We start from the raw sequence: 288,358 nt of genomic DNA on the forward strand, positions 1-288,358 counted from the left end.
CCCATATCACTGGGGAATATCACATGAGATCTGGTTTATATATGACTATGACATAATGTATCATAGATAATGGCTAGTGTCACTGTGCGATAGGATATTAACCTGTTAAGATACACATGTATAAACACACAGAAATCTATTTAATTGCTACTACGTGCTGACATAATTGTTGCTGCTGTAAAGAGTAAATGATGTGATGTTGGGTGTTACGGCAAAACAGGCAATGATATATAGTGTAGTTGTATGTGACAAAGATATCATCATTACATAAATGCCTAATTATCAGTTATTCTTCAGCTGCAACACATTATGACCAGAAGGATCTAGTTAATATTTTATATCAATATACAATACATATTATCTTAACCTCTGAAACTAGGAGATAAGCAACATGTGTCATTTCCTGTTATAAAAAAATAAAAATTAAAATCCAGTTCCTACTTTTAGACAAACTTGATATTGTTGGGTCTAGCAGATAAATTGCCAGCTCAGTATATAGGAATCATTATACCCATACTGGATATTGAGGTGTCCATTGTGTCTGATGCTAAAACCTCAAGTTTTGTTTCATGGCTATAGCCCTGCAAGATTTTCTCTGACGATTCATGAGTCAACCAATCCCACCAGACAACAAGCAAAAGTTGGTCTTTATTATACCCACAACAAACTTCCCAACTAGTTTGGCTTAATTTAGTCATTTGTGGCCAATGACATTGACCATAAGGTCGTATTAGGTCAATGATGTCACCATAATCTGCAACCCTTTGTTATGTGTTGGGTGGGCATAACCCCAGCCGCAGCTGATTGGGATGGCAGTTCACTATCATTTGACAGTTTCCAACAGGTTTGGGCCAAAACTGGGTTCAGCTTGAGCGTCAGCCCATCATTACTTCCAACTTTTTCTGTCATGTTAATGTTATCTTCATATTATCTATGATCTCTTTATTGTTACAAAACCTAGTATTGCACCAGGCTAAATTACTTTGTGACATCATTGTTGGCCATTTTACTTCCTTATCTTCTTGGGCTAAGTGGGTGGGTAATTGCTGCATAGCACATAGTCTCTTCCCACCTTTTCGAACCAAACATCTCAAGATGCTTTGGGATGTTAGTATCAGATGTGGGCAGTCTGTGAGCATGCAATAGGTGGTCCTGTGGAAGGTGCTATCTCTAAGTAACATGTTGGTCAGATGGATGTGTGGTGACGGAACATAATTTAAAAGAAATCAACACATGAGCAACACCAGGACCTGGGGCACCCTACAAGATTTGCAATCCCCAGACTATATAGGGGTGTTAACGGGACCAGTCACCCTGCTGAGCATACAACAGCAAACAGTGCCTGGTCCCCTGAACAGGAAATTGCAAAGATAAAGCCTTTGAAGGTTGACCTCTAGGGTAGATAAGAGGTAAATAGAGCTAACATTATGAAGATGATTGTATAGATTTTGGTCAGAGTGGGGCTTTAAATCTTAGCTTTTATGAATATCCCACTAGTAATCATGGTCTGGAAATTGGCCATTTTATTGCATCCCTTAAGGGGTGGTCTGGGGGCATTTGGGTTTCTATGAGAACCTAGAGCTACAGGCCAAGGGAAACATTTTACTGATTGGTTGGAGCAGAGTTCTTCTAAATATCTGCAGGTTTACCCCAATGCCTTTTCCCTGAGCCTGTGCAGGGAAATTGTTGAATGAGTAGGATGGATTTTCTCAGTCAATCCCTACTGTATTTTGCAGAGACAGACAATAGCTGTAAAGCTCTCCTTTAACAAACATGCAAGTTCCCTCAGAGTGAACCTCTACATTTGTAGAATGATCATTTGTAACCATGATAGTGCTGTGTCCTGATTGTGAATGTGCAACTGACCATCATCTAATGTCTGTAGGCAACTTTTTCTAAATCAGCAACCCTCATTGCTGTCCATTTACGTTTCCATTTTTGCTGCAAGCGATGCTAGATTGGAAGGAGTCTAACACAAGCACATTATTGTTCTACCAATCTTGGCAGAGTTAGGTAACAAACACTGTATGTGCCAAGACTGCATCTCACTCCCAGCTCAGCCGTGCACACACGTGTATTATTTTCTGACATACAAACTCTTGTATGTCAGGTAGCGATGAATCATACGGAAACACTACAAGAAATACATGGTGACACATGTGCTATCACCTTGAGATGATGACAGACACTCTAAATGCATGGCCTTTAATTACAGCGTTGGTGGCAGTCAAGGTGTTCACATTACATGGGGTAGTGGCAGGTTAATATGACCAACATTTGCATGCAGTTGTAATACAGCACACAGCTCATGCTATATTTATATCTCAACTAGATGAATCAGTCAGCTTTTTCTGCATGCAGAACAGATAAAAATAATCACTTCTGCCTCACTACGGTTTTGCACAATATATTAGATTTCAATAAGTAATTTAATTTCTGTTGAAGTAGATATACATTACATTCTTGGTATTTTCCACTTTGTTGGCCAGGTTTTCTAAGTATGGAAAAGTAAAGTAATGACCTATTATGACAGACATTTCATAGATTGTAGGCAATTTACACAGCACTTTACATGTTGTACATTCACATCAGGTCCTGCCATCAAGGAGCTTACAATCTAAGGTCCCTAACTCACTTGCATACATGCACGTACACCACACATAATAGCGCCAGTTTAGACAGGAGCCAATTAACGTGCCAGCATGTCCTTGGGGTGTGAGAGGAAATCCATGCAAGCACAGGAAAATCATACAAACTCCATGCAGTAAGTGTTCTTGCCAGGACTTAATTTGAGGACCCCAGTGCTGCAAGGCAGAAGGGCTAACTATCATTTGACAGTTTCCAACAGGTTTGGGCCAAAACTGGGTTCAGCTTGAGCGTCAGCCCATCATTACTTCCAACTTTTTCTGTCATGTTAATGTTATCTTCATATTATCTATGATCTCTTTATTGTTACAAAACCTAGTATTGCGCCAAGCTAAATTACTTTGTGACATCATTGTTGGCCATTTTACTTCCTTATCTTCTTGGGCTAAGTGGGTGGGTAATTGCTGCATAGCACATAGTCTCTTTTAAGGAAATCCATGCAAGCACAGGAAAATCGTACAAACTCCATGCAGTAAGTGTTCTTGCCAGGACTTAATTTGAGGACACCAGTGCTGCAAGGCAGAAGGGCTAACTACTAAGCCACAGTGCTATCCCTATCAGAGGAGTCTATTTATATTGTAGGTAGCCCCTCATACTATACAATTATTGGTAGAATTTGTTGATCTGACATATAAAAATCCCAACTGAACTTTCAGGTTAAATGAGCTCAATGCATTCCAGGTGAATCTAAAAACAAAGTGCTCAGTGTATTACAGGTCATTTTCTTTAAGATGCTTTCACAGTGTAGAAAAGAATGTCCCCTACCAGCAGCTGTAGAAAGGGACCGTTGTCCTTTGTGTGAAAGCAATGATTTCTGTCTCTCTGTGGAGGTCCCTTGCACCCTGTTGCACCAATAGCTCTGCAATCAACAAAGCTCATGCCCCCTGCTGATTGGAGAACTCTGGCTCCAAATCAACAAGGGGTGTGTCAGACCTCTGCAGAGAGACCACTGATTCCCTATAGAAAACAAGGATCCCTCTCTACAGCATGCTGGCACAAGACAGACCTTTTTACTCAGGTTGTGGCTACTTTCTAAAGTAAAAAAAAGATAACAAACTAATAACTAGAAATAAGATAAAACACTAAACAAACTTTGTTTAAATGCACCTGTAATTTTTTAGCTGATTTAAACTGAAGGTTCAATTGGGCTTTAAAGTAGACATAAATCATATCTAAATGATTTTGTGTTTGCTGAAGCTCTGTGTATAGGTAAATGTTGTTTTTACCTTGTGAGCTATAGCCCCTCCGATTCATGAACAATCACTGGAGTAGTTGTAAGCTGTAGTTTTAGGGGTTAATAAATATTGCAGTTATCTTTTGAAGTTTTTTTATCACCACCAACTAAATTCCACTTGTGTCAGCCTACAAAAAAAAAAAATCAACCAAGCTAGCATTTCACCACCATAAACCTTCTTAGAATCATTTGAGGGTATTCATTTAGCTGTCAAAGGACATTTCAAATGAAAGAAATTTCTACAATGTGCAGATTCACATTGGATGGATTTACATATATGTGCCTATAGAAGAAGGAAGGGGAATTGGTCTTTCTCAGGGAAACAGTGATTGGCCAGGAAAATCCTTGCCAGCCAATCAACCTTCACATAGGCAAAGAGAGCATTGGTTGGTTTCATTGAGGTGCCTATATACAATGGAAACATACTCTAAACCAACTATAAATTGGCCAATCAGGCAAAAATTCCCTTATGTTTGCAGGCACCATATGTGTATAAAGATTCATTAAATACTTGTTTAAAGGGTAATGTTAATCATATACAGCTTGGATGGATGAATCCCACTGCTGGGCTGTTGTATTCTTACAGCTGCTGATTGCTCTTCTTGTTGGAAGCTTGAGAAATAAAAGAATCGGTTGGTTTATTCGACCTACTGGTCTCCACTAAGGACTTCGACGGGCCATGCACTGTTACATTTTTTGCTGGTTCCTGAGAGAAAGGGCTAGCAGGCCACCCCCTATGTGAACTTCAGCAAACAGTATATAGCCAGTTTAAGTCCTGGTTGAACACTACTAGCTTGAAAAGACCAGCAAATTCTTTCTATCTCTCAAGGTCCCAACAAGAAGAGTAAGACTCCCTCGCTCGCTTGGCAGCATAAAGGTTATGGTAGTGTGAAATAAAACTCTGAACTACAGTAAGGAATCTTGTTTATCAAGTCTCTGAAACTTCAAATACAGCATTAGGTTCTTCAATCCATCAACTACCAACCAAAACTGGAATATCCAATAAGTTACTAGCAGAAGAAAAACATTTCTTGTTTCCCAGTAACCAGACGAATTAATGGTGCAGAGCCCTGCTGATTGATTCGTGTGAAATTCTTCAAGCGCTTTGACTCTATTGATCAGTTTAATGCTCACATTAAATTATGACAATGTTTTTCAACAGTGCCAAAGATATGAAGCATCGACTTGGCTTTCTGCTGCAGAAAACTGATGGTTGTGATAACACTACCTGCATGAAGAAAGACAAATCTGGTTGTCAGAGGTAAGCCTATTCTGCCCTTGTGTCTGTTTATGCTGCACACTAATTACCAATTATTGTTGAAGAATTTCTAATGGTGATCTCAGAGCTGGGAAAGATCTATCTTAGTAAAATACAATAAGATGTGATGTTTGCTAATCATAGCTCCCAGGTGACTAGTGAGATAATCCCTAAGTAGAAGATTATATAGTCAAACTTGCCAAAAGGCAAACAGTCATGGTAATACTGGCATTGGCTTGCTGGTATACTAATGCTGCAGTGTGAGTTAAATCCTAATAGCATGCTTAAATCTAAAAATATTTACAAAAAAAGAAACAATCAAAAGAGCTCTAATGAATCTTCAAATTGCGTGCTGTAAGAAAGATTTAATTAGGCATAATAAAACTTCATTTAATTGGCTGAGGTTTAATTATTATTGTTGCGCTGCCTGTTGAACATGCTCTGTTCTACTCACTACAAAATTCTCTATTATTCATCTTCCCACGTACATTCTTATAAGGAATAGTTTGATTTAACTTACTTATGGTAAAAAATACATAAATAAATTCAGCCTTATTTTCTTTCTTTCTCTCGTTATTTTTAACATTTTATATTTATTTTTTAAATTTGATAGTTTATTTAAAAAAAGAACTATCAAATTTAAAGCTGAACTCCAGGCTGATCTAAAAGGCACAAATTAATGCTGCTCTGTAACCACTGATCAGGGGCGGACTGACCATTTGGAAACTCGGGCATTGCCCGAGGGCCCGGGGTCAGTAGGGGGCCCCATGAGATGCCCCTTGTACCTTTTTCAGAGGCTTTTTTGAGTTTGGGCAAGGACACAGGGGCCCCATGATCCCCTATTGCCCGGGGGCCCCATGAGGTGTCAGTCCACCCCTGCCACTGATACATCATTAAATTATTATTTTTGTAATACTAGTAGTGCAAGCACCTGAATTTGACTAAGGCTGGCCATACATTATACAGTTTTCTTTTACAATTTTCCTCCTAATGTGAGGTCATACCTAAACACTTCAATTTGCATGCAATCAGGCAGGCCCTTGCACTACATAGCTGAAGGTAAATCTAAAGGAAATTGAACAAGAAAATTGTATAATGTATGACCAGATTTGGAGGTTGATTTACGATATCTAGAGAGAGCAAAATCTGGTGCAGAGAAACCAATCAGCTTCCAAGTTTTGTTGTCAAAGCTTAATTAAATACGCTGAAGTTAGAAGCTGATTGGCTACCATGCCAAGCTGCACCAGATTTACACTTTCAAGTTTTAGTAAATCTACCCCTTATTGTCAGGCTGTTGTAGTCAATGTACTGCAGAACTCAAACTGTACTGCAGAACTCAAACTGGGATAATAAGAAGTAGCACAAGGAGCCAGTGAGTTGTGATGTAGTGCAAAAAAACATGCTAATAGGAGGAGAGATCAGAGTGACAGACATGAGCTCATTTGTGTTCTGCTTCTCTTTTATCTGTCCAGACTTAGCATGGGGGGAGGGGGAGTGGAGGAGACCTGTATGTGTTACTTGGCAGTAGCAGCAAAAGAATAGACCTGCTGTCTTGCCAGAACTTCACTTTGTGGCAGAGCTGTGTAAATGTCAGAACTAGATGGACAGAAATACAAATTATTTGGTCGGTAAATGGCTCTAATATGCATTTTATTTGTGTATTTTGTTGTTCGGAGTTCAGCATTACCTACTGAATTTATATATTTTTAACTGATGTTAGAAGTTTAATAGAGCAGACACTGGTCTGTAGTTTTTTTTTTTGTTTGTTTTTTACTGTGAGCAATATCCACAAACCATTTTTTTGAATGAAGTCTCTGACTTTGTCCCTTTACCCATTGCAACTAATGTCTAAATAGCATTGACCAACCCTCTAAATGTTCAATGAAATAATCATTTATTTCTCTTTTATTTGCCAGGCTGACTTATGAAGAAGTTAAGAAATGGGCAGAATCTTTGGAAAATCTCTTAAACAGTGAATGTAAGTAAGATATCCATGTTGATGTGCATTTGAAAGGATTGCACAGGGCTACACATTTGTCAAATGTCTCATCAAAGCCACGCCAAACTAATTCTGAAATAAAATATTATCCTATATTCCCTCCTAGATTGTAAGCTCAAAAGACCAGGGCCCTCGAAAAGAAAATGTAAACCTACCCTTGACAAAATGAAACATGAACCTTTGGTTCAGATTGCTTTAGAGCAAACTGACAAATGATAAAGTATGCAAAGGGTAGGGTTGAGGAGCCCATCTCTAGCAATGTTAAGGGCAATGAAAGGACATGTCATTGGGTTAGAGATCTTCCTTCAGGCTACTATCTGGAGAACAGGGGCTGACATTTTGCTCATATCTTAGAAAGACTGGAAGTATAGAAAGGAAAGCACCAAAATCAGTGCGTTAAATTTTGAACAGTCTCATATTTCGAAGTTATAAAAAATAGAATGTCAAGGTGTTCGGGGGGTCCGAGGGACACCTTTTAACATGGCTAAAAATAAAATCATATACTATAGTAAATGTATTTATTTAATTTGCTCTTTTAGCCCTGAAAAAGGAGGTTCCTTTAAGCTCCAAAATGTGTTAATGCACTTTCAGCCTTCCTGAAATTATAAATGATATCAATGATAACTGGTCAAATACTATTTCATAACATGACAATGACTATGATAACCATAGTTTGGACATTTTTGACATTAGTATGAATGGAAGCAAATATTCACACCAAAATAAATGACAATGCATATGTAGGTGTGGACTTAACTTCCCTGTGTTTGGTTCATGCAAACTAAAATAAGTGTTACACTGATGAATATTTCAATAAAATATTTATGGAACACAATGGGGGAGATTTACTAAAACTGGTGCACCTGGAATCTGGTGCAGCTGTGCACGGTAGCCAGTCAGCTTCTAACATGTTCAATTAAGCTTTGACCAAAAAACATGGAAGCTGATTGGTTTCTATGCAGAACTGAGCTAGATTTTGCACCCTCCAGTTTTATTAAATAACCCACAATGTGCCCTGCTTTATCAATATGAACGATTTCTGTAATTTTGAACCATAATGTCCTACATGCTCTGGTTGTCATCAAGATACCCTGCCAGTTGTAGCGGAATCACAGCCATAGATGCAATTTTTATTGAAACCCCTATGAAATGGTTACAGTTTTTCATCTCCAGTTTTCCATAATCTAGTCCACAACTGTGTATACGTGACTTAAATCAGCTAGAGACATCCAAAACCCTGAGATATGAGAAATAAATCTGTCCTGGAGGCACTGCCCTAGAATGTCATGCGTTTTTGAGGTTTACAAAAGGATCCAGTGATGTCAACCCAAGGTCACTGGTTTAAAATGATCTTGCTTTGGATGTGATACAAGACACAGAGCCCTGCTACTGGTCCCCAGACATAAAAATGACTTTAATTTACTTCTTAGCTGCACTTTACCATCATTCCCATACTCAAGTGTCTCTGCCCTCTGCTGACCTCCCTTACTTGAGACAGATGCTCAGAAATTAGACATATGGTGAGCATGGCTGTAAGGTTCTTTTTGTTAAATCAGATCTCCTTTCTTTATTTTAAAATGTATGCTGTAGGGCAATATTATTATTATGCAGGATTTATATAGCGCCAACAGTTTGCTCAGCGCTTTACAATATAATGGGAGACAATACAGTTCAATACAAGAGGGATAAGAGGGCCCTGCTCTTTGGAGCTTACAATCAAGGATCTTCAGTAATACTACCAACTTTTAAAATCCATCTTTACTTTGGATCATTTGTGTATGGTCCCTTACAATTTTACCATTTCTGTTGTATTTTTTTTATTTTAGATTAGTAAGTAATTTTGAGACTTACCATTATTGTGAACATTTAGGTTATATCCCCATAATTTATGGAATCTTCCTTTTTTGTAGGTGGAGTGGTGGCTTTCAGATCATTTCTTCAGTCTGAATACAGTGAGGAGAACCTTGACTTTTGGCTGGCATGTGAGAATTACAAGAAAATCAAATCCGCAGCAAAATTGACAAGCAAAGCCCAAAAGATCTATGAGGACTTCATTTCTGTGGAGGCTTCCAGAGAAGTAAGAATCCCTTGTTATATTTTATACTGACCGTGACAGCTGAGAGATATTTTGCCAAATGTTATAACAAAACCACTGGGGATTCAGAATAGCCTTTGTTTCTTTGCTTAGCAATCTTTTACAGCCTGTTGCTGTGGCTCACTCAGAAATGTTTAATTTATATTAATGTCACTACTTCTGAGAACTCTATTCTTACTTGATAATTGGTTTAGTAATGTCGATTGCTGGGATTAAAAATAATTGTTTGTAATCTACAAGCCTATAGGGACCTCAGATGCATAAACTAAATATGAGTTGCTAATTGGCTACTCAGTTTCAAAGCAACCAGCTGGGTTTCCAAGAACTTCATTAGAGAGTGTCCCTTATCAATAATAGCACTTGAATGGAATTGCCACATCACATAATAAGCCTTGCATAATCTTTTTGTTTATTAGGTGAATCTGGATTCAACTACTCGAGAGGATACAACTAAGAGCATACTTCAGCCAACACACTTGTGTTTTGACCAGGCCCAGCACAAAATCTTCATCCTCATGGAGAAGGATTCCTATCGGCGCTTTCTAAAGTCACATTTCTACCTGGACCTTGTCAGCTTGAACAGTGGTGGAAGCACTAAGAAGATGAAAGGCCTGAACACTGACAGCAACCCATTCATTCCTCAGTGTGCCTAATAAAGACATAGACTGTGCATGGCCGCAGCTAAGAACTAAATGTCGGTGTGCTCTTATCTATACTGTACGATGGCTCAGATCCGGTCCTGGGCCAGCTCCTCTTATTTATTAGACGTGTGTGTGTCTTGCATGCATTTCTGTTTTTTGGGGTGAGCTGGAATTTTCACTCAGACCCGTGCAATGTTATCCAGATTAGGGACTCACTGGCATATGGGTGAAACAGGTCAAACTGAATATTCTCAGGTGATATTTACGAAAGGTTTCAGGTTCCTTCTATGTGAAGGATTCATTGACTGATCTTATACCCAACATGATGCTACTGAAGTCCTTATGACTATAGCAAAGCATGAAATTAGCTTGCTTTTGACATACATATAGTACATACAATGCAAAGAGGCTTCCCTGTGTTGGTGAAGCTTTCAACTACATACATTTTATTAGAAATGAGGTGTAGTACAGGGTGAAGTTGGGTAGCAATGCCTTTGCCAACGCATCTCCAATTGTCATATTGTTGAAGGACAGGGAGGTACAGTTGTGTCCAAAATTATTCAACCCCCAATGCTGTAAAGGGGTTTAGGGACTATAGTGTACATTTGGAATTGTATTCAGAATCAAATCCTACAAGGACGTTGTAACTACCCAAATGCAACTAAAATGACATCAATTGTTTATGTAATACAGTAGTAAATGGTTCTTATGTGGTTTCTTCATTGCCACAATTATTCAACCCCTTAAAGACTACCACTCTGAAGAACAGAGGTTCATACAGGTGCTTTCCATCAGGTATTGAAAACACCTGTGGATGTCACCGAGCAGCAATCAAGCATAATAAGCACCAATTAGGCAGCTTTAAAATGACTGTGATACTCAGCTCCTTCTAGACATTTACTGGTGTGGTTACAAACATGGTGAAGGCAAGAGAATGGTCCAGGAAGACAAGAGAAGAGGTGATTTCTCTTCACAGGAAGGGCAATGGCTATAAGAAGATTGCAAAGATGTTAAACATACCAAGAGACACCTTAGGAAGCATCATTCGCAAATTCAAGGCAAAGGGCACTGTTGAAACGCTACCTGGTCGTGGCAGAAAGAAGATGCTGACTTCGACTGCTGTGCGCTACCTGAAGCGTAGAGTGGAGAGAAGTCCCCGTGTGACTGCTGAGGAACTGAGAAAAGATTTGTCAGATGTGGGTACAGAAGTTTCAGCCCAGACAATAAGACGCACACTGCGTAATGAAGGCCTCCGTGCCAGAACTCCCAGGCGTACCCCCTTGCTGTCTCCAAAGAATAAGAAGAGTCGACTGCAGTATGCCAAAAGCCATGTGGACAAACCACAAAAGTTGTGGGATAGTGTTCTGTGGACTGATGAAACAAAATTAGAACTGTTTGGGCCCATGGATCAACGCTATGTTTGGAGGAGGAAGAACAAGGCCTATGATGAAAAGAACACCTTGCCTACTGTGAAGCATGGTGGAGGGTCAATCATGCTTTGGGGCTGTTTTGCTTCTGCAGGTACAGGGAAGCTTCAGCGTGTGCAAGGTACCATGAATTCTCTTCAGTACCAGGAGATATTGGATGGAAACGTGATGCAGTCCGTCACACACCTGAGGCTTGGGAGACGTTGGACCTTTCAACAGGACAATGATCCCAAGCATACCTCCAAGTCCACTAGAGCATGGTTGCAGAGGAAAGGCTGGAACATTTTGGAGTGGCCATCGCAGTCACCAGACTTAAATCCGATTGAGAACCTCTGGTGGGACTTAAAGAAAGCAGTTGCAGTGCGCAAGCCTAAGAATGTGACTGAACTGGAGGCCTTTGCCCATGAAGAATGGGCGAAGATACCCGTAGATCGCTGCAAGACACTTGTGTCAAGCTATGCTTCACGTTTAAAAGCTGTTATAACTGTAAAAGGATGCTGTACTAAGTACTAAGATTGAATGTCACTTGGGGGTTGAATAAAACTGATAATGCTGTGAGCACAGAAAAGACATTTGTGGTTATTTCATTATAACTGTTATGTTATATTTGTCTGACCTACAAGTGCCTCTTTAATGTAAATGTAAGCAAGATGACTGAATGATCAAAAGCAATGTCAAACTGGCCAAAACACTCAATTTCAGTGGGGGTTGAATAATTTTGGACACAACTGTAGATACTACTGACTGGAGCAGGCAACACTGCTTTTATTTTATTACAGATATTTATTTTGACAAAGCTGTCTTTATTTAATTACAGTGATTCAATTTGTTTTCTATACATATTTTGGATTTTTTTGCATTATTTTTATATTTTATGTTGGGATAAGAGGTATGGATTGATCATTGATCAAACTGCAATTTTATGAACAATTGAAAGGACTAAAAGCAAACCAAGAGCAACTAGCGAAACCTGCAACTGCTGTGGGCAATAGCAGGGAACAAGCTTTTCGTTCATTAGTGTTACAAGCATGTAGCTGCTTGGGTACTTTGAAACTTGTGCATGTTTGTGATGTCAAAAAAGTCTGTGAAGCCAAATAAAGTATGTCATGTAAAGGGCAAACTATTGTAGCAACAGTATCCTTGGATATGTTGACCCAGTAAAGATAATGTGGTGGTATGCTCTCATGCATTATTAACATACATAGGTGTATTTATTTAAAAAATTAAAGCATTAGCTGATTGCAAAAGATATATTTTCCAAAGAGAAGGAAACAGTGGCTTATGGTGAAGTGGGGTTTACTACTTTGACGCCACATTCAGTGTTCCAACAGTATAATCTGTGGACACACTCCTAATGTCCATGCATGGAACAGTTTCCATAAACTAAAGAGGTATGCCTAATGGGGGACTCCTCTTTGTACTATCAACCAATAATTGCCCCCCCCCCCCTCCATGATTAACAGGGCAGGACCTGCTGACCCATGGAGATAAACTGTTACAAATCTGCAATCACCCATGGGAGCCAATTTAGCGGAAATAAAAGTTAGCAAGGTGTAGCAAATCGCTTATTAGGTCTAACCATTTATAAACACATTTATAGAGGCTAGATGAAAACGAGTGTTGTCCACAAAAGCAAAGTATAAATCTGCTTTTGTGTACCACCAGTGGCTTGCTAATCAGGAAAATACATAGTAAGATTGATAATGATTAAAATTAACACAAACGTTGGTTGATTTTATTTCACCTAAAAATGTTTTACGAAAATCTGAAAGAATCATCCAGTCATATTTCATAAATTGTTTGATTCCCCACAGACTGGAAAAATCTGCATGCGTTCATTCAACTGAATTTCAAATCAAATGACCTATAACTAGAAATAGTGTATAGAAGTTGTGGCTAACTCAAGGGGATGTATTTATAAAAAAAACATTTTGCAGAGCTATTTGTCCTGTGAAACTGCGTGTACATCCATTTGTGTGAATAGGAGCAAAATCGAATGTTATTAGGCTATTTACTCTCCAGGCCAAATAATATTCATTCATATATATAGCGTGAATCAAGAAAATCCCACATTATGGCCACTAGAAGGAGTTGATGATCATAGATCATAGATAATAAATACTTATGTACTATGATGGTCCGCTCCATCTAGTGGCCTTAATACAGTGTTTCCATGGTTCAGTTTACCCTGCATAAATGAATATCATTCAACCTGGAGACAAAATGGCCTATTAGCATTCACTAAGGTGAAACTAATGTACATGCAGTTTCACAGGAGGAATAGCTGTACAAATTTCTTATACATGCACCCCAAAGTGTCAGATGCAAAAATTTTAGATCATGTAAACCATAGCGACTGCAAAATGCAGATTATAAAAAATGTACTGTATTGTGAGCAAAATATATCTTGTCAACTGTTTAATTTGTTAAAATGCAATTGGAAAAAAAAATAAAAGCAATGTGATTTTCTGCTGTGGATAAAGTGTTAATTTTCTCTTGTGGTGTTGTGCTAGCTTTAGTATAACAAAGAGCATGTGTTTCCATGTTTTCTCACACACTGCTTAAGTCGATTATAAATTTCTTGTCCCTAACAATAAGCATTGATTAATGCAGAGTTTGGGGGCAATGACACTGAAACTATTAAAAGAAACATTGCTTAATCCGTAGCTTGTAGAAAAGGGTACACTATACCAGCGTTTTTCAACCACTGTGCCGCGGCACACTAGTGTGCCGTGAGATATTGTCTGGTGTGCCGTGGGAAAAATTGCAATTTCATCCGTAACATGTGGCCTCGGCTCACAAATAGACCAATCATTAGAACAGCAATGGGCAAACTACGGCCCGGCGGACCTTTTAATCCGGCCCGCGGAGCGTGATACTGTCAGGATGATCTGTCCCCCTCGACGTATCTGCGCATGTGCCGGAGATCGCCGATCGGCTGCTAATGCCTGAAACTGGCACATGCGCAGATACGTCAAGGGGGACAGATCCTCATAGGAGACAGATTTTCATGCTACACCGGAACGGCGAGAGGAACGCGCGGAGCAAAGGTAAGTGAATTGACACAGGGGGGGCTTGGGGACTTAATATGGGGGATGAATTACTATGGGGGATGAATTACTATGGGGGATGAATTACTATGGGGGATGAATTACTATATGGGGGATGAATTACTATATGGGGGATGAATTACTATATGGGGATGAATTACTATGGGGGATGAATTACTATATGGGGGATGAATTACTATATGGGGGATGAATTACTATGGGGGATGAATTACTATGGGGGATGAATTACTATATGGGGGATGAATTACTATATGGGGGATGAATTACTATATGGGGATGAATTACTATGGGGGATGAATTACTATATGGGGGATGAATTACTATATGGGGGATGAATTACTATGGGGGATGAATTACTATAGGGGGGATGAATTACTATATGGGGGATGAATTACTATGGGGGACGAATTACTATGGGGGATGAATTACTATAGGGGGGATGAATTACTATAGGGGGGATGAATTACTATAGGGGGGTGAATTACTATATGGGGGGTGAATTACTATGGGGGATGAATTACTATGGGGGTGAATTACTATATGGGGGATGAATTACTATGGGGGATGAATTACTATATGGGGGATGAATTACTATGGGGGATGAATTACTATATGGGGGATGAATTACTATAGGGGGGATGAATTACTATATGGGGGATGAATTACTATGGGGGACGAATTACTATGGGGGACGAATTACTATATGGGGGACGAATTACTATAGGGGGGACGAATTACTATATGGGGGGTGAATTACTATGGGGGATGAATTACTATATGGGGGATGAATTACTATATGGGGGATGAATTACTATGGGGGATGAATTACTATGGGGGATGAATTACTATATGGGGGATGAATTACTATGGGGGATGAATTACTATATGGGGGATGAATTACTATATGGGGGATGAATTACTATATGGGGGATTAATTATTCGATTCCTGCCAGAATATCAGCTTTGTGTTCAGCCAAACAGGCCCAGGTTTCGCAATGAGTAAGTAAACAGAAATATGAACAATTATAAAATACTTTATTATTTCATAATAAAGTAATTATAAAATAATTTCTTTGTATTTGATTCCTATTCAAGAGAATTACTTTATATATAGTCAATATAGGCACAGAGGTAAATTTTTTTAACATTTTCTAATGGTGGTGTGCCTCGTGATTTTTTTCATGAAAAAAGTGTGCCTTTGCACAAAAAAGGTTGAAAAACCCTGCACTATACAATGCGTGACGCCCTACCTTTGAACTTTGCTGTACAATGTTAGCATTTGAAAATATATATTTATATACAATTAATTGATGAATATGTTTCCCTGTGCTAATCCATTACACAAATTGTTTGTAAAAGAATTTTTAATGGAATGGGGTGCCATTAAAAAAAAAGCATATCATGATGCATCTTGAGGTGAACTATAGCCAAGCAGTTATACACATAGCAGATATACATATATGATATTTTTAAAATGTTTTACACTAAGTTTATGTAACTATCTTCATCTAGTGTTGTTAATCACGCCACACTGCATAGCTGGAGAAGTGACCTCAAAGCTTTGCTACCTCTTCACTCATTGTCTGCTGCATGGACAATAAGGCTACATTCAGGCGGCCAAATATCTGAGGCTTGTTTTCTGCATTCAGAGGTGGCCAAACCCCATTTCTGGATTCAGCATTATTCTCTGCTTTGGCCACACACAAACTGACTGATTAGTTGCTGCTGAAAATACAGCTAAAAAGCCAATTTAGGATGCACACAGCCAGCACTATGCAAAGAAATACTGACCTTCCGAATCTTGGTTTTCAAGAGTATAGGGAATTATGGCTAATCTAATGAAGACTTGTTTTAAAGTGGAACTCCAAAATCTATCCCCATTGCAGTGAAGCCCCTACGGTATCTGTTATTAAAAAAAATATTCCTTTTTCCTGCAATCTCCTAGCCAGTCTAGTGACAACGTGGAAGTTTCCTCTTCTTCCTCTTGTAGGCATTCTTCCAGGACTGAGCGACTGTCATGTACTGACACTCAGTCCTGGAGTACTGTAAAATTGGCAAAATATCATGGCTGTTGTTCTGCCTAAAGAAGACTGAAGCAAGGAGAGGATGAGTAGAAATTGGGCATTTTTTATATGGGGGAATCAATAGGAAAAAATAAATTTGGTTGGAGTTCTACTTTAATTATTTATAATAACAGTATTAAAAAAACACTGTAGCCCTACCGCTAGGAGCTGCTTTGTAATTTGGGTTCTGTGCCTCAACTAAATGTTTTGAGGATTTCAACATGGGAAAATTTCTGAGAGTGGTGAAGAATGGGAACTTATGATACACTATATTGCCAAAAGTATTGGGACACCCCTCCAAATGATTGGATTTAGGTGTTCCAATCACCTCCATTGGCACAGCCGTATAAAATCAATCACCTAGGCATGCAGACTGCTTCTACAAACATTTGCGAAAGAATGAGTCACTCTCAGGAGCTCAGTGAATTCAAGGTGCTACCTTGATAGGTTGCCTTGTTACAAAATATTCTACGGTCAACTGTTAGTGGTATTATAACAAAGTGGAAGCAACTGGGAACAACAGCAACTCAGCCATGAAATGGTAGGCCACGTAAAATGACAGAGCGGGGTCAGCGCATGCTGAAGTGCACAATGTGCAGAAGTTGTCAACTGTCTGCAGAGTCAATAGCTAAAGACCTCCAAACTTTGTGTGGCCTTCAGATTAGTACAACAGTGCTTAGAAAGCTTAAAGGAATGGGTTTCCATGGTCGAGCAGCTGCATCCAACTCTGGTAGAACTTAGATAAGGGAGGGGGTGGCATGGCATTTCAGGGGACAGGCAACACCCAGGTTCCCTGTGGGTTCAGTCACCAGTTTTTTCCATTGTAGTTTAATTGTGAGCACTTCGTCAGCTAGCGCAGCAGCCTTCTCTAGGGTTGCTGGATTTCGCTCCTTCACCCACTCCCTGACCTCAAAGGGACACTTGTCATAAAATTGCTCCTTCAAGAAAGTCTGGAAAATACACTCAACCGAGAGGGCCTGTTCGCCCTCTAGCCAGCGACAACAGGCCTGTGACATTTTGTGAGCATACATCTTGAAGGAGGGCTCTGAGTTGCAGGACAAGTCTTGAAACTGAATCCTGTAGGTTTCTAGGGTCACAGCATAGTACTGAAGCACAGTCTGTGTGACCCTGTCATAGTCTTGATTCCATTGTGAGTCCATTGTTTGGTATGCAACAGCAACACCCCCTTCCAGCAGGACTACCAGAATGCGCACCCAGTCCACACGGGGCACTTCCAGCAATTGGCACAAATGTTCAAAATCTTTGAAAAATCCATCCACATCCCCTGCAACTTCACAAAATGGCTTGAAGTCCTTACAGGTCACCCTTGGTAGGTCAGGCATAAGAGCTCGTGGGCTGGGGAGTGCACCTCGCCCCCTGAGATCCCTCAGGGTTTCCCTCTCATGAGCTCTCTGGATAGCCGCCCGTTTGTCATCCAAGGTGGCTTTGAGACCGAGGATGGCCATCTCCTCCTCATACCAAGTGACCCAAGGGCTCCTGGGGCTTTGGTCATTGTATGTGGGGGAGGCCGTCTCTGGTTGATGGGCCTCCCCATTTTCAGCCCCATGGGGGGCGGCCTCCTCAATGGCGGTGACCAGCTCCTCCTTAGATAGGCCCCTTCTGGAGAGGCCCAGTTCCCGGGTCTTCTCCTGCAAACTTGCCACAGTCCAGTTCTTGTACTTGCTGGTCCGGACTGGGTCCAGCGTCAGTTGGCTATCGTTCTCCATCCTCTTCTTCAGCGTTCTGAGCCCACCGCTGCCAACCAGTATGTGACGGAAGCGTAGGCAGGACAGAACACACACACGGAGGATGATAAACACACAAAGCTTTATTGAACTATGGAAGGCACTCAATCAGGGTAGGAAGGTAGCGTCCGGGTACCCAAAAAAGGGGAAGAGAGGGGAGGAGCCCAAACTAATTGTAATCTGGCCCACAATAGGGTAATTTTGGTGGTGATGGCCCGAGCCAGTATTAATCCATGCAGACAAGGTGTGGGTGTTCGATGGGGCCACCCGGACAGGGAAATGGGGGCATTCAATGGGACCAGTCCAGGCAGGGTAATGGGGAGATTCACGGACAGTCCAGGCAGGGGAAATAGGGAGATTCATGGACAGTCCAGGCAGGGGAAATAGGGAGATTCACGGACAGTCCAGGCAGAAGGAATAGGGAGATTCACAGACAGTCCAGGCAGGGGGAATAGGGAGATTCACTGACAGTCCAGGCGGAAGGAATAGGGAGATTCACGGACAGTCCAGGCAGCAGGAGGGGGGTATAGGCACTCACAGTTTAGGCAGGAGTCAGCTCTGGCACAGACAGCAGGCAGAAGGTAACGATACTCCTTGGCAGACAGCGGGTAACAGGCAGAGTACTCCTGGGCACACGCAGCAGGCAGCAGGTAATGATACTCCTTGGCACACAGTGGGTAACAGGCAGAGTACTCCTGGGCACACGCAGCAGGCAGCAGGTAATGATACTCCTTGGCACACAGCAGGTAACTGGCAGAGTACTTCTGGGCACACACAGCAGGCAGCAGGTAGCGGTACTCCTTGGCACACAGCAGGTAACTGGCAGAGTACTTCTGGGCACACACAGCAGGCAGCAGGTAGCGGTACTCCTTGGCTCCTTTTTTCGGGTAGGGGTGGCGGTGGGCATCGTGATTGACATTGGATCTACTTTGGGGGACATTCTTTTATTTTTGTTCTTTTAATAAAGGACTTGTCAAAGCCTGTCTCCTGTCTTTTTTCACACTACACTTTTTTTTTGTGAATGGGTAGCGATACTATCTACCCCATACTCATTCACATGGGGGGGAGAGATCAGCGTTTGGTATGGATGGAGGGGGGACCCCACACCATTTTTTTTATTATTTTTTTGAATTGCCAACAATTCCTTCTTTTACATTCAGCTGTCAGTGGGGAACCCCACTGACAGCTGAAACATTAGCGCATGGTTTTCACTAGTAAAATACCACATGACTTGATAAAATAACTCATGCGGTATTTTAGTAGCATTTTTTGGTAAATTCAAACTTTTTTAAAAAAAATTCTATGCGGTATCCTACCGCATACTCGGATGCAGTAAGATACCGCTGAGTGAATTTTGCCCAGTAAGAGGTAAAAGCATTGCACAGAGCAGGTAAGTATAACATGGTTTTTATTTAAAAAAAACAAAAACAAAACATTACAACATTTAGAATCACTTTAGTTGATTTAGTTTATTTCTCTCATGCTAAATACTTTTATTGTGCTATGCATCATTTTTCTCTTTTAATGTTCTTTTTCCTTTTGAGTTTTTAAAATGGATTTTGCAGTGACACAATTCATCAATAGGTGGGCTGTATGGCGCACACAGGTGAAAGTCTGGACATTTAAAGAGGTTGAAATCACAGTGATTTCTAGCAGTCTCATATCATGTGCCTCCAGTCTCTGAAGGTCTCCTGAAGCATGTCCCCTATGCAACAACCCTATACCCTTTACCTTACCTGCAGAACGTTTGCCTTTGTTGCAGTTCATTACTCCCTTTCTGCATTGTAGACAATGCTAAATTGGAAGGTATCTGCAGTATAGGGGGAGCAGTGGCCAGGGGCGGACTGTCAACTCATGGGGCCCCCGGGCAATAGGGGATCATAGGGCCCCTGTGTCCTTGCCCGCACTCATAGCACACCCAAAAAAGCCTATAAAAAGGTACCAGGGGCATTTCATAGGGCCCCCTACTGACCCCGACCCCGGGCAGTGCCCGAGTGCTCGAATGGTCAGTCCGCCCCTGGCAGTGGCCATTTTGGGGGAGAGCAAGTGCTGAAGGTGACTCCTATTGGCAAAAAGCTTGAGATTTGGCCTGCCCACTGGACTGAGGAGAGTGGGGAGAGAAAGGGACTACGCTATTATGTGGATGGTAAAGCTGCCTAAGCAGTGCAAAGGTATATAGTGTGCAATGAGACAGTGAGAGTTGCTGCTGTACCAGGGGCGGACTGACAACTCATGGGGCCCCCGGGCAATAGGGGATCATGGGGCCCCTGTGTCCTTGCCCAAACTCAAAAAAGCCTATGAAAAAGGTACCAGGGGCATCTCATGGGGCCCCCTACTGACCCCGGGCCCTCGGGAAGTGCCCGAGTTTCCAAATGGTCAGTCCGCCCCTGTGCTGTACAGTGCTGGCTGCAAGGATTGTGCTGCTCTTCCAGGGATCTGCTGTTCTGAAAAACTGCTGTTCAAGGGATCTGCTGTTCCAGTGACCTGCTATTCCAGGGATCTGCTGTTCCAGTGACCTGCTATTCCAAGGATCTGCTGTTCCAGTGACCTGCTGTTCCAGGGATCTGCTGTTCCAGTGACCTGCTGTTCCAGGGATCTGCTGTTCCAGGAGTGTTGCTGCAAGGCTGTGCTGTTGGCAACTGTGATTTAAAGAGCTATTGTGGATATAGTGTTGCTGTTAAAGAGGCTAAAAGCTTTATCACTGCAAGAGAAGTGTTTCCCCTGCCAAGGACTGGGGTACAGAAGACGCATTGGGGTGTGACCAATGCCAGGACAAGGTGATCTAGCGCCCAGGGCATAGATGTCAAATGTTATCCCCCCAACATATATGAGCATTATATGTCAGCAAAAATCCCTCCCCCTCCAAAAAAAAAATAAATTGAGCACTAATATTCACACTTACCCCCTAAGCATAAATTTCCTTTGCAAGCCACAATTCTCCCCAAACAAAAATTTCCCCTCTCCCAGTACAAATCCCCCCTCTCCCAGCTCAAATCCTCTCCTTGCCCGAAATTCCCACTCCTAGCACAAATATTCTACCCCTCAGATTTCCCTTCTGAGTAAATCACCCTCTCCCTGCACAAATCACCCCCCCCCCCCCCCAAATTTCTTTTTCTAGCACTAATCCTCCTCTTCAAATTCCCCTCATAGCAAAAATCCTTCCAATCATCACTAGTATCACAAGTCATCCTCCTCAAATGTCCCTTCCTAACAGAAATCCACCCTCCTAGTACGAATTCCCCCTACAAATCACCCATTCTAGAAGCATAAGCCTGCAAATCCCCACCGTGCCCCAGACAGCCGCCCCTCCTGTCCACCCCTTGTTCTGTCTATCGGTGTGACTTCAGAGAAAACATTTATAGGATTTGATGCCTTCATGATCCAGATTCACATTACCATTTTCATGGTGGATGACTGACACTTCCAGATTTCCTACATGCTGTTGGCCAAAAAATCTTAAAAGTGAATAGGAACTGATTTTTAAAGAAGTACCATTGATGCCCCCTTGCTATTGTCTAGCTGACGCTGGCTTCAATAAGTTTTGCAATAAGTGACCCAGAGCATAAATGCAGAAGTATCCAGTTGTAACCGTTCGAAATCAGTTTATCAGAATGTTTATTTTACATGGAATTAAACCTGAAAAAAGAAAAAAAATGCTGACAGATAGAATTTTTATGACAGAAGAGGCCCTGTTGGCCCCCCTCTCTCTGCATGTCAGTGTTTATGTACACTGAGATGCACATGCACAGCTCAGTGTGCATTTACAGATCCGCTTTGTGCCATGATGATGTTATCTCTATGCATGGGAATGACATCATTGTGGCCCAGCCAACCAAACGGCTGAAGGTTAAGTACCCAGAAGGAAGACCGGCAGAAGATGACAGCGCTCGTGCCTAACAGGAGCACTGAGGGCATTGAGGGAGTTAATTCTTTACATGGTAGGTCTGCCATACTGTGCTAATATGTGCTAATGTGCTGTGCAGCTCCCGGGGTCCCATTTAAAAAAAAAAATTCAATTTCAGTTTAAAGTGATTGTAAAGGCAACATTTTTTTTTTAGTTAAAACAAAAAAGAGGCTATACCGTTTGCTCTTGCTTTCTTGTGGTTGATCGCTCAGCAAACTGCATGCTATTGGGGCGCCCATCCAGACATGCTCCTCAGCTAGGCTGTGTGTGTCCAAAGACACACACAGCACAGCTTGGCCCCTCCCCTGTTTTCTCCTTGTCGCAAACGTGCGCAACAGAGACTGCCGCAGTCCACCATTTTGTTAAGAATCTCAATTTTCTCCCCTCACTCTCCTTCCCCCCTCCCTCCTCACTCTGAGAGTCACAGTGACAGTGTGTGTGTGTGTGTGTGTGTGTGTGTGCTGGTTGTGGGTCACTGGCAGGCCAAGGCATCTCTGAGCTAGGTGCCTAGCTGTCTGGGCGAGCTGTCCCATTTCACACCTCGGGAAGAGATAAGGCAAGCTTTCTCCAGAGTTGAGAGAGATTCCAACCTAATAAAACCTAACTCAGCTTAGGTGACAGAATCAGATAACCTCTGTTAAAACCATTTTTCCCCTATGTCTTATATCTTGGAATATGAGAGACTTACATAAAAACCGAGCATATCGCCAGATGGGCTAAGAGGAGCCGAACATTTTGGTGAGTCACTCGCCTTGTCTCGGACACAAAGGAAAGCAGAAAAATAGATCTTGCGAGCCGTTCAGTGTACACTTTCATAATTCATATCTAATCAATCCTCAGACTTGTCAGCATAATAATCTACCCGCGGGTGGAATGTCACTTGTGCAGATGAAAAGTTATAGGCCAAATATGAGTTATGGGAGATTTTTGTTCTAGTTGAGGCATCCACCCATCTCTTCACACCCTAAGCGGAGATTGGTCCTTCTGCTGGGGACTACAAAACAGGCTGTCAGGCCTAAGAGTAGGAAGTTGAAGAATTCTCCCTTTGACCATCGTAACATAGGAAGATCAAAGCACTCTTCTGCTCTGAAACTTGGATCTGCTAACCCAGGACTTTGGCAAGTACTTTAACCTTTTCACCTCTCTCTCTGATATCTCTTTGCTGTGCTATGGTTCTTTGTATATTTATATATATATCTTAGTTACATCCTTGTTCTGTAAATATTTGTATTGCACCCATTTGACCTTTTAGTAATAAATCTTTCTTTCTGAAAGTGTTTAACTGTTTCTATAGCTCTGTATTGCAATTTATGAATCCCTGCCTCTAAAGAGAACGCTACTGTTTGCTTAACCCTCTATATAACAGGCCTGTGTTATGACTGTTTTATCCAGATAATTATAGCAATCATTATAGTATTATAGCTGATAACGCCGGGTTTCCTCTTTCTCTGTACAAAAAGGAGGTGGTGGCAGTGTGAAGGGTTAATTGCATAATTAACCTGACCCAGTAACAATCGCCCAGGCTGCCGGTACATCGATTGTGGCCCATTAGCTGGAAAATCGTTGTGCAGGGTGCAGCTGGGTGTGGCATTGTTATGCACGTCACATCACGGTTTTAGACTGGCTAGTCCTTCGGTCACAAGTTTTGGTGAGAAGGCCTGGGGTCTGACGCCGCGATCGTGACATATTGGACGTCGCGATCGTGGGATTGTCGCATGTTGGTGGTGGCAATCTTGCGATCGTGACACTCCTCACAGGATTTGATTGACAGCAGCAGCTCCTGCTGCTCTCAAAGTCTCCCGTGGGACCAGGAAGAGAGAGCAGTGGCTCTGCCAGCTGGACAGCTCTGGATTGATATAGTATATACTTATTTTGTTTAAAAGGTATATACATTTATTTGAAGGTAATACACTATTTTAGTTTTATTTTTTCGAGGTATCACTGGGTATGGAATGCTGGAAATATTGAAGGACACACAGGATTGAGATATTTTGGTGGACTGAAAAAGAAATTTTGTGGGACTTTAATTTAGTTTAATTTATTTTAATTTTTGGTTTGATTGTTAATTGAGTTGAGGTGAAGGAAAATGTTTTATTAACAACAAAGGCACTTGTTTTTCTCAGTACAGGTTTAAAGTGATATTAAAGGCAATTTGATTTATAACAAATATTTTTTATTTACTTGCTGTGTGCAGTGCAATGATTTTGCACAGAGCAGCCCTGATCCTCCTCTTCTCAATTCCCCCGCCGGTGCTCCTGGCCCCTCCCACCTGTTGAGTGTCCCAGAGCAAGCAGTTTGCTATGGGGACATGCCCTTTCACACACAGAGCCACGGCATGGCCTACCCATGCCGTGGGTCATGCCGTGGGGGGGGGGGGGTGGCTACTGCACACAAAATATAAAACAATTTGAGCCTTTACAACCACTTTAAGTACATCTGTCATTAGAAAACATATGAGTGCAATCATTGCTGGAAATGTTTTTTAAAAGTGCTTCTTGCCTAGCTGTGTCTTACTTACATACTTCTGGGTCACCTGGACAAGTAAGCAGAAAATAAAAGTCAGAATTCCTTTTCTCTGTACTTATTCAGAAGCAGTAACTCAGATTGTATTGAACCCAAAGCATAAGCATGAGAGCCGAGCAAAAAGAAAAAAAATTGGAAGAGAGGTTAGTAGAGGCAGTATAAATATTTCTGTCTAGACAAGTTTCCTTTCAGCATCTGTACAGATTGATTCAAGATAGTGAATCAATTTAGTTTGCTGATAGTTCAGTCTTGATTGATATGTCTTTTAATTTCCTAATCACGATTTATGCTATGAAAAAATAACAATTTATAGACAATGGCAATGTAAACAAACGGAAATGCATTATTGAGAAGTGATCTATGGCCTGAGACGTTAACCCCCACACTCATTTTGGGCTTCTGCCAGATCAGTGTAACACTATCCAACTATATAAATATAAAGCATCACATACTAGTACATGACATCAGCACTGAAATCAACTATGTTCAAACCTTCTGAATAGCACTAGCATTTTCCAAAACATCTCCTGTGTACAAAGCAGGGTAGGGGATAGAATTGGGTCCAAATACAAATCTTAGATCCCTTGACCCCTTTCTTTCACTGAGGTTATCATTTCCACACTACAAATTCAACACTAATCTTTTTGTTTTTTGCCTGTGTGGTGTGTAACCCAATATCCTGGGCCACAAAAATTTAGAAGGTATTGGAGGAGCCTGGGAGTTATAGGGTGGGGTACTGATATGCAAATCTTTTTCTCATTAAAAAAAAATCTTGCAGTGTTATGTAATTCTACATTAATGATCATGCTGACAATCTTCACCTTCAAGAAGCCCTTTCCACTGATTAGACAACTGTCAATGGCTATCTATGGACCTCTCTTCATGATGAATGGATGTTTCTGCATGGCAGATTTTCAGGTTTACACAATGACACATCAACAATGCTTACTTTGTTTTTTTGGTCCAGCAATGTGGACCTGCACTGTTACCATCAGAAGAGTTGGGGTACAGAGGTCCCATGATTCTAACTGTGCAGAGGTAGACTTGAAGTGCACATAGGAACAAGTTATCTGCCTGTTCCTGCCTATGCCATAGGCTTCTTAGAATCTTCTTCTCCCAGTCTGCATGCTTGAGACTCTCTCTGATCTTCCAGTGTAGGCAAGGTGACTTGAGGAATAGACAGCAAATGATTTCTATGCCAGGCATTCATCTTGCCTTTTGGTCCCTTTATATTTATAAACTGGGATCCCAGGCAATTTGTTCACCATTGTAAAAATATCCATCTGCCATCTACCAGCCAGCTTATGCTTTCCAGATGCTCCCAAGTTCTGCAGCAAGACTTGGTCACCTGGTTTCAGATCCCTGTTACTCACATGGAGATCAAATCCTTTTTTGTTCCCTTTGTTTATTCAAGCTGTGTTTTCTTCATCTAAATTGTAAGTAGAGTTGAGGGTATCTTTCAGACAAGCCACATATTTCTAATGACTTTGATGAATAATGCCAACAATGTAGATGCCCTGCAGGAGCTCAGTTGGAAGTCTAAGTTCCCTCCTGAACATTAGGAAATAGCAACTCTTTAGTTCAGAAGGCAGGCTCCATGGCTTGTGTGACACAACAGTGTCTACTCACAGGCCATAGTGCATACAAGTCACAGAATTCAAGGACGTAGGTGTGTGGAGATCTAGCCAAATAAAGTTTACAAACTTCAAGATCAATCAGAATAATATTAATTGAAATACAATGTGGAAATGAATATACGATCTTACATATTGACCATAGATACATTTTAGGCTGGCTATACACTGATAGAAATTCAGCCAGCAGGTACCGGACAAATTTCAGCCAGTGTGTGGCAGTCTCTGCTCAACAGAAGTCAATTGTTTGATTGGCTGCTGTCATAGGGATGTGTTGGAAAGTGGAAAAGCTGGGGGAAATCTGGGAGGTTTTTTTTTTTTTTGTTTTTTTTTTTTAGCCCACTGGCTGAACCAAAACAAAAACATTACATGGCCAGCCTAACTCTATTTTGTTTTTTTATTTCTATCTGTGACTCCATTGTTTCCAAAAATGTATTTTCTCCCTTTGACACTGGTAACAGAAATGGATGAATTGGTCATCACCAGAATAAAAAGGCACAGACACACAAAAAAAAAAAAAGTAAAAATATTGCCCCTTTCCCACTTTAGTACGAAAAAATATTGTCCCTTAATAGGGACACAAATGTCTATGAAATGGCATAAACTCGAATTTTTCTCTCGTTCCAAAGCAAAATAAAATTTTTAGCTGAATTTAGGATTTTAGAGGTGGCCAAAAACTATAAAACAAAATGGCAGACTGTTCACATTTTTCCCTCCATACTAAAACAAATACATAAACAATACTGAAAGATTATGGAAATAAAATGCTAACTAATTAACTGAGAGAATGAGCTAAACGTTATCCCTGGTCAAATCCTTTGGCACTTTTCTATTTACTCAGCACGGAGAAGAATCTGAAATATGCTAATGCTTTTTCAGAACCTAATGCTTGCAACTATGACAAATCAAAAGAAGGAATGAAGTAAAGGAATGTTTGGAATATTATTCTGTGCTATAAACTTGATAATTCTTAAAAATCTAAACCATTTTTAATAAAATGTCTGTAAAGAAAAAGAAGTGTGCAACTTACTGTGTAGAGACCAAGGGGTTTATGGCTGTGAAGTTATGTAATGGCTAAAATACAGCTTCCCAGCTGAACTCAAGGCACATGGCTAAATACGCAGATGAAATACATACATATAAGAGAGCTGTTATACATGCCAAAGAAAGTTTTATATTTTTGTTCATCCATTCCTGATATTTACAGATCTGAAACACAGTACAGCCCAATTCGTTTTTTTCCTATGCAGTTAAGTAACATACACAGGTCTTGTCCTTCCCCCAGCCTGTGACTCGACAGTGAAGGAAGAATTGGCAGACTGATGAGCCCATCTGTCACCCTGCTCTCTCCTCCCATCAGCATGTCCTTTGTTAGCATGTGCGCACTGCAGCACAACCGATTGGCTCTTTGTGCTGCTTTTTGTTCCCCCAGTCTGGCCTCTGTTCTACAAGGACTGTAAGAGGATGATATCAAGTAAAATGCAGGTACTTACATTGCTTGCATTTGAAAAAAGTACAATTAATTATGCATTACTGAACACAGAGTGGCATGAATTTGTAACTTTATATTTGCTCGATATTCTACTTTAAGGCTGCACAGAAAAAAAATGATTTTCCAAAATTGTAGCTATGGCACCAAAACCTTGCTGTGGCACCTAAATCATAGTATGTAACATATTATGGTTTGCTCTAGTTGGTACCATAACACCATGCAGGATTGGTGCAATCCTAAAGTTCTTTATTAGTGGTAGAGCCAGAGCCAAATTATTATTTTGGATGTCAAAAAAGCAATAATATCACATTTAGAAAAGTTTTTTCAAGTGTGCATCCATCACAAATTATGGATTACAATTATACCAGGGTTAACGTAATGTAAACTGTCAACTAACATTTCAGATTTTCTAAACTGGATAGGAAATATTTTTAAACTGACTGTACTGGTGGAGTAAAACATATTGTAGAAAGCTCCCCCCTTTTCAGCAAGTGAACATTTAAAACTGAAATAGGTTTTCACCAGACTAGACAAGGCTTGATAGAACAATAGGTGTAGACTATAGTGACATTTTGATGTCTGCCAAACTCTGTGTTCAGACGTAAGTACAACATGAATATGTAAAAATGCCCATAAAAATGGTATATTATAATATATATATATATATATATATATATATAAAACACACTTCAAAAGGGGGTAGATGTTGGCATAAGGCTCTATTAGATTTCTGTAGGGGACAATAAAGCCCACAGTGCAAGAGATAAAAGAGCAGCTGAACAGTCATCTTCTTAGTTGGGTTCCAGCAGATTTCTGGGCTCCACTGACCCTCTACATCAGTGAAGCTCAGAAAGCAGCCTGAGACCTCTTCTTGCTGTTTCACACTGCTGAAAACTGAACATACATATTATGCTTTGAGAATCCAGAGTCCTGGGCTTGTACCTTTGTAGTACTTCAGGTGATTTATTCTATTTCTTTTGTGAATGGGACACTGGGTTGAGAAGCTGATCAGAAAGGCCTATTCTGTAGTGTAGTTAAGGAGAAAAAGAAAAAAACATCTGTGGTTCAAACGGCAGAAGTGCTCGTACAGATATGTAATATCATGTGTCTAGAGATGAATTAAAGTCATTGCAATTGACGAACATCAAGTTACTTTATTTCATCAAAGATGTGTTTTGTGGCTCATGCCATGTCCTCTGTTTAAATGTGATACACAGTTGTTCTGCCCTTCCTGGTTTCTTGCTACACTGGAGGGTGTCTGTGTACACTTGTTAAATGTTTGGTGAAATAAAGTATCATCAGTGGATTTTTCTCTTTCTCTCTAACTACAAATGCAACACCTACTGATGTCCCTTCTGAGGACCTAGTACTGGGATCCCTGAGGCATTGACAGGACCAACCCTATTTTGCATGGAGACAGGGGTATTCTTCACTTGCACCCATGGAAGGTTACATGTTCTACTAAATTGAGTTATGGCAACCTCACTAAGTTACTATATGCGTTCTTCTCCTCAGTTTTTACTAAGGAAAAGGAGGGGTATAGTAATCAAGACTGTATCATTAGTAACGCATCACAGAGTGTACACTTGTGGCTACCAGAAGCTAGTGTCAAAAAAGACTTGAAAAGCTTAACGCAAATAAATTACATCCGAGTGTCCTCAAAGAACTCAATCAGGTTATAGCCAGACCACTATTCCTAATTTTTATGGAAAGCACACTGATAGGAATGGTACCAGTGGATTGGAGAAGTGCCAATGTGGTACTAATATTTAAAAAAGGGATTTATTCCTGGAAACTATAGGCCAGTCAGTCTAACATCGATTGTATGTAAAATATTGGAAGGGATAATAAAGGACTATATCCAAGATTTTGCTGATGAAAACAGTATTATTAGTAGTAATCAGCATTGCTTTATGTTCTGTCGACCCAATCTGTTAACATTCTATGAGGAAGTGAGCTGCCATCTAGATAAGGAAAGGCCTGTGGATGTGGGTTACCTGGATTTTGCAAAAGCATTTGATACAGTTAAGCATAAATGCTTAATTTACAAACTGAGGTCAGCAGGCATAGACCATAGGGTTTGTACAAGGATAGAAAATTGGTTACAGGGGTGCATTCATAGGGTGGCGATAAATAGCGTGTACTCAAGCTGGTCTGGAGTGGTAAGTGGAGTGCTCCAAGGCTCTGTCCTGGGACCAATTCTGTTTAATTCATTCATAAATGATATAACGGTTGGTATAAATATCTCAGTCTTGATGTTTGCCGACAATACAAAACTAAGCAGGGCAACGACTTCACAGAGGGATATAGAAACTTTACAAGAAAACCTCAATAAAATAAAGAGGTGGACAAATACATGGTAAATGAGGTTTAATGTTGAAAAATGTAAAGTAATGCACTTGAAGCTAAAAATATTAATGCAAGTTATTCACTTGGGGAAGAACCTCTGGAGGAATCCAGGATGGAAAAGGACCTGGGGCTCCTAGTGGATGACAGACTCAGCAAGGGCATGCAATACCACGCTTCAGCAAGCAAAGCTAGCAGAATATTATCATGCATAAAAAAGGGTATTTACTCAAGATAAAACTATAATCCTGCTACTTTATAAAACTCTGGTTCGGCCACATCTGGAGTATGCCATCCAGTTCTAGTCACCAATCCTCAGGAAGGATGTGCTGGAGGTGGAGAGAGTCCAGAGAAGGGCAACAAAGTTAATTAGGGGACTGGAGGACCTCACTTGAGAGGAATGACTAATAACATTAAACTTATTCTCCCTGGAAAAGAGATGCTTGAGATGAGATATGATAGTGATATACATATAACTCAATGGTGATTCTAGCATAGGAAATAAACTATTCACTCTCAGGGAATAAGAAGACATGGGGCCACTCAATGAAATTGGAGAAGCACTTTAACCTTAAACTGCGTAGTGGGTTTTCACTGTCAGGACAGCAAGGATGTGGAACTCCCTTCCACAATCGATGGTGAAGGCAGGAACTATTGAAAGTTTAAAATACACTTAAATGGGCATCTTAGTGAGCACAATATACAGGAATATGGGATATGACTTTTGACAAGAGCACACACACACCCACACAAGTTGAAATGGATGGACTGGTGTCTTTATTCAACCCTACCAACTACAGTATGTAACTATAATCATTATTTCTATTTAAACCAACATTGCATGGACTAATAATCGTAAGATACATACTACACTATAAGGGCTCTCCCGCCTCTCCTATTTTTCTAGTGGACACCCCGGATTGTTCATTGGGACCTTACTCCTTTTTTTATCCTGTGAACCAATGAAGACCATGGACTAATGAATATTACTATTCTGGGGTGAACTTTGTTACTTGTATTCTCTTTTATTTATCCTGAAGAAGCAAAGTTTGCAAAGGGCATCAATAGTGCATCCCCCATTCACCACCACAACTCTGTATTACTATGAGCATGCAATTTTGTCTAAAATAACAATTATGTGTATGAGGACAAGTGGTGTATGTGGGATGAGAAGGGGAATGTAATTATGTTAATTACCCCATTACTACAAATGATCTTAAATGTACAGTATATACATGTACTAAATATATGAAATGTTTAAATATTTGTATAAAACAAACATATACAGTTGCAAGAAAAAGTATGTGAACCCCTTGGGATTACGTGGAGTTTTGCATGAATTGGGCATAAAATGTGCTCTGAACGTCATCTAAGTCACAACAATAGAAGAACACAGTCTGCTGAACATAATACTACACAAACATTAGATGTTGCCATGGTTTATTGCACATAACATGTAAACATTCACAGTGCAGGGAGGAAAAAGTATGTGAGGCCCTAGCTTAATGACTTCTCCCAGAGCTAATTGGAGCCAGGAGTGAGCCAACCTTGACTCCAATCAGTGTGATGATATTGGATGTGTTGCTGACAGCTGTCCTGCCCTTAAAAAACACACACCTGTTTTGGGTTTACTGGTTTCAAGAAGCACTGTCTGATGTGAACCATGCCTCGCAGAAAAGAGCTCTCAGAAGACCTACGATCAAGAATTGTTGACTTGCATGAAGCTGGAAAGGGTTACAAAAGTATCTCCAAAAGTCTTGATGTTCATGTGTCCACGGTAAGACAGACTGTCTACAAATGCAGAAAGTTTAGCACTGTTGCTACTCTCCCTAGGCGTGGTCGTCCTGTAAAAATGACTGCAAGAGCACAGCGCAGAATGCTGCATGAGGTAAAGAAGAATCCCAGAGTGTCAGCTAAAGAGCTACAGAAATCTCTGGCACATGCTAACATTTTTGTTGACACATCTACAATAAGGAAAACATTAAACAAGAATGGAGTACATGGGAGGACACCACGGAGGAAGCCATTGCTGTCCAAAAAGAATATTGCAGCACGTTTGAAGTTTGCAAAAGAGCACCTGGATGTTCCACAGTACTACTGGCAAAATATACTGTGGACAGATGAAACCAAGATTGAGTTGTTTGGGAAGAACACACAACACTATGTGTGGAGAAAAAAAGGCACAGCACACCAACATCAAAACCTCATCCCCACTGTAAAACATGGCGGAGGGAGCATCTTGGTTTGGGGCTGCTTTGCTGCCTCAGGGCCTGGACGGATTGTTGTCATTGATGGGAAAATGAATTCCAGAGTTTATCAAGACATTTTGCAGGAAAACGTACGACCATCTTTCCGCCAACTGAAGCTCCACAGAGGATGGGTGATGTAACAGGACAATGACCCAAAGCATACAAGTAATTCAACAAAACAATGGCTGCAACAGCACAGAATACGCCTTCTGGAGTGGCCCAGTCAGAGTCCTGACCTCAACCCAATTGAAATGCTGTGGCATGACCTTAAGAGAGCGATTCACACCAGACATCCCAAGAATATTGCTACACTGAAACAGTTTTGTGAAGAAGAGTGGTCCAAAATGACTCCAGATCGTTGTGCAGGTCTGATCTGCAACTACAGGAAACGTTTGGTTGAGGTTATTGCTACCAAAGGAGGGTCAACCAGTTATTAAGTCCAAAGGTTCACATACTTTTTCCTCCCTGCACTGTGAATGTTTACATGTTATGTGCAATTAAATCATGGCAACATCTAATGTTTGTGTAGTATTATGTTCAGCAGCCTGTGTTCTTCTATTGTTGTGACTTAGATGACGTTCAGAGCACATTTTATGCCCAATTCATGCAAACCTCCACGTAATCCCAAGGGGTTCACATACTTTTTCTTGCAACTGTATATTTTCTAAGCTTTGTTTTCAATCATGTGTGCAATAAAAATACCAGTATTCACTTTTTGTTTGTTGTATAGAAACTTTCTCTAGTTGTATTTATTCTTTAATGAATACTTAACAGGGTTTATTGTATTATTATATCTGCCTGAAGTTTAGCTTTACAGTTTTTAATGCTTATTCAACAAATTAAATATAAAGTGCATTAAACCAACTAATCCAAATTTACTCAGTATTTTACTTTAGTAATCTGAAATCTGATTGGTGGCTGTGGCTTATTGCATGATCATTAGGAAAAGCAGAGCTGCAATTTCACCTACATCTTAAAATTGCTTAAGTAAGCTGCTTAAAGCAGAACCACATTGGGAATAGTCCCCAGAGCTATCACCATAATGTGCAAGGAAGCACAGCATATTTGCTCATTATGGGAGACTTACAATACCTCCCAAAGCTCCATCCTCTATTGGTCCAATGTTGGGTTTCCTCTCATTGATCTGCCATCATTGCTCTCATGTGCTCTTTCTCTTCTTCTGGGTCTGGAGCAGGGGTGGACTGACAACTCATGGGGCCCCCGGGCAATAGGGGATCATGGGGCCCCTGTGTCCTTGCCCACACTCAAAGCACACCCACAAAAGCCTATAAAAGGTACCAGGGGCATTTTATAGGGCCCCCTACTGACCCCGGGCCCTCGGGCAGTGCCCGAGTGCTCGACTGGTCAGTCCGCCCCTGGTCTGGAGTCTTAGGCCATCTTTATTGGCTAGCCAGGGATGATGTAACTACTTTGCAATTTGCACTCATGTCATGCCAAAATTGAGCACTGAGATGTGCGGCTTAATGTACAATTAGAAAAATTTTTTTAGCTGGAAGGAAAAATGACAAAAAAGTCAAGCAAATCTTGCTTGAAAAGAATTTGTGGCTTTGCTTTCCCCATAAAGGTGTCCTTTTATCAAGCAGTCGTAAATGACCGCTGCTCAGTTCTCCGGCATTCTCAGAGGAGACAGTTCTCCCCTGAATGCCTTTATATGAAGCAGTGTAGATCACTTCTCCGAATGAAGAGAGAAGCAATCTACAAACGCTTTGAACGCTGGAAAACGGCTGCTTTTACTATAATCTTGCGAGATTAAAGAAGGAGATCAGTCAAACACCGTTTACTAAGCAGAGGTAAATTACCGCTGCTTCGTTTGCGGTTCCTGTGATTCTCCAGCTCTGAGCTGGAGAATCTGGAGGGAGAACACAGATCGCCAGTGAAGGGCTGACATTGCTCCTTCATATACTGGCCATCTGTGTGCTGAGATGCTCAGCGGAGAACATGTTCTCCACTGATCATCTCTGTTTCCTAAACCACTAATGATCGGAGATCAGCAACGATCCTCAGGATCGCCGCTGATCTCTGTTTCATAAAAGGATACCAAAATACTTAAATAGATTCCTTGGTAGAGCTCATCCTGCACCCCTATGTTTTATATGGCCATGGAACAGTCTATCAATATTGAGTATACAGATGGGTGAGGTCCTAAGTGGTATAACAACTCACACCAACAGTTCCATAAATCCATTTATTGTCTCATTCATCTCAGACATGAACAGCTACACACAAACCAATTTAGATCATCTTATCACTACTGTGAAAAACTAGGTAGACTTTGATCTCTGTAAGCACTGATCACGCAAACACAGGACTAGTAGTTACTATTTATTTCAGGTGCAACATTACAGAGGTTATATATGTTTAGGCAAGTAAGTATAAAGATGTATATCCAAATAAACATATCCATGCATCAAAGCACCATCACATCCTGCCCTAGGACAGCAGAGATGGGAAATTCAGAGGGACTCTTACTGTACACCTCTTTGCCATGTTAAGTACATTTTGTTAATGAACTACTGAACACAGATTTACATAAAGGCTGGACCTACACCAATGATTTCCTTCCTAATTTGCTAACATTTAATTGCTAAGAGTAGTGAATGAATGAACAAAAGGCTCACTATTGTGTAAACTGTACAAGTAGAATGACTGTACAATTGTTCAATGGTGGGCAACTGATCACTGAATACATGTCACTAGTATGGTCATAATTACCATGTGTTTAGTGGCTGTTTAAAGTCTGTAACTACTAATCTATCCACTATCATTCTTACAGATTAAGAGTTTTTAGGTTTATACACACACAGGTTTCAGCTTGTGAAGGGCCAGTGTGTAAAGAAAGGCATTGCAAAGCATTTAGCAAGCTTTGAGCAGCTTTCTTAAAGCCTTTAAATAACTCTTTGGCAACAGTTTGGGGGGTGGTAAACATACCATAACAGTAGCACTGAGCACCAGCTGAAGCCTGCTAGCAGCTTGATGACAGTCAATACTCCCATTATGAGTTTAAAAGTGGAACTTCTGTCTTACCTCCAGCTTTGCACAGTTGTACAGATTCCTCTCTTATACTGAAATTGCTTAAACTGATTTCACTGAACACTGTCATCCAACATCATTTAGTGCTTTTCCTCCCCAGCCCACTGGTTTTCAAGCATGGAGGATCAGCATCACATGCGGGCATTGCCTAGGGCAGTCTGCATATAAATGAAGCTTGCTTAGGTACATCCACTCCTCAAGACTGACATCCAAACATCAAGGCAGTTTATTAATTGTATAACACCCCCCAATTGCCAGCCCGCTGCTTACATCTGAGCTGAAGGGTCTTTAGAGGAGCCCTGCTAGGACCTACCACCAGCCATGATCTTTGTTTTTCCAGTCTGCCTGCTTTGCACAGATAAGTATAGAGATCCAGTAATAACATCTTTGGGTCTAAAATAATATGTGCTATGTAAAAAGGTTTTATTTAAAATACTTCATTTGCATGTTGTTGAGGGGGGAGGGAGGAACCAGGGTAGGAAAAATATAAACAGAATAAACTTCAGCTTTAAACCCCCAAAATGAAACTGAATGCATGGTGCTTTCACTGTTTCCTAACACTGGCTTAAAACTTTGCAAATGCAAAATCTTAGGTATTTCTATAAATATATGAAATGCGATCTCTAAAATTTTCATTAGCAATCAGAAATCATCTGATTGATTGCTGTCAGTTGTTTTAATCATTGCTTCTTATACTTATTTATTAAATAAGACTGTTTGTGCAATAATCAAGAATATTTGATTTGACTATGGGTTCACGGAGAATAATCTATGATCAAATCAACTCAGGAAAGAGATACACAGGTAGGACAATTTTCTGTGTTCCAATATTTTGCCTAAACCAAGACTATATGGATTCTACAATGGTGCACCAGCTAGCTGTTCTCTTTTAGACGCTTAGTGGTTGCATAGCAACAGAAAAAAACATAACATAGAAACTTTCTGTGACCTTTTTAGGTATTCTTATGGACAGATATTTCAAGGGGAACATTTTGTTATCCAAGAAATAATCTGGCAGTTCCTACTGATATATGAAGCAATGGAATACACGTGATCTGCTCTGATTCTTACAACTGACTTTTACATCGATGCTGAACATCATAGCTATGTTAAATCTTCTCCTAATTGTAGCCAAATCTCTCAAAGGGACACATGCAAACACTATGATAATATTCATTTATACATCAAAATGATAAATAAAACCTGAAAAAATGGATTTCACTGAACCTCTGTGGGAAGATTTAAACAAGATCCCTGGAGCCTGGACATTTTACAGCTGGCGCCTTGTTTTAATTTATGTTCTTAGAGTTGTGGATGTTGTTCTTTCCTGGTTACCGTCAAACAGGCTTGCTCTTGGACATTAAATTATCCCACTTGCTTCTAAATTTTGAATAGGATTGTCTGCCTTTGACCTGAAGATGAGCAGCATCAAAATCTCAATCCTGACCTGCCAATCCAGTTCTAGTCTACATCAATATAATTGTTTTGTGAATTTTGTTTCCAGTGCACAGTTGTATTTTTAATGGAAATGTTATACTTAAAGAAAAAAGGGGTTTGCCATTGGTGACCCACCTCTGAAAATGCTTGTTGCATAGCGGTTGTACTGTCCCACTAGCTTTGATGTTTATAGTTACTAATCCAGAACAAGTATGCAGATTATGAAAGTCACAGGACAGTCAAAAGTCCCTGGCTTGTATACTTGCCAGGGTCACCATGACATCAAGAAAACTCTGGCATGGTACAGCTTTTGAATACGGTATACCTGCCAACGTCTGAATATCTAAATTCAGGACATTTAATTTGTTCTTCTTTTTTGCCTAACCATATTTCCATATTAAGCCCCCACCCTCGTCAGGATGTGAAGACTAGATTTATCCTTCCAAAAGTATAAGCAAAAGGGATGTGCTCATAATTATGAAACATGATATTGGTTTCCCTATATTGTATCTACTTATTAGATCGTTTTGGCTAAGGAGTAAAACAAAATGTTCCAAGATAGGAAATACATTTTGTGTAATGCATCTTACCCAAATTTAATAAAGCAATACCAAGGTATAATTTGAAAGCAATCTCTTTTTTTCCAAAGAAAATATCCATCACATCACCATGACATGTAGGTGTACAGTAATTAGTTTCTCAAGATGAATCCACATAAAAAAAAAATACTTGCTTTTGGCTGTCCTGGAGACAGTAATTAATGAAACTGTTGCAAGGAAGTCTACAAGCACATAATTATCCTCACCTAAGTGCAGATAATGTATATACTGAAGAAGTCTTAATGAATATTTTGTATAAATCAAAGGTTATGCAAGGTGATAGCGCTGCTAATATATATTATGTAGGAGATGCTGTAACAACTGAAAATCCTTTTCTAGGACAGGAGTGTGCAAAAAATTCCATCAAATACATCTTTCACTGTTTTGGATTTTTATGGGAACCCAATATTTCTGGGGACCAAAATATTGCACTAACAATTTAAACCCCATTTTACCTTAGTCTAAGAAAAATGAAACCAGTGTCCTTCAATGATTCCCTCTGGCTGAAAGGCTCCATTTGAGATATCACATTCAGCACAAGCAGTGGAACTGTATAAAATATTTAGTATATTTCCAGAGGGATTAAATTACAAAAGTGTTTCATTAGCTGCTAGTCATAACTCTGATACCTCACTTTCACTTGTTTCTCTTGCATGAGGCCAAGTTTGCCATAAACCTGGTCTTATTGGTTTATCTCTGCTAGGAAAGGTACACATTTTTTAGGCAAATTGGACAGTTTTCAGATCACAATTCTGACTTTTGACTATAGATACAACACCAAGATAATTTTTTGATGTTTAAAAAAAACAAAAACCAATTGGGGTACAGGAAAAGTATAAGCGTTGCCTTCAGCAACCAATCAGACTATTTATGTTGTTTTTCTAGTGAAGGTTATTAAATTATATTTTCTGATTTATTTTCTCTTCTTTCACTTCATGTACATTAGACCAGTACGAGTTGCTGCAAAAAAAATAAGCAAGAACTCTATAATTTATATTACACAATACGAGCTCAAGAAAATGAACCTAATGTAACCCTTTTATACAATGATCTGTTCTAAAGACATACTTCTGACTTAGGTCTCATGCAGATGGCCGTAATGAATTTATTGATATCTACACAGGATCTTTCTGGCAGGGGATGACAGCAAGATCCTGCATAAAAAAGGCATCTAATGATCAGTAAAGTGCTTTAATAAACACACCTTTAGATGCGCTATGTATAGATCCGCAGATTTATTCTTACACTCCTTTAACTCCAATTTACATGTCTATCTAAGTACATGCATTTACACTTTTCTAATGTGCTCACACATAAATGACTGACCACAGACACAGATTTTTCTATTTTAATTCTTGTACAGTGCAATTTTACTGATGTAAAGATGCCTGTGTACATGGGCTCATACCATAAAATACTGCTGCATTCAGATCCTTTAAAAAAAAGACTATACAATTTACAGAATTGAAAGTTTGGGGGGGGGGGGGGTTCATGTCTATGTGAGTGAGCCCTTATGTGACAGTAAAAAGTAATATATAAGGGCACATGTATTTTAAATGGAAATATTATTACAGTTGATGGTTTACCTTTCTTAGGTCCCTTTATTAATTGCACTCTGAAGTCATTTACTTTACCCTTTGTGACAGATGTCTCATGCTGGCTGGCAGGAGAATTATTCTGTCTATTTCCAGTTCACCCAAAACATATCTTGTTAACAAAACCACAGAATAAGCCCTGTAAATAGGCTGAATGAAAGGAAACGAAGGTGTTGTGTATGAGAGCCAATTATATTCCAGTAGTATATAAATACAAAAAAATAAACCTTGTGATTGGTTACTGTAAACAACATCTCTACTTTTTTTTCTGGATATGCTGACATACATCTTACGGCTGCGAACCCATTCAACTATTTCACTAATAGTTCATGTTTTATTATAACATCATTTAAAGTGAAATAATCTTATCCAACACAGGTGAATGCAGCAATTTTGTGGATTCGACAATTGCCTCATGTTACAAGAAAGTTCCAGCATCTCTACCTATTGATTATTAATAAGAATACATCTAAGACTTTTCCTGATTTAAAAAAATGTGCCCGTCAGGGAGGAACAGGCTTTCAAACAATTGCCCACTTTTTAGGCTACAAATTCACTATGAGCAACAATTCACTGAAAACCACTTTATAAAAACCCAGATCATAGCTGCTTCTACTAGGCTTAGAGAAGACCACATTTAATTTAGGCATAATCAGAAATAAATGACAGACCAGCTAATTAAATGGAAACCATATACTTCCAAAGTGTTTTACTATTTTTCAGTAAGACTCTTGTTCTGCAATACAGGAGAGGTTCATCCTCATACATACATCTCAAAGGTTTATGGTGGAACTTGCAAAAGATATTAACAACATTCTCCTACAAAGCAAGAATACAGCTTATACCATGCAGCAAAAATAAACAATATCAAGACACACTGACTCATTTCATGGGTTACTGGGCTGTGCAGAAATCCCATAACACAAGTTTAAGCAAAAGCATTAGCATAATGGCACTGTACTATGTTATTGCCAATGTGTCCTGTATTAAAGAGAGCAAGTACATACTTTTTGCTGGCTTTCTTGTGTCATAAATTTCATTGGCCAGTGATGCAAATCACATAGATGCCCTGCTATGATTTGCTTCTCTAATAAATATTGACACAGAAAAAGTTTAGTGGGGGTAGAAGACCTGGCAGCCACCACAGGGCCAATAGTTATGCAAGTCCAGAATTAACTATGTATTTCTAAAACTATACCATGGCAAACTGTATTTATTGTTTGTGAAGGTCATTTCATGGCTAAATTAAGTCTACAGAATGAAGCTTTTGTGTATTATAGGTGGTAATAAGGTGATCCAAAGTAGTCCTTGTTAACATGCGAGGCTGCGCTTTTTACTGTAAATTACTAGTTAATTATATATATAATAAATATATTGTCATATAATGAAGACTAAGATTCTTCATCATGGTCTTACACCATTGATTTATAGTAGGTAGATGAGATTTTCTGCCCAATTACGAAATTTAGCATAAAAGATATAAAGTGCTTTGGTCAGCTATGTGCAATGTATGCAGTGGTTTTATGTAATATATATATATATATATATATATATATATATATATATATATGTGTGTGTGTAAAAACACAGTTTTACAGGATTGTCCTTTTTGGTAGTATAGCTTCTACAATGGATGCTAAAAAAGATGAAGGTTGTTCACCTTCCAAAGAATTCAGGCTGGTATTTTGCTTAGTGTCAATGTTTTTGGAAAGCATAACTGAACAAAGAGATTATCCTTGATCTCACCAACCAATCCCAAGCCTGAGCAGTGACTTCTAAAGGAATTTTATGTATTTGTCTGCTTTTAAAGGATGACAACCTGAGCTGTTTATCTATAGCTTCCCAGATGATGTCCGAAGTTGCATATGCAAAAATATGACTAAGCCCTTTGCCTGCCTTACAGAAAGGATCCCTCATGTAACTGAAATATAGAGCCTGTACTTTGTATAAAACTATTTAGATTGAATAGATGACATTGTACATTTAGCTTAAGTTCCTATCATAACTCAGAAGACAGGATAAGGTATGTGGTTTATGATACTGACCAACCAGAACATTCTCTGCATTACAGAGATGGATGGTATTAATTTGTTGACTCAGGTATTTGGAATGCACTCTGATCTTATCTATTAATAGGGAAGATGCTTATTATTGGTTATTGGACATTGTTATGTTTCTATAGGGCCTTCTTCACTTTTACACATCAAAACTAGGGAGTACATTCTGCTAATTATTTGGTCCTGGAGACTGAGGGTTGCATTTACTAAAATGTCAAAAATCGGTTGCATTGCCCATAAAAACCAATCATCATCAGATGTTTCCTTTCACTCTGCAAACAGATCTAGAACAAGATTGGTTGATGTGGGCAATACCTCTATTACTCATTTAATTTATTTTTTAGGTCACCTGCCACTGTTACCACTGACCTATGAGAGAGAAGGTTATGTTGTGCATACAGAACAAAAAGGTCAGGGACAGGTATACTTTGGGAATTTTATTTTAAATATATATAAAAGTATAGATGTATACAAAAGTATATTTTTCCTATTTGCAATATCTTGCCTTCGTTTTTTACAGCCTCAAATGTCAAATTAACAGCCAGCCTCCTGGAATAGACATCCCTATAACCCCCTTCAAGTAATTTCACTTCCATTAAGGAACACTTACACTGCTGAGTGTGACCTATACAGCCCTTTATCCCAAAGTCCAAAAACCATTCCACATAAGTTGTCATCTCTTCCTGAAAAAAGTTTGTTTACCCTGTACATCTGACACAATTAATTGTCCATCAAACCTTTCTGTAAGCTTTTCAACCCATTCCCAAAACCTTACCATATGCCAATGTTGCTTATACTTATCGTGGGGCTGAGTGTCTTCCTTACTGCCCTGTTTAGGTAAGTATTGCCTTCAGAAAAATAACTTACTGTTACATTCTGTGCAGGTCCTGAGGGCTTATTAATAAAGAGGAGACTAATGTTTTACAACAAGAATATAATTGTGGCACTACTGTGACAAAGTGAAAAGGCCTCAGTAGAATTTAATAAATGTTCTTTATGGTCAGTGGTCTCAAATTATAATGGAATACTCCTTGCAATGTAAAGTGTTAAGAGAAACCATGGGCTTCTGAATTTTCTACTGTATAAGATGTCTTCGCATGAGAATCCACTTTTAAAAATAAAAGGAAAAGAAAAGTTTTCATGTTCCAGCTGTCATTATTGTACTTTACAATGATACAACAAATAATCTGATTAGATGCAAAGATTATACCCCCACTTTAATTGCAATGAAAAAGGATCACTAGGAATAGTGAACCAAATTGTAAAATTATACTCTGTATTACTTCACTAATACTGTAATCTATCAAAGTTGGTCATGGTTCTCATCTAAGAGATATTTAGCAACATATTTTGCATTCTTCAATTTACTAATCATTCATATACTATTTAAAGTATGCTACCTTATTATGTAATTAATGTTACTTTATAGTTCCTTAGTTTTTGACTCCTTGAATTAAAAAATATAGATTTCATGGGAACCTATTTACCACTTTAATAAAAGACATTTAGAACAGGGGAAGGGAATGAAATAAACCTTATGTGTATATGGTGAACAGTTACCATACAAGGCAATCATTGTATAATTATAGGAACTTGAAAGGGTATATCCTATTTAACAAATATTCTTTTATAATTGATCTCATTTATTGAGTATTATTTATTTGCTGTATAATCTGTATATCACAGGACAGTTTGGCAATAACATTGTCACTAAAAGAGGCCATTAGAAAAAGCAGCTGCAGAAATTACCGACCAGCACATCGGTATATGGAAACTATTGAGTGCTGGGGATCTCTGCACAGCTCTACCATGCTGCTACTTCACTAGTTCTTGATAGATTTCTGAGCGGATGAATCTGGGCAGTGAATCTTTCTCCATAAGAGCAAAAATTTTCTTCTGGGCCAAATCAAAGCTGGAGGATGATGGCTCCACCAAATTCTTCATTGTCACTGCTTTGGTGAAGTGGTCAATGTTGACCTGCAAAAAAAAAAAGAAGAAAGGTAATGGTAAGTAACTATAACAAAAAAAAAACCAAAGGTCATTGACAATTATCTTTGCATGCCCTTTAAATAAAGCTAGACATAGCTAATTTAAGGAAATATAAATTGCAAACTAACTCAGATATAAATTCACTATAAATTGTACTAATAAATACAAATTTTGTAAGCAGATGTATATTTCTTTGTATAAGCATCTTGGTATGTCCTGTACAATACAACTCAAACTAGGGGAGAGGGAAGGGCAGCACTGAGGACCAATCGGGTGTGCATCAGTGCATATATGTAAATAGAATAAGCAAGCAGAGGGATGTGAATGTTCCTTTAGGGACGGTTCCAACCAAAATCACAAAGCAACAGGGAACTGGGTTCATGTGCAGTTTTGCATTCCTCTACAGTGTTATTTGGCTGCCCATTTGAATGAGCTGAAATCACACCAGAATGCACCAAACGTAGTGCATGCACTACTTTTGGAAATTGTGCCACACCAAATCACATGGTACTGCAGTATCATGTGATCTGGCACCTGCATTTGGGGTTTCCTTAACAATGCATTGTCACCAGTTGATCACAAAGGCAATGAATTTTGATCATGGTTCGGGAAACATGCACTGAACACACCTTTCCTGCACCGTGTTTCAGTGTGATCCGGGCAGTGAAGGGAGTTGACCTAGCTGTATTGTTTAAAGCCCAAAACCAGGCATAATGTTCACTGACACAAAATTAAAATCCTAAATGAAATCAAAACAGCATCAACTCTCAGTTTGATTACCATATGTATTTAAACCGCGTATTTAACTATTTGTCTGGTGATCAGCCTAAAATTACTAAATGTATGTTTTGGGGCAGGTAAAGTGGCAAAGCTGTTGCTGGATGTCCAAAGGCATATAGACCAATTAATTACAAATGCAGAGTTAGGTTTCAAGCCTGTAAACTGTAGGTATCTAAGTATCACATACTGTTTCAACCATAGACCATGTATTTTAGTTCTGGTATGTAAGCAGTATTGGAACAGCAACTGTAGAATTCCATACAATTGGTAAGCGTGCAATGTTCCCAGAGCTGATAGGGCACTTAGTAATACAATTAAAGCCTAACCACACTCACGTGATTTCTGTTGTTTTTTTTGGGGAACTTTTTCTAAAGGATTGGTGGCCACATATCCCACCTCCTACAGTCATATATTTTTATTAAACTATCTAAAAATCCCTTAACCTATCTAAATTTCTTTTATACAAAGTTGTTTAATATTTTTAAAAAATCCAAGATGTACAACAGACATTTAATAATTTTCTACAAATCCCAATGATTGATACAGTATAGATAATGAATTATGTTTGCAAAGTTTAGTATTTTACTGGCTGCCTTAGAATACCAAGTTTACCAGTACTTGGTACATTTTAACTTACCTGCAATCAGCTGATAGCACATTTTAATTTAGTATACCAAATTATTATATACAGTATATTATTGAAGTGATATTCTCCATCAAACCTGATACAAACCACCAGTAGATACAGAAACATAGACCATAGCATAGCCACCCAAATAACAATAAATTATAACTGAGAGGAGGTTTCCTGAATTGTTACAGTAATACTTATAAGTGCTGTATTTTAGCTTTAAGGTTGTAAAACATTTCTGACATTTATTACAGAAAAAAAGATTACATCTATGAACTCTGTATATTCACAGACAGATTTATATATCCATTAAGAGATATACAAAATGCTTCGTGTGTTCTACTATTTAGAATTAAGTCAAGCATAAAGGATGACAACTGAGCAGAAAGTATGTTTTCTGGAAAGTTGCAATAACACCCAGAAATTATTTTTATTCACAAGGCAGAAAAACAGTAGAATAAAAATGATAACATTCTCAGCTGTACAGAATACATAGAAAAAGTGTGTAAACTGTTTATACTGTTCCAGTTCAAGACAACCCAATCACGGAACCTCAGACAATTATAAATGATCGCTGAGTGGGAATTTCAATTACTGGAATTTGTTAATAATACTTAAAAAAAAAGACATAAAAAAGTTGCAGTTTTAAGGGGCAAGCATAACCAGCAGCAGCCTATAATACCATATGGTTGCTGTTAAATACTGGACCATTCCAATAGGAAAAAATCTGAAACCTCTAGGGTAGTGTCAGGGTTTTCTGCCTACCCCCAACATTCATATTGTCCTATCACTGTGATGGGTAGCCTTACTGACCAATAGGAATGTATAGGAGGCAAGTGGAGAGGGCAAGGTTTAGCCCCCTCAGGCAGTGCTTGTCAGAAATATCTGGCATTCAGTTGTAATGACAGGGTTTGCAGGCTGATGTAGAACATCTAGATGCCTGCACTCTCTATATATTGAATATAGACACACACACACATATATATATATATATATATATATATATATATATATATATATATATAGTATATACATTATAAGGTGTCTTCAAAACGTTTCCACACTTTATATACAGTATATAATAGAGTTAAAAGTGCAAAACTGTTTGAAGAACCCTCATATATTTAGCTATTTGGATCTGAGCACAGACCTATATTCAGTTCTATTGCAGAGTGTACTGTCCAGACCTGAATCTGTAGCTCTCCTCCATCTTTGTCAGTTTACCCTCCATTGGTACTATATCTCTATGTCAATTAAGCTTTCAGCTGCCATGCCCCGCTCTCCATATTTCACCTTTGCTAATTTTTCACTTTTTAATTATTTTTCACTTACAGGTTGTAAAGTTTGTAAAAAAAACATAAATTTTCTGACATCAAGAGACCAAAAGAATATTCTAGGTCCTGTGATAGTTGCACAAATGTTTATCAAAATATTGATAAAAATACACTAAAATCATTATTAGCCCACATAAAAGCAACATAGTTTATAAAGTTCCCACTAAATCTAGAACAGTTTTTCTGAAAATTTATAACATGGAGAAGCCCTTAAAAGAACTTTTCACGTTCAGGGAACCCTGCTAATAATTCGATAACTACAGCTCACGGTACATTAGTGTGTAGTCACTGGGAAGAATGCTCCTTGCATTGGTGGTCATTGAGAAGAATCCCCCCTTACAGATAGCTAGAAAGATCATTGGTGTCAGTGGTTACTTATCTAAGAGGCAGAAATCGCTCATTGCTTAAGGAACCCCTAGAAACCTCTGCAGGAACGTTAGGGTTTCACGGAACCCTGGTTGAGAAAGGTAGTCAATATTTCTATATTTTAAACCATACCTTTTTGTAAAGCAGTGAGAATTGCAAAACTGTACAATATGTGTGCTATGCTAATGCTATGTTTTATTTTTTTTTTTCAACTTAGATAATGTAATCAGGGCATGACAAAGCACTTTGGTGACAATGTATATATTAATTCTGAAACTGTGACAGGTTCTCTTTGGAGAAATATCAGGGGTCTAAACAAACCCTTCAAGTTTCCCCTTTGTGATAGAGAAAAAGACTGGGGACACAGAGTCTTCCTATTACCCTTTTGCATGGCACTTATTACTACATATAGAGGTGCTAAGTACTTAGTTCTTCCATGTTAAATCACCAACAGAAAGAGATTGTAAACAAGAGAGGCATGTTTACTGACCTCCCCACTCATCAACCTGAACCGAAAAGCCAGCAATGAGGACACCAATCTGATCAGTAGTATGGACTGGGAGGGGAAGTGGCACTGTAGGAGGAAATCAGATAGCAGGGACCAATGGCAGAGACAGCAGGCAGCATAAAGTACATGCAGGGAGAAATGGACACTGCAGGGCAGCACTGGAGAGGGGGGGGGGGGGGGGAGTGGTCAGCCATATGTTTTAAAAATTACTGTGATTGGAAACTTTTCAGCTACAGATTACCGCTATTCAACTGGTCTGGGTGACCTTTCTGTTATAGGTACGAACGTACTGTATAGCATTAGGGAATGCAAGGACTGAGCCGGTCTGTTACAAGCAGTTTTGTTCCATCGTAATCCTTATGCTCATGGCAGTAAAAGGGTTAAAGTGTGCCATAAATAAGCATTTTTCACAGTTGAATATGTAGCAGCCAGTGGGGAATCATTTCCACGCAGCTTGCCAGGTTTACCATGTATTGTGATATATGCAAACCAAGAAACCATGTTTTCATGCAATAGTTTTCTATAAGTATGTAAGGTTAACCGCCTCCTGCCTGCCATATAGTACAATGACGGACGCAAGGTGGTTCTCTCGTTTTGGGAGGACGTCATATGACGTCCTCCTATTCTAACCGCGCAGCGCGGTGATCTGCGGTGCGCTGTGTTCCTCGATCACAGCAGATCACCGATCAACAGAAAGAGTCAAAGATGCCGGCTCAGTCATGTGATCAGCTGTGTCCAATCACAGCTGATCACATGTAAATAGGGAAATGCCGGTTATCGGCATTTCTCTCCTCTGGAGCTGTCATGCTGACAGCTCGTGAGGAGAGCCGGTAATCAGCATTCCTCTGAGGGCACATGTACACTGATCATCAGAGCACTGATGATCAGTGTACCCTGATGATCTGTGTAGCCCCAGCTGTGCCATCAGTGCCAGCTCTCAGTGCTTATCAGTGCCTTGTGCCAGTGCCCATCAGTGCCACATTTCAGTGCTCATCAGTGCCACATCAATGCCACATATCAGTGCCCATCTGAAATGCCTTTCAGTGTCACCCATCAGTGCCAGTCAGTGCCACCTATCAATGCCAGTCAGTGCCACCTATCAGTGCTGCCAATCAGTGCTACCTATCAGTGCCAGTCAGTGCCACCTATCAGTGTGTTTCAGTGCCGCCTATCAGTGCCCGTCAGTGCTTCCTATCAGTGCAGCCTAACAGTGCCAGTCAGTGCCACCTGTCAGTGCTGCCTATCAGTGCCAGTCAGTGCCGCATATCAGTGCCGCCCATCAGTGCCATATATGAGTGCTGCCTTTCAGTGCCCATCAGTGATGCCTGTCAATGCCCATCAGTGCCACCTACCAGTGCTTCCTCATCAGTGTCCATCTATCAGTGCCCATCAGTGCAGCCTATCAGTGCCCATCACTGCAGCCTCATTAGCACACATCAGAGAAGGAGAAAAAACACTTATTTACAAAATTTTATAACAAAACTAAAAAAACACTTTTTCTTTCAAAATTTTCTGTGGTTTTTGGTTTGTTTAAGAAAAAATAAAAAACCTAGAGGTGATTACATGCCACCAAAATAAATCTCTATCTGTCACAAAAATTTAAAAAAAATTTCATATGGGTACAGTGTTGCATGACCGCGCAATTGTCATTTAAAGTGTGACAGCACTGAAAGCTGGGAATTGGCCTGGGCAGGAAGGGGGTATAAGAGCCCTGTAGGCTAGTGGTTAAATAACAGAGGGTTCATTGATAATATTGTATGAATGTTGTATGAACACTGTATACACAGGCAGTCAAATATCGGGACTCCAGTGAAGAGAACGCATCTAAGAAGCACTGGAACTTTGATGTGCGTTCAGGGGTGGACTGACAACTCATGGGGCCCCCGGGCAATAGGGGATCATGGGGCCCCTGTGTCCTTGCCCAATCTCAAAAAAGCCTATGAAAAAGGTACCAGGGGCATCTCATGGGGCCCCCTACTGACCCCGGGCCTTCGGGCAGTGCCCGAGTTTCCAAATGGTCAGGCCTGTGTGCGTTCATACATATTGATGGTTGTCCTCAAAGGGGCGGTTGTATCTGTAAGACTATGTATGCAGAGTTCAGGAGTGCACCATGTACAAAGTGCAGAGTTTAGGAGTATGCGGCATACAGAGTGCAGTGTTCAGGAGTGCATTACGAACAGAGTTCAGGGGTACACTATGTACAGTGCAGGGTTTAGGGGTGCACAGTGTACAGAGTCCAGAGTTCAGGTGTATGTGGTGTACACAGTTCAGAGTTCAGGAGTGTGCTATGTATAGACTGCAGAGTTCAGGTGTACATGGTGTACAGAGTGCAGAGTTCAGGTGTACATGGTGTACAGAGTGCAGAGTTCAGGTGTACATGGTGTACAGAGTGCAGAGTTCAGGTGTACATGGTGTACAGAGTGCAGAGTTCAGGTGTACATGGTGTACAGACTGCAGAGTTCAGGTGTACATGGTGTACAGAGTGCATAGTTCAGGTGTACATGGTGTACAGAGTGCAGAGTTCAGGTGTACATGGTGTACAGAGTGCAGAGTTCAGGTGTACATGGTGTACAGAGTGCAGAGTTCAGGTGTACATGGTGTACAGAGTGCAGAGTTCAGGTGTACATGGTGTATAGACTGCAGAGTTCAGGTGTACATGGTGTACAGACTGCAGAGTTCAGGTGTACATGGTGTATAGACTGCAGAGTTCAGGTGTACATGGTGTACAGAGTGCAGAGTTCAGGTGTACATGGTGTACAGAGTGCAGAGTTCAGGTGTACATGGTGTACAGAGTGCAGAGTTCAGGTGTACATGGTGTACAGAGTGCAGAGTTCAGGTGTACATGGTGTACAGAGTGCAGAGTTCAGGTGTACATGGTGTACAGAGTGCAGAGTTCAGGTGTACATGGTGTACAGAGTGCAGAGTTCAGGTGTACATGGTGTACAGAGTGCAGAGTTCAGGTGTACATGGTGTACAGACTGCAGAGTTCAGGTGTACATGGTGTACAGAGTGCAGAGTTCAGGTGTACATGGTGTACAGAGTGCAGAGTTCAGGTGTACATGGTGTACAGAGTGCAGAGTTCAGGTGTACATGGTGTACAGAGTGCAGAGTTCAGGTGTACATGGTGTACAGAGTGCAGAGTTCAGGTGTACATGGTGTACAGAGTGCAGAGTTCAAGTGTACATGGTGTACAGAGTGCAGAGTTCAGGTGTACATGGTGTACAGAGTGCAGAGTTCAGGTGTACATGGTGTACAGAGTGCAGAGTTCAGGTGTACATGGTGTACAGAGTGCAGAGTTCAGGTGTACATGGTGTACAGAGTGCAGAGTTCAGGTGTACATGGTGTACAGAGTGCAGAGTTCAGGTGTACATGGTGTACAGAGTGCAGAGTTCAAGTGTACATGGTGTACAGAGTGCAGAGTTCAGGTGTACATGGTGTACAGAGTGCAGAGTTCAGGTGTACATGGTGTACAGAGTGCAGAGTTCAGGTGTACATGGTGTACAGAGTGCAGAGTTCAGGTGTACATGGTGTACAGAGTGCAGAGTTCAGGTGTACATGGTGTACAGAGTGCAGAGTTCAGGTGTACATGGTGTACAGAGTGCAGAGTTCAGGTGTACATGGTGTACAGAGTGCAGAGGTCAGGTGTACATGGTGTACAGAGTGCAGAGGTCAGGTGTACATGGTGTACAGAGTGCAGAGGTCAGAAGTGCACAATGTACAGAGAGTAGAGTTCAGGGGTGCGCGGTGTACAGGGCTGAGGAGTGCGCTTCATACACAGTGCAGGGTTTAGGGGTGTGCTGTGCACAGAGTGAAGAGTTCATCTCTCTTTCACAGCCTGTCCACATTTTGCTTCCACCCCTCCTCCTCAGCCCTGACCTCTTCACCCCTCTCCCCCATCTCTCACCTCAGCATGCATCTTCCTCCACAGTCCTCATCTCCCACTCCCAAAAAAAAACTTCCTCGCAACTCACCTACCAGGCTTGGCTCTAGTACCTCCCAGCAGTTTAGGCGGCTCCGCCTCTCTCTCTCTCAATTGCAGGGAGATCATTGGCTGGCATCTGTCCCTGCTGTGCCCCGTCATAAGTGCATGTAGGACAGGCAGGGATCTGTAAGATCAGTGGGCCTAGTTCACACTGGCATTGAAAGCAGGCATTTGAGGGGTGTTTTTAATGCTCCTCAAATGTCTATGCAAATAATACTATGGACAGCACACAGTGCTGTTCACATGATCAAAACATGAAGTGCTAGCATCTTGTCACTTCAAAATTGAAGCCTCATGTTGATTCAGGAGGAGTTTGATGCCTTTCAAGTCTATGGTGGCGCTCCACAAACATGCTGGCAGCCGTTTGCGGGGCATTCTTGTTGCGGTTGCGGCACGTTGATAACATTACAGTTTATTATAGGTGTTTGTGGTGTGGTTCTAACACTTGTAAAATGCTTATAAAACTTCAAAACTGCACATAGGGCATTTGGTGAGCGTTTTTAACGCTTGTAAAAAGCCAGTCTAATGCCCATACTAAAGCTCATTAACGCCTGTTTAACACCTATACTAAAGCTATAGGATTGTTTGGAAAGAGTTAGAAATGTAGTCAAGTGTGAACAAGTGGTGACAGTGGTGAGGGGAGAGCGGAGGACGAGAGCCAGAGGTGGAAAAATAGAGTTCCGTCACATTCTGGCTGAAAAATCCCTGGGTGCGAGGGACACATGAAATGACCTGCAGGCCAGATTTGGCCCACAGGCCTTGTGCTTGACATATGCGCTCCAGTAGGTACCCAGCACATTGCCAGAAAAAAAATGCAAGTTTTTTTCTGGTAATCATATATCAGGAGTAGATACAGTGTGTGGTGATCTTTTCTTTTTTCCTTTATATTACTCATAACCACAGCAGCCCTTATTGAGGAAGTATGTGTCTTCATGGAGCTACATTATTTATTGCAGAAAGGAAAATCTGCCTCGTGTTTTTCTGCACATATGCTGAACTTCTGGATGAGGACTTGATGATGCCATAGTGAGCTGGGAAGTCTTCTGCTGAATGATTTGTGCAATCTGCACAGTATAGAAGAGGGGAACTAGAATGATCTGCTGCTAAAAGCCACGACTGCTAGTCAATAGACATAAATGAAAATTGTATAGCAGTACTAAAGCAGCTGATAATAAACAAGCTGCTTGTATGAAAGAGGAACAATATATTGCAAAATTGCTTGTGCTCTTTACAAGTGTACTCTTTCCGATGTTTTGTCTTCCACATGTCAACAAGTGAAAAAACAAATAGGCAAATTATATAGACATTTAGCCACTTGAGCTCCTGAGGATTTACCCCCCTTAATGACCAGGCCTCTTTTTGCTACTTGGCGCTACACTAATTCAACTGATAATTGCGCGGTCATGCAATGCTGCACCCAAACAAAATTTACGTCCTTTTTGTCACACAAATAGAGCTTTCTTTCGGCGTAATTTGATCACCTGTGCGCTTTTTATTTTTCACGCTATAAACAAAAAAACGCCAAAATTTTGAAGAAAAACTTTATTTTTTACTTTCAGCTATAAAAAATATATAGTAAACTCAAAGTTGGTTATAAATTTAGGCCAAAATGTATTCTGCTACATGTTTTTGGTAAAAAAAATCCCAATAAGTGTATATTGATTGCTTTGTGTGGAAGTTATAGCGTCTACAAACTATGGTATAGATACTGCAATTTACGCCATTTTTCTGCTATACAGCACTGCGCTAGTTTAACGGACAATTGCGCGGTTATGCAATATGGTACATAAATGAAATTTACATCCTTTTTTTCCCCACAAATTGAGCTTTCTTTCGGTGGTATTTGATTGCCTGTGCGGTTTTTATTTTTTGCGCTATAAAAAAAAAAGTCTGACAATTTTGAGGAAAAAAAAACAATATTTTGGACTTTTTGCTATAAAACATGTCCAGTAAAAAAAATGCAAAAATCAAATTTAGTCATAAATTTCTGCCAAAATGCATTCTGCGACATGTCTTTGCTAAAAAAAAAACCAATACGTGTAAATTAATTGGTTTACGTGAAAGTTATAGCGTTTACAAATGGCGGGAAAGATACTGGGATTTTTAGGGTTTTTTATACTAATAATGGCGGTGATCAGCGAATTATGGCAGCCATCAGGGACTTATGGCAGCGACCAGCGACTTATGGCAGGACTGCGGGACTGCGGCGGACATTCTGACATTGGGGGGTACTGACTTGGGGTCACTGACATCCCCAAAAACACTAATACAGTGATCAGTGCAAAAATAAAAAAACTGACACTGTACTAATGGCAATGGGGAGGAAGGGGTTAACTTTATTTAGCAGGGAAGGGTTATAGGAGTGAGGGGAGTGTTTTACTAAGGGGCGGGGGTGTGTACTGGGCAGGACAAGGCTGATCGAGAAAGTGAAACTATTCTTTCTCGATCAGCTCATCCTCGAGCTGACAGAGAGGTGACAGACAGCACAGCTACTGCAGCTGTGCTCTCTGTCACCGTTTACCACCGATCGCCGGGACATAGCCGCTAATGAGCGGCTGTGACCCGGCAACTGACATCTGCGGCGGTGATCCACAGGACAAATAGGGCGGCAGCGCGCCTCGCACGCGGGAAATTTGAAAATGTCAAAAAGTGACATCCACTAAATACACTAAAATTACATAGAAAAACATTAATATATCAAACCATTTCACATACATTTTGTCCCGAGTGCTTTGTCCTGTGCCCTGCCTGCATTTTTACCGTTCTTTCTGCCTGGAAACTGAGAAACGTCCATGGCGTCCAAAAAGCTTCCCTTTAGGTCAAAAGCGGTTTTAGATCAGCTAGAGAATAGCGATAGTAAATCAGAACCACTTGCAGAATTGAGTGATAATGATTCGTGGGGAAATTCATCATCAGACACTGAAAACGATTTTGCAACTTTGCTCAGTGATGTGCAAACTTGGCGCTATATTTCAAATTTCAGTGTTTTTGGTTTGATTATATTATTGAATTAACCACACGCCTACAGGTCACTTATACCCCCTTCCTGCCCAGGCCAATTTCCAGCTTTCAGCGCTGTTGCACTTTGAATGACAATTGCTCGGTCATGCTACACTGTACCCATATGAAATTTTTATCATTTTTTTGTGACAGATAGAGCTTTCTTTTGGTGGTATTTAATCACCTCTGGGTTTTTTATTTTTTCTTAAACAAACCAAAAACCACTGAAAATTTTGAAAAAAAAAATTTTCTTAGTTTTTGTTATAATATTTTGTAAATAAGTGATCTTTCTCCTTCACTGGTGCACTAATGAGGCTGAAGTGATGGGCACTGCTAGGCTGCACTGATGGACACTGATAGGTGACACTGATGGGCACTGATGAGGAGGCACTGGTAGGTGGCACTGATGGGCATTGACATGCATCACTGATGGGCACTGAAAGGCAGCACTGATACATGGCACTGATATATGGCACTGATAGGCAGCACTTACTGGCACTGATAGGCAGCACTGACTAGCACTGTTAGGCGGCACTGACTGGCATTGATATGCGGCACTGACTGGCACTGATAGGCAGTACTGTCAGGCACTGATATGCGGCACTGATCCGCACTGCTAGGCGGCACTGACTGGCACTTCTAGGTGGCACTGATTGGCACTGATAGGTGGCACTGATTGGCAGCACTGATAGGTGGCACTGATTGGCATTGATAGGTGACACTGACTGGCACTGATAGGTGACACTGAAAGGCAGCTCAGATGGGCACTGATATGTGGCATTGATGTGCACTGGTAGGCACTGATATGTGGCATTGATGTGGCACTGATGGGCACTGGCACGAGGCATTGATGAGCACTGACACAAGGCACTGATGGACACTGACAGGTGGCACTGCTGGGGCTACACTGATCATCACAGCACACTGATCATCAGTGCCCTGATGATCAGTGTACATATCCCCTCAGTGGAAAGCCGATTACCGGCTCTCCTCTCCTCACGAGCTGTCAGCGTGACAGCTCGAGAGGAGAGAAATGCCGTTAACCTGCATTTCCCTGTTTACATGTGATCAGCTGTGATTGGACACAGCTGATCACATGACCAAGCTGACATCTTTGGCCCTTTCCGTTTTTGGTGATCCGCTGTGTCCGAGGGACACAGCGCACCGCCGATCACCACGCTACACGCTCCCTGAGCCGCGCATGCGAGGTGAGACAATTCCTCCAACTAATACCAATGATGGGGCACTCTTCCTCTCTCTGATACCAATGATGGAGCACGATTCATTACTGTGGCCAATGATGGAGTGCTATTCATCCCACTGACACTAATGATGGGGCATTATTCCTCCAATCAATGCCAATGATGGGGTACTATTCCTACCACTGATTTAAACAATTAGGCGCATTTCCTCCAACTAATACCAATGATGGGGCATTATTTCTCTCTCTGATACCAATGATGGGACATGATTTATCCCACTATCACCAATGATGGGCCACTATTCATCCCACTGACATCAATGATGGGGCACTATTCCTACCACTGATATAAACAATCAGGTGCTATTCCTCCAACTAATACCAATGATGGGGCACTATTCCTCTCTCTATCACCAATGATGGGGCACTATTCATCCCACTGACACCAATGATGGGGCACTAATCCTCCAATCAATACCAATGATGGGGCACTATTCCTCCCATTGACACCAGTGATGGGGCATTATTCATCCCACTGATACCAATGATGGGGTACTATTCCTCCAACTAATTCCAGTGATTGGACACTATTACTCCTTCCACTGAATACAAGCACTATGTAATTTTTTTTTACTCTCACTTTCTCTGGGACCTGTTCTACTCCCACTGACCACTCCGGCCCCCCTAAAGTCTGAAGGGCAGCAAGCTGGCCCTTTGTGTAGAATGTTTGGAGACACCTGGTATAGACAAAAGGATGACATATAGTTAAAAACAGTATTTTATAAAAGAAAAAAATCATGGCAGTTGTTTATGATATGCCGTGTTCTACCAAACTAAATGTCATCCTGTTTGGGTTTAGAGCAACTTTACATGTATAAACCTAAAGACTATATAGTTCCCTCACAGATGAGGTACCTGACAACTTGAACAAACATTATTAACAGCAATGGGGTTGCGTTACAAAAACTAGAGAATGCAAAATCTGGTGCAGCTCTGTATAGAAACTTATCAGCTTCCAGGTTTTTTTTGTGAAAACTTAACTGGATAAGCTGAGCTTAGAAGCTGATTGGCTACCATACACGGCTGCACCAGATTTTGCACTCAAGAGTCAACCCCAGTATATCTACAGCTGATGTTGTTTACTCTCAGTCTATTTATACCTGAAGCATAAAAAGACTCCACATTTACTATTTGAGTTTTGTTGCATTTGTAAATAAATTCACTTAAGTTTAGTTTAGTTTTGTTTATTTATTTTTTACCAGATTCAAATTTTTCCAATTGATTTGAAGCATTTGAATCGAATATGAATCAAAAATATCAAAGTGATCCAAATTAATGATGAAGAATAGCTGGTTCTATTCTCTTTGAAATTTGTAATTCAAATTTCAGAAGGCTGCTATATTTTTCTATTTTATTCTATTTTAATTCTATAAAATTCCAGTTTCAGAAGACAGCTATATTCTAACACTACTACACTACACTAATACACTAATTTACCAAAGCTGAAGAGTGCAAAATCAGGCTCACTTCTGCATAGAAACCAATCAGCTTCTAACTTCAGCTTGTTCAAGCTTTGTCAATAAAACCTGAAAGCTGTTTGGTTTCTATGCAGAAGTGAGCCTAATTTAGCATTTTTCTCCAGCTTTAGTATATTATTATAATACAGGTTTTATATAGAGCTAACAGTTCGCTCAGCGCTTTACAATATAAAGGGAGACAGTACACGAGACAGTACAGTAACAATACAATACAATACACGAGGGGTTTGAGGGCCCTGCTCCTTGGGGCTTACAATCTAGGAGGGAGGGGATAGTGGTACAGGAGAAAATAGCAGTGGGGGATGGAGTGGTAGGAGGAGTGGAGGAGTTCAGTAATTAGCTGGGGGCGGGGTAGGCTTCCCTGAAGAGATAGGTTTTCAGAGTGCGCCTAAAGATGAGGAGAGTAGGTGACAGTCTGATGGATTGGGGTAGGGAGTTCCAGAGAATGGGGGAAGCCCTGGAGAAGTCCTGGAGATGGGCATGGGAGGAGGAGACCAGGGAACTAGAGAGTAGGAGGTCTTGTGAGGAGCGGAGAGTCAGTTTTGGGTGGTATTTGGATACCAGATCCCTGATGTAGTTTGGGGCAGTTATGAACAGCTTTATAAGTTAATGTTAGCATTTTGAATTTTAACCATTGGGCAATCTGAAGCCGGAGGAGGGATTGGCAGAGAGGGGTGGCGGATACGGAGTGGTTAGTATGGTGGATAAGTCTGGACGCAGCATTCAAGATAAAACCTATAGAAGGAAATCAGCAATAGTCAGCATAATGCTTATGTTTAAAAATTTGTTTTCAAATTTGATTCGTTTTCAAATTGCATTTGAATTTTGTTTTGTTATTTTTGATTGATTCAAATTCATTACTATTGTTATTTGGAAATTTGGACATGGTTGAATCTCCGAATAATGAACATTTTCGAGGGCTGTGACTCTTTGTGCCTTCACAGCCCTTCCCATTGAGCATGTGCAAGCTGTGGTTCACTTTGTGAACGGTCGCACAGCCTTCTAGGACCTGTGTTATGTCTCAGAAGGCTGCAGGCAAAGGAAGGGGGCCAGATTATCACTCAAATTGCCAAATCACCCCTTTAGGATTAAGTTCCGCTTTAAGGATATCATATAAGGAAATTGTGCCATAAAAGCTCCTTGAAATATTATTTGACATCTGATTGTTTATATTAAAGGACTCATTTAATGCAGATACACAAATGGTTATAATAGTAATACAGCATAATTAACAAACTTTCTTCTGGTATATTTGGCAATGAACAATGTCAAAGCTTGGCATTTCATTCAGTATGTTTTGAGAATTTTCATAGAGCCCCATGGTATTTTTTAACTTGACATATGTTTGACTTTTAGATGGATTTGTTTAAATAAAGCAATATATGCAATATATGCAGTATATATTAATATAATTGAATCCTACATCTCAATGTTTTGAGACTTTATACACTGTAGGGTTCAGGTGGGATCCATGGTAAATTACTTACATTTACTGTATTTTTTGGCATTTGCATCTTATTTGAGCTGTAATACTGCAGAAAAGTACATTCTGTTGACCAGGGGTGGACTGACCATTCGGGCACTCGGGCACTGCCCGAGGGCCCGGGGTCAGTAGGGGGTACCATTAGATGCCCCTGGTACCTTTCATAGGCTTTTTTGGGTGTGGTTTGAATGTGGGCGAGGACACAGGGGCTCCATGATCCCCTATTGCCTGGGGGCCCCATGAGTTGTCAGTCCGCCCTTGCTGTTGACTACTACACAACATCATTATTTATTGGATGTTAACAAGGCCAACTATAGCAATGCCCTGTATTGTTTATTATTTTTTTACTTGTTGATTTGTGATATTGAGATGTTTTTTTTTGTTTTTCAAATACATCTCTTTTGACTATAATGGCTCTTTAGCAGAAAGAGTGCCTCTTGTTTAGCATCTAGCATCTAAGTTTGTATATAATAAATTTAAAGTAGTAGTCCCTCTGTCTATATACATACTGTGTATAATAGGCTTTCCACTCTGATCATTGAAAGCAGTGCTCATTCTCAAGAAGTAGATATTCTTGTTAGAAAACCCTCTTCTGCCAGCCGTCCATCTGGCCAGACTCCAGCTAAGTCCATAGTGCCGGTTTTCATAGTACCGCCTGTCGCAGGCTGCAGCATTAAATATTTACACAAGTGTCTGAACATAGTCAGGGTCACTATGGCTCCCTTGGGACATGCAACATCCGCAGTATGTGGCAGGACCTGCTCCTTTGGGATAAAACATCTGTGTTCTGCTTTGGGAGATCATCATGGGAAGGAAAGTCCTAAATTTTAATACGTGCAACATCCAGGCTCTAAAAGGACTTGGCTGTTCTGCTTAGGATAGAATATTCAGGCAAGAGACAGCTTTAATTTTTAGCTTCACAAATGATTAGAATATAATTTTGAGAAAGTGTCATGGGTGCACCCTATAGTAAATGTTAAACTTAACAGTTATATAAATAGTAAAAAAAACCTTTACAACTTTTTTTCTTATTGTAGAGCTATAAGTCTGACTCAGCAGGGGTGGTGTCCCAATCATAACCCCCTGATGAAGCCATGTGTCCTATGGCGTAACGCGTAGGGGTGGGGCTACGAAGTCACTCGGTTTCAGAGAGAACAAGCGGCAAGTACATATGCCAACGGCTGATACAGGCATTTATCACGGAAAGCGTTTTTTTGATTTTAACAATGTGAGTGCATTGATTAAGATTTGTGGAATAAAATAAGGTCTGTTTTAAGGATAAAGCACTATGTTCCTATTGTCTCCTTTCACACTGAGGAACGTATAAGGAGGATTGTGCTAGTGATTCAAAGCAGATGAAGGAGGGAGAAATCCTTGCAGAGATATACAGCGTTTAAAGGGGAAAGGTGTTTGCAAGAAGTACCCAACATCCATCATATACTGCAGCAATCCTAGTAGGTTCCAGGATATGTGAACCAAAAGCTTATTAAGCCTGTAAAATAGGCTTAGAAGGAGGTGAGCGCACATCTATTTTCACTAAAGGATTCACGGAAAGTCACTGTATTATGTTTTAATCACTTTATCACAAATTTGGACTTTTTTTGGATAATGGATTTATTTTTTTGTTTTTTATTATGATCACTTTAATGATATATTGAAAATTTTTTGTCAGTTTGTATATATAAAAGTATATTTCACACACTTTATATAGTTGGATAATAGGAGCGCAACATTTATAGATATATGGTTTAAATTGCACAGTTGGAGTATGTGTCAATTGTTAGTGATCTCTAAGGTTTTTTTGTTTGGCTTGCAAGTTACACACACCTGTATTTTGTAATTGCTCCCAAACTCATCAACTTGCTGAAGGAGGGAGAAATCCCTGCAGGGATATACAGAGTTTAAAGGGGAAAGGTGTTTGCAAGAAGTTCCCAACATCCATCATATACTGCAGCAATTCTAGTAGGTTCCAGGATATGTGAACCAAAAGTTTATTAAGCCTGTATAATAGGCTTAGAAGGAGGTGAGCGCACATTTAATTTCACTGAAGGTTTCACAGAAAGTCACTGTATTATGTTTTAATCACTTTATCACAAATTTGGACTTTTTTTGGATAAACGGATTTATTTTTGTTTTTTATTATGATCACTTTATTGATATATTGAAAATTTTTTGTCAGTTTGCATATATAATAGTATATTTCACACACTTTATATAGTTGGATAATAGGAGCGCAACATTTATAGATATAGGGGTGGTGTCAGGCCTCGGCAGAGAGACCACTGTTTCTACACAGATAGCAAGTGTCCTTCTCTACAGCATGCTGACAGGGGACATGCTTTTCTACTTTGGCTGTAGCAGTTTTCTAAAGGACACAAACTGTAAGATGCTGCATGCCATTTTGTTGATGCACCTAGAATATATTTATCCTATTTGAATAGAAAATTTAGTGGAACTAAAACCATCATTTCCCAAAACAGTTACATTCAAGGCATGCTGTGAATGATTACTGTCACAGTTGCTTATGCGCTCAGCTGAACTGTCCAGCTATCAGACGGCTGTGTCATGACTGATCACATGTGTAGCACCATGGCAACTACAGATCAAACAGAAGCATATATGGCAGCTTCCTTGGCTTTAAAAGATAGGAGTGTTTAGTTCTCATTTAATATTACTGGTTAAAAAAATTAACTGTTATCAACTTATCCTAAATATGTTGTCAGGAAGGACCTTAAAGCGTAATTAAACTCTCCAATCCTTTAAAGGCAAGGAAGCTGTCATCGTAGCTTCTGTTCGATCTGCCATGGTACTGCACGTGTAAGCAGTCTTGACAGCCATTTGATGGTTGGACAGTTCAGTTGAGAGCTTCCATTAGAAACAGATCAGTGGGCAGGGCAGGACCTAGGGGGGTGCTGGGGTAGGCTATGCCCTTCAGAGTTTAGTTGTGCCCCTCCAGGTCTCTGATAGTGTATCCACTGATCCATGAGCCAGTCTGATGTAGACAGTTTATGTAAGGTGGCACACTTATGGGGACAATCCATGTAAGGGAGCACTCTGAATAGGACACCCGTTGTAAGGGGGCACGCTGATGGGGACACCTGATGTAAGTGGGTACTCTGATGGGGATAACTGATCATATGTAAGGGACGCCTTGATGGGGACACTGATGTAAGGGGGTGCTCTGATGGGGACACCTGATGTAAAGGGGCACTCTGATAGGGATCCTGATATAAAGGAGCACTCTGATGGGGACCCTGGTGTAAGAGGGCACTCTGATGGGGACCCTGATGTAAGGGGCATGCTAATATAGACCCTGATGTAAGGGGGAACTCTGATGGGGACACCTGATGTAAGAGTGCACTCTTATAGGGACATTGATGTAAGTGGGCACTTTGATGGGGATGTTGATGTAAGGGGTCACTCTGATGTAATGGGGGACTCTGATGGGAACCCTGACATAAAGAAGCACTCTGCTGGAGACCCTGATGTAAGAGGCACTCCGATATATACTTTGATGTAAAGGGGCACTTTGATGGGAATCTGATGTAAAGGGAGATGAGTACTCATGATGTAAAAAGGAACTCTGATGAGGACTCCTAATGGAAAAGAGGCCTCTGATGACATCTGATATAAGGGGGTACAGGTTCTGTGTAATAGCCCCAATCTAATGATAGTCTAATACATACTAGTGTTTCCTCCTGACTTTTTTTTCTGCACCCCCAGATCAGATAGGCTAGATCCGGCCCTGTTGGTGGGCTTAGTTCTGCTTCAAAGATGACTTTCACTAAGTGCTGAATTGGACCATTGCTGCAGTACCTCTCAGAACTAAAAGAGCTTTCAACATAATAAACCATACAGGATTACTAATAGAATTTGTCCATAAATGGAGTGAACAAACATAGGCAGCATTGATTTTTGGCAAACAGCACAGACTTCAACAAATATCAAATATGCATGAACAACTATTTCAGGCTTACTTATAAAAATCACAAAAGTTTAATTGAAGTTTGTATTAGATATTTACTATCCAAGGTTTATTCTGAAATTCTGGAACATTTACTTTAATATGAAATCTGAATTTGATTTGTGTGTTTTACACTATCTGTCTCGGTTCTCTAAACATGTTCCTTAGTGATTTTAACAAATTGACCTTTTTTAGTAGGACAGTGCATGCCAGGTGCCATAATCTATAACAGAAATGACATTTCTTGGGCATGACTAAAACTGAGATGTTCTAACTCAACAAGTCCTTTGCTTCCCAGCCAATGATCCAATAAAACAAGAAATAGCAGATATATTGACATTTTAAAGTTTATGCCAAGTTCTTTTCTCTTTTAAGTTTTGGATAGAGTTGGGATGTATTAGAACCTTTGTATGGTCTTTACAGCTATTTGGGACTCCATTACAGAGATTTTATCTAAGATTTTCTAGAAAGTAAAATCTGAAATGGGGACAGACAGCAATAAAAACTGTCAGGCTTTCTAGCCTGACTCTTCTGTACTAAAGAAAAGGATTTTTATATCAGTCTGCGCAGCTGTTGGAGATTTCTCCTTCCTTCATCTATAGTTAAACATTGTCAGCAGAAGAGGAAGTGAGGGGGAATTTCTAGTAGAGTGCTGGATAGCAGTAAAACCCAAATCCTCAAATCATTCCCCGTTCCATTTAAAAAAAAATTGGCTTTACAAACACTGTAAGTGAAAGAATGCGCAATACAAAGCAATTAGGTATCATCTCATATTAGTCATTGAAAATGTAACTAATGAGCATTAGAATTATTCTTCACATAATTGGTATTTGTTTTTTGTAAAGAAGTCCAATAAATAAGTCCATTTATATTATTTTTAGGAGTTTGCTTATATTGAACTTTCATTATGATTACATTCGAAATATGACAACGTATATTCAAATATTACTGTATAAAAGTTTAAACAAATCTAATCTTTTTACTACAACCAGCTAATGAAAACTGTTTAACACATGGGAAAACTAGTGCTTTAGTTCAAAGCGCAGTTACATATGTTATTTTGGGTGGTGCATTGCAGTGCCATTCATTTTTAATAGCATCCCAATGCATATGTATAGTAGTAGCTAACAAGCCTGTGCTGCAGTACAGCACAACACACATAGCATTACACAATTTGTATTTGGTCTGTTTTTTTGTGGTGCAATGGAAGCCCAGTAAATAGCACATTAACAGACAACATGACATGTGTCTGTTAATGTTCACACTATGGTGTGAAGGTAGCCTCAAGCTCCATTCAGTCTGTTCTCATCTCAACTTAAATTTTAAGCCCTGATGGAGTACTCTGTACTCCCCAAAAGACATTGGCTTGTTATTTTGTTTTTTTAAATTATAAATTAAAAACCTCAGAGCTCCAAAACTGTTGGTGTGTCATTCTTGTTACCTTCTTGATTTCCTCCAAGGCACCTTTTAAGGTACCTTTAAGACCTCTTGCAGACAGGAGTAAAAAATTCTGGGTTTTTTACTGATCAAAATTTAGATGCATTGTTGTCTATGGAACCATACACACAGTTGAGTAAAGATCAGTAATACAGCATTGAGTACAAAGCCATAAAATAAAAATATAGAATGTTTAATTTAAGGGCAGCATTTTATATGCTTACGCATGTTTACTTGTCTATAAGCATGTTTACACAGATATAAATGAGTATATTACAAAACTGGCAATAAGGAAGAATTACTTGTCTATTCACTTACACACCTTTACTCGCCTATACTCAACATTACTCAGGTCTTGACAAACAGTTTTTTACTCAAGGATTCTCTGTCAGCAAGTTCCTGAGAAAAAATCTGTAAATTCTGATGTCTGTACAAGTGGCCTTAATGTTTGAGAACTGCTTAACAGAGTCATTATGGTTTACTACACAGACTCATAACATGAGGACTGGATGAGATGCAATGCCAAAATAAAATATAGTCCAGAGTCCAATACCTCACACTTAGAAGGTGGAGCTTGGCGATCCAGAATAAATTTTTTGTATATATAGTTTCCTCTTCCAGCATCTGACCACAAATCCTCACAAAAGAATATATACTAAAAACAGAACAAAAGCAGAGCGCATCTAAGAGTATTGGTAGATGAACAGAAGAATTGAAATCAATCTATGCAGCTCACCTTGCTGAGTGGCTAAGAAAACATTAATTTATTGTCTTGGCAAACAAGCTTACATAGCAGGAATTCATAACTGACTTCCAAGACGTCTTCAACAACATTTCCCAAGGTGGTGTACATGCTCATCAAAAATGCTGTTCAGTGTTGGGAGTCTACACAGTGCAGAGTAAAATATATTAAAAGCACCCCCCTTCCTTCTCGAAGGGGGGCAATGCGTTTTATTGATTTTAGAACATTTTTGGAAATTGATCTTGATTCCTGCTATGTAAGCGTGTTAGCCAGGACAAAAACAAACGTTTTCTCATCTACTTTCCAAGGTGAGCTGCAAACATTGCTTTCAATTTTTTCTGTTCTTCTGAAGAACCGTTCCTTAATGGTTACAATTTGAGGGTGACCTCAATTCTGTTCTAATCGAAAACCTAATCTGACAGGTCTGGAGCATGAAGGGTGAACCTAGGAAGGGATAACGCACCAGAAAAGTTCATTATTGCAAATAGTGATTGTGCTGGAAAATGTGTGTTTAATAATTCTGAATGTTCTCTCGTCTCAGTAAGAAGAGGGATGATTTAGCTTCATTGTGGAGAAAAAGACATACTTTGTACTTTATGTGTAATGCTTAAGTCACCTAGCCAAGTAGAAGTTTTAGTGTGTCACGTTTTAGCACATCAGTCAGATTACTCTCTGCCTGCTGTTCTAAGATCACGTATTTATATGAAAACAAAGATATGGAAAGAAAGTGTGAAATGTCTTCCCTGACTCCATTATATAACTTGATGTTAAAATTGATATTTCAAAGTAAGTATTATTACTATGATGGATTAATCAAATCATCATAAATAGCAATGATATTATTAGGCTTATCAGCTGAAACTCTGATCCCCGCCATTCCTGGTTCTGATGTGATAAATCGATTTACTCTGTACATTTATCCATATCTTATGTCCATGCATGGACATATTATGCGGGTTGCTTACTTGGAAAGTTTATTTCTTAGTGGGGAGGGATGGAGGGACATGGACCATCATTTGTTTATCTAGAGGTTACACCTCACCAGTCTTAGTATTTGTTCTCCTCCTGGTGGACTTTAGCTGTGCATGTTAGCAGAGGCAATGTCTGTTTGTTGGTTGTTAAGGGTTCTTGCCCTAATGTATGGTACATTTTTCCGCCATGTGGCGGTTTATTGTTACTGTCTTGATAGATATACTAATTGTAAAACTCAATAAAAATAATTTTAAAAAACATCCTCAAAAAAAAAAACAATCTATTCTATCTATTATCCATCACAGTGAATCAGGTTTACTTTCTATCAGCCAAACAATTGAAGACAATTGCTGACTAGTAGTTTGCTCTTTTAACTGCTATTTCTTCATATAAAAAAAGAAGGATGGGTTATCCTAAACAAAATACAAGTAGCACACATATAATCAATCATTTCATCCAATAATCATAAGTGTAACAATGACCCTGAAGAAGCTGCTGGAAACATTGGGTTCTCCTGTTGTTTCCATTGATGACCCACCCTGTTTCTATACCTGTTAATACACAGACCAATCATTAGTAATTTAACTGGGCTGGCAATAAGTCCTGCAGCAAGGTATGGGTTAGACAGTTGAGATGGTAGTCATTTTCCTTACCACCAGTGTCAGGCCTTGCCTCAAACACGCCTTGCCTCAAACACAGAGAGTGGAGAACAACACTGAAGGAAGAAATGAATAACACACAAGGCAACAAATATCCCCAATATTAAATCAGAATCATAAGGTGAAAATTAAGACCCTAAATACACTCTTCAAACCCTGATTAACCACTGGCCAGAAGGTAAATGTACTGCAGTGTCTGTCAGTGGTGGGGCCTTTAACAATTAAATAATGGAGTGCTCTACTTTCAAGGGAAGGTATTTTTAATCCACAGAGATAGCAGGGTATCTTTATAAAGTGTTCCAAGCAATGAAAAGGTGCAGAGGTGCCATTTTAGAAAATTTGGTAACAGGCAGTAGTGTCCCCAAACAGATTCAAGCAATGTTCAACACATGAAAGGGAGTTTAAAAGAATACTCACCATTCCCATGCCTGATGGATGTGTTTCTGGAGACAGTCTGTCCTCTAATGGCTGTTCCCACAGGCTGGATGAAGATGGAAGAGAGGTCTGAATGGTGGTGAATGAGGGCTAGATTTACATTTAGGTGACATAACCCATTTGTCTCTGCTCCGAAGCTGGACCTTCCTGCTGCCACCTGAATGCTGGGTGCTGGGGAACTATTAGAGCTGGCCACGCTTCTAACACACTACAGGAATTAGAGACCATCGCACACTGATATTTATTCCATGAGGAACAGCAATCCACACAATAGCTGTCCCCACCCTAGGAATGCCCCTCTAGTGAATTGTACCCAATAGGGCATAATCGATTAAGACCTGGTGGGTTAAACGCTTTAGATGGGGCAGCCAAGGTGTGGGGACTGCTATTGTGTGGATGGTGGTTGTTCTATGGCAGCCTTTCCTAACTAGGGTTCGTTCAGAGGCTGCCAGGGATACCTTGAATATTGGGACATTTCTGCCTCTCGGTTAGGCTACCACTGACAGCAATGATCTTTTTAGCTATCTCTAAGGGTGGGATTTTTCCCATTGACCACAAATGTAGGGAGCATTCTTCCTTCTAACCATCAAGCTAATGTCCCATGAGCTGTAAATATAGTGATTATTAGCAGGCGTTCTCTGAGACATTCAAGGATTCCTCCTAGGGTTGTCATTTCATATCTTTAAAACTGAACACATATTGATTACACAGGTTCTATGGCTGATTAAGATGGTAATTAAACTCACTTGGTGCCTTGTCTGCAATAAATTTGCCTCAAAAACTGTGTAATTAATATGTGTTTGGTTTTAAATGGAATGAGGTGGTATCCCTAATTCCTCCATATTTTAAATGTTGAGAAAGGATGTGCTATAGAATACACTTTGACTATAGTGAGGGCATCAGTGTGCGGTCTTTCATTCCTGCAGTATGTCAGATTTACATTTCACGTGTTTTCTTCAATCCTTCTATAAGTTTAATACATAGTCTAACTTTCTCCTCATATATGACTGCCCTCTGATTTCACTGTTTTTACAACAAAACTTCACCTCCGCAACATCTCCAAGATACGGCCGTTTTTAACCTCAGAAACGACTAAGCAGCTTAATCACTCCCTTGTTATCTCTCGCCTTGATTATTGTAACTCCCTCCTCATTGGCCTACCTCATCACAGGCTATCCCCTCTTCAGTGTAGCATAAATGCTGCTGTCAGATTCATACACCTTACTAACCGTTCCGTATCTGCCACCCCTCTCTGCCAATCCCTCCACTGGCTTCCCATTGTCCAACGGATAAAATTCAAGACATTAACAATAACATTTATAACTCTGCCCCAAATTACATCACCAACCTTGTCTCCAAATATCACCCAAACCGTATTCTCCGCTCCTCGCATGAACTCCTGCTCTCTAGCTCCCTTGTCCCCTCCTCCCATGCTCATCTCCATGACTTCTCCAGAGCTTCCCCTGTCCTCTGGAACTCTCTACCCCAATTTATCAGACTATCACCTACTTTGCTCACTTTTAGGCAATCTCTGAAAACGTATCTTTTCAGGAGAGCCTATCCTGCCCTCAGCTAATAATGGAATCTTCTACTTCTCCTACCAGTCCATCCCCCACAGTTGCTACCTTGTGTACCACTAGCCCCTCCCTCTTAGATTGTAAGCTCCAAGGAGCAGGGCCCTCCTATCCCTCTTGTATTGAACTGTATTGTTGCTTATCGTCTCCCGTTATACTGTAAAGCGCTGAGCAAACTGTTGGCGCTGTATAAATCCTGAATAATAATAATAATAATAATCCCTTAAGAAATGTGTGTTTATCGATATTCAAATAAAATGGTGTATTAAAAGTAATTTGACTATTGATATCCATTCACTGAGTCTGCAATTAACTTTGCTCTAGCTGTGAATCAATCACAAGTCAGTTTTCATATTCTTAATTATGTTCCTTTAAAACAATACTTCATTTTAAACCTGACCTTTGTAACAGCTCCATAGAAACAAAGTACTGAATTCACTCGTGTCCACGCAAAATTCACATGTTTCCTTACTTCCAGCTGTGCGATGCACCTGCCTTGTGTAGGTGTGCAGTAATTAGATTTAACCTTTTCAGTGCATGCCTTATACAATTTTATTACATTATGGATTCCCTAGAATCATGTAAAAAATGGATTTGTAAATTTTTTTACACTAGTGTATTGTACTTTATTGTGAAAATGCTATCTAGACAGAGGGGATGATTCACACACCAATGAATGACATGATTTGTTAGGAATGGAAATGGCACTATGTATATACCTTAGCATTGCAGTCACTTCCTGAGACATTTTGTTGCTGGGCAGGGTTGTCTTAATGGTGCCAGCCACAGACAGACAAGAATATTACTCAACAAGATAAGATGTCATACTGGGATTATAACAACATCTTGTATAAAAAAACATCAGAAACCACCCTTTGTATTTGGGAAATAATAATTTATTATTTATTTAATTAAAGTAACAAGCTTAATTATAATCAGCTGTTTTTTTATTAAAAATATACAAAACTGGCCCCCATCCATTATCCATGCTACCCAATATTTAAAAAGAATAACATCCTAACATGTAAGCCCCATCCTGATCTCCAACCCAGAACAGGCCATATCACATAACATTAGTATGATTCTATATTTAAGACCGAAAATAATCCGTGGTTCCAACATATTATAAGCATTGGCAAAAGACAATTTATTTATGTATTGTGCACTTCTTGGTTGAAAATTGGACATGATATTTCCATGGATACAACTTCTTAGAGTTCTGTATTATCAGCGGATTTATTTACTCTCAGAGAGGAATTAAAGTCTACTTTTAAAAAAAATTGTAAGACTGTTTTTTCAGAAGAGACATGCAGTCCACAGTATACATTCTGGCACTGTGCCTTTTGTGCCATGATGACTAAACTCCTGCACGAGAGTTATGTCATCTCACACCGGTCAATCGAGATGGCCGAGGATCCGCAAAGGGTTGCCACCTCATCCCTTTAAAACTGAACACATATTAACTACGCAGATTCTGAGGCTAATTTAATGCAGATAAGGTTTTAAGTATATTTAATTAATACTTTAATCAGCCACAGAACCTGTGTAATTAATACGTTCGGTTTTAAAGGGATGAGGTGGCAACCGTAGATCTGCATCTGAAAGAAACTGAGAAGACGATGTCAGCACTGGCAAGGCCTGTGTGCCAGAATGAGTGAACTTCTGCATATGCACGAGAGTTACGTCATCCCTCGCCAGCTAATCAAGGTGGCCGAGGATTGGCACCCAAAAGAAGATTCTGACACTGGCAACGCCTGTGTGCCAGGATGGCTGACTCCTGTGTGTGCACAAGAGTTACATCATCCCCATTCAATTAAGATGGCTGAAGATTGGCAACCAAAAGAAGCTGAGAAGAAGATGGCAGCACTGGCAAGGGACTTCCTAGGTGTCTGACCATTGGAGCTAAGGTAGGCATCTTTGACTTTAGTTCCACTTTAAAGTGTATTTAAACCCCCCAAAAAAATGTTAATGTTTTGCCGTTTACCAATCTTCAAATGTGGTAGCTATATACATTTTTTAGGCTTTTTTTTTCCTTTAGTGTCCCTGATCACCGCAATGCCAGTTATATGATGACGCTGTACTGCACTGGTGACAGTATGTAAAAAAAAAATAGTGAAAATAATGTTTTTTATTTTTTAATTTTCCGAAAAATTATGACAAAAAAAATACAACTTCAAAAAACTCGCCATGCCTCTTATGAAGTACGTCGAACTGTCTACTTTGCAAAAAGTGGTAATTTGGGGATATCTGTACTATTCTGACATTCTTGGACCTCAAGAAATTAGATTGGCTGCCAGTACTTCAGGATTGATCAATATTCAGATCTATACCATAGTTTGTGAACTCTATAACTTTCCTACAAACTAAAAAATACATCCTAATTTGGGTTATTTTCACCAAAGACATGTAGTAGAATACATCTTGGCCTAAATTTATGAAGAACAATTATTTATTTGCAAACTTTTATAACAGAAACAAAGAAAAACGTGGGTTTTTTTCAACATTTTCAGACTTTTTTTGTTAATTTAGCAAAAAATAAAAACCCCAGCAATGATTAAATACCACCAAAAGAAAGCTCTAGTTGTGTGAAGAAAATGATAAAATTTTAGTTTGGGTACAATGTTGTATGACTGCGCAATTGTCATTCAAAGTGTGAGAGCGCTGAAACCTGAAAAATGGCCTGGGCAGGAAGGTGTAAAATTGCACGGTATTGAATTGGTTAATAGCCATCAAAAGGAATGTGCTTATTTACTTATAATAATAATAATAATATTATCATTTATTTACTCATTTTCATTTAGAATGATTTGTGATGCCTTTATACTCCTGAGGAAGAGGTAACAGCCACAAAACATGTGGAGAAAATTATGAACAGCAGGATCTCCTCACAGCTACATGATACCCCAAATTATTGGGAAATTTCTGTATGAATAGTTATACTTTGGGAGTTCTCCTGGCTATCTTAAGTCACATGCCTGACAAAGGTGTCCTACGTGGCTCTGAAACATTGCACCTTCTTATGTGAAGTGCTCTTTTTGCAATAAATACCTTTTTTGGACCACATTGGAGATCCATGGTGTGCTGGCGAATATGTACGTTTCTTGGCTGTCCTAAAGGCACAATACAAAAGCTGTGTATTTTAACCATATGATATTGCGGTTTTATATTTTTTGTTATGTATGAATTGTGGAAATAAACTATTATGTTTATATCTTTGGCTGAGAACGTTGGAATATTGCAATTTGAAATTTCTTTATGGAAAGTCTTTATAAAAAGTGCACACATCTCTCTTGTGCTCCCTCTAGTGACCATTAGGCTAAACTAAAGAAAGTGTTCGAGGCACTGAGGCTCATTTACTAAAGGAGTTGGTATTATACCCAACAAGAAAAAATTAATACAGTATATTGCAGCTTGATGTGGTGGCTGCATTAGTTTTCCTTTAGGCTCTTTCCCTTCAGTTTTCACCTGGTGATCTGGCCAGTAATACACCGCCTGTTTTAGAATGCCCCCACTCTGGATATAGGAGCATAGGGGGCACCTTTGGTCATCAGCATTGATAATATGGGAGAGGGGAGTGTTAAATGTACCAGCAAATTTAGATACCCTAACAAACTGAAGTCAAATTCCATCTCACACTGCAGTTACACAACAGTTCCAGCTAAATTTTTTCATTAGGGATAAAGGTTTTACATGAATAAATAAAAGCTGATCATTGTAAGCACCCCTGTCATTGTTTATTTCAACTCTCTAACTGCTACATTTGCAGGAGAGCTTTCTCTGTTGAAAAACAACAGACCTACTGACTGGACCACTGAATGTTTGCTTTTGGGTTTAATACTGCTTAACGAAGGACTTCAGCCTTACCATAAAATTTTCAACAAAGGCACTTCTAGAAATGTTTAATAATGGCAATCTCCAAACCGATGCTTATAGATAACTGCAGGCTATTTATTTTTGGCATATCTTATTTTTCTTGAATTAAGCTCCCTTTACTTCCTTACACTCTGCTTAGAACTCTGGGTCTGCCTCCTGGAACAAGTGGCAGAACTTCCCGGGATCCATGTGCATGTCTATAATGGACATTCATGAACAGCTGTAAAAATTACTGATTTTTACAAACTAAAACAGACGTTTTGAACTCCGACACCAGCCTACACATTGTCGTTTCCAGGAATGTGTATGATTGGAATATTATATATGGCCAATAAAGAGGTCAGTATAGATCCCCCACTGGTCTAGACCCCCCCAGTACAAATCCCCCCCAGGGACGGAACTCCCCCGTAGAGGTTACCCCTAGTAAAGATCACTCCCTATCCAGTACAGATCTCTCCTCCCCATGAAATCCTCTCACTAAACGACGAATTTCCAAGCAAAGGAAAGTCCCCACTTAGCTGTATCATGTGACTGGAGCCAAGAAGGAGATAAAGAGAACCTCCTTCACAGGGGAACTGCCCCTGCCTGTGTCTGAGTTCTGACAGGCAGAAAGGGCAGCAGCTGCAGTGTTTCTGGTGCACAGTTACTATGAGAGCTAGGTACGGCTCTGCAGATGCTCTGGGGGTTGGACCCCTGTATCTCTGCTATCTACAACCCTGGAAGAAAAAGCAGAGTCAAAAAGAGATTAACATATGACTATGCTACTAAAGCCGGCCATAGATGGAGCGATTTTCATTGTTGCAGGAAAGAAAATCACTTGATTCCCCCATCAACACAGTCATTGTTGATGGGGGAATCCCTCCCGCTGAACCATTGTGTTTTTTCGCTGGGAGAACATCTTGATTACTGCTACCGGCTATAATAGCTGCTAGCAATCATCGCATGTAAAACCCAACATGCTAGCTGTACCCAAGTCTATCGATCGACCACCTTACAGTAGATACATTCAGCCTTCTTATACATGGTTCAAATTTGCTGAACCTGCTGGGATTCAAACCGTTTATCTTCTCCAGGATAACATGGAAGCAGGTGAAGTGGCTTGGATGTTGTTGGCTATCAGATCATGAACATTTAGCAACAGAAAAAATACTGCAGGGAAATCTTTGGATTGAAGGTGAATATTTCAGCTCAAGTTGTTGTTTATCTTTTATTTGGCTACTTATTTGGCTGCTTTAACAAAAAACTCTTAAACATAGGCTTGGCCAATACACTTTATTACATAATGTCTGAAAAATGTTGATTTTCAAATCTACAGACACTGGAGGCAGAGAATCCATCTCCCTAGAACCTTTGCTTTCTCTCCTGGCCTGAAAAGGACCATCTTTGTCATCTCTGGAGTTTCATTGTATTTCTGTCTTGTTTTACTCTTTAAATAAAGAGAAAGAAAATTGTGCTTGTTGAGCTTAATAGGTTTGTAAAGTTTTGCTTTGTTATAGATTGAAAAGTTCAAGAAATGAACACAGATGGACTCTTTTCTCTTGACACAAGTATTTTCCTTGGTCACAGCTCTTTTTCCTTGTACAAAAATCAATAAAAGCTATTGATGAAAACCACAAAGGGAGTTTATTATTATAGCATACATCATCATGTGTGGAATTACCAGGCCACAGTATAACAGTGACAAAGGTGCTGAAGCTGCAACAGTTTTTATTTTTAAGAAGATTTAAAGCCAACAAGATACATTCCAGGTGTATTGAAACAAAATGTGTTCAGTCTTACAGTTCATTTTATTTAGAAAGCAGGCACAACTGAGCAGAAAAGCCTCTCCCTTGCCAGCATACTGTATCATGCAAGCAGTGGTCTCTCTGCAGATGTCTGACATGCCCCTTGTGAGTCAGACTTGAGCAAAGCTTACAGTCCCTGCTGATAAAAGAGCTCTAGCTCCGATTCACCAGTTCATATAGAACCCCTTCAGTGAAATCATTGCTTCCACACAGAGAACAAATATCCTTCTCTACACCATTCTGGCTGAGGATAGGCTTTTCTACTCAGACAGTGGCTGCTTATTAAACAAAATGAACTGCAAGGCTTTAACACCTTTTGTTTTGATTCAATTTAGCTGAGTTAGCTGATCTAAAGCCTAAGTTTAGTCAAAAAAGTGTTTTAAAAATCAGCATAAGGGGCACTACTTACAGTCAATGCAATGCATCCTTTGTACTGCTGACTGCAGAATTAGTCAAAAACTTCCATCCTCTGATCCCCCTACCCCCACCACCATCATCTAGTAGAGGGGGTAATAGAGCAATGGGACCTGTCCTATGCATTCATCAGGAGTGCTATGCCCTTCTTTTTCCCTTCTCCATTCATAGAAGCTGTACTATTGCTTCTATAAAAGAAAAACAAACTATGAGTGGAGGAAGGGCTGCCTAATCCATTCATAGATCATTTTTTCTTCATGTGGGATGCCACAGTAATATGAATATGTAATTATGAATATTTATGTTTCCCCTGCTCATCCAGTAGAAGGTGTATTGTTACTGATGCATGTTGGAGGAGAGCATAAATATTTGGGGAAGACTATATGAGTTGTTAGAGGCGCTGCAGTTAGAGATGAGCGAAGTATTCAAAAATTCGATTCGACTGATTCGGCGAATTCGTGGAAAAATTTCGATTCGAGTCGAATATATTCGCTGCGAATTTAACTTATAAAAGGGTGTTTCTAGGCTTCAGAGAGCCTTTATATTAGTGCAGAACACTGTACCTTTAATTTAAATGTCCTTGGAGTCTGCTGGGGAAGAGAAATAATACTGACAGTCAGTATGACATGCAGATGAGTGCCGTCGATCTTAGAATCACCGCACACTTCACTCATTTGGGCAGTCACGGGGCCAAAACCAGAGTGTGGAGCCACAGTGTGGCGGTGGAGGCAGCAGCAATGGGAGGCCATACAGCACCCTATGACAAAAATGGAAACCACCAGCAGTGTGAGGAGACCTGAAAGTGGCACATGGCAGAGTGTGGCGATGGAGACAGCAGCAATGGGAGGCCGTACAGGGACCCATGACACACTCTGGACCTGGCAGCAGCATGAGGAGGCGGTACAGGGGCCCATGACAGATTACGGGCCTGGCAGCAGCATGAGGAGTTGGTACGGGGGCCCATGGCAGATTAGGGGCCTGGCAGCAGCTATGGGAGGCCCGTAATCTGCCAGCACCCTATGACAAAAAATGGAACACACCAGCAGTGTGAGGAAACCTGAAAGTGGCACATGGCAGAGTGTGGCGATGGAGACAGCAGCAATGGGAGGCCGTACAGGGACCCATGAGAGACTCTGGACCTGGCAGCAGCATGAGGAGGCAGTATAGGGGCCCATGGCAGATTAGGGGCCTGGCAGCAGCTATGGGAGGCCCGTAATCTGCCAGCACCCTATGACAAAAAATGGAACACACCAGCAGTGTGAGGAGACCTGAAAGTGGCACATGGCAGAGTGTGGCGATGGAGACAGCAGCAATGGGAGGCCGTACAGGGACCCATGACAGACTCTGGACTTGGCAGCAGCATGAGGAGGCAGTATAGGGGCCCATGGCAGATTAGGGGCCTGGCAGCAGCTATGGGAGGCCCGTAATCTGCCAGCACCCTATGACAAAAAATGGAACACACCAGCAGTGTGAGGAGACCTGAAAGTGGCACATGTTTGGGGCATGATTCATGGCGGATTTAGTTGTGTCAGGAACTGGTGGTTTGAAATCCAGACTAATCCACGCCTGATTCATTTTCACAAACGTGAGTCTCTCCACACTTTGGGTGGACAGTCGTGTCCTCCGCGGAGTTGCAATACCTCCTGCCGCACTAAACACGCGCTCCGATGCCACGCTACTGGCCGGGCATGACAGCCTTTCAAGGGCAAATTCAGCTAGTTGGGGCCAAAGGTCAAGTTTCGTTGCCCAGTAGTCAAGGGGATTGTCTACCTCGGTTGGCAGGGTGCTGTCCAAGTAGGCCTAAGCCTGTTGTTTGAGGTCCTGCTCCAGGTCCACCTGATGCTGCTGCTGCTGCTGCTGCTGCTGCTGCGGCTGATTAGTAGTTTCCTCACTGCGCTGGTGAAGAAAGCTACTCATCATCGACTGCAGACTGAGGCAGCTGCTGCTGGTGGAGCTGCCACTGCTCCTACCACGGCAGTGGAACGCGAGCGCACAGGGCCCACAGTGTCTGAGGATGGACGTTGGCGCAGACAGGCAGAGACCAGCTGACTACATAGGTGGTTTTTATAGTACGTTATTTTGGCCTCCCTCTCAGCAGGTGTGAAAAAGGCCACCATTTTTGAACGGTAGCGAGGGTCCAACAAGGTGGACAGCCAAAAGTCATCCCTCTGTCTAATGGTTATTATTCGACTGTCGCTACGCAAGCAAGCGAGCATGCTATGGGCCATTTGTGCCAAGGAATGCGAGGGACTCCCTGCCTCCATCTCCACAGCATACTGCCACGGTGCGTCTGGGTCCTCTGTCTCCTCTTCCTCCTCCTCTACCAGATGCTCCTGCTCCTCCACTCCTGTCCGCTGAGTGGAAAAACCACCCATTTCACTCAATAATTCCTGAGCACCAATGTCCTCCTCTACCTCCTCCTCTTCTTCCTGTCCTGCCCCCACAGGGGTCATGTGGCGTTGAGATCTGTGCGCCACGTCTACCGCACCCTGACCAGCCATTGTTAACAGCATTTGTTCCAGGACGTGCAACAGAGGAATGACGTCGTTCATCCCATAGTCCTGCCGACTCACGAATAGCGTGGCCTCCTCAAAGGGCCTGAGCAAGCGCAGGTGTCACGCATGAGCTGCCAATGGCTGACATCTAAGTTACACAGGGAGTACCTTTATCCGCTTTTAACATCAGGAAATCTGTGATGGCCTTTTGCTGTTCGTAAAGGCGGTCTAACATATATAGGGTTGAATTCCACCTTGTTGCAACGTCACAGCATGAGGAGTCGGTACGGGGGCCCATGGCAGATTACGGGCCTGGCAGCAGCAATGGGAGGCCCGTAATCTGCCAGCACCCTATGACAAAAAATGTAACACACCAGCAGTGTGAGGAGATCTGAAAGTGGCACATGGCAGAGTGTGGCGATGGAGACAGCAGCAATGGGAGGCCTTACAGGGACCCATGACACACTCTGGACCTGGCAGCAGCATGAAGAGGCGGTACAGGGGCCCATGGCAGATTACGGGCCTGGCAGCAGCAATGGGAGGCCCGTAATCTGCCAGCACCCTATGACAAAAAATGGAACACACCAGCAGTGTGTGAGGAGACCTGAAAGTGGCACATGGCAGAGTGTGGCGATGGAGACAGCAGCAATGGGAGGCCGTACAGGGACCCATGACAGACTCTGGACTTGGCAGCAGCATGAGGAGGCAGTATAGGGGCCCATGGCAGATTAGGGGCCTGGCAGCAGCTATGGGAGGCCCGTAATCTGCCAGCACCCTATGTCAAAAAATTGAACACACCAGCAGTGTGTGAGGAGACCTGAAAGTGGCACATGGCAGAGTGTGGCGATGGAGACAGCAGCAATGGGAGGCCGTACAGGGACCCATGAGAGACTCTGGACTTGGCAGCAGCATGAGGAGGCGGTATAGGGGCCCATGGCAGATTAGGGGCCTGGCAGCAGCTATGGGAGGCCCGTAATCTGCCAGCACCCTATGTCAAAAAATTGAACACACCAGCAGTGTGAGGAGACCTGAAAGTGGCACATGGCATGAGACACTGTGGACCTGGCAGCAGCATGAGGAGGCGGTACAGGGGCCCATGGCAGATTAGGGGCCTGGCAGCAGCTATGGGAGGCCCGTAATCTGCCAGCACCCTATGTTAAAAAATTGAACACACCAGCAGTGTGTGAGGAGACCTGAAAGTGGCACATGGCAGAGTGTGGCGATGGAGACAGCAGCAATGGGAGGCCGTACAGGGACCCATGACAGACTCTGGACTTGGCAGCAGCATGAGGAGGCGGTATAGGGGCCCATGGCAGATTAGGGGCCTGGCAGCAGCTATGGGAGGCCCGTAATCTGCCAGCACCCTATGTCAAAAAATTGAACACACCAGCAGTGTGTGAGGAGACCTGAAAGTGGCACATGGCAGAGTGTGGCGATGGAGACAGCAGCAATGGGAGGCCGTACAGGGACCCATGAGAGACTCTGGACTTGGCAGCAGCATGAGGAGGCGGTATAGGGGCCCATGGCAGATTAAGGGCCTGGCAGCAGCTATGGGAGGCCCGTAATCTGCCAGCACCCTATGACAAAAAATGGAACACACCAGCAGTGTGAGGAGACCTGAAAGTGGCACATGTTTGGGGCATGATTCATGGCGGATTTAGTTGTGTCAGGAACTGGTGGTTTGAAATCCAGACTAATCCACGCCTGATTCATTTTCACAAACGTGAGTCTCTCCACACTTTGGGTGGACAGTCGTGTCCTCCGCAGAGTTGCAATACCTCCTGCCGCACTAAACACGCGCTCCGATGCCACGCTACTGGCCGGGCATGACAGCCTTTCAAGGGCAAATTCAGCTAGTTGGGGCCAAAGGTCAAGTTTCGTTGCCCAGTAGTCAAGGGGATTGTCTACCTCGGTTGGCAGGGTGCTGTCCAAGTAGGCCTAAGCCTGTTGTTTGAGGCCCTGCTCCAGGTCCACCTGATGCTGCTGCTGCTGCTGCTGCTGCTGCTGCTGCTGCGGCTGGTTAGTAGTTTCCTCACTGCGCTGGTGAAGAAAGCTACTCATCATCGACTGCAGACTGAGGCAGCTGCTGCTGGTGGAGCTGCCACTGCTCCTACCACCCCACCCCTCCCCTGCTGCCATGGCAGTGGAACGCGAGCGCACAGGGCCCACAGTGTCTGAGGATGGACGTTGGCGCAGACAGGCAGAGACCAGCTGACTACATAGGTGGTTTTTATAGTACGTTATTTTGGCCTCCCTCTCAGCAGGTGTGAAAAAGGCCACCATTTTTGAACGGTAGCGAGGGTCCAACAAGGTGGACAGCCAAAAGTCATCCCTCTGTCTGATGGTTATTATTCGGCTGTCGCTACGCAAGCAAGCGAGCATGCTATGGGCCATTTGTGCCAAGGAATGCGAGGGACTCCCTGCCTCCATCTCCACAGCATACTGCCACGGTGCGTCTGGGTCCTCTGTCTCCTCTTCCTCCTCCTCTACCAGATGCTCCTGCTCCTCCACTCCTGACTGCTGAGTGGAAAAACCACCCATTTCACTCAATAATTCCTGAGCACCAATGTCCTCCTCTACCTCCTCCTCTTCTTCCTGTCCTGCCCCCACAGGGGTCATGTGGCGTTGAGATCTGTGCGCCACATCTACCGCACCCTGACCAGCCATTGTTAACAGCATTTGTTCCAGGACGTGCAACAGAGGAATGACGTCGTTCATCCCATAGTCCTGCCGACTCACGAATAGCGTGGCCTCCTCAAAGGGCCTGAGCAAGCGCAGGTGTCACGCATGAGCTGCCAATGGCTGACGTCTAAGTTACACAGGGAGTACCTTTATCCGCTTGTAACATCAGGAAATCTGTGATGGCCTTTCGCTGTTCGTAAAGGCGCTCTAACATATGTAGGGTTGAATTCCACCTTGTTGCAACGTCACAGCATGAGGAGTCGGTACGGGGGCCCATGGCAGATTACGGGCCTGGCAGCAGCAATGGGAGGCCCGTAATCTGCCAGCACCCTATGACAAAAAATGTAACACACCAGCAGTGTGAGGAGATCTGAAAGTGGCACATGGCAGAGTGTGGCGATGGAGACAGCAGCAATGGGAGGCCTTACAGGGACCCATGACACACTCTGGACCTGGCAGCAGCATGAAGAGGCGGTACAGGGGCCCATGGCAGATTACGGGCCTGGCAGCAGCAATGGTAGGCCCGTAATCTGCCAGCACCCTATGACAAAAAATGGAACACACCAGCAGTGTGTGAGGAGACCTGAAAGTGGCACATGGCAGAGTGTGGCGATGGAGACAGCAGCAATGGGAGGCCGTACAGGGACCCATGACAGACTCTGGACTTGGCAGCAGCATGAGGAGGCAGTATAGGGGCCCATGGCAGATTAGGGGCCTGGCAGCAGCTATGGGAGGCCCGTAATCTGCCAGCACCCTATGTCAAAAAATTGAACACACCAGCAGTGTGTGAGGAGACCTGAAAGTGGCACATGGCAGAGTGTGGCGATGGAGACAGCAGCAATGGGAGGCCGTACAGGGACCCATGAGAGACTCTGGACTTGGCAGCAGCATGAGGAGGTGGTATAGGGGCCCATGGCAGATTAGGGGCCTGGCAGCAGCTATGGGAGGCCCGTAATCTGCCAGCACCCTATGTCAAAAAATTGAACACACCAGCAGTGTGAGGAGACCTGAAAGTGGCACATGGCATGAGACACTGTGGACCTGGCAGCAGCATGAGGAGGCGGTACAGGGGCCCATGGCAGATTAGGGGCCTGGCAGCAGCTATGGGAGGCCCGTAATCTGCCAGCACCCTATGTTAAAAAATTGAACACACCAGCAGTGTGTGAGGAGACCTGAAAGTGGCACATGGCAGAGTGTGGCGATGGAGACAGCAGCAATGGGAGGCCGTACAGGGACCCATGACAGACTCTGGACTTGGCAGCAGCATGAGGAGGCGGTATAGGGGCCCATGGCAGATTAGGGGCCTGGCAGCAACTATGGGAGGCCCGTAATCTGCCAGCACCCTATGTCAAAAAATTGAACACACCAGCAGTGTGTGAGGAGACCTGAAAGTGGCACATGGCAGAGTGTGGCGATGGAGACAGCAGCAATGGGAGGCCGTACAGGGACCCATGAGAGACTCTGGACTTGGCAGCCGCATGAGGAGGCGGTATAGGGGCCCATGGCAGATTAGGGGCCTGGCAGCAGCTATGGGAGGCCCGTAATCTGCCAGCACCCTATGTCAAAAAATTGAACACACCAGCAGTGTGAGGAGACCTGAAAGTGGCACATGGCATGAGACACTGTGGACCTGGCAGCAGCATGAGGAGGCGGTACAGGGGCCCATGGCAGATTAGGGGCCTGGCAGCAGCTATGGGAGGCCCGTAATCTTCCAGCACCCTATGACAAAAAATGGAACACACCAGCAGTGTGAGGAGACCTGAAAGTGGCACATGGCAGAGTGTGGCGATGGAGACAGCAGCAATGGGAGGCCGTACAGGGACCCATGAGAGACTCTGGACTTGGCAGCAGCATGAGGAGGCGGTATAGGGGCCCATGGCAGATTAGGGGCCTGGCAGCAGCTATGGGAGGCCCGTAATCTGCCAGCACCCTATGTCAAAAAATTGAACACACCAGCAGTGTGTGAGGAGACCTGAAAGTGGCACATGGCACAGTGTGGCGATGGAGACAGCAGCAATGGGAGGCCGTACAGGGACCCATGAGAGACTCTGGACTTGGCAGCAGCATGAGGAGGCGGTATAGGGGCCCATGGTAGATTAGGGGCCTGGCAGCAGCTATGGGAGGTCCGTAATCTGCCAGCACCCTATGTCAAAAAATTGAACACACCAGCAGTGTGAGGAGACCTGAAAGTGGCACATGGCATGAGACACTGTGGACCTGGCAGCAGCATGAGGAGGCGGTACAGGGGCCCATGGCAGATTAGGGGCCTGGCAGCAGCTATGGGAGGCCCGTAATCTGCCAGCACCCTATGTCAAAAAATTGAACACACCAGCAGTGTGTGAGGAGACCTGAAAGTGGCACATGGCAGAGTGTGGCGATGGAGACAGCAGCAATGGGAGGCCGTACAGGGACCCATGAGAGACTCTGGACTTGGCAGCAGCATGAGGAGGCGGTATAGGGGCCCATGGCAGATTAGGGGCCTGGCAGCAGCTATGGGAGGCCAGTAATCTGCCAGCACCCTATGACAAAAAATGGAACACACCAGCAGTGTGAGGAGACCTGAAAGTGGCACATGGCAGAGTGTGGCGATGGAGACAGCAGCAATGGGAGGCCGTACAGGGACCCATGAGAGACTCTGGACTTGGCAGCAGCATGAGGAGGCGGTATAGGGGCCCATGGCAGATTAGGGGCCTGGCAGCAGCTATAGGAGGCCCGTAATCTGCCAGCACCCTATGACAAAAAATGGAACACACCAGCAGTGTGAGGAGACCTGAAAGTGGCACATGGCATGAGACACTGTGGACCTGGCAGCAGCATGAGGAGGCGATACAGGGGCCCATGGCAGATTAGGGGCCTGGCAGCAGCTATGGGAGGCCCGTAATCTGCCAGCACCCTATGACAAAAAATGGAACACACCAGCAGTGTGAGTAGACCTGAAAGTGGCACATGGCAGGGGCATGATTCATGGCGGATTTAGTCAGTTGTGTCAGGAACTGGTGGTTTGAAATCCAGACTAATCCACGCCTGATTCATTTTCACAAACGTGAGTCTCTCCACACTTTGGGTGGACAGTCGTGTCCTCCGCGGAGTTACAATACCTCCTGCCGCACTAAACACGCGCTCCGATGCCACGCTACTGGCCGGGCATGACAGCCTTTCAAGGGCAAATTCAGCTAGTTGGGGCCAAAGGTCAAGCTTCGTTGCCCAGTAGTCAAGGGGATTGTCTACCTCGGTTGGCAGGGTGCTGTCCAAGTAGGCCCAAGCCTGTTGTTTGAGGTCCTGCTCCAGGTCCACCTGATGCTGCTGCTGCTGGTTAGTAGTTTCCTCACTGCGCTGGTGAAGAAAGCTACTCATCATCGACTGCAGACTGAGGCAGCCGCTGCTGGTGGAGCTACCACTGCTCCTACCACCCCACCCCTCCCCTGCTGCCATGGCAGCGGAACGCGAGCGCACAGGGCCCACAGTGTCTGAGGATGGACGTTGGCGCACAAAGGCAGAGACCAACTGACTACATAGGTGGTTTTTATAGTACGTTATTTTGGCCTCCCTCTCAGCAGGTGTGAAAAAGGCCACCATTTTTGAACGGTAGCGAGGGTCCAACAAGGTGGACAGCCAAAAGTCATCCCTCTGTCTGATGGTTATTATTCGGCTGTCGCTACGCAAGCAACCGAGCATGCTATGGGCCATTTGTGCCAAGGAATGCGAGGGACTCCCTGCCTCCATCTCCACAGCATACTGCCACGGTGCGTCTGGGTCCTCTGTCTCCTCCTCCTCCTCCTCTACCAGATGCTCCTGCTCCTCCACTCCTGTCCGCTGAGTGGAAAAACCACCCATTTCACTCAATAATTCCTGAGCACAAATGTCCTCCTCTACCTCCTCCTCTTCTTCCTGTCCTGCCCCCACAGGGGTCATGTGGCGTTGAGATCTGTGCGCCACGTCTACCGCACCCTGACCAGCCATTGTTGACAGCATTTGTTCCAGGACGTGCAACAGAGGAATGACGTCGTTCATCCCATAGTCCTGCCGACTCACGAATAGCGTGGCCTCCTCAAAGGGCCTGAGCAAGCGGCAGGTGTCACGCATGAGCTGCCAATGGCTGACATCGAAGTTACACAGGGGAGTACCTTTATCCGCTTGTAACATCAGGAAATCGGTGATGGCCTTTCGCTGTTCGTAAAGGCGGTCTAACATGTGTAGGGTTGAATTCCACCTTGTTGCAACGTCGCAGATCAGGCGATGCTGTGGAATTCCGTTCTGCCGCTGCAGCTCAAGGAGGGTGTGCTTTGCGGTGTAGGAATGGCTGAAATGCATGCAAAGTTTACGTGACATTTTAAGGATGTCTTGCAGTGGGATGGTGGATTTTAGGAACCGCTTGACAACCAGATTGAACACGTGAGCCATGCATGGCGCATGGCACAACCTTCCTTGACGCAGAGCAGACACCATGTTCTTTCCGTTGTCGGTCAACATGGTTCCGATTTTGAGTTTGCGCGGAGACAGCCATCTGTCGATTTCTCTGTTCATTACACTGAGAAGTTCCTCCCCTGTGTGACTACGTTCGCCAAGGCATACCAGGTGCAGCACAGCGTGACACCGTTGCGCCCTGCACATGTGATATGCCGGTCGGGTAATGGGACTTGGCACGGGGGTGGCGGCTGAGGACACGAAGGAAGAAGAGGTGGTAGAGGTGGACATCTTTTGTGGACCAAGGACGTGCAAACGTGGAGGCAAAAGCGGCGTGACCTGTCCAAGTTGCTGGTGCGGCTGTGACAGCACCACGTTCACCCAGTGGGCCGTAAATGACATGTACTGTCCCTGACCGTAGTTACAGCTCCACACGTCGGCGCTGCCGTGCACTTTGGCAGAGACCGACATGCTCAAAGACTGGCCCACCATCTCTTCTACATGTGAATGCAGGGCTGGCACTGCCTTTTTGGCAAAGAAATGACGGCTTGGCACTCTCCACCGCGGCGCGGCACAAGCCATAATTTCTCGGAAAGGTGCTGAGTCCACCACTTGGAAAGGGAGGGACTGCAGCACCAGCAACTTGGACAGGAGGACGTTCAGCTTTTGCACCGTCGGGTGCGTGCTCACAAACTGTTGTCTCTTGGAAACGGATTCCAATGAAGACTGCTGACGGAATCCGTGAAGAGGAGTAGCAGGAGAAGGAGCATCTGAACGAGCGGAAGATGGCAACGAGCGACAACTCCCCTCAGCAGAGGTGTTGGAGCCTTGACTGGCTGATAGAGGGCGATTGACGTCGGGTGATGGAGCAAGTAACGGAGCGGGTGATGGAGCGGGGGCTGGGGCGGGCAGAACCGCCGTATCTTTATCACGGTTTTCCCAGGCCACCAAATGGCGACGCTGCATATGCTGCCGCAACGCTGTAGTCCCAACATGGGCCCCCTGGCCACGCTTGACTTTCTGGCCACATAGTCGACATACGGCTACGTTTACTTCCTCGGGCGGCTTGACAAAAAATTGCCACACCGCCGAGTAGGAAACATTGCCCCCGATACTCCTCACTGGCTGACTGCTGCTTCCTCCGTGCACACCGGCACCACTACTGGCCGTGGTGGTAGGCTGCAGTGGAGCTGGTGCTCTACTCCGTGGCCGTTTGCCTCCACTGACACTGCTGCGACCCTGCTGCCTCCTGGGCAACCCACCGACTGTTTTGCTCGCTGCCAAGCTGCCACCCTCTTCTCCTGATGATGCGGAAGCAATAGCCTGATGACGACGAGGCTGCCAAGTGCGATCAGCCTCATCATCATCAATTAGGGTCTCCGCCTCACTACTAGCCCCCTCGGCTGCGTGTGGGTCAGGAGACAGACCTGTCTCTAGACCGGCTACCGAGCCACCTCTCCTCGCCACTACTTCTTCGCCTGGCTGCTGAAGAGGCGGATGTCTCCCCCCGTTCCTGACCGCCCTCTGTTAGCTCTTCCTCACTGTACAGTGGGGCTGAGCCCACAGCATGCGATACTTCGCTTGGTGAGGGAACACCAAAGGACAGGGGCAGGTAGAGGACACGTGATTTCAGTGGGCTTGCTCCCGGGCCATGCCAACTAACGGTTGTGTCTGACGTACCCACCGACCGTTGGCTGTAGGTGTCAGAGGTGACCTGGGAAGAGGAAGACGACCGAGCCAACCAATCGATCACGGCAGGGTTGTCGGTGGAGACACGACCGCTGGATGACACTGGGAGCACTGGCCTCTGGCTGCGAATAGTGCTGCCTCGACCCCTTCCTCTGCTGCCACGTCTGCTCGCTCCTAAAACATTGCCTCCTCTGCCACTCCTCTGCATGTTGTCTGACATACTCTTTAATTAAACGATTCTGTGTCCCTGAGTAACAATTCTGTGTCTGTCCCTGAGTAACAATTCTGTGTCCCTGAGTAACGTTTCTGTGGCCCTAAGTAACAGTTCTGTGGCCCTCAGTAACAATTCTGTGTCCCTCAGTAACAATTCTGTGTCCCTCAGTAACAATTCTGTGTCCCTCAGTAACAATTCTGTGTCCCTCAGTAACAATTCTGTGTCTGTCCCCTGAGTAACAATTCTGTGTCTGTAGCTGAGTAACAATTCTGTGTCCCTGAGTAACGTTTCTCTGGCCCTAAGTAACAGTTCTGTGGCCCTCAGTAACAATTCTGTGTCCCTCAGTAACAATTCTGTGTCTGTCCCTGAGTAACAATTCTGTGTCTGTCCCTGAGTAACAATTCTGTGTCTGTCCCTGAGTAACAATTCTGTGTCTGTCCCTGAGTAACAATTCTGTGTCCCTGAGTAACAATTCTGTGTCCCTGAGTAACAATTCTGTGTCCCTGAGTAACAATTCTGTGTCCCTGAGTAACAATTCTGTGTCCCTCAGTTACAATTCTGTGTCCCTCAATAACAATTCTGTGTCCCTCAGTAACAATTCTGTGTCCCTGAGTAACAATTCTGTGTCCCTCAGTAACAATTCTGTGTCCCTGAGTAACAATTCTGTGTCTGTCCCTGAGTAACAATTCTGTGTCCCTAAGTAACAATTCTGTGTCCCTAAGTAACAATTCTGTGTCTGTCCCTGAGTAACAATTCTGTGTCCCTAAGTAACGTTTCTGTGGCCCTAAGTAACAGTTCTGTGGCCCTCAGTAACAAATCTGTGTCCCTCAGTAACAATTCTGTGTCTGTCCCTGAGTAACAATTCTGTGTCCCTAAGTAACGTTTCTGTGGCCCTAAGTAACGATTCTGTGGCCCTAGGTAACGATTCTGTGGCCCTAAGTAACGTTTCTGTAGCCCTAAGTAACGTTTCTGTGGCCCTAAGTAACGTTTCTGTGGCCCTAAGTAACAGTTCTGTGGCCCTAAGTAACAGTTCTGTGGCCCTCAGTAACAATTCTGTGTCCCTCAGTAACAATTCTGTGTCCCTCAGTAACAATTCTGTGTCCCTCAGTAACAATTCTGTGTCCCTCAGTAACAATTCTGTGTCTGTCCCTGAGTAACAATTCTGTGTCCCTAAGTAACGGTTCTGTGGCCCTAAGTAACGGTTCTGTGGCCCTAAGTAACGGTTCTGTGGCCCTAAGTAACGGTTCTGTGGCCCTAAGTAACAATTCTGTGTCCCTCAGTAACAATTCTGTGTCCCTCAGTAACAATTCTGTGTCCCTCAGTAACAATTCTGTGTCCCTCAGTAACAATTCTGTGTCTGTCCCTGAGTAACAATTCTGTGTCTGTCCCTGAGTAACAATTCTGTGTCCCTGAGTAACGTTTCTCTGGCCCTAACAGTTCTGTGGCCCTCAGTAACAATTCTGTGTCCCTCAGTAACAATTCTGTGTCTGTCCCTGAGTAACAATTCTGTGTCTGTCCCTGAGTAACAATTCTGTGTCTGTCCCTGAGTAACAATTCTGTGTCCCTGAGTAACAATTCTGTGTCCCTCAGTAACAATTCTGTGTCCCTCAGTAACAATTCTGTGTCCCTCAGTAACAATTCTGTGTCCCTCAGTAACAATTCTGTGTCCCTGAGTAACAATTCTGTGTCCCTGAGTAACAATTCTGTGTCCCTCAGTAACAATTCTGTGTCCCTCAGTAACAATTCTGTGTCCCTAAGTAACGTTTCTGTGGCCCTAAGTAACGGTTCTGTGGCCCTAAGTAACGGTTCTGTGGCCCTCAGTAACAAATCTGTGTCCCTCAGTAACAATTCTGTGTCTGTCCCTGAGTAACAATTCTGTGTCCCTAAGTAACGTTTCTGTGGCCCTAAGTAACGTTTCTGTGGCCCTAAGTAACGATTCTGTGGCCCTAAGTAACGATTCTGTGGCCCTAAGTAACGATTCTGTGGCCCTAAGTAACGTTTCTGTGGCCCTAAGTAACGTTTCTGTGGCCCTCAGTAACAGTTCTGTGGCCCTCAGTAACAATTCTGTGTCCCTCAGTAACAATTCTGTGTCTGTCCCTGAGTAACAATTCTGTGTCCCTAAGTAACGTTTCTGTGGCCCTAAGTAACGGTTCTGTGGCCCTCAGTAACAATTCTGTGTCCCTCAGTAACAATTCTGTGTCCCTCAGTAACAATTCTGTGTCCCTCAGTAACAATTCTGTGTCCCTCAGTAACAATTCTGTGTCCCTCAGTAACAATTCTGTGTCTGTCCCTGAGTAACAATTCTGTGTCTGTCCCTGAGTAACTATTCTGTGTCCCTGAGTAACGTTTCTCTGGCCCTAAGTAACAGTTCTGTGGCCCTCAATAACAATTCTGTGTCCCTCAGTAACAATTCTGTGTCTGTCCCTGAGTAACAATTCTGTGTCTGTCCCTGAGTAACAATTCTGTGTCCCTGAGTAACAATTCTGTGTCCCTGAGTAACAATTCTGTGTCCCTGAGTAACAATTCTGTGTCCCTGAGTAACAATTCTGTGTCCCTCAGTAACAATTCTGTGTCCCTCAGTAACAATTCTGTGTCCCTCAGTAACAATTCTGTGTCCCTCAGTAACAATTCTGTGTCCCTGAGTAACAATTCTGTGTCTGTCCCCAAGTAACAATTCTGTGTCCCTAAGTAACGTTTCTGTGGCCCTAAGTAACAGTTCTGTGGCCCTCAATAACAATTCTGTGTCCCTCAGTAACAATTCTGTGTCTGTCCCTGAGTAACAATTCTGTGTCTGTCCCTGAGTAACAATTCTGTGTCCCTGAGTAACAATTCTGTGTCCCTGAGTAACAATTCTGTGTCCCTGAGTAACAATTCTGTGTCCCTGAGTAACAATTCTGTGTCCCTCAGTAACAATTCTGTGTCCCTCAGTAACAATTCTGTGTCCCTCAGTAACAATTCTGTGTCCCTGAGTAACAATTCTGTGTCTGTCCCCAAGTAACAATTCTGTGTCCCTAAGTAACGTTTCTGTGGCCCTAAGTAACGGTTCTGTGGCCCTCAGTAACAAATCTGTGTCCCTCAGTAACAATTCTGTGTCTGTCCCTGAGTAACAATTCTGTGTCCCTAAGTAACGTTTCTGTGTCCCTAAGTAACGTTTCTGTGGCCCTAAGTAACGATTCTGTGGCCCTAAGTAACGATTCTGTGGCCCTAAATAACGTTTCTGTAGCCCTAAGTAACGTTTCTGTGGCCCTAAGTAACATTTCTGTGGCCCTCAGTAACAGTTCTGTGGCCCTCAGTAACAGTTCTGTGGCCCTCAGTAACAGTTCTGTGGCCCTCAGTAACAATTCTGTGTCCCTCAGTAACAATTCTGTGTCTGTCCCCGAGTAACAATTCTGTGTCCCTAAGTAACGTTTCTGTGGCCCTAAGTAATGGTTCTGTGGCCCTCAGTAACAATTCTGTGTCCCTCAGTAACAATTCTGTGTCTGTCCCTGAGTAACAATTCTGTGGCCCTAAGTAACGGTTCTGTGGCCCTCAGTAACAATTCTGTGTCCCTCAGTAACAATTCTGTGTCTGTCCCTGAGTAACAATTCTGTGTCCCTAAGTAACGTTTCTGTGGCGCTAACTAATGATTCTGTGGCCCTAAGTAACGTTTCTGTGGCCCTCAGTAACAAATCTGTGTCCCTCAGTAACAATTCTGTGTCCCTCAGTAACAATTCTGTGTCTGTCCCTAAGTAACAATTCTGTGGCCCTAAGTAACGTTTCTGTGGCCCTAAGTAACGTTTCTGTGGCCCTAAGTAACGATTCTGTGGCCCTAGGTAACGATTCTGTGGCCCTAGGTAACGATTCTGTGGCCCTAAGTAACGTTTCTGTAGCCCTAAGTAACGTTTCTGTGGCCCTAAGTAACGTTTCTGTGGCCCTAAGTAACAGTTCTGTGGCCCTAAGTAACAGTTCTGTGGCCCTCAGTAACAATTCTGTGTCCCTCAGTAACAATTCTGTGTCCCTCAGTAACAATTCTGTGTCCCTCAGTAACAATTCTGTGTCTGTCCCTGAGTAACAATTCTGTGTCCCTAAGTAACGGTTCTGTGGCCCTAAGTAACGGTTCTGTGGCCCTAAGTAACGGTTCTGTGGCCCTCAGTAACAATTCTGTGTCCCTCAGTAACAATTCTGTGTCCCTCAGTAACAATTCTGTGTCCCTCAGTAACAATTCTGTGTCCCTCAGTAACAATTCTGTGTCCCTCAGTAACAATTCTGTGTCTGTCCCTGAGTAACAATTCTGTGTCTGTCCCTGAGTAACAATTCTGTGTCCCTGAGTAACGTTTCTCTGGCCCTAACAGTTCTGTGGCCCTCAGTAACAATTCTGTGTCCCTCAGTAACAATTCTGTGTCTGTCCCTGAGTAACAATTCTGTGTCTGTCCCTGAGTAACAATTCTGTGTCTGTCCCTGAGTAACAATTCTGTGTCCCTGAGTAACAATTCTGTGTCCCTCAGTAACAATTCTGTGTCCCTCAGTAACAATTCTGTGTCCCTCAGTAACAATTCTGTGTCCCTCAGTAACAATTCTGTGTCCCTCAGTAACAATTCTGTGTCCCTGAGTAACAATTCTGTGTCCCTCAGTAACAATTCTGTGTCCCTCAGTAACAATTCTGTGTCCCTGAGTAACAATTCTGTGTCCCTAAGTAACGTTTCTGTGGCCCTAAGTAACGGTTCTGTGGCCCTAAGTAACAAATCTGTGTCCCTCAGTAACAATTCTGTGTCCCTCAGTAACAATTCTGTGTCTGTCCCTGAGTAACAATTCTGTGTCCCTAAGTAACGTTTCTGTGGCCCTAAGTAACGATTCTGTGGCCCTAAGTAACGTTTCTGTGGCCCTAAGTAACGTTTCTGTGGCCCTCAGTAACAGTTCTGTGGCCCTCAGTAACAATTCTGTGTCCCTCAGTAACAATTCTGTGTCTGTCCCTGAGTAACAATTCTGTGTCCCTAAGTAACGTTTCTGTGGCCCTAAGTAACGGTTCTGTGGCCCTCAGTAACAATTCTGTGTCCCTCAGTAACAATTCTGTGTCCCTCAGTAACAATTCTGTGTCCCTCAGTAACAATTCTGTGTCTGTCCCTGAGTAACAATTCTGTGTCTGTCCCTGAGTAACTATTCTGTGTCCCTGAGTAACTATTCTGTGTCCCTGAGTAACGTTTCTCTGGCCCTAAGTAACAGTTCTGTGGCCCTCAATAACAATTCTGTGTCCCTCAGTAACAATTCTGTGTCTGTCCCTGAGTAACAATTCTGTGTCTGTCCCTGAGTAACAATTCTGTGTCTGTCCCTGAGTAACAATTCTGTGTCCCTGAGTAACAATTCTGTGTCCCTGAGTAACAATTCTGTGTCCCTGAGTAACAATTCTGTGTCCCTGAGTAACAATTCTGTGTCCCTGAGTAACAATTCTGTGTCCCTCAGTAACAATTCTGTGTCCCTGAGTAACAATTCTGTGTCCCTCAGTAACAATTCTGTGTCCCTCAGTAACAATTCTGTGTCCCTCAGTAACAATTCTGTGTCTGTCCCCAAGTAACAATTCTGTGTCCCTAAGTAACGTTTCTGTGGCCCTAAGTAACGGTTCTGTGGCCCTCAGTAACAAATCTGTGTCCCTCAGTAACAATTCTGTGTCTGTCCCTGAGTAACAATTCTGTGTCCCTAAGTAACGTTTCTGTGTCCCTAAGTAACGTTTCTGTGGCCCTAAGTAACGATTCTGTGGCCCTAAGTAACGATTCTGTGGCCCTAAATAACGTTTCTGTAGCCCTAAGTAACGTTTCTGTGGCCCTAAGTAACATTTCTGTGGCCCTAAGTAACAGTTCTGTGGCCCTCAGTAACAGTTCTGTGGCCCTCAGTAACAATTCTGTGTCCCTCAGTAACAATTCTGTGTCTGTCCCCGAGTAACAATTCTGTGTCCCTAAGTAACGTTTCTGTGGCCCTAAGTAATGGTTCTGTGGCCCTCAGTAACAATTCTGTGTCCCTCAGTAACAATTCTGTGTCTGTCCCTGAGTAACAATTCTGTGGCCCTAAGTAACGGTTCTGTGGCCCTCAGTAACAATTCTGTGTCCCTCAGTAACAATTCTGTGTCTGTCCCTGAGTAACAATTCTGTGTCCCTAAGTAACGTTTCTGTGGCGCTAACTAATGATTCTGTGGCCCTAAGTAACGTTTCTGTGGCCCTCAGTAACAAATCTGTGTCCCTCAGTAACAATTCTGTGTCCCTCAGTAACAATTCTGTGTCCCTCAGTAACAATTCTGTGTCTGTCCCTAAGTAACAATTCTGTGGCCCTAAGTAACGTTTCTGTGGCCCTAAGTAACGTTTCTGTGGCCCTAAGTAACGATTCTGTGGCCCTAAGTAACGATTCTGTGGCCCTCAGTAACAAATCTGTGTCCCTCAGTAACAATTCTGTGTCTGTCCCTAAGTAACAATTCTGTGGCCCTAAGTAACGTTTCTGTGGCCCTAAGTAACGGTTCTGTGGCCCTCAGTAACAATTCTGTGTCCCTCAATAACAATTCTGTGTCTGTCCCTAAGTAACAATTCTGTGGCCCTAAGTAACGTTTCTGTGGCCCTAAGTAACGTTTCTGTGGCCCTAAGTAACGATTCTGTGTCTCTCAGTAACAATTCTGTATCCCTCAGTAACAATTCTGTGTCTGTCCCTGAGTAACAATTCTGTGTCCCTAAGTAACGTTTCTGTGGCCCTAACTAACGATTCTGTGGCCCTCAGTAACAAATCTGTGTCCCTAAGTAACAATTCTGTGTCTGTCCCTAAGTAACATTTCTGTGGCCCTAATTAACATTTCTGTGGCCCTAAGTAACGATTCTGTGGCCCTCAGTAACAAATCTGTGTCTCTCAGTAACAATTCTGTGTATGTCCCTAAGTAACAATTCTGTGGCCCTAAGTAACGTTTCTGTGGCCCTAAGTAACGATTCTGTGGCCCTCAGTAACAATTCTGTATCCCTCAGTAACAATTCTGTCTGTCCCTGAGTAACAATTCTGTGTCCCTAAGTAACGTTTCTGTGGCCCTAAGTAACGTTTCTGTGGCCCTAAGTAACGATTCTGTGGCCCTAAGTAACGATTCGGTGGCCCTAAGTAACGTTTCTGTGGCCCTACGTAACAATTCTGTGTCCCTCAATAACAATTCTGTGTCCCTCAATAACAATTCTGTGTCTGTCCCTAAGTAACAATTCTGTGGCCCTAAGTAACGTTTCTGTGGCCCTAAGTAACGATTCTGTGGCCCTCAGTAACAAATCTGTGTCCCTCACTAACAATTCTGTGTCTGTCCCTAAGTAACAATTCTGTGGCCCTAAGTAACGATTCTGTGGCCCTCAGTAACAAATCTGTGTCCCTCAGTAACAATTCTGTGTCTGTCCCTAAGTAACAATTCTGTGGCCCTAAGTAACGTTTCTGTGGCCCTAAGTAACGATTCTGTGGCCCTCAGTAACAATTCTGTATCCCTCAGTTCAATTCTGTCTGTCCCTGAGTAACAATTCTGTGTCCCTAAGTAACGTTTCTGTGGCCCTAACTAACGATTCTGTGGCCCTAAGTAACGTTTCTGTGGCCCTATGTAACGTTTCTATGGCCCTAAGTAACGATTCTGTGGCCCTAACTAACGTTTCTGTGTCCCTAAGTAACGTTTCTCTGTCCCTAACTCTCTCCCTGCATACAGCCAGGTCTGCCTCTGTTGAATGACTGGAGGCAAATGGAGAATTCTAAAATGGCCGCCATTTATAGCTCGACCATTACACTGTGCTGGCTGGCTGGCTGCTGATTGGCTAATGCGATCACATGTCATGAATGAATGCATTATGGGTCAGCGCGCCTTGTCTGCGCGCCTTCCCAGACATCCCCGCTCCGTCGCCGCACATGTCGCCGCCATTTTAGGAAAAATTTCGATTCGCGCATCCGAAGTCTGCTTATTTTCGGATTCGACGCGAATCGAAATTTTTCTAATATTCGAAACGAATTCCCCTTCGCCTACTTCGATTCGCTCATCTCTATCTGCAGTCAGAGAGCTTCCTAAAGAAAAGGCGTCTGGAAGAAGGAGAGGTGATGCTTGGGAAGGAGTATCAGAGGAGACTCTGCTGCTGGAGAATCTGAGGACAAAGAACTCACAGAGAGGCTGAGAAAGCATTCAAAGTAATTTAGGCTGCTGCTAATAGACATACAGTTGTGGCCAAAATTATTCAACCCCCACTGAAATTGAGTGTTTTGGCCAGTTTGACATTGCTTTTGATCATTCAGTCATCTTGCTTACATTTACATTAAAGAGGCACTTGTAGGTCAGACAAATATAACATAACAGTTATAATGAAATAACCACAAATGTCTTTTCTGTGCTCACAGCATTATCAGTTTTATTCAACCCCCAAGTGACATTCAATCTTAGTACTTAGTACAGCATCCTTTTACAGTTATAACAGCTTTTAAACGTGAAGCATAGCTTGACACAAGTGTCTTGCAGCGATCTACGGGTATCTTCGCCCATTCTTCATGGGCAAAGGCCTCCAGTTCAGTCACATTCTTAGGCTTGCGCACTGCAACTGCTTTCTTTAAGTCCCACCAGAGGTTCTCAATCGGATTTAAGTCTGGTGACTGCGATGGCCACTCCAAAATGTTCCAGCCTTTCCTCTGCAACCATGCTCTAGTGGACTTGGAGGTATGCTTGGGATCATTGTCCTGTTGAAAGGTCCAACGTCTCCCAAGCCTCAGGTGTGTGACGGACTGCATCACGTTTCCATCCAATATCTCCTGGTACTGAAGAGAATTCATGGTACCTTGCACACGCTGAAGCTTCCCTGTACCTGCAGAAGCAAAACAGCCCCAAAGCATGATTGACCCTCCACCATGCTTCACAGTAGGCAAGGTGTTCTTTTCATCATAGGCCTTGTTCTTCCTCCTCCAAACATAGCGTTGATCCATGGGCCCAAACAGTTCTAATTTTGTTTCATCAGTCCACAGAACACTATCCCACAACTTTTGTGGTTTGTCCACATGGCTTTTGGCATACTGCAGTCGACTCTTCTTATTCTTTGGAGACAGCAAGGGGGTACGCCTGGGAGTTCTGGCACGGAGGCCTTCATTACGCAGTGTGCGTCTTATTGTCTGGGCTGAAACTTCTGTACCCACATCTGACAAATCTTTTCTCAGTTCCTCAGCAGTCACACGGGGACTTCTCTCCACTCTACGCTTCAGGTAGCGCACAGCAGTCGAAGTCAGCATCTTCTTTCTGCCACGACCAGGTAGCGTTTCAACAGTGCCCTTTGCCTTGAATTTGCGAATGATGCTTCCTAAGGTGTCTCTTGGTATGTTTAACATCTTTGCAATCTTCTTATAGCCATTGCCCTTCCTGTGAAGAGAAATCACCTCTTCTCTTGTCTTCCTGGACCATTCTCTTGCCTTCACCATGTTTGTAACCACACCAGTAAATGTCTAGAAGGAGCTGAGTATCACAGTCATTTTAAAGCTGCCTAATTGGTGCTTATTATGCTTGATTGCTGCTCGGTGACATCCACAGGTGTTTTCAATACCTGATGGAAAGCACCTGTATGAACCTCTGTTCTTCAGAGTGGTAGTCTTTAAGGGGTTGAATAATTGTGGCAATGAAGAAACCACATAAGAACCATTTACTACTGTATTACATAAACAATTGATGTCATTTTAGTTGCATTTGGGTAGTTACAACGTCCTTGTAGGATTTGATTCTGAATACAATTCCAAATGTACACTATAGTCCCTAAACCCCTTTACAGCATTGGGGGTTGAATAATTTTGGCCACAACTGTACTATTGTTTCTGGAAAAAAGAAAGTTTTCTGAATTCAGCTTAAAGGCCCTTTTTGCCTGTACTGAGGTCTATGGATGGAATCTGTGAGTCTGCAAGTCAGTATGTATGTTCTGAATTTCCTACACCTCACTCCCATGTGTTGTTATAAGGAATAAAAATCTAGAAAAATTCCTTAAAGTGATTGTAAACCCTTACCTTGTAAAACAACACATTAAAAAAATAAAAATTAAAAAAATAGAAATGAAAGGCAAAACATTTGTGTATAGATATTAAAAAAACATTATAAATACCTTTTCCCCCTTTTTTATTAGTGATCACCTACCCTCTGTTCTCAGCTGCATAAGGAGCAGGGGAGGAGAAATAGCAGCATGCTGGTCACCCAGTGACAGTGCAGGAAGGGAGTGGAGGCATGTCAGGACAAGTCTGATCATTGGAAGAGAGCAGGCTGAGTGTTCTCCTGCTTAATGTGGTCAGCTTTTAATAGGAAAGCACAGGGACTGGCAGGAACACCAGGGATTTCACACAAAGGAATTCGTACAAGAGAACAGGCTACTTTTTCATCTAAGTACATGGTACAGAAGACACATAGGAATATGAAATGTTGGGTTTATATATTTTTCATAGTGACTAGGGTCCAATGGTTACACATTAAAAATACCATTTCAGTCTTTGCAGATGACATCAAGCTGTGCAGTGGAATAACGTCCTTACAGGATGTCTCCAACTTACAAGCCGACCTCAATGCACTGTTTAGATGGGCTACTATGTGGCAAATGAGGTTTAATGTTGATAAATGTAAAATTATGCACTTGGGGGCTAAAAATATGCATGCATCATACATATTAGGGGGGGGTACAACTGGGGGAATCAATGGTGGAGAAGGAGCTGGGAGTTCTGGTAGATCATAAGCTTAATAATACCAAGCAATACCAAGCTGCGGTTTCTAAAGCGAGCAAAATCCTCTCTTGTATTAAAAGAGGTATAGACTCCAGAGAGAGAGATATCATATTACCCCTGTACAAATCATTAGTAATACCTCATCTGGAATATGCAGTTCAGTTTTGGGCACCAATTCACAAAAAGAACATTGGGGAACTGGAGAAAGTACCATGAAGGGCAACCAAAGTGATAAGAGGCATGGAGGAGCTCACCTATGAGGAAAGATTAGAAAGACTGAATGTCCCTCTTGAGAAGAGGAGATTAAGGGGGGGATATTATCAACATGTATAAATACATCAGTGATTCATATAGCGAACTCAGTGTAGAGCTATTCACCCTGAGGTCATCACAGAGGACAAGGGGGCACTCTTCACGTCTGATAGAAAAGAAATTTAATCTCCAAATATGGAAAGGTTTCTTCACAGTAAGAGATATGAAAATGTGGAATAGACTCCCTCAAGAGTTGGTTCTGGCCAGCTTTAAATAAAGTCCTGGATTGTTTCTTAGATACACAGAATATAACTGGATACTAACATTTACAGGTAAAGTTGATCCAGGGAATATCCGATTGCCTCTTAGGGGATCAGGAAGGAATTTTTTCAGCTGCAGGAGCAAATTGTATCATGCTTTGCTGGGTTGTTTGCCTTCCTCTGGATCAACTGTGGGTATAGGCTAACTTTTTTTTTTTTGGTTGAACTAGATGGACTTTTGTCTTTTTTCAGCCAGACTAACTATGTAACATCCTCCATCTTTCAGCCCTGGGAAAATGCTAGCCCACCCTGTCTCTGGGGGTATCCCACATGCCTCTGGGGGGTCAGGGGTGTACTACAGACACATCACATTCACTGTAAGTAACGTCTCTTGTGCTGGTCTTTTTGACCAAACGTTGACTTCAAATTGAAAGTTAATTTGGGCTTTAAATTATTAAAGTAAAAGGCATCTGATTTATTGACTTCCGACAGTGTTGTAGTTTGCCCCAACTTCTGTCACTGTTGCTTCTTCTGGACACTTTGGCATGCAGGACAATTTTAAGATAAATATTAGATATGAAAATAAAAAGGAATCCATATGCTGAGTAGTATAATTGCATTACCCATACAGTTTACAGTAAGGCAATTATTTTCCCAGTAGTGGTCCTTTAATATGGGATAAAAATAATCAAACAATCTCATAAATAAGCAATTGTGGAGTGATTAATCTTAATTTCTTATCTTAATTGAAGATGAAAATGACATTTTCCACAATGAGTTTAAATTGCAGAATTGCTCCATTGTGGGAGATTGATTCCGCAAGTGCTAATAAATTATGTAGTAGCTCTCAAGAAGCCTAAAATATCACATGAAAGTGAATAATTGCACAAGGTTTCAGTAGTAAAACCGAATGATTAAACATCACCCTCCTAGCCTGAGTCTAGCAATAAGTTCATAGAATCACAATTGTCATAATTAGTGAATGCACCAGTGTTCCTAATTAAAGTGGTTGTAAACCTCAGATATGAAACATGAAGAAAGAATATCCTTCTATAGTGTGTAGTTGTCTCAATGCAGAACATTAAAGTGGAGCTCCACCTAAATAGGGGAAGTTCCCCCCCCCCCCTGTTAAGGATTGGCACCTTTGGGGAGCGGGTATCCTTTTGGACAGGTACCCAAAAATGACTCTTCCACTGTGATCGCCTAGGCAATTAAAAGTTCTCCTCCCCCTGAGGGCCCCCGACACATCTGCTAGGGCATGTGACAGGTCCCCGAGAACAATATGCAGCACCGCTCATGCATTTGAAGTGGGAATTCGGCTGGGAAGCCACAAGCTGTCACAGAGGGGTACCAACAAATTTGACCCCTGTGTGGGGAAATACATTAAATTCTTGTGAAGTATGCTTGAATGCATCCGTGTGCATGACCCTTACAACTGAAAGCTGCTATTCAACAAAATTACTGCAGTTCTGGCCAGAGCAAAGCATTTCCCTTTTCAAAACTGAAATAAGCAACTTATCAGCTCAGTAACAACTTGCACAATGACTTTGGAAAAAACACCTTGCCTGTTGGAAAATCCAGTAATGCATTTCATGCACTTGAAGCTGACAATCAGACAGCCAGATATACAGTAGATACCAGACATGTGCACATGAGACACTTCAATTTCGGATGCATTCATTCATTGAAGAATTTCATTTCCTAATATTCGTTATGTTGAATCAAATTGTTTTCTGAATTTTTTTTTGTATCTTTGGAGTTTGTTTAGAATATATTCGTTGGTCCAGGTGGATTAAAAAATGTTGCAGTTTTTCTGAAAGATTGCTACATAGTCAATATATTATCGAATTGGATGGATTCGAATTGAAAGGATTCCATATTTTTGGATGCTAGTCCAACCCACCAAAAGAAATGACATGAGCTGATTGGACAATATCTTTTAGCCTTGTGTATCTGAATTAACAAATGGAACGAAATCCAGATCCATTTGTTATCTGAATTATTGAACACATTTGAAAATTAAATAAATTTTACTGCTATCGCAGTAAAATGGATATCATCCAAATGGACAAATGAAGTTAATGCATTTGTTAATTTCATTATAACTTTTTTTTTACCTACATGTAGGCTTATAATAAAGCTTACCTGTAGGTAAAATATACTGTTTAGGAGACGTTCCCATTGAGTATCAGCTAGTGATGTCACCGGCGCATGTACTCTGAAGGAGCAGCATAGTCGCGCCGTTCCTTCAGAGCTTTGTGCCATGCCTGGGGATCCCACGCGCATGCGAAGCAGTGATGTCATTGCAGCTTGGCCAGACAGATGGCCAGAGCCTGCGAACCTTGAAGGAAGACCGGATGAAGATGTAAGCCCTGTCAGTGGTGACAGGCCACTGCTGGAGGGCTTCATTTTAAGGTAAGGTTTTCATAATATGCTATTGTACAATGCATAATAGCCGATTATGATATTGCCTTGCAAGGGGAAAACTTTTTTTTTCAAGATTTACTACCACTTTAAGCCTTCACACAGTAGCACTAACCCTGGGTGTGGGAGGGAACACACCCTTAAAGTGTTACTAAACCCAGCACAGTAAAATCAGTCTATATATGCAGTAAAGCATGCTTGTTGTACTCACTGTGGAACCTAAGGGGTTATTCCTCTGCATTGTGTAAAAAGGATGTTTGATTCTGATTTATCTGATCCTCCCCTTCTTCCAGTGTCACCCTGCACATGCTCAGTTTGGTGTGTATTGCTAGAGAGGGTTTTTTTTTTCTTGGGAGAGTGCATGTGATCAGCACAGGGCCAATCAGCACTGTCCAGACAGAGGGCAGGGGTCCTGCATTCCTCCTACAGCAGAATAAAAGCTCCTTCTACAAGCTTTAACATATGTTCTGCTGGACACCGATAGAAGACTGCTCTAACTGCTGATGAAAAAAGGTACTTAGCAGTTTATATTTACTAAAATAATTGCACTTCCATGTTCTGTGTACTGTGGGAGACCAGACATAGTGAATTCAGGGTCTTGGGTTTAGTAACATTTTAAGTAGCCAGGGATCCACTGCTTTGCACATTGCTATGTGCTTTGTATATCATTATTGTGTTGAGTAGGGAGCCATCTATTGGGTGTTCACTGAAACTGCACCTGTTTTTATTATTCCTTTCAATAAAGAACAGGGAGTGTCTCATGTATGTTAAAAATAAAGATTTTCCATCCATCACTACTGCCATTTTAGCTTCCTGAAGAACACTAGTGAAGGTCTCCTCCATTCTCCCTTTTATACAATATGCCTGTAAGTTCTTTAATTGTGTTTATCAAAGTCATATATATACAGTATATCTAGATTGCATTTCAATATATTTAATGTGATTTGTAGGCAGCTGTAAGAAATGTGTTCATTGTAAGCATTTGTGAGAGACATAAACTATATTGCCAAAAGCATTGGGACACCCTTCCAAATCATTGGATTATTGGATTCAGGTGTTCCAATCACCTCAATGGTCACAGGTGTATAAAATCAAGCACCTAGGCATGCAGACTGCTTCTACAAACATTTTCGAAAGAATGGGTCACTCTCAGGAGCTCAGTGAATTCAAGCGTGGTACCGTGATAGGTTGCCACTTGTACATCCATGAAATTTCCTTGTTATTAAATATTCCACGGTCAACTGTTAGTGGTATTATAAAAGTGGAAGTAACTGGGAGCAACAGCAACTCAACCACAAAGTGGTAGGTCATGTAAAATGACAGAGCGGGGACACCACATGCTGAAGCGCACAGTGCACAGAAGACGCCAACTGTCTGCAGAGGCAATAGCTAAAGAACTCCAAACTTCGTGTGGCCTTCAGATTAGCACAGCAACAGTGCGTAGAGAGTTTCATGGAATGGTTTTCCATGGCCAAGCAGCTGCATCCAAGCCTTACATCACCAAGTGCAATGCAAAGGATCGGATGCAGTGGTGTAAAGCACGCCACCACTGCACTCTAGAGCACTATGAGTTGACAGTTTAAAAATGCTTACAAAAAGCAAGCAAACGTAATGACTTTATCAGCATGTGGCTTCTCTTTCATTGTCCAGTCACAGGCTCAGGTTGGTGACCAGATTGTATTGCCTAACTGCACTAGAAGTGAGGTCAGTGAACTCTGTATGTTGTCAGAGCGCAACTGCATTTCCTTTAGCAGGAAAAATGATTTATCTAAAATGTTTTTCACTGTGTTCTTAGAGCTTTGCCTATACTTCAACTTTAATTATATTTATAACATATCTCTAGGAAGCAAAACAATGGCATTATTGTTCAGGGATAAGAATTAGGAAAACATGGAATAATTTATGTTGTCCTTGTCCTTTACCGATTTGATTTGTGGCACACATAATGGCATTACTGCTCTGTTGATAATCTCAAATGACGCAGTCTGGTAATTGCTAAATGTTGGTTTGAAGCCATGCCCTACTTTATACTTTGTTATGTAGCTCAATTAGAGGTTTGACAACTAACAATGTTTTGTATTCAGCAATGTGACCACATTTATTTTGCTGTGGATTACATTGGCTCAAGTACAATGTTGTGGTAGAAAACCATCCAGCTTTTTGGCACTTCAAGGTCATTTTTGTTTCCCCCATAGCTACATGAATAATAGGCACCAACAAGCTACTGAGACTTCATTTCTAATTTGTTTAGATGTCTTTCAGTGATGGTTTCTAAGCCTGATGCAGGGATTTAGATGATCATTATAGTTTAAAACACCAGTTGCTTTGATATAAATAGATGCATTATAGATATAAGATGTCAGTCTCTTAAAAGGTAATTAGATGTTTCTAAGCTTACTAGTTATACTGAATACTGTAATCCACCTCCTCATACATGCACAGCTGGAAGGCTGACACTGTGAACAATACAATCTTGTACCAGCATTCAGGACTCCTTGGAACCATAGAGACTACTGTAGTAGCAATTCTTCAAGGGTTGGTTCACACCAGTGTTAGAACTCAGCCACTGTTGTGTTGTGTGCGGAAGATTGACAACATTTCTGATGCGCTTATTGCGGTGCATCATACTGTTTACTTTTTACATTTTAACAAACCTTGCTGAAATGTCACACAATGACATTTCATTAAATTCTATTGGCCACAGCGCACACCTCTGCAACTTGCTGGTGTGAACCAGCTAGGTAGGACTGGTGGTGCTGGTGGGACTGTGCTGCCCAATATACCGGTAATCCTCCCACACCTGATGTGAACTGGCCCTAACGGAGCCATATACTGTATAATACTAATGAGTAAGTATGGTAATTTGATTAAATACTTATGTATATTCGTTTATTACTGTTTCATTTTGTACAAGGAAAGAAGAGTTGGAAATATACATTAGATAGTACACAAATGTCATGACACATAGACGTAGATGAAATAGATATCAGACAATTGTCATTAGATTAGACAACAGGCAATAGAAATAAACAACCGCACAGAAAGTAATTGTTTCATACAAATGTACTGCGTGATATAAATATCATTGTATTGCTATTTTTTGGATGATATCCCCCATTGATTAGATACTTATTTCTGACCTTTGGACAAGTATAAAAGACACAAATTAATGCAGCTCTGTAATCAAGAGAAAACAGAGTGACAGACACCTTCATGTTGATGGGGGTAAATATGGGGGTCTGTGGATGGGAATTATTGGAATCTGGAAGCTCCCTTTAAAAAAAGGTGGACTCCCAGATATCTTGCCCCACCCTCACATGAAGAAGTATGGTGTACATAGTACCGCTTGTTACTCATTCAGTAAAAAATGAAATTAGAAAGTAACAACACTATCACCATAGAAAAAATCTTTTAGGAGAAAAGTCTCAGTAAACCAGCGCCAATCACATTGTTCTGCTAAATAGATCCATCCTCAATAACTATGAGCAATGTCTTGGCGACCTGCCGGCACAAACATAATGACCTGCTCCATGATGATCCTCTTTTGTCACTACTAACATCGCAAATGACAGTCGCTCGCTGCAGAAAGACAAAAAACAGCATGGGATTCTGGCTGAGATCATTGATCAAATACAGTCAGGACCATATTTGGTTAAGGACATCACCCTGTATTCCCAAGCAGGCAGGTGGCTGGAAACTGTCATTTAGTAGTACCCCAAATACCACCATTAAAAAAAAGACTTTTAGCTGTGTCATCTAGAGCTTTGGGTAGGCATGCGAACTGGGCAAATCTGGGCATCTCATTCATCAGTGTGTCGAACTGCAAGCATCTTGGGTTTGTGTTGAACTCATGATTGATTTTGAGCTTACCCAAGGCTCCCAGCTCTTCTTGTCCCCAACAATTGAATGTGGGGAAGCAGAGAAAAGCACAGGTTCACGTAAATTACCTTTGACTTACCCCTAAAATATGTTTTAGTTTTGTGTAAAAGCTTAAAAGGGAAACTTAAAAACTGGAAGTACTAACGAGTCTAGTGATTTATATATACACTATAGTGCCAAAAGCGTCCTTTACACGAACATGAATTTTAATAGCATCCCAGTCTTAGTCTGTAGGGTTCAATATTGAGTTGGCCCACCCTTTGCAGCTATAACAGCTTCAACTCTTCTGGGAAGGCTGGCCACAAGGTTTAGGAGTGTGTCTATGGGAATGTTTGACCATTCTTCAGAAGCGCATTTGTGAGGTCAGGCACTGATGTAGGACGAGAAGGCCTGGCTCGCAGTCTCCACTCTAATTCATCCCAAAGGTGTTCTATAGGGTTGAGGTCAGGACTCTGTGCAGGCCAGTCAAGTTCATCCATCCCAAACTCGCTCATCCATGGCTTTATGGACCTTGCTTTGTGCACTGGTGCGCAGTCATGTTGGAACAGGAAGGGGCCATCCCCAAACTGTTCCCACAAAAGTTGGGAGCATGAAATTGTCCAAACTGTCTTGGTATGTTAACGCCCTAAGATTTCCCTTCACTGGAACTAAGGGCCAAGCCCAACCCCTGAAAAACAACCCCACACCATAATTCACCCTCCACCAAACTTTGCACTTGGCACAATGCAGTCAGGCAAATACCGTACTCCTGGCAACTGCCAAACGCAGACACGTCTCCACTGCTCTAGAGTCCAGTGGTGACGTGCTTTACACCACTGCATCCGACGCTTTGCATTGCACTTGGTGATGTAAAGCTTGGATGCAGCTGCTCAGGCATGGAAACCCATTCCATGAAGCTCTCTATGCACTGTTGGCCACAACAAGTTTGGAGGTCTTTAGCTATTGACTCTGCAGACAGTTGGGAGTTCTGCGCACTGTGCGCTCCAGCATGCGCTGACCCAGCTCTGTCATTTTACATGGCCTACCACTTGGTGGCTGAGTTGCTGTTGTTCCCAGTTGCTTCCACTTTTCTATAATCCCACTAACAGTTGAGCAAGGAATATTTATTAGCAAGGAAATGTCACGGATGGACTTATTGCACAGGTGGCAACCTATCACAGTACCACGCTTGAATTCACTGAGCTTCTGAGAGCGACCCATTCTTTCACAAATGTTTGTAGAAGCAGTCTGCATGCCTAGGTGCTTGATTTTACATACCTGTGGCCATGGAGGGGATTGGAACACCTGAATCCAATGAATTGGAGGGCGGGTCCAATACTTTTGGCAATATAGTGTATATTACACCTTTTATACACTGCAAGTTAATTTTGAATGTTTTATAAATACTGTGTACCCTGCTATGATCTAGATCCCAACCAGCCCATTAGCAGGCTTACAAGCTACTGAGCCCAATGATTAGATTTTTGTATTAGTGCTGCTTGCAATGGGATATCTGCATACTGATTACAATATAGCTGCTCCTACGTATACATTATTATCATCAACATATTTATGTACTGACAAAGATACTGAACCTGTAATTTTATTTTCCTATTTTATAAGTTATATGTTATTTTATTTATGGATTTTGTGACCAATATATATATGTATTCATGTAATAAATGCCTGCAAGTTTCTATGTGTATCAAGGCATTGTCCCTGAAGTTTCAGTTACCTCTCTTGGAGCCTCTGTCTGGATGAATTCATCAAAGATTTTCTTGGCTTTTAGACCCATTTTAGTTAGAGATTTGGTCTTCTTAAAATCCTCGCAAGCCATCCAGAATTCAATATTTTCCTCACTGAATTCCATCTTCAGAAAGTTTTGGAATGCAGAAAGTCCATCTATAGAATGAAAAGCATAACACATTTAGATGACTCTGTGCTGCTTTAAACAGAATCAAAAGTGGATCAAAGAAATCCACTACCAACAACAATATCAACACCAGAAATCACTCTACAGATGCCACCAGATTAAACCATACTGTCAGCCTAGAGGGTCACTACAGATACAGGGGATAAAAATATCCAATTGTCCCTATGAGTTTATGGGACTGAAGCCTAGTTACTTACCAATTCTATTGTACTAGCTGTTCATTTAGGATAACGGTCTGGAGTAGATGGGAGTGCATTCCCCGGCCATGTAAGTAAAGGAGCTGGGAGTAGTTTAAAAAAAATCAGTACCAGGGTTACCCTATAATTCATACCAGGCCCTTCAGGTCTGATATTGTTTTTAAGGAGGACCCCCATGCAAAAATCAGGAAAAAAGCATATGGTCCCCCATAAATTCACAGCAGACTCTTACCTGCGTATGCAGCCAAGCAGGCAAGAAAGGAGGGGGTTGCACCTCCTTCCCTTCTAAGCCATACTTGTCCTCAACATACTGGGAGTACTTTGTCTGAGTGGACTTCCCTGGCAGAGCATTTTGTCCCTATATTGATGAAGACAGGGGCCTCTTTCTCACAATCCTGGCCCACTGGCTGTGGAAGTCTGTGTGCTTTTACCAACAAACGGCTAAAGTTTGATACTTGTTCTCCAAGGTGACAAGGAGATGAATTTTAGGCCAAATGCACCCATCAATGAACTCTGAATAATCTCTGAAGCATTTCAAATTGATCTCCTGTGCCAGCTCAATGCAACTGAAAGCAAGCTGCACTTGCCATCTCTTAGGATCCATTCACTCTTCGCAATTTTGGAATTGCGGACAGAATCACTGCAATTCTGCCCAGAATTCAAATTGTGTGGCAATTGCTGCACCACACACTATGTACGTTCGGGTGCCATTATCTTTAATGACACCCCATATGTGATGAGTTTCTGCCATGTTTTTTACACGACAGGATCATGCACAATCACTGCAAACCTTGCCTTTAAACATTGCATGAAGCTTGTTGCTCGAAGAAGGAGGATTTGATCATTTCCCTCATGGTAGATGGTTTGTGGTGCAGCTGAGCATGCAGGTTGTGAAGTTGCAGTGGATCAAAGATATTAAACAGAACTCCAGACAAACAACCAAATACATAATTGAAATCTATATGCTGTATGTTTACTATTTTATAAATCAAAGGATGTAATTATATGAAGTTGCTCAGTCATACGTGTGGTTTACCAAGGTGACCTCTCATGGTGCTGATCTGTTGTTCAAAAGTTGTGATTGCAGCGTGATAAATATGCCAAGTAGTTTACAGGGCTGAGATTATCTTCCAAGTACACTGGGCAGTTTATCATTTTGTTATTAGTTAGATACACATTCCCCACAGTGGGAGGCCTGTTGAGTTAGTGGTAAGCTGCCCATAGACACTAGAGGGCAGTCAGCCCACATGCAGTGATCTTGAATCCCTAAACATGAAGCTCATAAGAAGTGACCATTGGTGTTTAGGTATTTGGATGGATGGAAGCATGCAACCGCTACCTTTGGCATTGGCTTATCAGGGGAAAACAATAGACATGGAACAAGGTTTATTATCCTGTCCATTCATTATCACCTCTAATAAATCATGATGGTTGTCTTTAGGTGCCCCATTGACATTAAGTTTTTAAAGCATTTAGCTTTGCCCTCTCTCAGCACCCAAGCATTTCTATTGTCCCTTTAATGTTATGTGCAGACTCGCTGACCAATAAGGTGGCTCAGGAGGCAAAACGTGAGAGGGACAACCTCAAATGGTACAGATAAAGTCAAGATTTATGTATTGTATCAGCTGTCTATATATTTGGATCTACATTTTATTTTCACTTCCAGTGTTCACTGAAGGTAATCTTGCTTTTTGCATTTTTTTTCATCATATGCTCTAATCAAATTGCCCAGGCCAATTTATGTTAACTGAGCCAAAAACAAATCTAAGTATCAATTTCCGATGGTTAAAGTCTATGCACTATTGTATAGGATGTGCCCTTTCAGAATGACACCTGGTTTTCATTTAAATGGTTTAAACATCTGACATGTGACCTCCACTGAACTGATTATACTGATTAGATGAGGTTCACATACATATTTCCATTGTACAGTTATTTTGGGAATTAGCGATTGGTTCAACATTAATATATTAAATATAATTTATGGTATAATGAATGCTATTCCCCCATGCAGATCATATTACATGGCTAGTCAAAATAGAAAATAATACTTTGTCCCGGACCATTGCAGCAAATACAGCCTAAGGGTGGAGGATGCCTCTGAATATGTGCGGAGGAAAAGAGACAGACAGCAAGAAGATTTGTTATATTAAACCCAGGAAGTATTAGGAGTATTGGCAATCACAGGTCTACACTGTGTTTTCTCAGATTACAAAAAAAAAAAAAAAATTCTTACCAGAAAAAAAAAAATTGTGCCTGTGAGCAGGTGAATATTTATAAATTAAATGGCTCTATAGCAGAATTTTAATAGGGCTCTCTGATGACCCCTCTTTGCAGTATCTGTAACTTTACACCCTAATTGTACCACCGCTAACCAGTTGCCTATAATACATACCTTTACCATGGTGTTCATATTAGAATAGTGATCAGTGCAAAAATACCCCCTTCTGCAGAGCAAATACTGTATGACACTGCTATCAACTACTGAACAGTGCATAGATACCCCTCTTATACATCAGTGATTAGTCCAGGTATACCCCTCTTATACATTGCTGGTTAGTCCAAAGATATCCCTCTTATACATTGGTAGTTAGTCCAAGTATACCCCTCTTATACATTGCTGGTTAGTCCAAAGATATCCCTCTTATACATTGGTAGTTAGTCCAAGTATACCCCTCTTATACATTGCTGGTTAGTCCAAAGATACCCCTCTTATACATTGATGAACTGTCCAGGTATACCCCTCTTATACATTGCTGGTTAGTCCAAAGATACCCCTCTTATACATTGATGAACTGTCCAGGTATACCCCTCTTATACATTGCTGGTTAGTCCAAAGATATCCCTCTTATACATTGCTGGTTAGTCCAAAGATATCCCTCTTATACATTGGTAGTTAGTCAAAGTATACCGCTCTTATACATTGGTGATTAGTCCAAGTATACCCCTCTTATACATTGGTGAATAGTCCAGGTATATAGCTCTTATACATTGCTGGTCAGTCCAAAGATACCCCTCTTATACATTGGTGGTTAGTCCAACTATACACCTCTTATACATTGGTGATTAGTCCAAGTATACCCCTCTTATACATTGCTGGTTAGTCCAAAGGTACCCCTCTTATACATTGGTGATTAGTCCAAGTATACCCCTCTTATACATTGCTGGTTAGTCCAAGTATAGCCCTCTTATACATTGCTGGTTAGTCCAAAGATACCCCTCTTATACATTGGTGGTTAGTCCAAGTACACCCCTCTTATACATTGCTGGTTAGTCCAAAGATACCCCTCTTATACATTGCTGGTTAGTCCAAGTATACCCCTCTTATACATTGCTGGTTAGTCCAAAGATATCCCTCTTATACATTGGTGGTTAGTATTAGCCACAGCTACCATGCTCATCTTTCCATACCCTCACCTCCCTATTCATGAATAGGGTGCAAAGTGATAGGTAACAGTGGAAGCACAATAACTATGGTCACTATTTGCATAGACATAGTAACCTGGCTTTTTAGTAGCTAAGTAAGTGAGAAGTAAAAAAATTAAGAATGTGCGCCTACATCAGGAGCTGTTTGAATTTATGTGACTAATACAGAAATATGAACCTTTACCTTTATTTAAGGCCTTTATCTTAATGGAAAAGTGCAAATACTTGCCTATCCCACCACCTGATCTCTCTGCACAATGTTGCTGATTGGAGTACTGTGCAGGGGGAATGTTGAACCACAGGACACCTGGACCACTGCCCTCTGTGTGATGCTTGGTAGCCAATTCAGCTTGAGTTGAGCCTAATTTTGTTTCATTGACCGTAAATTGAAATTTAGCTCAGGTTCCCTTATGATAAGAAAATCGTACGAAAATTTTCGTATGAGGACCGATCGTTTGATAATCAGATCATTAGTATACAGCTTTCGAGAGCCGATCCTGACAATTCGGGCGACAATATCCAAAGGGACAAGCGCGAAAATATTTCTCGTATGATACCAGATCGTACAATTTTCGTTTAACCAGTACAGTAGTCATCCGAACATACAATACAAATACAATACAAATATATGACATTACTTTCGAAATTCTTTTCTTTAGTACGAGAATTTTCGTATCTTTAGTAGCCTTTTCACTTTCCATGTGAGACTAGCAGGCGAGAAAAACAGACAATTGTCCGTCCGATATTCTCATCGTGTGTACGGGGCTTTAGTTGTACATGTCTCTAATTGTTTATAGTACAAAGTTGATAGTTATTACTATAGATGTTTGCTCACTTTGTCAAAAATTAGAAAGGTAATGACAAGAAACACACTGTTTGGAATTCTTCTACTATAACTTATAAGAATTACACATATAAGAAAAATGGGAACCAGCTAGTTGTTTGGGTCTCCCTGTCTTCCTGTGCTTTTTAACATGCTTCTAGAAATTCTCAGAATTGTTGTTTATGCTTCACAGACATCTGTGTATTTTGAAAAACAAATGTCCCTTGTAAATTATTTTTTCCTCGAAGGCAAAAGTATATCATTGCATGATACATTGGCACAGAATGTCAAGAATTATCTCTAGGGCTCTAATTCCTATGTAGGACAGGAAGTTACATCATCACTGCGAGTTTTCTCCCACTTGCGCACTCTTTTACTTAATTAATAACTCACAATGTGTTTACACTACAGATAAAACAAACTTTGTTCTGAAAATATGTACAAATATTATATTTCACAAGCTATTCAATCATTAGCAAGTAAATTAGTCAGCTAACAGACATAAATATGTTTATGGTAAAGAATTTAGAATTTTAATTGGGAAAAAGCAAATTAGCATCTGGATGTACACCAAGAAAATGTGGTAAATGCTAGAAACTCCTTGTGATAGAGATGACTGGCCCAGCACTTTCACTTAGGTGAATCAAATGCTCTACTAATTTTTTATAAAGTACTCTGCTGCCCAAACTACACCACGCATAAGCAGATCTTCCATGGTGGACCTTTCTAGATATCGCTTCTGAAACTTACTTTTTTACATTCTGCTTTAAAATCAAGTCTCATGGGTGCAACACTTAGGCTAGGTTCGCATATGTGTGCGTGGTGCCACTGCGGATCCGCACAAAAATCTGTGCAGCCGCACCACCCACACAGAGAATGCAGACCCGCGGGCGAGTGCCATTAGTTCTAATGGCACGCCACCCACACTGGAAACTGAAACCGTACTGGGAACTGAGGTTCCCGTGCAGGCTGCGTTTTCAGAAGAAGTGCAGGGACTTCTTCCCTGCGTGTCACGGGGCACGGGAGTCTATTCAAATGAATGGGCTCTCATGCCCGCGCAAAACGCGTCCCTCACGGCTGCATATATGTGAACCAGGGCTTAAATACTCCCAGAAAACTCAGATTGTCCAAAAAAATGAAAGTCTCAGCCAAAAGTTCCAGCAGTATCTGTGTGCTAAGAAACAATTATAAAGTCCTTTACAGATATTATCTTGCCCCTGTTCAACGAATGCACTGCATAACAACGTGTCCACATGAATAATTTTGGTTGTGACTATTAGACGATATGTTATTACATATATGGCAGACCTACACGAATGTGAAGTTATTATGGATGACTCTCTATAGCCTTATCACTTTGATTCTGCATTAGTGTCTGCAGAAGAACCCATGGGAGCCTCTCCCTAATAGGAAAATAAGTATCATTTTCAACAAAGACAGCACATTAATAACTCACATTTATACTGCAAAAAATAGGCTATTGCAAAAGCATGGAAATTGTCTGCCCTATGCTTTGATAAGGTCAAAAATAGATTAATGACAAAATGATGGTCATATTAAATGATACCCATGAGAAATTTCAGAGGCCCTGGACACGGTGAATTATTTCTGTTCATTCACAAGGGACTTTGGAGAAATTTAAGGTCCTTTCCTGAGCCACCCATTCCCTTATACTTCTCTTCACATTTTACTCCTCTTCGTATTGACCTCATGTTTGCTAGAGCTTCTTTCTTTCAATACTTTCCTAGATCCTTGTTTAGCCATATTGTGCTTTGTGGTCCCACAAGACACATTTTTGTGATAATATAATTAAATGGCTTTCTTCTCTTATTAATAGAATATGCTTTTGCCTTACGGAAGTAAGTAACTCCACATTGCACCTTGTTATACCAATCTGTGGACAAAATGTACTGTGTGCCTTATTTCTACTAAATGTTTTTTCACTTACATTGGTATAATGAACCATTTTTTAAAATCTGAAACACTGGTTAATTTGACTGTTTTTATTAAGAGTTGTTACATATATTTTAATATGATATGCTAAACCCTATTGTATTTTTATCTCAATTCTTTCAAAAAAAGGGTAGCCTATTCAGAACTAACTTACAAGAATTTTGCTACTCTCATCATTTATTCTCAACTGCCTTATACTATTATTGTCATACAATGTAACTGTAATTCCAGAAGGTCATGGACCTGGACTGCCTAAGATGAAGCCTGCTAAGACGTAAGCCCAGTGCATATGGGCCGAATATCGACCAAAATGAGCCAGTACAGTAGAAACCAGCCGCCAGCATTTGGTCCGTGTTTACAGACCAAATTTCCCATCCGGCTTCTGTTGAACGAGCATGCTGTAAACAACCAGCAGCTGATTGGCATCCGATCAGCACTCTCAGTCAATGGCTTCAAGCACTGACCGGTGTGTTCTGGCAGGGGAGGGGGTGTGGGGGTTCTCCCCTGTCAGATCACAGTAGAAGAATGGGTAGATTGTTGTACTAACATCACGTAGTTAGTACAGAGAATTGCTCAGTTTTTTTTTTCATTGAGCAGGAGTACCATGTGTACCAGGCAGAAGAATAACAATGTTCTGACCAAGACTATTATCTGCTTTCCCTATAATATGGTCCAAGAAGGAGCTCCAATAAAAATTCTAGATGCAAAGTGATATTCTTTCCCCTATCTCTTCTTTAAAGTGTTACTAAACCCTGGATCCTGCATTCACTATATCTGGTCTCCCACAGTACACACAACATGGAAATGCAAATATTTTAGTAAATATAAACTGCTAAATACCTTTTCTCATCAGCAGTTAGAGCAGTCTTGTGACTTCAGCAGAGCACTGGTTAGAGCTTGTAGGAGGAGTTTTCTTTCTGCTCTAGGAGGATGCAGAACCCCTGACCTCTGTCTGGACAGTGCTTATTGGCCCTTTGCTGTTCTACACCCTCCCAAGAAAAAATAAACCTCTCTAGAAATACACAACAAACTGAGCATGTGTATGTGACTACAATTCAGTCTGTATCAGGTGGTCATTTCAACAAAAGGAGGGTGCAGAGAAGAAAGGATCAAACATCTTTTTTACACAATGCAGAGGATTAATTCCTTAGATTCCACAGTGAGTATAACAAGCATTCTTTACTGCATATACAGACTGATTTTACTTTGGTAGGTTTAGTAACACTTTAAGTAGTTTTCCTTCTCTTGTTTTTCTTTTTTCCCTCTCTCTCTCTTCCTGTGTTCTTCCCTGCACATGATGGACTCATCTTTCTCGATACTTCTCGAGGCCTTCCAAACTGTTCAGTAAGTCTCTTTAATTAAAGTGTATGTCTGGGTAAACTAAATAAAAAATCAGGACATCTCTGCACTAAATGCACATTTGACATGTTTTTTTTGCCTTTTGAATCTAAAAAAAGTTAGATTGAGAAGTTATGGATTTCTTCTTTTTGCGCTTAGCTAAATGCCAACATACATTATACAGTAAGTACAGGTCACATAAAAGCACATACCTCTTACAGGCATTCAAAATAATGAATATAGATAGCCTTGCAAAGTCATCATTAGCAAGCCTTCTACATTTCCACATGGCACCATCATTGTTGACAGTATGGACAAGGTATATCATCATCAATACCACCTAGTACTCCCAAGGCTGTTGAGTGGTGTTAGGTAACAAGATCTGCTCATTAGATTGTTGTTGTGTGGATATTTTCACCAGTACTGAATAGTAAAAACTGCCTTGTGTTTATTTGTTGGACTAAGCTTCTTGTGAAACACATCTGAAGCTGCTAATGTTCCCGTAAACAAAAGAATAATTGTATGCTCTTTTCCTGCAGGGGGTTGATGAGATATTACAAATAATCTGCCTTTCACAGCCTTTAGGCTAAATAAATGGTAATTATAAGGCTGCCAACCTGCTTCATAATTAATCAGGACAAAATATGACATTGTGTATTGAAAGGTCCTCTAATCCATTTTTGTTCTGCCTTGGGTATATGTTTTGATCATGCCTGTTGTTTTTTTGAGCAATTAAACCCAGTAAATATGATGAATCCTTTTGAATGAATAGCCCAAAGCAAATTAACAATGGAGGGAAAATGAAATTGAATGTGTGCAGATGAAAGAGTTACTGGCACCTAGCCAGGGACAGGTACTCTCATACAGACCGTGCACTGTGGCTGCCTAGAACTGTACTCCCATGTGACTTCAGTATAACTGCCTACTGAGCAGATCAGAGCTAATTACTATGTATAGAAAATAAATATGTACTGTATTTAAATTTTAAAGGGATACTATGATTAAGGTCATGCCTTTTCCTTAAATCAGACCTCTAAAACAGCATTACCTGTTTTTAATCCTTATGCAGCTAGCTATAGTAAATAGATAGAAACGTATATTATATTTATTTGTAACAAACTTTTTTTTTTTTTACATTTCTTCAATTTCTTCCTGGTTTCTGGCCTAGGCCAAAGTGATGTTATACATCCCAGGAGTCTTCAGTTTTTTTCTTTCATCTGGAGGAGGGCAAGGGAGGGGGGCGTTCCCAGCTAAGCACTCCCTACTGCCTCCATGCCTGTCCTAGCAAAAGTGTACCGAAAGACTATGTATTTTGTACTGTGCATGCACCAGATTTTCCAAGGTATCATCAGAGTAAGGGCAGATGGATTCCAGAAAGTAGATGCTACATGAATCATCTGCCTTTACTCAAAATGGTTGCAACTAAAAATGCTATGGGGTTTTTTCAAAATGATCTCTCAACAAAATAAAGCATGGAGACATGAATGGGTGATTTGCTTTGAATAATAAAAATAAATTAAACAGCACTTTTGGTTTGTGTTGCTCAGATACAGTTAAAGTGATACTAAAGGCTCAGTTTTTTTTTTAAATAACAAACATGTCATACCTGTTCTATGCAATGGATTTGCACACAGCAGACCCGATCCTTCTCTTATGGGGTTCCCCACTGGTGCGGCTGGTCCCTCCCCCCTGTTGGGTGTCCCAGAGCAAAGCACTAGCTATGGGGGCACCTGAGTAGGCGTGCTCCAGAGCTGCTACTCTGTGTGTCCATTCACACACAGGGCTGTGTCTCAGCCCTGCCCACTCACCTCATTGGCTCACTGGATATGATTGACAGCAGCAGGAGCCAATGACTCCAGCTGCTGTCTCAGCCAATGAGGAGGGAGAGTCCCCAGCTCTTGTGCACATTGCTGGATTGCATTGAGTAGTAGGGAGGCTGCTGCTCAGAATGCACGAAGGCAAAAAAAACCCTTGAGACTTTACAACCACTTTAAGTTACAATTTAAATAATTTCTGGATGGATCTAATGTTTTTCTCTGGAAATGTTTGAAGCAATTTTTAAGGTACCTTACTAACTGGCCATTGATAAAATTCAAAATAAGATTTGCATTTCCCTGAGTACAGACAAGCTGAAGATGGTCCAAACCACTTAAAGTGACCTTGTCAGCTAAAAGCAGAGGAAATAAACTTGTCTTAAAGTGTTACTAACCCCAGGACCCTGCATTCACTATATCTGGTCTCCCACAGTACACACATCATGGAAATGCAATTATTTTAGTAAATATAAACTGCTAAATACCTTTTTTCATCAGCAGTTAGAGCAGTCTTGTGACTTCAATCAGTCTCCATCAGAGCACTGGTTAAAGCTTGTACGAGGATATCTAATTCTCCCTGATTGTCCTATGAGGCTTCAGGACCCCTGACCCTCTGTGTGGACAGCGTTGATTGGTCCTGTGCTGATCACATGCACTCTCCCAAGAAAAAAAAAACTCTCTAGCAATACACACCAAACTGTACAGCTTGTCCCCAAGGCTCTGTTCTATCAGCAGATGAACTGGGGACTGGAAGAAGAGGAGGATCAGAGAAGTCAGGATTAAACACCCTTTTTACACAATGCAGAGTATTAACCCCTTAGATTCCACAGTGAGTATAACAAGCAATCTTTACTGCATATACAGACTGATTTTACTGTTGTGGATTTAGTAACACTTTAACCACCGCTGCTTTGCTTCTCCTTGATTGCTTCACGAGATACTTCAAGCTATTTTATTGTATAAAAGAAGTGGGATAATGCAGTGAATATTATTTACAAAGCTGATTGACTGATTATTTTAAACATGACTGGTGACTGATTAGAGTAAAAATTACTATTACAATCAGTCGGCCTCTAAGCTTGAAAAAGGTATTGCTACCGGCCATTTAATAATAATATATTTTCCTATCCATTTGGTTGTAACTACTCCTGTACAGTTCTCTAGGTTAGGAAGATAAACATGTCTTTTTACTGTCTATTGTTCTAAATTTAAATGGACATATGTTTAAAAAACGCTGTAGGGAAGCAAAATGTTCAAAATGTCTTTTATATTTCCAATCTAGAACAACTCTCTTTGTAATTTATATACTTCTCCTCGAGTTTTATGCAAAATACTGTTGAAGATGCCCCTCTACCTTTTGTACGTAACTTTATTGCACTGTAGTATATAGTTACTTGTTAGCCTGAAAAGTTGGAATGAAACATTACATACAGTATACCTAAACATACTGTATCTCATAAAAACATAATTTCAACATTTTCAGTCATTTTAGTTCTACAGCTTTCATTAAAACAATACATAGTGAGTCTGCTATAAAGATCTTTGTTTAACCACTTCCAGACTGGACACTTTTACCCCCTTCCTGACCAGGGCAATTTTCAGCTTTCAGCGCTATCACACTTTGAATGACAATTGCGCGGTCATGCAACACTGTACCCAAATGAATTTTTACCATTTTTTTGACACAGATAAAGCTTTATTTTGGTGGTATTTATTCACCGCTGGGATTTTTATTTTTTTTGCTATGTAAATGAAAAAGTCCAAAAATTTTGAAAAAAGGTGTTTTTTTATAAAATTAATTTTTCATCATAAATCTTTGCCAAAATTTATTCCGTTATCTTTTTAGTATAAAAAAAATCCAAATTAATTTATAACCAAAAATTATAATTTTTAAACATTTTTTTTTAATTTTTATTTTATTTTTTTATATTATTATTATTATTTTTTTTATTACATACTGTCACCCTAGCAGTACAGTGTCACCATGTCACCATGGTGACACTGTACTACTTGTGGGGGGTGATGAAGATTTTTTTTTTTTGCACTGATTGCTTTTACACCCATATAGGATGTAAAAGCAATCATTTCTCTTTCTCTCTGTCTGCATTCTTGCACTCATTGAGAAGTACTGAGTGAGCTGTGATTGGTCACAGCTTGTCACATGGTACAAGGCTGTTGTGAATAGCCTTGTACCATGTGACCTCTGTGATCATTCACAGATTTCACACGTAGTAAGCAATAATGTCAGAAGTGACATCTTGCTAACTACTTTGCATGTGATCACTGATTGGCCAATCAGTGATCACATGATCGGGACCTCATACAGAGGTCCTGTCCGACGATCGGTGTTTCACTGTGTCCGGAGGACACAGCAGGCACCGGATCGCGGTGCTGCGTGCTCCCAGGGAGCGCGCACAAGCAGGGTGCGGAGAGGCCGTTTATAAACGGCCACCCAACCCTGCACTGCCACCGTCCGGCCGATTATATGCAACGGCCGGTCGGGAAGTGGTTAAAGTATATGTAAACCCTCACCTTGTAAAACAACCCATTCAGTTTAAAGCAGAAATGAAAGGCAAAACATTTGTATTTACATATTTAAAAAATATTCTAAAGACCTTTTTTCTGCTTTTTTTACAAGTGATCACATTCCCTCTGATATCAGCTGCATAAGACCTGGTGGAGGAGAAACAGCAGCACACTGATCTTCCCAGTGAATGGCTATGGGGGGAGTGTCAGAACAAGTCTGATCATTGAATTAGCTCTCAGCACAGCCAGAAAACCGACCACACTACTCTCATGCCTAGTGTGGTCAGTTTTAATAGGCCAGCAGGGGGAACGGCAAGAACACCAGGGATTCCACAAAAAGGAAGCAATACAAAGAAAACCAGATACTTTTTCATACAAGTACATGGTACACCAGGCACATATCAAGAATATGAAATGTTGGGTTTACATATTCTTTAACGACTTCATATTAAGGCATTACACCTGTCCCCCAGTTGTTCTTCTGTGTTGATACCCTGTCATTTGTACCCTTGGTGGAGACAATGAGGTTTATTTACTAAAGTTGGAGAGTGCCAAATCAGGCTCACTTCTGCATAGGAACCAATCAGCTTCCAGGTTTTAGTGCCGAAGCTTAGTTGAATAAGCTGAGGTTAGAAGCTGATTGGAGTCTATGCAGAAATGAGCCTGTTTTTGCATTCTCCAGTTTTAGTAACTAAACTCCTACGAGTCATGCTGACATCATTGCACAGGCATGGTCAACCAATGTCACTATCAGGAAGCCAGGCCACAGCAATTATGCAAAGCCAACACTGGAGCAAGTGCACGTAGACAGCAACTGGCTGACTGAGGCTGAAAGAGATCAGTAGTACTGAGATGGGATAAAGGATGATAACATTTAAAAAAAGAATATTGTTTATGCTACACATTGCTTTATTAAATATCATCCAGTTAGGATTTAGATCTACTTTAACCTCCCTAGCAGTCTGATTATGTCCAGATTTCTGAAGTCAAAGCAGTACATTTTTTTGCATGGAAATATGTATTTTTTTATTGTAGGCCTGTAATTTTTAGGAATAACTCACAGAAATCTGTCCAAACAAGAGTCTAATAAACATCCTGAGTATGTTAAAATTTGAAACACGAAATCATAAATTATAATTTAATAAATAATCATAAAAAATAATAATATAATAATAAATTTAATTCAATAATATAATCAAACCAAAAACACTGAAATTTGAAATAGAGAGCCAAGTTCGCACATCACTGAGAAAAGTCGCAAAATCGTTTTCAGTGTCTGATGACGAATTTCCCCACAAATCATTATCACTCAATTCTGCAAGTAGTTCTAATTTACTATCACTGTTCTCTAGCTGGTCTAAAACCGCTTTTGACCTAAAGGGACGCTTTTTGGATGCCATGGACGTTTCTCAGTTTCCAGGCAGAAAGAACAGTAAAAATGCAGGCAGGTCACAGGACAAAGCACTCGGGACAAAATGTATGTGAAATGGTTTGATACAGTAATGTTTTCTATGGTATTTTAGTGAATTTAGTGAATGTCACTTTTTGTCATTTTCAAATTTCCCGCCGTTCCGTCCCCGTACGTCCTGAAGTCGCAGGGGATGGAACCCAGAAGACAGATGTCGGCATCCGCTGGAGGACATTGCAGGGGACACTGCAGGAGGGACATCGTGGGAGCGCAGGACAAGATAAGAGAAGAACAGATCCCGGAGCAGCGCCGCATGGTAAGCCCGAGTGTAGCTCGGGGTTACCGCTTGTGGTACTGAAACTTTACCCCGAGCTACACTCGGGAATACCTCCAGGGAGGCTACATAACAAAATAGATAAATTGTGTAAAATTATGTATTAGGAGAAATACTGCTTGGCTTAAGGTTCACATATGTGCGGGTGGTGCCGCTGCGGATCCGCAGAAAAATCTGTGCAGCCTCACCACCCACACAGAAGAATACGGACCCGAGGGCGGGTGCCATTAATTCTAATAGTACGCCGCCCGCTATGGAAATCGCAACCGCACTGGGATCTGAGGTTCCTGTGCAGGCTGCGGTTGCCAAAGAAGTGCAGGGACTTCTTCCCTGCGTGTCCAGGGGCACGGGAGTCATTCAAATGACTGGGTTCTCGTGCCCACGCAAAATGCGGCCCACAGGAACGCACATATGTGAACCAGGGCATAATCCTCTTAGAATGTAAATTGAGCATGCCATTGGTAAACAATAAGCATAACATACTAAATATACTAGAGTTCCTGGAACTCACAGGCCATGGAATACCCTTTGTAGTTGTGGTCTGGTTATATAAAGAAGTAAAATTAGACAATTCAGGGTTGATATAGTAAAAGGAACAGAAATATATTTTTTTATTTCCGAAATGAACGTTCACTCAGCTCAGTGAATGTCACTTAATGGTGAATGAGTTGAACCTGTGCTACCTTCAATCATCCAACCATGCGCAAAAAATGCATGTTTTTTTAAAGCTACCTCTACCTTTAGCTCCCCATTTTCCCCAACAGTATGTGAGGGTTATTGTCTGTGGCAGATGTACTTGTAGTTCTCAATGGAATATGAGTGTGGTAGTCAGCATACTCATAGTCCATTGCCACTTCCTTCAGGTCTTTAACTGAAGGTTTGTACAGAGGTACAGGCAGAATGCTAGAGGAAGAGTTTACAGTAGCCTGACATTGCACCCCCGGTCCACTGATGACTGGAGCAATGCTTTGCAGGCTCCTCTAGAAAAAAAATACTCTTGCATTTTTTCTGCAAATATGCAGTATGTGTATTTATTTATTTTTTTTAGGTGAATTTAGCCTTTAATCCCCTTTGCAAATGAATGTGGTTTGATCACTAAGGGCATCCTGTTTCTCCAGAACAACGCACAAGCTCATACTGCTCATCTTATCTACTTACAGCAACTTGGCTTGGAGGTATTACCACATCCCCCTTACAGCCTGGACCTCGCCTTGAGTGATTTCCATCTCTTTGGACCCCTAAAAGAGTTCCTTGGAGGTCAGCCTTTCAGCACTGATCACTAAGTGAAGTAGGCTGTCCTAGGATGGTTCAGGTGTACTGACCAATCTTTCTATGCCAAAGCTTTCCATGCTTTAGTTAAACGCTGGGGTGAGTGTATAAATGTAGCAAGGGAGTATGTCGAAAAATTAAAGCAGTTTCCACTCATTGAAATGTGTTCTTTTAGTATATTAATAATAAAAGTCCCGGTTTGACTTGAACGCCCCCCGATACAATATAATAAATGTTTGCTTTTGGGTTTAACACCGCTTTAAGTAAATATAGACTTTGTTAATAGTCTATACTAGGGTTTTACAATAACTATAACAACAAATATCAATAGCAAATGAAAAAGATTTATTTTTCATATTATGGATATGTGGTAATCCATATCCAACTACACCTTTGACATCATGTAATAATATAGGTGTTGTAACCAAGAACAATATTTAACAAACCTCAGGGCTTTGTATTGACCCTCCTGAACCTTTCAAGGAATACAAACCAGGACAGGGTCATCTCAGACTATAGAACAGGAAGGTCTGGATTCTCCAGCCAGGAAAAAAACAGCCTTCTTGTGGGAAAACACTCAGCTATATGGGGTCAATGGCATGGATCATAATGATATAAAGCCTTTGGTGATGAGATATAGACAGGAAGTGGGAAAAGAGAAGCAGGGGAGATGGTGACTCACAGCTGTTCTGAAGGAGCTTCTCCAGAGAATCTTTCCATTGCACGGCGTCATCAGCTGATGGTCTGATTAAAGAAAAAGAGGGAAGTATCGTCATCAAACAGACTCAGGAATGAAATAGTACTTATTTTCTTTTATCTATCTATCTTAATCAAAGAAAGAAATGTCCATTCACCATATTAGGCTGGTATTTTTCAAAATGTTTCAGAAGATAAAATGTATTTTCATTGGTCTTTAAAGGCATATGTGGCTAAGTGGTTAGTACTTTTGCCTAGCAGCACTGCAGCTGTTGGTTTGAATCCCAACCATGGCACGACCTGCCTGCAGTTTGTATGCTCTCCATGTGTCTGCGTGGGTTTCCTCCCACACTCCAAAGACATGCTGGTAGGTTAATCAGCTCCTGACTAAATTGGCCCTAGTATGTGTATGTATGAATGTGAATTAGGGACCTCAGATTGTAAGCTCCTTGAGAGCAGGGACTGATGTAAATACATTATATATATATATGTGTAAAGCACTGTGTAAATTGGCAGCGCTATATAAGTACCTGTAATAAAAATTGATAGTATTCACTATTTTATGATACAAAGTGGCCAGATATAGGCCCCTTTTATAAAGACATTCTGATGGGGTTTGCCTGCTCATTTTTCAGGTGGACCCAGTCGGAACCCTTTATTCTCCTCTAAGTAGTGGCATGTGTCTGTGTACACCCGCCAACATCCAATATAATCTGCCAAAAAGAAACAGATTGGGGATCCATTCCCCTTCCATCTATCAGATCGTATCGGATGACAGCCAGATGGAGATAGACAGGTGGTCCATTTCCATCCAACCACTCATAAAGGACAAGTTGTGTCTGGGTCCACTCTGCATAAGCATATCAGCAGACAGATCCCCCTTTGAGCACGCATGTGAAAGGGGCCTTTTCCAGAAAGTATTTAGATTTACATGACAATATACACCATCTAGCATCCTATATCAGCCATACTGCACTGAAAACTAAATTTAATAGAAAGCTGTGCTATGGAAGCTCCAGTTGACCTCTGATTTCTATAAATTATGTGCCAATGATCTGGAACAAGGACACAGCATAGTCAAAGTGAAGTATACATTCCTGATTGGCATATTTGTGTCAGCGACTCAAAACATTGTTGGGTTTAGATCAGCATGACAGCCAAGCAACCAGCATGTTAATAAGAAGAGGTCAGCAATGGTTTACCCAAGGTTTCTCTATACACATGTCTCCTATATAATAAAACCAGTTCTTGTGAACACTGTCTATGCCATGATGCTTTCGGTGATGCAATAGATGTACTGCATGGTGTAGTTTTGAAAGGCTACTTATTCTGAATAATAAATGGCACTCTAAATCACAGGTGTCAAACTGGTGGCCCTCCAGCTGTTGACAAACTACAAGTCCCATGAGGCATTGCAAGATTGACAGTTACAAGCATGACTCCCAGAGGTAGAGGCATAATGGGACTTGTAGTTTCATAACAGCTGGACGGCCGCCAGTTTGACACCCCTGCAAATGATACTTTTCATTATGTTGAGAATTCAATGGAAAAACTACAGATCGTATTTCACCATTGTTTTTCCAAGAAAGCAGTGTTAACCAAGCATGCACAGCCATATTTTTAAGCCTAAATTGATGAATTTACCTTTTGCTAAGCTGATGTCTGATAGGTGCTTTGGCTGGTTTATTTGCTTTGGCTAGTTTATTCATGAATGCTCCCTAGCACTCTCCCAATGAAAAGTATGGATATGTCTCTCAATGAACAAAGAAGATTTTACCAATGAATTGTATGCCAATGTTTCTATACTCCATTACTCAAAGCTGCCAGCAGTATGTTTTCTGCAATTCTTATTACAGAATCACAGTGTTATAGTGCGCTTCTTTTAAGCATCTGGGTGTGCTTCTACAGCTAAGCCTGAAAAAATAATGCAAGGCCTTTTATGTATCAGCTTTCTCCTACTAAGGAAGTAGTACTTCCACAAAACCATCATTGAGATTAAAGACCTACAAACTTGTCAATAGGAACAATTTGAGGCAATTGTGATTTAATTGACAGGTATTTTTGACTTGCAATTGACTTGCTACAAGTGGGTTTTTCATTCCTAAATACTTGTATGGTAATGCAAAACCTGTTCTAAGAGAACAAAAGCAGTTGAGATAGGCCTTAACATTTTCAAGGCAGATTTTAACCTGTTTGCTGGCACAAAGGAAGTTACGTCTGTTCTTGTTAAAGCCTTGTTAAAGCCTAAAATGAGCACAAGGGACAGTATTTAAATTTAATCTGAAGTGTTCCTTGTGCAGATGCTGGCTGTTATAGTTGAATCCTCTGTCTTCTGCCCCCCTTCTTATGGGAGGGGAACAGAGGATTTGAACTTTGACAGCTGGCACCAGCACAAGGGACACTTTGCATTAAATGTAAGTACTGTCCCTTGTGCTGATTTTTAAACAAGATTTTACCTAAATCTAGGCTTTAGGTTCTCCTTGATGCATTTGGCCTGCATTGTTGGTAGCTCATTTGACAAATAGGCCTTTATGTCAGTATGTTGCGCACTGGTGTATGTGCTGGTGTAAATGGCTATTAATGCCTATATTGCTACTTTGACATGTGTTATTAAGACCTTAGATATCACCACAACTACTTAGTGTATCCAGGTGTACTATACCTTGTTTTTTTTAGGACAAATTGGGTTTTAATTTCGTGGTTAATGGTAATAGATATCCTCTGATTTTTTTTTAAACTGGCCCAAAATGTATCTATACATTTCCAGCGATTACCCTAACCTATCACCAAAGAACAAGTAAACTCTCCTACTCCCGATGACATGTGTATATTAATTATTGTTTGTACCTATAGTAGGGCCCAGAGACTATGATGTGCATTTTGCTTTTTTTATCTTACCTAACACACTGACACTGGTACTAAATTATAAAAATGTTTTTAATCCTACCTAAAATACACCGACCCTCACCTTTGACCCTGGCCTTTGACAATGACCTTTGACTAACCTTGACACTGACCTAGATAAGGCTCAGTTCACATTAGCTTTGTAAGCTGGCGTTTTGCAGGTGTTTGAGGGGCATTTTTAACTCTCCTCAAACGTCTATGAAAATTATACACATGGCAGCACACAGCGCTGTTCACACTGAAGCGTTAGCGTTGTGGCAAAATTGACACCTCATGTCCAGTCAGGAGGAGTTGAAGCCTTTCAACGCCTCCCATTCAAGTCTGTGGTGACACTCTTCAAACGCCTGGAAGGCGTTTGGGAACTTTAATACCATTAACTTCATTATGGGCGTTTGTGGTGCGGTTTTAAAGCTTGGAAAACATCTATCAAATGCCTCAAAAATATGCAGAGGGTGTTTGGGGAGTGTTAAAAACGCTTCCCAAATGCCTGTCAAATGCTATAGGGGCATTTGGGCAGAGTTAGAAATTGGTCAAGTGCAAGGGCGGACTGACAACTCATGGGGCCCCCGGGCAATAGGGGATCATGGGGCCCCTGTGTCCTTGCCCAAACTCAAAAAAGCCTATGAAAAAGGTACCAGGGGCATCTCATGGGGCCCCCTACTGACCCCGGGCCCCCGGGCAGTGCCCGAGTTTCCAAATGGTCAGTCCGCCCCTGGTCAAGTGTGAACGAGCCCTAGCACTCTGATCTAGCTATTTTTTCTTTTCTTCTTCTTATGATTATTATTTTTTTACACACTGTTCTTTGTTTACACTTTTTCCTCTAGCAAGGAGAAAAAGATACAACATATCTTTTTTCTCCATTCAAGAGAAAAAAAACACAGAACATATCGTATTCAAAGGACATATACTGCACTTGAGAAGTTGAATGCATCATGGAGGCTCTGGAGTTTGTTTAACCACTTGCCCTCCTGAGGATTTACCCCCCTTCCTGACAGGCCATTTTTTGCGTTACGGTGCTGCGTTACTTTGACAATTGCGCGGTCATGCAATGCTGCACCTAAATGAAATTTATGTCCTTTTTCCCACGAATTGAACTTTCTTTTGGTGGTATTTGCGCTATAAGCAAAAAAGGCCGATAATTTTGCGAAAAAAACAATATTTTGACTTTTTGCTATTAAACATGTCCAGTAAAAAAATAAAAAAAATCTAATTTTGTCTTAAATTTAGGCCAAAATGTATTCTGCTACATGTCTTTGCTAAAACAAATCCCACTACGTGTAAATTTATTGGTTTACGTGAAAGTTATTACATTTGCAAATGGCGGTATAGATACTGTGATTTTTCTTTTTCTCTACTAGTAATGGCGCGGATCAGCAACTTTTAGTGGGACTGCGGCAGCAATTAAAGGGTTAACTGTGTGCTGGGAGTGTTTTACTAGGGGGCGTGTTCTTCACTGTAAGCACACTGATGCACAGTGCAGCCATTCCGAGCATTATGCTCGGGCTGACAGGGAGGAAGATTGTTTGTAAACAAAACAATTTTCCTCCCCGTTTGGTGATCGCTGGTAATCACCAGGCACAGGCGGGTAATTAATGGCCGGGACTCAGTGATTGACATCAGCGACTGCGCGCCCCCTGCCTGGAAATGCAAAATCACATATATATACGTGAGGTTGCGCACAGATGCCGCCCTGTAGCAGTATATCTGCTATAGGGCGGTCCTTAAGCGGTTAACTGCACCAAACATGCACCAAAAATGCAGCAAGCAGGATTTTAAAAAAACGCAGCTAACCAGCAATGGATCTGTATATCTGCTATATGGCAGTTCTTACTCGGTTAAAGACAGTCTACATGCTCCCAGTGCAGTGCAATAAAACTGTTTATAGAGTCCTTTTCTGCTTTTTAACTTCCTCATGTGTCAGTATGCTGCGAAATGTAAATGGAACTACAAAAAGTATTTCTGTTAACACAGACACAGTGCAGAGATCACTCATCTGGCATCATTTAGGGTTATATTATGTAATCGTGAGCACATGCCATATGTCAGCATACAGATAATTAGTGAAGTTAATCATGAACACTTTTGCTTTCGTAACTCATAAATACAGTAGAGCTAAAATTCTTCGAAGACCATATAAAATATGTCCAGGGGTCAGAAAAACCTCAATAAATCCATGCACCTGAACCCATCACAGAGAGCAACTAGATCTACAATGCAACGTTGGCCTTTCTGAACACAGACAAAGGCTGACGCATCCTATAAAACTTAATAGACAAGTAAAAAATATCTCTATACCATTGTCTGCTGTGCAATCCTACATCTGGTTTTATATATATATATATATATATATATATACACACACACACAGTATATATATACAAATATATATATATATATATATATATATATATATATATATATATAAGCACACTTGCAAAAGCATGCATGTGTGTCCATGAGAACATGAGCATACACATTTTTTAGGGGTCACCTGACATTGCATAGACATAGAGGGGATGATTTACAAAAGGCAAACAGACTATGCTCTTTGCATACATTTTGGAAAGAGTAGGAAAGGGCTAGAACCTCAACCAGGTTTGTATTACTAATAAAAGAGAAATCCAGCCATAAACCATTCAACCTCAAAGTTTTTATATCAAACTATGATACACCAACATTTCGGGGCTGTGGTGATGACAGTCACCTTTGAAATGGGTTAGCTGTGGCCCCCAAAACAGTGATGTATCATGGTTTATTTTGTATGTTTGTATATTACTATAACAAAATGGCCTAATTAGAATGTTGAGGTCAATTGGTTGAGTGCTGGTTCATCTTTTACTGGTCAGTTACAGTGTCACTGTTAGCCATGCACTCTGGACGAAGAAAGCAAAAGGGTTTGACGGATTTGCTACAAGGTTTTTGTTGCTGTCTGTGTCCCTGCCTTCTTTGTTTAAGCTGGCGACCATTGTCACCAAGACAGAAATTAATGGGAAAGCCAAAATTTTTAAGCTGTAACCAGACCAACAGGTGAATGTAAATCTCCCAATGGAGATACAGTACATGTTTCTTTGATACTAACAGGGAATTCTCCCAAGCTTTGTAGATATTTTATTAGTTTTCAAGACTGAAAATAAAGGGTCATCTTAGTGGGACACAGACAGCAAAAAACAGAGACAAAGATTTAAAGGAAGAGTTCATCTTTAACAACATGTTAAATGTTACACCAGTAGTCATGGTGTAACATGTAACATGTCACTGATGCAGAAGCCCCCCTCCCAATCCCCCATTGTGACAGTAGTCAGGGGATCCTCTCCCTGCACCGGCTGTCACAAATTAAAAACAGTGTGGCTGTGTGGATCTCCACCCACACAGACTGAGTGAACTACAAGTACCACGGCAGATTTGGTTTGATGTTCTCAATGAACTTCCAAGGTGTTCATCAGCACTTTCTAGTTCACCTAGTTCACTGACACTTCTTGCAGCTGAGTGACTGCCTGCTTGTATGAAGGTACAGGCAGACAGCTGTCAGGAGTATCTGCAAGAGCCTGACATTGCACCCCCTATCTACTGATTGGGGGTGCAGTGCTTTGTATGTTCCGTGGTTATAAAAAATATATAAATGCACATTTTTTTTACAGGCAAAATCATATTTATTTACTTATTTTTTTACAAAAGGTGAACTTAGCCTTTAAACCCTCCCTACTCCATCCACAAGTAAGGCCACTTTCATACGGGCATTCCATTTTTTTCATCAGTTCAGTCAGGTTAAAAAAAAAAACCGGATCAGTTCACATCAGTTTTTCATCAGTTTGCATTAGTTTACATCTGTTTTTCATCCTTTTTTAATCCATTTACATCCGTTTTTTTGTCCGCTTATATCCGTTTTCGTCCATTTTTTTGTCCATTTACATCCGTTTTTGTCCATTTACATCTGTTTTTTGCATGTTTACATCAGTTTTTTGTCTGTTCCATTTTTAATCCCCCTGGCGATATTCCTGAGTGTAGCTCGGGGTTAACTTTCAGTACCAGAAGCAGTAACCCCGAGCGACACTCAGGATTACCCTGCAGCGTTGCTCTGGGATCCCTCCTACACTTACCTTGTCTGAGCTCAATGATGTGCGAACTTGGCGCTCTGTTTCAAATTTCAGTGTTTTTGGTTTGATTACATTATTAAATTAAATGTATTATTATATTATTAATTTTTATGATTATTTATTATATTATATATTATGATTTTGTGTTTCAAATTTTATCATACTCGGGATGTTTATTAGACTCTTGTTCGGACAGATTTCAGTGAGTTATTCCTAAGAATTACAGGCCTACAATAAAAAAACATATTTCCATTGAAAACAATGTACCGCTATGAGCACAGATATACTGACATAATCAGACCGCTAGGGAGGTTAATGGAAGAAAGATAGGATTTTCTTCCATTCAAAAGAACAGATGTTAACAGATGTGGACATTAACGGATGTAAACAGATGATCATCCACTTACATCCGCTAGTCCGTAGAAATAAATGGAGGTCCGTTTTTCATCTGTAAATGGACAGATGAAAAACGGACATATGTTCCATATGTGCCTTCCTAGGCCCGTGTGAAAGGGGCCTAGGAAAAATTTTAGACACATATACTTTAGACTACTCAGTTAGCAAAATTGAGGTTCATATAGCTTAGTAAATTAGCTAAAACTGTATTCAATTCATTCATCCAATCAGTCTCTTTAGCCCACAATTCGTTATTCAAAGTGAACACAGTCCCACCTCATTTACTAAAATAAAGGAATCATTTCTATTCTTATAGTAAATTTAAATGTCTAAAATGTATTTATTTATTTATTGCAGGTACATATATAGAGCCGTCAATTTACGCAGCCCTTTACATATTTATTGTACAACCACATCAGCCTCTGCCCTCAAGTAGTTTAGATTCAAAGCTCCCTAACTCACATTCATACATACACATACCAAGGCCACAATTGATATTTTACTTTTAAAGAAGTCAACAACGACAATCCTCATACTTCTCTCATGTAGGTTTCCTTTAAGCTGGAGAAAAGAAAGTCAACTAAATAATTGGATTGTGAGGAACACCAGGATCCTTGTTCTCTGATTTATTTTAAATGAGCACTAAAAGTCATTTACATGTTGGGCCTTCTTCCTTTACAATTGTCTGTAATGACAAGTGACTCTTTGGCCTCAGGTCTGATCCCTTCAGTAGGAGAACAGCACCAAATTAGATGTTCTGCAGGATATTTTACAGTCGGCCAATAATTGCTCCACAATTAGATTATGGAGGTATCAGAGTCACAATATTCAATATAGCTGTATCATTTAGAGGGGTGATTAGAGTAATGAGCGAAGCACAGACATTATTTATACAGAGGGCTAGCTGACTGCAGCCAGGGACAAGGGTGTAGCATGGGCAAAAAACACACACTTACATTCAAGTGTGAAAAAAACATGACTATATAATACTGTATAATAACTGTGGAAGTGTTGAGGACTGTATTAGTATTTATTAGAATGAATTAAAAGCATCAACATAATAAAAATATAGGGGAAGAATATTTTCTCTCTTTCTTTATAATATATATATATATTTTAGAATTGTGATACTTGTATTTGCAGATATTTATAGCACCCACTGTCTGTTTGTTACTTTGTGAACATTTTTGTAATAATAACATTTATAATTTTTTTCCTTTACATCTGGAATGTCCTGCGGGGTGTCTCATTTACTTGGATATAAGCTACACTATATTTCCAAAAGTATTGGGATGCCTGCCTTTACACACACATGAACTTTAATGGCATCCCAGTCTTAGTCTGTAGGGTTCAATACTGAGTTGGCCCTCCCTTTGCAGCTATAACAGCTTCAACTCTTCTGGGAAGGCTGTCCACAAGGTTTAGGAGTGTGTTGGCATGTTTGACCATTCTTCCAGAAGCGCATTTGTGAGGTCAGGCACTGATGTTGGACAAGAGGGCCTGGCTTGCAGTCTCCACTCTAATTCATCTCAAGGTTGTTCTATTGGGTTGAGGTCAGGCAAGTTCTTCTACCGCAAACTCCCTCATTCATGTCTTTATGGAGCTTGCTTTGTGCACTGCTGCGCAGTCATATTGGAACAGGAAGAGGCCATCCCCAAACTGTTCCCACAAAGTTGGGAGCATGAAATTGTCCAAAATGTCTTGTTATTCCATTGCCTTAAGAATTTCCTTCACTGGCACTAAGGGGCCAACCCCAACCCCTGAAAAGCAACCCCACACCATAATCCCCCCTCCACCAAACTTTACACTTGGCACCATGCAGTCAGGCAAGTACCGTTCTCCTGACAACTGCCAAACCCAGACATGTCCATCGGTTACCAGACAGATAAGCGTGATTCGTCACTCCAGAGAACAGGTCTCCACTGTCTAGAGTACAGTGGCAGCGTGCTTTATACTACAGTATCTGATGCTTTGCATTGCACTTGGTGAAGTAAGGCTTGGCTACAGCTGCTCAGTCATGGAAATCCATTTCATGAAGTTCTCTACACACTGTTGTTGTGCTCATCTGAAGGCCACACGAAGTTTGGAGGTTATTGACTCTGCAGATAGTTGGCGACTTCTGTGCACTGTGCTCTTCAGCATGCGCTGACCCCGCTCTGTCATTTTACGTGACCTACCGCTTTTTGGCTGAGTTGCTGTTGTTCCAAGCTGCTTCCACTTTGTTACAATAACACTAACAGTGATCGTGGAATATTTAGTAGCTAGGAATTTTCATGGATAGACTTTTTGCATGAGTGGCAACCTATCACGGTACCAATGATTGGAGCGGTGTCCCAATATTTTTGGCAATATAGTTTATATACACTTTCCATCCACTTTATTAGGCACACCTTGCTATTTCCAGGTTGGGCCCCCTTTTGCCTTCAGAAATGCCTTAATTCTTTTTGGCTTAGCTTCAATAAGGTGTTGGAAACATTCCTCAGAGATTTTGGACCATATTGAGATGATACCTTTACGCAGTTGCTGCAGATTTGTCGTCTGTACATCCATGATGCGAATCTCCCATTCCACCAAATCCAAAAGATGCTCTATTGGATTGAGATCTGGTAACTTTGGAGGCCATTGGAGTACAGTGAACTCATTGTCATGCTAAAGAAACCAGTTTGAGATGATTTGAGCTTTGTGACATGGTGCATTTTCCTGCTGGAAGTAGCAATCAGAAGATGGGTACGCTATAGTCATATGGACATGGTCAGCAACAATACTCAGGTAGGCCGAGGCATTTAAATGATGCTCAATTAGTACTAAGGGGCTGAACGTGTACCAAGAAAATATTCCCAAACAGGTCCAAAGTTTTATTCTGTGGTCACATAGTGTAAACAAAGGAAACATTTCAGAGCCATGCAGGGCCTCTTCCTCAGGCAAGTGACCATAAGTTCTTTACATCAAGCGTACTAGGTTTCCAGCCTGTGATCACTGCAGCACCCAACTAAACCAAACAGCCATCTCCAGGAATGTGTGCATTGGCAATATTGTGATAAGAAATATCCCCCACTGCATTACCCTACCACCACCAGCCTGAACCATTGATACAAGTTCAAGATGGATCCATGCTTTCATGTTGTTTACACCAAATTCTGACCCTACTATCTGACTGTCGCAGCTGAAATTGAAACTCATCAGACCAGGCCAAATTTTTCCAATCTTCTATCATTCATTTTGGTGAGCCTGTGTGAATTGTAGCCTCCATTTCCTATTCTTAGGTGACAGGAGTGGCACCTGGTGTGGTCGTCTGCTGCTGTAGCCCATCTGCTTCAAGGTTTGACATGTTGTGTGTTCAGAAATGGTATTCTGCATACTTTGGTTGTAACAAGTGGTTCTTTAAGTTACTGTTGCCTTTCTATCATCTCAAACCAGTCTGCATATTCTCCTCTGACCTCTGACATCAACAAGGCATTTTCATCCACATAACTGCCGCTCTCTGGATATTTTCTCTTTTTTGGACCTTTCTCAGTAAACCCTAGAGATGGTTTAGCGTGAACATCCCAGTAGATCCGCTGTTTTTGAAATACTCAGACCAGCCTGTCTGGCACCAACAACCATGCCAAGTTTGAAATCACTTAAATTCCTTTCTTACCCATTCTGATGCTCGGTTTGAACTTCAGCAAGTCATCTTCACCACGTCTAGATTATGGCTAATTAGCAATTTGTGTTACTAAACAATTGAACAGGTGTACCTAATAAAGAGGCCGGTTAGAGTGTGTGTGTGTATATGTGTGTGTATATATATATATATATATATATATATATATATATATATATATATGTGTGTGTGTGTAGCGTCCTTGCCCTGGGCTGGCTAAATTTAGTGTATAGTTCTGCTGTAGCCAATTTACTTTTTAGGTCTAATCAGGTTTATGCCTAATCCTGGGGGCTGATTATGTCTGCCTCTGGAAAGATGTTCTAGACATAGTATGGATGGATCAGTCATTGGATTATGAATAGTTACCTGACACTAGCCAATCCCTGGGAGGCGAAAGCAGAATATATGGCTGGGGAGAAGATAAATGTTTGGGAGGATCTGATCAGAGCTCCCTTCTCCAGGGCCTTTTCCTCTGGGAGATGTTACTGCTGCTGGTCCTCTGTAGGTGTGATAGCTGAGGGCCTATGAGGGAAGCTGGACTGTAAGTAATACTAAACATTCGTATTTCTTTTTTCTTTAAAACAACAAATATGTCAAACGTACCTGCTCTGTGCAATGATGCTCTTCTTGGGTCCCCCGCCTCTTCTCGGGTTCCTGTCCCTTGCTGTGGGGGCACTCATGTGTGCTTGGTCCTGGGCCAGATATGTGTGTCCATAAGTCACACAGAACGTGGCTTGGCTCTGCCCCCATTCCCTCCTCACTGGCTGTGATTGACAGCAGCAGGAGCCAATGTCTCCTGCTGCTGTATCTGAGCCAGTGAGGAACGAGAGATATGAGAGATCCAAGAGAGCCTTAGCTTTCATGCATATTGCTGGATCGAGAGTGGGCTCAAGTAAGAATACGTGGGGGCTGGGGTAGAAGCTGCATGCAGAAGGTTTTTTGCTTTCATGCATAGAATGCATGAATGTAAAATAAAACCTTTTGCCTTTACATCCACTTTAAGGAAACTTTCTGAAGGAAACTTATCTGTGGAAGCTCACCTGGAGAGGTGGGTGGCTTTGACCTGAAGTTCCAGGTACAGAACTGCTCACAAGAAGAGGGACCAGACCAGATTACTGCTTGAGGACTGTGACAACTCGCATAGGATCTCAAGATTGACTGGCTGTCCCCTCTTTCTTCTGCATCATTTTGTGGTTGTTACTATAGGACCTAATGTTGCTGGAACAAGGATTTATCAATGAAGCTGCCCCCAAGATTTTGTGCCTTGAGTATTCTGCAACCTTAAACCATCCTCCTTGCATTTGTTCAGGATCTGCATTAAATCTCATTATTTACTCAGTGCAACTTATAAAATTCAAGTGAAAGATATAACACCAACATGTCAGAATAAAATTTGAAAATATCAAAAACAGAATCACTGAGTTCGAAAAAGGATCACCCCCTTATGCCAGTATTTTGTTGAACCACCTTTTGCTTTAAAGTGATACTAAACCCAGGACCCTGCATTCACTATATCTGGTCTCCCACAGTACACACTACATGGAAATTCAATTATTTTAGTAAATATAAACTGCTAAATACCTTTTCTCATCAGCAGTTAGAGCAGTCTTGTGACTTCAGCAGAGCACTGGTTAAAGCTTGTAGGAGGAGTTTTCTTTCTGTTCTAGGAGGATGTGAAACCCCCTGACCTCTGTCTGGACAGTGCTGATTGGCCCTGTGCTGATCGCATGCACCAAGGGAAAAAAAAAAAACCTCTCTAGCAATACACACCAAACTGAGCATGTGCAGAAGAGCTGTGGGTTCAGTCTGTATCAGGTGGACATTTCAGCAAGAGTAGGGACAGAGAAGAAAGAATTGAACAGCCTTTTTACACAATGCAGGTTAACCCCTTAGGTTCCACAGTGAGTATAACAAGCATGCTTTACTGCATATACAGATTGATTTCACTGTTGTGGGTTTAGTAACACTTTAATTCAAGCTTTAGTCTGGTGAGATATGTCTCTACTATCTTTGCCCATCTAGACTTTGTAATATTTTCCTACTCTTCTTTGCAGAACTGCTCGTTTTTCCTATGTACTTTGGATCATTGTCATGTTAGAAGGTAAACCTTCTTTCCATTGACAACTTTCTGGCAGAGGGCAGCAGACTTTGATGGTATTTTCCCCCATCCATATTTCCTTCTATCTCTACAAGTGCTCTAGTCCCTGATGCAGAGAACCACCCCCATAACAGGATATTACCACCTCCATGCTTTACTATAGGAATGATGTTATTTTGATGGTGAGTTGGATGAGTATTGGATTTCCTCCAGACATGTCATTTAGTGTTGAGGTTAAATAATTCAATTTTAGTCTCATCTGACCAGAACACCTTTTTCCATGTGGCCTCAGAATCTTCAAGGTGCATTTTGGCAAAGCTTCAGTTGCACTACTAGGGACTGAAATGCTCCAGGAAAGCTATTTTTATGCTGAGCTATTTAAAATGACCACAGCTGATCACAGTTGAAAGTCAATTGGCTTTGTGTGCCATTGAAAAAGTGATTGACTATACCTGGTTGAGTTTACAAGTCATTTTTAGGAGGGGGGATCCTTTTTCCAACTCAATGATTCTGTTTTTGAATTAAAAAAAAAAATTCTGACATGTTGGGGTTATATCTTTCACTTGGATGTTATAAGTTGCACTGAGTAAATACAGCTGGATAAAACAAAAACTGTGTCTGTGTTCATTTCAGGCTGAAAAGCAACAAAATGTGATTATTTTAAAGGGGGCGATTATTTCCTATACCCACTGTATATATATATATATATATATATATATATATATATATACACTGTATATATGCACATTGTATACTGTATATATTATATACTGACAACTTCATAAAATGATTAATACTTAGAGTCCATTGATTGAGAAACTGAAAAAAAAAAATCATGCAGGGAACATCAGAGAGTTCAAAGTCCATTCTGTAGCAACCATCTGGAAATTATCCCAGTTGATATTGGTACATTAGCCTAAAATGTGTTTTTTTTTTATTTTGGTTGAAGCACTTAGGCACTTAACACATTATAAGTGATCTTTGCATAACATTGTCCTACTTATTGTTAAGACCACTTCCTGTATTAAATTATTGGAAGTGCCATAAAACCCACACAGGTCTTCTACAGATCCAGGCACATATGCACAGCTCCATCAAAATGTATACAAATGAAAAAAAAAACACAATAAAAGATTAAAATTAACAAAAATTTGTGACTCTGAAAAGGAAGCTTCTTCTGTATTCTGCATTTTTTTAAATATGTGTGCATCTTTTGCAAAGCATGTTTTTTTTCCTATACACATTTAGGGCCAGGTTTCTGTATAGCTATCATAGCTATCATGGGCCATGTCCTAGTACAGCAGGTCTGCTAGAAGTGCAACACAATGGGGACAATTAATAAAAAGTGTGAGATAATTTCTGTTTTAACTGGTGTCATAGCCATAGATGTAGCTATTGAGGAAAAGAAATAAATTAGTAAACTAAATATTTGCTGTTATAACTAACACGAAAACAGCTATACATTTTAAGGGTATGTCAGAGGTAGTAGGGCTGATTTACCAAAGAAGTACATTATTCAATAAGCCAAATGACCCTTTTCAACACCCAAAGGGGGCCAAATTCGTAAAAACATAAGAACTTCCTCTGCTCACAATGAATGAATTGATTGATTGATATGAGTGCAGCTTTAACAAGCTAAGTGAAAAATACACTCCCCTTTAATTTATAAAGCCCATGTTGAGAAACAGTTGCTACCTGCACGTGTCTTTTTCATCTTGACAGAATTTTAGCCATTTTGGGTCCTTATCAAACTCTATTCCCAGACATGCCATATGGAGTTTGTTTTGCTTCCGTTAAATGTAGGAATTTAAATAGCTACTGACACATTGATGACAGCAAACATGCAGTATATTGATCAGTGATGTATCACTAAGCATTTAATGTTGCATTCTCCATACAAAACATATGCCTCTATGGTGAAAAATTTGCAAAATCTGGAGCAATGGATAAGTTAACTGTTTAGCCAATCAGATTAATTTTCTAAAACTGAAATCCAATTAGATATAACAAACAACACAATTTACTGCAGTTATGTATTGATATAAATTATTGAAAATCAGTACATGTATTTTTAAATGCAGCACACTTAATTTGAATCTTAACACCAGCTTCTAGTAAAAATCTTTCTAGTACAACTCAAGTAGGGCATATTGCAAGTAATGGCAGAAGGAAATAGAAGAGAGATGAGCTTTTCCGTCTGATGCTGCTTCACCCTCCATTTTCTAAGGTTGGCAGCAGGATGGTGACCTAGCTGTATTGCTTAACCTCAGTACAGAAAAGTGAGGTCACCATCCTGGCTTTGCTGGCAGGGTTATGTAAATTTCAGGATTGCCTAGACCACAGGTGTCAAACACAAGGCCAGCAGGCCGAATCCGGCCCTCCCCTGGTCTCAGCATTCAGCCAACTCTGGTAACTGACTCCACTCCTCCTCTGTTCCTCCTCCAGACCCTGCACTTTCTGCTTTCCAGCTCTTCCCCCAAAAAAGGTGCACGGTGATGTTAGGGAGGATGTAGGATTCTTGATATCTGATGTAAAGGGGGGTGGGATGCTCTGGACATCTAGTTTTACAGATACAACTGGCCCTTTGAGGACAACCATAATGCAGATATGGTCCATGATGAAATGGAGTTTGACACCTCTGGCCTAGACAAATTCCAGCATTTTATAAGATAAGACATCTCATCTACAGTACGTTTTTCAACAGTGTGTTTAGCTGTTTGCCTGGAGGTTGACCTAAAAGGGTCTTATATAATTTTTTAGTATGATTGAATTTTTACATATTAAGGATTACAAGTTCATCAAACATCCTTTATATAATGCAGACTGGTGGTAACCACATACATTGCAACACAAACCTCATATGCAACAGAAGAGACAACATAGTTTATAGAGATGAGCGAAGAAATGAAAAATTCGATTCGACTGATTCGGCGAATTCGTGGACAATATTCGATTCGAGTCGAATAAATTCGCTGTGAATTTAACTTAAAAAAGGGTGTTTCTAGGCTTCAGAGAGACTTAATATTAGTGCAGAACACTGTACCTTTAATTTAAATGCCCTTGGAGTCTGCTGGGGAAGAGAAATAATACTGTCTGTCAGTATGACATGCAGATGAGTGCCGTCGATCTTAGAATCACTGCACACTTCACTCCTTTGGCCAGTCACGGGGCCAAAACCAGTGTTTGGAGCCACAGTGTGGCGGTGGAGGCAGCAGCAATGGGAGGCCATACAGCAACCTATGACAAAATGGAAACCAGCAGGAGCGTGAGGAGACCTGAAAGTGGCACATGGCAGAGTGGGAGCAATGGGAGGCGGTACAGGGACCCAGGTCACACTGTGGGCCCAGCAGCAGCGTGACCAGGCGGTACGGGGGCCCATGGCCGATATGGGGCTTGGTGGCACCTATGGAAGGCCTGTAATCTGCCAGCAACCTATGACAAAATGGACAACCGCAGGAGTGTGAGGAGATTTCAAAGTGGCACATGGCAGAGTGGAAGCAATGGGAGGCCGTACAGGGACCCAGGTCACACTGTGGGACCAGCATCAGCGTGAACAGGCGGTACGGGGGCCCATGGCCGATTTGACCTCATTCATCCCATAGTCCTGCCGACTCACGAATAGCGTGGCCTCCTCAAAGGGCCTGAGCAAGCGCAGGTGTCACACATGAGCTGACAATGGCTGACATCTAAGTTACACAGGGAGTACCTTTATCCGCTTTTAACATCAGGAAATCTGTGATGGCCTTTAGCTGTTCGTAAAGGCGGTCTAACATATGTAGGGTTGAATTACACCTTGTTGCAACGTCACAGCATGAGGAGTCGGTACGGGGGCCCATGGCAGATTACATGTCTGGCAGCAGCAATGGGAGGCCCGTAATCTGCCAGCACCCTATGTCAAAAAATTTAACACACCAGCAGTGTGAAGAGACCTGAAAGTGGCACATGGCAGCAGAGTGTGGCGATGGAGACAGCAGCAATGGGAGGCCGTACAGGGACCCATGACAGACTCTAGACTTGGCAGCAGCATGAGGAGGCGGTATATAGGGGCCCATGGCAGATTAGGGGCCTGGCAGCAGCTATGTGAGGCCCGTAATCTGCCTGCACCCTATGTCAAAAAATTAAACACACCAGCAGTGTGAAGAGACCTGAAAGTGGCACATGGCAGCAGAGTGTGGCGATGGAGACAGCAGCAATGGGAGGCCGTACAGGGACCCATGACAGACTCTAGACTTGGCAGCAGCATGAGGAGGCGGTATATAGGGGCCCATGGCAGATTAGGGGCCTGGCAGCAGCTATGTGAGGCCCGTAATCTGCCTGCACCCTATGTCAAAAAATTTAACACACCAGCAGTGTGAAGAGACCTGAAAGTGGCACATGGCAGCAGAGTGTGGCGATGGAGACAGCAGCAATGGGAGGCCGTACAGGGACCCATGACAGACTCTAGACTTGGCAGCAGCATGAGGAGGCGGTATATAGGGGCCCATGGCAGATTAGGGGCCTGGCAGCAGCTATGTGAGGCCCGTAATCTGCCTGCACCCTATGTCAAAAAATTAAACACACCAGCAGTGTGAAGAGACCTGAAAGTGGCACATGGCAGCAGAGTGTGGCGATGGAGACAGCAGCAATGGGAGGCCGTACAGGGACCCATGACAGACTCTAGACTTGGCAGCAGCATGAGGAGGCGGTATATAGGGGCCCATGGCAGATTAGGGGCCTGGCAGCAGCTATGTGAGGCCCGTAATCTGCCTGCACCCTATGTCAAAAAATTAAACACACCAGCAGTGTGAAGAGACCTGAAAGTGGCACATGGCAGCAGAGTGTGGCGATGGAGACAGCAGCAATGGGAGGCCGTACAGGGACCCATGACAGACTCTAGACTTGGCAGCAGCATGAGGAGGCGGTATATAGGGGCCCATGGCAGATTAGGGGCCTGGCAGCAGCTATGTGAGGCCCGTAATCTGCCTGCACCCTATGTCAAAAAATTTAACACACCAGCAGTGTGAAGAGACCTGAAAGTGGCACATGGCAGCAGAGTGTGGCGATGGAGACAGCAGCAATGGGAGGCCGTACAGGGACCCATGACAGACTCTAGACTTGGCAGCAGCATGAGGAGGCGGTATATAGGGGCCCATGGCAGATTAGGGGCCTGGCAGCAGCTATGTGAGGCCCGTAATCTGCCTGCACCCTATGTCAAAAAATTTAACACACCAGCAGTGTGAAGAGACCTGAAAGTGGCACATGGCAGCAGAGTGTGGCGATGGAGACAGCAGCAATGGGAGGCCGTACAGGGACCCATGAGAGACTCTGGACTTGGCAGCAGCATGAGGAGGCGGTATATAGGGGCCCATGGCAGATTAGGGGCCTGGCAGCAGCTATGTGAGGCCCGTAATCTGCCTGCACCCTATGTCAAAAAATTAAACACACCAGCAGTGTGAAGAGACCTGAAAGTGGCACATGGCAGCAGAGTGTGGCGATGGAGACAGCAGCAATGGGAGGCCGTACAGGGACCCATGAGAGACTCTGGACCTAGCAGCAGCATGAGGAGGCGGTATATAGGGGCCTATGGCAGATTAGGGGCCTGGCAGCAGCTATAGGAGGCCCGTAATCTGCCAGCACCCTATGTCAAAAAATTAAACACACCAGCAGTGTGAGGAGACCTGAAAGTGGCACATGTTTGAGGCATGATTCATGGCGGATTTAGTCAGTTGTGTCAGGAACTGGTGGTTTGAAATCCAGACTAATCCACGCCTGATTCATTTTCACAAACGTGAGTCTCTCCACACTTTGGGTGGACAGTCGTGTCCTCCGCGGAGTTACAATACCTCCTGCCGCACTAAACACGCGCTCCGATGCCACGCTACTGGCCGGGCATGACAGCCTTTCAAGGGCAAATTCAGCTAGTTGGGGCCAAAGGTCAAGTTTCGTTGCCCAGTAGTCAAGGGGATTGTCTACCTCGGTTGGCAGGGTGCTGTCCAAGTAGGCCCAAGCCTGTTGTTTGAGCTCCTGCTCCAGGTCCACCTGATGCTGCTGCTGCTGCTGCGGCTGGTTAGTAGTTTCCTCACTGCGCTGGTGAAGAAAGCTACTCATCATCGACTGCAGACTGAGGCAGCCACTGCTGGTGGAGCTGCCACTGCTCCTACCACCCCACCCCTCCCCTGCTGCCATGCCAGCGGAACGCGAGCGCACAGGGCCCACAGTGTCTGAGGATGGACGTTGGCGCACAAAGGCAGAGACCAACTGACTACATAGGTGGTTTTTATAGTACGTAATTTTGGCCTCCCTCTCAGCAGGTGTGAAAAAGGCCACCATTTTGGACCGGTAGCGAGGGTCCAACAAGGTGGACAGCCAAAAGTCATCCCTCTGTCTGATGGTTATTATTCGGCTGTCGCTACGCAAGCAACCGAGCATGCTATGGGCCATTTGTGCCAAGGAATGCGAGGGACTCCCTGCCTCCATCTCCACAGCATACTGCCACGGTGCGTCTGGGTCCTCTGTCTCCTCCTCCTCCTCCTCTACCAGATGCTCCTGCTCCTCCACTCCTGTCCGCTGAGTGGAAAAACCACCCATTTCACTCAATAATTCCTGAGCACAAATGTCCTCCTCTACCTCCTCCTCTTCTTCCTGTCCTGCCCCCACAGGGGTCATGTGGCGTTGAGATCTGTGCGCCACGTCTACCGCACCCTGACCAGCCATTGTTAACAGCATTTGTTCCAGGACGTGCAACAGAGGAATGACGTCGTTCATCCCATAGTCCTGCCGACTCACGAATAGCGTGGCCTCCTCAAAGGGCCTGAGCAAGCGGCAGGTGTCACGCATGAGCTGCCAATGGCTGACATCTAAGTTACACAGGGGAGTACCTTTATCCGCTTGTAACATCAGGAAATCGGTGATGGCCTTTCGCTGCTCGTAAAGGCGGTCTAACATGTGTAGGGTTGAATTCCACCTTGTTGCAACGTCGCAGATCAGGCGATGCTGTGGAATTCCGTTCTGCCGCTGCAGCTCAATGAGGGTGTTCTTTGCGGTGTAGGAATGGCTGAAATGCATGCACAGTTTACGTGACATTTTAAGGATGTCTTGCAGTGGGATGGTGGATTTTAGGAACCGCTTGACAACCAGATTGAACACGTGAGCCATGCATGGCGCATGGCACAACCTTCCTTGACGCAGAGCAGACACCATGTTTTTTCCGTTGTCAGTCAACATGGTTCCGATTTTTAGTTTGCGCGGAGACAGCCATCTGTCGATTTCTCTGTTCATTACACTCAGCAGTTCCTCCCCTGTGTGACTACGTTCGCCAAGGCATACCAGGTGCAGCACAGCGTGACACCGTTGCGCCCTGCACATGTGATATGCCGGTCGGGTAATGGGACTTGGCACGGGGGTGGCGGCTGAGGACACGGCGGAAAAAGAGGTGGTAGAGGCGGACATGCTTGCTGGACCAAGGACGTGCAAACGTGGAGGCAAAAGCGTCGTGACCTGTCCAAGTTGCTGGTGCGGCTGTGCCGGCACCACGTTCACCCAGTGGGCCGTAAATGACATGTACTGTCCCTGACCGTAGTTACAGCTCCACACGTCGGCGCTGCCGTGCACTTTGGCAGAGACCGACATGCTCAAAGACTGGCCCACCATCTCTTCTACATGTGAATGCAGGGCTGGCACTGCCTTTTGGGCAAAGAAATGACGGCTTGGCACTCTCCACCGCGGCGCGGCACAAGCCATCATTTCTCGGAAAGGTGCTGAGTCCACCAGTTGGAAAGGGAGGGACTGCAGCACCAGCAACTTGGACAGGAGGACGTTCAGCTTTTGCACCGTCGGGTGCGTGCTCGCAAACTGTTGTCTCTTGGATACGGATTCCAAGAAAGACTGTTGACGGAATCCGAGAAGAGGAGTAGCAGGAGAAGGAGCATCTGAACGAGCGGAAGATGCCAATGAGCGACAACTCCCCTCAGCAGAGGTGTTGGAGCCTTGACTGGCTGATAGAGGGCGATTGACGACGTCGGGTGACGGAGCAAGTAACGGAGCGGGTGATGGAGCGGGGGCTGGGGCAGGCAGAACCGCCGTATGTTTATCACGGTTTTCCCAGGCCACCGAATGGTGACGCTGCATATGCTGACGCAACGCTGTAGTCCCAACATGGGCCCCCTGGCCACGCTTGCATTTCTGGCCACATAGTCGACATACGGCTACGTTTACTTCCTCGGGCGGCTTGAGGAAAAATTGCCACACCACCGAGTAGGAAACTTTGCCCCCGCTACTCTTCACTGGCTGACTGCTACTTCCTCCGTGCGCACCGGCACCACTACTGGCCGTGGTGGTAGGCTGCAGTGGAGCTGGTGCTCTACTCCGTGGACGTTTGGCTCCACTGACACTGATGCGACCCTGCTGCTGTCTCCTGGGCAACCCACCGACTGTTTTGCTCGCTGCCAAGCTGCCACCCTCTTCTCCTGATGATGCGGAAGAAATTGCCTGATGACGACGAGGCTGCCAAGTGCGATCAACCTCCTCATCATCAAGTAGGGTCTCCGCCTCACTACTAGCCCCCTCGGCTGCGTGTGGGTCAGGAGACAGACCTGTCTCTAGACCGGCTACCGAGCCACTCTCCTCGCCAGTACTTGTTCGCTTGGCTGCTGAAAAGGCCGATGTCTCCCCCCGTTCCTGACCGCCCTCTGTTAGCTCTTCCTCACTGTACAGTGGGGCTGAGCCCACAGCATGCGATACTTCGCTTGGTGAGGGAACAGCAAAGGACAGGGGCAGGTAGAGGACACGTGATTTCAGTGGGCTTGGTCCCGGGCCATGCCAACTAACGGTTGTGTCTGACGTACCCACCGACCGTTGGCTGTAGGTGTCAGAGGTGACCTGGGAAGAGGAAGACGACCGAGCCAACCAATCAATGACGGCAGGGTTGTCGGTGGAGACACGACCGCTGGATGACACCGGGAGCACTGGCCTCTGGCTGCGAATACTGCTGCCTCGACCCCTTCCTCTGCTGCCACGTCTGCTCGCTCCTAAAACATTGCCTCCTCTGCCACTCCTCTGCATGTTGTCTGACATACTATTTAATTCAACGATTAGGTGTCCCTGAGTAACAATTCTCTGGCACTCAGTAACAATTCTGTCTGTCCCTGAGTATGAATTCTGTGGCCCTGAGTAACAATTCTGTGTCTGTGCGAGTAACAATTCTGTGTCTGTGCGAGTAACAATTCTGTGTCTGTGCGAGTAACAATTTTGTGTCTGTGCGAGTAACAATTCTCTGGCACTCAGTAACAATTCTGTCTGTCCCTGAGTAACAATTCTCTGGCACTCAGTAACAATTCTGTCTGTCCCTGAGTAACAATTCTCTGGCACTCAGTAACAATTCTGTCTGTCCCTGAGTATGAATTCTGTGGCCCTGAGTAACAATTCTGTGTCTGTGCGAGTAACAATTCTGTGTCTGTGCAAGTAACAATTTTGTGTCTGTGCGAGTAACAATTCTCTGGCACTCAGTAACAATTCTGTCTGTCCCTGAGTAACAATTCTCTGGCACTCAGTAACAATTCTGTCTGTCCCTAAGTAACAATTCTCTGGCACTCAGTAACAATTCTGTCTGTCCCTGAGTATGAATTCTGTGGCCCTGAGTAACAATTCTGTGTCTGTGCGAGTAACAATTCTGTGTCTGTGCAAGTAACAATTTTGTGTCTGTGCGAGTAACAATTCTCTGGCACTCAGTAACAATTCTGTCTGTCCCTGAGTAACAATTCTCTGGCACTCAGTAACAATTCTGTCTGTCCCTGAGTAACAATTCTCTGGCACTCAGTAACAATTCTGTCTGTCCCTGAGTATGAATTCTGTGGCCCTGAGTAACAATTCTGTGTCTGTGCGAGTAACAATTCTGTGTCTGTGCAAGTAACAATTTTGTGTCTGTGCGAGTAACAATTCTCTGGCACTCAGTAACAATTCTGTCTGTCCCTGAGTAACAATTCTCTGGCACTCAGTAACAATTCTGTCTGTCCCTGAGTAACAATTCTCTGGCACTCAGTAACAATTCTGTCTGTCCCTGAGTATGAATTCTGTGGCCCTGAGTAACAATTCTGTGTCTGTGCGAGTAACAATTCTGTGTCTGTGCAAGTAACAATTTTGTGTCTGTGCGAGTAACAATTCTCTGGCACTCAGTAACAATTCTGTCTGTCCCTGAGTAACAATTCTCTGGCACTCAGTAACAATTCTGTCTGTCCCTGAGTAACAATTCTCTGGCACTCAGTAACAATTCTGTCTGTCCCTGAGTAACAATTCTCTGGCACTCAGTAACAATTCTGTCTGTCCCTGAGTAACAATTCTCTGGCACTCAGTAACAATTCTGTCTGTCCCTGAGTAAAAATTCTGTGGCCCTAATAACGTTTCTGTGGCCCTAAGTAACAATTCTCTGGCACTGAGTGAAAATTCTGTCTGTCCCTGAGTATGAATTCTGTGGCCCTAACTAGCGTTTCTTTGTCCCTAAATAACGATTCTGTGGCCCTCATTAACAAGTCTGTGTCCCTGAGTAATGGTTCTCTGTCCCTAAGTAACTTCTCTCTGTCCCCAATTATCGTTTCTGTGGCCCTAACTCTGTCCCTGTCCCTAGTACAGAGCGGTCTGCCTCTGTTCAATGACTGCAGGCAAATGAAGATTTCCAAAATGGCCGCTATATATACCTCGACCATTACACAGTGCTGGCTGGCTGGCTGCTGATTGGCTGATGCGATCACATGTCGTTGAGGAATGCATTATGGGGCAGCGCGCCTTGTCTGCGCGCCTTCCCCGACATCCCCGCTCCGTCGCCGCACATGTCAGCCGCCATTTTCGGAAAGATTTCGATTCGCGCGTCCGAATTAGGCTGTTTTTCGGATTCGGCACGAATCGAAATTTTTCCGATATTCGACTCGAATTCCACTTCGGATACTTCGATTCGCTCATCTCTAATAGTGTAGCAATTCTCGGCCAATTTAAGAAAAACAAACCAGGAAAGCAAACAATCAGATCACTAACAAATTCTGCCCATTCAAGCTGGCATGATGAGATCACTACTTAGCTCCACCCTTACACGTTTTGTCCTACAGAACTTCTTCTAAGGGGTATCGGTTCTTTCTCTGCATATGAGATTTTGTTGCATTGTATGCAGTTACCGCCAATCTGCATAAAGGAGAGAGTCATCTATGCAACTGGGATCAGTATAAAGTGCTGTGGGACTTCTTTTGTGATGAGATCTGACATTCTGGTAAGCAGGTTTGTTGGGTGATGGTTGGAGCACTGGTGCTGGTAGGAAGAAAAAAGCAACCGAATGCCTGAGCTTCTGCACTGGACATTGGACTCCACAATGTCAATATCCCCACACATGTATGAAAGGAATGCAAGCCTTGCTGCCCTTAACAGACCAGGGAAATCCAAAGAGAACTGCATATGAAAAAACAAAAAGAGGTGCACGGGCCTAGCGCATTACCTTTAAAAATGAGATTTATTGATAAAAGCAAAATACTCACGAGAGAAATAAAATCAAATGGAAAGCATGTCACAAGAGATGCAGTGTGGTCCAAGACCCTGAAGGTAGTCTGGTGGGGGACTGTAGACCTCTGGATAGCTGGTGGCTGATGTGTTTTGAGTTTGTACCTCTTCCTCAGAGACATGCTTTCCATTTGATTTTATTTCTCTTGTGAGTATTTTACTTTTTATCAATAAATCTCATTTTAAAGGTAATGCACTAGGCCCATGCGCCCTCTTTTTGTCTTTTCATATACGGAGCACTGTTGCTGGTGAAGGCTTTCAAGGGAGTCATTTTTACTTTGGACTTTTTCCTTAAGCCTGATCTTTAAATTGCAACTCACATTTTGATTGCTGGTTATTGAGACTGAAATGCAGTATGTCATTTTGAATTTATCCACAAGCAACGCAACACACTTTTTGTATATATTTATTCCAGATATTGTGGTGTTCAGTTATGTGAGTGTTGCTGTTTTTATTGATTATTTTGGATTGTGTTTTTTTTAGAACTAAGTGCAGTTTGCCTGCACATTAGCTACTAAATACCTGTGTGCTCAGAAGGGGAACTCTGCATTGAGAAATGTTTGGGACTACATTCTTTTTGGGAAATGACAGCTGCAATATGAATGGCTGCTACTGGAATTTTTTTTCTCAAATTTTCTATTGACCGATGCACATAAAGCAACATACTTGAGGGTCTTGATTTGCTTCTCAGGCTTTTCAGGGTATGGGATAATCAGGTCGATGGCAGTGTCCGGCTTCTGGAGAAGGGTACCAAGTTTGCTCTTTATCTCCTTGGCTCTAAAGAGAAAAAAAGCAAAATATTGAATTAGGTAGTTGTTTGTTATTATGCTGTCTTTCTAACGATTAGCCAATAGCTAGCTAGGAAAACTGACAAAAGAAGCGTTGAGTTTCATTCCATTTACTTCTGTGAATAGTTCTGTAAAACTGCAATACAATGAACACTAGAGATGAGCGAATCGAACCTGGCGAAGTGGAATTCGTTTCGAATTTCAGGAAAAATTCGATTTGCATCGAATCCGAATTTTAGCAAACTTCGGGTGCACGAATCAAATTTTTCCCGATCAGCCGGTAAAAGTGTCACTGCAGAGAGCTCCGCTATTTCTGACAGTTCTGACAGTTCATTTACAGCGGTTGAAACATTGTATCTATTTGTTTCCATTTAGGATACAGATGTTTTTATTCGGAAATAAATAGATACAATGTTTCAACCGCTGTAAATGTGAAGGAACTGTCAGAGAACTGTCAGAAATAGCGGAGCTCTCTGCAGATACACTTTTTGCTGTACTGGAATACTTCTTCTTTTCATTCTTCTTCTTCTTCTTCTTTTCATTCTTCTTTTCATTCTTCTTCTTCTTTTCATTCTTCTTCTTCTTTTCATTCTTCTTCTTCTACTTTTCATTCTTCTTCTTTTCATTCTTCTTCATCTTTTCATTCTTCTTTTCATTCTTCTTCTTCTTCTTTTCATTCTTCTTTTCATTCTTCTTTTCATTCTTCTTCTTCTTTTCATTCTTCTTTTCATTCTTCTTCTTCTTCTTTTCATTCTGCTTCTTCTTCTTTTCATTCTTCTTCTTCTTCTTCTTCTTCATCGTGCCCCGTGACTGCCCAAATGAGTGAAGTGTGCAGTGATTCTAAGATCGACGGCACTCATCTGCATGTCATACTGACTGACAGTATTATTTCTCTTCCCCAGCAGACTCCAAGGGCATTTAAATTAAAGGTACAGTGTTCTGCACTAATATAAAGGCTCTCTGAAGCCTAGAAACCCTTTAAATAAGTTAAATTTGCGGCGAATAAATTCGCATCGAATCGAATTTCTCCCGCAAATTCGGCGAATCAGCCGAATCGAATTTTTGAATAATTCGCTCATCTCTAATGAACACATTTGCATACAATGAACACATTTCTTAAGGGTAGCTACAAGTCACATTGAATACACTGAAATGCAATCTAGCTATGTATGTGGCTTTAACAAACACAATGAAATAACTTACAGGCATATGCGTATCAAAGGGAGAATGGAGGAGACCTTCACTGGTGTTCTTCTACAAGCTAAAAAGGCTGCAGTGGTTTATGGGCATGCTTATTCTTAACAAACATGAGATACTTTCTGTTCTTTATTGATAAGTGTGCAATTGCAGTGAACGCTCAATTGATGTCTCCCTACTCAACACAAATATGATATACAGAACAATAGATGACACATATCTAATATTTCTGTTTCTTTAAGGAAAACTTTTTGTTACACATATAAGTTCTACCCAAACTATTTTGGCAGTTTGTGTTATTAAAAATTTAATTTTCATTTCAATCTGCAGCTAGCATTCATTTTATAAAACTGCCAAAAAAACTGCAGCCAAAGCAAATTAAACTTGGTGCTCAGAAATACCCCAAGGGCTCATGCACACAGGGCATTTTTGCAGCCACTTTTAGGGGCATCAGGCATTTTTTTTGTACAGCTTCCAAATGCCCCTCCCAGGGGCGGACTGACCATTTGGAAACTTGGGCACTGCCCGAGGGCCCAGGGTCAGTAGGGGGCCCCATGAGATGTTCCTGGTACCTTTTTCATAGGCTGTTTTGAGTTTGGGCAAGGACACAGGGGCCCCATGATCCCCTATTGCCCGGGGGCCCCATGAGTTGTCAGTCCGCCCCTGGCCCCTCCATGCTATCCAATATGTCCATGCACACATAGACTTTTAGAAGCTTTTAGTGGCAGGGGATTTTAGGAGCTGTAAAAAAAAACCCACTGCCAGTGCATCCAGGAGTAGCAGCATTGTGGCAGAAAAAATGCTTGATGTGTGTAAATGCTCCTAAACCTGCCTGAATGCAACTTAACGCATGTTAATGATAGGCGTGTTTAGTGCTTGAGCATAAATAAATCAAAACTCTGGCCAATGAAATGAATTAACACCCAAATTCTTGACACCTGTAAATGAGCCTAGACCCTTGGAAAGGCATTAGACACTTTTGCAAGTGTCAAGCATTTTTTCTGCCAAAACACTGCTGCCAAGAGGAGCAATGTTTTTAAAGGTCCTGAGTGCATGGGGCCTTAATTCCAAGTCTCTGGGAATGAGACTGGCTTATTACTTTTATCAGATCTCTGCACACTTATAGGAATGGTGACATCACCACCCTACTTCTCCACCTATATCCAATCAGAGAATGTGTTGCATTTATAGAGAGTTTGCAAAGTGTTTCCTGAATGGCGCCAGCACTCAGCGTGAAACCTTCTGTGTTCACAATGCAGCAGGCCAGCCACTCAGCACAGGACACAGGTGCATACTATAGTGATCTCCAGCTTCCACAGGGATCCCATGGGTATGGCACATACATCCAGCTTGGACCAATGTAGCCATAAAAACATTGCCATACCTGGATTCATCTAACTTATCTTTTAGTAACCTTAATCTGCACAGATACATTTCTGACAAGTCACAATATACTGCCATTGTATATTAACAAAAAACTGTACCTTTACCATTAAAAAGTAAGTGTAGATTCCTTTGACACGTAAAAAAATACCTTTAAGTGTTATACTTACACATTCACTAAAAAGTTAGTTACCAAAGAAATGGTCCAATAAATACAACACTTCTATTATACCAACATCATTGCGCCAATGTAATAAAGAGAGGAAATACACTCACTGGATGCTGATATTATTAAAAAACTCAAAATAATAATAAAAATGCCTATAAGCTAATCTGGATATGAGAGGATCTTCTCTGGAGTTTGTTTGGTGATATGCTGGATACACAGTAGTATGCTGAGTAATTACTAAACACATGAGGATCGTCCTTTGAAGTCTGTTTGGTGAATGCTGGATATATACTGACATGCTGGTTAATTACTAGCACATGGTGAGTGTGCATTTTGATGGGGTGTTTTTGAGCACTGAATACCACATTGCTTATGAAGGAGGATCTCATTACTTCATTTACTGAGGGTCATGTTTATATGGACTTTTCTGAATGGACTATATTGAGTTTCCCTATTTATTGATTTTTTGTTTGCACTATTAATATGCACTTATTTGGTGGTGGTTATAATTTGTTGTGTGATTTGGTTTGCGCTATTATTTGTGATTTGTATATTTTTCACATTTTTATTATTATACTTACACATTACTTAGCATGCAATTAAAGAAGAAGGTAAGTCAGCATATCAACAGCAGGTCCAGAGGTTTCTAGAAGATTGCTTTTATTCATTTATTTTTTATTCATTTAATTAATATCCTCACAAAAATACTATTTTTGGAAAGTTTCTTTGCAGTCATGTGGCAGCTAATCATCGGTGTGTGTTATTCACTGCAGAGCAGGGTGCGGAGATTTCCCCTAATAAGTGTCTTCAGTTAATGACCAGCAAAGAGTTTGCATGTTCTCCCTGTGCCTGCGTTGGTTTACGCTGGGCACTCCAGTTTCCTTCCATACTCCAAAGACATGCTGTTAGGTTAATTGACTCTATCAATTCTAAATTTGCCCTAGTATGTGTATGTGTGAGTTAGGGGCCCTAGATTGTAAGCTCCTTGAGAGCAGGGACCGATGTGAGATATTATTTATGGAAAAATTAGATGGCAAAAAAATTCATAAAATGTATCAAAATACAAATTTTCCACCTCACTTTTAGAAAGGTAAATTAATGTAACCAATCCAATGGTGTTTTTTTTAGACTGTTTATCGAAAAATTAGGTGGCAAAAAAAAAAAGAAATGTTCTTTCCTTGTTATGGTATACACAATTGTACAGCTATCTGCACTAGATCAATGTACTCAAAGAGCCATGACGGAGCCAGGACACTTATCTGTAAGGAAGCAGAGCTCTTACTTAGGAAGTCAACAGACAGTTAATAGATGAGGACACGACACACGTCATCCATCCTCTTTGACTGATATTCATATATTCAGGGTACTTTCATTTTTCTGTAGTTGTTTGATTTATATTTTTGTGAACTTTGCTCAGAGTGTACTTTTCACCTTAGTACAAATACAGGGTTGATTACCATGGCAACAGAGAAAGTAGCAGGAGACTGGAACAGCATTTTCATGATGTTCTATTGTGCCTTAGGTAATAACTTATTATCCAATAGTAAGTCTTGCAGTAGTGAGTATTGTACTCAGCATTTGCAAAACCTGTAAGACATGAAATATGTTGGTGTAGTTGCTGATCACATACATTTTTCTTGGTACCCTTTCACTTTAAATGTAAAAATTAGAAGAATGAACTTTGTTCAGTTGGGCTACATTCACACTGATCCATAGCATAAACGCATATGCATTTTTGCCGCTTTTTTGCCACATTTGTGATGAATTTTTACAGGACATCATGGATGCATTTTTTATGTTGCTTATGTTTTGCTGTGTTTTTGCCGCGTTTTCCATTAATTTCAATGAATTGGTGCTTTTTTGGTACATTTTTTTTAACCACTTGCCCTCCTGAGTATTTACTCCCCCCCCCCCCCCTTCATGACCAGGCCATTTTTTGAGTTACGGCGCTGCGGTATTTTAAGTGACAATTGCGCGGTCATGCAACGCTGCACCCAAATGAAATTTATTTTCTTTTTTTCCCACGAATTGAGCTTTATTTTGGTTGTATTTGATCACCTGTGTGTTTTTTATTTTTTGCGCTATAAGCAAAAAAAGACTGACAATTTTGAGAAAAAAAAAATATTTTGGACTTTTTGCTATTAAACATGTCCAGTAAAAAAATTTAAAAAAATCAAATTTCGTCATAAATTTAGGCCAAAATGTATTCTGCTACATGTCTTTGCTAAATAAAATCCCAAGCCGAGTAAATTAATTGGTTTACGTGAACGTTATAGCGTTTACAAATGGCGGTATAGATAATGGGATTTTTGTTTTGTTTTCTGCTAGTAATGGCAGCGATCAGTGACTTTTAGTGGGGATGCAGGACTGCAGTGGACATTCTGACACTGGGAGGAAACTAACTTGATGTCACTGACATCCCCAGTGACTTGCCATGGTGCATGTGGGCTGGCTGCCAGCACCATAGCAACCAGGGACACTCAAAGTTCCCAACATGTATTTGGAGTGTGAGAGGAAACCCGAATATCTAGAGAAAACCCCATGCAGCACAGGGAGAACATTTAGACGCCATGCAGTTAGTGTTTTGGCCTATATGAACCAAGAACCACAGTGCTGCAAGGCAGAAGTGCTATTCACTAAGCCACTGTGCTGCCCAATCAACTCTTCTAATAACCATAGGCTCTGATTTATTGAGTTGGCACTGAAGCTTTACATTTAGCATTGGGGAAGTTCTATCCCTTTGCATATGCGAATGGATCCAATGTAGGTATGACAATTGACTTGTTTGAAGCAAAAAAAAACCCCAGAAGGATCAGGTCATTGTCATAGCAGGAAGTTTTGTTAATGAGAACATTTTACAAATCCTGTTTACAGCTGTGGTTCAGGTTTATTCCAGCTGTCTTCATTGAGAAGAACACTATATACCAGAAAATGTCCTGTGTTCTTTTACTTGATGAAATTGCTTGTACATGTAATTTTTCTGGCTTCCTCTACATTTCTTTCAGGCTAGACATTAATAGCTTCCATAAGTGTGTTATTTTTGGGCCCCGAATTTGTACAAAATTGGCCAATTCCACAAGAGCAAGAGAACATTCTTCAGCATAATATGTAGCTATAATCTGTGGCACCTGGTCTACCAGATGTAATGCCTTTAGCTCTTGTCTCACAATTTGCATAATTTCTCTTTAAATGTATACTGCACCTTATTCATAACTTTGGTGTACAAAATCATAAACACACATGAGTCTGTGCGAAGTCCCAAAGACATGAAAGTTCCAGTCATCAACATGAGCGTAAATGCTTGCAAAATTGGAAAAATATGGAAGATGACATAATGAAGCTGGATTTATTCATTCATGTAAATTAACATTTTGCTGTTTCTATTACTTTTCCGATTTATTTGATATTTAGATCTTTGTTTGTATAGAGTAATTGTTGTTATGCTTAGAGTTCTTATAGAAATACCACAATAATGGCTAGATCCCTTGACTACAAACGCACCCTCAACACTTGATATGGCTTAGCTCACAGACTTCTAAAATTTTAACAGGTTCAAAGAAAATTCTGTGGCATATTGGGAACAATTAACTGCTGTGAATAAGGTAATAAGATATCCAGCAGGAAAACAAAAGATCATCAGTGTTGATTGTATATTGCAAATGCAGCCTGATAGGACAAAACTGACACTAGTGGCTACATGTGTAACATATACGCATTCACATTTGTGGAAGAATTAATAAAATACAACTGTTGGTGGCTGACTTATTATTTTAATGGTCACCCTCTATTTAATGTTGTTGGGTTTCTTTGATGTTAGAAATTCAAGTGGTATTTCAAAATATGTCAAGAAGACCCTGGTGTGAAGATATGCTGACTGCATTTAGAAAAGTATTTGCATGTAAAGTATAAATAAATAAATGAACCCCTAACAAGACAGCTAGCTAACTATATGCGGTTTCCGCTTCAGTAAGTAATTCAGGACCCTTAAGACACCTTCTCCTTATACATATAATAGATACAGTGTATCTTACATAGCATAGATGCTCCTGGTGCTTGCACTGAGCTGAAGGGTCTAGTAACAGTTAAAACCATGGCTCCCAACTGTACCTGTCAGGGTGTAAGCCAGAAGAGGAATGTGCAAAGACTTGGCACATTTGCCAATATCCAACATGTGTGCATGATAGTTCCTGGTGCCTTTTGAGTTTAATAAGGTTGACAGAAACTCTTAGATTTCACTGATTAGGCTTCAGCTCCCTGTACCCCATGTTCCCGTGTGCTCAGTACTCTTGGATTCCCAGTTACCAACCCAGCTTGCTTCTGGACTTGCCCCTCCTGGCTTCTCTCCTGGCTCTGACCTCAGCTTGCTCCATGGAGTTGCTGTTGTCTGCTCCCTGTGTATGACCTTGGCCTGCCTCAGACTACTCTCCTGTTTATATTCATGCCTTACTACCGCAACTGACCTTGGGTCCTGTTCCTGACTACGTTTCCTGTCCAGCCTAGACTACACACATTTCTGCCTGCATGTTCCAGTGTGCCACTCAAACCAGCTGCCATCTCTGTCAAATGAAAAAGAGAGGAAGGCGCCTCTAAGTGCAGTATTAACAATTTATTTAGTAAACAATGGAAAACTAGCACTTACAAGATAAACGGTTAAAAAGACTCATCGTGTGGTAATTAGATCCAGGTGGGACATCCAGCTGTCCAGCAGCAAGCTATGCCTATAGGATCAGGAAGTAGAGTCCAGGATGTGCCTGTGCATCAAAAATGAAGCTAGGAGAGCAGAGTCAGATGTAGCAGGTGAAGGGGGCGGTAATGCATTTCGTAGCATGCTCAATAGGCTCCTTCTTCCCCTCTGCTGATCCTATAGGCATAGTTTGCTGCTGGACAGCTGGATGTCCCACCTGGATCTAATTACCACAGGATGAGTCTTTTTAACCCTTTATCTTGTAAGTGCTAATTTTCCATTGTTTACTAAATAAATTGTTAATACTGCACTTAGAGGCGCCTTCCTCTCTTTTTCTTATTACTGCATTAGAGCCTTGCTTCCACTCTAAGAAGAGCTGCCTCAGTGTTACTGCTCCCATCCATCCCTGATATCCATCTGGCACCTTTATCTTACAGCTACAGAGGTTGAGCTCCAAAAAGCGCACCCTATATAATATACATTTTCATCTCTGTCAAATGAAGGGGCTTCGCTATCACGTACCTGTCCGGCAACAGCACAGCTGGCAACACATGCTTCTTTGGGCTCAGCATCTCCTGTTATCATCCTCAGGGGTGTTATGCACTCATGTGCAAGGGAAGCCCTCTAATCACTTTGGCCTCAAGACCAGGGGTACTTGACAACCTCATTTGAAGGGACTGTCCCTCTTTTGAGACCAAATCCCTCTGTCCCTCGTGCAGGCTCAGTTGTCCCTATTATTGGTCTGATATGAACATCTCTATAGAAAACATACTATTTATTACCTAACGTGTTATGATGTACTACATTTTTTATCCAACCTCTATAATATTGCATTTGTTATTTCTAAAAGTCCCTATAAAGTAATAATCATTTGTTGCATAGTAATTATAGCTACTTATATAGGGCCACCAATTTATGTAGTACTTTACCTATATACACTCACCAGCCACTTTATTAGGTACACCTTGCTAGAGCCAAGAAAATATCCCTCACACCATTACACCACCACCACCAGCCTGATACAAGGCAGGATGGATCAATGCTTTCATGTTGTTTTCAAAAAATTCTGACCCTACCATTTGAATATTGCAGGAACCAGGGGCGGACTGACAACTCATGGGGCCCCCGGGCAATAGGGGATCATGGGGCCCCTGTGTCCTTGCCCAAACTCAAAAAAGCCTATAAAAAAGGTACCAGGGGCATCTCATGGGGCCCCCTACTGACCCCGGGCCCTCGGGCAGTGCCCGAGTTTCCAAATGGTCAGTCCGCCCCTGGCAGGAACCAGTCTGCCCATTCTCCTCTGACATCAATCAAGCATTTTTGACCATACAACTGCCGCTCATTGGATATATTGTCTTTTTCGGACAATTCTCTAAACCTTACTGTAGAGATGGTTGTATGTAAAAATCCCACTAGCAGTTTTTGAAATACTCAGACCAGCCCATCTGGCACCGACAACTATGCCACGTTCAAAGTCGCTTAAATCTCCTTTCTTCCCCATTCTGATGCTTGGTTTGAACATCAGCAAGTCGTCTTCACCACATCTACATGCCTAAATGCATTGAGTTGCTGGCATGTGATTGGCTGATTAGCAATTTGTGCTACCAAGCAATTGAACAGGTGTACCTAATAAAGTGGATGGGGAGTGTGTATGTATATATATATATATATATATATATATATATATATATATATATAGTATACATTCACATAAGTCACTGCCCTCAAGTAACTTACAGTCTAAGGTCCCTAACTCGCATTCATAGTCAGGAGCCATCTAACCTACCAGCACGTCTTTGGAGTGTGGGAGGAAACCCACACAGGCACAGGTCAAACATACAAACTCTAGGAAGGTAGCATCATGGTTGGGATTCGAACCACCAACCTTAGTGCCAGTTAGAAGTACTAGCCGCATTGTGACTATGATATCTTTTTGGTTTGTGCAGTTAGAGCCACGACAGGGATGTGACCTTTGCCTACATACTGTATTTTGTGCTAAAAGATATCCCTCTTTATAGTTTCAAAAAGTTGGGAGGTATGGTTAAAACCATTGCTACCCCTGACTCCAGCCTCAGAAGGGAAACAAATGAAAGTTAAACACCTAGAGTCAGACAAGGCTTGGTAAATCACTCTTGTTAGCTGCTCATACCAGCGTCTTGTATATACAAAGTCACTTGGAAACCGCTAAACATAGATATACATTTTACATCTGGAATGATGGATTCCTAGTATAATCAAGTGCAATGAAGTGATCATTACCGATGACAGTACTGTAATTCTCATAGTTCCATCTTTGGGACAATTATGAACAAAGATCAGTATTTTAGAAAGCAAGAAGTATTAGCTGCTTGGCAAATGTTATTGGTAACCTCGTTATTTTCATTGTTTTTCTTAGTAGAAGACCCTTTTTATCACTAAATGTCTTCCCTGCATTATTGGATGGGTTCATTTTATAATCTTTAAAACTAATATCTGAGCTAAAAAAAGTATTGTATAAATACAAAATGCATGCGTGTTCATCATTAAATCTTGATATATTTTGTGTATTTCTTCTAGATCTGTATATTGATGCAGCATGAAGAAACTTCTGCATTTTGTCTCTGCACAGGAGTTTCCTGTAATAAATTCTGATCAGTTCTCTGTCCTCCTCCATTTTCTGCAGACAGTCCCTAGTGGGAGGACATCCTGGGTCCCACTCACAACACTATGCTTTGCAAAGGCTATGTGCAGTACAGTGATCATTAATAGTATTATACAGATGATACTTTTCCAATATAATATCTGGCTTTGCAAAATCATTTGGTGAATAACAGCGAATGTATATCATATATAAAAAAATATATTTCAAATAATTGTTTGTGCCCAGACTTAGGCTTGAAATAGCAGAATAATCAGGAATGCTCAACTGCTTGATGTTTTGCTGCTTTTTGTAGGTGTAAAAATTCCCTACTGGGTTAATGGAATGCTACTAACTTTTGACTAACTAATCAATTAACTATTTTAAATTTTTATTCTACTAGCCCTAGTAAATAGATAGAAAGGTATATCTTATTTACATGTTTTAAACTTTTGGTGTTTAAATTTTTTCAGTTACTTCCTGGTTTCTGGCCTAGGCCAAAATGATGTCATACATTTCAGGAGTCTTTATGGGCATTTTTTTTTCTTTCATCTGGAGGGGTTTTTTCTCAGCTAAGCACATCTTCCTGCCTGCATGGCTGAGCTAGGGGAAGATGGATTCCAGGAAGTAAAATGGTACATGAATCATTTGCCCTTACTCAAATGGCTGTGGCTAAAAATGCTAAGGGGAAGTTTTTCAAAGTGATTTCTGAACAAAATAAATCATGGAGACATGAATGGATGGGTGAGTGTGGTTTTAAAATGAAAAATGAAAATTTGTGGTGCTCAGATACAGTTAAGTTTCACTGTTAAAAATGAAAAAAAAAAACCCCCAAAATTAATAATCTCCATTTGCAATACAACCAATTTTTCCTTCCTGCTGCATAGTGCCGCCCCCTCCAAGGTCATAACGTACCTTCAAAAGCTCTGCCTGGTCTACCAATGGAGGCATGAGAAAAACCAGTACCTCTGGTTATAGAGCACATTTGAACCTTGAGGTGCTCTAAATGAAAAAGTTGATTTACTAAAACTGGAGCGTGTGCAAAATTTGGTGCAGCTCTGCATAGAAACCAATCAGCTTCCACTTTTTTGGCCAAAGCTTAATCGAACAAGCTGACGTTAGAAGCTGATTCGCTACCATGCACAGCTGCACCAGATTTTGCACTCTGAAGTGTGACATGGGGGATGATCAGCTCTAGTGGTAAATGCTTTCCAAGTGAGCCTACACTAGTCATAAACTCTTTATTCAGGGCTTGGTAGCCCACTTTTATTAAAAGTTAAGAAACAAAACCTCAAAAGTCCAAAATAAGCTTTCCCACACAGGGGTTCTTCACCAGCTGTAAACAGAAATGAAAAATTACCAAGCCTCCTGGCTACTCCACATTAGCCCTGCTGGTCAGCAGTACCTCTGCTGGTATGGGTCTCCCAGACCCCTGGCTAGTCCCAGCACACAGCATTGGACTCCTTGAACGCACTCAGCCTGGAGCCCTTGAACGCACACAGCCTTGGAGCCCTTGAACGCACACAGCCTTGGAGCCCTTGAACGCACACAGCCTTGGAGCCCTTGAACGCACACAGCCTTGGAGCCCTTGAACGCACACAGCCTTGGAGCCCTTGAACGCACACAGCCTTGGAGCCCTTGAACGCACACAGCCTCTGTCTGAAAGAGATCCACTCAATGGCAGCCACTGCTCCAAACACACTCCACTCCCCCTAGCAACTCTCAGCAAACCATCATTAGACGGGCTGTGAGCACCTGGGCCCACACCCTGCTGGTTGACTTCAAACTCTGGACACTGGATTGGAGATCTCTTCCCTCCCAAGGCACTTTGAAATCTCCAAACTATGGAACCCCATCCAGAAATATCAAAATCTGGAGAAACCTGCAACAGCAGTTTTTTCCACTCAAAATCTACACTCCGCAGTTCTGTACTTCGCACATGTGCAGACCCTGTGTCCATTACCAGAGCATTTCTACCTGCTTTTATCAAGTGACAGGGCCCATCGCTGTTACACCAGTTGTAGTAAATCAACCCCTCTGTGTACCTGCTGGTGCGTGCTTTAGCTTCCAGTGGCAAGCTTTTGACTTTAATGCTGCTACAAGTTTCTTTTAAGGTTAGAGCGACTCACATAGACTCAAGGCTCACAAATGAGGTCATTAAAGCGGATTTCCACTCACAAGTGGAAGCTCCCCTTATTTGCCTCCTCCCCCCCTCCACTGCCATATTTGCCACCTTTTGGGGGGGGGGGACTGGGTGCCTGGTTTTGATAGGTACCCGCTCCTGCTTCCGGCTCAGTTTGCTGCAGCGAAGTAAGCCAGAAGTTCGGCTCCCTCCTGCAGTCTGATGGGAACTTTCACAGGTCTCAGGAGACTACCGGACCAAGTAGGAAGCACAGCTCGACTCGCGCATGCGCAGTAGGCACTCAGCTTTGCAGCCACAAGTTTTCACAGCTTGGTGCCCACAGTTGAATTGCCGGCGCCATGGAGGAAAGAAGAGGAGAAGGGACCATGCGGGTGAGAACATTGCTGGACTCTGGGACAGGTAAGTGTGTGTTTATTAACCACTTCCAGTCCGGACACTTTTACCCCCTTCCTGTCCAGGGAAATTTTCATCTTTCAGCGCTATCACACTTTGAATGACAATTGCGCGGTCATGCAACACTGTACCCATATGAATTTTTTACCATTTTTTTTAGACAGACAAAGCATTATTTTGGTGGTATTTATTCACCGCTGGGATTTTTATTTTTTTTGCTATGTAAATGAAAATGTCCAAAAATTTTTAAAAAATTCTTAAAAAATGTAGCAAATAAATAATCTTTCATCATAAATCTTGGCTGAAATGTATTCAATTATCTTTTTAGTAAAAAAAAAATAAGCCAAATTAGTTTATAACCAAAAATTATAATTTTTAACCTTTTTTTTTTTACATTTTTATTTTATTTTTTTATATTATTATTTATGTTTTTTTTTTCTTTTTTACATACTGTCACCCTAGCAGTACAGTGTCACCATGGTGACACTGTACTACTTGTGGGGAGTGATGAAGTTTTTTTTTTTTTTACAGTGATGGCTTTTACACCCATATAGGATGTAAAAGCAATCATTTCTCTTTCTCTCTGTCTGCATTCTTGCAGCCATTGAGAACTACTGAGTGAGCTGTGATTGGTCACAGCTTGTCACATGGTACAAGGCTGTTGTGAATAGCTTTGTACCATGTGACCTCTGTGATCATTCACAGATTTCACACGTAGTAAGCAATGATGTCACAAGTGACATCTTGCTTACTACTTTGCTTGTGATCACTGATTGGCCTATCAGTGATCACATGATCGGGACCTCGTACAGAGGTCCCGTCTGACGATCGGTGTTTCACTGTGTCCGGAGGACACAGCGGGCACCAGATCGCGGTGCTGTGCACTCCCAGGGAGCATGCACAGCTAGAACGGCAACCCGCCCCTGGAGTGCCACCGCCCTGCCGTTTATAAACAGTAGGCAGATGGCAAGTGGTTAAAAGTCAGCAGCTACATTTTTTGTAGCTGCTGACTTTTAATAAACACAAAAACAGTTGGAACTCCGCTTTAACATTGGTCTCTAAAATTTCCTATTCACAAATTTTACCAACAAATATGTAATGTGGCTGTCTATCCAGCATTCAGACAGACAGACTCTCACACTGGACAGCTGTTAAATCCTGTTGACTCAAAAAGATCAAAATCTTTGTTTGGCCATTTTTTTGCCAGTCTAGTAATTACAGTAATACTGTCTCTGCCTGGTCGCTGGTAAAGCTTGCACTTACAGCATGATTTTCCAGAACTAGTCTACTACTGCCATTGAATGTGGCAAGTAAATTGCTAGAGTTTAATGCAATTCTTAGATGGTTTAGAGACTGAAGTAAATAACAAATGTTCTTTCAGCTAGCTGTTTTCATTTGTGAAGATCATGACCTCTAGCCAGGAATGCATGGTATTTTTCAGTCAATGGTACATGAAAAGATGACTCAAGTTCAATGTTCCCACTAGCTTAGAAAGAAGTTCATTTATTTCAATAGCAAACATTCAGACATGAGGAAATTAGCTGACCTTTCATTTTTCATTGTTATCTGCTCAACAGCCCATGCAAGAACATAATAAATGTATTTATTTATTCTGTGTCAATACATAGGATGTAGCCATTTAGCTTAACCCATAAACAAATCTCTTTAACCACTTCCCGACTGCCCCATAGCAGAAATACTGTTACAGTGCGGCACGGTGTGCAAAATCACATATATATATATGTGATTTTGCATTTCCAGGTAGGTGGAGGCGCGCACCCTACCTGCGCCGCCATTCGCGTCCATGGCTGTCAATCACTGGGTCCCTGCAGGTGATTACCGAGCATCTCCGACAGGGAGAAGGACTATTTAATTTACTAACAGTTCTCCCTGTCAGCTCAGGTACACTGCTTTGGATGGCTGTGCTGTGCAAAGCAGTGTGCTTACAGTCAAGCACACTGACACAGCCCCCTAGTAAAACACTCTCTGCACACAGTTAACCCTTTGATTGCCCCTCATGTTAACCCCTTCCTGCCCAATGCTATTAGTACAGTGTCAGTGCTTTTTTTTTTAGCACTGATCACTGTATTGGTGTCACTGGGGATGTCGGTGACACCAAGTCAGTCCCCCCCAGTGTCAGAATGTCCACCGCAGTCCTGCAGTCCCACTAAAAGTTGCTGATTGCCGCCATTACTAAGAAAAAAATTCCAGTATCTATACCGCCATTTGTAAACTTTCACATAAACCAATTAATTTACACATACTGGGATTTTTTTTTAGCAAAGATATGTAGCAGAATACATTTTTGCTTCAATATATGACAAAATTTTTAATTTTTTTGCAGGACATGTTTAATAGCAAAATGTCGAAAAATATTGTTTTTTCTCAAAATTGTTTTTTTTATAGCGCAAAAAATAAAAAAAGCACATGTGATCATATACCACAAAAAGAAAGCTCAATTCGTTGGAAAAATGGACGTATATTTCATTTGGGTGCAGCATTTCATGACCGCGCAATTGTCAGTTAAAGTAACGTAGCGCCATAACACAAAAAATGGCCTGGTCAGGAAGGGAGTAAATCCTCAGAAGGGCAAGTGGTACACCAAAGTAAAAAGAAAATGGAGGGGCAGGTTAAATAGAAAAGTAGAAATAGGTTCATGATTCATTCCTTCATTAAGTTTTGTTTTAGAGTTTCTGTGATTTAGATTTACAGAATGCTTAAAGCCCCCCTTACTTACCTGAGCCCGATTGCAATCCAGCAATGTGCACGAGAGCCGTGGCTCTCCCAAGTCTCTCCCTCTTCATTGGATTCCACTGCTGTCAATCACAGCCAGAGGGGAGAGAGCAGGGTGTGTTTTATAGGCTGCTAAAAAGGCTGCTGATCAGTACTGTGCTTCAATTCACACTAGAATAAATACCATTGTAGGTCCAGTTCACTTCTGGTGTGCTCACGTTGTTGTCAGTTAAGCCCTGATGAAGGGGACACTTAGACCCTCGAAACGTGTTGGCTACTTCTTGAATTATACTCCTGACCTTTAATGGAATAAAGTTGTATCTGGACCTCTTAGCAGTGGTGTGGCTCTTCAATTTCAACTCTTCTTAAATTACATTACAAGCCAAGGAGACTGTTGAGATCCTCTGGGATGTAGAAGCCACTTGTCCCGGAACCACATCATTTACACCAACATTAATACCTTAAGATAACAATACCAGTAAAATAAACCTCCAGGTATGGTGCTATCTTTCCACTTTCCTCAACCTATAGACACAGCAGGAGGGAGGAGCCAGGAGCGCTGGCGGGGGACCTGAGAAGAGGCGGATCCAAAACTATTGCACAGAGCAGGTAAGTATAACATGTTTGTTATTTATTATTAAATCTGAACCTTTTAGTATCACTTTAACAAACATTTACAAAAGAATGCATGTAATTTTTGTCAATATCAGGTGAAAAAAATCTTAAAATTTGTTTACCTGACTTGTTGGTTAAAAGAGGAGTATGGGAATAGTTTTTTTTTAAAAAAATCATACTTCCCTAGGTGGATGCAGCTTCTGTCTGATGCTACATCTGTCCCCCGTCGGCTCTAAGGGTGAGAACTCAGCAATCACGTGACCGCTGATCGCTAACTTCTCACAGTTGCTGTGAGCAGAGACTGTTAGTCATCACAGTCTGCTCTGCCCCCTCGCTCACTGGAGAGTGGGGCTATGGAGGGGGTGGGCACGGCTGGCTCAGGCTCCCAGCGGAGTGCAGCTCCAGATTCTGTGGTGGATCCCGACTTTAAAGTCGGGATCATCCCCCAGCCTAGATCAGCTGAGTGACGTCAGCCGACAGCGGGCTTCAGCCCACTGTTAGCTGAAAATGGGTCACAGGAGTGCAGTTCATTCTGCACTCCTGTGATCCACAAGAGAAGTACAGCCAAAAGAGCCTTGGCTTTACTTCTCCTTTAAGCCCCTGCAGGAATGAACTCAGTAGTACTGCAGTCCAAGTATGGCTCCCTCTTGCCTCCCAATTACTAATTACATTAAAGTGAAATGCCTTGACCCTGTGCCACTCTCTTAGAACTGATACCATATTTGCAAAAGATACCCACTTCTTAGATGCAGCACTGTTTCTCCTCTAATCTTCTACACTATCCATACTTCAAATCTCTTTGTAGAGCTTGTGAGTTCTCATTGAAGGCACTAAGCAGTCAAGGACCTTACACAGATACCTATGCCACAAATGTTTATACCAGATATTATGCCATTCCATGGCAAGAGATTGCATATTGGCCAAGCTATAGTATCTAGTAAATATTTAGACTTCTATACCAGCAAATCTTTCAGTCCAATTAGCTTCCTTATTAATATCAATCTGCTGAAAATCAATATGAATCCAAATGAAGAAACAGATGACGATCGCACACTGTATTTACTACAAAGGTCTTTCCTTTATCCCAAATTAATGCGGGTTACAAGGTAAGCTCTGATGCATTTTTTACTCTTCTCAGTGCTTTGTCAGAGAGTACGAATGCTGCATACTGATGCCAGCAGTTTGCAGTGATCAGCAAAAAAATATGATTTTTGCATCAAAAGCCACTTTAAACCACCAAAAGCTATATCTGCATACAGGGCTGCAGATATATATTTTTTTTCTGGGGGGGAGTCAGCTCTCAAACTGCAAGAGCAAAACCAGATGGTGCCTCTTGCACTGCTCAGTAAGGTTGGCCACATGGGTGTTTTCTGAGAGCAGTGGGCCCTGTTCAGGGATCCGTAATACGTGATGTGGAGTTCAGGGGTCCATAGTAAGTGAGGCAGATTTTAGGGGTCAGTAGTAAGTGGGGGGGGGGGCATTTTCAAGAACAGTTATGGTTAGGCAGGTATGCCATTTTAATAACAAAAGATACCAACCACATAATAAGTGTATTGTTTCATGGGTCAGCAGACTAATACATTTTCAGTGTGACAAGCAGGGCAGAATGAGGCATGTGTAAGGTGCTTTGACAGGGGAGGAGGGTTTACTGTAGGTGGGTAGGAGAGAGGTGGAATGAGGGTGAGGTGGGTGGGAATTGCTGTAACCTGGAGGGCTAGGTGGGTGACAGAGAGACACAGTGATTAGGAAGGGATGGAGAGGGTGCTATAACTGCAAGATTGAAGGAGAGGTGGTATGAGGGGTAGGTGAGGCGGTATGGTAGGGTAGTTGAAGCTGTATTGGGGTAGTTGAGGTGGTATGGTAGGGGAGGTGAAACAGTATAGGTAGTAGGTGAGGTGGTATGAGGGATGGGTGAGGTAGTATAAAAAGGGTGGGTAAGGCAATATGAGAGGTGTTCGAGGCAGTATGGGGGGTGGGTGAGGTGGTGTGGGGGGTAGGTGAGGTGGTGGTGTTGGGGGGTGAAGTGGGAAGACATTTTTACAGGTACCAACAGCAAGATATTCAACTCAGCTATGTCCCTCAGTGCCACTGGTCAGCCTGGAACATCTATACAGAGCCCACCTTGTGTCCCAGTTTCCTGCCTGCAGTGATGCCACTACCTGTCCGGGTAGGTCTGAAGGAGGAAGTTCTGTCCTTGCCCTCCTCTTTCTCTAAATGTTGCGGCCTGAGGGTGTAGCAAGCACATGATTGGTTGCCAGGACCACCGATGTTCTAGCAACCAATCATGTGTTTGGCCCACCCCCAGGCCCCAACATTCAGAAATGAGGAGGGAAAGAACGGAGGAGGAGGATGTCTGGGGACCACATAGCCGCTGCTGCTCAGCCTATATTCGTTGACAGATCCGATTGCTAAGGCTGAGATGTGTGGTTCCATGATGCTCCCCTTCCCCCTTATCTACCGTATGTCCCTGTCTGCATAACTTGCATCTTCAAGTGGGATCATCCATACAAGTTCATTACTGTGCTCACCCTGTTTTTATTACTAATTCAACTGTGCATTTGTATACAGCTTCCAAAATACTGCACCTCTGTCTTTTTCTGCAGGGACTCCAAACAGTGATATAACACCACAGCTATAAGGCAGATGAAATTCCACTTCCTTGGTTAATCCTTCCACCATATTCCATCAGTCAAAGGATAAAAACAGATAAAAGCATAATTATCAATTTCCTTTCATAATCATCCAGCCATAGATTTAGCTATGACATCTTTCTTTGTAAGTGAATTGCTGCACCTAGTTGATTTGACTGCAAGCTATGTATTAAATAAATGTGACCCCTCTGTAGCAGGTACCATTCATAAAAGGCTAACATCACCTTTCTTCAAAAAAAATAATACATGCACATATCTTTGCAGGGAAAAAAAAATGTGCATTTATTATTTCTTGCACAGGAGCCAGCACAGCATTGCACCTGTAATCAGTAGACTGTGGGTCCAATATCAGGCTCCTGCATACATGTCGTCTAGCTTTCTTCTGTTCTTTAATCAACCATATTTTGCCTAAAGTGAACCTGTGCCCAGATCATGCACACTAAAGTATTTACAAATTCTGAACAAGCAGTAAAAGCACTTTAATAAAAACCATCATTCATCTCTATATCTATAAGCATTGTGAAGAAATTAATTTTCAAAATGTATAGAACTGGCTTAGCTTCTTTTTTTTTTAAACAAGCAGCAGGTGTTTCTAAGCTGTAGGAAACTGACTGAAACTCAGTGTTGGAGCCTTTATTGTGATCTTTTAGAATAAATAGCAGCTACAGAAGTCATGGATGTACTGTGTGCACGTATGTACAGTAATTAGTTTAACTTCTTAATGCTGACTGTATGCCTCTATGTGGCAGCACTGGGGTGGGCTTTATGCCATGCTGCTACATATACAGTTGTGTTCAAAATAATAGCAGTCAGACATCACTAACCTGATCAATCACTGTTTTTGGTAGAAATGATATTTCTACATGGCAAATAATTTAATAGCAGGTGTAGTAGAGTAATAGAAATCCAACAGACCCAACAGTCATGACATGCATGCTGCTGATTCTGTGTAATTGAATCACTAATTGAAAAGGGCATGTTCAAAATAATAGCAGTGTGTGGAGTTCTATTAGTGAGGTCATTCATTCTTTGAAAAAACAGGTGGCAATTATTGCCCTTATTTAAGGAAGGAAGGCAGCAAATGTTGTACATGCTGGTTACAGTGCATTTCTCTCTGAAATTCTGAGGAAAATGGGTCGTTCCAGACATTGTTCAGAAGAACAGCGTAACCTTGATTAAAAAGTTGATTGGAGAGGGGAAAACATATAAAGAAGTGCAGAAAATGATAGGCTGCTCAGCTAAAATGATCGCAAATGCTTTAAAATGGCAACTAAAACCTGAAAGATATGGAAGAAAGCAAAAAACTACCATTTGAATGGATAGAAGAATAGCCAAAATGGCAAGGACTCAGCCAACAATCAGCTCCAGGAAGATCAAAGAAGGTCTAAAGCAGGGGCGGACTGAAAACTCATGGAGCCCCAGGGCAATAGGGGATCATGGGGCCCCTGTGTCCTTGCCCAAACTCAAAAAAGCCTATGAAAAAGGTACCAGGGGCATCTCATGGGGCCCCCTACTGACCCCGGGCCCTTGGGCAGTGCCCGAGTTTCCAAACGGTCAGTCCGCCCCTGGTCTAAAGTTACCCGTGAGTCCTGTTACAATTAGAAGACGCCTATGTGAAGTCAAGCTATCTGCAAGAAGCCCCCGCAAAGTCCCACTGTTGAAAAAAAGACATGTGTTGAAGAGGTTACAATTTGCCAAAGAGTACATTGACTGGCCTAAAGAGAAATGGCGCAACATTTTGTGGACTGATGAAAGTAAGATTGTTCTTTTTGGGTCTAGTGGCCGGAAACAGTTTGTCAGATGACCCCCAAACACTGAATTCAAGCCACAGTACACTGTGAAGACAGTGAAGCATGGTTGCGCAAGCATCATGATATGGGGATGTTTCTCATACTACGGTGTTGGGCCTATTTATCGGATACCAGGGATCATGGATCAGTTTGAATACATCAGAATACTTGAAGGGGGTCATGCTGCATTATGCTGAAGAGGAAATGCCCTTGAAATGGGTGTTCCAACAAGACAACGATCCCAAACACACCAGTAAACGTGCAACATCTTGGTTCCAGACCAACAAGATTGACGTTATGGAGTGGCCAGCCCAATCCCCGGATCTTAATCCAATAGAAAACTTGTGGGGTGACATCAAAAATGCAGTTTCTGAGGCAAAACCAAGAAATTGAGAAGAACTGTGGAATGTAGTCCAATCATCCTGGGCTGGAATACCTGTTCACAGGGGCCAGAAGTTGGTTGACTCCATGCAACACAGATGTACAGCAGTTCTCAGAAACAGTGTTTATACAACTAAATATTCATTAAGTGATTCAAAGGAAAGAAAGATCTTCAAACATTTTTTAGTTTATATAGTGAATGTTTGAGTTTGTAAAGAAGAATACAAACACTGCTATTTTTTTTGAACAGTCTAATATTCACTTTTCTTCAAATTTTTTAGAGGAACAACACAAATTTGATATATTTTTCTTCATGTTTTGATTTGGAATAGAATGTGTAGTGTTCCCAATGCATTTGTGTGTATGGAAATAAAAGCTATTAGATGGATTTTGAGCGTTATTCACTTTTTTCAACACACTGCTATTATTTTGAACACAACTGTATGTGTTCAGCAATGTCTCTCGTTGTGCTGGCACTTGACCAAGCTGCCACCTAGCAATGATTGAGAGCAAGTAGGACATTTTACACTTTATTACAATGTTTGTGGCTGGCAATAACACCATGAAGCCCCTTTTCTATTTTTTACTTTTTCTATGTTTATATGATATATTGCGTCTTTGGTGTTCTAAATAGTTATACCTTACTATATTGGGGGTAACCTTGGGTTCCTTTGCCTTTCTAACCAATAAAAACCTTGAAGAGGTTCTCTTTCCTGCTTTATCAGAAAAAGAACATATTAACCTGACAAGGTTAACAGCTAAATCTGTTTTTTTTTTCTGTTTGGCATAGAAAATAAGCCGTTATTTGGTTTTATGAATACTTTAAATAATCTGTAGCTTGTTATGAATATTTTGCAAGGCAATATAAATGGCTAAACACATCTTTTTTGCTGCCATAGTTTTCTTAAATAGCTCATATGGAAAATATTTATCATTCTGCAAAGCCCAAAAGCACTAGGAATACTTAAAAGTCAATCAAGCAAGAATGCATTCACTTTTCAACACAGCCATACAAACAGTTCTTAAATCATCATGAAATACTACCTTTAAACTATAAATCAGAAATACCACCTAAAATAAAATCAGATACTGAAGACTTGATGTCCAAATCAACCAATTTAACATTAGCCTTCTAGTTTTTCTTTGCACAAAAATGCACAGGATTGAAGGACAAACTGCAAAGGTGGTATAGAGTGGAAGTACAGTTCTAGCAGTCCTTCCCAAGACATACTGCAGTGTTATTCCAAGAATCATGCTTCCTTTTTCCCCAGCTGGCATCAAGTTTCCAAAAAGTAAAATAACACGGTTGCAATCAGCAGTGACAAGCACAGGAATTTAAACCATGTGACTTATTTCTCAGGCAATTATTTAACACCTGGAAAACGTTGCCTCAATATTTTAAAATGTTGTCATAGTCATATTCAATACATATAGCAAATATATAATACCAAACATTAAAAATCACTGTAAAAATTATTATTCTTTCGTGGTTTTAGTGCATAATATAGGGTTTCAAAACTGTTTTTTATTTTATATTAGAAATGTGTCATATTTTATCCTACATTTTACCACATACTGCCATCAAAACCAGCCAGGACTAGATTTATACAGTCAAGATGTTAAGAATGAACATTGTTCTAACTTCCGCTGTTGTGTTACACTGTTTGATTTATTATAATTTCTCTGTGCCCATCACTTGTTTATCATTGCTCTGTGTCTTTAGGCTGTCTCCTTCTGTCTAAGCTGAACGCTTTCTCTCACCCTACTTGTGTATATCCCTCCCCCCTGCCTCTTCCTGTAATCATTCCATTGTACCCTGTCTACCTGAATGCATCTTCCATGAGGCTACAACATTAACATTTTTCTACCTAGGAATATTCGCCATTAAACGGAACATTCGAATGGGTTTCCTCATCTGACTTCCTCAACATGTGAGTTTATTCATTGAGTTAAACTATCTGACCCAATGCAAGAGATAGATTCAACACCACGTGGTATAGCTGTATACATGGCGGGAGATAAGGTTTATTGTCCTGTAGTCAAGTCAGAATATCCACACTCCCTCTGCTGATCAATTATGAATACTGAAAATATATGTTAAATAATAATGCATTTTCTTATTTGTGTTCTGATCAAGCTGTGCAAATGTGCAGAGAGTGCTGCTCACATATAAATGCGTTTTCATACTGTTCAATAAGGTAATAATGTATGCGGTGCTCCCTTATGGTGCAAATTACCATATCCAAATATAATACATATACACAAAGATAAATGTGGTGAACAAATTGATTAATCTATAAAAAACTCTACGATCAGTGCTTATAGTCCCCAAAATGTATTGATGTATAAACAGGCAATGTCTTCCTCTACTTTGTGGTCAATATTCACAGCAATCTACACCATTTAGCAAGTAGGTCCCCCCGCCTATTCTCTAATGCACTCACCTCTAATCAGGGACCAATAACGTTCATTATTAGGTCCAGATAAGTGTTTTCCCCTGGGGGTATGAATAAGCTTCATTAGTTTTTCAGATATGGATCTTCTCCCCTTGAATATTCCACCTACTGTATGTCCCTTTAAGAGACCCTCATTTTCTGCCGTCTCCACTGCCAATATGCTCAAATAAATATGGGATAGTCTCTGATTGTGTAGTAAAATCAGGATCAAACATTTATTGAAAAAATTTCACTTACAATATACAGTATACATGAAGTAAAAATGCCTTTAAAACTCCTTAAACAGCCATAATCCAGTTTCCCTGCAGCATTAGCATAACCTGGCCCCTCCCACGCGTTATGTCTCAAGGACAGTCCCTGATGAAGTCACGTGGGGGTCAACATACTACATGGGAGGAGCCAGGTGAGCTGCATTATGGATGTTAAAGGAGTACATTGTGTACATTGTGTACATTGTGTACATTGTGGGCGGGCAGTCCTGAGGTGTTTAAGAAGATATACAGAGGTTCTTGGATAAATCCAATCTTTTTATTTTTACCTTTAAATTGGCTAAGCCTGTTTTCCTTTTTGTCCAAATTTTTGTTGGGAATAGAAGCTTCATTTTACTGCAAAATTAAAAACCACTTATTAAACCTTTCAAAATTCATCGTAGCCATGAACTGCCTTACATGAGAATCAAGGTTGTCTGCTTTACATCTCCAATACATAGAAATCCAGTTACTCATTTAGTATTATTATGATCCTCAGAGATAAGCTTTTCAAAGTTGATAATCCCAACTGCGTATTTCATAGCAGTTGGATCAAATCCTTGAGTATGACAACACAACCCATGTTCCAGAGAACACTAAGTTAAAATTCTTTGGAAATGCACAAAAATGTCCAATAAATGCTCACTGCCATTAAGGTATATTCTGTTTGATTTCTGGGCTTTCTAGTGCTCTGTAGTGCTTATTCAGTACAGATTAAATGGAACCTACAAGTTTCCACTATGAATTTTGGTAAAGTCAAGAGCAAGGTATAAAATTTGAACAATGTACAAAATAAAGTGGCATAAAGCACCCAAACAGTAGTCTGGCAGCACCAAACTATGCAATCTGATCTCTGGTTGTTATGACTAACACCATATTACATTTTTAATAAGACCTATGTTTAAGATTTTTTTTCTGCCAATGAAATAACAGTTTGAACATACTTTAAAATTACATGTATAAGAACACATGCCACCATTCTAGAAGTTAAAGTGGTTGTAAAGCCTAAACATGTTTACCTTAGTGCATTCCTTGCATTAGGGTTAGACATGTTTAGGTTAAATTATGACCCTATCACTCCCCCTTACACTTAGCTCACTTTCCTCATTCAATCCATGACTATGCCCATCTGCAGTGGTTTTCTCCTCTTCTGTTCTCACAGGCTGAGAGCAGGGGGAGCCATTGGTTCCTGTTTCTGTCAGTCAAATCCTGTGATGAGGGAGTGGGGGGCAGGACCCAGCCTTTCTGTCTGTATCAATGGACACAGGCAGCATGGCTTGGGCTCAAGGATGCAAGTGTGCCTTGATAGGAAGCAGCTTCTTATGGTGATGCACCAAAAAGGGGAGGAGTCAGGAGTGCTGGCAGGGGACCCGAGAAGAGGAAGTTTGTGGCCATTCTGTGCAGTTCCATTGCACAGAACAGGTAAGTATAAATCCAGTTGTGGTTAAAAAAAAATAACGAAACTTGAAGAGGAGATCTGTCCCCCCCCCCCCCAAAAAAAAAAAATCAGCAGCTACAAATACTGTAGCTGCTGACTTTTAATATTAGGGCTCTTACTATAAACTGTATAATAATACCTGTCCAGGGCTCCAGCAGGGTCCTCACCCCCAGCCAATTCTTCAGTTGGCTATCGGGTACTGGCACTGCCATCTTGACTAGGGAAAACCGGTAGTGAAGCATTGCAGCTTCACAGTTGGTTTCCTATTGTGCATGCGCAAAACGTGCTGTGCTTTGTGAATAGGCTGTAGTCTTCTGGGACCTGTGAAGTGTCCCAGAGGGCTTCAGGGGGAAGGAGGGGGGTTGAACTTCCGGATCAGTTCGGCATGATTCAAGTGTTTAATTCAGAGACTGAATGTGCACATCTCTAATATATGGCCATACATGCCTAGATTGTGAAAAGTCAGTCTTAGGCTTATGACACCCTAGCAATCCTGGTGCTAGACAGCAACTGGTAGGCAACTATTGAAGGCAGAAAAAAATCCCACTCACTAGATTCTATGGCACCACTGCTTTTGCTGGTGAGTGATATTCTGCAGCAATTCAGCTAGCAAAGGGGTAATTGTCAGGTAAGGCTTGTCCATAGCACAGATAAAGTTTTGCAGCGCATACATATGCCCATGCACAGACCAGCAACTGGCCGGGCAGATGTGCACAAATATGTGGATAGGCACGCACACTGACGCAAACGGGCGCGCACCTGTCCCCAAGGCTGGCGCCAAATTGCCTATTTAAACGGAACTACTACACTGACTAATTGCTGTTTGGTCTGCAGCTTCTGTGCATGTATATCCTGACTCCTGTGTTTGACCTCTGATCTTGACCAGGCTTGCTTCTGAATCTGCTTGTTTGCTACCTGCCCTGACCTCAACTTGTGCTCTGGATTCTACCTCTGCCTACTGCCTTTGTCTGATCTGCCTCTACTGTTGCTGACTCTGGCCTGTCACCTGACATCTTTCTCGTCTGCCGTTTATGCCTGATCTGCCTGTCTGTTACCAACTCGGCTCATATGACCCTGCATCCTGCTCATCCAGCCTGTTACAGCTCTGCAATCCAGCATGTCTTCATCTGGTACATCTGCTTGCTGTCAGCCCATCTGCTACCAGCCTGTCCTGCTGTGACATCTACCTGTTGCCAGCATGTCCGCTACCAGCCTGTCCTGCTGTGACATCTACCTGCTGTCAGCATGTCTGCTACCAGCCTGCTCTGCTGTGACGTCTACCTGCTGTCAGCCTGTCTGCTACCAGCCTGTCCTGCTATGATGTCTACCTGCTGTCAGCATGTCTGCTACCAGCCTGCTGTGCTGTGACGTCTACCTGCTGTCAGCCTGTCCACTACCAGCCTGCTTTTCTGTGACGTCTACCTGCTGTCAGCCTGTCCGCTACCAGCCTGGTCTGCTGTGACGTCTACCTGCTGTCAACCTGTCCGCTACCAGCCTGCTCTGCTGTGATGTCTACCTGCTGTCAGCCTGTCTGCTACCAGCCTGTCCTGCTATGATGTCTACCTGCTGTCAGCATGTCTGCTACCAGCCTGCTCTGCTGTGACGTCTACCTGCTGTCAGCCTGACCGCTACCAGCCTGCTCTGCTATGACATCTGTCTGCTGCCAGCCTGTCCTGCTCTGCTGTGACACCTACCTGCTGCCAGTCTGTCTGCTACCAGCCTGTTCTGCTGTGACATCTGTCTGCTGCCAGCCTGAACGCTACCAGTCTGCTCTGCTGTGACATCTGTCTGCTGCCAGCCTGTCCGCTAACAGCCTGCTCAGCTGCCACGTCTACCTGCTGCCAGCCTGTCCGCTACCAGCCTGCTCTGCTGTGACGTCTACCTGCTAGCCTGTCCGCTACTAGCCTGCTCTGCAGCGATGTCTCTCTGCTTCTGGCATGCTCTGCTGAGACATCTGTCTACTGCCAGCTGCCCTGTTCCAGGTATCCTTCCAGCAAGACCTTGGCTATTACCCACTCAGACCACCTGACTGATCACAGCACTCATACCTTGCCGTGCTCTCATGGTTGCTGTTTCACTACCAGTGACTCCTGAGCAGGAGCTGTATGAGAGGCCTTCCTCAGCACGTCAGGCTCACTACCAGGTACTGTACATGCCAGTAATGCTGACCCAGCTACTGAGAAAGTAATGCTGTAGAAGTGGATGAGTGTTTTTTTTTTTTCATCTTTGTAGTGATCATGTTGCCAGAGAATTGCCATCAGTGACAAAACGTACTATTGCAGCATAGGGCTAGAACTGATGTTTTACAACCTAGGCTGGAATTTAAAGCAAGCCATGGAGATAGGTATTACATCCCACAATTGATCCTTATGAAGCAAAGCAAACCTTTTCTAAGAGAAAATGGGGGTGACCACTGCTAAACTCCTTGTACAAAATGTTAATTACCTTGATGAAGATCAGAAGATCCTTTGCTTATTAGTAAAGTCAGAGTACTGTCATAAGCTCTTATCTGCATATTTGTTTCTGGATTAGGGACTCAATGAACTGGAGCAAGAGGGTCATAAAGACAGCCAGTCAACTAGCACTTACAGAATCAGAAGTCAGTATTGGTAGCCTTCATGTCAATTTTGGAAAAATGGATGTCTGAGGCCCCTTGGACCATTTGTCCATTTTTTATGGAAAATGGACATCAATGCATCACTATGGAAAAAAATCTGTTTAAATCTGCATCATCATTTTATGAAACGGGTCAAAGCTCTATTTTTGTTCAGTTAAGAAAAAGGAATGGACGAAAAAACGGATGTAAACAGACGAACGGTTTGTTTTTACATCGTTTTTGCATTGGTAGTAGATGTAAAAAACTGATGTAAAAACTGATGAAAAACTGATGTGAAACTAATGCAAAACTGAAGAAAAACGTCATCCATTTTTTCTTTGAAAAAAAAAACCTGACTGAACTAATATATGGAACGGTCCGCACGCATGAATGTGGCCTTAATGAAAGTGGATTACAAATGTGTAGCCTTGACTCTAGGCAGTAGTCTTCCCTGTCCCCTATATGTCCTATCCTAAGGGACCCACAGAATTCTTTGCTAACAGTATAACCTTTTTCTAAACTTGTGAGGCTGACTGTTTTCTTAATTATTCATATATGATATGATCCGGTTACAAAATTCCCTTGAAAAACAGATCATTATGTGAGAAGGGGAGGGGGATTTGAAGTGCTCCAAGATGCAAATGTTAGATAAGGCTATCTACTAAGTCATATAAGTTTGGAGTTTGGGGATGAATTACATTAACATCTCATTACCAGGTGTGAGTATCACTTCCAAATTCCTGTCTGTCCTCTCAAGGAATGATAGATTTCTTGAGAGCCAGAGCCTTAAGGAATCCTTATGTGGTCCCATGTAAACATGCCAAAACAAAAAGCAAACAGATCAAAAATGACTGAAAAAGTGCAAAACAAAAGAAAGAAAGTTTCCATAATTGGAGCGCAGTCTGGTCGTCAAGCTGTGCAGCTGCTATTTTAGGAAACGCTGTTTATTTATTCAGGGACAACCACATAAAATAAAGAATTCTGCATGGCTGAAAACACACAGATTTGGTTTTTCCTTTCAAACAATTTATCTTTCAAAAATAAAACATTTATCAGGTTTTCTGATGTATACTGCAACAGGTTTGACCAAAACAGAAATATGAACTGAGGTTCATAAACAGTTTACGGCTCATGAGTTCAACCAGGCTTTGGAGACCACATGTCTCATACATGAGATATTCATATAGTAGAAGTGATTACCATCAAAATGAGCTAAACTTATTACTCGCAGTACTAGAATGTGGATGATGCTGCAAACCATAAAGTTAAAGCTTGTGCAACTGTGGATCTGAGGACAGGCTGTGGAGTTCCAGGACAATTGGTTGCTGCAAAGGCCAGTTCTAGGTTGCCATTGGTAAATTGGTGAGGGGATGCGCTGGATACATTCGCTGCCATTGTGTTATTGCTGGATTGCTGGTGCATCCCTATACCTTTAAGGAGGATTAGGCTCCCTCCAGGCATACCTGCCCTCAATCTATCTTTTATTATATATGTGCTCCAACTTTGCAGACTCTCAAAATTTATAGAGTTAGGTCTGCAGTACACTGGGGTGCCGTGACGTGCCCTCTGCAGCACCCACATATACTGTATATTTGCAAATGTGTGCAAACTAAACCCTTGTTTTAACCTGAACAGTTAGACAGGTTTAATTCAGTTTGTTGCAAGCTAGCTGGTAAGTGAGCTTGGAATTTTTGTTTGTTGTTTTTTTGATGTGTCGCCCTTGGATGTGCTCCTTGCTGCAAAGACCAGTTATAGGTTGGGGCGGATGCCATTTGTTTGCAATAGTATTTTGTGCTTACACAATCCTGCTGTCTCTCTAGAGCCTTTCTGTTGCTACACTGGGCAGCCCAGCAATTTGTTCAACTATTTATCTTAGACCACAGCATTGTTTCCTAGAAGTCCAGTATGAGTCAAAAATAGAGAAGGGTATGGATGGTAGTACTGTATCAGAGTGCCCATTTACTCACTATACACAAATGCAAGCACAGCCTCCTTTAACTCTAATTCCGACAATTCCCTGAGTTCCTGGGCATGCTCGGAGAAGATTAGTTTTTCAACTTCTCCTTCCAGCTCAGAGAGGGAGCACCTGATGAAGAAGAGGTAGCTGGGCAACTTATCTGCACTCAGGTGACAGGCTTTGTACTGTAAGAACAGCCTTGTGGGCAGCTGTCATGCGGTGGGACTATGCTGGAATAGTCATCCAACAAAGTCCCACCACATATGGTGCGAATGTACACTAATAAGATGTAGCTTCTCTGAAAGACACAGCTAATGTGGGGAGCCTCTCCCTGATTGCTACCAGAGTACTCCAGCTCCAATGGGGTGGCCCTCTGTCCTTCGCCCCTTGGATCCCCCCAGCTGTTCACCTGTGTTCTCTGAGCAACCCTGGACATCACTGAGAAGGATGCTGTTTGTGTTCTAAACTGTTGTACTGACATAGCGTTCTTCAGCTAGACTCTGTAGAATCTTATAGAGACTATGCTATGTATTCATATGTTACCCTGATTGAAACACAGAGGCATTGCTGAGGAGTCTGTGTTTGCTCTGCCTTAATAATTTGTTTTGTATTGTTCTGCAGAGTATGCATGCTGTTTGCCTTTCAGAACCTGTTTTGCATTATCTCTTCCGACTTTGCACCTGTTTAGTTACCCCCACCCGATCATTCAGCCTAGAAAAAAATATATTAAAGTATAAAAGCTTTTAAAAAATAAGCTTATGTCAATTTTATTACACATTTATAACCAGTTTAGGATTTTTTAATATGTGTATGCTCACAACAGCTTATTAAAATAGGCCATCACTGTATCGCAAAACACAAGGAAAAAAACAAAAGGGACAACAGGGACAAACTATATAATCGACTGATGTAGAATTTTGTGGAAGCAGATTTTTTTGCCTTCACCTGTTTTGGATATAGAGTTTTAAACTCATGTATAGCACTTTTTTTTTTACTAGGGTTATGGTCGTGTTTTGTATTTTTGTATTGACAAGGTTAATTGTAACCTCATTCTGAATACGAACAAGAAACCTTTGCTCTTTAAAATATGGAGTTAGTTAGTTACACATAATGTATTATAGGACACATGTCTAGTAGATTTAAAAGAGAAGTATGGCATTCTGCTTCTTTTCAAAATCATACTTACCTAGGTGGATCTGCCCCCCTCCGGCTCTAAGGGTGAGAACTCAGCGATCACATGACCGCTGATCGTTGAGTTCTCACAGCCGCTCTGAGCAGAGACCAGTATCAGTCACTGCTGTCTGCTCTGCCCCCCCCCCCCCCCCGCACTCACTGAAGCAGAAGCGCTGGGCTATGGAGGGGGAGATCACTGAGAGGATGAGCCAGGTGCCATTTCAAGCTCTGGGATGATTCCCATCTTTAGAGTTGGGATCTTTCCCCATCCTGGACCGCTGTCAGCTAAAAACATGTTTTAGGAGTGCAGAATGAACTGCACTCCTGTAATCCACAGAAGTACAGCCAAATGAGCTTTGGCTGTACTTCGTCTTTAATTAAAGTCTATCTAATATCTAATACTGGTGTTATTGGATTTTTGCAACCCTTTGGTAGACAACTTAATATAAGTGGAACTTCACTTTCCCAATCAACATTGATTATTTTTAATCCTCATGCTGCTAGCATTAGTAAATAGATAGGAAAATATGTATTTACTTGTTTTAAACTTTTATTTGTATTCTTCAGGTACTTCCTGGTTTTTGCCTAGGCAAATGATGTTATACATCCCAGGATTCTTCAGGAGGAGAGGAGAGGAGGGTTTTTTTTATCAGCTAAGCACACTCTCATGCATGCATATCCTAGCATGAGCTAAGGGCAGATGGATTCCAGGAAGTACATGAATAATTTGCCCTTACTCAAGATGGCCATAGCCATAAATGCTAGGGGGGTGTTTTCCAATGTGATTTCTCAACAAAATAAAGCATAGACGCTTGTATAGATGGGGGAATTTGAATATTAAAAATAATAATGTTTTTCGTTTGTGGTGCTCAGATGCAGTGAAGATCTGCTTTAATACTTTTTAATAAAACTACCCCAAATCAATTCATAAACAAACATGGTTATTATGACATGGCAAAATAATAAAACTAATATAGTTGGCTCAACACAACTTACATAAACCTATTGGTCTTTGATGTGACATCTCTAAATCGAAGCTAGATAGATTGCAGTCTTTACAATCCTAGGATGGGACTTAGGGGAAACAACAGAGGGGCATTCGATTGTTATGAACGAGATTTCCTCTATGCCTGTGCCACCCTGTCTGAACATTGCAGAAGAGGAAATGCTCTGATCAAAAGCTTTAACCTAGAACATGTCTTTCATTTCACCAACAACACCCAAGGGAAACAAGGGCAGGAAGGAATTATTGTTGCTGTTGATTTAGACAGCTGATGGATACGGAAAGTATTTTGTGATACAACCTTTGCTTGCATAACAGCAAATTCTTAACATCTGAGAAGTATTTGTCAGTGGAGGTCACTAAGTTGTTACAGTTGCAAGGCATTGATATTGATAGGTATTCCCAAAAGGTACAATAACATATAATTTGCATAACATAAGTTAAATTCCACTCAAATCTTTTTTTTATTTTAGTTTAGTTTAGTTTTGGATAAAGTGAAGAATGACCTCTTTCAGATTTTTTTTCCTGTCTGTATCACATTTGAAAGTCACCAAGGGTCTCCAGCAAGGGGGAGTTGTTCTAACATGTACAAAGAGAAGAATGAAAACTTGATCGAGGTTCAGTTTTTTTACTGCTCTACCCAAAAATAAATAAAGAAATGAACAAAAGAGATGGTTTTAACTGCAGTTCCATTTTAATTAAACGGAAAATTTATTCTCAGTGGCACATATTTATTTTAATGCAGAGTTGTTGGTTTGGCATTCACATTTTTAACATGCTTGCTCTTCTAAAATATTGTTTATATTTATGTAGATATTCACTAATGCAACATTAGCCATCACACAATCACACATTTCACTGCTTAACAATCTTTGAGATATTGCACACATATCGTGTTCACTCAGTTGGTCAACTGATAGATTGGCATTGTGAGATGAAACAGTAAAGAACAACCATTGCTTAGGATGGCCATAGATGGATCATATTTTTTGTATAGCCAGTGGGCATAATGAAAAAAAAAAAAAATGGATTCCTCCATTCAATCAATCAAGGTGGATAGAGGAATCCCTCCTGCTGAAACATTATCTTCTGACAGTGGCGACTCTCCACTGTCAGAATACACTGATGAGTAGTTGCAGCCAATGGGATCGAGAAGAATTTTCCAACAAGCCTTTTCACCAGAAGTCAATCAGCAGCCACACATGGATCGAAATTCAGCCAGTCCTTGTTGAACCAGCTGAATTTCACTTCACCTATGGCCAGTTTTAGATATGATAAAATATATCTATATACTGTATACAGAAAATAAGTTTTAAAAATACTAATACACACTGTTATGATTGCTACATTGTAGTGCCATTATTTTTGAATGGCACTCCAACAGAGGCAATGCACGCAAGCTGCAACGCATGGTAGTAAAAAGGGTTGCGTGCACTGTTACACCCCGGTCACATCAAACCCTACTTTGAAATTGAGCAATTTACAGTGAAGTCGCACAGTTTCAAAGTCGGATGGCATACCGATTTCAGGTGCGAGTTGCAAGACATCTGATACAGAATCTATGCAAATTACACCAAAAGTAGCGCATGTACTACTTTAGAAATCGATGCAGCTCATACCAAGTCGGAACCGCACTGATATGACCGCTCTAATTGCGAACAATAGGCTGCGTTTTGGCATGCGATTTGCAAGTTGCATGGCATGCAAATCGAATGCCAATTCGCATCCAGTGTGATCGGGGTCTTAAGCTCATTTTGAATATGCTGCCTTGGCTTGTGTTAACACAATGCAGAGATGTAAATGGGCTCTTTGTGCTACATTCATGCTGTGTAGATGACTGTTTTATTTCAGAGAATGGAATGAGAGGCAAAGATAAATGTTGTACAAACAATCTATTATCACAAGGTCAAGTGATAAATTAATTGGGAAATCAAAGGGTTCTAGCAACATGCTGACTTTACAAGAAGGCTTGTGCATTAGGCTGGGAACATAATCTTATGCCAACATAGAGGAAGTGAGAAAAGACCCCACACATAATATTCTCAGCTCTATGAAGAAAGGAGGTCTGTACTAAGACGTGTTCACAAACATTTTCATCCGATGTCGCAACATGATCTTGATGTGGTGAACACTCATCTATGGCATTGTTGTATTTTATGGTGTGCAGACATTCTGTCTGTGTTCTCTCTCTTTAGCTCCTAGTGACAGCATTTAATCTAAAATAATGTGCAGGAAGCATGTGCAGCGGCTTTCTCCCATCTGATAAGCCTAGAAAATTGGGGCCATATGGGGCAAATATGCGATTTTAAAAAATTTACTGATATCAAGTCCAAAGACTTATAAATAACACACAAAAAAAAAAAAGAATTCATTATTGGTCTTTGCTTTTATGGCAGCACATAGACCTGGGGAGAAAGTAGCATAGCAATGAATTAACTGGACTACGGCTAGTCATATACTAAGCAAAGTTTGCAGATAATATACCCAATTTTGAGCTTTTTGTTACGATCACATCAGACAGGACTGAGAATCTTTGGCCTGGAAGGTAAATACAACCAGCAGAAGCTTTGATGGTTTTGCTGAGAATAGGGCCAGCAAAAGGAACCACAGAGTGCAACGGGTGACCCCACATTCAACACACTTGAAAGTTTGTTTGATGTTGCACAACAGAGAACAATTCTACTACTCTTCTTGTGCTGCAGGTATTATTATTCTTTTTTTTTCTTTTGTAATGAAAGTTTTGCGTTGATTGAAATCATGAAAAAAACAAACTGGACAATTCAAACTGAGTTTATGGTTTAAAAAACATAAGCAGAAGTTATGTTCTTGTAAAAGTCTAGTTTAGCACTACCTGTTAATGTAGATCTACAATAAAAATGTAAAGATTTGCTATATTTTGGGGAACATCTACAAGGGTTTATTGAGCCTAAGCAGTAATCTGAAAAATCTACTGTCTGGAATTCCTCCTGAAAAAAATAAAAGAGCAATTTCTTGTGTGTGAGGGTGCCCAGCCATTCCTATACCTACAGCCTCATGGCTGTATACCTACCGTGTGAGATCTAAGGAATTGCTGCATGTGACTTCTAGTTTCAGGAGATTTGGAATGCGATTTGGTGATGTTGCTACTGTTCTGCTTACTGTTCTCCTTGCTGAATGTTTTGACAAGCGGAAGAGAGACCTGCCTCTACATTTCATACTGCAATAAGATGGCCACCTCCAAACAAAGACAAGTGCAGAAGCATAGTGAACCATTCACTGGAAAAATACCAGCTGCAGTGAGACCACAAGCAAAACCAAGGGCGGACTGACAACTCATGGGTCCCCCAGGCAATAAAGGAATAATGGGGCACCTGTGTACTTGCCCACACTCAAACCACACCCAAAAAACCCTATGAAAGGTACCAGGGGCATCTCATGGGACTCCCTACTGACCCTGGGTGCCGGAATGATCAGTCCGCCCCTGTGCAAAACTATGATTACTCCTTTGCTCTTTGCCTGCCTTTTTTGGGCACACCTTCCACTGTACAAGTCCTCTCTAAATCTACTTCATGTGCTGGATGGCCTCAATGGTAGGCTCAGGAATGGGTGGGGTCAGGCTATGTTAAAGCGGACTTCCACCCATTTTGACATGTTCCTCAGACTACAATGTCCATCTGCAGTACAGTCCAAAATGGATATTCTACTTTTTTTTAATATTTCTAAATACCTTATTTTAACCACTTGCCCTCCAGAAGATTTCCCCCTCATTCATGACCAGGCCATATTTTGTCATATGGTGCTGCGCTACTTTAACTGATAATTGCAAGGTCATGCATCACTATACACAAATTAAATTTATACATTTTTTTTCAAGCAAATAGAACTTTCTTTTGGTGGTATTTGATCATCACTAGGTTTTTTCTTTTATGCACCATAAATGAAAAAAGACTGATATTTTTGAATAAAAAACAATATTGTTTAAATTTTTACTGTAAAACATATCCCCCCAAAAAATAAAAAAATAAAATTTCTTTATAAATTTAGGTCTATGTGTATTCTGCTACATGTCTCCGGTTCAAAAATCCCAATAAGTGTATATTAATTGGATTGTGTGGAAATTATAGCGTCTACATATGATGGTATATATAATGGATTTTTTTTTAATACTAGTAATGTCAGCAATCATCAATTTATAGCAGGACTGTGATAGTACGGGGTCATTCTGACACTGGCTAAATGACACTGTCATGACCATTGACACTAATACAGTGGTCAGTGCTAATGAAATGCACTGACACTGTACTAATGACAGTGGGCAGGAAGGGATTAACATCTGAGGCAATCAAAGGGTTAACTGTGTGTCTAACTATATGTGTGTGCTGTGTACAATGTTAGTAGAGGATGTGACCGTTTTTGTTTCCCTGCTTTGCAGGGAGACAAAAACCGACACATCCCCACTGTCAATAGAGAGATCTGTGTTGTTTACCAACACAGATCTCTCTCCTGTCACTAGCTCCGACTGTCGGTGGGTCTGGGCCATGAATCGTTGACCAGGACTCAGTGATCAGCATCTCGGGGAGCCAATGACAGCGTGGGTAAGTGGGCGTGGGCATGCCTCCTACCCAGAAAAGCAAAATCACGTGTATATATATATATATATATATATATATATATATACGTGATTTTGTACACCCAGCATGCACTGTAGCAGTAAAGCTACAGAGCATGGTCAGCAAGCAGGTAATGTATTTAGGCGGCACTTCTGGTCCTGGCCACCTAGGCGATTTCATCATTAGGCAATTCTCTTGGACTCCTGGGTTATCTGCATCATTTATCCGAGGAGCCTTCAGGAAGCCTAATAGTGAAATCTCACAGGTTTTCCAGACAGGAAATTCTCTGTTGATTGACAGGTTGTCATAACAATGGGACCTGAACTTATGCCACCGCCATTAATCAGAAAAGTGTGCCGCATAGTGTCGTTACTGCACAAGTGCGATATCGGGAGGTGCATGCTGGGTAGCCAGCTGCACTTAATCCCGGAAATACATAGGAGCAGGCTTAAGATTCCCACATCATCAATGCCTGCTGGGATCATGTAAGAGATTACAGATTTATATGTAAAATGTATTAAGACAGTTATAACATTATCCAAACTATATAGTACCAGTACTAAGAATCACATGGGTGCTTTAGTTAAAAAATTGCCTAGAAGACTGGAGCTACACTTCAAGCTTTTACATGAGGTTTTCATATAAGTTCAGTTGACTATATATCTTGATCTGTTGATTGCTTTGAAATGTAGTGTTCCCTGAGGGTCATGTCAGCTAATGTATTTTTTCATCATATGCTCACTTTGAGTTGATTTAAACAAATTCACCAAATGCAAACATTCTGATGCTACGCTATGTACTTAATATGAACTGATGTTTTTAAGGAATAGATGCAATACAAAGACAAATACATATAAAAAGAGCAGAAACTTACAGCATTCAAACAGAATTCATCAGTTAGATGATTTACCAACAACTGTTTGAAAAGCATTCTGCACTGTCTTTGTGAAAAAAAAACATTTAAATGATACCTGCACATTCAAACAAAGTGTGTTGATCAATTTCGCCCCCTCCCATCCTCCTTGATCTAAATTACCCCAATCTCCTTCTCCCCAGATGCATACTTACCTTTATCCCACTGCCATGACTTCCATAAGTTTTTTAATCTATCCAGAAACTGTTCTGTGTGCTGGAAAGCCATTGCAATATCTCTTTATAGATATTGCTCTTCTGCTCTTTTTATATATTTTTGTCTTTGTATTGCATCTATTTATTAAAAACATCAGTTCATATTAAGTACATAGCATAGCATCAGAGTGTACGGGATGCACAATATGCATTTGGTGAACTTGTGAAAAAAACAACATTAAAATGATACCTGCACTTTCAAACAAAGTGTGTTGATCATTTTGACCCCCTCCCACCCACCTTTGGTCTAAATTACCCCAATCTCCCTCCCCCCAGATGCATACTTACCTTTGTCCCGCTGCCACGGCTTCCATAATTTTTTAAAATCTATCCAGAAGCTATCCTGTGTGCTGGAATACCACGGCAGTATCTTTTTATAGATACCTATGGGACTACCTCCCATGTTTCTCCAGCTTTGGGATCGGGGCCTATAGAAACGTACACTCATGGCCACTTTATTAGGTACACCTGTCCAATTGCTTGGTGACACAAATTGCTAATCATCCAATCACATGGCAGCAATGCAATTTGGGCATGTAGATGTGGTGAAGATACCTTGCTAAAGTTCAAACTGAGCATCAGAATGGGAAAGCAAGGGGATTTAAGTGACATTGAATGTGACATGATTGTTGGTGCCAGACGGGCTGGTCTGAGTATTTCAAAAACTGCTGATCTACTGGGATTTTCATGCATAACCATCTTTAGGGTTTACAGAGAATGGTCCGAAAAAAAGAGAAAATATCCAGTGAGCGGAGTGAGTTGTGTGGACGAAAATGCCTTGTTGATGTCAGAGGTCAGAGGGGAATGGGCAGACTGGTTGCTGCGACATTCAGATGGTAGGGTCAGAATTTGGGGGAAACAACATGAAAGCATGGATTCTTCCTGCCTTGTATCAATGGTTCAGGCTGGTGGTGATGTAATGGTGTGGGGGATATGTTCTTGGCACTAGCAAGGTGTAAAGTGGCCGTTGGGCATATAGGGAGCTACATGACAGCCTTGGTCAGCTCACAGAAGATTTTCAGGTCGCATGTAAAGAAATGTCGGAGGTCGTGGGCAAAGAATGAAGGTTTGCTTGTATCTGGAGAAGCAGTGAGTGGTGGGAAAAAAATAATAAGTGCACTTGGTTTCCTTTAAAATCTTCCTTTATAGTAGAAATCAGGAGTGGACTGACCATTTGACTCGGGCACTGCCCAAGGGCCCGGGTTCAGTAGGGGGCCCCATGAGATGCCCCTGGTACCTTTTTCATAGGCTTTTTTGAGTTTGGGCAAGGGGCCCCATGATCCCCTATTGCCTGGGGGCCCCATGAGTTGTCAGTCCGCCCCTGGTAGAAATACATCATACAAGATGACTAAGGATGAGGAGTCCGTATGTTTTCATGTCTTTACCTTCTATAGTGTCTGTGACTCATCTTGAGCGTTTTTATGAAATGTGCTGATACAGATATAAAGTAACATTGCACAATAAGAACAATGGTGATCTGATGTCAATAGAATGCTGGCCTTGAACATTTGTTTAATATATTTTCTGTAAGCTGTGTAAGCTTTTGTGGAAACACATTTCTTCTGAGATGGCTGTAAAGAGATGTCACCAGGTCAATGGTTTGTTTTCCCATTAAATTACAATTTACTGTGTTTTCCAGCCATTGCATTCAACAACTGTTTGCAATCTGATAGTTCATTTTTTGCAAGCTGCAGTGTCACCGTGAAAATGTTTACTTCTGTATCTTTTAGCAGACACATTAGGCCAGCTGTAGGTTGATGAGATGCTGATTTTGGCAAAGAACCTTGTTCAGCCAAATGGCAGAAACACACAACCAGAATAAAGCAGTGTCCTTTCAGCCCTCAGTAATCACAGCTAATGGCTATTAATGACAAAACAAGGAGGTGATGATGAACTATTAATGCTGTAAACTGTGAAAATGGAGTGTAACTTGTTTTATAGGGCATATCATTTAGGTGCCACATATCTCACCCGGTGCTAATCTACATATAAACTGATATTTTTCATCTGCTGGGTTTTAGGGGGGAAAAAAGTTGGTTCATCATAATAAACATCTACCGAAAATGTGTAGCTAATGTTGGGCAGTAGAATTCAACTATCCTGGGTAGGGAACAAGGGATGCAAGATGACACTGGAAATAAAGGTCAAAAAGTACAACTGACTATAAGGTATGGACAGTAGGATTTCAGGATTTGTCTCCCAAAGATAAATTTATCATATTCAATGGGCGCAATAAAATTTTTGTTTTTGGTCATACAAAGTGTGGATAGAGTAGAGAAGGATCTACAAAGGCTGTCAGGCTTTAATTACTGTGTGTGACTACATCCTCTCAATTTCTGTCCCTGTGACACCAAGACAAGAAATAAAGATTACAGGTGCCACTGAGACAGGAAGACACAAACAGCAATAACAGCTTGAAGAAGTTCTAATCCTTCTCCATGTCAAAAAAGTACTCGGGAGAGGGCACACAAAACAGTAGGCTGTGGAATAACTATACACAAATAACTAAGACAGTAGGTATGGAGGTGGGGGAGAATAAACCAGCTTTGGATGGGCCAAAGCAATGACTTCAGGAAATTGGTGGTATTTGCTTAGTAGAGGAAACCTGGTTGCAGGGCAACAGGTTAATCAACTGCAAGACACAAGAAAGTTGCAGGGATCTCTATGTCTGCTGTCATTTTAATATTTTTAAAATAACCCCAGAGACTGCAGGAACCTCATACTGTATATACAGTCTTGAGGGAAGAAGGAAAAGGGGAACATGTATTAAACCTTAAATATATTTAGGGTTTGAATACAGTTCATACCCTAAATGTCAGTATTTTTCCTTTCAATAGTTTTTATTGATTTGTGGTATTTTTAAGTATTGTTAAGTACAAAGTATAGTTTCAATCACATAAAAGAACATAAACAGGATCGTAACTACAAACAGCAGTCAATAACAATCATGTGCAAATGGCACATAGCTGGAATAGAAAAGGTTCAAATCAACTTATTGGATCGTAAAACAAAAAGCGTACTTTGTTGTGCCAGTTGGTTAGCCAGTACATGGAAAACGAAGTCTGGCAGTAACACAACCACCAACACTAGTCAGAATATAGCATTATAGAAATACTAGTATATTCCAAACTAAGAGATGTATAAGACGTCTCGCAGGTTGTAGGGCTTCCCCGTGGGAGAACCAAGAAACAGAAATCAAAAGAGGAAAGAAAGAAAGACAGAGAAAAAAAGATAAAGGCAGAATAAAAGGAATGGACATCTAGAACTTCTGAATTCTCCCTGCAGGGTTGAACAGATTGAAGGGAGGTAAAGCTGTTCGCTGAAATCTCAGGATGGACATGATCCAAGAAGTCCAGATTTTGAGGAATCTCTTATGGGTGTCTGAGAGGATACTGGACAGCTTCTCGTTTAGTAAGAAAAAATCTAGCCAGTGATGGACTTCTGTAAAGGACACAAACTGCTGTTTTCAGGCTTGTGCTATGGTTTGTTTGGCCGTCAGTAGTACATGGGTGGCCAATTTAAATTGGTGTTTACATATACCGGGAGGTTTTAAATGTAAGAGAGTGCACCAGGGGTCTCTTGGAAAGGGGCAGGTGAATAGTGATTGGAGTAGTTTAAGAACCTTGGACCAAAATCTGGAGAGCATGGGGCATGTCCACCTTACGTGGAGAACATCACCGGGTGCATTACAGCCTCTGACATAAATGGCAGTATTTTTAATAAGAAGCTAAGATCAAGAACACGAGGATATGACCTCAAAGTAGCAGGATGAAAGTTCAAAACTAATCTTATAAAATATTAATGAGGTACTGAGTCAGTCAACAGTTAGTGAATTTAAATATGCTTGGAACAAACATAGACCTATACTCACAAAAAGTAAAAAAAAAAAAGAATAGAAAAACAATAACAAAAATATCAAAAAGGGGACAAATTGGATGATCCACTTGATCTTTTTCTGCCATCACTCCTCTATGTTTCTCTGTTACCTTGAATGGTTGGGCTTGTTTCTGAACGGTGCTGCTTCCCTGTGAGGATGCAAATGCAACATGAAGCAAGTCAGAGCATATCAGAAGAATCAGAAAGCATATGGCATTTGACTTTGATTGCTCATATACTTGTACTGAGGAGAATACCATAGGTAACATGCTTAGTAGGCTGCTTGGTGTGCCATACATATCTCAGTCCAGTTTTCACATTTGTAACAACCTTAGCTGCTAAGATAAAAAGCAGTTACTAGTCTATCAGGTAGGCAATTATTCTTTACATGGTAAACTCAGCCCATATTTTGGACTTGTATTGAGTTTCCATGTAGTTTCAGTAAGGCATGTGTTGCCATGACTAATGTGAAACATTAATTAAAAACAGTGAAAGTAAAAATATTTTAAAGTTTTGCTTCAAAGTTCACTGAGAATGCACAGGACGAGGGGATTTCAGAGAATAGCTGAGAACATTCCCTTTTCTTAACTAGGAACATACAGATTGCTTTATATCTCCCCTTGTCCTTGGAGGAATTGTAACCTATCAGTTTGTAAATGAAGATTCATTACAGGATTCACAAAATGAGGTAAAAATACAAAACTGAATTCCTGCTTAACTGCTAAGTACTCACACAAGAAAGAAGAAAACACACAAGTGAACTGTCTTATCTTCCAAATGATTTGCAAATGTATTCAGTCAGTCTTTTGATCCAGACCTGCAGCATAGCCAGGTCCTGGTTTATATACAATATATGACAATTATGACAATATAGCAACAAACTATTACAACCTGTTTTGGCCTGTAATTGAATAGTTAGAGATGAGCAAATCCACCAGTTTGCTTCACTAGGTATTTAGTAATGAGTAATTGTGGCTCCTTGTTCTTGCCAAACACATGGCACTGTGAGCCTGCCACTTTTGTGTGGGACCTGTACCAATACCAAAAAAAGAAAAGCAAATAATAATACAGCAATGAAACGCTTTATTTATTAGGCTTAGAGGGTAAAATGGAAAATGCACTACATCAAGGGTGTCCAACCTGCGCCCTTAGGCCACATGTGGCCAAGACAACTATGAATGTGGCCCAGCACAAAATCATAAACTTACTTAAAGATATTGGTTATTTTTGGAATTTTTTTGTAAAAAATGTTGAACACATGTGGCCGAGGAAAAATTTGACAGTGTTTCTTTACAGGACTTTTATAAGTTTTATCTGCCCAAAGACAAATCACAATCACGCCTTATTCATGTCATCAGTTTTGGCAGCACCTATGTTGGTGAGCAACTATATTAAGACTGAAGTACACGAAAGGCAAAATAGGAACTAAAATATCAGAATTCATTGAGAATCGCTACTACATCCATCAAACCAGATACTGATGCATTAGTTTATCAAAAACAGTGTCAAATATTGCACTAGTTTTCTGTTGCCCTCTTTTAATTTTGTAATAAAAAATATTACAAAAAAGTGAAGTTTAATTACTCAGATAGGTACGTTATCTGTATCAGTGATCATTAACTTGTGACCAGCCTGACTTTTTGTGCTCATCAGCTATCCTTATTGTTAGTATATTTTATGTTTGGCCTAAGACAATAAAATGTGGCCCAGGAAAGTCAAAAGGTTGGACACCCCTGCACTACATGTTTAAATTACAGGTTTAGGTGATTTGAATCCAATGGATTCATCGTGAAACCATGGATGGAACCTTATCCCAGGTTCGACCTGGTGAAATTGCACATAAATTTGCTGGCACAGATTAATTAGAATCCAATTGATTTGCAATGAAACCATGGATGGCTTGAATTTGAACCTTATCCCTATAGACAATGATGGGGTAAAATCACACTGGTGATGCCATGCCTGTAGCCAAGTGTCCTGTACGTCATAGAGCCCTGATTGTTTCTCAGTGTTGGCTATTTCTTACCTTATCAAAGTGCTTCTATGCTGATTAAGTAACTGATATCAAGACTGATTAAAGTACTTATATTGATTTTGTGAGAAAAATTATAGATCCTTATTGAACATATGCTGTAACTGGATTAACTAGTATTTATATATACATTATCTGTCTGAAGATCATTGTTAATCAAGTACTTAACAAAATAATGACTACAGTATAACCCATAGCAAATAATTACATTTTATTAGATTTGTAGTTTACAGGATTCAGATAACTGAGGTGATGATTTTTAATGCCATGGGTAACTGTGCTTTGACCTTCATTTATTTGCTGCCTATGGGCATATATGCATCTAAAATATCAATGTTTATCAATTTTATTTAAAAAACTGTGCTTTTTAAAGGGTCATGGTACCAAACATATTTCAGTCACAGAGGCCATCTCCTGGGCAGCATCAAACATTCGCTCATTTTATCTCTGGTGGACTGAGGTTGTGAGATTATCCACCTTAGTCCTCAGCTCTATTTCCATACCCCTCCCCCCAAGTTACAGAACAGGTTTTCCTGGATGTTCCCATCTAACCTATTGAGTGCTCCAGTATATAAAACAAATTCCAACTTCAGCATCCAACAAAATTACAAAAATGATATAATACTAAATATTTTAATTCTAGTTCCTGTGAGGCACTGGGGTTTTCCTTGGTCAGCTTGTTTGCCATAGCCATTCTATCGAGCAGCATGGTGTGATGTTAGGGGTGCATACCCACACATACTAAGTGCATATTAGCTTTGAACATACTGTATTTATAATAATAACTGTACATCAGCATCCTGCTGTTTAATCGGAATTAACATTTTTGTAGCAAATCAAATAATTACATAAGCCATTACTACAAAAGCAGAGATAACAACATGATGTAGCATTTCATAAAGGCCAAAACAATTACATCATTACATCTTTCCATAAAATGAGTCCATAAGGGGCACTTACATCAGTTAGAGAAGGAACACAGACCTAACTACACCCATACACTGGTAATATGCCATCATGAAAACAAGAAAGAACAAGTAAATTTCAAAACAATCTGGACATGATAGGAAACATAAGGCAGGTAAATTAGGACCTAATCACCTAATACATCTCTATAGGTCAATTCATTCAAAAGAGTAATACATCACTAAAGAAATAATAACTGCTGGGCAATAATATCAGCAGAAGGTGAATATGTCAGTATGTAATCCTTATATTAAACATGTTGAGGATAAAGGGATAAAAGTCTATTAGCTCTGCATTCCTCTTGATTTGATTTATTGTTTAGTATTACATGCAAGCTTCGTGTGTGTTGTATTAACATTATTGATGATGATTATTTAATTTAGTGAAACAGGAAGTCAAAAAAGCCAAAAATAATATTAAGCATTTGTGATTAATTGCCTACATGTGTAAAAACTTTGATTTTTTTATACAGCCAATCAGTTTTGTTAGTGTCCCAAAACACCTAACAACTTCCCTGAAGAGTTAGACTGTATATTAAAAGAATGCAATTTATTTGTTATGTAGTTCACATACATTTTAGGACATGTTATGCTGCTTATTGTACCTACTAATATCAGAGTTATTTTTTATTTAATTTATTACAAAAAAACAATTTTTTTTATGTCAAATAAATTTAAAATAATATTGCATATTCATATTTTGCATTTTTTATTTTTGTCATGTATTTTATATGCGAAAAACAAATAATGAATATATGGTAAAAACATCAGATATAAAAATATAAAGTTGAACGACATAAATTTTACATCTAAAATAATATTCTCTTAATGTATGTACTGTTGTATTTTGAGCAACAAATACAAACACTGTAATTTGTTATTTTTTAAAAAGTTCTTCAAGCACAGACATAAATCATGTGCATGTTGTTCTACCTATATATGCTTTGGATTTTTTACTGAAAATAATATCTTGCTGCCAATTTGTGGTGTGTATCTGTAAAACCTCAGAGCCTCTCTCATTTAGACACTCAAACTCCTACTCACACTATAAGGTAAAAAAAAAACATACATGGATTTGAGGAAGCAGACATCAACAGAGCATGTGTTTAAGAAGCTTTCTCATCTCTAGCTATGTCTAATTTACAATGGATTTGTGATGTCACTAAAAAAGTAAACTTGGTCCATATAGAATATATATTAAAAAGAATGATGCCATTCAGGATAGTGAAAATAAAAAATTAAATATGTACTATGTGTTACCGTTAGAATGCATCCACCACCTCTGTGCAAGTAATTTATGCCATAGCCTTCATCCTGTTATGTTCCCTCTGGCAAGTCAGAAGATTTGGCAGCTTTCCTGTTATAGGCCACTGACTTTCCACTAACACAATAAGGTAAGACACATACACATATCCAAGTCTTCCAGCAGCCACGTTTACTGGTTGTGACATCAGCAAGTAATAGGAAAGCCTCTGAGCAGTGATGAGAAAATATGACCTGGTTCAATTGGCCACTGATTCAGTGAATTTAATTCAAAGTTTGCTGAACAAAATTTTTGTAGTAAATTTGTAGTAAATCCCATTTCAGTCTATGGGGGATGAATTCTGCTGCTAAATTTTAGCCATTATTTGGCATTATTTGGTTTAATAGGCAAGCTTTTGTCAACAAAATGGCAAAGGGAGCTAGCACTGCCATGGGGGACAATTAACAAAGGAAAAAACAGGAAACAATTTCACAGAGGATCCTTTTCATGGGTATTCAGTGGTAACATGAACAAAACAAAAGCAAATTTGTAAATTACAACCTTGACAGAGAAGCTGTATGTGGTGCTGTGGAATAGAACAAATTTACAAAGCTACAAATAATGTAAAGTGGCTGGACAGTAGATAAGCAGCTTTGTTAAGCTGCTATTTAGGGGTAGAGACAATGTAGATTTTGCCCTGAAATAAACATTAGAGTGTATTATATGAGAGACAATAGACACTGTCACGGATTGCAAGATCGCCACCACCAACATGCGACAATCTCACGATCACGACGTCCAATATGTCCCGATCGCGGCGTCAGACCCCAGACCTTCTCACCAAACTCGTGACTGAAGGATTGGCCGATCCAAACCACGATGTGACATGCGTAAAAATACCACGCCCAGCCGCACCCTGCACAAAGATTTTCCAGCTAATGGACTACAATCTATGTACCTGCGACCTGAGCGATTGTTACTGGGTCAGGTTAATTACGCAATTAACCCCTTCACACTGCCACCACCTCCTTTTTGATCAGAGAAAGAGGAAACTCACAATATCGCTATAACACTATAATAATTGAAATAATCGGTCATTGACACAGGCTGGTTATACAGAGAGTTAAACAAACAGTAGCGTCTCTTTAAAGGCAGGGATTCGTAAATTGCAATTAAGAGTTATAGAAACAGTTCAACACTTTCAGAAAGAGAGATTTTTTACTAAAAGGGGCAAACAGGTGCAATAAAAATATTTACAGAGAAGATGTAACTAAGATATATATATATATACATATACAGGAAACAGCATAGCACAGCAAAGAGATAACAGAGAGAAGTTAAAGGGTTAAGTTACTTGCCAGTAAGCCTTTGATGTAAGCAGATCCAAGTTTTTTAGAGCAGAATGGTGCTTTGATCTCCCTTTGTTATGATGGAAAAATGGGAGATGTCTTCAATTCTGCCTTCCTTAGGCTTGACAGCCTGTTTTAAAGTTTCCCAGCAGGGGGTGGTTCTGAAGTAACCAACCAATCCCTGGTGCAGAGAGGGATCGTCGGGCGGAACCCTAAACTGGAGCCCACATCTTTCCTAATTCATATTCTGGTTCATAACTTCCACCCGCGGGTATTTTATTATGCAGATAATCCTGAGGATTATTTAAATATGAATTATGAAATTATATGTGGCACTGTTCACGAGTTCTATGTTTCGGCTCGCCTGATGGTCCGAGATAATTCGAATGACCCATCAAACGGTTCGCCTGCCCATCTGACGGGATGTCTGGTTTTAATGTAAGTCTCTCATATTCCAAGATATGAAACATAGGGGAAAAATTGATTCGAGAAGTGTTCATCTAATTCTGTCACCTATGCTGAGTTAAGTTTATTAGCCCAGAGTCCCTTTCAACTCCTGGGTAGGCTCTGTTATCTTTTCACGAGGTGTTAAATTATACATGTTCTCTAGGCAGTGCAGCACCACATGGCTCCCTGCTGGGATCTGACCTGTGACACTTGTAACACACACACATCTGTCACTGTGCCTCTCAGGAACGGAGGGGGGAACAAGAATGAGGGAATAACATATATCAGGAGGGTCAATTCCTCCGCCAAGATGGAGGTTGAAGCCAAAATGGTTGAACCGCATCCATCTCTGATGCGAACGTTTGCCACAGACACAAATATTGTACAGTGCCTGGAAAGAATTATAAGCAGCTTGGTTAGGCCACAATTTAAGAAGGAGAGACAAAGCAGGTTTTATTTTGAAATAAAGATTGGAGTGTATTATCTGAGTGATAATAGCTACAAATATTGTACAGTGGTCATTTACTACAAATGAAGTTTGGTTAAACCGCAATTCAACATACAGAGATGAGCCAGGGTTTATCTTGAAATAGAAGTCAAAGTGTATTAACTGAGAGAAAAAAGCCACAAATATTTTTGAGTGCCAAGGTAAGAAAACATTGTTAGAGAGGCGGAGCATCTGAAAACACCACAAACTCTAAGGTGCTATGCCAGATTTACCCTGCAACAAACATTAGAAATTTTGCAGCTGAGGTCACGCGGCAAAAACATTGTGAAACACCTTCACAGTAGCAAAGCACCAGAATAGGCCATAAACTCTGAGAAGCAATGCAGGATTTATCCTGAGGCATACAATTGAAATTTTGCATTTGAATTTGTGAAAAAATGTTATTGCATCTTTAAAGTGTCAGAGCACAGCAATAGACCAAGAGCGGTATAACGGAGCTGGTAATGGTGGCAGGCATCAATGTTGTATTATTTTTGCCCAGATGAAACTTAAAATTTTAGTCTGCAGCATTAACAGCAGGGGTTTTGTAGTCATTGATCATTCCAGATTGGTTAATTATTTTACTCAACAGTCTTATTGAATAACAGAAGTACTCTTGTACAAAGTCATGGTAACATTATGCTCACAATAGATGTAACCTGGAAGTTAAAGGTCACTTCCTTGAGGTGGAATGCAAGCTACTTCTTGTTTCAGCGGAGATCTTTACCTCAAAACAAACCAGCTGTATACACTTTTTGTTGGTTTACATAGGCACTGTTACAAGTGAGTGGATTTTTGTCTGTTCATCTTTTGAATATATGAATGGTTTTACATAACTAGTGTAAGTAGCGCAACAGGAAAAGAAATGCTAAAGTTGCACAAAATACTATGCAGTAAAATACATGTGCTAAACATACAAATAAATCAATAAACTACATCAGTGAATGTCTGATTCAGAAAAACAAATAATATGCTTTGTGCTAGTTTACCAAAACATGAAAAAAAGTCTTCTGACCCACTGAACCACCACATGCTTAAATAAAATTGATTCTAAAAGTGCCAAACAAACCTCATTCCAGTGTCACCATGTGCTCCAAAGAACCTTCCCCAATTCAGTGGCACTCACCAGATATTGTGGCCCATCTTAGCTTGTGTAAGTGTCAAATCTAATAAGACTCCTCAATCACTTAGCCCTCGGCAGTTAAAGGCTGGTGGAATGGTTGGACATCCTCTAAAAATATTAATTCCACCACAAGGAAGGGAATAAAGGAAAGCTTATAGCGTGATACCACTAAAAAAACATTTCTTATAAAAACATTAATAAACTCACATAATAACTCATTAATAAACTCACATAATGAAAGTATAAGCATGCCCAACATCCACAATATTCTCAGAAGGTAACGATGTATCGTATAGCTCATGAGCAGTAATGTCACTTCCAACGGGGGATGTGAGGTGGATGCCAGTGAAAACAATTGTTGTGCGGCCTGACCCTAATGATTGTTTTGAAGGGCCACATGACGATTGTTTTGACTGGCATCCACCTCACATCCCCTGTCGGAAGTGATGTTACCGCTCGTGAGCAGTGAGAAGGATCGGGTGAGATGCTGTCTATACGATACATCATACCTACCAAGGATATTGTGGATGTTGGGCATGCTTGTACATTCATTATGTGATTTTTTTACTTTTTTTTATAATATATGGTTTTAGCGGTATCACACACTTTTGACAGTATTGGCAGCGTCAGCCCTGGACCCAATGTAGTCGGAAATCATGTGGTTTGGGTGCTGCCTGCAGCCAGTCTTTCCATCGTGGTTTAATTAACTCAGCAATGTTGAGGCAGCCACCACCACCACCACCACTGATCCTCTTTTTAGGAATCAGAGGATTTGAGGCACACCAGTCATCAGAGGTGATCCTGCCATATCAGAAAATGCAGTAAAGAAGTTTAGACACCGCACTTCTTTAAATTGCCACATTTTGGGCTCCCTCTGGGATATTGAAAACAGGTGAGTAATTTTACCCTTGTATCAAGGATCTAATAGGGATCTAATAGTGGCCCATCACTTTGACGACTTAAATCCTAGGACAGGCACTTCAGCATAAAATACCTGCAGAGGACCCTAAGTCTTTGGTTTTACTGATGACAACAATGTCCTCAATAATCTCACTCTGCCCATGTACAGTACAATACATGGGGTTTGGCAGAGTAAAACATCCTCACTAAGGCCTTCCTAACTTCCTCCTCTTCTTTGCCACCAGCATCCTAACCCTCCTTCTTCCAATCATATACCTGCTTAGCCTTTTCTGCTTCTGCCTCACAGGGAAGAAGGCAGTAGGCCAAGATTCCTCCTGGCCATGAAACAGCAGCAAATCGTCCCCTTCCTCCTGCTGCTGTGCCTACAGTGCCCAGTCTATTAGACCATGCAGTGTGTCTCCTGAAGAAGCACAGAAGAGATTGTATCACTAATCCCTGCCTTGTAATAGCTCACCATTTTAGTTGCCTCTTCAAAAGGTGCCAAAATGCTGCATACATCCTAAATACATTTAGAACAACAACAACTCCCCAGAACCTGTCATGGTACTATAATCAGATAGGTACTCATTTACGGGAAACTGCTAATGCAGTTTAGGCAACATGGCCAATTTTAAGTTTGATTGCATAGGGTTTCATGGATGATGTGGTTGACAGGCAGCTGATGTTGGCACTGCATTTCTGAAAGGTATGCTATGGCTGGGTATGATCACCTAAAGGACCCACGAACACTTCTGGTCTGGCGAAGAACAGCCTGGAAGCCAGGGTTAGGCAGGGTGGTATGTGTCCTTTCAAATTTGCAAATTTCAACAACAATTTCCAAGAACCTTGAATCCTGCAGATCCACTGCAAATCTACCCTATGAAGAATCTGAACCTCACCTCTACCTTTGAGTTCACATGCATATAGAAGACTTCTATGCATTAGAACAAACAGGAATGATGGCACCACAAATCTTAAACTCTGACATTCAGAAGACACTAAAATACTCCTAACCTGTTTGACAACTTATACTGAAGGTAGAAAATGATTTGATATGTGGAAATGTTGGTGCAGATTTTTTTCATGCAATCTCTCTATATAGGTGTCATAACATGATGATTATCATTGTTAAGTTTGCTGTGATAACCTTGACACACTGTGTTAATGTAGTATTTATTTTACCTGTATTCTACTTGATATTAGGCCATTGCTAGGAGTTAGGTTTAGGTTAAGGGTTATTTTTTGGGGTTTATTTGAAGTTAAAGAGGAGCATAGCTCTGGAAAATAGTGGACAAAGTACTAGTCACCCCAATCTTTACCCAAATTGCTAAATTACTATGCCTTTTTCTGTACCGTGTCTGTATATGGGGGCGAATATTACTTTTTCAGGTGACAAAGATTTTTGCTGTAGCTATATGACAAAATATTATGTGGTAAAAGTGACCTGTGATGAAGATGTGTATGTAAAAACCTTTTTTTTTCTTTAGTTTGGTATTTTTTTCATCTTTTTTCTTTTTATTGCACCTGTTCCAAGGCTGCAGACATTAAACTATTTATATCCCTAAGTGAAAGAGCTTAAAATGAGCCATCACTGACCTCCATAGCTGCATGTACTGTGGAGTAATTCATCCTCAATAATCACAACTGAGACCCTAAAGTGGTTTACTGACATAGCTGCTAAGAATCTGCCTGCAATAGAAAGTAAGAATACAGAAGCTGACTTTTTATTGTCTTGGTTATGAACTCTGAAGATGAATTTATCCAAAATGCCTATAGCTACAGATGAGAAAGAGGGTTTTTAAAAAAGGTGCTTTCCATTTATATTCAGAATACGATAATATATACTTAGCAAAGTTTCACTTTAAGAAATATGCCCCAAAGTTAGCCAGACTGGCATTTCATGGCAATAACTTCTGAATTAAGTAGTTGGATTAATTACTATGAAAATTGATTTCATAATTATGTTTTATTACATCCTTAATATGTTTTTGTTCTAATAAATGTTCCCATTTTTACTATTCACTTCCTGTGACTGTTCTTTACTCATATTACATGTTCCAAATGCTATTATACTTTGTCTTGCTCACATTCCCCTGTCTCAGAGTTATCCAAGTTGTATCCTCATAAGACTTCTTCTTGCCAAGTTGCAAAGTACCCCTTATTTTCCTTTGTGATCTGTACAGCAGTTAATTGATGGATTGTGTGTCATCTGAAATGTGAAGTCCTTTAACTCTGACTGGATCATGCCCATGCAGAGCTAAACTGGACAACAATGTGTTGTCCTAAGAAGAAAAAACTTTAAAATAACAAAATGCTAAAAGCAAAAAAACAGAAAACATAAGAAGTTTTAATTAAAGTGATATGAGATTGACAATAATAAACAAACAATTTGCTTAATACTTCAAGTAAAAAAAAAGTTAAACTATTTTTGCCAAATTTGTTTGATTTCAACCAGCTCTTCTGACAAGTTGCTGTCTATGAAGAGTAGCAGGCATTGCAGATAACACAGGGAGGCAGTAATGGACAGGTTAAAAGATTATATTCTACTGCTATCATTTTCTGCTGAAATAAGCAGAGCCAAAGCCATTTGCTAGCACTATTTCTACTCCCTCCTTAATTCAACATGTTGTATTTATTTTCTGGGACCTGCAACACCCAACATTACCCTTCTTCAAAAACTTAAACAAAACCCTTAGAATTAACGTCTAACCTTCCCTAAACTCCTAAACTTAGCCCATCTTGAAAAAGAATCCTTTACAATGTTCTGAACCTTAACCCATCAAATGTACTCTTCACACCTAACTTTACAAAAAAAAGGAACCTTAAAGATTAATCTATCACCTACGCTCTTTTGGTCAAACCTTAACCCCTTATTCTTCTCCCTTCCCTTAAAGTATATCTAAAGGGACTTTTTGTTTTGAATAAAGTAAGGAATGTGTAAAACCAGGGTCAGGTTTTATTTGCCAACCACATCCCAGAGAAGTGATTTTCTGTCTATTCCTTTTCTAGTGGCAACTCAATATTTTGGCTTTTCTCTCACTTTTAGTCCTGAAGATATTGGTCACCAGGACCAAGTGTCAGGGATTGCGCATATCTATTCATTTCCCCTATTCAAAGGGTTTGTGGCATAATTTATATAGGGTAATTTAGTTTATTTTGTTTGTTTAACCTTTGTATTTGTTTTATTTTACTTGACCAATATTTGTGCACTTTAATTTTTTATCATATTTTTTCTTCACTGTATATATATATATATACATATATATATATATATATATTACATATTAGGTCTAAAAGGAGCCATTTAAGGCAACAGAAGAGGTCAGGAAAAGTTGAAAGGAACTTCTGTATCTTTAAAGCCCCCTACACCCTAAAAAAACCCTAAAAATAAAAAAACTCAGAAATGTTGGGTTAATGAAAATGCTCAATTTTGCTGAACTCCACCAAACACAGCTTCGACTGTCATATAAAAGATGCCTTGAAATAACTTTTTGTACTAAGATGTACTAAGATGACAATTCATATTTATTAACAGGTAGGACATCTCAGCGTTTTGTCTTTGGGCTTAGTGCTTCACAAGAACCAACACACTAAAAAATTATTACAGTGTCAAATCTAACCCTTTATTTATTCAATATCTTGATATTTTCCTACCTGTTATGTTGATTTTTCAGATCTGTTGAATGAGTAATACTATAATGTCACAACTCATATTCTATGTTTTTTCTGACATTTGGAAATATAATGTTATAATACATCGTATTCTTTTCCCTATAATGATTCTTATTTTAATGTCACTTGCTTTTAAATAAAATAGAACTGATGCAAGTAAATATGGAAACCTTTAACTAAAGCACAGTTTGATATTGAATATTACTTTACCTTTTGTTTTTAACAGGAATTGTTCAAACCAAGACGCATTCCAGAATGCCAGTTAATGACAGGGTATCATGCACAGCCCCCTTGAATTACAAGGAGACCAAACCAGCAATGATCTGAACACAATAAAGGCATTTGCTTTCCAATAATTTCACATTTCAAATCATTTATTTTCAAACAATTCATATAGCAACTCATTTATTTTTAAAGCCATACAAATCAAACTTTAGGTCTCATGCTCAGTGGTTTATTGTAAACACTTTTTCTCTTGACAGGAGAAAATCAGTTTTAAAAGCACACCGAAGCTGCATTTTTTCAAATACATTTAGGCATGCTTAGATGCATTCAGGAGCTTTTGGCATTTGGGCATTTACTGTATTTACTTCAATGGCCAGAATTTTTATTTACACAGGGCAGAGCAGCGCATTTACAGACAGAATTAGAGACTGTTGTAGAGAAAGCTAAAGCACTGAAAAAAAAGGAAAAAATGGTGCAAATTAGAAAACTGTACAACATATTTTAATAATGATTGCCACCTTTTTGGGTAATCAAAATCTTTGCTGCCTTTTTTTTTTGTATTACTGGGACTCTACTGGTCTATACATAGCATAGCATAACTTTTTTTGCAGCAAATTTTCTCTTAAAAATTGGGCTTTTCTCATAGGGGTGATATTTTGAAGGTTTTCATTTCTTTAGTGGGTTTTCATTTTGATCTTTTATTGTTAGCACATCTTAAGCTTGGGGTGCTCAAAGCAGAGCAATAACTTGGTACTATCCTTAGAGTTGCCTTTTGTGGCTGCACACTGTTGCATCGATTGAAAGGAAAACAAAGTCCAGGAACAATGTGTAGCTGAACCCCCTCATGGTATATCGCTCACATTTTACACACCCCTCCATCCCCAAAAATTAAAAAAAAAGTTAGGCATACACTAGTAAGGCCTATTTTCTCTGATTATACCAGCTGCCCAATTTTATATTCTTCTATCCCCTGCAGTATCTTAAAGTGGTCCCTCACCCTGAAAAACTTCAACCTTGCGCTCCACCCTTTCTCCAGTCCTCATCATGTGTTCTAGGTGAATGATGCTCACTGTCCTCCTTTTGCCTCCTGGGATATGCATGTCACATATTCCAGGAGGCATAGCCTTTCATTCAGGAAAGATGGGGAGGCAGGCCTATTGGTGCATCATCTGGAGGCATGCAGGCTGAACCCAAAACAGTCAGCAGTCTATCAATGATGTTACAGTCAAACATGGCAGAGTGGGACCGAGCACTGCCAGAAAAGAAAAGGTTCTCAGTCGAAAAGTGCTGGATCCGCTGGGTGGGGGAGTATCTAAAATGTGCTGAACTCGCCTCGAGGTAAGCAAGGGTTGTAATAAAAAAAAAATATGTATGGGAGGGAAGAGGGAAAATCCATTTTAATTTTTGTGGTAAAACTTCAGCCTTTGCTCATTGTCTTTTTTAAATTTGGACCTTGCCTTGCCCTACTGCTGGCCAATTTTACTTTGCTTTGTCATCTGCAATCTCTTCATCCTTGTAGTAAAATACCATCTTTATTCTTTGTCTTTGTAAATTTTGATCTATTATCTCTGAAAAACATTCGTTACATTTACTTGCTAATTGCAGATAGAATTTTCTAGAATTGTACTTTGTATCTTTTGTTATAGCAATGTATGTATTTCCTATACTCATCAGCTCCATCTAGTGGCCATAATGCAGTATTTTTCTACTGCCTGTAATAAAACGATACACTTTTCAGGAGAGAAATAGCCTAAAGAACATTTGTTTTTTTGCCAAAAGAACTAATGTAGATGTAGGTTTGCTGGACAAATTGCTATGCATTTTTAAAAAAAATAAATAGATCTACTGTGTATCTACTGTGTATATACATGGATGTACCTATTTGTTGCTGTGGTATGTGTTGAATTTGCAGGTTTTGATACTCCAGAGCTGTGACAATTCCCTTTGTATACCCTATTTGTTGCATAGCACTTTGCCACTGTATTGCTGTTACAAATATAATTTGCATGTGCACATTTTTTTTCAATAAACTAAGTTAGCAAAAAAAAAAATAGACCCCTTCTATGTATGTTTAGCTAAATCTGGCAGGCTCAGGTATTCAGCACCCAGACTGCACATCCAGATCATGCAGGGAACCATGGAATTGGTTAACTTAATCTCAAATACACTGGTAAATGGCTATGGATTTTCTATATCAATTCATTAATGAAGCAGATTTCAATCAAAATGGGTAGTAAACTTTGCCATCACCTTCAGAATGTTTTAATTCTGCTATATACACTATATTGCCAAAAGTATTGGGACGCCCCTCCAAATCATTGGATTCAGGTATCCAATCGCTTCCATGGCCACAGGTGTATAAAATCAAGCACCCAGGCATGCAGGCTGCTTCTACAAACATTTGTGAAAGAATGGGTCACTCTCAGGAGCTCAGTATATTCAAGCGTGGTACAGTGATAGGTTGCTACCTGTGCAATAAGTCCATCCATGAAATTTCCTTGCTACTAAATATTCCACAGTCAACTGTTAGTGATAATATAATAAAGGGGAAGCAACTGGGAACAACAGCAACTCAGCCACGAAGTAGTAGCCACATACAATGACAGAGCAGGGTCAGCACATACTGACCAATAGCTAAAGACCTCCAAACTTCATGTGGCCTTCAGATTAGCACAACAGAGAGTAGAGAGCTTCATGGAATGGGTTTCTATGGCCGAGCAGCTTCATCCAAGCCTTACATCACCAAGTGCAATGCAAAGAGTCGAATGCAGTTGTTATGGACCTGCCGGCGGTAGCCTCTAGCATTCCACAGACCTAAATTCCCCAAGGTGCGGAATCTAAGCCCCGACCTGCTTGTTCACCAGGGCCCCTGATGGTGGGGATGGACTTGGAGCAGGCCGAAACCAGGTCGCGGCCCCTGGGTGCACCCAGCTGTGGTAGAAGCACTTGCCGGAGGTGTATAGCAGGTGAGAGCCTGATGTAAGGAGGTAGAAAGAGCAGAGTCGGGCAGGCCGGGTCGGTAGCAGTGGAGGCAGAACGGTACAAAACAGTAGACAGAAGGATAAACTGGTCACAAGCCGAGTTCGGTAACAGGAAACCAAAACTTAGGATTAGACAGGAGAATGGTCAGGCAAGCCAGGGATCAGAGCAGGAGACAGCTAGCAAATCAAGGTCAGGCAGGGTCGGCAACAAGCAATCTAATTCAGGAACACAGGATACAGATAAGACCATCTGGCAATTAGAGCACAGACCTGACCTGTTTAAATAGGGCGCCCTGCACTCTGATTGGTGCCAGGCGCGCATCCGCGATCACGAGTGCGCATGCGCCGTTGCCGTCACGGGTGCCCAGGTCCCAATGCTCGCACGCTAGTGCGGCTGGGCATAGCGCGCATGCGCAGACCAATGCGCGATTGTGGAAAGATCTGGGGTCCCTGACAGCAGTGCTGTAAAGCACGCTACCACTGGACTCTAGAGCACTGGAGACATGTTCTCTGGAGTGACGAATCACACTTCTCTGTCTGGCAAAGCAGTGGACGTGTCTGGGGTTGCCAGGAGAACAGTACTTGCCTGACTGCATTTTTCCAAGTGTAATGTTTGGTGGAGGGGGGATTATGCTGTGGGGTTGTTTTTCAGGGGTTGGGTTTGGCCCCTTAGTTTCAGTGAAGGGAATTCTTAAGGTGTCAGCATACCAAGACATTTTGGACAATTTCATGCTCCCAACTTTGTGTCAACAGTTTGGGGATGGCCCCTTCCTGTTCCAACATGACTGTACACCAGTACACAAAGCAAGGTCCATAAAGACAAAGAAGAGCAAGTTTTGGGTGGAGGAACTTGACTGTCCTGATCTCAACCTGATAAAACACCTTTGGGATGAATTAGAGCAGAGATTGCGAACCAGGCTTTCTCGTCCGACATCAGTGCCTGAACTCACAAATGCGCTTCTGGAAGAATGGTCAAACATTCCCATAAACACACTCCTAAACCTTGTGGACAGCCTTCCAAGAAGAGTTGAAGCTGTTATAGCTGCAAAGGGTGGGCCAACTCAATATTGAACCCTACAGACTAAGACTGGGATACCATTAAAGTTCATGTGCGTGTAAAGGCAGATGTCCCAATACTTTTGGCAATATAGTGTATATATTTCTTTGATAAGGTTGCTAGAAGGGATATCATTATTACACAATCTCTTGTTTCCACACTGTTGTTAGTATTTCTAAATGAGATCTGCAACTGAGTATTCCCTGTTTTTTTGAGGAAGACATTTTACCACAGAGATCAAAAAGAAGTCTAATAGCCTAAAATGGGATGTGATAGTTGCAAGTGAGTTCAATGCACATGAAGGGTATCATTTCTTACGGTAAATATGTTACACATGTGTAATAGCTGTAGAAGCAATGTGTTCAGCACACATCAAAGGCTAAGCCAATGGATCAAACCTTTGCTTTACAATCTTGTTGTCATTATTTGCCTTTAATACACTAAATATGGTAAAAGAAAACTTGACAAGGCAACGGTTTGTCATCTGTGCTTTTGTGTATTTGTTTTATTAAAAAGATTAACAAAACATAGAGATCTATTTATGAACGTTTTCACATACGATTTACCCTAGACTCATACATTTTGATGATTGGATTCGAATGTAAAATGTTTGAATCTTAGGTAAAAGTTGTGTAAATCTTGGGTGAAAACATTTATAAATTAACACCATACTGTAACTTCTAAGTTTTCCATTTAGGTTCTATTTCTAATAAAGACAGTCATTTGGGAGACACATGTATTTCTCGGGTTTTTGTAGGATTGCGTAAAAGCCTCTAAGATCCTTAGTACCACTCTCCTCTGTACACTTCTCCTAAATATGATGTCACTAAAGATTTTTTCAAATGCATATCATTTCAATAAACATTTAAATTGTATGTAAACCTAATCACCAAAATCTCATAAGCTTTAACACATTAAAGTAATTTTAAAAGTAATTTAGTAATATTCTTAAATATGCAGGTTTAATAACTTGGAAGGAAAAAAATAAACAGACTTTGGAGGTACACATAGATTACAGCTAAATTCATATAAACAATATTTTTTTATTAGTATAATTTAAAAAACAAAAAACAAAAAGCAATCAATAACATTCAAATTCACACCTACAGCTTTTATAGACTGATGTTTATCTGATGTTTAATATCTAATAATCATGATATGTGAATATGATATATGTACAGACATTTTGGTATATTGATTACATTTGTAATTATGTTTAGGTCCTATTTAGAACTAGCCTTTCTCATCCTGAGGAAAGCAAGTCTATTAATATATAGGAGTAAATCTGGATGTAGTTGATTGGTTTTGAGACTGATTTACTAAATGCTAATTTGTAATAGACAGGGATACCCGATGTATGCCTTCTAATGACTGTACTTTTTATGTCTTATTTTAAACTATTTTAATAGAAAAAATGCATTTTATATGAAATTGTCCTTGGGTACCTAAAAAGTCAATTTTTTTTTCACTTCCTGTATAATCTTAGGACTGTAACTTTGCACCAATGCTTTCATTAGGACCACAGCCTAGGCATTAACCAATACTCTGCTGCTCCAGGTAAGTTCTCCAAACTCATCACAAATACACATCCTCCGATTGGGTGCTAGCCCAGCTCATGTGCTGCACAATATAGAGCAAAGAGGTCTGGATAGCTGCACTCCAACAATCCACTTTTTTAAAAGTAAAATACTAAATAGACAGATTGTGAAAACACAGGGGAAAAGAAAAGTAGTTGCTTTTCATGCTATTAACAGTTCTTTTTCTTTACCTGTAGCTAATGAGTAAGAACTGGTAATAGTGTGAAACACGTCTACTTTTCTTTTCCCCCTGCTGTGTTTTGCACCACCTGTCTTTTTACTTTTAATAAAGTGGATTGTTGGAGTGCAGCCATCTGGACCTCTGCTCTACACAGCTTATGCATGTTTTATTAAAAGAGTACTTGGTACTGCTGCTATGAAGGTCTTTGTTCACGCATGTCCTCTTTGGTGGCAGTGCTCACTCACTGTCTCCCAATTGTGCTCTTGTGCTGTCCATCTGTCCCAATGGAGACTACAAGTCGCCCTGCCATTATGCATTGTGCAGACATGGTGCAGATATAGTGGACTGCTGTCACTATCAGGAAGAATGCCCTGCAGCCATCACTGAAGTACATGCATATAGACAAGTGGCTACAGTGAGAAAAAAAACGGCAATTGTTTATGACATACATGTTATTATTGTTATTAATTTTCCTTCACACATTCTAGTCTGGCTTCCCTGGGCAATTCTTAAGTCAAATTAGTTTTTTTAGAGCCCCTGGTATAAATATCCAAACACACTCCACCTATTAATCAACTTTTGTAAGGAAGGTTGCTAAATTCCGTAGGGTTGTGGTTTTTCTGGGCTTCATTAATCATTGTGTCTGAGCAGGAGAGACTTTACAGGGGACTTGCAATTGGGATTAATTTTTTTAAATATTTCAGAACTTCTAACATGGTGAGGGGGTAGATCAATGCTGGAACAGAACTTTAAATACCCCATTGCGTCTGAGAGAATTGTAACAGTCTATGCTTTCCAGATCCCCCTTTACTCTCTCCATTGTGCACGAGGACAAACAAAGAGAATGTTTGATTGGCTGCTCTGAGCAACGCAGCCAGAGAACGTTCCTCTAAACATTCTAATAGGTGTGGTGCCAAAAGTTTAATAGGTGTGGTTTTAGCCTGCATACGTCAACATTCATTTCAATTTATTTTAGGAATATTTATAGAGAATAATGAGTTTCTAATATTACGATAAAAGAACATAAGAAATCTTCTTGAAGATCTGTGATCTTAATTATAGCATAGTCCCACAGGTTTACACAGATTTAATTGGAACAGTGTGCTATTATGTTTCAGGAGTTTAGGGGTACGTCATTGAATATATTATTAACAAAGGTTTTGTGAGCTCTCTTTTTCCATTCTTTGTCAGCTTCTCAGCCCCTTACATTTTTCTGATTTAGGCATAAAAGTTAACAAAAGTTGTTAGTTTCTGGTCAGGTATAAAAAACAATTCATAATTTAAATAATTTAAGGTTACCTGCTGAACAGATGTAAAAGGCACGAAATAAAGCAGCTCTATATTCATTAACAGCTAAATTTAGCTAAAAAAAAGCTAAATTAAATAAAATAAAAATCAGCACAAGGGACATTAATTACTATCAGTGTGATGTGTACTTCTCTATCCCAGCTGGGCAGATTGACCTTCTTTATTTGTTTTGGTGACCATTGTCAATGGAAGAGAAACTGATAAAAAGTCCAAAATGTTAACGTTGTCACTAGAATAGGAGTCGAGGATATTCTTCCAATGGGTTCAGGTGAAATTTATCTCCCACTTTGAAGAGATATATTTTATATCTGGCACAAGAAGTGAAGGGAAATTTCTCAAACTGAACACAAAGAACAAAAATCCTGAGAGTGATAAAACCATTTTCTACTCTATAAAAAGAAAGGTTTTTGGCTACAGAAATGTATTTTACATAGAACTAGCCAGAATCTGCTTTGATATTGGCTTTCATGTACATAACTAGTCAGGGAGAGGATGGGTCAACACTCTAGGGCGTTGCTGTATTGCACAGCTCTGTTAATCTAACATATATGAGTAGGAAAACAGAGTAACCTATATGCTGCTGTTCCTTTTATTGTCCAATCACAGACTGGGGCGGGCTGTGGACCAGGTTGTATTTTTTAGTGTCCGTGTTGCCTGGAGGGCTATCTGATAATAGTACCTGAATCACAAACCAGGCTGGACAGAATTAACAATTCTTTGGTAAAATATTTCACATGTATATATTTCAAATGCATTTAGCTGTTTGCTTAGAATTTAGTATTAAAGGCCATAACCGGGAAAACAGATTATCAGGGGCAGACTGACAACTCATGGGGCCCCCAGACAATAAGGGATCATGGGGCCCCTGTGTGCTCGCCCACACTTAAACCACTCACAAAAAAGTCTATGAAAGGTACCAGGGGCATCTCATGGGGCCCCCTACTGACCCCTGGCCCTCAGGCAGTGCTGATTGTCCGAATGGTCAGTCCGCCCCTGATTATTATTATTATTAAAAGTACTTATGTATCGCCTTCAATTTACGCATTATTTTACATATATATAGTACATTCACATCAATCCCTAACCCGCAAGGGACATACAGTCTAAGGACCCTAACTCACATTCATACATACACATACTAGGGCCAATTTAGGCAGGATCCAATTAACCTACCAGCACGTCTTTGGAGTATTCCATTATAACACCTCCCCCCTGGACCCTACAATGTTCTCACCTGAATGCATGGTCTCCCTGCAATGCCTCTTCCAGTGGTGATTTCTTGTTGCTCTGTTCTGGTCTCCACCATTCTCTTGACTGGTCTCAATACTGCTCCTTGTTGAATTATAGAACCAGTCTTTTAGGACTAAAGGACTCCTACAAGGACCCAGATGATGAACAACTACATCAGCAAATAGGCATTGGCCCAGATCACCAAGAAGAGACATGGGTACTGCAAGAAGGACCTTCATACTCTGCAGGGGAGAAGAATGGTGCCCACCCTATCATGTGACCTCCATTTCAGGTAAGTATTTGAGGTGTTTAACTTTTAGCCTTTTTTAAAAAAGGGAGGAAATTGTACTTTTTAAAATAAAGAACTTTATTACACCATACATATGATTTTAAGTTTATGGTTTTGCTCTAAATTTGATATTTGTTTAAGCAATGATCTAGCAGAAACGAAAATGCTCTTTCAGATAGTCTTTAAGTTCTCACTAGCACAAAGAAATTATCTGGCATAGTAAGAAATCATGAATTGTTAAGACAAGAGTGAAATTAAATTAAGTATTAATCCCTTTACTGTCAGAAAAGGCCTGAAGCAAATAGAAATCCAAAGAAATCCATACCCTGGGTAGACCTGTGTTTAGTATATATACAATTTACAGCTCTAAAATGATTGCTCTAAGTGCTGAACTATTATCTTTCAATTAATGATGATTAAAGCAACCAGCAGGCATGGACAAATCTGGAAGTCAACTGCACTATGTTAGGAGCCAGCAGCCAGTTACCACTGAGCCTTAAATTGGCTGCCCATAGCACTAATCTTTAAAGGCCCATTCATGCTAAAGCGATCCACTGTGGTACATTAACGCATCTTATTGCACGCTTTAATGTGAAGTGCATTAGGGAGCACCATAATGGATGGAAAAATATGCATGACCCTTTTGCAGCAAAATGCAGCACATCATAACATGTTGGGAGATTTGCTGAAACTTGTGCACGCAGAGTCTGGTGCAGCTGTGCATAGTGACCGATTAGCTTCTAACTTCCACCTGGCAGTACTAGGGTCGTTGGTTCAAATCCAAAACCACGGCACCACCTGCCTGGAGTTTACACGTTCTCCCTGTGCCTGTGTGGGTTATCTCCAGGTACTCCCGTTTACTCCCACACTCCAAAGACATGCGGGTAGGTTAATTGGTTCCTGTCTAAATTGGCCCTAGTATGTGTATATATGAATGTGAGTTAGGGACCTTAGATTGTACACCCCTTGAGGGTTAGGGACTGATGTGAATGTACAATATATATATATATATATATGTGTGTGAAGCGCTGCGTAAATTGACGGCGCTATATAACTACCTGTAATAAATAAATAAATAAATGTGTCCCTTGTGCTGTTGTCCCCTTGGTTTAGGTGAGATCTTCCTCCTTTGATGCCCCACCACCTCCACCACCGTACTCTTCTGGTGCTCCAGAAGTTAATAAAACTGAGGGAGCTGTGACAGGATCTTATCAAGAGTGTCCAACTATGTCCTCCCTTTCTGCACAGCCTCTCCATTCATACAGGCCATGCTACAGCTTTTATAAATGAAACATGATCTGTGAATTGAGGAGACAGAACTTTCATTCATCTGTCCATCCGCTATTCTTAGAAGCCATACCACAGTTTCTGTGGATGAAATGTGATCTATGAATGGAGGGAGCAGGTTTTTCAGTCATCTATCCATTTACCATTCATAGATCATGTTTCATGCATCGAAGCTGTACAGCCTCTATGAATGTAAGTGCTGGGCAAAAAAGCAGGCATTCTTGAGAAGGGCCTGTTACAGCTCCCTCAATTTTTAAATATTTCAGAACTTCTAACATGGGGAGGGGGTAGCTACTCCATCAGTGCTGGAACAGAACTTTAAATACCCAAGAGCCACATTGTGTCTGAGAGAATTGTAACAGTCTATGCTTTCCAGATCCCCCTTTACTCTCTCCATTGTACACAAGGACAAACAAAGAGAATATTTGATTGGCTGCTCTGAGCAACGCAGCCAGAGAATGTTCCTCTAAACATTCTGATAGGTATGGTGCCAAAATTTTAATAGGTGTGGTTTTAGTTCATTTCAATTTATTTTAGGAATATTTATAGAGAATAATGAGCTTCTAATATTACGATAAAAGAACATAAGAAATCTTCTTGAAGATCTGTGATCTTAATTATAGCATAGTCCCACAGGCTTACACAGATTTAATTGGAACCGTGTGCTATTATGTTTCAGGAGTTTAGGGGTACGTCATTGAATATATTATTCACAAAGGTTTTGTGAGCTCTCTTTTTCCATTCTTTGTCAGCTTCTCAGCCCCTTACATTTTTCTGGTTTAGGCATAAAAGTTAACAAAAGTTGTTAGTTTCTGGTCAGGTATAAAAAAAATAATCATAATTTAAATAATTTAAGGTTACCTGCTGAGCAGATGTAAAAGTCACAAATTAAATCAGCTCTATATTCATTAACAGCTAAATTTATCTAACAAAAAAAAGCTAAATAAAATAAAAATCAGCACAAGGGACATTAATTACTATCAGTGTGATGTGTCCCCTGCTGTCTCCTGGTTTAGGTGAGATCTTCCTCCTATGATGCCCCACCCCCACCATCACCCCCACCACCGTACTCTTCTGCTGCTGCTGCAGGAGTTAATAAAACAGAGGGAGCTGTGACAGGAACTTGTCAGGAGTGTCCAACTATGCCCTCCCTTTCCGCCCAGCCCCTCCATTCATACAGGTCATGCTACAGCTTTTATAAATGAAACATGATCTGTGAATTGAGGGGACAGAACTTTCATTCATCTGTCCATCCACCATTCTTAGAAGCCGTACCACAGTTTCTGTGGATGAAATGTGATCCATGAATGGAGGGCACAGACTTTTCAGTCATCTGCTCATCCTCCATTCATAGATTATGTTTCATTCATTGAAGCTGTACAGCCTCTATGAATGTAAGTGCTGGGCAAAAAAAGCAGGCATTCTTGAGAAGGGCCTGTCACAGCTCCCTTAGTTCTATTAACCCTCACCGCAATGGAAAAGTATGGCAACAAAGTTGCGGAGCATCGGGGGAAGAGGATTTTACCTAAACCAAGAGCAAGCAGCACAAGGGACACATCATACTGCTGGTAAGTACTGTCCCATGTATTCATTTAGTTATTTTTTCAACTAAACTTTTAAGGTTTTAATATATCAATATATGCATATAAGTATGTGAATTACTGTACAGCAGAGCTTGGGAATGGGGGCGGCCTACAAGGACAGATTCAGCAAAAGAAGCAGGCTGATAGCAGGGGAGAGCAGAGTGACAAAGGGATGACATCATTGGCGTGCAGCTTCTCCTTTCACTGTTCAGTCATAGGGGGAGGCAGGGAGATAAAACAAGCCTTGTATAAATCGTAGAACTAGATGGACAGATATACAAATCCTTTTGTAAAACAGGTCTTATATATGTATTGCTCAACCTGTGACCCTCCAGCTGTTGCAGCAGCAAGTCCCATAATGCATCTCCCTTTGAGAGTCATGCTTGTAACTGTCAGCCTTGCAATGTCTTATGGGGCTTGTAGTTCCACAACACCTGGAGGCCACAGGTTGAAAATCCACGATCTATGTATTTAGTTGTTTGCCTGGAGTCCAGCTTTAGAAATAGATAGAATAGATAGAAATCAGAGTTTTGATGAATGATGTTTTGACACAAGCAGTTACCTTCATTCTCACTGTAATGAGCTGGTACAAATGTTATGTCTACTAATATATCTTACAAGACAAAGGATTCACATTCCCTTGTTTGCTCATAAAACGCTTGCTGAGTCTTCAGCCTGGAATTTCCATAGAGGAATTAATGAAGCTACATTTTTCCTACCTACTTCCCACAACGTAACACTAAATAAAAGATGCATTTCCACGCATGTAAACTTGACTTTGAAAAACTGTTCTCACCAAACCCCAATCTATAAAAGCCAAAAATGAAATGATTCTAATCGAAAGCTATACTTCATTGCTTTTAGCGCTCTCTTGCTACAGTGCAAGGGCATTAAGTTATTAAAGAGTGACAAATCCCACATTAATAAAAAACAGTTTTCAGCTGATCATTTGTATTGAGGTTGGCACATTCGATTCATACTGTGTAACTCTGGATGATGGATAGCAATTGTAATATCGTTTTAGACTAAACTGTAAGAAAATAACTGGGTTTAGATTGCAGGACCCTTTTTACATACAGTTACACAGCTAAACCTCAAACCTTTAAAAACAAATGGCTAGACCTTCATTATACGTAGGTCATGGCAAAAAACAGGTCAGCTGGAAGCACCTCCTTCATAGAGGGTGCTTTTATAAATGGCACAAGTATGGATTGGCTTAACCAGTTGCCACCCAGGCGAAATCTGATCTTTCTCTCATACATGTGAAATCTTCATTTTTTGCTAGCAAATTACTTAGAACCCCGAAACATATTTGTTTAAAGAGGCCTTAGAGAATAAAATGTTGGGTGTTGAAATTTTTTTGTCCAGCAGTTTTTCAAACACAAATTCTTTAAAAAACCCTTACTTTAACACTTTAAATAATTTTAGTGTACAGAAACACAATATAATACCATTTTTTGTAAAATATAAAGGATGATGTCAAACTGAGTAACTAGATACCAAACATGCCATGCCTTAAAATTGCACACTCCAGTGGACTAGCAACAAACTACAGTACATTATATTATCCAAAATTACACTTGACCTCACTCTGACATTCGTGCTGCCACCTCATACATGAGCTGCGACGCCATTCATATACGTGTGCAGGACCTACGTGCATGTGAACATGCAGGGACGGGGCGCTTTAATTTTTTTTTTAATTATTAATATATATTTTATTCAAATTGACTGTTAACACTGTACTTTTATTTTTTTATCAACTTTATTGCTATCAAAAGAGATGAACATCATCCTTTGTGATTGAATAGGCCATGACAGGTCCCCATTATGGAGAGATCTTCCAAAAGTCTCCTGTTGCCTCCAAAATTTCTGAGCAAACAACAAACTGAGCAAGTGATGGTCAATTATATTATACAGAAACAATTTTAATGGAATTAACAATTAACAATTTTAATGGAAACCTAATTTCTAATAATGTTGTGACCGTTAACACAATGTACTCTATCAATTGCAGTAGGCATAGTCTTTACATGATTATTAACAACTATAATAGAAACACAGAAGAGTGACAGCAGAAAAAAGACAGAGTGGTCCATAGTGTCTGCGCCATTTATTTTTATTTTTAAATTTTATTTATTTTTAACCTTTTTCTCTGAATATAGATTTATTGCCAAAAGTATTGGGAAACCCCTCCAAATCATTGGATTTAGGTGTTCCAATCACCTCCATAGCCACATGTGTATAAAATCAAGCACTTAGGCATGCAGACTGCTTCTACAAACATTTGAGAAAGAATGAATCACTCTCAGGAACTCAGTGAATTCAAGCATGGTACCGTGATAGGTTGCCACCTGTGCAATAAGTTCATCCGTGAAATTTCATTGCTAATAAAAAGTGGAAGTAATGACAGAGCGAGGTCAGCGAATGAAGTGCACAGTGCGCAGAAGTCGCCAACTTTCTGCAGAGTCAATAGCTAAAGACCTCCAAACTTCGTGTGACCTTCAGGTTAGCACAACAACAGTGTGTATAGAGCTTCATGGAATGGGTTTCCATGGCCGAGCAGCTGCATCCAAGCCTTACATCACCAAGTGCAATGCAAAGCGTCGGATGCAGTGGTATAAAGCACACTGCCACTGAAATCTAGAGCACTGAAGACGTGATCTCTGGAGTGATGAATTACGCTTCTCTGTTTGGCAATCTGATGGACGAGTCTGGGTTTGGCAGTTGCCAGGAGAACGGTACTTGCCTGATTGCATTGTGCCAAGTGTAAAGTTTGGTGGAGGGGGGATTATAGTGTGTGGTTGTTTTTCAGAGGTTGGGCTTGGTCCCTTAGTTCTAGTTCCAGTGAAGGGAACTCTTACGAAGTTAGCATAACAAGACATTTTGGACAATTTCATGCTCCCAACTTTGTGGGAACAGTTTTGGGGATGGCCTCTTCCTGTTCCAATATGACTGCACACTATTGCACATAGCAATGTCCATAAAGACATGGATGAGCGAGTTTGGGGAGGATGAACTTGACTGGCCTGCACAGAGTCCTAACCTCAACCCGATGAAACATCTTTGGGATGAATTAGAGCGGGTACTGTGAGCAAGGCCTTCTTCTTTGATATCAGTGCCTGGCCTCACAAATACACTTCTGGAAGAATGGTTGAACATTCCCATAGACACACTCCTAAACCTTGTGGACAGCCTTCCCAGAAGAGTTGAAGTTGGTATAGCTGCAAAGACTGGGCCAACTCAATATTGAACTCTATGGACTAAGACTGGGATGCCATTAAAGTTGGCAGGCATCCCAATACTTTGGTAATATAGTATACAGTATGCTTGTCCCAACCATGTTGACTGGCTCACTACCTCTGGAAGCCTATTTCAAGCATGAACTACTCTTTCAGTAAAATAATATTTGAAAGTTTAGTTCTGAACTTTCTTCCTGTTAGTTTGAGGTCATGTCCCTGTGTTCTTGACCTCAGCTTCATATTGAAAATACTGCCCTCCAGAACCCTATTCATCCTGCTGATGTACAGTATTTAAAAGTTTCAGTCATGTCTCTCCTTTTTTTTCTTTCCTCCAGAATGTACATATTAACCTATTCCTGCCAGTCATATCCATATACTGTATACATCCTGTTGATGGGTGAGCTTAAACACCAAGAGGCCGCATATATGCAGCGCATGTGTAAATATTTCTGTGCTGAGAAAGAGTGCCCTGTGCACTACATGTGATCAGGAGCTTTCCAATCATGTGACTGGTAAGACTGCCAATCACAGTGGTCACATGATCGGAATGCCTGCCTCCTGGCATTTAGAACCTCTTGAAGGGCCGGAAAGGCAGCAGCTGGAAGGGGTTAAGTACCTGTATTCTCTCCTGATGTTTTATCCCTCAGACTTTTCATCATTTTTGTTGCCGTCTCTGGACCCTTATCAGTATCTTTTTGTAAGTGAGGTCTCCAGAACTGGACACAGTATTCTAAATGAGGTCTAACTGAAGGTTTATATAGAAGAATAAGGTTCCTGAGATGCTGACAAAGGAGGCATGGTTTGGCCACTGCCTCCTGGCACTTGACAACTTGTCCCGAGTCTCCCACGGAGGCTTCTCTGGATCCCTGCAACAGCTTCTGTAGAGCTCCCACAATCCCAGCAGCTCATATTGAGACTGAATATACCTTGGTGGCTTTAGACTGAGCTGTTTCAATGCCTATCAATTTGTGAAACTTTTGAGTGCATAATCATTTCCTTTTAACTATTTATACGTAATAAATCATACTACACAAATTGGTGGCTGGCCTGACACCTCTCTTCCTCTTCCTTCTTCCCTTTTATAGAGGAATGAGGACCATAAACCTCCTGCTGATGATCCCTCTAGTTATGCATCCTAGAATTCTGTTTGCTTTTCCCACTGCATGGCTACACATTTTGCTCATTTTGCAACCATCTGAAATAAGTACTCCCAAACCTGTTTCTGCTTTATTGCTGGCCAACACTATACCCCTAATATTACAGTAGAATTAAAGAAAGGATATCTAGGCTGACCTCCTATTAAAATTACTATTTGTCTGGCTGTTTCTGGAAATAATAAATGATTGCCCATCAAACAAGGCTGTAGATCCAAAAAGTCTGAATCAAGCCAAAAGTGCCGCTGAGTTCTTGTTCAAGATCAGTGGTTCAGAAAGTATTAAAACCACTGGATCAGCATGACAGCCTGAGAAATAGCATTTTCCAAACGAGAAGTAATTACAGATTCCATATTCTCTCAGTACCGGTTTCCTTGGAAAATGTCAGGGACTACGTGAACTGTATTTAATTATTCCTTTTGACATATCAATGTGACATTTTTTTTGTTTCTGTTCTTTCCATAAAGAAGTGTCCCTGTTCTATGGCTGATGATGGAAAAAAAAGGTTTCAATTGTTTCATTGTGCCATGCAGCTTCAGCGCCGAGTGAATTCTCTTCAGTGTCAACAAAGAACCAAATAAACACTAATTCGGAATAAGGAAACAAATGAAAGTAATATCTGCCATCAATAAGGACATTGTCTACCAGATGTATTTACCTTACAAGTATGAAATAGACGTTTTTCTATGCAGCATTGTGAATTTTAACATAATTCATGAACCATTGCACAATCATTGAAAGCCATCATAACCTGCAAACAATTAGGAAGCTTCAGATTCAACTTTGTGTCATAAATTCATGATTAATATTAAGGCAGCAAAAAAGCATGTGATTCCAAATACAAACAGATAAAGAATATACTGAAACTCCATAGAGTTGTATATGCGCCACAATAAAACCATTGTAACAGCTGGGAATTAGTAACTTCATATCTCTCCTATGTACTCATATGGTCTTGGAAAGCATATGGATATAGTCAAGTGTACACACTTTTCTTTAAAAAAATGGGCATGATATTTTAAAGTGCATGCCATGTGTGGTTTGTCACATGGTCTGAAACAACACAGCAAAGCTTAACTCATCATATATATTTTTAGTTTCCCATAAGGCACTGGTCAAACGCATCAGAGGCACATTTTGCATATGTTTGCAATCTAATTTTTTATTCCTAAATACACAAAAAATATGTATATTGACATTTATAGCTCCAGATACAGGGAATGTCTGATTGTCTTCTGGGTGATCAGGAAATAATGTATATTCTCTCCACTGGAGCAAATTGGACAAAGTTTTATTGGGGGTTTTTTGCCTTCCTCTAGATCAATTGTGAGTATAGGATTCTGTATATGGAGGTTTTCTATTTATTTTATTTTTTTATTTATTTCGGGTTTTTTTTGTTTGTTTGTTTTTTTATCTATTGGCTATTGGCTAAACTAGATAAACGTGTGTCTTTTTCAACCTGGCTAACTATATAACTATTTACAAAGTTCTACTGGATGCAGTCACAGGCTTTAATAGCAAAAATAGAATTCCAGAAATAAATCAAAATTTAATTCAATTTTATTTGCGAGCACAAAAATAATGGAAGTAATGTTGGAAGCAATAGAGTGAGATGAATAAAATAAAGTGTAGGAACCTTACTAGAGTGCAAATACTTCAATCAGATGAATCATTGAAGCAAACACTGTACTGCTGCACTTGCATAAAATGTACATAATCACTACAGATTTGTTTAAACAAAGCAAATTGTAACATCATAAATTGATCGCTTTCCAAATACTGTAGCAAGGAGACCTTACAACTGTAACTGATATTTGAAAGCTTCCATACAGAAGTAAAACATTCATATGGGCTACTATAACATGAACATGTTATAAACAAGTTCTGGTATTGATTATGAAATTTTGTTCCTTTTTACAGTATCTCAACATTTCATATGTATATATTAGAAAGAAAAAAGAACACAGGACTTTCATGGTACCATATGAAGTCACATTTTTCACTTTACATTACATTTACATTGCTTGTTTGATTAAAAACATGAACAAGGCTGATGCTATTCATAAGATATGAGTGTAACCCACTTCTAATGTTCTCCGGCTGCCTCATGTCTGTATCCTGAAAACTGGCTACTAGGTATGTTGGGGGGCTTGCCTCTGTCTAAATATGCCAAAACCCTGCTGTGTATGTAGTACTTTTATGAAAAAAAGGTCATTTTACACACATGGAAGGGCTCTTGGTCTCCTACAGCAGAAGAATGGATCTGTCTGGTTAAATCTATCCCCCCATTAAATCTATCCCCCCCCCCATTGAATCAACTCATTTATGAGTTATTATTATTATTATACAGGACTTATATTGCGCCAACAGTTTGTACAGTGCTGTGCAACGTGAGAGCAGACAGTACAGTTACAATACAAGTTAATACAGTAGGAAAAAGAGGGCCCTGCTCATTAGAGTTGAGAGAGAAATCACTAAAATGTGGGTTCATTTGGGACCCTTGGATTGAGTCTCACTAAACACTTTTTTTTATACAGGACCCTGGTGATGTGTAAGCTGTACTATTGATTCTTGGACATACATTTTCTCTGATACTCTATAACAGCCTTTCTCAACTAGGGTTTCTCCAGAGGTTGTTAGTGGATCCTTGAGTAACGAGCAATTTTTGTCTCTAAGATAAGTGACCACTGACAATCATTATCTCTCTGTAAGCTAGCTATCTCTAAGGGGGAGACTCTTCTCAATGATCACAAATGTATGGAAAAATGTTCCTAGTGACCATCATGCTAATGTATAATGAGCTGTAATTATTATCAGGGGTTCCCTGAGACAGAAAAGTTTTTCCAAGAGTTCCTCCATGATAAAAAGTTTGAGAAAGGCTGCTCTATAAGCTCATTATAAATACCAGTGGCATCACGATGCTCTTTTAAATATATAAAGAAAAAAAGAATGTAGAGCGTATCTAAGCCCACTTCTACCTACCAAATTATATATATATATTAATTTCAATACATCACAATAATTATGGATACGATAAATTCTCCATGTAGATCATTGATGGAAAGACAAAAGGTTTCCCACTTCCAGACATTTGGACTACCATACACGTAAATGCTGACAAAGATGAAAGAAGGTGTCTCCCTGTTAGAACTTCAATAAGTTAATTTAGTTTTTCCAATCGTCCTTGTACAACTGGGTAATCCAAGTGAATGCAGCTTCACCTTATTTGTTAAGCTCAGTTAACATTATCTCTGCAAATAGAACATCCACTTTTCTAAGTGAACAGTCTCTACTCATTCAGTTATTCAACCCCTTTTGAGTTAATAACCAAGAATAATCATGAAAGAAGTGAAGTTGGAGAAAAGTGAAATCTACTGATCTGTGCACTTGCACCGGGGTCAATGGCTTAAAGAGGACATGTACTGTGGAAGCTGTACTCAAAGAAGGCAAGCATAGGACTATTCACCAACATTCCCTATGGTCTCCCTGTAGCTGATCTTTGACCAATTATGACCTACCATGCCTTGTTCTGTACTGCATCTTTGTGTGGAAGCAGCCCCTAGCCAGAAGCTGCTATGTGCAGGTAGCCTGTTTATGTCTATGAGTATGCAGACATTGTACAGACACAGCCGCTTGTCCTAATGTGGCAAGCATGTGGGTGCGGGTGAGTCGCTTCGAGAGCAGACAGGCCCCCATCCTCCAGCAGTATGTTATGCATTTTTTTTAACTTCCCTTGCTCTGATTTTTCTGATCACTAATGTAACATATTGGGGCCTCTCCTTCTTCTCTCATCTCCTGACAGTGGCCAGTCCTAAATGATGCAGAGAGTGACACTGGCATAACTACTGCTCTCTATATCTCTATGCTGAGAGTATAAGATGCTGTGGTGAGGGATAGGTCCCTGCACTCACAGTCTGTCCTCAGACTTCCAGGATGAGTAATGCTGACATTTATCCTAGAAAACTGAGGACATCTTGTGGCCTAGAAAGGGCACTGCAGGAGACAATTCTGGATTTATAGTGAATATTGCAGCCACAAATTTATATGATGTAGAAATTTGATGTAGGGCTTTATTCTAGATTACAGTGCCTTGAAAAAGTATTCATACCCTTTGAAATTTTCCACATTTTGTCATGTTACAATCAAAACATAAATGTATTTTATTGGGATTTTATGTGATAGACCAGGGGTGGGCAACTGTGGCCCTCCAGCTGTTGGTGAACTACAAATCCCATCATGCCTCTGCCTTTGGGAGTCATGCTTGTAACTGTCAGTTCTGCAATGCATCATGGGACTTGTAGTTCTACAACAGCTGGAGGGCCACAGCTGCCCACCCCTGTGATAGACCAACACAAAGTGGCACATTGTGAAGTAGACAGAAAATGATAAATGGTTTTCAACATTTTGTACAAATAAATATCTGAAAAGGGTGGCGTGCATTTGTATTCAGCCCCCTTTGCTCTGATACCCCGAAATAAAATCTAGTGTAACCAATTGCCTTCAGACGTCACCTAATTAGTAAAGAGAGTCCACCTGTGTGTAATTTAATTTAAAATATAAATACAGCTGTTCTGTGAAGCCTTCAGAGGTTTGTTAGAGAACATTAGTGAACAAACAGCATCATGAAGGTCAAGGAGCACACCAGACAGATCAGGGATAAAGCTGTGGAGATGTTTAAAGCAGAGTTAGGTTATAAAAAAAATCTCAAGCTTTGAACATCTAACGGAGCACTGTTCAATCCATCACCCGAAAATGGAAAGAGTATGGCACAACTGCAAACCTACCAAGACATGGCCATCCACCTAAACTGACAGGCAGGGTAAGGAGAGCATTAATGAGAGAAGCAGCCAAGAGGCCCATGGTAACACTGGAGGAGCTGCAGAGATTCACAGCTCAGGTGGGAGAATCTGTCCACAAGACAACTATTAGTCGTGTACTCCACAAATCTGGACTTTATCGAAGAGTGGCAAGAGAAAAGCCATTGTTGAAAGAGAGCCATAAGAAGTGCCGTTTGCAGTATGCGAGAAGCCATGTGGGGAAGCAAATATGTGGAAGAAGGTGCCCTGGCCAGATGAGACCAAAATTAAATTTTGGCCTAAAAGAAAAACGCTATATGTGGTGGAAAACTAACACTGCACATCACTCTGAATGCACCATACCCAACATGATGGTGGCTGCATCATGCTGTGGGGATGCTTTTTTATAGCAGGGACAGGGAAGCTAGCCAGATTTCATGGGAAGATGGATGGGGCCAAATACAGGGCAACCTGTTAGAGTCTGCAAAAGACTTGAGACTGGGGCGGAGGTTCATCTTCCAGCAGAACAAAGACCCTAAACATACAGCCAGAGCTACAATGGAATGGTTTAGATCAAAGCATATTCATGTGTTAGAATGGCCCAGTCAAAGTCCAGGCCTGAATCCAATGGAGAATTTGTGGCAAGACTTGAAAATTGCTGTTCACAGATGCTCTCCATCCAATCTGATGGAGCTTGAGCTATTTTGCAAAGAAGAATGGGCAAAAACTCATTCTCTAGATGTACAAAGCTGGTAGAAAAATGTTGAAAACCATTTATCATTTTCCTTCCACTTCACAATTATGTGCCACTTTGTGTTGGTCTATCACATTAAAAAAAATGTAAACTTTTTTAAGGCACTGTATGCATAAAAAACACTATAGTTTTCCATAAAAGGGTATTAACCCATGCTAGGGATAGACACTATTTAAATTATTTATTCAGATTTTCTCAAGGAAACACGGAAATGTGAACCTGTCCCACAGGAAATCATGTTACATGGCCTGCTGTGTCTTTCTGCAAAATGCAGTGGAAAACGCATAGGTGTGAACCTAGACTTAGGTAGGATATGTCTTTATGAACAATATGCCCAACTGTAAACACCTGTGTGTCCTCAAAAAGGAAGACTGATAATTAAATGTATGCAATTAAACATTGTATTATAAAATCATTGAGGACTAAAACGATAGAAATGGATAAAAAAAGCTTACATCAGGTGGAAAGTTTGTGTTACAAAACAAGGGCTTATTTATAAAAACTAAAGCAATGGGGGTGGGGTCAGAATATGTTAATGTTGGACCACTCAGGCCAGGAAGTTGGTGCTCGATGCAGGAGAAGTTGAAGTAAATATTTTTGTAATTGATCCCATCAATCTACTAAGTGTGTGTTCTAAGAAGAACACAAGAGGGATCGTGTCATTAATCCCTGCCTCATCGCAGCTCACCATTTTTGTTATCTCTTTAAAAGGGATCAAAATGATGCAGAAGTCCTAGATGATGAGATACTGGCAGAGTGAAGAAACACTCAGCTCCCCAGAGTCTCCCTTCATGCCATAATCACATAAAAGGAGGAGGTGGAGGAGGAAAAGGTGTAGAGGAAGGAAAAGAGAAGTGAAGGGAGGAGGTGGTGATGGTGAAGGAGAAGGAATAGGAAGAAGTGAAGATGAAAGAGAAGAGCTGTAGAGGGAGATGGTGGTGGTGGTAGAAGAGGCAGACGTTAAGAGAAAGGAAAAGAGGAGTATACAGAGGAGATGGTTATGGGTGAGTAGGTGGAGGAGGAAAAGGAGAAGAAAAAGGAGAGGAAGAGCAGAGGGAGGAGGTGGTGGTTGAGGAGGTGGAGGATGAAGAATTGAAGAGGAAGAAGAGGAGGAGTAGAGAGAGGAAAAAGTGGAGGGGAAGGAGGAGAAAGAGGTAATGGCTTTGGTCAAGTTCCACGGCATGGGTGGTGTCCGCCATCTGGAGCGGGGCCTTCTCAGAAGTGATGACGGCTCTGATGCTACCCTCTCTTACTCTGGTGTTTTATTCATTTTGTCACTGTCAGTCCCACTCCTGAGAACAAAAGGAGAGATATGTATAGGCCACGTGAAACATGTTGGGAAACAATTATGTTGTCTATAGACATCAAAGAGTTTGAGGGGGGCTGGTGAGATATAGATATTGAGGGGGCTCCAAGTGGATTGATTGGATTCATATCAAAGGATAGATAGATAGATAGATAGATAGATAGATAGATAGATATTAAAGAGGGAGGGCAAGGAGAGATAATTAACAAAAGAAGAGCTATGCATAGCTGTAATCTTCCTAGCAACATCTGCTCCTGCTGCAAGTCAGAAATGGAGTATTCAGTCAATTCCGCTGAATCCAGTCATAGCCAGTTTCAAGGGTTCCGATGGGGTTAATGAAGGTGGAATAGGGTGCACCAACAATGCCAGCTTTTTTTTCTGACCAAAAAATTACAGAATTTTGAGGCTGCTATTTTTGCTGGACAAGCCACCTGAAAAACTCTTAGTTTTTTCTATTGATATCAACCAAACGAAAGTAGATTGGAGTGGTGCTGCTCTCTGTAATTACTCAGCCAAAAGTACACAGCAACAGATAATGTCCCCAAAAATGATGCTGGTTCTGAAATACAGTGGGGTTGATTTACTAAAGGCAAATAGACTGTGCACTTTGCAAAGCTTTAAGGTAAAGTTTCTCTTTGCAAAGAATACCCAATCAGATGTAGGGGGAAAAAAAAACAGCGTTTTTGGTTTCACATGATGGAATGATGGCAGTCAGCTCCTGCTCATTTACTAAGCTCTGGAGCAACTGCTCTTGCAAAGTGCACAATTCATTTGCCTTTAGTAAATCAACCCCAATGTACAACTTTAAGGCATCTATGGCAGGATTTGTGTATTTTCTATGTCACTCTCGAAGCCACAGAAACAATTTTTTTTTTTTATGGGGGGGGGAATGATAACAATTCCCTATGGCAGTGCCCAGCTTCATGCATCTTTTTTGACGACAGTTTGTCTATTAGCCCTTACAAATGGCAAGAATCTACTAACAGGATTGCTTCCTCCCTTCCTTCCATAAATTTTACTGGGATTTGCTGCTAGGTTCTGGTTCTGTGAATGATGCTTTTCTGGAGTATACAAAATATTACACCTAAATTATACATTTACTTCTCTATTGGCATAGTTGTACTGCCTATCGTGGCCAACTTGGTTTATGTCTCTGGAAATGACTCACTATTCTAAGAGGGGTTCCTACACTCGCCCCATTTGCACATTACATCATGGAACATGTCAGTGACATTTTGGCACATTTATGAAATGTCATACATGTGTTATATCCACTGAATATGTATGTCAAGCATGATAACCCTTGACTCTTGGCTGTCACACTGCAAGACGGTAGGGAAGCAGACATTTATGAAATCTTGTATGACACCTCATTCATGTCTGCGTGATTACAAGACTGAAAGTGAAGGTCATAGCAGCCAACACTCTACGTATATCTACCCCAGAGTGGTTTTGGATTGAGGCCAATTACCAAACGTAGTGCAAAGTAGTGAACATTCACAAGCAATGCCAACATAAGCTACACCTTTAAATGCAGGCAGCGCAAGCTCCAAGTAAAGCTTCATAAGTCATGTTACAATATAAAAAAGGAGTATTAATAGTTATTGATTAAACTGAGATCTCTGTGACAGCTGTAGATCAAAAGGTTAAGCAGCAGTAAGAACTTAATGACAAATAGTCATATTAACAAAATCCCTTGGTGGCCCAGACCATGCAAACCACAGTAAGTAGGTTGGTAAATGATAGTTTATGTTTCCAAGCAGCTCTTGTTATAACATAGATTTCTATATATTTGAAAATTAACCTGGTAGCTATAAAAAGGATGCATAATTTCATGCACACGCTTGCAACCGACTGAAATGTTTGATCTGCAGAAAGTTAAAGCTGTGTTAACCTGATACCAATCAGACCCCATAATACTGTAATAAAGTACTTCTAAGTGGAAAATATGTGAATGAACTACAGCATATAAAGGGGGCATACAGTATATCCTGAATTACATTGCTGTGGTTTAAATTCTTCCAAACCAAGAGATGGTTCCTTATGAATTTTAAGAAAAGATCTTAAAAACACTTTAAAGGAATCATTTACAGCAAAACTGAGTTGTTGACCAAATTCGGAGTACGGTTTTATAAATGCCGTGCAAAAGTAGGCTTTTCCATAACTAAGTTATATAGCTTGGTTCAAAACGTAAGCATAGCATTCCTTTGCCTTGAGTTACTGTGTGTCTACTATTACTTTACATCTATACACACTGTTGAGTGCTTTGAAATGATCCCATACATAAAAGTTGCGTATCCTATCTCCATTAAACTGCATGTGCCTAAAGTTTGAAAAATAACAGATTTGTATGTTTGATACTACACATCCCACTTTCTTATATATATAAGGATATATAAATGAATGATTTCTTGTGCTTTTCTGTTGGTCATGGATTTTGGTTAAGCTTAAGCGCAGAATAGTCCTGTTGTAACGATGTAAAACTTGACATTGCTATAAAGCATTGGAATATAATTTCATTTGGACACGAAAACTTGTCAAGATTTTAATGTAATATTTAAAGTAATTCTTTTTTTCAGAAGTCGAGTGCATAAACTAGTTACTTTAGGTTCTGGGCTTATTTATTAAAGAAATAGCGGCTGAGGGAGATTGGAAAAGGTTTTTTTTGGGCTTGGATATAAATGGTAATGGTAATTGGCTTGGCTATAATTGAAATAACCACTCAGTGAGCATCTATTTTGTAAAGTAGTCATTCATTTTGCTAAAGCCGGCCATACACAACTTAAATTTTGGCCGATTCCTGCTGGTTTGGTCGAAGTGTGAGCAGCGTATGGCCCTGCCACTATCCCTACGTTTGACAAAAGTCAATTGTTCAATCCACTTTTATCAAAAATTGTAAACATGCCTGAAAAACAGCACCTGCATCCAATTAGATGCAGGCACTATCCAATTACCCTGACAGCTGCTAGTGTCAGCTGTCAGAATACAATAGCTCGGCAGGGGGAATTCATCCATCTGTGCAATTAACGTGGATGGAGAAATCGGTTAGGTTTCTGCTTTCTGCCCACAAGCTGAATGAAATAAATCTATCCATGTATGGCCGGTTTAACTGAATAAACCTCTCTGTCTTGGACAGCTGAAAATCATTGCAACCACTTTATGACATGTTTAGTAGATATAATTCTCAGATAGGAAGCCCATACATGGCTTAATCTGGGCCTGATTGGGGCATGAAGCTCTTCCTTTGGAGGTGATACTGCATTCTTATTAAAGTCAGAAGTGCTTGCTATCAGAGATGACACAAAGCTAAGTGTTGACTGCTTGTGTATTGATAGTTGTACAGAAGATGGTGCCCCATCATGTTTGAGGACAGGAAGATGTCAGGTTCAGAAAGATAACTGTCCATCTATGCTTATCCTTATTTAACATTTCACAGCAATTTATCCTTCACCAAAATCATTGCACATTGGCAACACTGAATGAAAAAACAAATCTAAATTGATTATTTCAACTCTATAACAATTTGGCTTCATAGATTGGAGTAGGTGGTACTAGTTTTAACAAAGTCACCGTAGAAGTCAGTATTCAATTACTAGGCAGTATCATCTGAATGTTTTAAATTAAGTATTGTGATGACATATCTAGACATTTCCAAAATATGTGACTGACCTTGGGAACTATACATTCATAAACTTACAAATATTATCCCAAGGGCTTATGCACACATCCATTGCCAACGCTGCTTCTGTTCAATGTCCTGATGGTCATCACTGCGGCTGGGCTTGACATTTGCCCGGGAATGGGAATTGTAACATCAGTGCCTTTAGGTACCACATTCATTTTAAAGCAATGTAGCGTAAAGCAAAAGCTGAGCACTTGTCTGTGTGAGGCTTTTCCACCAAGTGGCAGGGAGAGCCCTGAGTATGTCAGGCGGTATGAGGACCAACATCTTTAGGAAAGCAGCTATGTAAATATAACTATGTAATGCCAGTAAAAATAAAGAATACGTATTACATCATTTTTTTTAAACGTCATGCCTATTATATATTACATAGTACTGAAATAGCACTATAGCCTCCAGCATGCTGCCAACAATTTAAAAGACCTCCTGGGAACACTGCTGTTGAAATTGTATAACTTTGCTTAGGTTCAGGTCAAACTGATCCAGGAAGACTGATGTGCACTACATTTTTTTTCCCCTGCAGTTTAAATACTTCACAATAATTAAAAAAAAAACAATAGAATCTGAATAGTAAGAATTATATGCAACATTACGGAAACATTTTTTTGTGTAAAAAACAGTAATCATTAGAGTTCACTGAGGGTAAATAAAAATGAAAAAGATCCAAAAACCCAAGATGCCCATCGTGAATTATATACAGCTTATGATTTAGATTATGTATCTAAATCTAATAGAGGCACATGAAGAATGCAAGGAAAAAAAAGACCTATGCAGATAAGCCTTCCAGAGTTCACAGTATAGAATAGTACATCGGTGTTCATCCTGCTGATACAGTATTAGTTGTACTCTGAGCAGTCTCACCTCTCCAGGCAGGTGTGGGGCAGGGCTGCTAATCCTTTACACATTGTGGCTTCTGATGTGTGTTGCTGCTCCTTGACAAGTGACTGGTACAATCTTTTCCTTTCTCCTTGGCAGAAGGCTTTGTCTTTCTGAAGACAGTTGTCTGTGGTTGTCTGATATGCTGCAGTCTGTCTCTGGCTGTCTGATAAAGCTGTCTAGAGCTTTGACAGCAACACTCTGCTTTTCTCACTCTGAGGTCTCAGTCTCTTAGTAGCAGAAGTATATAGAGGTTTAACCCTGGAAGTGAGCCAGCCCCTCATCCAATGACATCCTCCTGAACAGCGCAAGCTGGAGAGAGCAGTAAGTTCTGTGCTTTCCCCAGAGCTAGAAATGATGCAGACCCTGGATATTAACCCATTGTGCTGGCTTCCCTGGACCACAGGCTTCTATTATGTCATCAAGCAACTAACCTAACATAAACTTTGCCAGTGAGCACCTAATCTGCAACATTTTCATTGCCAGCTAATATCTTTATGACAAACTAAAAGTTTCCCCTATACACCAAAAACTAATATTTTGCAAGAGGGCTGTATGTCACAATATTAAAATGTATGTCACAATATTAAAATTATATTCCTGTATTTTTTAAATATTCCAGTTATTGTGCTTATATTTTTTGGAAATTAGGCAAGATTACATTTGTAATAAATAAAAAAATTACTGTTGAAAAAAAAAAAATCTACTACTTTTATATCCGTTTATTTGAAAATTCTAGTTATGGTGCCTTGTTCTTTTTTTTTTTTTTGGAAACTGGGCAAGATTACATTTGCAAAAAATTAAAAACTTACATTTGAAAAAAAAACCCAAAGAATTAAAAAATTCTAGTTATGGGCTTTCACAATATTAAAATTTTATTCCTGTATTTTTGTATTTCAATAGTTTTTATTAGTTTTAATCAGTATAAAACAGAAGCGACAAAACATGCCCCCACAGGGGCTATCAATTGCACCGATAAGATAAAAAACATAATAATAAAAGAAAAACAGTGCTCTAACTTCAACAAGGCAGAAGGTACGCCCAAAAATTTTATTCCTGTATTTTTAAATATTCTAGTTATTGTGCTTTTCTTTTTTTGGAAATTAGACAAGATTACATTTGTAATAAATTAAAAAATTTAAAAATATATATATATATATATCTACTACTTCTATATTCACTTATGTGAAAATTCTAGTTATGGTGCCTTTTTCTTCTTTTTTTTTTTTTTTTTGGAAATAGGGCAAGATTACATTTGTAAGAGATTAAAAACTTACTTTTGCAAAAAGACACAAAACAAAAAAAAACTACTACATTATATTCCTGTATTGTTAAATACCTTTGTTCTAGTTACGGTGCTATTAATATAATTTTTTATTTTTGGAAACTAGGCACGTTTACATTTATAAGAACAATAAAAAAGTCTGCTTTTAATATTTTTCTCATTGCCAGCAACACCTCATTTGCAGAATTTTCACATCACGCATCTTCAGCAAATAACTTTATGACACACTAAAGGTTTCCCTTTATAGCTGTTGACTGAATATTTTGCAATAGGGCTATGTGTCACCATTCTATTCTATTCTATTTATATCCCCATATTAATATATTCTAGTTATGGTGCTTTTCTCCTAAATATGTGATTTTCAAAAACTAGGAAAGATAGCGGTCATAAGTAAACAAGCAAATCAGCTTTTAATTTGTTGTATTCACATGATCCTCATTTAACCTGGATTTGGCCAAGTGCATCATGTTGAAAAAAGTCCCCTATTAAAAATATGACTTCACTTTTTTACATTTCTATTATAATCCTAATTATGCAACTGATATAAAAATGTTGTCTTCCTTTTTATAAAAGACATGCTGGTCAGTTGTACAAATTGGCTCTAGCACGTATGAATGTTAGGTACCTTAGATTGTAAGCTCCTTGAGGGCAGGGACTAATTTGAATGTATAATATATATGTACAGTGCTGCGTAAATTGATGATGCTATATTAGTACCTGTAATAAATAAATAAATAAATGCAAATTTGCAATTGCTAACATAAATACAGTATTTGTCCTTTTTTTGCATTTTTATTTTAAATACAATTTGGCTATTGCTATTATAAATAATATTTGACTTTTTTTTACATTTCTTTTTTTTTTCAGAATGGATATTATAAATACTTGATTTGTTTGCATTTTTGCAATTAGTATCTTTGGTATATTACTGTTTCTTCCTGTGTCCATATCCTTCTGTCCCAGTAATAGACTGCTGGTGGTATAAAAAGTACTGTGCATGAAACAGTGTGCAGGGTTAATGTATATTAATGTTTCAGAAAAGTTAAAATTAAATATCACATACACAAGCATTCACCGTTCCATTTCAAAGGATCATTTTCTTCTTTCAAACTTCAACGTACTTAATTATATCTGAAATGAACACTGGAAAAAAATACTCTGTTAGTAAATATGAATGCCATAGTAATTATTAGAGAATAATGGAATCGTCTGCTACACAATGAAATTGTCCATCATTCTTTGTACCCATTCAGAACACTTTTTCAGCATTATAGCATTTTATGAAACATACTTAAAGCTGAATTCCAGCCTGACATTCAGTCTTGCAGAACTGTACAGACTCCTCTCATTTACTGATATTGCGTACCCTGATTTCACTGCACACGATGAACATTTCACAGTGTGCATTAGAAGCTGCAGCAAGTCAGATAGCTTCTCCCTTTTTTTCTGGCTGAGGACATCCAGTATCCTCTAGCCCATTCCTTCGCACCTATACTGTCCCTGGTCCACCCCTTTTATTGGATTTCAGTTTTTTCAATCATGGAGGCTTTGCATGACAGGTAGGCATTGCCCAAGGTGGTTATGTAAATACACTCTGTTTAGAAACCTCCACTCCTTCAGACTGATATTCACCCATCAAGCCATTTTGATATTTGTATACCTCTTCGCATGAGCCAGCCCACTGCTGGTATCTGGACTTAAGGCTTTTGAAAGGAGTATTGAGGTAGGGTGCTATGATGTTTTCAGAAACCTGTATACAGCACCCTGTATACTCAGCCTCCAGCCACAATCTGCTGGGTCCAAAATAAGGTGTGTTATGAAAATGAAAATGGTTTACTTAATTTGGTTCTATTAAGTTTGTTTTACCTTAATGCATTCTATGGATCAAGGTGAAAAACCTTCTGTGCCTGGAATCCCCCCCAGCCCCCGCTTGTACTTACCTGAACCCCATCGCAATCCAGCGCTGTGCATGAGAGCAACAGCTCTCCCGTACTGTCCCACCTCACAAGACAAGTACATAGCAGCTGGAGCCATTGGCTCCCACTGCAGTCAATCAAACTCTGTGACAAGGGAGCAGGGCCACGTTCTGCTGTCTGTGTCTATGGACGCACGCAGTGGGGCTCGAGAGCAAGCCCACACGAGTGCCCTCATAGGAAGTGGCTTCCTATAGGTGCACTGGCTGAAGAGGAGGAGCTGGGAGCACGAGCAGGGGAACTGAAAAGAGGAGGATTGGGGCTGATCTGTGCAAAATTACTGGACAGAGCAGGTAAGCTTTTTAATTAAAAAAGCTGAAGCTTTACAATCATTTTAATAGTTTTTTAGCATGTTGATGAGGGGATAAATGAGGAAAGCAAAATATAAACACAATAAAAATACAGATAATGCTATAATCCAAAACTGTTCAATAAGAAACCAACATGTGTTTACATTAAACTGCAAACAGCTAACTTCAGATTATAGTATGTAGAATGAAGCTGTATTTCTGATGACTTCAGATTGGTCGCTAACTTCAGATTATAGTATGTAGAATGAAGCTGTATTTCTGATGACGAAATGTCCGATATCTCTACACCTAGTGACTAATATGTGTTGCATGTGGAGCGGTGGGTAGAGCCGCACCACCTCCACCAGCTAGTGTACCTCACTCCCAGTAACAAAATGAAATCCCTCTGGACACATAGCACAGATCCCATGCATGTCCTATATTAACTCTTCCTCTCCCGTACCATACAGTTAGGCTGAGAACTTCTGAAACACTGGTGTGCTACTGGGAGATGGACCACTAGGGAAGGAGCCAGAGTCATGACTTCCTCACTACTGGAGGACACCTCACCTTACCCAGTGCAGGGCTTTGGACCCTGCATTTAACTTGATGATGATGTTAGAGGACAGAACATGGGGGGAAAAGAGGCTGCAGGGACCAGTCTTACAGCCCAGAGAGAGTAGAGGACTGGGTAAGTAAATCTGTGGTACACACCTCTACTGGTGGCATAGTGTTTTGAACATTACAGAGTTACCTTTGGCAACAAACATGTTCTTCTTTAGCATACTGACTTGACACAGCAGATTCTTCATACCCCTGTAGCATTATTACAGGCCCAGGTTCTTTTATATACGCCAGCCCCATTATGTAACCCTTTGAATAACTTCATATCAGGCTCAAGGAAAAAGTTTAACAGTCTTTACTGATCAACTGTAAGGTAACCATGATAAAAGTGCAAACGATTTATTATCTCCTAACCCTGACTAACTAATAATTGGCCCAGGCCTACCTTTTCAGGCATTAGTGCATAATGGCCATAGTTGGTGGCACCCTGGGATTTTCAGTTTAGAAGGTAATAGAAACAAGTTCTCCTAGTGCTGGAATGGAGCAGCAGCAGCACAGCAGCACACAGGAGAGCTTGGGGTCTTGGGACTCAAGGAGGGCTCTTGGACCTCAGCTGTTCCCCAATTTTCTATCACATGTGGGCTGGCTGAAGCCCCAAAAAATCCACGCAGTGGGAGCAATGAGCCTAACCCTTTCCTAACCCAGCCTGGGCCAGTTCCTTACTTATTAAGGAGTACCCAACCTGCTTACAAACATATCATTATGCTTCAGGCATTTGTTAGTTAATTCTTTACTCCAGGGAAAGTAAAAATTTTCCCTTGCAGTTGGGCTGCCTTTGTGCTGCAAGGTTTACATGCTCAGTCAGGTTTAGGTTTTTGGGAAGAACAGTTTTACTTACACAATCCTCCACTTCTGCTGCAACTAGCACTGACCTATGCTCCAGACGTGGACTGTTCCTTGATGTCCTTACACCCAATGCAGGGCTTTGGACCCTGCATTTAACTTGATGACGATGTTAGAGGACAGAACACGGAGGAAAAGAGGCTGCAGGGACCAGTCTTACAGCCCAGAGGGAGTGGAGGACTGGATAAGTAAAACTGATTTTCTTGTTTCACTAAATCTAAACAAGCATTTAACCCTTTTATTGCAGAAGCAGACCCACCTAACTTTTCCTAAAAATCAGCTTTAAAGTCAAAGTGTCTTAAGAGAAATATTTTGGCTGCCATTATCGATCTCCTTCTAAAAATACTTATTTTCTGGGAAATATGTATATATGTATATGTAAATATTTCCAAATGTACATCCAGTCAAAAATGTTGATTTTAGTTTTGGATTAAGTTGGGAAGGATTTGAACCCTTGTTAGTTTTTTACAGCTATTTGGGGCTCCCTTAGAGAGATTTCCCTGATTTACTGTCATGGTGATAAAGACAGGAAGAAAACGAAAATCAGAAGCTGGGTATAACAGCAATAAAAAGTTGACAGGCGTTTTTGCACTTCCCAACTCCAATCAAAAATGGCATTTTTATTTCCGTCTGCATTGATGTTGAGATTTTCCCCTTACTTACTCTCTGGAGAAACCATTGTCACTGAGACAGCAAAGCTGGCCATAGTTCTTCAAATAAAATCTCCATAAATAGGTGTGCTTTTGATATGTAGGGAGAATGCAGGGCACAACAACTTCTTAACATGTACTAACAGGCTACACCAAGATGCAGTCAAAGCATTAATTACTGTATTACTTAATTTATATAATAATAACTATGTTGGAGTTACTGAAGACATACACAAATAAATGATGGAATAAAATTGCTTTATCTTGTTATTATTGTATTGTACTGTCGTAGCAGTAATGTATGACTTGGCAACAATTATCATAATTATTTATGTATAAAGCACAACATGTCATAAAGCTATTTCACTGCCTTTGTGGAACTTTCCTATGATAATAATACAGGGAGAAACAAATACAATCTAAATGTGAAGTATTCTGCTAGATCGGCAAACCAGCCACACGTGCAAGGCATATGATAGATATATGGGCTGTATGATACAAAATGTACAAATACTATTATTTATTAGAAATGAGGATCTGTAATTATTACATCTATCTTTTGCTGCTGTTATCTTCCATATGTAGCTGGCCAGTCACAGAGGACATATGGTACAAATGTGCCTATCAGTGGAGGGCTGGCTGGTTTTAAGTTAGGCCACAAGTGGAATTCAGTGGAATGTTGACGCAAATAATTGAGCACAATGCATACAACTAGAGAGGATTATGTGACAGGTAGGCTTCATGCCTTACTGACTTTACACTTTTGGTTTATATAGAAATATGAGCCCGTAACAGTAACCCGTTTACAACATGGTAACACAGTATATGCGACATCCAGGAATGGGCTTTAAACTTGAGTACTCCATATATGCGATCTTATGTTTGTGTTGGGAGCGTGCTCAAACACACGATTCCAACACCAAGACCACTCTCACCAAGAGCCCAGGGTCGCCATCTAATGAGGGGGTTCCAGTTCCTGATTATCTGATTACTGTGATAGGCTCTGATTGGCTAACACAGTGATTAGTTTTTTTTTCTCCTATGAATGAAGAAAAAGATACATTGCATCATTCTCTCCTTGCAGGAGAGAAAAATGTAAATAAACAAGCACGAGTAAGGAAAAAAATAACAATATTTTAAAAGCCACAGAAAAACAGCTAGATCAAGGTGGTTTGATCTAGGTCAGTGTCAGGGTTAGTGTTAGGGTAAAAGTAAGGGTCAAAGGTCAAGGTCAGTATAATTTAGGTAGGATTTTTTTTAAACAGCTTTTTTAAAATTAATGTTAGTGTCAGTGTGTTTTAGGCAGGATAGAAAAACAAAAGATGCACTATTGTTTTTGGACCCTACTATGGGTACATACAACAAATAATACACATAGTAGTATCGCTGTGATCATCAGGGGCAGAATTTACTGTTGGTTGTTTTCTGGTGGTAAGTTATGGTAATAGCAAGAAATATACAGCTGAATTTGTATTTTAAACTATTTTTGGCCAATTTCCTTTGATAAAAAAAATTTCAGGAGATATATGTTACCATTTACCACCAAATAAAAGCCCAATTTGTCCTGAAAAAACAAAGTTATAAATCACCTGGATAGACAAAGTTTTAATAACACGTGTCAAAGTTGCAAAATTGGGTCTGGTCGTTAGGGTTTGTTTTCCCTTATCAGGAAGGGGTTAAAGTGGACTTTCACTCATTAATTTAACCACTTGCCCTCCAGAAGGTTTACCCCCCTTCCTGACCAGGCCATTTTTTGTGATATGGTCCTGCGTTACTTTAACTGACAATTGCGCAGTCATGCAATGCTGCACCCAAATGAAATTTACGTAATTTTTTCCCCATAAATAGAGCTTTCTTTTGGTGGTATTTGATTGTCTCTGCGGTTTTTATTTTTTGCACTATGAACAAAAAAATTGACAATTTTGAGAAAAAAAAAACAATACTTTTGATGTTCTGCTATATAACATATCCAGTAAAAAATTAAAAAAATCTAATTTTGTCGTACATTTAGGCCAAAATGTATTCTGCTACATGTCTTTGCTAAAAAAAATCCCAATACGTGTAAATTAATTGGTTTACGTGAAAGTTATAGCATTTTTTTTACTAGTAATGGCGGCGATCAGCGACTTATAGCAAGACTGTGGTGGGCATTCTGACACTGGAGGGAACTGACTAACTGCCACTGACATCCCCAGTGACACCAGTACAGTGATCAGTGCTAATAAAAAGCACTGACACTGTACTAATTGCATTGGGCAGGAAGGGGTTAACATGTGGGGTGATCAAAGGGTTAACTGTGTGCTGTGTGCTGTTTCACAGTATGCTGTGTGTGTGCTTTCCACTGTAAGCACACTGCTTTGCATGGTTGTACGGTGCGCACCCCTACCTGGAACTGCAAAATCATGTATATATATATATATATATATATATATATATATATATATATATATATATGTATATATATATATATATATATATATATATATGTGATTTTGTGCACCCGTGACGCCCTGGAGCAGTATTTCTTCCATAGGGTGGCGCAGAACCGATTAAAGGAGAAGTGTGGGAAATAAAAAAAAAATAAACATACATACTCACCTGCGTTGTATATGGCTGTAGCATTGATCTGATGATGCAGCTGTCCCTCATCTGCTCAAAGATCACTCAAAGACTGATGCTGATCGGTCAGTTCTTGGTCTTCACTGAGCATAGAAGGGTGATTGTTGGTCACCACTCTGTGCTCTGCCCCTACGGCAATCACTGGAGTGTCTGGCTGTGGAAGGGGTGGGATTGGCTGGCTCGAGCTCTCAGCAGTGCGCTGAAAGGCTAAGCCAGCAGCCGGTCAGGAATCCTGACATTAAAGTCGGGATCCTTCCAAATCCAGGACTGGCTCTATGAAGTCAGCCAACAGTGGGCTATAGCCCACTCTCGGCTGAATAGCGGTCAAAGGAGTGCAAAAAAAAAAGTGCAAGAGAAATATGATCTAAAAAACTTTGGCCTTACTTCTCTTTTAACTTCCTCTCTTCCTCACCACCTCTGTGTGTTAGAGGGAGGCAGGGCAATCTCCCAAGAAAGCACATTCTATGCTTTGGATTGAGGCTAGTATACACTAGAGGTGGATATGCTCTGTTCATTTTTCTTTTCTGAGGTTTACTACTATTTTAATCTATTACATTTTTGTTTTCTGATTTAGATACACTTTAAATTTATTTTAAGGAACCAGTAACATAAAATGTCATCAACTTTCATAGTTCTTACGGTATCACAATCCTGTGACGTAGGCTAGAGCCCAGGGACTACATCTCCCAGGTGCATATCACTATTGTTACTGTCCTCGGTACTATATATTACCATTTTTATGTTTATTCAAAATAAAGTGATAAATACAACTATATGCTTGTTATAGCTCTTCTATCAAGAGGACCTAAGTCAATTTCCTTAGTTGACTTGTCCTTAAATTGAACCTGCAGGCCTTGTTGAAATTTCAAGCTAAGAAGGCACATAACAATAAGGAGACATGGGTCACTCCAGTCTAGAGCGAAGGTTCGAGATCTAGAGGAGCTATTTTAGGAAGCTACTATTTGGAAGTAGTGAATACTTTGAGAATTCTGCCTGGGTGGTAGAGACAAAGTAATAACATGACAAGTATGTATGGTATAAACAGTAGGCAGCGCTTGGATTTAATAATTGCAATAATTGTAGGCAGAAGTGTAATGGGCCAACTAGTCTGACCGGTTAGGCTGTTGCCAGACTAGTTTCCAGGCCCTACAAACACTAATTTGAGTCAATTTGAGGACTTTGGAATAAATCCCAAAAGAAAATCAGTTCCAACTGTTGCCTAGGTGGTATTAATAAATGTTACGTTATATTATGGACGACAGTAGGTGACTAATGTATGGTGTTGCTGGCTAATGTGTCTAGTGCCTCACCAGCCTTGTCAACAAACTCACTAAGGCTAAGTTTAGATGTTCGGAAGACCTTGTTGACCCTCTGAAAGCGATCTGTAGTGGATTGCTTTTCAGAGGTGTTTGACAGGTGATGAGGAAGCAATATGTCAATTCCTCACCGCCTGTTTTAACCCTGTATATGCTACACCACTGCCCCACAACTGCATGCATTACACACATTTGCATTGTGATTGTGCACAGCCTCATTCATGTGAATAGGTCGCCAACCAAACACGATGGGGGGATCATTTTTGCCATGCCTGCAGCATGTATACAACACCCTCTGGCTGCCTTTGCAGCTGGAGAGGGGCAGTAAAAATGCCACTTAGCTGGTGTTTTTACGACCCCTGACCGAAAGCGATGAGCCAGTGAAGAAATCAGCCAGTGTATTTTCACAAAATAAAACATTTTAAACATACTGTAAAGGCAAGATGACAAAAAGTATAATGTATTTTCATTGATTGTTTTAAATGACTTCACATTTTTACATGCCTGTGCTTCCACATACAGTATTTAAGGTGTTAAAATAAACCTATGTTAACCTCTTCGACTTCCTACTGTGTAATAGCTACACCCTATTCCTTAACATGTAGCTAATCCACAAAACTGTAAAATCTTGCAATTTAAAAGTCCTTTGATGTGGCAGCTGCATTAATTTTAATGTTTTAGGCTAAAACCATTTTCAGCAAGTACAGAAGATACCTGTTGATCTTGCCAGAAATGCCAGTGTCCTTGTCACTTACTGTGAAAATAAAGCACAAACACCTTGTTCTTTCTCCTATAAACTACTAGACCAGTAATGGCGGACCTTTTTAGAGACCGAGTGCCTAAACCAACCCAAAAACCACTTATTTATAGCAGAGTGCCAGGACTGCAATTAAACCTGAATACTGTGTTAGTTTAGAAAAAGCTACTCATACATTAACATCTTTTGTCTTAAAAGAAAAACTCAATAACAGAGCTTTCAATGATACAAACAGCTTTTAAGTGAAAGGTAAACGTTTTCGTTTGGCGTGCTTTTGCACAATTAATGTGATCTTTGCTGTTGTATGCATGATGATAATTTGTCAGCACCAGCACAAGGGGGCAAAGTTCCACTAACTACCAGCACAAGGGGACAAAGTTCCATTGACCACCAGCACAGAGAGGGCAAATTTCCACTGATCACCAGCACAGAGGGGGCAAAGTTCCAATGACCACCAGAACAGAGGGGGCAAAGTTCCACTGACTACCAGAACAGAGGGGGCAAAGTTCCACTGACTACCAGCACAGAGGGGGCAAAGTTCCACTGAACACCAGCACAGAGGGGGCAACGTTCCACTGACCACGAGCACAAGGGGGCAAAGCTCCACTGACCACCAGCACAAGGGTGCAAAGTTCCACTGACCACCAGCACAAAGGGGCAAAGCTCCACTGACCACCAGCACAAGGGAGCAAAGTTCCACTGACCACCAGCACAAGGGAGCAAAGTTCCACTGACCACCATCACAAAAGGACAACGTTCCACTGACCACCAGCACAAGGGGGCAAAGTTCCACTAACTACCAGCACAAGGGGACAAAGTTCCACTAACTACCAGCACAAGGGGACAAAGTTCCATAGACCACCAGCACAGAGAGGGCAAATTTCCACTGACCACCAGAACAGAGGGGGCAAAGTTCCACTGACTACCAGAACAGAGGGGGCAAAGTTCCACTGACTACCAGCACAGAGGGGGGCAAAGTTCCACAGACCACCAGCACAGAGGGGGCAAAGTTCCACTGACCACGAGCACAAGGGGGCAAAGCTCCACTGACCACCAGCACAAGGGTGCAAAGTTCCACTGACCACCAGCACAAAGGGGCAAAGCTCCACTGACCACCAGCACAAGGGAGCAAAGTTCCACTGACCACCAGCACAAGGGAGCAAAGTTCCACTGACCACCATCACAAAAGGACAATGTTCCACTGACCACCAGCACAAGGGGGCAAAGTTCCACTGACCACCAGCACAAGGGGGCAAAGTTCCATTGACCACCAGCACAGAAGGGGCAAAGTTCCACTGACCATCAGCACAAAGGGGCAAAGTTCCACTGACTTCCAGCACAGTGGGGGCAAAGTTCCACTGACCACCAGCACAAAGGGGCAACTTTCCACTGACCACCAGCACAAGGGGACAAAGTTCCATTGACCACCAGCACAAACGGGTAACGTTCCACTGACCACCAGCACAGAGGGGATAAAATTTCCATTGACCACCAGCACAGAGGGGGCAAAGTTCCACTGACCACCAGCACAAAGAGGAAAGGTTCCACTGACCACCAACACAAGGGGACAAAGTTCCAGTGACCACCAGCACATAGGGGGTAAAGTTCCACTGACCAGCGGCACAGAGGAGACAAAGTTCCACTGACCACAAGCACTGAGGGGGCAAATTTCCACTGACCACCAGCACAGAGGGGGCAAACTTCCACTGACCACAAGCACAGAGGGGGCAAACTTCCACTGACCACTAGCACAAGGGAGCAAAGTTCCACTGACCACCAGCACAAGGAAGCAAAGTTCCTCTGACCACCAGCACAAAGGGACAAAGTTCTACTGACCACCAGCACAAAGGGGCAAAGTTCCACTGACCACCAACACAAGGGGACAAAGTTCCATTGACCACCAGCACAAGGGGACCAAGTTCCACTGACCACCAGCATAGAGGAGACAAAGTTCCACTGACCACCAGCACAGAAGGGGCAAATTTCCACTGACCACCAGCACAGAGGGGGCAAAGTTCCACTGACCCCCGGCACAAGAGGACCAAGTTGCACTGACCACCAACACAAGGGGACCAAGTTCCACTGACCACCAACACAAGGGGACCAAGTTCCGTTGACCACCAGCACAAGGGGACCAAGTTCCACTGACCACCAACACAAGGGGACAAAGTTCCATTGACCACCAGCACAAGGGGACAAAGTTCCATTGACCACCAGCACAAGGGGACCAGGTTCCATTGACCACCAGCACAGAGGGGGCAAAGTTCCACTGACCACCAGTACAGAGGGGACAAAGTTCCACTGACCACCAGCACAGAAGGGGCAAATTTCCACTGACCACCAGCACAGAGGGGGCACAGTTCCAATGACCACCAACACAGAGGGGGCAACGTTCCACTGACCACCAGCACAGGGGGCAAAGTTCCACTGACCACCAGAACAGAGGGAGCAAAAAACACAAAAAAACACAGCAACATACGTCAAAACGCAGCTAAACGCTAATGTAAAAAAGCCAAAAAATGCTGAAAAACTTGCGTTTTTAACATGACTTTACACAGCTAACGTTACCAGCGTAACATGTAACAACGTTACCAGCGTAAAATGCCCAGTGTGCATGGAGCCTTAGAACTAGTAAATCATTTTTGTTTTTGGGTTTAATCCTGATATTATTTTTGCATGTGACATGGAGATGACTGCCCACTGATCACTGCATTATGGATGGACAGGAAAAGTGCCACTTGATTTTAAACAAATATACGGAGTGTTACTGCTAAGTTAAGCCAAAACACAAAAATGAAATATATCGCGGCTTACCAGTCCAAGCCCTCTTTTTAGGCATTTTCCTTCATTTTCACCTGATGACTCTGCCAGTAAGTCTGTTATTTTCCTAAACAGACCAAGTTGTGCAGAAAAAGTGGCAGTTAGAGGGTCGAGACAAACCATTTACCACTAAGAGGGGTGTTTACAATTGTCGATTTTATTCAACTATGTAAAACGTTTATCCCAAAAAGCATAATTATGGTTGTTATACAGGATTTATAAAGTGTCAACAGTTTACGCAGCGCTTTACAACATAAGGGCAGACAGTACAATTGCAAGACAATTTCATAAACTGTTGCTGTAAATACTTAAAAAGTGTTAGCTGGAGTTAGTCATTCATTTATTAGTCAAGTTCATCTAAACCTGCTAGTCCATCTAAAGCTGGCCATAGATGAATCGAATATCGGCCTGTTCAGCAGGGATCGGCTGAGATTTGATCCATCTATAGGCAGGCTGGTTGTTTCTAAGTTGATCCCTCAAACGACTTGGGTACAACTAGCCTGTTGGATCTTTTACATGTGATTACTGTCGGCAACTATAGCTGCTAGCAGTAATCTTTGTGTTCTGCGGACCAAGAAGGCTTTCTGCCGGCAGAGTACAATAGTGCTGTGGGAGGGATTCCCCCCATCAACACAGTCAGTGGTGGAAGGAAAGAAAATTGCATAATTTACAGGCTGCTTAAAACTACTCTCTCCCCAGGCTGATAATGCTGTTGTCCAAACGTGACTCTGTTACTCCACCATCTAGTATGAAGGCACCCTAAGGCAGGAAGTGTGTCACTGGCCAGATCACCAGGTGCAGCCACCAGATTAAAACATTGGTACGCCTCAGTTTATCACATTTTTGTTTTCAGATTTAATACTGTTTGAACTTACAGAAAAGGTTTAATTTGTGCACAGTATTAATGCTGGGGTCATAGGCTGGTAATGGGTTTGCAATTCTTATAGTGAGAGTATCTAGTGCAGATGGGTGCCTCTACACAGTATATAAAGATGTGTGTAGCACACCCTTGGGTGATGCTTGGCTAGATATATAGGTTCAGCTCCCACCTGAATCTGGTGACACCTCCGATTATACCCAGAACACTTCGACACTGAAAAAGAACCAGCTGATTTAACACAGGTAATGTACATAAAACACAGATACCACTTTGCATAACACAGTTAGTAAGAAGTCACAATTCACTCTCCAAAGACTCCAAAAACTGACTAGTATCACACTGACTAGGGTTGCACATGAGAGTGACATTGACACATGAAACAATAACTGTTAATGAGGTTTACAGCTTATTGACATTTGTTATAGCAGTACTATCTAGAGCAGAAATATCCTACCTAACCGCTGGCCAGTGGGATGAAACTTAAAATCTCTCAACGTTGGGGCCCTTTTATCAATGGAAGAGCGCTCACTCTCTGCATGGGAGAGTATTTGTAATCCAATATAGCAGGATAGCACAGTCTCCTTTAAGCTGAATCTTCCAGTGAACATTGCAATGGGAAAAAACACCACTTCAACAAAAACTCTATCATACAGGTGAAATCCTGATATACTGACACTTGCTCAGTATATTCAGAGCAGCAAGCTTCTGTGGGGACTTGAAACTAAACACACTCTTCAGCCACAGCACAAGTCTTGAGGAGACAAACCAGTAATATACAGAGACAGAGTTCTCTCATAAATCAGCAGCAGGAATAGCTAATTCTGAGCAGCTTGGGCTTTCCACGATCTGTGTCACTCTGAGAATTAGAGAGCAGGCTTTCTCATGACCATTCTCCAGAGATGAACAGCAAATGCAGCAATAGCAAAATCCCCTTTCATCACAGAGTACTCACTGTTTCTGGATTGTCCTCTAGATAGCATTAGACAGTAGTAGAAATCCTCTCCCTTTCAGCAGCTCCAAACTTTGAGAAACACGTGCACTTGAGTGGCTGTAATCCTGAGTGTCAGGCAGGACAATGCTTGATTTGCACACTGTCCTCCTGCAACAATTCCTCTGCTACACACTCCCAGCCCATGGGCTATAGCAGCACAGAGAATGAGACTCTGTGACCTTACACCAGGAGCCCTTGCTCCATGCGGTCCCTGAAAATGTCTCCTTCCCCACATATGCTTCTTCTTCCTTTTTCCTCTCTCCTTTCCTTCACAGCCAATCATAAGTTCAGCTGCAACAGTGCTGCTATGGGTGGATCCTTCTCAGCTGTAGCAACAACCAATCAGAGCACAGTCCTGCTTTCCCTGTCTGTCACTCACAAAGAGGGAAAAGAAAAAAAATGCCTTGCAACTGCTGTTTAAAATTTAAAGCAACCAGCACATCTCTACATGTGCTTTATATAGAGAGCTTTGTATTTCACTGCAATCACTCAGTCTCCCTGCTTCACAGCTGTTATATACACATATCAGCCACGGGTAGATTTGTTTGGGCCATTGGACCCCTATATATCCACAGGGCCAGTGCAAGGATTTCTGGCTACTTAGGAGTGCATTTTGCCATCCCCCAATTCATTTGGCACCACCCCACACACACCCATTAGGAGGGCATTGTGTCAGTAGGGGGACAGTGTCACAGGTGGGGGGCAGTTGGACAAGAGGGGGAGGCAGTGGGACTGGAGGGGGACAGTGTGAGGGGTCAGTGTGACAGATGGGAGGCAGTGGGACAGGTGGGGGACAGTGGGACAGGTAGAGGGTAATGTGACAGGTAAAGGACAGTGGGATAGGTGGGGGACAGTGAGACCTCCACCCTGACCTCCTCTTCTTCCTTCTCCTCCATGAGCCTTCCACCAGCACCCCCCTGGCCTCACCCACCCCACACAGCCGACAAGAGGGGGAGGCAGTGGAACAGGAGGGTGACAGTGTTGGGGAGCAGTGTGACAGCAGGGAGCCATTAAGACAGGTGAGAGGCAGTGGGACAGTTGGGGGGGCAGTGAGACCTCCACTCTGACCTCCTCATCCTCTTCCTTCTCCTCCATGAGCCCTCCACCAGCACCCCCCCTGTCCTCACACACCCCACACAGCTGACAAGAGGGGGAGGCAGTGGGACAGTAGGGGGACAGTGTGGGGGGCAGTGTGACAGTTGAGGAGCAGTGGTATAGGTGGGGGCAGTGAGACCTCCACCCTGACCTCCTCCTCTTCTTCCTTCTCCTCCATGAGCCTTCTACAAGCACCCCCCTGGCCTCACCCACTCCGCACAGCCGACAAGAGGGGGAGGCAGTGGGACCGGAGGGGGACAGTGTGGGGGGGGGGGGCAGTGTGACAGGTGAGGGGCAGTGGGATAGGTGGGGGGCAGTGAGACCTCCACCCTGACCTCCTCCTCTTCTTCCTTCTCCTCCATGGGGCCTTTGCCAGTACTGCCTGGCCTCATCCACCCCACACAGTTGGGCAAACACTGCCATTCCTCATTGGAGCCTGCATGACAGCAGGCCCCGATAGTTCTAAGCACACCTAGATCCACCCACTGCTCTGCCCTCCTCTGTACTGTTCTCTCCTTTCTCTGCCAGTAGCTGAGTAAACAGTAGGCAAGCTAAAACTGCCAGGCTGCGTCCTCTCTCCTATCGGGAGCAGCAGGGAAGTTTTAGTTTGCCCGCTGGGGGGGCATGGAAGACAGGTAGTATAAAATGTGAATGCCAAGCAAGTGGCTGGGGATTTGGATTTTACCACCCCTCCAGCCCAGCGCCCTAAGGCAGCTACTTATGCTGTCTTATTCTGATGCCTGCCCTGTACCTACATTGCACACTGGGCATTTAACCCTGGTGCATGAGAGTCCAGTGTTTAGGTTCGGGCAGAAGGCACAGGTGCACTGAAGGGTTGGTGCATTGAGTGCTACTAATGTTTAGGCAATATGTTCCCTGGGACAAATGCCCAGAATATAAGTAGTCTGCATTCTGAGAAATCATCCTTAGGCACATACTGTGGAAAACGTTAGTAGCACTTGGTGCACAGTCTTATGTACCGGAGCTAAATGCCCTTTGTACATGAGGTCTAAGAAGAAACAATTGTGTAGAACTGACAGAAGCATAGCCTGTATAATTACAAACTATACACAAAATACCATTCATCTTATGTGAACACTCACTGATAAGGTGATTAATGTCAACCTGATAACTTTCACATTTATATCAAAACAAAATAAAAATACTATACATTCTTTTCCCTTGACAGTATTATCACAACTAAGATGGAGCAGAGCTGGCTAGACATAGATGAATAAGTGCATTTGAATATAGGAAATACACCACAAATTCCCTTTTTGTGCCAAATAAAAGATTTAGGAGTTTCCAATTATAGCAGCAGAGCTGTGAGTTCAAGCCAGGCTGATGATATTATTGGCTGGTTAGCATTTTTATTTTGCCAGCTGCAACAGGGAGATCAAGGTGTTGAACAACTGGATGAGTCGGTGTTGTGTTTGAGCCAGGTTACTGCAAAATCCTGCTCCAGCTCCCTCCTGCATAGGCCAGATGATAGGCAGTCTACACTATTGTATACTTACTGTGTTTAAGCAGAACTACATTGTTTGTGTACAAACAATGTGTACAAAAAATTAAAAATATAGCATATACAATTGCGACTCAAGTCATATTGTAATTGAAACTTGAAATTGATTACTGAAAATGACTTTTCCTTTTCAAACTGCAGCGCTGTAATTTTCTGTGAAATTCAATTCAATTTGACTACCTGGAGGTGTTCTGTACACAGATAGTGCACAGAACGCCCCCCCAGAAATGTAATTTTCTGCTTGTGTGATTGGATTACTGATTTTCTGAGATATCTGCACAAAGACAAGTCAGATTTTTGGCATCCCTGCAACAACAATCATTGGTGAGATATTCACAAAGGGAAATCACATCTAAAGGGATGCAGACCATGCCGCTTTCCTTATTAGAGGCATGCAGGTGCAGCAGCTGAATGATAATTTTAAAGTCATTCCCATACAGTTTCACTCTGCACATGGACACAGACAAACAAATTTCTTCAGTATAACAAAAGGAAAGAACTCTGCAACAGTGTTTGCTAAAATGCAATGTACATAGATCACCCAAAAGGGAATGTTTTTTTCTCAACAAAAGTGGAATTACTCTTTAAAGCAGGGGTCTCTTTTACATCACAATCCCACCTGTACTACATCAATGTCATCAGGATATCCTTCACATCATAGTGCCTCTTTACACATCACAGTGCTTCCTTTACACATCACTATGCCCCTTTACACATCACTATGCCCCTATAGACATCACAGTGCTTCTTTACACATCACAGTGCCCCCTTTACACATCACTATGTCCCTTTACACATCACAGTGCCCCTTTTACACATCACTATGCCCCTATAGACATCACAGTGCCTCTTTACACATCACTGTGCACCTTTACACACCACGGTGCCCCTTTTACACATCACAATGCCCCTTTTACACATCACTATGCCCCTATAGACATCACAGTGCCCCTTTTACACATCACTATGCCCCTATAGACATCACAGTGCCTCTTTACACATCACTATGCCCCTTTACACATCACAGTGCCCCTTTTACACATCACAGTGCCCCTTTTACACATCACTATGCCCCTATAGACATCACAGTGCCTCTTTACACATCACTATGCCCCTTTACACATCACAGTGCCCCTTTTACACACCACGGTGCCCATTTTACACATCACAGTGCCCCATTTACACATCACTATGCCCCTATAGACATCACAGTGCCTCTTTACACATCACTATGCCCCTTTACACATCACAGTGCCCCTTTGCACATCACAAGATCCCCTTTACACATCATCATGGCAAATATATATGCTCTTTTGTTAATTTGCTATATTTTTCCCACAAAAGTGGAGTTACCCTTTAAAGGCCAGATACATAGTGCAAACAGCATTTAAAGTGTTACTAAACCCACAACAGTAAAATCAGTCTGTATATGCAGTAAAGCATGCTTGTTATACTCACTGTGAAACCTAAGGGGTTAATCCTCTGCATTGTGTAAAAAGGTGGTTTGATCCTGTCTTCTCTGATCCCCCCCTTCTTCTATTGTCCCCACTCTATCTAATAATAGTACAGAGCTCTAGGAGTCACTCTGCACATGCTCAGTTTAGTGTGTATGACTAGAAAGTTTTTTATTTCCTTTGGAAGAGTATATGTGACCAGCACAGGGCCAATCAGCACTGTCCAGACAGAGGGTCAGGGTTTATGCAGCCTCATAGGGACAGTCAGAGCAGAATGAAAACTCCTCATACAAGCTTTAACCAGTGCTAAACTGGACACTGATAGAAGCCGCAAGACTGCTCTAACTGCTGATGAGAAAAAGGTATTTAGTAGTTTATATTTGCTAAAATAATTGCATTTCCATATCGTGTGTCCTGTGGGAGACCAGATATAGTGAATGCAGGATCCTAGGTTTAGTTACACTTTAAAGGATAAGTTCACCTTTGGTAACATGTTATGTTATACCCATATTTAGGATAACCGGCAAATCCTGTTTACAATGTGATCAGCTGTGACTGGACACAACTAATCACATGAGTCACTGAGATTTGCCCTTTACCTCGATCTGTGATCATCTGTGTTCAAAGGACAGAGCGTGCCCGATGCTCGCCATGGGGGCACATGGGGGGGGGGATTCTGGGAGGATGTCAACAGATGTCTTCCCAGAACTGGGCTACCTCGCTGTAGCCGTCATTCAACTATAGCATTGTCTCGACAAGAGGGTAATTTATTCAAACAAGTGGGGTCCAGTGAGGGTTTCTTTAAGTATGGGGGTAACAACTGCATGTTTGAGCAGGGAAGGAAAGGTGCTGGTGGAGAGTGAGAGGTTGAAGATGTGGGCTGGAGATTTTAGGAGAGAACAGGAAGGGGGCCATAGTAATTGTGAGGGGAGAGGGTCCAAGGGACAGGTGGTGAGGTGGGCATCAGAAAGGAGCATGGCAACTTCTTCAGGAGGAAAGTACTGAGTGTGGTTTTGGACTTGGTATGTTGATTGGAGGAGAAAGCTGGACACTGGAGGTCTTATCACACACCGTGTCGATCTTGTTTTTGAAATGACTGACAATCTCTTGGGCAGTATGTAAGTTAATGGGTGGAGGCAGTGGGGGTGAAATAAGGAATTAAGAGTAGAAAAGAGTTGGGAAGGTTTGAATGAGGGTTTTGATGAAAGTAGTAGGTTTGCAGTGTGAGGGCAGGAATTATATTTGAGAAGGGGAGATTTGTAGAGGGTGAAGTCTTGCAGGGATTTTCTGATAAGGTTGTGATTGGAGGGAGGAAAAGGGTGTCGGAGATAGGATAATACAAGGTTGAGGGCATTGCCATTGGAGTGAATTGTGGTTTGTGTCCATTATGTTATGTTACAAGAGGAGGTTGTTACCATTGATTTTAATGTTAAAATTCACAGAGGGTGATGGTGGGTAATGTAATCATGCAGACAGGTTATCAAGAAAGTGTGACACTGGGCCAGGAAACTAGTAAATGACTGCAATCATTGGACCAACTGGAGAAAAAAGACGAATACAGTGCATTTCAAAAGAGCAGAGGAACATAGAGGGAGGTGTAGGAGGAACCTGGAAAGTGCTTTGTGAGGAAAGCAGAAGTCCACCTCTGCCTCTTTTTCATCTGCTAGGTCTGGGTTAGTGAATCCAGAGGAGACCACCATGAGGGCAGCTGGAGAGGCAGAGTTGGATTCCTGGAGCCAGGTGTTAGTAATAGCAAGTAGATTCAGGAAGTTGGAGAGGAAAAATGTCATTGACAGAGGCGAGTTTGTTAGAGACTGAGTGGGCATTTCAGAGGGCACATATGAGGGGGTGAGGAACTGGCTCGTGGAAGTAGGGGAATTGAAATAGGAGAGTGAGGGCAAATGTTGCACTGATTTGGAAGTGGGGACAATATGTGTGCTCAGAAAAAGCAGGAGAGGATAAGTGCAGTAATATTAAGAGGGCAGAAGTGAGGGTGATATGTACAGGTTATGCAAAGAAATGAGAGCCTAAGGAGAGAGGGCATTACTGCAAAAAGGAAAGTTAGTGAGAGCATGTTGGAGAGTGAAAAGAGGGGAAAATAAGGCTGAGGGAAAAAGAGAAGAGATGAAAGGGCATTTGCAGACTACTTGGAGTAGGTCAATAATGTTTGTATCTGCCTTCGTTGAAGTGCCTTAATTAAGGTGCCTTTGTTAAAGTTCCATGTTAAAAGTGCCATGCACTTAGTGCAGAAATGGCACTTTGCACAAGAAATGGCCAACCTGCCCTCTCACCAGCTGTCTCCAAAGATGTAGTAAATTTATACTTGGATGGAGTGGGGGAGGTTATATAGTTAATCAATTATGGGCTAATAAAAAAGAATTGGGGGGGGTCTCTCCGCCAGCTCCTGACAGATTTGAAATCATTGTGGCTGTACTTGGTGGGGGAGGGGGAGGAGGAGAGGGAATCCATAAAAATTCCCATGATTTTGGAATATGATGGGTCAGGTGTCCACAAACCTTTGGCCACTGTAGCTGCATCAAAAAGCTGATCTTGCCCTGCAGTGCGCTTAATACTAAAGATAATACCAATGGTGTGTATGTAGGGTGAGGAATCTCAATAGAAACATGCCCGATTTAGATGTTTTGCATTGCAGAATAGTTTAGCCTGAGACAAGCAAGGTTCTAGAAAGGTTCATAAAAGGCTACCTTTGAGCCCTTATGCAGGTTATAAATGCAACAATTTGTGCCAGATAGATTGCTGAATTAAGTGCTGATATGTTTAGAAAAATGCAGATCAATTGTTCAAAGTTTGATTGTCAACATACCTGAATTATTGTCTTTTAAGTTTTGTCAAGATGTCCATCAAAATAGATTGAGCATGTTTCAACAACATTCAGAATTGGTCAAATGCCCCTTCCTGGTCATTCAACCAAATCTAACTTTTATTGTGTCTTTGGGATTAGCATGAGCTATATTGAAAAGGTATCTAAAGCCCAAACTTCTTTTGTTAGCCTTGTATAGAGTGGTAAGCTTTAGTAACCCTATCAATTTTTTATTGCTGTCTGTGTCCCCACCAGGAAGATTCACTGTCTCCGTTTATACTAGTGACCATTGCCACAGGAAATAAAAATAGGGAGCATTCCAAAATTTTGAGTTGTCACCGAAAAAGAAGGAAATTCTTCCAAATGGGACATTTGTTGTGGTGACAACTGTCTAAAAAAGATAGGCAGGAAAGAAAATCTCACAAATGGATTGCAGACTTAACATGAGTTTAAACATTTCTGTACTCCTTCCATAACTAAAAAAACCCCAAAGTTTTAGCCTTGGATACAATTTGGGCAGTTAGAATAAACATTGAGTACCTATAATCAGCCAAAAAGGTTTGTACGTTTAAGGGCACTATTTAGACTCTAGAAATACTACAGGAATCTCTATGGTTAGCAAAACTGACAACGGAGGAGCAGAAAATCAGTAGCAGTAGCTGTGTGGAAGTGAAAAAAACTTCACAGAAACTGCAACCCACAGCCAACCAAATTTTCTGTTTGATATGGAAGGTGAACCCTTAATGGCTGCTAAAGGGCAACTATTGGATTTTTGTTCTTTTGTTTGCCCCGCCGTTTCAACATAGTCCCAAGAAGGGTATGCATGTGCCTTTGCAATATCTTAGAGAATTTGAGTAAGCCATTGAATACTTTGCCAAATATAGATGCCTCAGCAACTTAGCTTTTAGACCTTAGTAAATCAAGCACATAATATGTAAGATGGTAAGGAAATTACTGACATTACAGGCAAAACTGATCGATCTTCACAGGGACATAAAACTTCTATTTTACTCTTTAAGGTAGATTATATTGCTTCTCATGAAATTCAGTGTATCCACTCTTACAAACAAATTAAAGAACTTAAAAATCCAAAACAAACTCAATCACAAAGCCATAGTTAATTTATTAAGCGTTGCATTTCCCTTTCTTTTGTTATGTGAAAATCAACAAGAAAAGTTTGGAAATTGTGGAGCTTGTAAATCTGCCATTTCTCATGACAGGTCAGGGACGTAGATTTGAACTGGACTCAATTTTTAAAGCTCTTGTAAACATCATTAATGTACAACTTTACAAAGTAAAAAGAACTATTTAAATCCCCTTAAAGCACAACTTTACCCATTACAACTTGATAAAAAAGAATGTTCTTTTGCAAGGAACATACATTCCACATTAATATTTATGCCATGCTAAGGTCCCCTTCTAAACAGCATTGCAAATTTGCTCAACTACTGTTGACGCCTGGTGGGAGGCTAACACAACCTCTTGGTATTATTCTCATTTCTCCAGGGCTTATAATTTTAATTCCCAAATAGATCATGTGTTTGTCCTCTCGGGACTCCTGCCCAGACTGCTCACTGCCACGATTGTTTCTACATCTTGGTCTGACCATGACCCTATACTACTGACGCTTTCCAACCAGATGGTTAAAATGGCCAACCCACATTGGCATTTGAATGAGTCTCTTTTGAGTAATGAATCTTGTCTTGATATCTCTACTCATTTGTCATCTTACTTTGCAAACAACAAAGCAAAAGATGCATTTGCCGCTCAGCATAAAAAGTCCCCTGACCTGTTAGCTAAACGTAAACAAGCCCACTTTCCCCAAAATTAGACTATCGAATGGTAACATATCCCAAGATCCCTGTAAAATTCTTCTGGAATTTCACTCCTTCTATACTGACCTTTATCGCCAACCTCAAGAAAATGCTTCCCCATCTATTCATAGCTTTCTGACATTTATGACTCTTCCATCTCTTAATGAGGCTCATAGAGAATTTATGGACCAATATATTACTTGTGAAGAAATCCAGAAAGTTATTAAGACTTTAGCTCTACACAAATCACCATGCCCTGATCGTCTCCCTCATAATTATTTTAAGATTTTCCCAGAACTTTTGGTTCTTTACTCTTCTTTACTTTAACCACCTGCGGGATGGAGGTATGCTGCCACATGATGAGAACAGGACATATATAAGTTTTTTTCCTAAACCTAATAAAGATGCTACAGATGTTCTCAATTATCACCCTATCTCTCTTATCAAATGCGTTCTGAAGAGCCTTACGAAGGTTCTGGCTTTACGACTTAATACCTTTCTGGAAACCTATATTCACAATGATCAATTGGGATTCATATTGGATTCATATTGGGACATCAGACACTAGATTGGACCTGTCAGTCTTTGGCATTAATATCTGCGGTGAGATCTTGGATGGAAGAATACAGCTTGGCTGGTCCGGACCCAATGGGGAGGCTTCCGCAGAAGGATGGCGTGGTCCTAACCTTTCCCTTCTCACCAGAAAACTCTCCCTACCACTAGACACTTTCCCTATCAAACGAGTACTCTTTACCTCACCTATCCACTTCACAGAGTGTGTGCCAAAAACTGGAAGCAGGGTCTTAAAAAGACTCTGCTGATGACTAAGATGGCCACAGGGGGGCACCCGGATGCCACATAGCCAACCGGAATGCTTACAGGGACCAGAAATCACAGAGAAGCCAGGCTTCTCCAGACTCCAACTGAAGTACCACCTACAGTGGAGAAAGCAGACTGCACCTGCCTACACACTGACCACCAATACTTGAGGAGAGGGATTCTCAGTACCACTGACTATACCTGAAGAGGTAAATACTTAGTGTCATTGACAATCACTGAAAAATGAATGGAGGAGATCTTTGTGTCACTGACCACCATTTATTAGGGAAGGGAAATTCTAAGTGCCACTGAACACCAATGCTTGAAGAGGGGGAATTCTAAGTGCCACTTACCACCACTGCCAGGCATGAACAGGGATGTAAGTGCCACTGACCATCAATGCTTGTGGAGAGGGGATTCTTACTGCAATTAACCAGCAATACTTGAGGAGGAAGCTTCTATGTGGCATTAAGCCATCATATGCAAAGATGTGCCGTTGAGCAGTAATGCTTGGGGAAGGGGAATTCCTAGCACCATTGACTACCAGTCCCTGGAATTGGGGGGAGGGGGCTCTGAGTGACACTTAACACCATCACTTGTGGAGTGAAGATTCCTAGTGTTACTACCTGGGGCAGGGCAGGAGCAGAGGATACTTGAGGAAGATTCTTATTCTCATCAATACTAATACTATGAGGGGATTTCTTTTCTCGGTGACACCATTGCTGGGGTTTTGCTTCTTCCCACTGAAACAGACCCTGGGGGGATTTCTCTTCCAACTGACACCACTGTAGAGTGAACTTCTTCCAACTGAAAAAAATAGTGGAAATAGTATTGTTTCTCCCACTGATAGCAAACCTGGGGCATTTTTTTCATTAACCTCGGATGCTGAGGCAGTTTTTCTTCTCACTTACCACTGTTGGAAGACATTGTTCTTATCCTAGTGCCACAGACTCATTCTTTCCTCCCATTGACTTTAGATGGTTGGGCATTTTTTCTTTCCATTTACCACCATTTTCGTGTAATTTTCTCTTTTCCTGAACAACAATTTAGCGGACAATTGCTACATACTTCCAACCCTTATACTCTATATGTAATTCTGTAGGTTGCATACTGCTGACCACTGCACACTCAAAGCTGTGCTCAACGCTACATATTCTAGTGTTTATTGTCTCCACAGTTCATGATTAGTAGGTTTGTGCACCTAAATTAGCTGCTGATGGACTGTGCCTATTCACATAACAATAATCAATTTGATAATAAATTAGAGTAAAATTGTACCTTGATTATAATATCACGATGAGGTGCTTTAATCTCAGATCTATTATCTATCATACTGCACATGCCTTGCTGTTGCAGGCTGTTTATTCTTATCCTGATGCTCTGAATGCCTTGGAAAGTAATAAATTGAGTCATGCCATCTAGTTTACTGAAATTAATGTTCTCATTGGTTGCATCATATGCAAAGATTGGGCTGTGTATGGGCAGCTTTTCCTGGTTTGTGAAACTCCTCTAGTCTACACTGATATACTATCTTCCCAAGCATTGTCAGAGTCTAGTCTTGTCATGATCTCTAACCATGAATACGTTCACTTGTCATAGTTTTGAGAATGGCTTATGCAGTCTACGACTGGTCTTTGTCATTGTATTCAGACTAATCCTCGGTAATGAGAGAACTTTCTAGGGACCATTTGTGTTTGAGATCAGTTGGACTGCACAGAGTGGGAGCCAGTGTTGCACTCTGGAAATATCCATCATCAAAAACTTGTGGCTTCACTGACAGTCAGGGTAAGAACATAGTGATTGACATAAGTTTCAACAAGCCTGAAACAGACCATATTATAGTCTGAGACTACCTTCCTGAAACCTGCTTTCCCAGACTCTACTTATGCAAAAACAAAGCTTTTAAAAATAACAAACACTTTTCACAAAATGTCATAATATGCAAGAGTACACCATTTAGCAGCCGTGTTTTCTTTCATACCAAGAGGCACTTAGCCCTCTGGAATGAAAGGCCCTCCCAGGCAATATGAAGATGCTTTTTGTTCTAAATGACAGAACTGTTACTGTAGATCTGACCACACTACCCACTATCAGGAAACTAGCACAGGTGCAGGACTTCTAGGGGTCTGCTAAAGGGAGAGAGGAGAACTTTGAGTTCTGATGAGGAATTAACTGTTAGTGCATTAGGTGTCTCTGGCTCTGAACTTTGGGAGGTCCCAGGATCTGACCTTAAACCCCAAATGAACCTTCAATTTAATCAACTAAATACATTATAGGAGCATCAAAACAAAAGGTGGTCAATGTCCTACAGCTTGTTTTCTTTCTCAAGCAGTCACAGTCTGAGTCTGTCTCCTGTCAGCACCTACAGAGTTAGACCCTTGCGTTCTGCATATAATCAGAGGTCTGACATGCTCCCTACTGAGTTAGACCTACATCCTGGAAATCGGTAAAGTTCATGCTCACCACTGATTAAAGGGTCTGGCTCTGATTCTGCAGGGGCATTCTGGATTGCAGATTAGATCATATCAGAGAAAAGAAAAGAAAGGAAAGGAAAAGAAAAGAAAAAAGAAAAGAATAGAAAAAGAAAGAAAAAAAGAAAAACATCTATCAAAAACCTGAGCAATGAAAACTCCGTTTTACATGTTACTGGGAAAACTGAGATTTGCATATAAGTTCAACTGCTTATGTATATGAATCTACTAATCATGTGCTTTTTACTAAAATTAACGTACAGTATACATTTATTTACTATTATTAAAAATAAAGTATTTTGTAATTACATGCCCTTTTTGAATTGTTGTGTGTGAAAAATGTACTCAATCATAAATGAACAGTCTTAAGTGTAATGAATATATCTGTGTAACGATTTTAGGTTTTCTTTATCATTTTACAGTGTTGGGGACACACTCACGCTGCCACTAGTTCACTGTCAGGACATTTTACTTGCTAACTTCTGCTCCTGATGTAAACTGCTAGCCCTGTTTCATCTCTGTCTTATGTAATTGTAATTACAGCTGGCGCATTATACAGGGCCCTGAAAGCTGCACGTTCTGTTTTCTCTTCAAAGGACACATTAGGGAATAAACTGAATGACAAAAACAAGGGGGGATCTGGGAGATCATATCAGACAGAAAGACAATGTCATTGAGCTGAAGTCAGACAGAATGACAGAGACAGAAAAAAAATGAGAGGAAACAGTAAGGACATTTATTTCTTGTATTGTTACTTTAGTTTAAACCTTTAAGTTGTTTGTAAGATATTAGCTTTGGTTATAAGAGGTTGTTAAGATATTCCATGGGCCCCTCATATTGAAGCACAAAAGGGCAAAAAGCTGATGATATCAAAGCCATGAGACATGACAGGTAGATGACTATTTCAGGCAGCAGCATTAATGAGGTTGTAAACCTTTGATGTGAAATATGAACAAAGCATATCCCTCTATAGTGTGTACTTGTCTAAATCCAAAGCACTAAGTGTCATTTCTTTGAGGGAGGGAGCTCCAGCACACAGCCTGTGATTGACAAGCTCAGCTCTGTTCCTGTGTGCTGTTTGAAGAAGGTGTAACTTCAGCTCTCCATCCCCTGCTTTCTGAATCATCAAACCATCTGTGAAAACCCTGCACTTTGAATAGCTGTAGAGGAGAGAGGGCTTCAGATGGATAAGTACAACTTATGTAGGAGGAATTATTTCATCTCTGTGCATTACCTGAGACCAGTCACTTCACTGGGTATATGTGAGGGCTTACAACCACTTTAAATGGGAGATTGAATTTAGAAATGTTTAGTAGACATTCAGCCTTCTTCAGGCTTTTCAAGGCTCCTGATTGGTAGACTCTGAAGACAAAAACAAGATTAATTCATTAATAAATAAGTAATTAATAAGTAATTAATTGCCAATTTTGGTGAATGCTTATATGACAGTGTATGGCATACCAGTGGAAGATCTATCAAGATGAGTAGCAATTACAAGGAAAATAGGCAGGCAACATACTGGATAGGTGAAATATTGCTTTATGGGTTCATTGTTGTACAGTTACAATTCTTCTACTAGTAAATGTAAATACAGAATTAACCTGGGCTATAATGCCCAGCTGCCACATAATTGTGCCCACGGTGGCATAAAGTTGTGTGTTGAGATTATAATCTCTCAGTCAAAGCATATGATCTGGAGCCAGTGGGAGAGGCAACCAATCACGTAACCACTTTAAGAGGTAATTACAGTAGTCACATGATACAGAAACCATGCCACTTCCTGTTCAATAAAGCCCACTTAAAGGTCCACTGGGAAGTTAATGGGTTAAATTTATATAGAACAGCTTAATACTTTTTCATTCATAGGGAATCTGTAATTCTTTTTGCCAATTTTACTGTATTTGTTTTTTTATTGTACGTTTTTAAGCTGGTTTACTATATCTACTGTATTTTTGTTATATGTATACAATCTACCAAGACTTTGTGGGTTATTTAACCTTCTTAGCGGTATTCCCGAGTGTAGCTCGGGGTAAAATTTGAATACCAAGAGCGGTAACCCCTCCTCCGGCCGATGCCGGCATCCGGCTTCCGTGTTCCGGTCCCTGTGACGTCGGGACGTACGGGCGCCGAAACCGGCGGCAAATTTGAAATTTTTTAAAAATTTAATTTTTAAAAAAAATTATTATTACATAGTAAAACATTGCTGTTTTAATGCATTTCACATACATTTTGTCCCTACTGCTTTGTACTGTGCCCTGCCTGCATTTTGACTGTTCTTTCTGCCTGGAAACTTAGAAAAGTCCATGGTGTCCAAAAAGCGTCCCTTTACGTCAAAAGCAGTTTTAGACCAGCTAGAGAACAGCGATAGTAAATCAGAACCACTTGCAGAATTGAGTGATAATGATTCGTGGGGAAATTCGTCATCAGACACTGAAAACGATTTTGCGACTTTGCTTAGCGATATGCGAATTTGCCTCTGTATTTCAAATTTCAGTGTTTTTGGTTTGATTATACTATTGAATTAAATTTATTATTATTATATTATTATTTTTTATGATTATTTATTAAATTATAATTTATGATTTCATGTTTCAAATTTTATCCTACCCAGGATGTTTACTAGACTCTTGTTCGTACAGATTTCAGTGAGTTATTCCTAAAAATTACAGCCTACAATAAAAAACTACGTATTTCCATGCAAAAAAATGGTACCGCTTTCAGCACAAAAAATCGGAAATAATCAGACCGCCGAGGAGGTTAAGGAGAAAACATGGCAGAAGAGCTGTGCCTTTGACTCCCTTTGTCTAATTAAAATCTTGGCTGGAGTAGCCAAATGTGAAATGAGTGACTACCACTTGTGTGTGTAAATGCCAACTTTTGAGCATTTGAGCTTTTGAGGTCTGTCAACAACAAAATAGCAGAGGAGGCAAAGCAAAATAACCTAGAGTGTCACTCACTGACTGTCTGAAACAATGCAGCATATTCATATGCAACATTTTATATTTACCTGACTAAAAATAAGCTTTTTTTTATTTCATTTGTTTAGTTTTTACCATAATAAAAAAAAAAACATTACATAGCAACTATTTGAATTATCTGCTGCCAATCTGTATTCAATCTGTAGCCAATCTGTAGAAATACACATACATTTTTTATGTTAAAATTCTACCCTCAAGCATTTTTGTACATACAACAACTGGTCATCTCCAGATTACCATTAACATTGCTGCCTCATCAGGCCCCATCTATGATTCAGGCTAGAGACACGTAAGTCCATACTTTCATCTTCTAACTGCCACAGATAGGCAGTCTGGTCTGATTGATCCATAGACACTGATGAATAGAATGTGACAGCATTGATCCATGTCTGCTCCATTTTATGAGACTTACTTAAAAATACCAAACTGCTGTCACATGTGAGCAGTTTGTGGAGTCTATTTATAAAGAAATATAATGTGATAAACTGAATGTGACAGTAGTGATACATTGCTACTCAACATTTTAAGATGTGCCTAAAAATAGCAAACTGCTGTCATATGAGAGCAATTTTAGGGTCTATCTATAAAAACAGATGAAATGTTTACTGTGCAGGCTATAAAGTAAAAACTCGATTTGTGCATATTCATTACAGAATGGCAGATTCTGTATCCCTTTATACTGTTTTTATTTATAACAAAATAATAAAAAATAGATATCTGGTAGCTATACTACCAACGTTTAAATGTAATGACTACATGCTATAGCAGAGCTAAAAAAAAAAAAAATATATATATATATATATATATATATATATATATATATATATATATATATGGCTTTTTTTTCTCAGCGAATAGGTGGAGGAACTCCCCTCCTCTGTGTCACCCCTCGTCTCTGCCCATACCCACCTCCATCACCATCCCTTGGTTCAAAGCTCTACCCACTTCCCTGTGCTGACCCCTTTTTGAGAATACAGAACCAAGAATCATTTTGTATGAAATGTGTTAGTGACAACAAGAAAAGCAGTAAAACAGATCCCCTGCAGTCAACAACAATAGACTCCCCAACAACAATAGATTCCCCTCACAACAAAAGACTCCCCCAGCAACAATAGATCCCCCCACAACAATAGACTCCCCCAGCAACACTTGACCCTCCACAACAAAATACCACCCCAGAAACAATAGGTTCACACCAGCAATAAAATACCCCCAGCAGCAACAACAGATCTTCCAGCAGCCAGATTCAATAGACCTCTCCTTCAAAAGTAGATCCCACCAAGCAACAATTGACCCCCCCAGAAAAATAAGATCCCTCTCCCCCAGCAACAATAGATTTCCCACCAGCAACAACAATAGACTCCCACTTAAAAATAGATCCTCTCCAGCAACAATAGATCACCAAATAGCATCAACAGACCAACAGACCCTCCAGTACACCCCAGCACTCCTTGTCATACATTCAGTGCTGCGTTCCACCACATTCCTGCTGAAAAAAGCCCTAGATATATATCTATATCAGGGGTGGACTGACAACTCATGGGGCCCCTGGGCAATAGGTGATCATGGGGCCCCTGTGTCCTTGCCCAAACTCCAAAAAACCTATGGTAAAGATACCAGGGGCAACTCATGGGGCCCCCTACTGACCCCGGGCTCTTGGGCAGTGCCCAAGTTTCCAAATGATCAGTCCGCCCCTGATCTATATATATCTATTTATATATATGTGTGTGTGTGTGTAACATGCTGCAATATTACTGTTTGCAGGATGTTGAATAGCCACAAGATGTTTTGCAGTTAGTTATTCAGACTTTAATAAAGCACAACAAGGGATTGTTGAACATGTATGCTGATAGTAGGACTTCTGTGCTCAGACAAGTGTAAATAGACTGCATTTCCCAGAAGAGCTAACAAAGGGGTGGGAGTTTATATAAAAAAAGCCCAGGGAACTTTGTAGGAAGGAAGAAGTATATGGAGAAAGGCTGAGGATGTGTGTGGGGAAGGGAGTTCAGGATTCAGAGGACCAGACTGGATTGGATCACATTGGAGAGAAGGATGTGCACCAACTAGGGGCCCATCAAGCATGCAGAAGAATTATTTCTATTTCTTTGGAGAGATACTAAAGAGGACATTACTGTTAGCAAAATTAATCTCTAGAGTTAAACCCTGTTCCCAGCTACTGAGAACCCAAAAGTGAGTTGGCCCCGTATATTGATAGCCTATTTCAGCTCACTTTCTGGCAAAAACATCTCAGAGCTGGGATTAACGTTTAAACCTTTGTCCTGCAGGAAATTTGGGTTTGCTTAAAGAGGTACAGTGCTTAATTATTCAGTTAAGCCTTTCAGAGTATTCAACTTTTTGTACACACTTATTGTCATTCCTTTTGTGCTTGCACTTCCTATACCCTGACCTCAATACAATCAGAATATTTGTTCAGCTTAAACTGTGTGATTATTTTTGTGTTTCAAAGCTGGGGGGCTCTCCTGGCCAAGGTTTCACAGTGGTGTCAGTAGGGGCTGTGCTTCCAAATCAGGCTCAGAACAGACAGGGAACCCAAAATACTCAGTGGCTCTCATGGGGGTAGCGCTACACACAAAATCCCACAAACTTATTAAACATTCACATATTGTTCTTGGGTTATATATATTTTTTGCATATTTTTCTTATTTCCATATTTGTCTAGAATTCAGTTTTGGCAAAATGTGTTAAATGTAAATTTACGATTACGCTATGTAAAAGAACTATTAACATTCACAACTACAAATGTAAAAGTACCCACAAAAATTTGCATATGACATACAAGTGGTTGTTTTGTACATTGTATCCTGTTATTTAAGTTGCCATATAAGGAAAACAACCAACTTATCAGCTTTTCCTCACCATAAGACTACTGCGTAGTAATTTAAGTGTAAACAGCAATCCAAGCTATATCACTGTAAGCTTAAATAACAACTGTTTTTATTATCTGCTTTCACTTCTATATAGCTATTTTTACATTTAGGAAACCTCAGTTATATCAAGAAGCTTTTAATTTATATTTAGTTGGCTGTTACTAGAGTGCAGTGGCTAAGCGCTAGTACACTTTTATCAAAAACAGGCTTTTTCTGCCATTAAAGTAGATGGAAAGACATTCCCTGATGGAAAAAATTATAAACTAAATCTGCACTTGGTACCAAACAATATACTCAAAGTATAAAGTGATCTTCAGGGGTCATGAAGACATCCGTTTGTGATGGAACGCATAGGAAGGAGGCTTTAGGCACCATAACACAAAGCAGAATCTAGTAGTGGCATTTTTGTACTTTTATTTTACCATTTATGTGAGAATTTTAAAATACTTAAATGGAATTATCATCACCACTATATCCTTTCCTTCCTTTTATATTCCAGAGACATCAGGAGGATTGGATGGTACAATGCAGAAATCACAATCATTGGCCACTCCCAAACTTTGAGTATCCTGTATGGTGTATCCTGGGGGTTATACCATACACACGTGTATTCTAACATATATCTTGGGATCTATCTGTCTGGTAAGGGAATGATTACAACAGTAGGTTAATTGGCTCTCGTCTAGATTAGCCCTAGTATGTGTATGTACGAAACAGAGTTAGGTACCTTAGATTTCACGCTCCTTGAGGGTTAGGGACTGATATGAATGTACAATATATGTAAAGCGCTGCGTAAATTGACAGCACTATATAACTGCCTGTAATAAATAAATAAATAAAAGTCAATATGATTTAAAAACTATTTTCTGTATTAATCTAAGATCAAGAACACGGAGACATGACCTCAAATTTGCAGGTGGAAAGTTCAAAACAAACTTCATAAAGTATTATTTTAAAGGTAGAGAGTCAGTCAACAGTAAGTGAACACATGATTGGGACAAACATAGATCTAGATTAAATAGGTTAAAAGAAAATGAAAAAAAAAAGCAACAAAATTAAAAAAAAATGGGGCAGACTGTTTGGTCTTTTTCTTCCATCACTTTTCTGATATATATATATATATATATATATATATATATATATATATATATATATATATACACACACACTGCTCAAGGAACAGTTTGAAAACACATCAGATCTCAATGGGGAAAAATATCATGCTGGATATCTATACTGATATGGATTGGGTAATATGTTAGGAATGTAAGGATGCCCCATCGTTTGATGGAGATGAAAATGATTAACCTACAGAGGACTGAATTCAAAGACACCCCAAAAATCAAAGCGAAAAAATGATGCAGCAGGCTAGTCCATTTTGCTGAAATTTAATTGCAGCAACCCAAAATGCTACTCAGTAGTTTGTATGGTCCCCATGTGCTTGTAATGCATGCCTGACAACGTTGGGGCATGCTCCTAATGAGATGACAGATGGCATCCTTGGGTATTTCCTTCCAGATCTGAGCCAGGGCATCACTGAACTCCTGCACAGTGTGAAGTACAACCTGACAGCATTGGATGGACCAAAACATGATATCCCAGAGGTGTTGTATTGGATTTAGGTCAGATGAGTGTGGGGGCCATTCAATGGTATCAATTCCATCATCCTCCAGGAATTGCCTGCATACTCTCACCACATGAGGCCAGGCATTGTCATGCACCAGGAGGAACCCAGGACCCACTGCACCAGTGTAGGGTCTGACAATGGGTCCAAGGATTTCATCCCAATACCTAAAGGCAGTCAGGGTGAAAAAATGTCAGTGGCCTCCCTCTGTAAAACCATTCCTGATTTGGGGGTTGTCTCATTGTTGCCCATCTAGTGCACCTGATGTTATATTCATTAACACCAAAGCTGCTGAAACTGATTAACAACCCCCTCCGCTACTTAACTGACCAGATCAATATCCCAGGAGTTTATTACTCTGATTAAAAAGTGATCCTTTAATTTTTTTGAGCAGTGTATTTATGTTTATAACTATCCATATGGTTCAGTAGCTTCATCTTCCATATGTTTAATTGATATGCAGCGAAAATATATATGGTTTTATTGATCAACAGATGTGGCACTAAAAGATAATCTTAAAGCAAAGTATTCTCTGCCGGTTTTCTCAATCTTCAAGGTAAGTCAACTTGCGCCTACGTTTTTGCAGCCCTGTAAAGGAATCCTGATACTGTAAAGTGAGTAAGCATGAAAAATTTTCAAAATCCTTTACGCCTAGAATTTATGCAGAACTATTTCTCATTTCAAATTTCATCCAAACTGATCCCAGAATTACATCATTTTATCTCAGGACCACGACATTATCTAGGTGCAGTAAGTCCTGATCTATTCTCACTATTTAATCATGATTCATGTAAAGGAGATAAACACAGCTACAGTGTGGTGACCGATTCATAACAGGGTTCACTCACTGGTGTATATCATCTACCATATGTGTTTTCTTCCAGCCTTTTCTCTATCACAGCTGGGAACAGTTAATTGGCAGTGAAAGTAGCAGAGATCATAGCACAGGCTGCAGGTTCAGTGTATGAAATACAGAGTGCTAGGTAGAAGAGACTGGACATCTGGGATCTTTCAAAAAGTGGCACACAGATGGAAGCAGAGGCGGTGAATCTCCCGTTTAACCACTAAACTGGGAGTGGGAAGCTATCGGTCACTGAGTTCCCGACAGCTCATAAAATTGAAATTCTTTCCTTTTTTCATGAAGGTCCTACAAGATCTATTTCTCTGTGAAAATTCTTTCCCATTTTAGCGAAGCCCACTCTATTCACATGGAATATCAAATTAAGAAAGAGCTAATTAATCACAAATGCAGTACAAGCAACTATTTAAAATCACAAAGTAATTTAGAAATATATTAATTTAAAAAATATGAAATGAATTTCAAATGCAATTAAAGTGATTGTACAGGATCACAATACAAACATGTTATACTTACCTACTTTGTTACATACATAGCTACATAGTTAGTCTGGCTGAAAAAAGAGAAAAGTCAATCCAGTTCAACCATTAAAAAAAAAAAAAAGTTATAATTCTATACCCGCAGTTGATCCAGTTCAACAAATGAATGATTCAATTTGCTCCTGCAGGGAAAAAAAAATCCTTCCTGATCCCCCGAGAGGCAATCGGATATTCCCTAGATCAGCTTTACCTATAAATGTTAGTAATCAGTTCTATTCTGTGTATCCAAGAACGAATCCAAGCCCTTTTTAATGCAATCCACTGAGCTGGCCAGAACCAACTCTTGAGGGAGTCTATTCCATATTTTCACAGCTCTTACTGTGAAGAAACCTTTCTTTGTTTGGAGATTAAATTTCTATTCCTCCAGATGTAAAGAGTGCCCCCTTGTCCACTGTGATGACCTCAGGGTGAATAACTCTACACTGAGTTCACTACATGAACCACTGATGTATTTATACATGTTGTGCAATGGTTTTCCACAGAGCAGCCCCAGTCCTCCTCTTCTCAGGTCCCCCACTGGTGTTCCTGGCTCCTTACCCCTGCCAAGTGCCCCTATAGCAAGCCCCTTGCTATGGGGGGACTCGTGATTGCTCACTTCTGAGCCTGCTCTGTGTGTCCATAGACAAACAGAGAATGGATCAGCCTCTCCATCATTTCAGGAGCTTGCTGCTGTCTCTGAGCCAATTAAAAGGAAAAGAGCTACTGCTCTTGAGCACAGCTGCACAGTGCTGGATCAAGATTGGGCTCAGGTGAGTATAAGGGGGAGGGCTGGGAGGGTTGCTTTCTTGCTTGCAGAAGGTTTTTTTTATCTTAATGCATAGAATGCATTAAGGTAAAAAAACATTTAGAACTACTTTAATGTAAGTGCCTGAACTTGACTTGATGTCAGCTTTTTGTTTTCCCTTTACAGTAGAATTCAGATGGGAAAGGGAGGAAGAGGAAGCACCAAGAGTCAGTCAGGTGTGTTACATTGTAATCACTTTCCTGGTATCTTAGCTGTATTCCTTAAAGTTTTACTAAACCCAGAATCCTGCATTCACTTGTCTCCCACAGTACACACTACATGGAAATGCAATTATTTTAGTAAATGTAAACTGCTAAATACCTTTTCTTATCAGCAGTTAGAGCAGTCTTGTGACTTCAGCAGAGCACTGGTTAAAGCTTGTAGGAGTTTTCTTTCTGCTCTAGGAGGATGTGAAACCCTTGACCCTCTGGCTGGACAGTGCTTATTGGCCCTGTGCTGATCACATGCACTCTCCCAAGAAAAAAAAATCCTTCCTAGCAATACACACAAAACTGAGCATGTGCATGAGACTACAGATTCAGTCTGTATCAGGTGGTCATTTCAACAAGAGGAGGGGCAGAGAAGAAAGGATCAAACATCCATTTTACACAATGCAGAGGATTAACTCTTTAGGTTCCACAGTGAGTATAACAAGCATGCTTTACTGCATATACAGACTGATTTTACTGTTGTGGGTTCAGTAACATTTTAAGCCTTTTTGAACACATTGTATGGACTTTTATGCGTGCTTTATTTTTTCCTTGTATATTCATTTTTTTTGTAGGTGGTGCAACACAGTTTTTGCTAGTTTTATATATGTATATATTTATGTAAAATTGATTTGTATTTATTTTATGTTGTTTTTCTTTTTTGTTTGTGACACCTAGTGCAATTAGTTGTGGTTTAGTATTCACTGGTGAAAATAAGCCTGTAGCTGCAGAAGAGAAAAGTAAGGTCTCCATCAGGGGCGGACTGACCATTTGTAAACTCGGGCACTGCTCGAGGGCCCGGGGTCAGTAGGGGGCCCCATGAGATGCCCCTGGTACCTTTTTCATAAGCTTTTTTGAGTTTGGGCAAGGACACAGGGGCCCCATGATCCCCTATTGCCCAGGGGCAATTAAAATGTAATTTTTGTTATGCATTTAATGGGAAGCTTATGAGTATTTTCCAGTTTTGTTTTGGTTTTAAAGTTTTTTGGAACATTTTAGTAACACAATATAATACACTGGCATCTGTAGCAACAGCAGCACACATACAAAAATGGACCAGAAACGTCAAAAAGGGACATTCTTTGTGCACTTAGAACAAGAACAATTTCAGTTTGTGTAGAAAAAAAGTCTACACAAACTGAAATATGTAAGGGTTATGTACATGGCTGTCAACTCAGAAATATTGCATTGGCTTCTAAGAAGGAAAACAAGCAGTTCAGATGGAACAAGACAGGACAAGCTGCAATTGCCACAATGCAAAGCAAAAGCACCTAATGAGTGCTGCTCCATGAGGTTTCAATCACAATTCAAACAATTTTTTCAAACTGCTCCACAGATGTATGTCAGAAGCAGAGCACAAACATTCATTTATAAGAGCCCTTGTGTGATCAAATAATACAGTCCTTTTTCTTTCCTTAAAGTGTCACTAAACCCACAACAATAAAATCAGTCTGTATATACAGTAAAGCATGCTTGTTATACTCACTGTGGAACCTAAGGGGTTAATCCTCTGCATTGTGTAAAAAAGGCCATTTGATCCTGACTTCTCTGCTCCTCCTCTTGTTTAAATATCCACATCTTATCTCCTGCTAAGACAGACTGACGCATTCTGCACATGCTCAATTTCATGTGTATTGCTAGAGAGGTTTTTTTTTATCTTGGGAGAGTGCATGTGATCAGCACAGGGCCACTCAGCACTGTCCAGACAGAGGTCAGGGGTTTTGCATCCTCCTGGACCAAAAAGAAAACTCCTCCTACAAGCTTTAAACAGTGCTCTGCTGAACACTGAGAGAAGTCATAAGACTGCTGTAACTGCTGATGAGAAAAGGTATTTAGCAGTTTATATTTACTAAAATAATTGCATTTCCATGTTGTGTGTACTGTGGGAGACCAGATATAGTGAATGCAGGGTCCTGGGTTTAGTAACACTTTAAAGTGAAGTTTGCACTTTAGACAAGGTCTTCCCACTCAGTGTTCCCCCTCCCCTTTCAATAAATGCTGCATAAAAGTACAAAAACGTGTATGGGGGAAGCAGGGGGGGTAGTTACATAATTTACTTACCTTTTGCTGACCTACATATTGCAGGGGTGACATCATTCTCCAAACAGCATGATCTCAGGGAATGTCAAACAACTCAAATCTCACAAGAAGGCACTGCATCATGAGCTGGAGCATGGGCAACTCGATGTTCTTCAAGATCCTTCCCAAAGGAAGAGGATGTCACTCACATAAAAGAAAGGCAGAAAAAAAGTTAGTATGTTATATAAACCACCATCCCCCGCCCCCCCAGTTTGGTCTGTTAAAGGAATTCAATGATTGCAGACTTACTAGCAGGATCATAAGGGTGCAATAAAAGAAAAAAAGCCTAAAAAAAGAAAACTAATGCAATCACCACATTTAGGGATTGCTTAGCTGAAATGTTTGATTTTAGGTTTAGATAGGATTTACCTTTGAACTCATAGAGGCTGCTGGATGCTAGCTGTGACCAACCTAAAATAATTCTCACTGCTTGCGTTATAGGTGTCCATCTCCAGAAATGGTAGTGCGTTGGATGCAACATTGTGGCCAGAGCTTTGAGTAATGTACTTTATAGCACCAACTCTTGTAGACTCTTCCATTCCACTGGCTGCTAAACTCACACCCATCTGTACTTCTACATTCTGGGACAGGTAAGCAAGAATCAAGACACATATATGGCCTGCCAAGAGCTGGCACTCTAATACAATATATAGGTTATGTATACTGTATGGAAAATATGTTAAATATACTGTCTGGAAACAGTGCCTGTGTCGATTGTAAGCTCTGATGAACCCCAAACTATGTGGAAAAAATGTCAGAATAGTGCTAATAATCATGTCATCCTCATTTTCCCCACAATTTGCAAGTCAGCAACAAAAACGGTCAGATTTACTGTAACTTTCACATTTACTGTAACTTTCACTTCCCATGAATGCCTAACACAACTTTAGGCATTCATGGGAAGTGACACATTTGATGAAATAAAGCCCAGCTTAAGATGTTTTTGACAAAAAGCAGAGGTGTCAAAAATCTCAACTAGCAAGGTCCTTAAAAGACTCCTAATGTGGCCCTTTCATAAAAAGTTCAAGAAAGCAGTTGAGCAATACACATTTGGGGGTAATGAGCTATACTGACATACAGCTAATATGCACAGTGTTAAAGATAACTTGTTTGTTATACTTACCTGCTCTGTGCAATAGTATAGCAGCCCAAAACCTCCTCTTCTCGGTCCCCGCCAGTGCTCTTAGCTCCTCCTCTTCTGTGTGTGCCCCCATAGCAAGACACTTGCTATGGGGGCACACCTGTGGGCTTGCTCCAGAGCCAGGCTATGTGCATCCATATGCAATGGAAAAACAATGGTTGGCAGCACAAACAGCAATGTGGTGGATGCAATCCCTTATTGGAATCCTTTACATGCAATATGATAAGAACATGACAGCTCCAAGACAGGACAGAGGAGCAGTAGATGTGTTTCACACGAACACGTGCTTAGTCATTACTGAGGAGCAGTAGACGCGTTTCACACGAACATGTGCTTAGTCATTACTGATTTTCACTTGTTGGAGGAAGCTTTAAACAGAATATAACAGCTGATGACAATTGGCAATTAAACTTGAATCAGAAATAACATAGTATCCAAATCACATGACACAACTTTAAAAACATGACACATATACTGACAGAAATGAAAATGCACCTCTGATATGCATCGTACCTAGAACAATTCACAGATATATACACTTTGGAACTGGCATAATAAGCAGGGATACATAAAACCCTTATTGTGTACGGTGCAGGTAGGAAGGAAGAAGGGGGAAAAAAAAGAAAAACAACCCTAAATATAATTATGAAAATTATATATAGTGAAGAAAAAGAAAAATAAAATCGACCCTACTAATAAAAATGAGTAACATCCCACTTGGCATTCAGCCCTTGAGGGATGAGTGTCTGCAAATGAAAAATCCAAAAAAACTCCTGTTTTCACAGAACACGAAAGGTGTCACCCCCTCTAACAGGAGTCTTAACCCTTTCTATCACTGTGATGATAACTATCAACTGGAACAATCATCCCCATGTAAAGAGTTAAAATATCTAGATACCTTGGTGGAACGATTGTTTCTCACATCACCCAGATGTTAACGAAACCCATCCTTCAGCTTTCTGTCCGTTCGTCCTTCATATTGTGTAAGACAAGCAAGGCTGGTGATGAGATAAATTACATATTCGGTGTTACAATTAAAAAAATTTTAATGTGAAAAACCTTTCCATTACTGGTAGAACAAAAACTATTCCTTATAATCATGTGGGAACAGGACAAGCAATCCAATGCACCACATTTAAAATTGCCCTGAAAGTAGGGCCAAGAAGTAGATGAAATGTTGGATTGAAAAAACTTGGGGCTAAGGTCCTGCCTAGAGAAGGTGCTCTTCTGGAAATAATGTTAATACCCTTGTTCAGGATTTTGGAGTAAATGTTGTCATTGTATAAAATCGGTAAATATTTATTGACTATATTGTTTATTTGTCCAAATTCTGAACTGTAAGACAAAACCAAAGAAGGACGACTAAATTTATCTGATTGTTTTTTCCTAGTACGTCTAAGTATCTCTGATCTATTTTTTTTTTTTTGCAATACCATAGGCTCTATCAAGAGCCCACTTAGGATATCCTTGCTCTATAAACTGATGAAACAAAGATTGTGATTCCCATTCAAAATCTGAAGTATCACTACATATAAGTCGTAGGCGCAAAAAACTGTCTCACAATGGTATTTCTGGGGTGGCTTGATTGTGCTAAAAGGAGATTGTTACCTGCCAAAGGTTTCCTATATAATTTGGTACTGGCTGTCTTTTGCAACCAAACATACATCCAGGAATGCAATTGTATCTTTAGGAGATTGGCCAGCAAAGAGCAAATTACAATTGTTCTGATTCATTTATTCCAGGAACATGTCTGGCTACATCTCCCTACCATTGCAGATCAACAACAGATCATCAATATATCTATAATATGGCATGATCTGACCCCTAAATGGGTTACTACCGGCAAAAATGTGGGACTGCTTCCACCAACCCATGTATAGGTTGGCGAGTGAGGGCGAAAACTTAGCCCCCATCGCTGCCCCACACCTCTGTAGATAGAAAACATGATCAAAAACAAAATAATTATGCTGTAACAAATATTCCAAAACCTCCACAGTAAATTTGCAATGCTTGGAGACAGGTCAGTATAGTTCTGCAGATAGAACATAACCGCTACACAGGCTAAATTATGTGGGACTGAAGAGTACAAACTGGCTACATCACATGTAAGCTAGATATAACTCTCTTCCCAAATTACATCCTGCATGACCTGTAACAAATAGTTAGTATCTCTAAGATATCCTGGCAACCTACTCACTAAAGGCTGTAATTGTCCATCCAACCACTGACTAAGCCTCTCTGTTTGTGCCGTCAACCATTCTGTTTTTTTACAGATTGGGCCAGCACGTGCGTGTCTGTGGAGGGGTTATGCAGATTCGGCACTCACCTGGAGCAGATCTTTTGCTCTCTATGTGCATCCATAAACTAACACAGTGTTGCTCGACCCCACCCACTCCTTCTGCTTCCTCCTCACAGGATTTGATTCAAGGCAGCAGGAGCCAATGGTTCCCGTTGCTGCCTCTGTTTCCTTTGAGGAGAGGAACATAGACTGGCACTGCTGCAGATGGCACAGTGCTGGATTGAGATAGGACTTAGTATTTAGGGAGGTGAGGGGGTGATACGAATACTGGGACTTTTTTTTACCTTAATGAAGGGAATGCATTGAGATAAAAAAATGTCCTACCTTTAGAACTACTATAAGTTTTATACAATCCCCATAATACTTACTGCAATAGAGTTACCTTCATAAAAAGTGATTACACAAGTAAAGGAAGATACTAGAGATGAGCGAAGTATTCAAAAATTCGATTCGACTGATTCGGCGAATTCGTGGAAAAATTTCGATTCGAGTCGAATATATTCGCTGTGAATTTAACTTAAAAAAGGGTGTTTCTAGGCTTCAGAGAGACTTAATATTAGTGCAGAACACTGTACCTTTAATTTAAATGCCCTTGGAGTCTGCTGGGGAAGAGAAATAATACTGTCAGTCAGTATGACATGCAGATGAGTGCCGTCGATCTTAGAATCACCGCACACTTCACTCATTTGGGCAGTCACGGGGCCAAAACCAGAGTGTGGAGCCACAGTGTGGCGGTGGAGGCAGCAGCAATGGGAGGCCATACAGCACCCTATGACAAAAATGGAAACCACCAGCAGTGTGAGGAGACCTGAAAGTGGCACATGGCAGAGTGTGGCGATAGAGACAGCAGCAATGGGAGGCCGTACAGGGACCCATGACACACTCTGGACCTGGCAGCAGCATGAGGAGGCGGTACAGGGGCCCATGACAGATTACGGGCCTGGCAGCAGCATGAGGAGTCGGTACGGGGGCCCATGGCAGATTACGGGCCTGGCAGCAGCAATGGGAGGCCGTACAGGGACACATGACACACTCTGGACCTGGCAGCAGCATGGGGAGGCGGTACAGGGGCCCATGACAGATTACGGGCCTGGCAGCAGCATGAGGAGTCGGTACGGGGCCCATGACACACTCTGGACCTGGCAGCAGCATGAGGAGGCGGTACAGGGGCGCATGACAGATTACGAGCCTGGCAGCAGCAACTTGGACAGGAGGACGTTCAGCTTCTGCACCGTCGGGTGCGTGCTCGCAAACTGTTGTCTCTTGGAAACGGATTCCAAGAAAGACTGCTGACGGAATCCGTGAAGAGGAGTAGCAGGAGAAGGAGCATCTGAACGAGCGGAATATGCCAACAAGCGACAACAGGGGCCCATGACAGATTACGGGCCTGGCAGCAGCATGAGGAGTCGGTACGGGGGCCCATGGCAGATTAGGGGCCTGGCAGCAGCTATGGGAGGCCCGTAATCTGCCAGCACCCTATGACAAAAAATGGAACCCACCAGCAGTGTGAGGAGACCTGAAAGTGGCACATGGCAGAGTGTGGCGATGGAGACAGCAGCAATGGGAGGCCGTACAGGGACCCATGAGAGACTCTGGACCTGGCAGCAGCATGAGGAGGCGGTATAGGGGCCCATGGCAGATTAGGGGCCTGGCAGCAGCTATGGGAGGCCCGTAATCTGCCAGCATCCTATGACAAAAAATGGAACACACCAGCAGTGTGAGGAGACCTGAAAGTGGCACATGGCAGAGTGTGGCGATGGAGACAGCAGCAATGGGAGGCCGTACAGGGACCCATGACAGACTCTGGACTTGGCAGCAGCATGAGGAGGCGGTATACGGGCCCATGGCAGATTAGGGGCCTGGCAGCAGCTATGGGAGGCCCGTAATCTGCCAGCACCCTATGACAAAAAATGGAACACACCAGCAGTGTGAGGAGACCTGAAAGTGGCACATGTTTGGGGCATGATTCATGGCGGATTTAGTCAGTTGTGTCAGGAACTGGTGGTTTGAAATCCAGACTAATCCACGCCTGATTCATTTTCACAAACGTGAGTCTCTCCACACTTTGGGTGGACAGTCGTGTCCTCCGCGGAGTTGCAATACCACCTGCCGCACTAAACACGCGCTCCGATGCCACACTACTGGCCGGGCATGACAGCCTTTCAAGGGCAAATTCAGCTAGTTGGGGCCAAAGGTCAAGTTTCGTTGCCCAGTAGTCAAAGGGATTGTCTACCTCGGTTGGCAGGGTGCTGTCCAAGTAGGCCTAAGCCTGTTGTTTGAGGTCCTGCTCCAGGTCCACCTGATGCTGCTGCTGCTGCTGCTGCGGCTGGTTAGTAGTTTCCTCACTGCGCTGGTGAAGAAAGCTACTCATCATCGACTGCAGACTGAGGCAGCCGCTGCTGGTGGAGCTGCCACTGCTCCTACCACCCCACCCCTCCCCTGCTGCCATGGCAGCGGAACGCGAGTGCACAGGGCCCACAGTGTCTGAGGATGGACGTTGGCGCAGACAGGCAGAGACCAGCTGACTACATAGGTGGTTTTTATAGTACGTTATTTTGGCCTCCCTCTCAGCAGGTGTGAAAAAGGCCACCATTTTTGAACGGTAGCGAGGGTCCAACAAGGTGGACAGCCAAAAGTCATCCCTCTGTCTGATGGTTATTATTCGGCTGTCGCTACGCAAGCAAGCGAGCATGCTATGGGCCATTTGTGCCAAGGAATGCGAGGGACTCCCTGCCTCCATCTCCACAGCATACTGCCACGGTGCGTCTGGGTCCTCTGTCTCCTCTTCCTCCTCCTCTACCAGATGCTCCTGCTCCTCCACTCCTGTCCGCTGAGTGGAAAAACCACCCATTTCACTCAATAATTCCTGAGCACCAATGTCCTCCTCTACCTCCTCCTCTTCTTCTTGTCCTGCCCCCACAGGGGTCATGTGGCGTTGAGATCTGTGCGCCACGTCTACCGCACCCTGACCAGCCATTGTTAACAGCATTTGTTCCAGGACGTGCAACAGAGGAATGACGTCGTTCATCCCATAGTCCTGCCGACTCACGAATAGTGTGGCCTCCTCAAAGGGCCTGAGCAAGCGCAGGTGTCACGCATGAGCTGCCAATGGCTGACATCTAAGTTACACAGGGAGTACCTTTATCCGCTTTTAACATCAGGAAATCTGTGATGGCCTTTTGCTGTTCGTAAAGGCGGTCTAACATATGTAGGGTTGAATTCCACCTTGTTGCAACGTCACAGCATGAGGAGTCGGTATAGGGGCCCATGGCAGATTAGGGGCCTGGCAGCAGCTATGGGAGGCCCGTAATCTGCCAGCACCCTATGTCAAAAAATTCAACACACCAGCAGTGTGAGGAGACCTGAAAGTGGCACATGGCAGAGTGTGGCGATGGAGACAGCAGCAATGGGAGGCCGTACAGGGACCCATGACAGACTCTGGACTTGGCAGCAGCATGAGGAGGCGGTATATAGGGGCCCATGGCAGATTAGGGGCCTGGCAGCAGCTATGGGAGGCCCGTAATCTGCCAGCACCCTATGTCAAAAAATTGAACACACCAGCAGTGTGTGAGGAGACCTGAAAGTGGCACATGGCAGAGTGTGGCGATGGAGACAGCAGCAATGGGAGGCCGTACAGGGACCCATGACAGACTCTGGACTTGGCAGCAGCATGAGGAGGCGGTATATAGGGGCCTATGGCAGATTAGGGGCCTGGCAGCAGCTATGGGAGGCCCGTAGTCTGCCAGCACCCTATGTCAAAAAATTCAACACACCAGCAGTGTGAGGAGACCTGAAAGTGGCACATGGCAGAGTGTGGCGATGGAGACAGCAGCAATGGGAGGCCGTACAGGGACCCATGACAGACTCTGGACTTGGCAGCAGCATGAGGAGGCGGTATATAGAGGCCTATGGCAGATTAGGGGCCTGGCAGCAGCTATAGGAGGCCCGTAATCTGCCAGCACCCTATGTCAAAAAATTCAACACACCAGCAGTGTGTGAGGAGACCTGAAAGTGGCACATGGCAGAGTGTGGCGATGGAGACAGCAGCAATGGGAGGCCGTACAGGGACCCATGACAGACTCTGGACTTGGCAGCAGCATGAGGAGGCGGTATATAGGGGCCTATGGCAGATTAGGGGCCTGGCAGCAGCTATAGGAGGCCCGTAATCTGCCAGCACCCTATGTCAAAAAATTCAACACACCAGCAGTGTGAGGAGACCTGAAAGTGGCACATGGCAGAGTGTGGCGATGGAGACAGCAGCAATGGGAGGCCGTACAGGGACCCATGACAGACTCTGGACTTGGCAGCAGCATGAGGAGGCGGTATATAGAGGCCTATGGCAGATTAGGGGCCTGGCAGCAGCTATAGGAGGCCCGTAATCTGCCAGCACCCTATGTCAAAAAATTCAACACACCAGCAGTGTGTGAGGAGACCTGAAAGTGGCACATGGCAGAGTGTGGCGATGGAGACAGCAGCAATGGGAGGCCGTACAGGGACCCATGACAGACTCTGGACTTGGCAGCAGCATGAGGAGGCGGTATATAGGGGCCTATGGCAGATTAGGGGCCTGGCAGCAGCTATAGGAGGCCCGTAATCTGCCAGCACCCTATGTCAAAAAATTCAACACACCAGCAGTGTGAGGAGACCTGAAAGTGGCACATGGCAGAGTGTGGCGATGGAGACAGCAGCAATGGGAGGCCGTACAGGGACCCATGACAGACTCTGGACTTGGCAGCAGCATGAGGAGGCGGTATATAGAGGCCTATGGCAGATTAGGGGCCTGGCAGCAGCTATAGGAGGCCCGTAATCTGCCAGCACCCTATGTCAAAAAATTCAACACACCAGCAGTGTGTGAGGAGACCTGAAAGTGGCACATGGCAGAGTGTGGCGATGGAGACAGCAGCAATGGGAGGCCGTACAGGGACCCATGACAGACTCTGGACTTGGCAGCAGCATGAGGAGGCGGTATATAGAGGCCTATGGCAGATTAGGGGCCTGGCAGCAGCTATAGGAGGCCCGTAATCTGCCAGCACCCTATGTCAAAAAATTCAACACACCAGCAGTGTGTGAGGAGACCTGAAAGTGGCACATGGCAGAGTGTGGCGATGGAGACAGCAGCAATGGGAGGCCGTACAGGGACCCATGACAGACTCTGGACTTGGCAGCAGCATGAGGAGGCGGTATATAGGGGCCTATGGCAGATTAGGGGCCTGGCAGCAGCTATAGGAGGCCCGTAATCTGCCAGCACCCTATGTCAAAAAATTCAACACACCAGCAGTGTGTGAGGAGACCTGAAAGTGGCACATGGCAGAGTGTGGCGATGGAGACAGCAGCAATGGGAGGCCGTACAGGGACCCATGACAGACTCTGGACTTGGCAGCAGCATGAGGAGGCGGTATATAGGGGCCCATGGCAGATTAGGGGCCTGGCAGCAGCTATAGGAGGCCCGTAATCTGCCAGCACCCTATGTCAAAAAATTCAACACACCAGCAGTGTGTGAGGAGACCTGAAAGTGGCACATGGCAGAGTGTGGCGATGGAGACAGCAGCAATGGGAGGCCGTACAGGGACCCATGAGAGACTCTGGACCTGGCAGCAGCATGAGGAGGCGGTATATAGGGGCCTATGGCAGATTAGGGGCCTGGCAGCAGCTATAGGAGGCCCATAATCTGCCAGCACCCTATGTCAAAAAATGGAACACACCAGCAGTGTGTGAGGAGACCTGAAAGTGGCACATGTTTGAGGCATGATTCATGGCGGATTTAGTCAGTTGTGTCAGGAACTGGTGGTTTGAAATCCAGACTAATCCACGCCTGATTCATTTTCACAAACGTGAGTCTCTCCACACTTTGGGTGGACAGTCGTGTCCTCCGCGGAGTTACAATACCTCCTGCCGCACTAAACACGCGCTCCGATGCCACGCTACTGGCCGGGCATGACAGCCTTTCAAGGGCAAATTCAGCTAGTTGGGGCCAAAGGTCAAGTTTCGTTGCCCAGTAGTCAAGGGGATTGTCTACCTCAGTTGGCAGGGTGCTGTCCAAGTAGGCCCAAGCCTGTTGTTTGAGGTCCTGCTCCAGGTCCACCTGATGCTGCTGCTGCTGCTGCGGCTGGTTAGTAGTTTCCTCACTGCGCTGGTGAAGAAAGCTACTCATCATCGACTGCAGACTGAGGCAGCCGCTGCTGGTGGAGCTGCCACTGCTCCTACCACCCCACCCCTCCCCTGCTGCCATGGCAGCGGAACGCGAGCGCACAGGGCCCACAGTGTCTGAGGATGGACGTTGGCGCACAAAGGCAGAGACCAACTGACTACATAGGTGGTTTTTATAGTACGTTATTTTGGCCTCCCTCTCAGCAGGTGTGAAAAAGGCCACCATTTTTGAACGGTAGCGAGGGTCCAACAAGGTGGACAGCCAAAAGTCATCCCTCTGTCTGATGGTTATTATTCGGCTGTCGCTACGCAAGCAAGCGAGCATGCTATGGGCCATTTGTGCCAAGGAATGCGAGGGACTCCCTGCCTCCATCTCCACAGCATACTGCCACGGTGCGTCTGGGTCCTCTGTCTCCTCCTCCTCCTCCTCTACCAGATGCTCCTGCTCCTCCACTCCTGTCCGCTGAGTGGAAAAACCACCCATTTCACTCAATAATTCCTGAGCACAAATGTCCTCCTCTACCTCCTCCTCTTCTTCCTGTCCTGCCCCCACAGGGGTCATGTGGCGTTGAGATCTGTGCGCCACGTCTACCGCACCCTGACCAGCCATTGTTAACAGCATTTGTTCCAGGACGTGCAACAGAGGAATGACGTCGTTCATCCCATAGTCCTGCCGACTCACGAATAGCGTGGCCTCCTCAAAGGGCCTGAGCAAGCGGCAGGTGTCACGCATGAGCTGCCAATGGCTGACATCTAAGTTACACAGGGGAGTACCTTTATCCGCTTGTAACATCAGGAAATTGGTGATGGCCTTTCGCTGTTCGTAAAGGCGGTCTAACATGTGTAGGGTTGAATTCCACCTTGTTGCAACGTCGCAGATCAGGCGATGCTGTGCAATTCCGTTCTGCCGCTGCAGCTCAAGGAGGGTGTGCTTTGCGGTGTAGGAATGGCTGAAATGCATGCAAAGTTTACGTGACATTTTAAGGATGTCTTGCAGTGGGATGGTGGATTTTAGGAACCGCTTGACAACCAGATTGAACACGTGAGCCATGCATGGCGCATGGCACAACCTTCCTTGGTTCCGATTTTGAGTTTGCGCGGAGACAGCCATCTGTCGATTTCTCTGTTCATTACACTGAGAAGTTCCTCCCCTGTGTGACTACGTTCGCCAAGGCATACCAGGTGCAGCACAGCGTGACACCGTTGCGCCCTGCACATGTGATATGCCGGTCGGGTAATGGGACTTGGCACGGGGGTGGCGGCTGAGGACACGGCGGAAGAAGAGGTGGTAGAGGCGGACATCTTTGCCGGACCAAGGACGTGCAAACGTGGAGGCAAAAGCGGCGTGACCTGTCCAAGTTGCTGGTGCGGCTGTGACGGCACCACGTTCACCCAGTGGGCTGTAAATGACATGTACTGTCCCTGACCGTAGTTACAGCTCCACACGTCGGCGCTGCCGTGCACTTTGGCAGAGACCGACATGCTCAAAGACTGGCCCACCATCTCTTCTACATGTGAATGCAGGGCTGGCACTGCCTTTTTGGCGAAGAAATGACGGCTTGGCACTCTCCACCGCGGCGCGGCACAAGCCATCATTTCTCGGAAAGGTGCTGAGTCCACCACTTGGAAAGGGAGGGACTGCAGCACCAGCAACTTGGACAGGAGGACGTTCAGCTTTTGCACCGTTGGGTGCGTGCTCGCAAACTGTTGTCTCTTGGAAACGGATTCCAAGAAAGACTGCTGACGGAATCCGTGAAGAGGAGTAGCAGGAGAAGGAGCATCTGAACGAGCGGAAGATGCCAACGAGCGACAACTCCCCTCAGCAGAGGTGTTGGAGCCTTGACTGGCTGATGGAGGGCGATTGACGTCAGGTGACGGAGCAAGTAACGGAGCGGGTGATGGAGCGGGGGCTGGGGCGGGCAGAACCGCCGTATCTTTATCACGGTTTTCCCAGGCCACCAAATGGCGACGCTGCATATGCTGCCGCAACGCTGTAGTCCCAACATGGGCCCCCTGGCCACGCTTGACTTTCTGGCCACATAGTCGACATACGGCTACGTTTACTTCCTCGGGCGGCTTGACAAAAAATTGCCACACCGCCGAGTAGGAAACTTTGCCCCCGATACTCCTCACTGGCTGACTGCTGCTTCCTCCGTGCACACCGGCACCACTACTTGCCGTGGTGGTAGGCTGCAGTGGAGCTGGTGCTCTACTCCGTGGCCATTTGGCTCCACTGACACTGCTGCGACCCTGCTGCTGTCTCCTGGGCAACCCACCGACTGTTTTGCTCGCTGCCAAGCTGCCACCCTCTTCTCCTGATGATGCGGAAGAAATTGCCTGATGACGACGAGGCTGCCAAGTGCGATCAACCTCCTCATCATCAAGTAGGGTCTCCGCCTCACTACTAGCCCCCTCGGCTGCGTCTGGGTCAGGAGACAGACCTGTCTCTAGACCGGCTACCAAGCCACTCTCCTCGCCACTACTTCTTCGCCTGGCTGCTGAAAAGGCGGATGTTCCTGACCGCCCTCTGTTAGCTCTTCCTCACTGTACAGTGGGGCTGAGCCCACAGCATGCGATACTTCGCTTGGTGAGGGAACACCAAAGGACAGGGGCAGGTAGAGGACACGTGATTTCAGTGGGCTTGGTCCCGGGCCATGCCAACTAACGGTTGTGTCTGACGTACCCACCGACCGTTGGCTGTAGGTGTCAGAGGTGACCTGGGAAGAGGAAGACGACCGAGCCAACCAATCGACGACGGCAGGGTTGTCGGTGGAGACACGACCGCTGGATGACACCGGGAGCACTGGCCTCTGGCTGCGAATAGTGCTGCCTCGACCCCTTCCTCTGCTGCCACGTCTGCTCGCTCCTAAAACATTGCCTCCTCTGCCACTCCTCTGCATGTTGTCTGACATACTCTTTAATTCAACGATTCTGTGTCCCTGAGTAACAATTCTGTGTCCCTGAGTAACAATTCTGTGTCTGTCCCTGAGTAACAATTCTGTGGCCCGAAGTAACGGTTCTGTGGCCCTCAGTAACAATTCTGTGTCCCTCAGTAACAATTCTGTGTCTGTCCCTGAGTAACAATTATGTGGCCCTAAGTAACGGTTCTGTGGCCCTCAGTAACAATTCTGTGTCCCTGATTAACGTTTATGTGGCCCTAAGTAACGGTTCTGTGGCCCTCAGTAACAATTCTGTGTCCCTGAGTAACAATTCTGTGTCTGTCCGAGTAACAATTCTGTGGCCCTAAGTAACAGTTCTGTGGCCCTCAGTAAAAATTCTGTGTCCCTGAGTAACCTTTCTGTGGCCCTAAGTAACAGTTCTGTGGCCCTCAGTAACAATTCTGTGTCCCTGAGTAACAATTCTGTGGCCCTAAGTAACAGTTCTGTGGCCCTCAGTAACAATTCTGTGTCCCTGAGTAACAATTCTGTGGCCCTAAGTAACGGTTCTGTGGCCCTCAGTAACAATTCTGTGTCCCTGAGTAACAATTCTGTGTCTGTCCGAGTAACAATTCTGTGGCCCTAAGTAACAGTTCTGTGGCCCTCAGTAACAATTCTGTGTCCCTAAGTAACAAATCTGTGGCCCTAAGTAACGGTTCTGTGGCCCTCAGTAACAATTCTGTGGCCCTAAGTAACGGTTGTGGCCCTCAGTAACAATTCTGTGTCCCTCAGTAACAATTCTGTGTCTGTCCCTGAGTAACAATTATGTGGCCCTAAGTAACGGTTATGTGGCCCTCAGTAACAATTCTGTGTCCCTGAGTAATGTTTCTGTGGCCCTAAGTAACGGTTCTGTGGCCCTCAGTAACAATTCTGTGTCCCTGATTAATGTTTCTGTGGCCCTAAGTAACGGTTCTGTGGCCCTCAGTAACAATTCTGTGTCCCTCAAGAAACAATTCTGTGTCTGTCCGTGAGTAACAATTCTGTGGCCCTAAGTAACGGTTCTGTGGCCCTCAGTAACAATTCTGTGTCCCTGATTAACGTTTATGTGGCCCTAAGTAACGGTTCTGTGGCCCTCAGTAACAATTCTGTGTCCCTGATTAACGTTTCTGTGGCCCTAAGTAACGGTTCTGTGGCCCTCAGTAACAATTCTGTGTCCCTCAGTAACAATTCTGTGTCTGTCCCTGAGTAACAATTCTGTGGCCCTAAGTAACGGTTCTGTGGCCCTCAGTAACCATTCTGTGTCCCTGAGTAACAATTCTGTGGCCCTAAGTAATGGTTCTGTGGCCCTCAGTAACAATTCTGTGTCCCTGAGTAACAATTCTGTGGCCCTAAGTAACGGTTGTGGCCCTCAGTAACAATTCTGTGTCCCTCAGTAACAATTCTGTGTCTGTCCCTGAGTAACAATTATGTGGCCCTAAGTAACGGTTATGTGGCCCTCAGTAACAATTCTGTGTCCCTGAGTAACGTTTCTGTGGCCCTAAGTAACGGTTCTGTGGCCCTCAGTAACAATTCTGTGTCCCTGATTAACGTTTCTGTGGCCCTAAGTAACGGTTCTGTGGCCCTCAGTAACAATTCTGTGTCCCTCAAGAAACAATTCTGTGTCTGTCCGTGAGTAACAATTCTGTGGCCCTAAGTAACGGTTCTGTGGCCCTCAGTACCAATTCTGTGTCCCTGATTAACGTTTATGTGGCCCTAAGTAACGGTTCTGTGGCCCTCAGTAACAATTCTGTGTCCCTGATTAACGTTTCTGTGGCCCTAAGTAACGGTTCTGTGGCCCTCAGTAACAATTCTGTGTCCCTCAGTAACAATTCTGTGTCTGTCCCTGAGTAACAATTCTGTGGCCCTAAGTAACGGTTCTGTGGCCCTCAGTAACAATTCTGTGTCCCTGATTAACTTTTATGTGGCCCTAAGTAACGGTTCTGTGGCCCTCAGTAACAATTCTGTGTCCCTGATTAACGTTTCTGTGGCCCTCAGTAACAATTCTGTGTCCCTCAGTAACAATTCTGTGTCTGTCCCTGAGTAACAATTCTGTGGCCCTAAGTAACGGTTCTGTGGCCCTCAGTAACCATTCTGTGTCCCTGAGTAACAATTCTGTGGCCCTAAGTAACGGTTCTGTGGCCCTCAGTAACAATTCTGTGTCCCTGAGTAACAATTCTGTGGCCCTAAGTAACGGTTGTGGCCCTCAGTAACAATTCTGTGTCCCTCAGTAACAATTCTGTGTCTGTCCCTGAGTAACAATTATGTGGCCCTAAGTAACGGTTATGTGGCCCTCAGTAACAATTCTGTGTCCCTGAGTAACGTTTCTGTGGCCCTAAGTAACGATTCTGTGGCCCTCAGTAACAATTCTGTGTCCCTGAGTAACAATTCTGTGTCTGTCCCTGAGTAACAATTCTGTAGCCCTAAGTAACGGTTCTGTGGCCCTCAGTAACAATTCTGTGTCCCTGAGTAACGTTTCTGTGGCCCTAAGTAACAATTCTGTGGCCCTCAGTAACAATTCTGTGTCTGTCCCTGAGTAACAATTCTGTGGCCCTAACTAACGTTTCTGTGGCCCTAAGTAACAGTTCTGTGGCCCTCAGTAACAATTCTGTGTCCCTGAGTAACGTTTCTGTGGCCCTAAGTAACAATTCTCTGGCACTCAGTAACAATTCTGTCTGTCCCTGAGTAACAATTATGTGGCCCTAAGTAACGGTTATGTGGCCCTCAGTAACAATTCTGTGTCCCTGAGTAACGTTTCTGTGGCCCTAAGTAACGGTTCTGTGGCCCTCAGTAACAATTCTGTGTCCCTAAGTAACAATTCTGTGTCTGTCCCTGAGTAACAATTCTGTGGCCCTAAGTAACAGTTCTGTGGCCCTCAGTAACAATTCTGTGTCCCTGAGTAACGTTTCTGTGGCCCTAAGTAACAATTCTGTGGCCCTCAGTAACAATTCTGTGTCTGTCCCTGAGTAACAATTCTGTGGCCCTAACTAACGTTTCTGTGGCCCTAAGTAACAGTTCTGTGGCCCTCAGTAACAATTCTGTGTCCCTGAGTAACGTTTCTGTGGCCCTAAGTAACAATTCTCTGGCACTCAGTAACAATTCTGTCTGTCCCTGAGTAACAATTCTGTGGCCCTAAGTAACAATTCTGTGGCCCTCAGTAACAATTCTGTGTCCCTGATTAACGTTTCTGTGGCCCTCAGTAACAATTCTGTGTCCCTCAGTAACAATTCTGTGTCTGTCCCTGAGTAACAATTCTGTGGCCCTAACTAACGTTTCTGTGGCCCTAAGTAACAGTTCTGTGGCCCTCAGTAACAATTCTGTGTCCCTGAGTAACGTTTCTGTGGCCCTAAGTAACAATTCTCTGGCACTCAGTAACAATTCTGTCTGTCCCTGAGTAACAATTCTGTGGCCCTAAGTAACAATTCTGTGGCCCTCAGTAACAATTCTGTGTCTGTCCCTGAGTAACAATTCTGTGGCCCTAACTAACGTTTCTGTGTCCCTAAGTAACAGTTCTGTGGCCCTCAGTAACAATTCTGTCTGTCCCTGAGTAACAATTCTGTGGCCCTAATAACGTTTCTGTGGCCCTAAGTAACAGTTCTGTGGCCCTCAGTAACAATTCTGTGTCTGTCCCTGAGTAACAATTCTGTGGCCCTAACTAACGTTTCTGTGGCCCTAAGTAACAATTCTCTGGCATTCAGTAACAATTCTGTCTGTCCCTGAGTAACAATTCTGTGGCCCTAATAACGTTTCTGTGGCCCTAAGTAACAGTTCTGTGGCCCTCAGTAACAATTCTGTGTCTGTCCCTGAGTAACAATTCTGTGGCCCTAACTAACGTTTCTGTGGCCCTAAGTAACAATTCTCTGGCACTCAGTAACAATTCTGTCTGTCCCTGAGTAACAATTCTGTGGTCCTAACTAGCGTTTCTTTGGCCCTAAGTAACGATTCTGTGGCCCTCATTAACAATTCTGTGTCCCTGAGTAATGCTTCTCTGTCCCTAAGTAACGTTTCTCTGTCCCCAAGTAACGTTTCTGTGGCCCTAACTCTGTCCCTAATACAGAGCGGTCTGCCTCTCTTGAATGACTGGAGGCAAATGAAGAATTCTAAAATGGCCGCTATTTATAGCTCGACCATTACACAGTGCTGGCTGCCTGGCTGCTGATTGGCTAATGCGATCACATGTCATTAAGGAATGCATTATGGGTCAGCGCGCCTTGTCTGCGCGCCTTCCCAGACATCCCCGCTCCGTCGCCGCACATGTCCGCCGCCATTTTAGGAAAAATTTCGATTCGCGCATCCGAAGTAGGCTATTTTTCAGATTCGGCACGAATCGAAAATTTTCCAATATTCGGCTCGAATTCCACTTCGCCTACTTCGATTCGCTCATCTCTAGAAGATACCAATCAGTGATACACAAACCATTCCTATATAGGTTCAGAAGGCTCATAAAACACATTACACCTCCTAAAAGAAAGATACATCAGATATTGTGTTTGCAGTCTAACAAATTGTAATTTGATTCCGTTATATAATATGATGGTTTCAGATTGTGAAACCATGTCACATGGAAATTTAGCTATACTAAGGGTAGTTGGCATTTTTGCAACAAACCAGCTATATCTTACATGGTGAGTTGGCCTTTCTTCATGCTTCTTGCAGGTCAGTGACATGGGAGACATTAGATTAGCATAACAACCAGATAACTAGCATTTTCAGAAAGTCAGAGGCATCCCATATTTTTCCCATTAAAAATTTCAGCCTTTCAGCTCCATTCTAGGAGAGATGAATAACGATCTTAGAAGGAGCATTGGCTGTAAATGTAAACACGTTTTTGTATGCTTAAAGAGACTCTGTCACTAACTAAAAAAAAATATGGTCACAGAAAATAGGAAAGTAAAAGTAAGCCCAGCTTGTAAAAGAAAAATGTAAGTACTTACTTTTCTGGAAGTCCCTATGGTAAATTAATGCCATGCTGCTGCAGGTAGTTGACCTAGTGGGAAGAACAACAGCGTGTGGTGGGGGAGCATAAATTCAACACACTTGGGAGTGCTAATACCATCCTGAGATCAGCAAAATGGCACAATTTTACCAGAAGGTCTACTGGAAAGGTATAACTCTACTGTCTTAATTTGTAGGATGGGTTTCCTTATATTTTTATTATTTACTGGCAAGATTGCTTTAAGGGCTAATTCACAGTTGGTATACAGTATATAGAGTAACCTGTTTTGCCATGAATTTTCCTGCAATGATTTTGAGATTATGAAGACCATTCCACAAAAATACAACTTGCAGGACTTTTTCCCGATGACCTACAAAGACAGTAATTGGCCTAAGATCCAGTAGAAAAACCATAATTTTTTTTTATGCATTTTGCCTGCCTAGCTGAATTAGGTGGAATGCACAAGAACATGCATTGTATGAAAGAGTCCCAGAGCTTTAAAAAAAAACTGCATGTTAAAGTAAAAATCTGACCAAAATTAGGTTTTTTTAAGCTATGCTATAGCCTGTGAACTATTTAGAACCTCTGTTCAACTTTGTTTTCTCTTACTTCCTGTTCTTGAAACATAAGAGTGGTGGATAGTCCTTTTCCCATAATTCTCACCTTTGACAGTTGTTACTGAATGGGTATACCAGTTGAAAACCGAAAGCTATTTACCCAATAAGGGCATAGGAGCAATAAATAGAGATCATGATTCTTCTTTATTTCATACAAAACTAGTAAATGAAGAGTTAAAGTATGGGCATAAAAGGGTAACCCTTGCAGTACCCTTGGAAGTGTTTGTATTTTCCTCAGCCCCTTTTACTGACACTTTTGCTGTACAGCTTGTCTTCTGGTATCTATGGAGGAAAAATATAAAGATACTTGAGATAAAAAATAAATTCATATATCGGATGCTATCATTATATGTATTAATTGCATACAATTTTCAAAATACAATCTTCTTTGCAATAGTGATCCTTTAGAATGTATCTAATGCCAGGTTTACTATAACATTCCAGGTTTCTATTACTTTCTATGTCCCTATTGTTGAGACTCACTAGGGTTGACTGTTCACTTTGCAAGGGAATTATCCCTTAGCCTAATGAATGTGGTGAAAATGCACTTAGCAAAGAATACCCAATCAGATGCAAGTACATTTTTAAAAACATTATTTTTGCTTACACATGATTTGATGATGGAAATCAGCAGACCTTCACCTCATTTACTAAGCTAAAAAAAACATTCCTTTGCAAAGTGAACTGCCTCCTTGCCTGTAGTAGGTCCACTCCAAACTCTCTTTTTGTCCTGGTGACTACAGTCATAAGGACTGAAAGCATAGAAAGTCCAAAATCATGAGTTGTCACCAATGCATCAATGGAGGGAAGATTTTCCAATATGGATACACATTCCAAAGAATCTCTAAGAAATTCTTTCTTTTTGGAGAAATTTTCTCCTACTTTTTAGGATGTCTATGAAACAGGAAGCAAATGATATCCCGGGAGTCTATGAAATCGGAAGCAAATGATGCCTTCCCAACAGGATGGCAAAAAAATCACTGTCAGGGGTTCTAAAGGGTTAGTTCACCTTTTAAAAAAAAAATGAAAAAGTGAACACCTTACATTCTCCCCACCCCTTGGTCCCTTACCTCTGTGGGTGATGAGATGTCAGTGCCCATACAGCTGGTGTAGCAATCCAGGGATTTGAAATCCCAGCTGTTCTTTCCTTTTCTTTCATAGATTTTCTGGAAAAGATCAGAGCAATTCTGACTGGTCAGTGCTGACACACTCAAATTTGCATTGGAAGCCCTACAGAAAGAAGAGGAATCAGAGCAGGACTTCCAAGGCTCCAGACAACTATATCAGCTGCACAGGCACTTACAGCTCTTCACCAGTGGAGGTATGTGTAGAAGGGACCAGGGGGATGGAAAAGTGTAGGGCGTTAGTTAACTCTTTAATTTTTTTCTGAAAAGGTAGACTTACACTTTAACCATTCCCTACTGCATTCAAATACGAAAATGGCTTTATATAAATTTTAAATTGGTAATGTTTGCTAAATCGGATGCTGTTCAAACTGGCATTTCCAAGCGAAAACTGAAAACTGATCAACTATATTAGGCCCTAACAAATCCAACAAGCAGCAAGACATACAAACTGTTGGATCAAGTTGGAAACAAGCTTCACAAGGGATGGTGTTCTGTAGGTCTTATTAGCTGAATTTTACACATGTTCCGTGTATGTGGCTCTAGACAATTACAGATGATAGTCGGCACAGAGTCGTATTTCTCCCTTGTCACTTTTAACAATCCAGAAGCATTATGTGACTTACAATATTTGTTTGTCACAAAAACAATTAGTGTTCCTAATCCACCTGGGATTTTCTTCAGAAGCACAAAGCAAGTTTTTGTAAGCCGCACACAGTATCACGCTGGAAGATCTGAATTTCGGGACTGGCAGTGAAATGCAGGAATGTTTGGTTTGTGTGTCATCCAAAAGTAATTAGATTAGAAAACAAAAATAACAATTCCCAAGCCACAGACACAAATATATTCAAAATCCTTTAATAACAGCTGTATTAGTCTGCAGAATACTGAGGCTTTATATGTATTACTGAGAAACTTGAAGAGTTACCATAGACGACTGTTAGCATGCAATGCGCTGAACTCTGTTACCCTATAATCATGGCTAAACTACCAGTTTGTTGCGTACAAAATTAAAGAGATTAACCCTGGAATGCCCACTTGGAAATGTACATTTTACACTAATACAATTTTCCACTTTATTGGATAGAGGTCAATTTACTAAAGGCAGAAAAGTTTTGTACTTTGCAATGGAAGTTGCCCTTTCTAAGAGAAGGTTTTAGTGAATGTCGTACATATTCTGCTACAGCACTTTAATTTGCACGTGACTGGATAATAGGAGTCAGTAGATCTTCACCTCGTTCACTAAGTTCTGGGGAAAATTCCCTTGCAAAGTCTAACTTCCCTTGCACAGTGAACAGTCTATTAGCCTTTAGTAAATCACACCCATAATACAAAGTAACCAGGGCTGGAGGAGGGGCGAAACGCATCAGACAGACGTACTTCTGGTTTCCTATGTTGAGCGTGTGATGTCATATCCGGGTGAGTGAAGCGCACGCTGGTCGGTGCATTCCAGGGTCATCTTGTACATGCTTAGAGCTGATCTCTTACTCAGTGCTGCCAGTTTGGTTTACTTTCTGGAATCCGTTTTACACTAGGAAGTCTGTTTTGGAGGATTTTGTCAATTGGCGACTTATTTTAAGTTATAATGTGAGTAGATTGAGCACTATTTTCAATTAAAAGTCTTTGCAATATTGCACTATTGGTTCTCCTTTGTCTTCCTGTATAACACATCGTTATGAGGGGAAATCCCTTTTGAAGTTGGATGTAAGGAAGCTCTTGTATATGGAGGAGGCTATGGAGAGGAAATTTTCCCTGGGAACTGGAGGATAATATTGTATCCATAAAGTGCAATTTATTCTTATCTCTGGTGAGTGCGGAATACATCAGTATCACAGGAAGGTGTGGATCCGTGGAGTCTTTTCTCTGTATTACACTTACCATACATTTTTTGGAGCACTATTTTCATGTTAAAGGGGGACTTTCTTTGTTTTTGGTTTCATCACTTTTTGTATTTGGACATAAATTTTGTAATTTTTTTTTCATTTTGGTGGTTTTGGACATATATTTTATAACCACAGAATTTAGTATGATTTGTGTATAATTATTTTTAATTCATTTCATGTTTTGCGCTGTTTTATTGTTGCACCAATTTCTGCTACAGCATTTTAATTTGCATGTGACTGGACAATAGGAGGCAGCAGATCTTCACCTCGTTCACTAAGTTCTGGGGAAAATTCCCTTGCAAAGTCTAACTTTCTTTGCACAGTGAACAGTCTATTAGCCTTTAGTAAATCACCCCCATAATACAAAGTAACCAGGGCTCCAGCCAAGAATTCCTGCACATCCACCTCCCTTTCTTTCCTGAAGCCACATTTTTTTATAACAAAACACCATATAATTACCTTTATTCCTGCAGTCTTTAAAGAGGAGCTCCAGTCAAAATGGTGTTTATTAAAAGTCAGCAACTACAAAAACTGTAGCTGCTGACTTTTAAAAACAGACACTTACTTGTCCTAGGATCCAGCGTTGTGCTCACCCAAGCCATTCTTTACATTGCTGTATATGCTCCCCCCACAAAAAAAATGCAATTAAGTAAAGAGGAGGAAGGAAGAAGGCCTTAAAGCAGAACTTCCCCCTTTGTGTGGAGCCCTGCTTTAAACCAGTATAATAATGTGATTGGTCTTTTTTCTCTTCCACAGTGGTGGTCCTTCTTTCTGGACTGAAGGTGGTGACCAGAAGTACTGTGAGCCCAGGCAGCATGTGAAAACACCCCCAGTGATTTGAATCGCACTGGCTGTCATTCAGCTTGGAAGAGGACCAGTGGCACTGCATGGAGAAAGAGGTGGAGGACACAGAACTACTTTGAACTATTGATACTGACATAACACATATATGTGGCATCATGGAGGTAGGCCTTCTTTTGAGGTGCCACAAATACAAGTGCATATGTTTAACAAGGTGTTGGAAACATTCCTCAGAGATTTTGGTCCATATTGACATGATAGCATCACGCAGTTGCTACAGATTTGTCAGCTGCACATTTATGAACCGTTGATACAAGGCAGGATGGATCCATGCTTTCATGTTGTTAACACAAAATTCTGACCATGCCAGATGAATGTCTGAAATCGAGACTCATCAGACCAGGCAATGTTTTTCCAATCTTCTATCGTCCAAGTTTGCTGAGCCTGTGTGAATTGTAGCCTCTGTTTCCTGTTCTTAGCTGACAGGAGTGGCACCCGGTGTGGTCTTCTGCTGCCATAGGCCATCTTTTTCAAGGGTCGATGTGTTATGCGTTCAGAGATGTTATTCTGCATACCTTGGTTGTAACAAGTGTCAATCAGTGCCACCCTTCAGTGCCCATCAGCGCTGTCCATCAGTGCCCATCAGCGCCACCTATCAGTGCAGTATAATCAGTG

At 41.6% G+C, this 288,358-nt stretch overlaps 2 protein-coding genes across 3 annotated transcripts in view; one reads left to right on the forward strand and one right to left on the reverse strand.

Annotated features, from left to right (window-relative positions):
* RGS4 (regulator of G protein signaling 4) overlaps nt 1-13,769 on the forward strand; it is a 20,039-nt gene extending 6,270 nt beyond the window's left edge. Inside the window, exons 2-5 of the mRNA XM_089671526.1 lie at nt 5,043-5,141; nt 7,055-7,116; nt 9,048-9,214; nt 9,649-13,769. Of these exons, the coding sequence (XP_089527652.1) occupies nt 5,043-5,141; nt 7,055-7,116; nt 9,048-9,214; nt 9,649-9,885 (565 nt within the window). The 3' untranslated portion in view covers nt 9,886-13,769. The remainder of the gene's footprint in view (nt 1-5,042; nt 5,142-7,054; nt 7,117-9,047; nt 9,215-9,648) is intronic.
* A 20,888-nt stretch (nt 13,770-34,657) lies between these two features.
* RGS5 (regulator of G protein signaling 5) lies at nt 34,658-227,096 on the reverse strand. Of its 2 annotated transcripts, none has more exons than XM_089671527.1 (5): nt 226,805-227,073; nt 145,732-145,842; nt 120,403-120,464; nt 104,435-104,601; nt 34,658-43,043 (listed from the first exon to the last, which is right to left on the reverse strand). In XM_089671527.1, exons 1-5 carry the CDS (start codon nt 226,846-226,848, stop codon nt 42,882-42,884), a joined length of 546 nt encoding a protein of 181 aa, XP_089527653.1. In that variant the 5' UTR covers nt 226,849-227,073; the 3' UTR covers nt 34,658-42,881. The 2 variants fall into 2 exon arrangements, with proteins under 2 accessions (XP_089527653.1, XP_089527655.1); XM_089671529.1 differs by lacking the exon at nt 34,658-43,043 and adding an exon at nt 72,793-72,960 and having other exon boundaries at nt 226,805-227,096.
* Nucleotides 227,097-288,358: the final 61,262 nt, after the last annotated feature.

The sequence above is a fragment of the Staurois parvus genome, unplaced genomic scaffold (genome assembly GCF_062004578.1).
Source record: "Staurois parvus isolate SC_StPar_1 unplaced genomic scaffold, SC_StPar_1.0 ptg000106l, whole genome shotgun sequence".
Taxonomy (NCBI): domain Eukaryota; kingdom Metazoa; phylum Chordata; class Amphibia; order Anura; family Ranidae; genus Staurois; species Staurois parvus.

Bases quoted from the DNA above. Each gene is read 5' to 3' on its own strand.
- RGS5 (XM_089671527.1), bottom strand. From the start codon at position 226,848: ATGTGTAAAGGATTAGCAGCCCTGCCCCACACCTGCCTGGAGAG. The intron at 120,465-145,731 runs GTATGTTGCTTT...TTCTTTAATCAG, and splicing joins AAGCAAATCAAGACCCTCAA to ACCATCAGCTGATGACGCCG. The intron at 43,044-104,434 runs GTAACTGAAACT...TTTTTTTTGCAG, and splicing joins AGACAGAGGCTCCAAGAGAG to GTCAACATTGACCACTTCAC.